Raw genomic sequence first — 275,944 nt, 5'->3', positions numbered from 1 at the left:
CTTACTCCTTAGCACTGCTTTTACAGTATCTCACAGGTTTTGGGTTGTTGTGTTTTCATTTTCATTCATTTCTATGCATATTTTTATTTCTTTTTTGATTTCTTCTGTGATTTGTTGGTTATTCAGCAGCGTGTTGTTCAGTCTCCATATGTTGCAATTTTTAATAGATTTTCTCCTGTAATTGAGATCTAATCTTACTGCATTGTGGTCAGAAAAGATGCTTGGAACGATTTCAATTTTTTTTAATTTACCAAGACTAGATTTATGGCCCAGGATGTGATCTACCCTGGAGAAGGTTCCGTGCGCACTTGAGGAAAAGGTGAAATTCATTGTTTTGGGGTGAAATGTCCTATAGATATCATTTAGGTGTAACTGGTCTATTGTATCATTTAAAGTTTGTATTTCCTTGTTAATTTTCTGTTTAGTTGATGTATCTATAGGTGTGAGTGGGGTATTAAAGTCTCCCTCTATTATTGTGTTATTGTTAATTTGCCCTTTCATACTTGTTAGCATTTGTCTTACATATTGTGGTGCTCCTATGTTGGGTGCATATATATTTATAATTGTTATATCTTCTTCTTGGATTGATCCTTTGATCATTATGTAGCATCCTTTCTCTCTTTTCACAGCCTTTGTTTTAAAGTCTATTTTATCTGATATGAGTATTGCTACTCCTGCTTTCTTTTGGTCTCTATTTGCATGGAATATCTTTTTCCAGCCCTTCACTTTCAGCCTGTATGTGTCCCCTGTTTTGAGGTGGGTCTCTTGTAGACAACATATGTAGGGGTCTTGGTTTTGTATCCATTCAGCCAGTCTTTGTCTTTTGGTTGGGGCATTCAACCCATTTACATTCAAGGTAATTATTGATAAGTATGATCCCGTTGCCATTTACCTTATTGTTTTGAGTTCGAGTTTATACACGCTTTTTGTGTTTCCTGTCTAGAGAAGATCCTTTAGCATTTGTTGGAGAGCTGGTTTGGTGGTGCTGAATTCTCTCAGCTTTTGCTTGTCTGTAAAGCTTTTGATTTCTCCTTCATATTTGAATGAGATCCTTGCTGGGTACAGTAATCTGGGTTGTAGGTTATTTTCTTTTATCACTTTAAGTATATCCTGCCATTCCCTCCTGGCCTGAAGAGTTTCTATTGAAAGATCAGCTGTTATCCTTTTGGGAATCCCCTTGTGTGTTATTTGTTGTTTTTCCCTTGCTGCTTTTAATATTTGTTATTTGTGTTTGATCTTTGTTAATTTGATTAATATGTGTCTTGGGGTGTTTCGTCTTGGGTTTATCCTGTTTGGGACTCTCTGGGTTTCTTGGACTTGGGTGATTATCTCCTTCCCCATTGTAGGGAAGTTTTCAACTATTATCTCCTCAAGTATTTTCTCATGGTCTTTTTGTCTTCTTCTTCTGGGACTCCTATGATGCGAATATTGAGGCATTTAACATTGTCCTGTAGGTCCCTGAAATTGTCCTTATTTCTTTTAACTCATTTTTATTTTTCCTCTCTGATTCATTTATTTCTACCATTCTGTCTTCTACTTCACTAATCCTATCTTCTGCCTCTATTATTCTACTATTTGTTGCCTCCAGAGTGTTTTTTATCTCATTTATTGCATTATTCATTATATATTGACTCTTTTTTATTTCTTCTAGGTCCTTGTTAAACCTTTCTTGCATCTTTTCAATCCTTGTCTCCAGACTGTTTATCTGTGATTCCATTTTGGTTTCAAGATTTTGGATCATTTTCACTATCATTATTTGGAATTCTTTATCAGGTAGATTCCCTATCTCTTCCTCTTTTGTTTGGTTTGGTGGGCATTTATCCTGTTCCTTTACCTGTTGGGTATTCCTCTGTTCTTCATCTTGTTTATATTGCTGTGTTTGGGGTGGCCTTTCTGTATTCTGGCAATTTGTGGAGTTCTCTTTATTGTGGAGTTTCCTTGCTGTGGGTGGGGTTGTATGGGTGGCTTGTCAAGGTTTCTTGGTTAGGGAAGCTTGTGTCGGTGTTCTGGTGGGTGGAGCTAGATTTCTTTTCTCTGGAGTGCAATGAAGTGTCCGGTAACAAGTTATGAGATGTCAATGAGTTTGGAGTAACTTTGGGCAGCCTGTATATTGAAGCTCAGGGCTGTGTTCCTGTGTTGCTGGAGAATTTGCGTGGTATGTCTTGCCCTGGAACTTGTTGGCCCTTGGGTGGTGCTTGGCTTCAGTGTACGTATGGAGGCGTTTGATGAGCTCCTGTCAATTAATGTTCCCTGGAGTCAGGAGTTCTCTGGTGGTCTCAGGATTTGTACTTAAGCCTCCTGCTTCTGGTTTTCAGTCTTACTTTTACAGTAGTCTCAAGACTTCTCCATCTCCTTTTGAAGACACTGGGCTGCTTTTCTCAGTGCCTGATGTCCTCTGCCGGCATTCAGAAGTTGTTTTGTGGAATTTACTCAGCATTTAAATGTTCTTTTGATGAATTTGTGGGGGAGAAAGTGCTCTCCTGTCCTATTCCTCCGCCATCTTAGGATCGCCCCCTTTATTGTCACTTTGGCTAAGTTTCACAGTGACCCGTGGTCGGTTGTATTTTAAAATGTTACTTGGTATTCCTTTGACAAGTCTTCCCAAATCAAACTATAATAAAGTTCCTTTGACCTCTAGCTAACTTTGGGATGCTTCAAAGTTCCCCTGAGGAACTCCAAAGGGAAATATTAAACTAATCATGTTTATTTGGTATGTTTGGTTTAAGGGAAGTGTTGTCAAATGAGTCATAAACTTTGTTATATAATATGGTAAATGGTACAGATATTCTCAAGATTATAGGGAGTTCCTAAAAATCTGATATGTCTTGGTAAAATATTATCAGTCATAATTTTAGTTATCTGAAAATGTTACGTGTCACAGCAGTAATCAGATTAAAATTTGTCTTTTTTAAAGCCTTTTGTTAATGTAGACAGTTATGGTTTTACTCTAATGCCTTTACAAAATGTCTCATATTCAAGATTTATAAAAAAGACTTTACAAGTTTCTGACTTTCAAAATATAATATTGAACTGAATAAGAACTTGAAGAATTCTCATGGGAAACCTGACGACTTCATAAAGCTGTTAACAAAAAGGATTATTTATATAAAACCGAAGTAAACTGATAAATATGGTTGTAATTTTTATAGATTTCAAGGATTACTGGCTTAAATTTATGTTTTCCAGGTGAAAGAAAAACTTCTCCAATTAATTATGACTTCCAATAGTTTGGTAGATTATACCTTTTGGAACATATATCTTTTTCTCTCTACCTGGTCAATTCTGCCAGTAACATACACTCATCTCAAAGATTAGGCTTATGCATAAGTATTCATGGCCAGTGCAATGAAACTGTAGATAGCTCATTAAATCAGCTATGGCTCCTTTGGTCACTTGATTATTGAAACTGGATTACAACTACTTATACTGATCATCTAATCATTATTTACATTTATTCTTTGTTTTCATATTGTGCTTTGTGTCTCCCTACCGCACTGTGTCTTTGTCTACATTATTTATATCCAGTTTAATTTATAAGATTGTTGTCTCTTGCAGTAACCAATGTGTAATCAGGCCTCAAACAAAACTTCTATGGCTAAACATTTTAAGAAACTCACATTTGTAATATAAAATATTTGTATTTTATAGTATAAAATACTCTGATTCTAGGTATGGGAAGAAGCAACAAGGGAAAATGTCTCCTGGATTATAGTTAGAATCCAGAGAATTTTTAATTGTTGATGGGGCCTGATCTAAAACTTAACACCTGGAATAGCATATCAAGAAATTGTGACTGAACTGGGACGAAGCATCTAGTAATGTGGGACAAAAGTTAATGATGAAATGTTTCCCAGATAATGCTCATTCATGACCAAGAGGGGAAGACTTGAAGAATGGAATCAGCAATTGCAGCCCTTCAGTGTGAGCCAGTGAACCCCAAGGAGGGTGAATACATGCCACTTATCAGTCCATAGACTGCAAGCATTCCAGCCACTCCCTATGGTGAACCCTGAGGAAATTCTGAGAGTGCAGGACTGCAGGCCCCAGATGGGTGAGGTACATACTAAGGAAATAATTTTAATGAGCCCTGACTTTTGCATCTCCCCATACATAGAAGCTATGTATTCCCTGGTGGCTCAGCTGGTAAAGAATCTGGCTGCAATGCGGCAGACCTGGGTTTGATCCCTGGATTGGGAAGATCCCCTGGAAAAGGGAACAGCTATCCACTCCAGTATTCTGGGCTGGAAAATTCCATGGACTGTATAGTCCATGGGGTCACAAAGAGTCGGACACAACTGAGCGACTTTCACTTCATACATAGAAAAGGTCTAAATTTCTTAATTTGAGGTGCTGTCTCATGTATTTGAAGTTCAGCTTTTCTAAGTCTATCAGTGTGAAATGAACACTTTCCAAAAAAATTTAAAAATTAAAGACAAATCTCAACATTTGAAACACTGGCAATGAGGGCAGACACTCCCTGAAAGATCCATCTGACTAAGCAGAAATATCGTCACCCCCTTTTCCCACAAGATTGTGGAAGGGACTTTGACAGTGGGGAATTGTTGCACAGAAAAAGCCAAATTCCTACATTTTGGAAACGGTTTCTTTGACTTGCTTTTCATTGCTTTTGCTACTATAATCATACAGAATGGCCTGCCTCAGAGAATCCTGCCCCTCTGTCTGACTGTTAAATTAAGTGCCCTTGTTCAGAACTCTGTTCACCTGTAGATGGCAGGAAGGAAGAAATTAATTCATCTCTGCCTGAGGCTTGCCATTCTAGGAGATGTTTGCAAGATGAATGGTCTTTTTACTTTGATTCCTCACCTCCCGCCACATCTCTGATCTATTAAAAAAAAAAAAACAGCATCCAGATCAGATAAGATGGTTATTTGGGGGTACTAGCCTGCCATCTTCTCGGTCAGCTGGCTCCTCAATTATAGTCTCTTCCTTGCCTTAACCCCTCATCTCTCAGATTCACTGGCCTGTGGTGCAGTGAGCAGAGCAAGCTTGGACTCAGTAACAATACACTGAATAATCAATATAGAGATCTTCCAAGAAAATAAACTGGTGATCCACTTTCCAAATAATGTTGGGAAAAGAACCCCAGGTAACAAGTGAAAATGCACACCAGTGCATAATATTCTTTCACTAATTTTTAATGGCTGTTTTCCAACAGCATTGAAGTAGCTGAAAATTATGGAGAACATGACAAGTAAGTATGATAAAACTTACATTATTTTAAGCTTAAGTATTTCATTTATACCCAAGTGAAAGTCACTCAGTCAGGTCCGACTCTTTGCAACCCCATGGACTATACAGTTCCTAGAATTCTCCAGGCCAGAATACTGGAGTGGGTAGCCATTCCGTTCTCCAAGATTTATACCCAAGGCAGAGTTTATTATAATTTTACTTTACTGCCTTTAATAAAAGTAAAGTCATTAATAATGTTTTAAGAATTTACTTGTTAGCTTATCTCCTTTTCAGCTGAAAGACTTGCTGTGTTTTACAATTTGTCATGATCTATGATGATTTTAAATAATTTTGAGTGATTCAGCTTACTAAAAACTCATTCAAAGGACCTCACTGTAGTTGTTATCATTAAATAAAAGGTTAAGACCATATTAGAATTGGTTAAGATTTAAGTAAGCAAAGTTCATGCATCAGTTGTCTCTTGTTGTGGTTTTTTTTCTTCTTCTTTTTTTTTTTCATGGTAAAGACTGCTTTATTGGTGGCAGTTGGTACAAATCAATAAATACTGATCTCCAAAGAATTCGGTTATATATCAGATTGCTGGCCCACAGAGAGCTGAATGGAATTGAACCAACTCATTGCTGGGAGGATAAACTGAAGTCAATCCTGCTTCTTGGGAAATGAAGCCACAGCCAGCTTATATATGGCATATGCCATTCCACCAGCTATAAGAACCATGGTGGCTCTATACAGGAGGGCATCAGCTATCCCACTCTTCAGATACACTGGAATTCCATTATCTTCCTGGAACAGCTTTTGTTTCTTTGGAACCTTATTTTCAAACTGCCTGCCTGAAGCAGTACTTATGGTCCTCTTAGTAATCTGATGGAGAGCAAGAAAATTCTGTAGCATCTTGGCTCAGTTACTGCTCACCAACCACGATGACTGACCACTAGGAACCCATGCATCAGATTTAGAAGCAACAGCACAATGGTGTTCTCTTTTAATTAAAAAAAATTTTTTTTTACAAAGATTTTTTTCATATATGAACATTGATGCTTGCCTTCATACATTTATAATTTATTTTTCTTTTTTTGTGTACTTTCTAATTCAGATATATTCAAATGTTTTCCTATGTCTTACATTCATCACCTATACTTTCAAGGCTCATTTCATTTGTTGTAAGAAAGGAGATAGGCCTTGTACTGCGCATGTGGCTTTATATAATATCAGAATTGATTTTTGTATATCTTTGTTAACACCACTATATTGAAAATATCATCCAGTAATGACAAGTTACATATATAATCACATCTCACTGCAGCACAATGATTTTATTTCCTCATAGTGTATTTCTTCATTTGATATTTTGTATCTATGTATTTATTGGCTATATGTATATTAGACATGAAATTATTCCGTCAGTCGTTGAATTTAAAAGTGAGGAAGTATTTTTCTTGATACACTCTCAGTAGTTACAGGTCTAACATAATTACCTAGGAGCATTTTAAATTCCTTTTGAGTTTTATTACACAATAAGGGCCATAATTAGCTGTATTCTTAGGTGTGTTGTTGTTGTTCAGTCAATAGTTATATCTGACTCTCTGCAATCCCATGAACTGCAGCACACCAGGCTTCTTTGTCCTTGCTTATCTCCCAGAGTTTACTCCAACTCATGTCCATTTAGTTAGTATTGCCATCCAACCTTCTTATCCTCTCCTGCCTTCTTCTCCTCCAGCCCTCAGTCTTTCCCAGCATGAGGGTCTTTTCCATGATGGCTCTTCACATCAGGTGACCAAAGTATTAGAGCTTCAACTTCAGCATTATTCCTTCCAATGAATCTTCAGGGTTGATTTCCTTCTAGTCCTAGGGACTCTCAAGAGTCTTCTCTAGCTCCACAGTTTGAAAGCAACAGTTCTTTGGCACTCAGCCATCTTTATGGTCCAAATGTCACATCCATACATGACTTCTGGAAAAACCACAGCTTTGACTATTTGGATCTTTGTTGGCAAAGTTATGTCTCTGCTTTTTAATTTGCTGTCTAGGTTTGTCATAGCTTTCAAAGAGCAAATGTCAAAGAGAAAATGTTTATTCATTTCATGGCTGCAGTCACCATCTGCAGTGATTTCGGAGCCCAAGAAATAAAGTCTGTCACTGTCCATTTTTTCCCCATCTATTTCCCATAAAGCGTTGGGACCAGATGCTATGATCTTAGTTTTTTGAATGTTGCATTTTAAGCCAGGTTTTACCCTCTCTTCTTTCAACTTCATCAAGAGGATCTTTAGTTTCCCTTCATTTTCTGCCTTTGACTGTGTGGATCACAATCAACTGTGGAAAATTCTGAAAGAGATGGGAATACCAGACCACCTGACCTGCCTCTTGAGAAACCTATATGCAGCTCAGGAAGCAACAGTTAGAACTGGACATGGAACAATAGACTGGTTCCAAATAGGACAAGGAGTATGTCAAGGCTATATATTGTCACCCTGGTTATTTAACTTCTATGCAGAGTACATCATGAGAAAGCCTGGGCTGGAAGAAGCACAAGCTGGAATCAAGATTGTCAGGAGAAATATCAATAACCTCAGATATGCAGATGACACCACCCTTATAGCAGAAAGTGAAGAGGAACTCAAAAGCCTCTTGATGAAAATGAAAGAGGAGAGTGAAAAAGTTGGCTTAAAGCTCAACATTCAGAAAACGAAGATTATGGCATCTGGTCCCATCACTTCATGGGAAATAGATGGGGAAACAGTGTCAGACTTTATTTTTTTGGGCTCCAAAATCACTGCAGATGGTGATTGCAGCCATGAAATTAAAAGACGCTTACACCTTGGGAGGAAAGTTATGACCAACCTAGATAGCATATTCAAAAGCAGAGACATTTCTTTGCCAACAAAAATCTGTCTAGTCAAGTCTATGGTTTTTCCAATGGTCATGTATGGATGTGAAAGTTGGACTGTGAAGAAAGCTGAGCACCAAAGAATGGATGCTTTTGAACTGTGGTGTTGGAGAAGACTCTTGAGAGTCCCTTGGACTGCAAGGAGATCCAACCCATCCATCCTAAAGGAGATCAGTCCTGGTGTTCTTTGGAAGGACTGATGCTGAAATTGAAATTCCAATACTTTGGCCACCTCATGCAAAGAGTTGACTCATTGGAAAAGACCCTGATGCTGGGAGGGGATGGGGGCAGGAGGAGAAGGGGACGCTGGATGGCATCACCTACTCGATGGACAAGAGTTTGGGCAAACTCCGGGAGATGGTGATGGACAGGGAGGCTTGGTGTGCTGCAATTCATGGGGTCACAAAGAGTCGGACACGACTGAGTGACTGAACTGAACTGAACTGAACTTCTTAATCTCTACTACTTGTTAGGTCCATACTGTTTCTGTCATTTAATGTGCCCATCTTTCCATGAAATGTTCCCTTGGTATCTCTAATTTTCTTGTAGAGATCTCTAGTCTTTCTCATTCTTTTGTTTTCCTCTATTTCTTTGAGGAAATTAAGGTTTCCCTTAAGAAAGCTTTCTTCTCTCTCTTTGCTACACTTTGGAACTCTGCATTCAGTTGGATATAAGTTTCCCCTTCTGCTTTTCCTTTCACATCTCTTCTTTCTCAGCTATTTGTAAGACCTCCTCAGACAACCATTTTGCCTTCTTGCATTTCTGTTTCTTGGGGATGATTTTGGTCACCACCTTCTGGACAATGTTGAGAACCTCAAACAGTACTTCAGGCACTCTATCAGATCTAATCCCTTAAATCTATTTGTCAATTCCACTGTAAAATCATAAGGGATTTGACTTAGGTCATATCTGAATTGCCTAGTGGTTTTCCCTACTTTCTTCAATTTAAGTCTAAATTTTGCGATAAAGAGTTCATGATCTGAGCCATAGTCAGCTCCTCATCTTGTTTTATTGACTATATAGAGTTTCTTCATCTTCTTCTTCAAAAGAATATAATCAACCTGATTTCAGTATTGATCATCTAATGATGTCCACTCAGAAGAATTATACAAAAAAGATCTTAATGACTCAGAAAACCATGATGGTGTCATCACTCACCTAGAGTCAGATATTCTGGAATGCAAAGTCAAGTGGGCCTTAGGAAGCATCACCATGAAGAAAGCTAGGGGAGGTAATGGAATTCCAGCTAAGCTATTTCAAATCCTAAAAGATGAGGCTGCAAAAGTGCTGCACTCAATATGCCAGAAAATTTAGAAAACCCAGGACTGGCCACAGCACTAGAAAAGGTCAGGTTTCATTTCAACCCCAAAGAATGCTCACACTGCCACAAAATTGCTCTTATTTCATATGTTAGCAAAGTAATGCTCAAAATTCTCCAAGCTAGGCTTCAATAATATACAAACCAAGAATTTCCAGATGTTCAAGTTGCATTTAGAAAACGCAGAGGAACCACAGATCAAATTGCCAACATTTCAGATAACATCTACTGCTTCATTGGCTACACAAAAGCCTTTGACTGTGTGAATCACAATAAACTGTGGAAAATTGTTAAAGAGATGGGAAGACCAGACCATCTTACCTGCCTCCTGAGTAAAATGTATGAAGATAAAGAAGCAACAGTTAGAACTGGACGTGGAACAATGGACTGGTTGCAAACTGAGAAAGGAGTATGTCAAGGCTTGTGTCGGAGAAAGTAATGGCACCCCACTCCAGTACTCTTGCCTGGGAAATCCCATGGATAGAGGAGCCTGGTGGGCTGCAGTCCATGAGGTCGCTAAGAGTTGGACACGACTGAGCGACTTCACTTTGACTTTTCACTTTATGCATTGGAGAAGGAAATGGCAACCCACTCCAATATTCTTGCCTGGAGAATCCCAGGACAGGGGAGCCTGATGGGCTGCCGTCTATGGGGTCGCACAGAGTCGGACACGACTGAAGTGACTTAGCAGCAAGGCTTGTGTATTCTCACCTTGCTTATTTAACTTATGTGCAGAATACAACATGCAAAATGCCAGGGTGGATGAAGCACAAGTTGGAATCAAGATTGCTGGGAGAAATATCAATAACCTCAAATATGCAGATGACACCTCCCTTACTGCAGAAAGAGAAGAGAAACTAAAGAGCCTCTTGTTGAAAGTGAAAGACGGGACTGAAAAAAGCTGGCTAAAACTCAACATTCAATAAATGAAGATCATGGCATCTGGTCCCATCACTTCATGGCACATAGATGGGGAAACAGTGGAAACAGTGGCTGACTTTATTTTTCTGGGCTCCAAAATCACTGCAGATGGTGATTGCAGCCATGACATTAAAAAAAGATTGCTCCTTGGAAGAAAAGCTATGACCAACCTAGACAGAATATTAAAAAGCAGAGACGTTACCCTGCCAACAAAGGTCTATCTAGTCAAAGCTATTGTATTTCCATTAGTCTTATATAGATGTGAGATTTGGACCATAAAGAAAGCTGAGCATGAAAGAATTGATGCTTTTGAACTCTAGTGTTGGAGAAGACTCTTGAGAGTCCCTTGGACAGTAAAGAGATCCAACCAGTCAATCGTAAATGAAATTAACCCTGAATATTTATTGGAAGAACTGATGCTGAAGCTGAAGCTCCAATACTCTGGTCACCTGATGCAGAGAACTGACGCATTGTAAAAGACCTTGATGCTGGGAAAGATGGAAGGAAGGAGGAAGAGGATGACTGACGATGAGATGGTTGGATGGCATCACTGACTCCATGGACATGAGTTTGAGCAACCTCTGGGAGTTAGTGATGGACCAACTCGGGAAAACCTGGTGTTTTGCCGTACATGGGGTTGAACAGACTGAGCAACTGAACTGAACTGAACTGAACTGAAGCCCATTAAGCAGGAATCTTAAAGTTGTTGTTACAGGAAGTGACCGCAAGGTGGCGGCATGTCTTCAAACTCTGGGTCCTTGGGCAAGCAGAGCCTTTTTCGAGTACTGCCAATTAGAGTCAGTGAACCAGGAGAAGCACCCGAGACTTGTGTCTCATTACTTCTTCCCCCTTAGCCTTGAGTCCCAGGACTCATCCGAACTCCTGCAAAACCACACTGCCAAAGGTACAATAATCCATAACTAAGGTCATACTAAGAAAGGTGCCGGTGTTGAAATCCTCAGTCCAAGGGACACATGGAGCCCAGGGTGTTTTGAAATCTCTTGCAGAACAGAGGTTCCGTTGCATTTGGGTGCAGTTCGCTTGGATTTCCTCGAGGAAGGCCAGCCAATATCCAGACTTTGGTGGGCTCAAGGAGACGGCACGAGCCACTCCAGGTCCACCTGGGGTCACACTGGCATCCACATGCTGCAGGCTCCCTCAGCATTCCACATTCCAGCCTTGGGGCCCCCATCTCTCAGGCTCCAGGATGCGACTCCGCTCACGTCAGAGTGGCTTGAGGGAAAGAAAGTCTGAATTTTTTTCCTTGTTTGTCCTATAATTCGAACTGGGCTGTACACGTTAGTCACAATCTTGGGAGCTGAGGGGTTTTTTTTGTTTGTTTGGTTGGTTGGTTGATTTTTTGCTTTCTTTCTTGTTTTTCATCTACAGCAACAAGATTTACATATAGATAGAAACATACATTCTTCTTGGCTTCTTTTTCCAGATGGGTTGCTATGGAGTGTTGAGTAGAATTTCTTGTGTTACATACTGGGTTTCTTTGCTGTTTTGCTTTGTTTTGTTTTTATACTAGTGAGCACATGTTAGTCTGAACCAGTTCATTTCACCCTACCACCCACCTTTCTTTTTTTGGTAAACATAGATTTTTCTTCTCATTCTCTGAGGCTGTTTCTCTTTGCTAAATAGTTCATTTGTATCCGTTCATAGGGATACTGAATATTTTCCCTGTGTCTAATGCAATCTATATTTGTTCCTCAAAGAAATCTCCTTTTCTATTCTGACCCATTGTTTTGTTTTGCTTTGTTTTGACCAGGGGAGGTTGTTTGTATTTCCAAAATGTAGCTGCATGTGCTGTTTGTGTGTTTTGGAGACAAATCCCTTGTGGGTGTCTTCGTCTGTTACTATTTTTCCTATTCTGAGGGTTGTCTTTTAGGGTTTCCTTTTCTGTGCAAATGGCTTTAAGGGTAATTAGGTCATGTTTTCTTGTTTCTGATTTATTTTCATTATTCTTACAGGTCCATGAAAATGTTCCTTAATGCGATTTAAGGCAAAGCATGTTCTTCCAATGTGCATGCATGCGTGCTTAGTCACTTCAGTCCTGTTTGATCCTGTGGGACCCCATGTGCTGTAGCCTGCCAGGCTCCTCTGTCTGTAGTATTCCAGGGAAGAATACTGAAGTGGGTTGCCATGGCCTCCTCCAGTGCATCTTCCCCACCCAGGAATCGAACCCTTGTCTCTTATGTCTCCTGCATCATCAGACAGGTTCTTAGCATAGAATGTGACCTGAGATACTCCCGTCCTTTGTGATATATTCCTCAAGGTTTCCTAGGATCCCTGCCTACACTTGACACTTTTAATTATTTGTCGTTGCTTTTGGTATATGGTGTGAGGAAATCTTCCCATCTCATTCTCAGCTACATTGTTTAAGGAACCTCTGCACTGCCCTCCATCAGGGCTCTTACCATTTACATCCTCAACTGCGGTGGAGGAGGGTTCCCTTGTGTCCACAGCCCTCCACAACTTACTGTCTGGGGAGGTTTTGACAGTGACCATTCTGATGTGTGCAAGGTGATACCTGGTGGTGGTTCTGATTTCCATTTATCTAATACTTAACGGTGTTGACAACTTTTCATGAGACTTGTTTAAAATGGCATGATTGAAACTAGCCTTTTGAAATCAGCTTCTTTAAGGTCTGCCCAGGTTTAAAATCGTTTTGGCTGACCAGCCCTAGGACATTGCCTGAGGGGAGGTTTTTCTCACTGACGCCCAGTGGCCTTTGGGAGTATTGAGTGCCCGTGAGCATAGCTTTGCAAGTGTTTTTATGGCAAAAAAACCAGAATGTGACAGCATGTCTTCAGGCCCCACTCTTGTTGTTTACTGCTGTAATTTCATTATTATTGTGTACGGGCGTAGGATTCTTTTGTGATGTTTGTTTCTGGTGTACAAGAACTTGATTCGGTTCCACCCAGACTTTCATTAGTTTTGGGGAGATATTTTTCTTTACGATGATTACAAGGTGTCCTTAACTTTTCCTGTGGTATTCAGTATGTTTGTGTAGCTTGTCTATTTGAAATAGATTCATCTGTAGATGTTTATTCCAACCTCTTAATTGCTCCCTGTGCCCTCATATTTTCTTTCTGAGAATCAGAAGTTATTTAAGTTTCTGAGTGTGTTTCTTTGTGTAAAGTAGTTCCTTTGTGTGAATTTTTAGATCCACCAGTTCGGGACATCTTGTGATATGTGTGTTTCTGTTTCTGACTCAGTTCCCTTAGTATCCCGATCTCTTCCATCCATGCTGAGGCCGCTTTCACTATTCTGCTCTGTTTTCTATAATAGCAGATTGCAGTGGAGAGGTGAGCTACTTAGACCTCATTTTTTTGCCCTGACACACTTGATTTCATTCCAATGTCTTGGCTCTTGTAAATCGCGCTGCCCTGAAAACAAGGGTGCATGTGTCATCTCTAATTCACATTTTCTCTGGATCTACCCCAGGAGTGGGAGAGTGGGATTCACCAGTCACATGGTTCCCCTATCCTTAGTTTTGTCCTTTTTTTTTTTTTAAGGAAACTCATGCCTCTACCCATACTTCCTATACCCATTTACATCCCAACAAGGAGAAAAGGAGGATTCCTTTTTCCCTAAGCCCCCTGCAGGACTTCCTTTTAATAGACCTTTTTGGTGCGGGTCATTCTGAGCCACGTGAGGTGATTCCTCGTGGTGGTTTTGATTGGCATTGTTTTAGGAGTTCGTGATGTGGAGTATCTTCAGGTGCTTCTGGACCTTAGACAGTCTAAGTACTACTGACCTCTTGAAATTGGCTTCTTGAAATTAAGCCCCAATTTGAAATCTTTTAGGATGATTTTCTTAGGGACATTACTTGACAGCAGGTGTCATTTACAACTGCACAGGCCATTTGATACCAAGGGAAATTTCCATGCAAAGATGGGCACAATAAAGGACAGAAACAGTATGGACCTAACAGAAGCAGATGATGTTAAGAAGAGGTGGCAAGAATTCACAGAAGAACTATACAAAGATCTTAATGACCCGGATAAGCAGAATGGTGTGATCATTCACCTAGAGCCAGACATCCTGGAGTTCAAAGTCAGGGGGGGTTAGGAAGCACCACTACAAACAACGCTAGTGTAACTGGTGGAATTCCAGCCGAGCTATTTGAAATCCTTAAACATGATGCTGTGAAAGTGTTGAACTCAATATGCCAGCAAATTTGGAAAATTCTCATTGGCCACAGGACTGGAAAAGCTCAGGTTTCATTCCACTCCCAAAGAAGGGCAATGCCAAAGAATGTTCAAACTCCCAAATAATTGCATTGATGTCACAGGCTAGCAAAGTAATGCTCAAACTTCTCCAAGCTAGGCTTCAACAGTACATGAACTGAGAACTCCCAGATGTTCAAGGTGGATTTAGAAAAGGCAGCGGAACCAGAGATCAAATTGCCAACATCCATTGGATCATAGAAAAAGCAAGAGAACTCCAGAAAAACCTTTGCTTCTGCCTCATGGACTACACTAAAGTCATTCACTGCTTGAATCACAAAAAAACTAGGTAAAATTGTTAAAGATTTGGGCATACCTGGCCACGTTACCTGCCTCCTGAAAAATGCAGATGCAGATCACGAAGCAACAGTTAGACCTGGACATGCAACAGCAGACTGGTTGCAAGTTGGGAAAGGAGTATGTCAAGGGGGTGCATTTTCACCTTGGTTATTTAATTTATATGCAAAATACATCATGTGAAATGTCAGGGTGGATGAAGCACAGCTGGAATTAAGACTGCCATGAGAAATTATATCAATACCTCAGATTTGCACATGACATCACCCTTATGACAGACAGTGAAGAGCAACTAAACAGCCTCTTGTTGAAGTGAAGGAGGAGGGAGAAAAAGCTGGCCTAAAGTTCAACATTCAAAAAATGAAGATCATGGCATCCAGTCCCATCACTTCTTGGCAAAGAAATGGGGAAACAATGGAAACAGTGACAGACTTTATTTTCTTGGACTCCAAAATCACTGCACATGGTGATTGCAGCCATGAAATTAAAAGACGCTTGCTCCTTGGAAGAAGAGCTATGACCAACCTAGACAACATATTAAAAACCAGAAATCTCTGCTGACAAACGTCCGTCTAATCAAAGTTTTTCAGGAAGGTTTTTCAAAGGTTTTACAGGAGTTGTGTATGGATGTGAGATTTGGACCATAAAGAAAGCTGAGTGCCAAATAATTGATGCTTTTGAACTGTAATATTGGACAAAATTCTTGAGAGTTCCTTGGACAGCAAGGAGATCCAACCTTCCATCCTACAAGAGTTCAGTCCTGAATATTCCTTCCAAAGAATATTCACAACTGATGATGACGCTGAGGCTCCAATACTCTGGCCACGTGATGCAGAGAACTGACTCTTGGAAAAGACCTTGCTGCTGGGAAAGATCCAAGGCAGAAGGAAAAGTGGATGACAGGGGATGAGATGGTTGGATGGCATCACCAACTTGATGGACATGAGTCTGAGTGAGCTCTGGGAGTTGGTGATGGACCATCTCAGGGAAGCCTGGTGTGCTGCAGTCCGTGGTGTCGCAAAGAGTCGGGCACAACTGAGCCACTGAACTGCACTGAACTGAGGCCTTTTGACCGGTAAGAGCCATTGAGCAGGAACCTTAAAGTAGTTGTTAGAGGATGTGACCACAAGGCGGTGGCACGTCTTCATGCCTGACTCTGGGTCCTTGGGCAAGCAGAGCCTTTTGCGAGTACTGCCAATGAGAGTCAGTGAACCAGGAGAAACACCCAAGGCTTGTGTCTCATTACTTCTTCCCCCTTAGCCTTGAGTCCCAGGACTCATCCGAACTCCTGCAAAACCACACTGCCAAAAGTGGGATAATCCATAGCTGAGGTCATACTAAGAAAGGTGCCAGTGTTGAAATCCTCAGTCCCAGGGACACATGGAGCCCAGGGTGTTTGGAAATCTATTACAGACCAGAGGTTCCACTGCATTTGAGTGCAGTTCGCTAGGATTTCCTTGAGGAAGGCCAGCCAATATCCAGACTTTGGAGGGCTCAAGGAGACGGCACGAGCCACTCCAGGTCCACTGGGGTCACACTGGCATCCACATGCTGCAGGCTCCCTCAGCATTCCACATTCCAGCCTTGGGGCCCCCGTCTCTCAGGCTCCAGGGATGTGACTCTGCTCACGTCAGAGTGGCTTGAGGGAAAGAAATTCTGCATTTTTTCCCTTTTTTCTTCTATACTTGGAACTGGGGTGTACAGGTTAATCACAAGCTTGGGCGCTGTTTTGTGTGGGCTGTTTTTTGGGAGCTTTTTGCCTTTTTTCTTGTTTTTCATCTACAGCAATTTGGTTCACTTAGAGATAGAAACAAAGGTTCTTCTTCAGCTTCTTTTTCCAGATGGTTGCTATGGAAGGTTGAGTAGGGTATCTTGTGTTACATACTGGTTTTCTTTGGGTTCTTTTTCTGATAGTAGTGAGCACATGTTAGTCTGATCCAGTTCATTTCACCTTCCAACTCACCTTTCTTTTTTTGGTCAACATAGGTTTTTCTTCTCATTCTCTGAGGCTGTTACTCTTTGCTAAAGAAGTTCATTTGTATCCATTCATAGGGATGTTGAACATTTTCCACATGTCTAATGCAATCTGTATTAGTTCTGCTGCTGCTGCTACTGCTGCGAAGTCGCTTCAGTCGTGTCTGACTCTGTGTGACCCCATAGACGGCAGCCCACCAGGATCCCCCGTCCCTGGGATTCTCCAGACAAGAACACTGGAGTGGGTTGCCATTTCCTTCTCCAATGCATGAAAGTGAAGAGTGAAAGTGAAGTCGCTCAGTCGTGTCCGACTCTTCGAGACCCCACGGACTGCAGCCCACCAGGCTCCTCCGTCCATGGGATTTGCCAGGCAAGAGTACTGGAGTGGGGTGCCATTGCCTTCTCCAATCCATAGCTAGGTCACACTAAGAAAGGTGCCAGCGTTGAAATCCTCAGTCCAAGGGACACATGGAGCCCAGGGTGTTTGGAAATCTATTACAGACCAGAGGTTCCACTGCATTTGGGTGCAGTTTGCTAGGATTTCCTCGAGGAAGGCCAGCCAATATCCAGACTTTGGTGGGCTCAAGGAGACAGCATGGCACGAGCCACTCCAGGTCCATCTGGGGTCACACTGGCATCCACATGCTGCAGGCTCCCTCAGCATTCCACATTCCAGCCTTGGGGCCCCCGTCTCTCAGGCTCCAGGGATGCGACTCCGCTCACGTTAGAATGGCTTGAGGGAAAGAAATTCTGCATTTTTTCCCTTTTTTCTTCTATATTTGGGACTTGGATGTACAGGTTAATCACAAGCTTGGGCACTGTTTTGTGTGGGCTGTTTTTTGGGAGTTTTTTGCCTTTTTTCTTGTTTTTCATCTACAGCAATTTGGTTCACTTAGAGATAGAAACAAAGGTTCTTCTTCAGCTTCTTTTTCCAGGTGGTTGCTATGGAAGGTTGAGTAGGGTTTCTTGTGTTACATAGTGATTTTCTTTGGGTTCTTTCTCTGATAGTAGTGAGCACATGTTAGTCTGATCCAGTTCATTTCACCTTCCAACTCACCTTTCTTTTTTTTGGTCAACATAGGTTTTTCTTCTCATTCTCTGAGGCTGTTTCTCTTTGCTAAAGAAGTTCACTTGTATCCATTCATAGGGATGTTGAACATTTTCCACATGTCTAATGCAATCTGTATTTGTTCCTAAAAGTGATCTCATTTTCTATTCTGGCCAATTTTTTTTTTTTTTAAATGAGGAGAGGTTGTTTGTATTTCTGATATGGTACTTCCCATGCTGTTTGTGTATTTTGAAGACAAATTCCTTGTGTGCATCTTTGCCAATATTTTTCCTATTCTGAGTGTTGTCTTTTAGGGTTTCCTTTTCTGTGCAAATGGCTTTAAGGGTAATTAGGTCATGTTTTCTTATTTCTGATTTATTTTCATTATTCTTAGACGTGCATGAAAATGTTCCTTAATGCGATTTAAGACAAAGCATGTTCTTCCAATATGCATGCATGCATGCTTAGTCACTTCAGTCCTGTTTGATCCTATGGGACCCCATGTGCTGTGGCCTGCCAGGCTCCTCTGTCTGTAGTATTCCAGGGAAGAATACTGAAGTGGGTTGCCATGGCCTCCTCCAGTGCATCTTCCCCACCCAGGAATCGAACGAGCGTCTCTTTCGTCTCCTTCATCATCACACATATTCTTTACATAGAATGCGACCTGAGATTCTCCCATCTTTTTTTTATATATTCCTCCAGGTTTCCTAGGATCGGTGTCTACACTTGACACTTTTAATTATTTGTAGTTGCTTTTGGAGAAGGAAATGGCAACCCACTCCAGTATTCTTGCCTGGAGAATCTCATGGACAGAGGAGCCTGGTAGGCTGCATTCCATGGGGTCGCAAAGAGTCGGATACGACTGAGCGACTTCACTTTCACTTTGGTATAGGGTGTGAGGAAATCTTCCCATCTCATTCTCAGCTACATTGTTTAAGGAACCTCTGCACTGCCCTCCATCAGGGCTCTTACCGTTTACATCCTCAACTGCGGTGGAGGAGGGTTCCCTTGTGTCCACAGCCCTCCACAACTTACTGTCTGGGGAGGTTTTGACAGTGACCATTCTGATGTGTGCAAGGTGATACCTGGTGGTGGTTCTGATTTCCATTTATCTAATACTTAACGGTGTTGACAACTTTTCATGAGACTTGTTTAAAATGGCATGATTGAAACTAGCCTTTTGAAATCAGCTTCTTTAAGGTCTGCCCAGGTTTAAAATCGTTTTGGCTGACCAGCCCTAGGACATTGCCTGAGGGGAGGTTTTTCTCACTGACGCCCAGTGGCCTTTGGGAGTATTGAGTGCCCGTGAGCATAGCTTTGCAAGTGTTTTTATGGCAAAAAAACAGAAGGTGACAGCATGTCTTCAGACCCCACTCTTGTTGTTTACTGCTGTAATTTCATTATTATTGTGTACGGGTGTAGGATTATTTTGTGTTGTTTGTTTCTGGTGTACAAGAACTTGATTCGGTTCCACCCAGACTTTCATTAGTTTTGGGGAAATTTTTTTCTTTACGATGATTACGAGGTGTTCTTAACTTTTCCTGTGGTATTCAATATGTTTGTGTAGCTTATCTATTTGAAATAGATTCATCTGTAGATGTTTATTCCAACCTCTTAATTTCTCGCTGTGCCCTCATATTTTCTTTCTGAGAATCAGAAGTTATTTAAGTTTCTGAGTCTGTTTCTTTGTGTAAAGTAGTTCCTTTGTGTGAATTTTTAGATCCACCAGTTCGGGACATCTTGTGATATGTGTGTTTCTGTTTCTGACTCAGTTCCCTTAGTATCCCGATCTCTTCCATCCATGCTGAGGCTGCTTTCACTATTCTGCTCTGTTTTCTATAATAGCAGATTGCAGTGGAGAAGTGTGTTAATTAGACCTCATTTTTCTGTCCTGACACACTTGATTTCATTCCAATGTCTTGGCTCTTGTAAATCGCACTGCCCTGAAAACAGGGCTGCATGTGTCATCTCAAATTCACATTTTCTCTGGATCTAAGCCCAGGAGTGGGAGAGTGGGATTCACCAATCACATGGTTCCCCTATGCTTAGTTTTTTTTTTTTTTTTTTAAGGAAACTCATGCCTCTACCCATACTTCCTATACCCATTTACATCCCAACAAGGAGAAAAGGAGGATTCCTTTTTCCCTAAGCCCCCTGCAGGACTTCCTTTTAATAGACCTTTTTGATGCGGGTCTTTCTGAGCCACATGAGGTGATTCCTCATGGTGGTTTTGCTTGGCATTGTTTTAGGAGTTTGTTATAAGCAGTATATTTCAGGTGCTTCTGGACTTTAAACAGTGTGAATACTGTTGACCTCTTCAAATTGGCTTCTTGAAATTGGACTCCACTCTGAAATCTTTTGGAGAAGGCAATGGCACCCCACTCCAGTGCTCTTGCCTGGAAAATCCCATGAACAGAGGAGCCTGGAAGGCTGCAGTCCATGGGGTCACGAAGAGTCGGACATGACTGAGCGACTTCACTTTCACTTTTCACTTTCATGCATTGGAGAAGGAAATGGCAACCCACTCCAGTGTTCTTGCCTGGAGAATCCCAGGGATGGGGGAGCCTGGTGGGCTGCCGTCTATGGGGTCACACAGAGTCAGACACGACTGAGGCGACTTAGCAGCAGCAGCAGCTGAAATCTTTTGGGATGATATTCCTGGGGACATTACTTGAGGGCAGGTGTCATTTACAGCTGCACAGGCCATTTGATACCAAGGGAACATTCCACTCAAAGATGGACACAATAAAGGACAGAAACAGTATGGATCTAACAGAAGCAGATGAGGTTAAGAAGAGGTGGCGAGAATTTACAGAACTATACAAAGAAGATCTTAATGGCCCAGATATCCATGATTGTGTGATCATTCACCTAGAGCAAGACATCCTGGGTGTGAAGTCAAGGGGGCCTTAGGAAGCATCACTACGAACAAAAAGCTAGTGGAGGTGATGGAATTCCAATTGAACTGTTTCTATCCTTAAAGATGATGCTGTGAAAGTGCTGCATTCAATATGTCAGCAAATTGGGAAAACTCAGCAGTGGCCACAGGACTGGAAAAGATCGGATTTCCAATGTGTTTCTTAGGTGTCAAAGAGCTTTATTCAGATATGTATAGATGTATATCTATTCTTGCTCTGAAAATTGTGTTCAGTAGCATTCTCTGTGCAACTCAGTATGTCCTTTCTGATTATCTATCTAACGGATACATATTAGTGTGTATGTGATAATGCAAAAGTCTGAATTTTCCTTCTAATTTTCTTTTTTTTTGGTAATCATAAGTTGGTTTGTGAAGTTTGTAAGTCTGTTTCTGTTTTGTATAGTAGTTCATTGGTATAAATGGACAGATTCCACTGGTAGGTGATATCTGATGATATTTCTCTCTCTTTCTCTGATTTACTTCACTGCACATGGTAATATCTTTGTCCATCTTTGCTACTGTCAATGGCATTATTTAATTCTATTTTATGAGTGAGGAGTATTCCAGTGTCTATTTGTCTCACTTAGTCTTCATTTTTCAGTCTCTGGCCTTGGTTGATTCTCTATCTCGGCCCTAGTAAATAGTGCTGGTCTGAATATAGGGGTGCACAAGTCATTTCAAATTATGATTTTTTCCATATCTGAGCCCAAGAATGGGATTGCTGGATCATATAGTGCCTGTGTGTTGAGTTTTTTAAGGAACCTCCTTGCTGTTTTCCATAGTGACTGAACCCATTTACACCCCCACCAAGAGCGTAGGAAGATTCCCTTTTGTTTCCAAGCTCTGCAGCATTTAATCTTTGTGGCTCTTTCTGATGATGGCCATTCTGACCATGGTGAGGTGATTCCTCAGTGTTGTTTTGATTTGCATTGATCTGATAATTAGTCATGTGGAGTATGTTTCCATGTGCTTTTTGATCTAATACATGTGAGTATAGTTTACTGTTGAAATTGGCTTCTTGAACATCGACCCAGTTTTGGATTCCTTTTTTGGTGATTTACCCCAAGGATTTTATTGAGGGCAGGTGTCCTTTCCAGTCCCTCATGCCTTGTGAACATTCAGAGATCACTAGCACCAGTTTTAAAGTTGTTATAGGAAATGGCGACAAAGCAGCAGCATTTCTTCCTGCCCAACTCTTGTGACTTAGGCAACCAGAGCCTAAGGGAAATCCTTGCTCCTGGATTGTCAATTTGAGCAGAATGTGGCAGAAGTAACAGACAGCCAGGGTGAATTGTGTCTCTTGATTTCTTGTCCCTTAACCTTTATTTCCCAGACATGTGCTAATTCCTGCAACTTCACTCTGCAGAGGGTGATGTCATCTGCAGGTGGGGTGACCCCCAGGAACCAGGTTGGAGTTGGGATCTCCACCACCAAGAGCCTTGGAGCCCCGAGGACTTTTCAAAGCTCTTCCATCCCCAAATTCCAGCATCCTTTGGGTGCAGTAGGCTTGGGTTGGCTGCAGGAGGACCTCACCCAACCCTTGAAGCTGGAGAGTCTCCAGGTGTTTTGGTAGAGGGCTCATTGCCAGGCACATCTCACTAGCCCCCTCAGATCCAAGATACTCCAGCCCTGGGACACAAGTCTGCACAGGTTCCAGGGATGTGACACTGAAGAGGAAAATTTCAAACTTACACTCAACTAGAAATAATTTCATGCTCGTTCTGTTTCTGTAAGATGCTTGCTGCGCTGAGCAAGGAACAAGATGATCTAGCAATCAACTATATGTAACCATAGAAAGAAAGAAAGTGAAGTCTCTCAGTCATATCCGACTCTTTGTGATCCCATGGACCGTAGTCTACCAGGCTTCTCTGTTCATGGGATTTTCCAGGCAAGAGTACTGGAGTGGGGTGCCACTGCCTTCTCCGAGGGAAGCCCATATGTAACCATAAGATACTCTGATAAGCATGGAATGTTCTGTTCCTGCTTCTGTGAGTTTCTGTCTGGAAATTCCCTGCATGTAAGCCATACCAATTCCTGTGCTCTGTAACTGCTCATAGCCGATAGCAACCAGGTAACCAATCAACCAGCTGTACTTGTGTATACTGACCCTATAAGAGTAAAGCTCGCCCTGAGCTCAGGGCCCCAGAACTTCAGAGCGTTAGCTCATCTGGGACCACCAGCTCAATAAACCTGAGTTCTCCAACCCTCCAAGGGTGGTGCTTGGGTTCTCGACGGTCCAACTCCTGCAGTATTTCTGGAGGCCTCAGTGAGATTCCAACCACACCAGCCAGGCCAGAGCAGAGGAACTCTGAGACGACCAAGGCGGCACGCCACCTGACGGTTTTCTGGGTTCTCTTTGAGACTGGTGTTCTGACTTTCCAAACAGCTGAACCCTGACCAGACTCACTGGAGGGGCAGACCAACTAGCCAGGTAAGGCCACAGGATAAGGTAAGGCCCTGGGGCACACTACCCAGCCAAGACCTGTCTCTGGATGGAAGAGGAATTTGATCACCTCCTACGGTCTTCAGTAAGAAGACCACCAGTTAGGGACCTTTCCAGAGTGGGGAGGCACTGTGATAAACTCTGAACTGAACATGTGTGTGAGTGAACACTCTGGTTCGCCCTTGCTCCAGGGCGATTGTGTGGCTCCATGGCCGTCGTGGCTACAGAGTCTGAGTGGGCCCTAACCTGCAGTTCCGTGGTAACATCATACGGCTCACAGTGGTGTCTGTCTCTGGGGGACCCAGTCCCTTCCTGCAAGTCAGATCCTGGTCAGGGGCTTATACTGACCCACCAAGGCTAAGAGATACCTAAGTTCCCCACGGGAACGTGGCCAGGTGGGCACCTGAATGGTCTCCTCTTTTGAGGGGGCACCCACCCTTGTTTGTCTTTGTGCCACCAACGCAGGGCAGGATACACAGGGAGGGGAACAATTGGTTACTGATTTGATTTAGAAGTTGCATATGTCCAAATGGTCCTTTTGCCCTAGGGCCCTCTGCCAAAATTACTTTCTTAAAATTTTTAAGGCTCAGTCTCCCCTTCCATCAGTTGATTCTTTGAGCTGACTTATTGAGAAATTGGGTTTTTCTCGAAAAACTTGTCCCTTTTGCCAAACAGATCTGTACCTCCCTCTCTCTTGGTCCCCTGAGCCAGCCCATGTGGAGTGGCAACTCTGACATGCTCCTGCATACTTTTGGATTTTCATTATAAGGCTGCCTTCCTCTGTCACCTTTTCTTTCATAATCCCCTGATTCCCCAAGGATTTCAGGCCCTCCGCTTAGGCGAGGAGTACACGTACTGCTCTCTCTGCCAGCTTAGCACCCTCGAGAGGGTCAGTCACCCCAGATCCCCTCTGGAGCCCCACCTGAAATTATTCCTCTGTGAATCCCATTACAAGGGACCACCTCCTTTGGGTCCTGTCTCCCTGAGGCATTTAGCGATCAGGGCCATCTTCAAAGAGGCATATAATTGTGCTATCTGGGAATACTGGGCCTTCCAGGACTGGTGACATCAGTGCTACCTAGGTCTCCCTTAGATGAGGCCCTTCCTGTGTGTCCCCCTTTCCTTCCTAGCCAAAGAGGTGGATTACATTTGTCAATATGGGGGGAAGCTCCTCTAAGCCAACTGTTTTATACTGTATGATAAAATTTTTAAGAAGGGTTTTTCCTTAACCCCAACGGGTTAAGATGACCTCAGGGTTAAGATGGGGTTAAGATGACCTTGAGAAAGCTCCGCACCCTGTGTGAGTCAGAATGGCCCACCTTCGGGGTGAGATGGCCTGCAAAGGGTGCTCTAGACCTTCCTATAGTCAGAGCTGTATACTGAGTGGTGACAGGGACCCCCAGGCACCCAGACCGATTTCCACACATAGATTCCTGGTTGCAAATTGCCAATCAGCTACCTCCGTGGGTTCAGTTCAGGACCACTGGATGGATAGGGATTACTGCGTTGATGGTGCAGAGGTCCTGGATGGGGCGATAGTCATTCCCTCCAGGCTTCTTGACTGGTAGCAGCAGAGTGATCCAGGGAACCTGACACTCAATCAGAATTTCAGCATTGCATAGGCTTGGTCCCAAATTCCCAGGTGTGCTTTCCGTGGTACTAGATACTGCCTCTGTCTGACAGGATGGCCCCTGGCCTCAGATCCACCATGATGGGTGCATGGTTTTTGGCCAAACCTGGGGGCCCCTTTTCTGCCCAGACAGCAGGGAACTCTTTTAGCAGGCTGGTTGGATTTGTTTGTTCTCTCCCTGAAGAATAGAGGAGCCATTCATCTTCCCTGGGCACAGTCACAGGCATCATCAGAAATGGACTCTACTGAAGTCAAGCCTCGCAGGGGCTATACATGTTTACTTGTGGTGGTCTTCACCTACTCAGGATGGGGTGAGGTCTACCCCTCCCACACACACTGAATGGGCACAAGAGGTTGCCAGGCCCTACTAAGAGACACAATCCTGAGATACGGGCTACCCCTCTCCATAGGGTCTGACAACGAGCCAGCCTTTGTGTCTGAGATAAACCACACTTTGTTCAAGACACTGAGAGTCAAATGAAAGCTCCACACTGAAAACTCCATACCGCTTACAGGCCACAAAGCTCAGGGAGAGCTGAGTGCATGAACTGGACCCTCAAGACTATGTTAGCTAAGCTCCGCTACCCAGTTACCTTGGGTTGACATGCTACCCCTACCCCTGGCTTGAGCCCGGTGCACCTTGAGGGCCTCAGGCTCTTCTCCCTTTGAGATCTTATATGGGAGACCACCCCCAGTGATAGGGAAGCTCAAGGGAGACCCCAACAACTAGCTGACCTTGAGATGTCCCGACACCTCCAGACCCTGGGAAAAGTCTTCCACCATATCACTTGAGAAACCTTAGGAAGGATTTCCATTCCTTTGGGCAATTGGGTTCATCCCTATCCATCAGGAGATGAGGTATGGGTTAAAGACTGGGAAAAGGAATCACTTCAGCCAGTCTGGACAGGCCTTCATAGGGTCATCCTGGTGACCCCTACTGCTGTTAAGGTCACAGGTGTCATCCCGTGGATTCACCAAAGCCGGGTGAAGAGAACAGCACCTCTAGAAGGGCAAGAAACCTGGACTGCTGAGGCTCATCTGAACCAGACGCTTCTGGTTTTCTTTCATAGGCACCTGAATCCTGCCCAAGATCTTCAGCCCTGCTCCAGTCACTCCAGGGCTGGCTGGTCCACGCATGGCAGAAGCTTGAGGAATTCAACGAGGGACATCTGAGAGTCAGGGTTACAATGGCACCCTGCCCAGTAGGGACTGGTTGCACCACTGGCCTTGATGCTTTCTGTGGGTCAAACACGAGGGGTTGCTTTGGCTATAATCTACCCAAAAGGAATGGGTTTATTAAGTGCACTCAAATGTTTAGTGTAATAGCGGTTTATATCCTGCTGAGCTGTAGTGCATTAGAAAGTAAAATAGACCCCTCATGTACTCCATGCATACGCATGACTAGATCAGGTCAGGGGGTCACTTGGACCTTGTTTTACTATATTCACTTCTCCTGTGAAGGAGAGGTCCAAGGAACCTGTGTACATAATAAAACAACCTATTCTATTTGTCTACAAGAAAACAGACAAATTTGTTTTAACCACCTGTCCCTCCCCACTGAAGATCGGTTAGAGGTTAGGCACCAAGAAGGAGGGATTCTGATTAACCAGACACGAATTGAAAATTTAGACCTTCCAGTGTCGGTATACTTTGATGTATGCGCTGCTATTGACAAAAACCCCAAGAATGTTACAAATTGCGGGAGCTTATCATGGGAACAGACATACACACACAATGACAAATATATGTGTCCATTAGCATCCCCCGGCTCCTACTGCTATGGTGACCGCTGGTTTTACTGCCCTTACTGGAGCTGTGTCACGTGGGCAACCTGGGGAGATAAAAGCAAGATAGCTGGCCTTCAAAAGGGAACTGCGAGCCCCAGTTGTAAACGAGGGACATGTAATCCTGTCAATTTCACTATCTTCAACCCCAGAGACTCAAAATGGAAAAATGGTGTCAAAATCGGTATTTATATCTATGGGACAGGTGCTGACCCAGGAACTGTGTTAGAGTTCCGCCGTATTTCTGTTCCACAGCAGACTTCTTTACACAAGGTCTTCCATTCTTTTCATGAAGAGATAGAAAGTGGTCCCCCCTACAATTTCAGTCAAAACTAAAAATCTGTTCTTAAAATCTTAAAAATCTGTTATTAAAAATAGCCCAGACATTACTGGTTTCTTCTTGCTATGTAACCATTCTTGCTATGTGGGGGGGGGGGGGGGGAGGCGGCGTGCGGAATTAATACAGGAGAACCATGGGCCTAGGAAGCTAAAGAATTAGACCCGCAGAGACCCTTCAACAACTCAGGGGCAGTGGGGCCCATTATTCAACATTCTGGTAGGAAACCTCTCTTGTCTTGGCCAAAAAATATTATAATGCAATTACTCACACTTCTGATTGGTGGGGAAGCCCAAACTATACAGAGCCTAATCTTCACCCTCTAGCAAGCTTCCCTGATTTAAAGACCAGCTGGGATGACTTGTCCACTGAAGGCCGTTGGTCTGCTCCAGAAGGATTTTTTTGGATTTGTGTGGTTAACACATATTCAGTTTTGCCAGCCAACTGGTCAGGGGCATGGATATTGGGGACTGTCCATCCCTCCTTTTTCCTACTTCCCCTACCCCAAGGTGAATCACTGGGAGTCCCAGTTTATAAAGACACAGGCCTCCCCAAAAAGTGCAGGTCTCTACAGATTGGAAACTGGAAAGATGATGAATGGCCTCCTGAATGCATAATCCAATACTGCAGGCCAGCCATTTGGGCATAAGATGGGTTCTGGGGCTACCAAAGCCCAATTTACATGGTTAACAGAATTATCTGATTCTAGGCAGTGGTTGAGATCATTACTAGTGAAACAGCCAAGGCTCTTAATTTATTGGCAGAACAACAAACCAAGATGCATAAAGCTATCTCTCAGAATCACCTGGTCCTAGATTACTTACTGCAGAGGGGGGTGTCTGTGGGAAGTTCAGTCTTAGCAACTATTGTCTACAGATAGATGATAAAGGCAAGGTTATAGAAGACATAACCAGGGAAATGGCTAAAATAGTTCTTGTCCCAGTCCAGACTTGGAAGGGATGGAATCCCAGAGAGCTATTTCCGGGATGGTTTTCTTATCTAGGAGGATTCAAAACTCCAGTGTGGGTAGTCCCAAGGAGGACCTTGGGACCTGCGTCCTCTTCCCTTGCCCCTTGCCATTATTCATGAGGATGGTTTCCAGCCTAGCTGAAGCCGCCACAGACAGGAGGGCTACCACACACCTCCTAGCCCTGAGAGGTTATCAGCTCCTGGGCCAAGAAGATCAAGCAGCTGATGCCTTATAAGATTTAAGGGGCATCAAGAGGGGGGCCAGAAGAGGAAAACTGAAAACTTACCCTCAGCTAGAAATAACTTCATGCTCATTATGCTTCTGTAAGATATGCTTACTGCACCAAGATAGGAACAAGATGACCTAGCAATCAACTGTAACCATAAGATGTTTTGATAAGAATGGAATGTTCTGTTCCTGCTTCTATGAGTTTCTGTTTGCAAATTCCCTGCATGTAACCTGTAGCAACTCCCACACTCTGTAACTGCCCATAGCCCATAGCATCCAGGTAACCAATCAACCAGCATCAACTGTTCTTGTGTGTACTGACCCTATAAGAATAAGGCTTACCCTGAACGCGGGGCCCCAGAACTTCAGAGCATTAGCTCATCTGGGACCACAGGCTCAATAAACCTGAGTTCTCCAACCCTCTGAGTGTGATGCTTGGTTTCTCAATGGTCCAACTTCTGCAACACCGCCAGCCTAGGCCACCATGTCTGAGGGGGCTAGAGTCAGCATTTCCATTTCTTTTTTTTTTTTTTTAATTGTATCATTTGAACTGGGGGATATAAGTGATTTATGATGTTGTAGATATTTTTTCCCCAACAGGACAGCAACTTTATTCACTTATTGGAGAAGGAAATGGCAACCCACACCAGTGTTCTTGCTTGGAGAATTCCACAGACAGGGGAGCCTGACAAGTTGCAGCCCATGAGGTCGCCTAGAGTAGGACATGACTGAGCAATTTTCACTTATTCACTTATGTATAGACATCTGTATGTTCTTTTGGGGTGCTTTTCCCATATAGGTTATTGCAGAGTGTTGAATAGGGGTCCACATGCTATACAGTGGGTCCTTCTGGATTATTTTATTATTAGGAGTGTGTTCATGAACCAGCTAATTTCTCCCCACCCCCTTTCCTTCTTGGTAACCATAAGTTTCTTTTCTATGTCTGTGAGGCTGTTTCTCTTTAGAAAAGATGTTCATTTGTATCCATTTTTGATTCCACCTAGAGATGGCAACCCACTCCAGTGTTCTTGCCTGGAGAGGGGGAGCCTGGTGGACTGCCGTCTATGGGATCGCACAGAGTCAGACACAACTGAAGCGACTTAGCAGTAGCAGAGGTGATATATAATCCTGGTCTTTTCCTGTCTTTCTACTTCGCTTAGCATGATCACCTTTATTTTCATCTTTGTGACTACAAATGGCCTTATTTCATCCTTCTTGATGGTTGAATAATATTGCCTTGTGTCTCTGTACTTATTTCTTTATCCATTCATCTGTCCTTTCACACTTGGGTTGCTTCTGTGCCTTGGCTACTGTACCCAGTGTGGCCGTGATTGCAGAGGTGCTGCTGCTGCTAAGTCGCTTCAGTCGTGTCCGACTCTGTGTGACCCCATAGACAGCAGCCCACCAGGCTCTCCCGTCCCTGGGATTCTCCAGGCAAGAACACTGGAGTGGGTTGCCATTTCCTTCTCCAATGCATGAAAGTGAAAAGTGAAAGTGAAGTCACTTAGTTGTGTCCGACTCTTAGCGACCCCATGGACTGCAGCCTACCAGACTCCTCCATCCATGGGATTTGCCAGGCAAGAGTACTGCAGTGGGGTGCCATTGCAGGTGTCCTTTAAAACTCTGGTGTCCTCAGGATCCAGAACCAGACATAGGGTTGCTATCCCATGAACTTATATGTTTAGTTCTTTAAGGAAACTTCATATTATTCTCCCTAGTGGATGTTCTGATTTACATTTTCAACAACAGTGAGGAAGAGTTCCCCTCTCTCCATACCCACTTTAGGATTTACTGTTGGAGATTTTTTGAGATAGCCATTCTTGATCTTGGTGATGCAGCAGGGAGATCTTAATTCGCTGCCCAGGATTTGAACCTGGGAAGCCTGGATGAGAACCAGGAATCCTAGCCACCAGACCAGCAAGGGTTAGATGCTACAAACTATTTTTCCCTGGATCTTTGCCCTCAGTGAAAAGTTCATTTGTCACAGAGGCAGAAACTATAAATGCGGGTACAAAGTTTATTATTAGAGACATAGCACAGCAACAAGTGGGAGAGCACATAGAAAAACTGTTTGTTTAATTAAGACAGAAGCAAGGCAGAGATGCACACCAGAGAGAAAGGGAGAAAGGGTGTGGGTGTCCCCCCCAACCCAGTGAGGAGTGCAGTAAAGAGGAAGTCACGTCATTTATATAGGGCAGTTCTTCCAGGTCTCTGTCTTCCTTCAGGCCAATTATCTTGTTTCTTTTTCCACACCTGACCTATCCTGGGACCCTCCCCTGGGTGTGCACGCACCGCTCAGTCAAGACCGATCTCGAAATGAAGGCTTCTGGGAGGAGCAAGATTCATTATGCTGCTGCTACTGCTGCTGCTAAATCGCTTCAGTCATGTCCGACTCTGTGTGACCCCATAGAAGGCAGCCACCAGGCTCCCCCATCCCTGGGATTCTCCAGGCAAGAACACTGGAGTGGGTTGCCATTTCCTTCTCCAATGCATGAAAGTGAAAAGTGAAAGTGAAGTCGCTCAGTCGTGTCCAACTCTTAGCGACCCGGTGGACTGCAGCTTACCAAGCTCCTCCGTCCGTGGGATTTTCTAGGCAAGAGTACTGGAGTGGGGTGCCATTGCCTTCTCCGAAGATTCATTATGGCCTGGCATTATTCCTTGACTTTTGACCCACAAGGAGCTTTTCTGTGCATGTGTAGGGTCTCCCTTTTCCAAAAAGAGGAGGGAGGGAGATCCACTAATCCTTTACTCACAGGGGGTTTTGTCCTCTCTTTGTCCTTGCCTTGACTACTGCCATGACTATTACCTTAACATCTTTACAAAAGCAAACACTGGTATTTACCCTGTTTGTTGTTACTTCCATTTTGGAGGGCAAACAGGAGGCTGATTGTAAATACCTTACCTGGAGCCCACCTGTCTCTTGTCTCGGGAAATGTTAACAATTCTAAGTATTCAGCCTGCAGCCTGCTTCTTCGTGCCCAGTGTAATGTAAACAAGAGGCCAGTTGTAAATGTCAAACCTAGAGCCTACCTGTCTCCTAACTCATTCTGACTGGTTTGAGGTGATATCACATTGGACTTGATCTGCCTTTCTCTTATAATTTGTGATGTATCTTTTCATATGTTTTATGGTCTTGTGTCTACCTTATTCAAAGAAATGTCCATTGAGATCTTTGGTTCAATTTTTTTAATTGAGTTATTTATGTCTGTTTTTTATATTGAGCTGCATGAGCTATTTCTACATTTTGGAGTGAAATCTATTTCGTTTGCAAACCATTTTTTCCCACTCTGAAGGCTGTCTTTTTCTTTCGGTTAGGCTTTCCTTTGCAATGCAAATCCTGTTAAGGTTAATTAGGTCCCATTTATTTTTGTTTTATTTTTCATTAGTGTAAGTGGTGGAGAAGGCAATGGCACCCCACTCCAGTACTCTTGCCTGGGAAATCCCATGGATGGAGGAGCCTGGTGGGCTGCAGTCCATGGGGTCACTAAGAGTCGGACACGACTGAGTGACTTCACTTTCACTTTTCACTTTCATGCATTGGAGAAGGAAATGGCAACCCACTCCAGTGTTCTTGCCTGGAGAACCCCAGGGACAGGGGAGCCTGGTGGGCTGCCGTCTATGGGGTCACACAGAGTCGGACACGACTGAAGTGACTTAGCAGTAGCAGTGTAAGTGATGGATGAAGAACAACTTGCTGAGGTTTATGACACAGTGTATTCTGCCTATATTTTCCTCAAGAGTTATATAGTACCTGTCCTTTTGTTCAGATTTTTAAACTGTTTGGAGTTAATTTTTGTGTATGGTGTTAGGAAGTATTCTAATTTCATTGTCCTTTTCATTGTGTAAGGAAGATCCACAGTGTCCTCCGGAGTGGCTGTTCTCAATTTATATTGCCAGCATCCGTGTAGGAGGGTTCCCCTTTCTCCACACACTCTCCAGCACTTATCATTTCTAGGGTTTTTACCAACGGCCATTCTGAACCGTGTGCGGTGATACCTCGGTGTCATTTAGATTTGCAGTTCTCTATATTTATCGATAGGGACATTTTCTCCACGTCATTTTTCGAATGGGTGTAAGTGAAGCATGCTTCTTGAACATCTCCCTGATTTGAGTCCTTTTCTGATGACCATGCCTAGGGCGTTCCCTGAAGGCAGGTGTTTTTTACTGATAGCCCCACGGGCCTTGTGAATATTAAATGCCTATCAGCCCAGTTTTCGGTCGTTGTTACAGAAAATGGCCACAAGGCAACAGCGTTTCTTCTTGCCCTACTTTTTTGTGGTTGTATTTTTCATTTTTATTGTGTATTGAGGTAGCATAGATTTCTGATGTTGTCTCTGTTTTAGGTATCTAGGAACTTGATTCAAAAATACATAGACATGTATCTATTCTTCATCTGGGTTGTTTTCCTATATAGGTTATTGTGGTGCTTTGAGTAGGATTCCCTGTGCAACTCAGTATGTCTTTTCTGATTATCTGCTGCTGCTGCTGCTGCTGCTGAGTCACTTCAGTCATGTCCGACTCTGTGCGACCCTGTAGACAGCAGCTCACCAGGCTCCCCTGTCCCTGGGATTCTCCAGGCAAGAACACTGGAGTGGGTTGCCATTTCCTTCTCCAATGCATGAAAGTGAAAAGTGAAAAGTGAAAATGAAGTCGCCCAGTCGTGTCCGACTCTTATCGACCCCATGGACTGCAGCCCACCAGGCTCCTCCATCCATGGGATTTTCCAGGCAAGAGTACTGGAGTGGGGTGCCATTGCCTCCTCCATTTTGATTATCTATTGGATATATATTAGTGTGTATTGGTTAATGCAAGAGTCTTAATTTATCACTCTTCCTAACTTCTTTTTGATAAGCATAAATTGGTTTTTGAAGCTTGTGAGTCTGTTTTGTATAGATTGATAGATTCCACCTGTGAGTGATACCTTATGATATCTTTTTCTCTCTCTCTGATTTACTTCCCTGTGTATGACAATGTCTTGGTCCATCTACTCTTCTGCCGATGGCATTATTTCATTTTGGTTTTTGGCTGAGGAGTATTCCAGTGTCTTGGATCCCACTTAGTTTTCCTTTGTCAGTCTCTGTACATGCTGGTTGATTGTCTGTCTTGGCTCTACTAAATAGTGTTTAGTAGAAAATAGGGTGCACAAGTCATTTCAAATTTTTATTTTCTTTGATTTTGAGCTCAGGAGTGGGATTGTGGGATCATGTGGTACCTGTTGTTGAATCTGTAAGGAACCTCCATGTTATTTTCCATAGTGGCTACACACATTTACACCCCCACCAAGAGTGTAGGAAGATTCCCTTTTGTCTCCAAGCTCTGCAGCATTTAATCTTTGTGGATCTTTCTGATGATGGCCATTCTGACCGTGGTGTAGTGATTCCTCAGTGTTGTTTTGATTTGCATTGATTTGATAATTAGTCATGTTGAGTGTGTTTCCATGTACTTTTTGATCTTATACAGTGCGAGTACAGTTTACCTGTTGAAATTTGCTTCTTGAACATCGGTCCTGTTTTGAATTCTATTTTTGATGGTTCCCTTGGAGAAGGCCCTGGCATCCCACTCCAGTACTCTTGCCTGGAAACTCCCATGGACAGAGGAGCCTAGTGGGCTGCAGTCCCATGGGGTCACTAGGAGTCGGACACGACTGAGTGACTTCACTTTCACTTTTCACTTTCATGCATTGGAGAAGGAAATGGCAACCCACTCCAGTGTTCTTGCCTGGAAAATCCCAGGGACAGCAGAGCCTGGTGGGCTGCCATCTATGGGGTCGCACAGAGTCGGACACAACTGAAGTGACTTAGCAGCAGCTATGAGATCACCTGTGGTCAGGTGTTTTTCCAGCCCCACAGGCATTGTGGATATTCAGAGGCCATCAGCACTGGCTTTGAAGTTGTTGTTATGGGAAATGGACAGCAGCAGCATTTTTTCCTGCCCAACTCTGGTTGCTTAGGCAATCAGAGCCTGTAAGAAAGCCCTTCTCCTGGATTGTCATGCAGATGAGACCGTTCCAGAAGAAACACCTTCCCCCTTACATTTTATCCCCTGGTCTTGTGTTTCATGACATCTCCCTCTTACCTTTTATCCCCTGGACGTATCCCAGGTCCTTCAACACTTTTCTGTGGAAGGTGATGTGATTCGTAGGTGGGGCAACCCATAAAGAATGAGGCTGGAGGTGGGAATTTCACCACCAGGGACTTGGCACCCAGGGGACTTTTCAAAGCTGTTTCATCTCAGAGGTTCAGTATCCTTTGGGTACAATATGCTTGGTTTCACTGCAGGACACTCCCCACCCCGGATCCGGTGATCATGGACTTATGCAAAGGGCAACAGAAGTCCAGGTCCAACCAAGGGAGGCTCATTGTCTGGCACATCCTCTCAAGCTCTCTCAGATCCAGGACACTGCAGGATTGAGACCCAAGCCTACTCAGGCTCCGGGGATGTCAGATCAACACTGGTCACCATACCTGAGGGGAATGGAGTCAGCATTTCTTTTCCACTTTTTTAAGATATGATTTTTTCTTAATTTGTTTATTTCTAATTGAAGGATAATTACAATATTATGATGGTTTCTGCCATACATCAACATGGATCAGTCATAGGTATACATATGTCCCCTACCTCTTGAGCTTCCCTCCCACCTACCACCCCATCCCACTCCTCTGGGTTGTCACAGAGCCCTGGTTTTAGTTCCCTGAGTCATACAGCAAATTCCCCCTGGCCATCTATTTTACATATGTTAGTGTACATGTTTCCATGCTACTCTCTCCGTTAGTCCCGCATTCTCCTTCCTACCCACCATGTCCATAAATCTGTCCTCTATGGCTGCATCTCCAGTGCTGCCTTGCTAATAGATTCATCAGTACCATCTTTCTAGATTCCATATGTATGCATTAATATATGATATTTATTTTTCTCTTTCTGACATACTTCATTCTGCATAATAGGCTCTATTTTCATCCACATCATTAGCACTGACTCAAATGTGTTCCTTTTTATATCTGAGTAATATTTAATTGTATATATGTACCATAGCTTCTTTATCCATTCATCTGTCAATAGACATCTAGGTTGCTTCCATGTCCTAGCTATTGTAAACTGTGCTGCAATGAACACTGGGATACATGTGTCTTTTTCAATTTTGGTTTTCTCAAGGTATATGCCCAGTAGTGGGATTGTTGGGGCATAAGGTAGTTTTATTTCTAGTTTTTTTTTAAGGAATCTCCATACTGTCTTCCATAGTGGCTGTCTCAATTTATATTCCCACCAACAGTGCAAAAGGGTTCCCTTTTCTCCATCCCCTCTCCAGCATCTATTGTTTTTAGATTTTTTTGATGATGGCCATTTTGACTGGTAAGAGGTGATATCTCATTTTAGTTTTGTTTTGCATTTCTCTAATAATGAGTGATATTGAGCATCTTTTCATGTGTTTGTGGCCATCAGTATGTCTTTATCAGAGAAATGTCTGTTTAGGTCTTCTGCCCACTTTTTGATTGGGTTGTTTTTCTGATATTGAGTTACATAAGCTGTTTGTATACTTTGGAAAGTAATCCTTTGTTAGCTGTTTCATTTGCTATTATTTTCTCTCATTCTAAGGATTGTCTTTTCACCTTGTTTATAGATTTCTTTGCTGTGCAAAAGCTTTTAAGTTTAATTAGGTCCCACTTGTTTATTTTTGTTTTTATTTTCATTATTTTAGAAGGTGGGTCATAGAGGATCTTGCTGTGATTTATGTCATAGAGTGTTCTGCCTATATTTTCCTCTCAGAGTTTTATAGTTTCTGGTCTTACACTTAGGTCTTTAATCCATTCTGAGTTTCTCTTTGAGTATGGTATTAGGAAGTGTTCTAATTTCATTTTTTTACACGCAGCTATCCAGTTTTCCCATCACCACTTATTGAAGAGGCTATCTTTACCCCATTGTATATTCTTGCCTCCTTTGTCAAAGGCAAGGTGCTTATAGGTGAATGGGTTAATCTCTAGGCTTTTGAGCTTGTTCCATTGGTCTATATTTCTGTTTTTGTGCCAGTACCATACTGTGTTGATGATTATAGCTTTGTCAGTTCAGTTCAGTTCAGTCGCTCAGTCACGTCCGACTCTTTGCAACCCCATGAATAGCAGCACGCTAGGCCTCCCTGTCCATCACCAACTCCTGGAGCTCACTCAAACTCACGTCCATTGAGTCGGTGATGCCATCCAGCCATCTCATCCTCTGTCCCCTTTTCCTCCTGCCCCCAATCCCTCCCAGCATCAGAGTCTTTTCCAATGAGTCAACTCTTCGCATGAGGTGGCCAAAGTACTGGAGTTTCCGCTTTAGCATCAGTCCAAAGAACACCCAGGGCTGACCTCCTTTAGAATGGACTGGTTGGATCTCCTTGCAGTCCAAGGGACTCTCAAGAGTCTTCTCCAACACCACAGTTCAAAAGCATCAATTCTTCAGCGCTCAGCTTTCTTCACCGTCCAACTCTTACATCCATACATGACCACTGGAAAACCATAGCCTTGACTAGACAGACGTTTGTTGGCAAAGTAATGTCTCTGCTTTTCAATATGCTATCTAGGTTGGTCATAACTTTCCTTCCAAGGAGTAAGCGTCTTTTAATTTCATGGCTGCAATCACCATCTGCAGTGATTTTGGACCCCAGAAAACTAAAGTCTGACACTGTTTCCACTGTTTCCCCATCTATTTGTCATGAAGTGATGGGACCAGATGCCATGATCTTTGTTTTCTGAATGTTGAGCTTTAAGCCAACTTTTTCACTCTCCTCTTTCACTTTCCTCAAGAGGCTTTTGAGTTCCTCTTCACTTTCTGCCATAAGGGTGGTGTCATCTGCATATCTGAGGTTATTGATATTTCTCCCAGCAATCTTGATTCCAGCTTGTGCTTCTTCCAGCCCAGCGTTTCTCATGATGTACTCTGCAAATAAGTTAAATAAGCAGGGTGACAATATACAGCTTTTATGTACTCCTTTTCCTATTTGGAACCAGTCTGTTGTTCCATGTCCAGTTCTAACTGTTGCTTCCTAACCTGAATATAGGTTTCTCAAGAGGCAGGTCAGGTGCTCTGGTATTCCCATCTCTTTCAGAATTTCCACAGTTTATTGTGATCCACACAGTCAAAGACTTTGGCATAGTCAATACAGCAGAAATAGATGTTTTTCTGGAACTCTCTTGCTTTTTCCATGATCCAGTGGATGTTGGCAATTTGATCTCTGGTTCCTCTGCCTTTTCTAAAACCAGCTTGAACATCTGGAAGTTCACAGTTCATGTATTGCTGAACCTGGCTTGGAGAATTTTGAGCATTACTTTACTAGCGTGTGAGATGAGTGCAATTGTGCGGTAGTTTGAGCATTCTTTGGCATTGCCTTTCTTTGGGATTGGAATGAAAACTGACCTTTTCCAGTCCTGTGGCCACTGCTGAGTTTTCCAAATGTGCTGGCATATTGAGTGCAGCACTTTCACAGCATCATCTTTCAGGATTTGAAAGAGCTCAACTGGAATTCCATCACCTCCACTAGCTTTATAGCTTTGTAATATAGTCTAAATTCATGAGGGTTGATTCCTCCAGCTCCATTCTTCTTTCTCAAGATTGCTTTGCTCTTTGGGGTCTTTTGTGTTTCCATACAAATTGTGAAAATGCTTGCTCTAGTTCTGTGAAAAATGTCGTGGTAATTTGACAGGGATTGCATTGACTCTGTAGATTGCATTTGATAATATACTCATTTTCACAATATTGATTCTTCCAACCCTGGAACATGGAATATCTCTCCATCTTTTTATGTTGTCTTTGAGGTCTTTTATCAGTATCTTACAGTTTCTATACACAGCTTTTTTGTCTTCTAATTTTTTAAAGATATAATTTGAATTGTAGTATATATGTAATTTAGGGCATCTCTGGTGACTCAGTGGTAAAGAATTTGTCTGCAAAGCCAGGAGACATGGGTTTGAACCCAAGGTAGGAAGATACCCTGGAGAAGGAAATATCCACACACTCCAGTGTTCTTGCCTTGGAAATCCCATGGACAGAGGAACCAGATGGGCTACCTTCCATGGAGTCACAAGAGTCAGACACAGCTTGGTGAGTAAACTACCACCACATGTATGTGATCACAATGTTGTGGGTTTTTCCCCTGATATACAGCAACCATGTGGCTTCCCAGGAGGTACTAGTGGTAAAGAACCCACCTGCCAATGCAGGAGACATAAGAAATGCAGATTCGGTCCCTGGGTCAGGAATGTCCCCTGGAGTGGGGTATGGCAACCCATTCCAGTATTCTTGCCTGGAGAATCCCACAGGCAGTGGAGCCTGGTGGGCTACAGTCTGTGGGGCCATAAAGAGTCAGACACAACTGAAGTGACTTAGCTAGCTAGCTATACAGCAGGTATATTCACTTGTACATTGGTGTTTATATTCTTTTTTGGGTTCTTTTCTTATATAGGTTATAGAGTATTGAGTAGGGTGCCTTGTGCTATACAGTGGGTCCTTGTGGATTGTTTCATAAATAGTATGGTTTTTCCAGTGGTCATGTATGGATGTGAGAGTTGGACTGTGAAGAAGGCTGAGCGCCGAAGAATTGATGCTTTTGAACTGTGGTGTTGGAGAAGACTCTTGAGAGTCCCTTGGACTGCAAGGAGATCCAACCAGTCCATTCTGAAGGAGATCAGCCCTGGGATTTCTTTGGAAGGAATGATGCTAAAGCTGAAACTCCAGTACTTTGGCCACCTGATGTGAAGAGTTGACTCATTGGAAAAGACTCTGATGCTGGGAGGGATTGGGGGCAAGAAGAGAAGGGGACGACAGAGGATGAGATGGCTGGATGGCATCACTGACTCGATGGACGTGAGTCTCAGTGAACTCCGGGAGTTGGTGATGGACAGGGAGGCCTGGCGTGCTGCAATTCATGGGGTCACAAAGAGTCAGACACGACTGAGCAACTGATCTGATCTGATCTGATCTGAGTGCACATATATTAATCTGAACCAGCTAATTTCTTCCTGCCCCCCCACCCCCAGCTTTTTTTCTTGGTAACCATAAATCTCTTTTCTAAGTCTGTGAGACTGTTTCTCTTTGGAAAAGAAGTTCATTTGTATCCATTTTCAGATTCTTCCTTGAAGTGATATCATGTGATACTAGTCTTTCCTTGTCTTTCTTGCTTCACTTAGCTTGATCAGCTCTACTCTGCTCCCTGTGGCTGCCAATGTCATTATTACATCCTTCTTCATGGCTAAGCAATATTGCACTGTGTTTATGTACCCCATCTTCTTTATTCATTCATCTGTCCTTCTACATTTGGGTTGCTTTCGTGTCTTGGCCACTGTATCTACTGTGGCCATGATTGTAGGGGTGCGGGTGTCTTTTAACATTTTGGTATTCTTCAGATCTACACCCAGGCGTGAGAGTGCAGGGTCCCATGGTTCTTGTGCTTTCTAACTGTGGTGTTGGGGAAGACTCTGAGAGTTTTGGATAGCAAGGAGATCAAACCAGTCGATAATAAAGGAAATCAGCCCTGAATATTCATTGGAAGGACTGATGCTGAAGCAGTCCTCTGACCTTGCCTCTAACTGCCTGGATACTGCCCTGACTGTGAGTGCCCTGACTGCCTGCTGTGAGTGCAAGACTTGTGGCACCACAGATAAGATAATGGACAAATCTTGCAATTGTTGAGCCCCTAAAGAGGGGCTGGATGACCAAGTCCCAGGCTTAACAGCATTCCATTTACAAGTCAAAACAAACAGTATTAACATGAAATCAGAGCTGCAATTTGCTCACAGATTGATGAAGATATCAGTTTGTATCCTGGGATTATCAGCAGGATTCCTGAACTGCAATCTTTGAACTCAAACCCACAGAGTGGATTTACTGCCTGGGACCTTTTCCCAATTGGGACTCCAGATGTGCTGTGACACCAAACTTCTCAGAGCCATTTGAGTCTGAATGTTGGTCAGAACCCAATTTGATGATGTAGCCTCTGCTGTTTTTATTTCTGTTTTCTTTTAATGTTAGTATATTGAGAGTCAGCTAGGTAATTCTCTAATAAATATTGGTTTTATTTATTTATATAGAACAAGTGGCCTATTTTGTTACCAAATCCTTTGAACCTGAGACAAAAGTAAAAAACGAAAGTGAAAACTTTCAACAAAACAATAGCCCCTGCTTTTTTTTTTTTTTTTTTGGCGGGGAGGTTATTTGTATTTTTGATGAAGCTACAAGAGCTGTTTATGTGTATTACAGACCAATTCATCCTGTGTATCTTTGTCTGACAATATTTTTCCTATTCTGAGGGTTGTCTTTGTCTTTCCTTTTGGATTTCCTTTGCTGTGCAAATACTGTTGAGATTAATTAGGTCCCATTTTCTTATTTCTGGTTTATTTTCCATTATTCTAAGAAGTGCATGTGATTGATGGCAAAGCGTGTCCTTCTGAAATATTCCTCTGGAATTTCTTAGGATCCGTGCTTACACTTGGAACTTTACATTACTTGGAATTTCTTTTGGTGTTGTTGCAGGAAGGGGGACCCCTTCCAGGGCCCGAAAGTGGGCTCTTGTCTAACACTCAGAAATGAATTGTCCGAGGAGACACATGTGCTGACACAGCAAGAGATTTTATTGGGAAAGGGCACCCGGGTGGAGAGCAGTAGGGTAGGGGAACCCAGGAGAACTGCTCTGTCAAATGGCTTGCAGGCTCAGGTTTTATGGTGATGGGATTAGTTTCTGGGTTGTCCTCAGACAATCATTCTGACTCAGAGTCCTTCCTGGTGGTGCACGCCTTGTTCAGCCAAGATGGATGCCAGAGAGAGGGATTCTGGGAGGTGGTCAGACAAGTGGTGTCTCCTTTTAACCTTTCCCGAACTCTCCTGGTTGGGGGTGGCTTATTAGTTCCCTGTTCCTTACCAGGACCTCCAGTCATAAAACAACTCATGCAAATGGTTACTCTGGGGCCTGGCCAGGGTCGGCGGTTTCAGTCATGTGCTTCCCGTAACCGTGTTAGCTAGTCTTCCCATCTCATCCTGTTTTTCATGATGTGAGGAACCTCCACACTGTTGTCCATCATTGCTCTTACTAAGGTCCGTCCTCAATGTCAGTGGAGGTGAGTTCACTTTTGGCCACACCCTCTCCACAGCTTACTGTCTGTTCAGTTTCTGACAATGGCCATTCTGACTAGTGTAAGGTGATAGATACCCCGTGGTACTTTGGATTTCCATTTTTCAAACACTTAGCGATGTTGAGACAACTTTTCATGGGACTTGTTTAGAACGGAGTGATTGAAACTTATCTGTTGAAATTGGCTTCTTGACGGTCTGCCCAAGTTGGACTTCCTTTTCACTGACCAGCCCTAGGACACTTTGTCAGGGGAGGTATTTCCTACTGGCTGCCCGTAGGCCTTATGAACATGGAGTGCCCATCCGCACACCTTTGCAAGTAGCTTTATGGCAGAGAGCCAGAAGGCGACCACATGTCTTCAGGCCTCACACTGATTGTTTTTCTGCTATAATTTCATTGTGATTGTATGTTGGGGTAAATTTGTGTTGTCCTGTTTGTTTCCAGCGTGCAAGAACTTGATTCAGTTCCACTTAGACGTTCATCTATTCTCTTTCCAGTTCTTTTTTCCTATGAGGTGTCTTTTCCATTGTGTTCTCTAGCCTTTCCTATGGTATTCAGTAGGTCCTTTTGGCTTCTTCATTTGATATCTATTAAAGTGTATGTCGTGGTCTGTCTGCGGGTTGGAAAAGAATTTCCAGATGGGAGGCAGAATGAGAAGGAATTAAGGTTTATTAGAGTGGGAGACACTGTCAGAACAGTGCGTGGCTGGGACGACCCAGAGGGATGGTATGGGGAGGGAGGAGGGAGGAGGGTTCAGGATGGGGAACACATGTATACCTGTGGCGGATTCATTTTGATATTTGGCAAAACTAATACAATTATGTAAAGTTTAAAAATAAAATTTAAAAAAATAAATAAAATAAATAAATAAAATAAAAGGAAAAAAAAAAAAAAGAACAGTGCGTGGGCTCAAGGGAGAACTGACACTGAACAGGGGTCCTTAGTCCACTTTTATACCCAGGGTTCAAGGAGCGAGATAGGGGTCTCGCAGGTCATTTGCCAATTGGATGAAGCACATATACTGGGTGGGGGAAGAGTAAGGCAAATACCTTCTCCCTGTGTGGGGTAGGGGGGGAAACAGGTTATACTGCTCAGGAAGACCTGAAATTCGTTCTGCCTTAACATTTTCTTTCTGAGAATCATAAGTTGGTTTTGTAAGTCTATGAGACTATTTCTCTTGTGTAAATGAGTTCCTTTGTATGAATTTTTAGATTCCACCAGTCAGGGTTATCTTATGCTATTTTCCTCTCTCACTTCCCTTAGGATCCCAGTCTCTGGGTCCATTCATGCTGTGGCTACTGGCATTCTTCTGTGCTGTTTTATGACTTAGCAGGATCCCGGTGGACAGGTGTACCTCTTAGACTTCAATTTCTGTTTCTGGACAATTGGTTTGATTCCAATGCCTTGGCTCTTGTAAATCATGCTGCCCTGAAAGCAAGAATGTGTGTGTCATCTCGAATTCAGATTTTCTTTGGATCTAAGCCCAGGAGTGGGAGAGTAGAATAGCTCGATCAGAAGTGTCGACTAAAAATTATGGTCACAACCTGAAAGTAGAGAGTTATTTTATTTGGTGGAATGTTTAGGACTCTGAGCCCAGGGGATAGCATCTCAGTAGCTCTGAGAAACGTGCTGCAAGGAGGCAGGAGGGGGAGTCAGGCTATATGCAAGTTTGCAACAGAGGCAGCAGGTATTCTGAATATCAAAGATCAGGTATCAAATCAAGGGATTTAGCATGCTCTGTATGGCGAGTTGCAAGCCTCTGAGCTCACTGAATTCTTCCTTTCATCTACATCTCAGCTATCTGGTGTGAATGCTGTGTCCCTGTTCACCTTGTTTCTTGCATTTCCCAGCTCCTCAGCAGTCACCCTGAGGGTTGGCAGCATCTGGAGGATCGCAGTTAGGAGCACCCTCATTCACATTTGGAGGCCAGAAATCGCTGATGGCCATGACCTGCCCTGTATTAATATGGCAGGAGGTATTTTCACTTCAAAGAAGGTTATCCTATGCTTACTTTTTTTTTTTCTTTTAAGAAATTCCTATGCTGCTTTGCATATTTCCTGTACCCATTTACATCCCAATGAAGAGGAAAGGAGGATTCCTTTTTCTCTAAGCCCTTTGTGGGACTTAGTTTCAGTAGATCTTTTTGATCCTGGTCTTTCTGAGCAATATAAGGTGATTCCTCATGGTGGGTTTGATTGGCCTCGTTTTAGGAGGTAGTCATGTGTTATAGGGCTCACATGGGGTCTCACTGATAAGATGGCTCATTATGCCGACCTCGCAAACAAAGAATAAATCACAGTTATCCTTGAGACTGACCAAATTGCCCAAATGGCATCCTGTTGTCTCACTGGCGTCTATCTTCTCAAAGCTGTGAGACCACCAGATTCCAGACCTCTGGCTACATGACCATCCCTTCAAAGAATTTTTCATTGGTGGGGTGTAAGAAGGACTCTGTCAGAAAGGGAGGGCGCTGATTCTCCTTAAGGGCCAGTCACCATCTCTTTTCCCTCTAATAAATTTTCTTTTTCTTGCCTGACTGCCTGGCTCGCTCTCTTTTTCTCTGTACTCACCTTACAATGTGGAGTATGTTTCCAAGTGCTTTTGGACTTGAACCCTGCTTTGAATTCTTTTTCGATGATTTTTTCCACAGACGTTACTTGAAGGGAATCATTTACAGCCTCTCAGGCCTTTTGAATAAAATTAGGCTTCCCTGGTGTCTCAGACGGTAAAAGCATCTGCCTACAATGCGGGAGACCCGGGTTCCATCCCTGGGTTGGGAAGATCCCCTGGAGAAGGAAATGGCAGCCCACTCCAGTATTGTTGCCTGGAAAATCCTATGGACCAAGGAGCCTGGCGGGCTGCAGTCCATGGGGTCGCAAAGAGTCAGGCACGACTGAGCGACTTCACTTTCATTTTACTGGACATAGCCACAAGGTGGCAGCAGTTTTTCATGCCCAACTCTGGTTCCTTGGGCAAGCAGGAGCCTCAGGGAAAATCCTGTCCATGGATTGTCAATTAGAGTGGAATACTTTGGCCACCTGATACGAAGAACTGACTTATTGGAAAAGACCCTGATGCTGGGAAAGATTGAAGGCAGGTGGAGAAGGGGACGAAAGAGGATGAGATGGCTGGATGGCATCACTGACTTGATGGACATGAGTTTGAGCAAGCTCCAGGAGTTGGTGATGGACTTGGTAGCCTGGAGTCGCAAAAAGTCGGACACGACTGAGCAACTGAACTAAACTGCAGCACAGCTTTCCATGTTGTTGCTATGGCCACAACAAAAAACGGCCACAAGGCGGCAGCATTTTTTCATGTCCCTTTCTTTTTCTTTCTGCGCAATTTCGTTTTGATCTTACATTGGAATAGAGTTGTGTTGTGTTTGTATAAAGTGTACAGGAACTTAATTCAGTCATGCATAAATGCATATCTATTCTTTTTCAGGTTCTTCTTTCCATATACAGAAGATCCTAAAAAGTACTGGAGAAGCAAAAGTCAGAGAAGAGGAAAAAAATGCAGCAAGAGGTGGTGAAGGTGTTGGAAACAAATGCAAAATCCAAGAAATGTAATCCAGTAGAAGCAGGGCTCTACAAATTTAAAGCATGGAAACTGGATTCTGGCATTCTTTTACAGTGGGTGCATTTTCCCTAGGAAACTGCCAGAGAAGACACCCACCGTGCCTATTGGCTTTGATTTTGAAATGGAGAAAAGAATCAAACCGCGAGAAGCAAAGAGGGTATTAGAGGATAAACAATTTAAATTTAAGCGAAGACTTGCCCTATGGTATCTTGTCGGTGTTCCTGATAAGAAAGAAATTCCACTCACTGTCCCCAGGACTCCTGCCTTTGTTTGGAAAAAGAGAACCCCCAAGACAATGAGGATGAGAAGTAGCCAGTAGTGATAAGAGCTCAACAATTGTCCCATTACAGAGTACCTTTTAAGCCCAAAATCCTGGTGAGGAGAACTGTAGAAATACACCATTTCTGTTTTGATTCAAAAAAGTCACTTACAGAAAGAGAAGAAAATAAAACAGCTGCAGAAAGGGGAGGTGCCCAAGTTCTAGGACCTTCCTTGGCCTCATTTTACTACCGTTAACCTGCAGCAGAAGAAGGTGAAGAACACAACTCAGGTTGAGCCTTCTGCTTGGAGTCTGGCAAAAGAGGAGCCTGAATGCACAGACTTGGGCTCTGTCCGTGCCCTGGTGACAAAGAAGGCCCCTCCTGGTGTGATGAAAAGAGCAGCTCTGGTTCCCAGATGGTGTCTGCAGCCGAGTCTAGCGGTGGAGTTGACTGGAGCACTTGGGTGGTACCCACTTAGTCAAGGGCTGCTCACTTACAGTAATTTGTGTTGTTTGCATCCTTCTCCTCCTTTTATATAGGCCAGAATATATAGTTGATTTAGTTTGTAATTTATTCACTTAAAGTGTAATTTTTACTGCTTTTATCCTTCACTTTTTATATTTAAAAATAAAGATACTTGATTGAATTTATAGTGTATGTCTGATTCTTTCCTCTTCTCTGTACAAAATGGATTTGGAGTTAAGGACCCCTTTGCTATGAGGCGGGGAGCCTTGTTAACAGCCTGATGAAGAAGAGACCGGACTGATGTGTCTCTCACTGAGGCTGTCTTCCGGCTTCGGGTGGAGCTGCTGTTCGGACACCTTCTCCCCTTGTTGGTTCTGACAATGAGGGAACGCTGAGCAGGACATGTTTTAAGTCTTCCTGTGATCTGGGGTGGAATCAATATGTTTGTCTTACTAAAAATTAAAAGAGGCAGTTCCATACTCCTCTCAACAGTGATTGTTAGCATTTGCGTCTCATCAGCACCGTGAGTGTGCTCTTTCCTCCATGTCTTCTCCACCATTTACCTTTGTAGACTGAGGCTGGCCTTTCAAACGGGTGCAGTCTTCCCTCGCTGTGCTTTTGATTTGCACATCTCTAACAATTCCTGATGTGCAGCACATTTTCATGGGCTTTGATTTTAACCAGTGTGTGTGGAATTGACTGTGGAAATTTTCTTCTTCACAGTCTTCCCAGTTTTAATTTATTTTCAACTAGTTACCCGTGGAAATTTTTAAAGTGCTGGTATCATTAGAGCCCAGCAGTCCTTGTGAATATGAAATGTTTATGTCTTGCAGTGAAATAAAAAATAGTTTTCTTTTTCTCTTCTGTCTTTTGAGTCCTTGTCTACTTACTGTTTCTGATCTACAGTCTGCATTGATAATTACGTTTCCTTCTTGTCAGAAGGCTAACCTGTTATGTAAGCTATCTCCTGCATGTGTGTGTGTGTGTGTGCACACGTGTGAGTGCACGCATGTGTGTTAGTCGCTCAGTTGTGTCTGACTCTTTGTGATCCCATGGACTGTAGCTCACCAGGCTCCTCTGTGCATGAAATTCTCCAGGCAAGAATACTGGGGTAGGTTGCCATGCCCTTCTCCAGGGATATCGCGCACCTATCACCCTTTAACTCTGCATGAGCCACACTTTGAATCTATTATCTTTTGATTTTATGCTAGTCACATCCTGATGCTTACCTTTATGGTACTCTCTCTACAAACCTCCCCTTACAGTTTGTTTTCCCCTCTTTTTGCATTACAGAAAGAAAGTTGCAGTGTAATCCACAAAAGACAATGGACCCACCTCCTGGGACTGCCTGCCGGACTCAAGTTACTGGGCTCTCTGATGCCAGCCTATTGACTGTTCTGAAACAACATAAAAAGAAAGAGTACAGGATCCTTGCGTGTTTGTTCTTTATCTCCAGCCTCTGACTCTGAGCCCCAACTGTGTGATCCCCTTGATTCCCCATGGGGGGAGACACAGTTCTTGAGGTACAAGCCTGCTGTGTTCTCTCCTCTGCCAGCTTGGGGATTAAAGTCATCTTTCTATTTCCTCCAAAAAAACATTTATTTCTACAAAGGTATAAGGGTCCTATATTCTTGTTCCTTTTTGCATTGTTTCAAAACAGTTAATAGGTTAATCTTCTGAAAAGAAGGAAACAGTTATCAATGCAGACTGTAGATCAGCAACAGCTAAAATAGAGAAGGAATCAAAAGGGCCAAAGAGAAAATACTTTTTCTTATTTCACTGCAGCATAAGCGAAAGCTTTCAAGTTTCTGTTGCGAGAAATGGCCACAAGGAGGCAGGATTTCTTCATGCCCTACTCCTGTTACTACAGTAACCAGAGCCTTAGGGTTACTCCTAGTCCATGATTTCTTCTGGCACATGCCAGAAGCCTGTGTCTCATTAATCCTTGTTTTGTTTTGTTTTTTAAGTTAGTGTTTACTATCTTTAGGGGATAGCCAACTTACAATGTTGTGTTTGTAGGTGTAGAGAGTCTTCATCAATTATTCCCATACACATGTTGATTCATCATTGTTTTTTTCACATACACATTATTATAGAGTGCGTAGCACACCACCCTTCCTAAAACGGGTCTATGTTGATTCTACAGTCTATATGTATTTGTGAGTATAAATGAATCCCAGCCTCCTAATTTATCCCGTCCAGCCCCCACTCCCCTTCGGTAACCATGTGTGTTTCCTAAGACTGTGTGTGTGTTTTGCTTTTATAATAGCGTTCATTGGTATCAGTTTCTCCTTCTGAAGTACTTCACTTACTGAGACTGTTCTAGATTAATCTATGATTGTTCTAGGCTATCCCTGCAAAAGCCTTTTTTTTTTTCATAGCTGAATCATATTCCATTCTATGCATATATGACTTCTTTATTCATTCATCTGTCCACGTACATTTTGGTTACTTCCATGTCTCAACTGTTGTAAATGCTGCTGCAGAGCATGCTTGGGTGCATTGTTGTTCAGTCGCTACTTCTATTTTGCAAAACTGAAACAGCCCCCATGAGACACTCAGTCCCCATTCCCGTCCCTCAGCTGCTGGCACCCACCATCCTGCTTTCTGTGTCTATGGAGCCGACTGCTCTAGGGGCCTTGTTTGAGTGGACTCAAGCATCATTTGTTCTTCCCTGTCCGCCTTATGTCACTGGGCATAATGCCCTCAGGGTTCACACACGCTGTAGCCTGTGTCAGAACTGCCTTCCTTTTAGGCTGAACAACATTCATTGTGTGGATGGACCATGGTCTGCTTGTCCGTTCTGTCGAGGGACACATGGAATATCTACATTCATCTCTCACGTCTTATAATATTTGTGGAATAACTTCAGAAAGTCCCATGATCCAAAAGTCATTCACCATTAACTACTTTATAAACTTTTTCTTTTGAAAACCATCAAAGCTCAGAAGAAGTGAAGGATGTATGTGAACTTCACTTGTGTTTAGGAATGAACGCTTTCGGGTATTCATTTTATTCCCCAGCAGTGTGTGCTATGCGTGTGCGTGCGTCTGTTTGCAGACATGTGCTGTTCGTGTGCACGGTGTGTGTAGGTGTGCACGTGCATATGTGTGTGCGAGGGTGGTGGTGGGTCATAGGATTGGGGCTTGGAGCCCCAGGTGGGCAGGCAGACGCAGGTGGGACTTCCCCATGGGCTCTCTGCTCTGATGGCATCTATGCCCCACCTCTGCCCACATTCTCTGCTTGGATGCTGCCTGGTGCCCTGTGGTCGTCAGCCCCAGCATGAAGTCACCTGGCCGGGAGCCTAGGAGGTGTCATCCCCCTCCCACCCCCACCAGGCTGCAGGTAAGCAAGACCTGAGCGCGCTCCACCCAGAACTGACCTTCAGGATGGACGGACTGGCTCTCCACGCCGGACTGTGAGGGACTGTCCTTTCTGGGCGTCAGGGGCAGCGCCGCCTGCTGGAAGCCTGCGACGCTGCAGCCGGGCCACTTCCAGTCTGTCCTTGAAGGACACGGGGCTGGGGTCCAGGAGGTTCCTGGCTCTCCCCTGGATCCTGACCCCCACGTGGCTGCAGAACCTGGTCACAGTTTTGTTTTGCTCCGTTGAAACGTTTAGTGACAAAGCTTTTGTTCCGTTTCCTGATGTGGGTGAAGTATGGAGCCCAGTAATGATTTCTTCTTCAAGAAAGGTACATCCAAGTTCCCATGTGCGGTGAGCCCCCTGTCCGACAGTGAGAGACCCCAGGTGTGTGACTTGTGCCTCCAGGGAGCGCAGCCCTAAGCTACTTTGCAGCTGACCACGTTCTGTCTGCATGGTACGTTCAGACCTCCCCAAGTCCCGTCTACACTGATTATATTTAGCTAAGATCGTGTGCTTCTACAATGAGAGCATTTACACCTGACCGGGTTCTCTGTAGCGTAGGATATGGAGACCTGGGTAAAGACCTGGCCTGGCCTCCGTCCTGGAAAACTCTGTGCCTGCATCTGAACGTCAGTGCTCAGATGTCTGGGGTCTGGATCTAAGATGGGTCTCTCTGGTTAACCGTGCTTTTCTCTGAATGGGGTTCCATGGCTCTTCCAGAGGTCAGCATTGAGGTAGGGCTCTTAGGCTTTCCCTCTGACAAGTACACCTTCCCTGGGTCTCATCGAGACGCCTCAGGTAGGCTCCCTGCTTGTTGTTCAGTCTCTAAATCGTGTCCAACTCTTGGTGACCCCATGGACTGCAGCATGCCAGACTTCCCTGTCCTCCACTATCTCCTGGTGTTTGCTCAAACTCACGTCCGTTGAGTCGGTGATGCCATCCAGCCATCTCGGCCTGCATTGGCAGGTGGATTCTTTACCCCTGAGTCACCAGGGAAACCCCCAGCCATCTGTATTTAAATAAGCCTCTGGGTGATTCTGTTGTGTTCTAAAGTGTGAGAACCACTATTACAAAATGTCGGTAGAGCTGTGATGAATGGACCTGGGGAGGAGAGTGTGGCAGCAAGATGACAAAGATAAAAATGGGTTGAAAGAAGAGGGATTTTCTCTTCTAACCAGGGAGCCTACCTGACGTGTCTCAATGAGCCAGCATATGGCAGCTCACCAGCCCAGCACCTGGTGTGTTTTCTCTGCACCTCAACGGGACAACAGGCTCAAGCCTGCAAGAACCAAGGTAGTGTGTTCGACATTTTCATGACAGCTGTAAAAACAGTTAATATCACACAAAAGCAAAGGGAAAAGAGGAGGATTTCTCTGGGACAAGTGTGGGGGGAGGAGAAGGACCCTACACTTCTATCTACTAAGCCAGGAGGTTATAGGAACTTGCTCATTTCCACTATAGGGGCTCAACCAGCAGAGACCTGGTGTCCTGACCAAGGGTCATGGGAATCTGGGTGCAGGGTCTAGGGAGAGGGGTCACCCTGGAGACTGTGAACGTGTGGCCCCAGGTACAGGCTCTGGGAGGGGGGTCATCCTGGAGACTGTGGACATGTGACTCCAGTTTCAGGATCTGGGGAGGGGGTTCACCCTGGAGACTGGACATGTGACCCCAGGTACAGGATCTGGGGAGGAAGATAGAGGGTCAGATCCCCAGGCTTTGGGAGCATTAGGGACTCTGGTCTCAGTCAGGGAAACCAGACAGAAGAGGTTTAAGAGGGGCTCAATTAAGGGCTCATTGCTCAGCTATCTCAGTTCAGTTCAGTTCAGTCACTCAGTTGTGTCCAACTCTTTGCTACCCCGTGAATTGCAGCATGCCAGGCCTCCCTGTCCATCACCAACTCCCAGAGTTCACCCAAACTCATGTCCATCAAGTCGGTGATGCCATCCAGCCATCTCATCCTCTGCCGTCCCCTTTTCCTCCTGCCCCCAATCCCTCCCAGCATCAGGGTCTTTTCCAATGAGTCAACTCTTCGCATGAGGTGGCCAAAGTACTGGAGTTTCAGCTTTAGCATCAGTCCTTCCAAAGACATCCCAGGGCTGATCTCCTTCAGAATGGACTGGTTGGATCTCCTTGCAGTCCAAGGGACTCTCAAGAGTCTTCTCCAACACCACAGTTCAAAAGCATCAATTCTTCAGCACTCAGCCTTCTTCACCATCCAACTCTCACATCCATACATGACCACAGGAAAAACCATAGCCTTGACTAGACAGACCTTTGTTTGCAAAGAAATGTCTCTGCTTTTGAATATGCTATCTAGTTTGGTCATAACTTTCCTTCCAAGGAGTAAGCGTCTCTGAATTTCATGGCTGCAATCACCATCTGCGGTGATTTTGGAGCCCAGAAAAATAAAGTCTGTCACTGTTTCCACTGTTTCCCCATCTATTTCCCATGAAGTGATGGGACCGGATGCCATGATCTTATTTTTCTGAATGTTGAGCTTTAAGCCAACTTTTTCACTCTCCTCTTTCACTTTCATCAAGAGGCTTTTGAGTTCCTCTTCACTTTCTGCCATAAGGGTGGTGTCATCTGCATATCTTAGGTTATTGATATTTCTCCTGGCAATCTTGATTCCAGCCTGTGCTTCTTCCAGCCCAGCGTTTCTCATGATATACTCTGCATAGGAGTTAAATAAACAGGGTGACAATATACAGCCTTGACGTATTCCTTTTCCTATTTGGAACCAGTCTGTTGTTCCATGTCCAGTTCTAACTGTTGCTTCCTGACCTGCATATAGGTTTCTCAAGAGGCAGGTCAGGTGCTCTGGTATTCCCATCTCTTTCAGAATTTTCCACAGTTTATTGTGATCCACACAGTCAAAGGCTTTGGCATAGTCAATAAAGCAGAAATAGATGTTTTTCTGGAACTCTCTTGCTTTTTCAATGATCCAGCGGATGTTGGCAATTTGATCTCTGGTTCCTCTGCCTTTTCTAAAACCAGCTTGAACATCTGGAAGTTCACAGTTCACATATTGCTGAAGCCTGGCTTGGAGAATTTTGAACATTACTTTACTAGTGTGTGAGATGAGTGCAATTGTGCGGTAGTTTGAGCATTCTTTGGCATTGTCTTTCTTTGGGATTGGAATGAAAACTGATCTTTTCCAGTCCTGTGGCCACTGCTGAGTTTTCCAAATGTGCTGTCATATTGAGTGCAGCACTTTCACAGCATCATCTTTCAGGATTTGAAAGAGCTCAACTGGAATTCCATCACCTCCACTAGCTTTGTTTATAGTGATGCTTTCTAAGGCCCACTTGACTTCACATTCCAGGATGTCTGGCTCTAGGTCAGTGATCACACCATTGTGATTATCTGGGTCGTGAAGATCTTTTTTGTACAGTTCTTCTGTGTATTCTTGCCATCTCTTCTTAATATCTTCTGCTTCTGTTAGGTGCATACCATTTCTGTCCTTTATCGAGCCCATCTTTGCATGAAATATTCCTTTGGTATCTCTGATTTTCTTGAAAATAAAAAAAAAGATGTCCTTTTCATTATAGGGGACTAGAATGCAAAAGTAGAAAGTCAAGAAACACCTGAAGTACCAAAGGAACATTTCGCCTAGAAGGGACATCATATACTCTTGTCTTCCCCTGGCTGATTTGGCTTAGAATGTGATCCTCCAGCATCCATTTCTATGGCTACAAGTGGAATAATATCATAATTTTAGTGCCAGCTTTTCATTGCTGAATAACAGTCCATTGCCTGTAAGTACCCCGTCTTTTTTGAGCTTTAATCGATCAGTGGACGTTTTGCTGGGTCTGTGTCTTAGCTCTTGTAAGTAGTGCTGAAGTGAATGTGGAGGTGCATGTGACTTTTTGAATAATGGCTTTCTCAGGATATAGGCTGAGATGTGGGAATGTCAGATCCTAGGGTTAGCGCTCTTGAAAAAAAATTTTTTCTGCTGTGCAGCGGCTGTCAGTTGTAGCAGCTGTAGCCAGTGTTCATTCTGCCGAACGTGTGGGTGGTTCCCCATTCTTCCCTGCTCTCTCCCATATATACTGACTTATGAAAATGGCCTTTCTGACTAGTGGGATTTGATTTCTTGTTGTCGTTTTGATTTGCATTCCTCCTGCAATAATTAGGGATGCTGAGCATCTTGTCTTGTGTTGGTTAGAGTATTTTTCCTTTCATTTTTTTTCTTTTAGGGATGTGTGGACATTTTACGCTTCGATTGGCATCTTGCAAGTTGGGTGTGTTTGCAACTTTTTTCTCTAATATTATCCCCAGGACCTTTCTTGAGGCAAGCTGTCATTGACAGCAGCCGCCCCCATCCCGCCCTCCGCGCCCGCTTGTGAATTGGAGATTTCAGTAAACGCCTTTGGCCAAGCTGTAGTTGCACAAAATGTCCACAAGGTGGCAGCACTTTTGATGACCACTCCGGTTCCTGGGGCAAACGGCGCATTAAGGAAAGTTGGCTAGGGTTATGAAAGAGAGTGGAATGTACCTGAGCGAACATTTAAAGGGTTGTGTCTCACTACTTATTCCCCCTAAAGCATCACACACACACACACACACACACACACACACACACACACACAGCTTCCAGACTAATCCCAACGAGAGCCACAGCACCTTGCTGACTGTGCTTCAGTGCCTAAGGAGTCTGTACTCTCTGGAAGGAGGCTTGAGCTGGGAGTCTCCAGCACCAGGAGACTGGAGGTTAGGTGACTGTTGCCCCCAAGGCCTTTGAGGACTTGATCCCACTTGGGTCTGTGGTCCCAACCAGATCACAGAGGACTGCATAGGCTTAAAAAGGGCTCAACGAACACCCTGACGGGCTGTCTCAAAAACACGGCTGTCTAGCCTGGAGACCCAAGCCTGCACAGGCTCCAGGATGGATCACACCCCAAGTCAGGGAGATCGGAGGGAATCAAGCAGGCATCGCTTTTCTTTCTTTTCCTTTAACGTCATGCTGCTGCTGTGTTGGAGAACAGTCGATTTGCAGCGCTGTGCTTGTCCTCAGTGTACAGCCACCTGATTCAAGTATAACATATCCATGGTTTATCGCTATTGCAGTTTTGAACTGTTTACCATAGAAGGTCGAGAAGAGTGCCAAGCATCAGGTCCTTGTGAATTATGTATCTCAGATACACTTTTCTGTGTACATAAAGGAGGCAATTAGGAGATAATTGTTGTGGATTATCTCTTAGAGATACAGATTTCTGTCTTTAGAGATATGGATTGCTGTCTATATATGGAAGGTAGACAGGAAAAAATGGAATAATCACTGTAGATTATCTATTACAGTACAGATTTCTGTGTATATAGTCACGGACATCCTAATTCATTCCTGGGCCATCACTTACATTTCTCTGGAATCCTTCCTTTGAATTCTCAGAGTCTCTTTTTGGGTTGTAAGTTTGTCACCTTATATGTCTACTTTTATTTTGCCTGGAAGGTACCTCATAAACCGTGGTCTTCCTCTGCCTGACACACTTCCCTTAGTGTGTGATCCTTCAAGGATCATCCCTGTGGCTACTACTGTCATAATTCCCTAATTTCAGTGATGGTTTTTATGAGTGAGAAATAGTCTACTGTATATATGTACCACAGCTTGTTTCAGCTTTAATCCCTCATTGGAGATTTTGTTGGTAGTGTGTCTCGGCTATTAGAAGCAGTGCTGAAGCTTTGTTGGGCTGTCTGTGCCTTTTGATCAATGGTTTTCTCAGGATATAGACCAAAGTGTGGGAATGTCAGATCCTAGTTTTAATCTCTCTGAGAGTCTTTTTTCAGGCTTTCAGAAACTGTCCGTTATATTGACTGTTGCCAATGTATATTTCCAGAGACAGCTTAGGGGGATTCTTTTTCCTCCAGGCTCTCTCCCACATCCATCGGTTGTAGATTAGTGATGATGACCACTGTGACTGGTGGGGTTTGATTTCCCATTGTCGTTTTGAATGGCACTCCTCCAGCCATTAGGGATCCTTAGTATCTTGTCTTGTTGTGGAGGTTTGATTTTGTTTTGGCTTCACCCCACCCCACCCCAAACGGTTGTCAGGAGAATTTTTGACAATTGGGTTATTGAAAGTTGGCTGTATTTGGGATTTATTTTTCCATTACCCGCCCCAGGACATTTCCTGAGGCGGTAATGTTAATTTCTGTCATTAACAGAAATCCAGCCCTCCTGATTTGAGTTGCCGGTGAACACCGGAGAAAATGTTGTAGTTACAGAAAATGTCCACAAGGCGGCAGCATTACCCAGGCCTACCTTTGGTTCCTGGTGTAACAAAAACCTTAGGGAGGAGTGTGCCTGAGCTAACCCAAAAGGGCTTGAGTCTCAGTAATCTTTCCCCCTGAAGCACCACACAAACAGCCCGCCCTGGCTAATCTTTCCAGGACCACAGTACGCTGCTGAGGGTGCTTAAGTGCTAGTGGTAGGAGGCTGCACTCTCAGGAACAAGGCTTGAGCAGGGATCCCCAGCACCACAAAAGGTTGAGGCTAGCTGAACCTTGCCTTCAAATCCCTTGAGGCCCTTGGTGCCATTTGGGACTCTGGTCCCAGCCAGAACTTAGGAAACAGTATTAAAAGGGTCAACCAAGGGCATCCCGCCAGGCTGTGTCAACCACCCCAGTTCAGCAGTGGGACCCAAGCCTGTCCAGGCTCCAGGGACATGATGGCATTCCAAGTCAGGGAGGTCGGAGATAAGAGAGTAGGCACTGCCTTTCTCTCCTTTTCATACCATCTTGTCGATGCTGCAGTGCAGTACACTCGATTTGCCATCTTGAGGTTGTCAGCGTACAGCTTCCTGACTCAAGTATATGTATTTATGGGGTGGGGTCGCACTTTTTTTTTTTTTTTTGGCCATAGAAGGATGAGAAGAGCGCTGAACATCAGGTCCTTCTGAATTATCTATCTCAGTGTATACATAGAAAAATCTTAGGAGATAATTTTGTGGATTCTCTCTTAGAGTTACAGATTTCTGTGTATCTGTGCAAGGAAGGAAGTTCCCAAAGACCACGGTCTCAGGCTAATATCAGGGATTTAATCTGCTGCACCTCGGGTGCAAGAGCTAATTTCTTTCCTCTTCTTCCATCCCATAGCCCCTGGTGTTCTTTGGTTTTGGACACAGCTCTGCTTGTATGCCGCCCTCTGGTGTCTGCTCTCTGCCCAGACAAGTGGGGGTGAAGGCCAAGACTTATTAGGGCTCACTTGTTCAGTCAGGCTGGCATATGGTAGCCACTGTTGGGACTTACTGGGGAGCACCTACAGCTGGAGAGACCTACTGGATGTTGCTATAATCTGAGGTGTGTCATGCACGCTCCCAGAGGAATTGGCCCTGCATCATGGGTCCCTAGGAAGAGCCAAGCTGCTTAAGCTCAGCAAGTGTTGCACAGTAACCTGTGGCTGCTCACAGCTTGGTGGCAGCGCCACCTCTAGAGTCAAGCCCGCAGGGGCAGCATTTTCTCTGCTGCCTCATGTGTTCTCCCTGGCTTTGGCAGTGGCTAGTGGCTCACATTTTCCCCTCTGGAATCATCAACTGAAGCCCTTACATAAGCATAAGGTGAGTGATAACTAATGTAAAATTAACAATGTGCAATTATTCTTCACAAGAGTTGGACATGACTGAGCAACTTTCACTTCATGTTGATCATGATTATTCTTCCTGTTTGATAACTTTGCTTTCAAAGAATTACGTTACCATACATTGTGCCCTTCTTACTCTCTTTTAACTGGAGAAACTGCATTTCAGTCTATCATCACAAATAAGCAGGGTTTTTTAAATATAATATTTCTGGTATTGTATTATGAATATGACTGTAATACTATATGCCAAGAACATTTATGATTCATTCATTAATGTATAGGCTAGGTTATGTGAAGAAATCATATGGTTTACTTTAGGCTACCATAAAGAAGTCATATTTCTGCTTCTTCATTATCAATGCATGAATCATTATACCTGTAATGATATAAATAAAATTTTCTTTTTCATATCATTTTTTCATTTTTGATGTCTAGCATTAGTAATACATGTAACACCTACAGTATTTTGTATCATGTAAGATAATATTGATGTTTGTACTGACAGACCATCTTGTAAACAGATGATATAAACTTAAAGTATTGATAAATACCATAGGGCAACTCACTCCAGTTTTCTTACCTGGAAAATTCCATGAACAGAAGAGCCTGGCAGACTACGGCCCATGGGGTAGCAAAGAGTTGGACACAACTGAGTGACTAAGCACACCTGAGATAGCACACATCCACAAAATATACATAAATCTGTAACAACAATAACTGACGGACCATCTTATAAACAGATGATGGAAACTGAGAGTATTGATAAATACAGTATAGTACTATAAATGTGTTTCCTCTTCCTTATGCTTTTAAAAGTTCTTTCTCCAGCTTACTTTATTGTAAGAATATAGTATACAGTAAATATAACACAAAAAATGTTTTAATGGACATTTATGTTATCTTTAAGGTTTCTGGTCAGCAGTAGGCTAATAGTAGTCAAGTTTTAGGGGATTCTAAAGTTATACACAGTTATACAACTGTGCAAGAGTCAAATGTATATTAAAATTCGAGAAGATACCTTTTAGAAAGAGAGAACAATGAATGCAAAGGTCCTGAAGTAGGAGCGCCCTTGGCATGTTTGGTGAACAAAAAGATGGCCGGAGCATGATGACCAAGAGAAAGAGGGGTGGTAGTAGATGAAGCTGGAGAGGTGAGTAAGAGCCAGAATATGTAGGAAATGGTTCTCAATACTCATTGCTCATCAGAATCAGTAGAAGTGCTTTAAGAAATACACATGACTAGGTCCCCTCTCTTCAAGGTGGGACTGAGACAAAGGTGTTGTAAAAACGTCTTTGGGGAAACCAATGGGTATCCAAGGTTTGGACTTTCTAATGTTGAGACTTCAGAGAAACTGGAGTAGGAAGACACATGTGAAAAATTGTGTGTAGAAACAGAGAATTAATGAAGGCTAACCCCAGTAAGCTAAAGAATCGTTTCCAAAGAATTGCTCTTTCAAGAACGTTCCCCCACAGAGAACTCTGAGCAGTCTTAATTGCTAGACCTCCTGAGAACATGAAAGCATCCTCTGCCAAGAAAACGTAACCCAAGAGACACCAACTAATAAAATGTCAAGACAGTCCATCTTTCAAGTAAGCTAATGTGTATTGAATTTCTAACATGTATCAGAAAGTGATACATGTATCAGAAGTGCCAAGCGCACATGTATCATTGTGCGCTTGGCACTTCTTTATAGGATCTCATTTTATCTTCACAACAATTTCATTTTACCTGTGAAGTAGATCATTTTAAAGATGATAATACTCACTCATCTTGGAGAGATTAAGTGTCTTACATAATGCCACATGTTAAGTGGCAGAGCGGAAATGTGAACTCATGTCTCTCTGATTCCAACAGTTCTATGATTGTCACCCTGTGCTGTATGCAAGATCTAGTTTGCTACGGTTACAAAGCCTGAGCTGAAAGCAAAAGTGAAGATCTAAAGAGCCTCCTGATGAAAGTGAAAGAGGAGAGTGAAAAAGCTGGCTTAAAATTCAACGTTCAGAAAACTAAAATCATGGCATCTGGTCCCATCACTTCATGGCAAATAGATGGAGAAACAATGGAAACAGTGACAGACTATTTTTTTGGGGCTCCAAAATCACTGCAGATGGTAAGTGCAGCCATGAAATTAAAAGATGCTTGCTCCTTGGAAGAAAAGTTATGACCAACCTAGACAGCATATTAAAAAGCAGAGACATTACTTTGCCAACAAAGGTCCATCTAGTCAAAGCTATGGATTTTCCCAGTAGTCATATATGGATGTGAGAGTTGGACTATAAAGAAAGCTGAGTGCTGAAAAATTGATGCTTTTGAACTGTGGTGTTGGAGGAGACTCTTGAGAGTCCCTTGAGCTGTGAGGAGATCCAACCAGTCCATTCTAAAGGAAATCAGTCCTGAACATTCATTGGAAGGAATGAAACTCCAACACTTTGGCCACCTGATGTGAAGAACTGACTCATTTGAAAAGACCCTGATGCTGGGACAGATCAAAGGCAGGAGGAGAAGGGGACGACAGAGGATGGAATGGTTGTATGGCATCACCAACTCAATGGGCATGAGTTTGAGTAAACTCCAGGAGTTGGTAATGGACAGGGAGGCCTGGTGTGCTGCAGTCCATGGGGTTGCAAAGAGTCGGACATTACTGAGTGACTGAACTGAAGGTTACAAAATGGTCAATCTTATTTTTTTTCAAAACACTGCTTCTCCAGGAAAATTCTCTTGAGTTTCTTATGAAATACCTCCAGATATAGAATGAATCTAAGACACTGTGGTTAAGTGATAGTTGTGAGAGTCATTACCCAACTATCCGTACCTCCCAATGTAGTGATAGAAAATGCAATCTAGCCAAGTGATAAGTTCTGGCCAGTGAATGGGAATGAGTGAGAACAATTTCTATCATTTCTAGGGTAGAGCACATAATTTCTCCCTATACCACATCTGCTAGCAACCTTTCAAATAATAGCTGTTGCATCAGCCAATTCACAGGAGAACCATGATGGACAAGTAGTAAGAGCAAAAAAATAAAGGAATTTTTGGTTTTCTATTGATGACTGAGTTCTGTGGGATTGTTATACAGCATAGCACACTTTATCATTTATCCTGATACAAATTTGATCCCCATCTGTGTTTTATAGGGATGACAAATTACCAGTTCTGTTTATGTAAGACACATACCCCAAATCGTGTGTGTGTGTTTTATTTTGTTGCCAAATCTACATGAAGTTTAAAACTCCAAGTCCTTTAGTGGAAAGCATTCCTTGAGATATTTTTTCAGTATTAAAAAATCAGTTGTCAAGGCAGTTGAGTAGAAGATTAATAAAAGCCATATTCAGACCACAAATCCTTCCTTGGACAGAAAATGCACATATTGAACCAAATAAGGGTAAAAGGAAAGTCTCCAGAAGAACCTACACATATTAATGTTCCAATGGGAGAACTACATCAGTTTATTCAGCAAATATTGACAAACTTACTGGATTTCAGGTATTATTCAGAGTTATAGAGATACAATAGTGGACAGAACAAAGATTCTTCTTTTCACGGTATTTATATTACAGTGGAGTGAGGGAAGATAATGTCATGGATTCAAAAACATTTAATTGTGCCAGTATAAACTCTCCTTATTTCTCATATGATCGGATAAATGAGAAATGTGGAAAGCCAACAACTGCATTCTTGCCTCAACATTTAGGGTTAAGTGTGAAGCAATACATGTGGTAATGTAACCTACATCATTTGGGGCCCTGAGATGCAGGTCATTAATTTGTCTTAAACTCTTAAATACAGGTTTTTTATTTCCCTTCACAGGAAACAACAGTTCTTTCTTCTTCTAGCTGCACCTGGAGACCTGGCCATTCTCCTGGAGAAAGAAGTAGAATGGATGTTTTGATCCTACATCTGGCATCTAGGGTTGCCTTCATCCCCTTAGGAACCTCTGAAGATATAAGAGTATGGTTTAAGAGGAGATTATTCCATAAGAATCTACTATTGTTTCCCTCTAGTGTATTTTTAATCTAAGTTATAACGTTGTTCATTGCTGATTGTCTATTCTTTATTTCTTCCTGTTGCTTTTGTTCAGTCACCAACAACAATGTCTGACTCTTTGTGACCACATGGACTGCAGCTCACCAGGCTTTCCTGCCTCTCACCGTTTCCCGAAGTTTCCCAAGTTCATGCCCATTGACTAGGTGATGCCATCGAACCATTTCATCCTCTGTTGCCCTCTTCGCCTTTTGCATTCAATCTTTCCCAGGATCAGGTTCTTTCCCAATGAGTTGGCTGTTCGCATCAGGTGGCCAAAGTATTGGAGCTTCAGCTTCAGCATCAGTTCTTCCAATGAGTATTCAAGGTTGATTTTCTTTACGGTTGACTGGTTGGATCTCCTTGCTGTCCAGGGGACTCTCAAGAGTCTTCTCCAACACCACAGTTTGAAAGCATCAATTCTTCAGTGCTCTGCCATCTTTATTGTCCTGCTCTCACACCCATACATGACTACTGGAAGGACCATAGACTTGAATTTATGGACCTTTGTTGGAAAAGTGATCTTTGTTTTTTAACACACTGCCTAGGTTTGTGATAGTGTTCCTGCCAAAAAGAATCATCTTCTGATTTCATGGCTGCAGTCACCATCTGCATGATTTTAGAGCCCAAGCAAAGGAAATCTGTCACTGCTTCCACCTTTTCCCCTTCTGTTTGCCATGATGTGATAGGACCAAATGCCATGATCTTAGTTTTCTTAATATTTAGTTTCAAGCCAGCTTTTTCACTCTCTTCCTTCACCCTCATCAAGAGTCTCTTTAGTTCCTCTTAACCTTTCTGCCATTAGAGTGGTATCACCCACATATCTGAGGTTGTTGATATTTCTCCTGGAAGTCTGATTCCATCTTTTAAATAATTTATTTCTTCTAGGCCCTTGTTAAACATTTCTTCTGTCTTTTCATTTTGTTTAACTTATTGTGTTTGTGGTCTCCTTTCTGCAGGCTGGAAAGCTCATAGTTTCTCTAATTTGTGGGGTTTGCCCCCCTTGGTAGGGTTGGACTAGTGCATTTTGAACAATACTCACTGGGGGAACTTGTGTCTGTATTCTGGTGGATAGAGTCGGATCTTGCCTCTCTGAAAGTCAGTGCTGTGTCCAGTAATGTGTTTTGGGTTGTCTTTGCGCTTGGTATTGCTCTGGGCAGTCTATCTGCTAATGGGCAGGGTTGTGTTCCTGTTTTGCTGAAGAATCGGCATCAAGCATCTGGCCCTGAAGCTTGCTGGACTTTGGGTGGTGTCTGGTCTTATTGTTGAGATGGAGGCCTTTGGGACAGCTCTTGCCAATTAATGCTCTATGGGATTGGGAGTTCTCTGGTAGTCCAAAGTCCCGAACTTGGGTTCCCTCACCTTGGTTGTTGAGGCCCAAACCCTTACTGTAGCACTAAGGCTTCACAGGCCATACAGCACAGAAGACAAAACCCAAAGACTAATGGTGAAAGCAACAATAGACAGCCAAGAACACCCAAAGAAACCCAATGCCTACAAAGAGAAGAGTGAAAAAGGGAAAAAGGATTAAAATAGAGTCAAAAAAGAAGAGAGCACTCAAGCCAATAAGCAAAGCCATAAAAATTAAAACTAAAAACTGAACTAGAAAAAATACAAAATCAAAAACACAGGGGAAAATGCAATATAACTAAAGAGTACTGTAAAACTAAGGAAATAAAATAAAATGAATATCTAAAAGTAAGATTTTTTAAAAAGCAATAAGTAGTTTACAAAAAATTAAAGGAATAATAAAGAAAGGTCAATATTCAAACAATATGCAAAAGAAAAAAATAGAAAATATACAGAAAAGTAGTAGAAGAATGTCCTCATGATTCCTCCATTTTCCACTTCATACAGTGTGCTCCAGACAAACTGCCTACTCAGAAAGTCCTCCAATGTTTTTAGGAAGATCTCTGGACCTGTTGTTGGCCGTGTGGGATCAGCTCACACTCAGATCTTGCCTTACTCCAGCTTGACCTTGCTCCCAAAGTCCACAATTGCTGCTAAAGTCTCAGGCTAATTGCAGGGATTTAAGCTGCTGCACCTGTGGCTGCAGGTGCTAATTCCCTTCCTCTTCTTTAGTCACATGGCCCCTGGATTTCTGCTTTTGGGCCAGACTCTGCTTGTAGACCACACTCTGGTGTCTGTTCCCCACCCATTCAAGAGCAGGCTTGAATTGCTTATCATTCAAGCTGAGTGATAAGGCTGAAGGCTTATCAGGGCTCACTTGCTCAGTCAGGCCAGAGAAAGGGCAGGGTATGACAGCCACAAGTGGGATGTATCAGAGGAAGCCTATGGTGGTAGAGACCTGCTGGATGTTGTTACAGTCTGCAGTGGGCTGTGCAGTCTCCTAGAGGAATTGGCCTTGGATCAATGGCACCCCACTCCAGTACTCTTGCCTGGAAAATCCCATGGACAGAGGAGCCTGGTGGGCTGCAGTCCATGGGGTCGCTAAGAGTCAGACACGACTGAGAGACTTCACTTTCACTCTTCACTTTCATGCATTGGAGAAGGAAATGGCAACCCACTCCAGAGTTCTTGCCTTGAGAATTCCAGGGACGGGGGAGCCTGATGGGCTGCCATCTATGGGGTTGCACAGAGTTGGACACGACTGAAGTGACTTAGCAGCAGCAGCAGCAGCATGAGTCCCTTGGAAGAGCTTGGAAGAAGGTCGGCAGTGGCCTGCTGCAGGGTTGGGGGCACTGAGTGTAACAGTGTGTGCATGGGACCTTTTGAAGGAGGTCGCCATTATCTTCATTACCTCCACCATAGTTTGGCCTTAGGTCAAACAACAAAGAGGGAACACAGCCCCGCCCTTCAACAGAAAATTGGGTAAAAGATTTACTGAGCATGGCCCTGCCCATCAGAACAAGACCCAGTTTCCCCCTCAGTCAGTCTCTCCCATCAGAAATCTTCCAAAAGTCTCTTATCCTTCTCCATCAGAGGGCAGACAGACTGAAAACCACAATCACAGAAAACTAACCAATCTGATCACATGGGCCACAGCCTTGTCTAACTCAGTGAAACTATGAGCCATGCTGTGTAGGGCCACCCAAGATGGATGCGTCATGGTGGAGAGTTCTGACAAACCATGGCCCACTGGACAAGGGAATGGCAAACCACTTTAGCATTCTTGCCTTGAGAACCCCATGAACAGTATGAAAAGGAAAAAAGATATGACACTGAAAGATGAACTCCCTAGGTCGGTAGGTGCCCAATATGCTACTGGAGATCAGTGGAGAACTAACTCCAGAAAGAATGAAGAGATGGAGCCAAAGCAAAAACAACACCCAGTTGTAGATGTGACTGGTGATAGAAGCAAGGTCCGATGTTGTAAAGAGCAATATTGCATAGGAGCCTAGAATGCTAGGTCCATGAATCAAGGTAAATTGAAAGTGGTCAAACAGGAGACGGCAAAAGTGAACATCGACATTTTAGGAATCAGCAAACTGAAATGGACTGGAATGGGTAAATGTAATTTAGATGACCATTATATCTACTACTGTGGGCAAGAATCCCTTAGAAAAAATGGAGTTAGCTATCATAGTCAACAAAAGAGTGCGAAATGCAGTATTTGGATGCAATCTCAAAAATGACAGAATGATCTCTGTTCATTTCCAAAGCAAGCCATTCAATATCACAGTAATCCAAGTTTATGCCCTGACCAATAATGCTAAAGAAGCTGAAGTTGAATGGTTCTATGAAGACCTACAAGACCATCTAGAACTAACACCCAAAAAAGATGTCCTTTTCATTATAGGGGTCTGGAATACAAAAGTAGGAAGTCAAGAAATACCTGGAGTAACAGGCAAATTTGGCCTGGGAGTACAGAATGAAACAGGGCAAAGGCTAACAGAGTTTTGCCAAGAGAATGCACTGGTCATAGCAAACACTCTCTTCCAACAACAAGAGATGACTCTACACATGGACATCACCAGATGGTCAACACCGAAATCAGATTGATTATATTCTTTGCAGTCCAAGATGGAGAAGCTCTATACAGCCAGCAAAAACAAGACCAGGAGCTGACTGTGGCTCAGATCATGAACTCCTTATTGCCAAATTCAGACTTAAATTGAAAAAAGTAGGGAAAACCACTAGACCATTCAGGTAGGACCTATATCAAATCCCTTATGACTATACAGTGGAAGTGACAAAATAGATTCAAGGGATTAGATCTGATAGGCAGAGTGCCTGAAGAACTATGGATGGAGGTTCATGACATTGTACAGGAGACAGTGATCAAGACCATCGCCAAGAAAAAGGAATGCAAAAAGGCAAAATGGTTGTCTGAGGAGGCCTTACAAATAGCTGAGAAGAGAAGTGAAAGGCAAAGCAGAAAAGGAAAGATATACCCATTTGAATATAGAGTTCCAAAGAATAGCGAGGAGAGATAAGAAAGCCTTCCTCAGCGATCAATGCAAAGAAATAGAGGAAAACAACAGAATGGGAAAGACTAGAGATCTCTTCAAGAAAATTAGGGATACCAACGGAACTTTTCATGCAAAGATGGGCACTGTAAAGGACAGAAATGGTATGAACCTAACAAAGCAGAAGATATTAAGAAGAGGTGGCAAGAATACACAGAAAAACCATACAAAAGAGATCTTCACGACCCAGATAATCATGATGGTGTGATCACTCACCTAGAGCCAGGCATCCTGGAATGTGAAGTCAAGTGGGTCTTAGGAAGCATCACTACAAACAAAGCTAGTGGAGGTGATGGAATTCCAGTTAGCTATTTCAAATCCTGAAAGCTGATGCTGTGAAAGTGCTGCACTCAATATGCCAGCAAATTTGGAAAACTCAGCAGTGGCCACAGGACTGGAAAAGGTCAGTTTTCATTCCAATCACAAAGAAAGGCAATGCCAAAGAATGTTCAAACTACCACATAATTGCACTTATCTCACACGTTAGCAAAGTAATGCTCAAAATTCTCCAAGCCAGGCTTCAACAGTACGTGAACTTCCAGATGTTCAAGCTGGATTTAGAAAAGGCAGAGGAACCAGAGATCAAATTGCCAACATCTGTTGGTTCATTGGAAAAGCAAGAGAGTTCCAGAAAAACATCTCTGTCTGCTTTATTGACTACACCAAAGCCTTTGATTGTGTGGATCACAGCAAACTGTGGAAAATTCTTAAAATATGGGAATACCAGACCACCTGACCTGCCTCCAGAGAAATCTGTGTGCAGGTCAAGAAGCAACAGTTAGACCTGGATGTGAAGCAACAGACTGGTTCCAAATCAGGAAAGGAGTACATCAAGGCTAGACAAGGCAAGACGATATATCATGTATATCGTCACCCTGCTTATTTAACTTCTATGCAGAGTACATCATGTGAAATGCTGGACCGGATGAAGCAGAAGCTGGAATCAAGATTGCCAGGAGAAATATCAATAACCTCAGATATGCAGATGACACCACCCTTATGGCAGAAAGTGAAGAGGTACTAAAGAGCCTCTTGATGAAAGTGAAAGAGGAGAGTGAAAAATTTCGCTTAAAACTCAACATTCAGAAAACTAAGATAATGGCATCTGCTCCCATCACTTCATAGCAAATAGATGGGGAAACAATGGAAACCATGACAGATTTTATTTTCTTGGGCTTCAAAATCACTGCAGATGGTAACTGCAGCCATGAAATTAAAAGACACTTGCTCCTTGGAAGAAAAGTTATGACCAACCCAGACAGCATATTAAAAAGCAAAGACATTACTTTGCCAACAAAGGTTCATCTAGTCAAAGCTATAGTTTTTTCCAGTAGTCATGTATGGATGTGAGAGCTGGCCTATAAAGAAAGCTGAGTGCTGAAAAATTGATGCTTTTGAACTGTGGTGTTGGAGAAGACTCTTGAGAGTCTCTTAGACTGCAAGGAGATCCAACCAGTCCATCCTAAAGGAAATCAGCCCTGAATATTCATTGGAAGGACTGATGCTGAAGCTGAAACTCCAATACTTTGGCCACCTGATGCAAAGAACTGACTCATTGGAAAAGACCCTGATGCTGGGAAAGATTGAAGGCAGGAGGAGAAGAGGATGACAGAGGATGAGAAGGCTGGATGCCATCACCGACTCAATAGTTTGAGTAAACTCCAGGAGTTGGTGATGGACAGGGAGTCCTGGCATGCTGCAGTCCATGCGGTTGCAAAGAGTCGGACATTACTGAGCAACTGAATAGAACTGAACTGAACCGAACTGAACTGGAAGAGCTAAGCTGCTTAGGCTCCCTGCAAGGTGCCTGCTTACAGTTTGGTGGCAGCTGCCACCTCTGGGTTCAAGAGCACAGCAGTGGCATTTTGTTTGCTGCCTCAGGCACTCTCCTTGGCTTTGCCAGTGGCTAGTGACTTACATTTCCCCCTCTGGGATTGTAAACTATAGTCACATCTATCTCCACCGCTGGTACTTCTGCCCGTTTTAGCGGCCTCCACTGGGTGTACAGCTGCTGTCTGGGAGTGGGCAGAGTTAAAGGGCCCTGATGCCAATGATCTCTTTTCACTGGGAGGCCTAGTATTTTACCTGGACTCCCTCAGCTGTTGTATTTGCCGCCTCAGTGTATCTTCATGGCAGTCAACCCCAATCCTCTCCCTGTGGTCCCACCCCCACCACCACGCCCCACCCCTCATGAGCCTGAGCCTCAGCACCCAGCCCCCACTCTCCATGATGGGTGCAAGAGTTCAAGCCGTTCCTCAGCTGGAAAGTGCTGTTCAGCAACCATCTCTGTGGTGAATTCTCTCCGTTTTGCCTTCTGAGCAACTGTTGCTGCCTTCCCCTCTGAAGTTTTGAAGCTCCCCTCAAACCCCATACCCTGGACTCCGAGTGTGCAGAAACTTTTCCTCCTTCACAACACCCTTCCTGGGGTGCAGGTCCCTGTCCTGAAATCCTTTGTCTCTTTTTTTAATCTTTATCTTTTGCCCTACCTCATTCTAAGGAGATTGGCTTGCCTTTTTGGAAACCTGGGGTTTTCTGCCAGCATTCAGAAGGTGTTCTGTAGGAGTTGTTCCACATGCAAATGAATTTTTGATGTATTTGTGAGGAGGTGGGTGATCTTCCTATCTTATTCCTCTGCCATCTTGGAAGTCCCCCACAATGGAGTCTTGTCAAAGAGTCACATTATAATCAAGCATTAAAATAATCCTTCAGTTCAGTTCAGTTCAGTCACTTAGTCGTGTCCGACTCTGCGACCCCATGGCCTCCCTGTCCATCATCAACTCCCGGAGTTCACTCAAACTCATGTCCATTGAGTCAGTAATGCCATCCAGCCATCTCATCCTCTGTCGTCCCCTTCTCCTCCTGCCCCCAATCCCTCCCGGCATCAGAGTATTTTCCAATGAGTCAACTCTTCGCATGAGGTGGCCAAAGTATTGGAGTTTCAGCTTCAGCATCAGTCCTTCCAATTAGCCCTTGGCAACAACTTAACCTCTCAAAGTTCCAGTTCCCATTTGTAAAATAATGGTACTACTACTGCCTACTTTATAAGAGTTTTGTAAAGATTACAATGAAATAATAGCACATAGGATCCCAGGAAATTATGAAGTATTGTATTCATATTAAAATAGCTGTTACTACTATGTGAACGATTTCCAGATGAAAGAAATCTCTGAAGATGAAACAAACTCCTAGCATCTGGATTGGTGTGCTTATCCCTGAGGAGCGAGTCAACATTCTTAGCTTCCGATTCAAACAGCTTACCTAAGGGGTTAAGTGTATATTTTCTATTCTGATATGATTTGCAACGTCCCCTAGAAACCTATGGGTTACAATTGCTGTATTCCCTCACTCACCAGGGATGGAGTATGTTCCCTAAGGTTTCAGCCAATGGTCCAAGCTGCATGTCCATATACTCCCTGGGGTCTACTGCATAACAAGGTCCCTGATGTTTATCATCACTGGAAGAAATATTGGCCCTTCCAGAAGAATCATTAGAGGCCTGGTGGCAATCTAATGATGGTGACTTATTACCTGGCCTTCCTAGTTACTGCAAGAGGCTCCCGCGGGACACCAGAATAACCAAGTAAGAAAGCATAGAATACATGCTGCTCCTTGCTGGAGGGAGAATTCAGTTCTTACAATGCAAAAGAAACATTCAAAGGCCTCAGAGAGGCTTAGGAGCCAAATGGATCCCAAGATCACAGTTGGGTAACTTTGCCCCAAATTTTGGATGAAAGTACTAACAGGAGGGAACATGTGAGAAGTGGAGTTTGAGAGCAGGTTATCCGGGAACTACTGGTTTTTGGAGGGGCAGAGGTATTCCTGAGAGAGAATATTGAATACTGTCTCATATCCCCAGCTCTGGCCTTGAGGCTGTCATGATAAGAATTTAATAAGCAAGACAGATATCTAAAACTGTCTGTACAGCAACCATCCTCCTCTGTCTCCTCAACTATATGTCTATCAGGATAGCTTTCATGTTTTTCCTTGACCCCATCTCCACCTTAGCTTCTATTAATTAGTTCTTAACCAAACCCACGGAGAAGGCAATGGCACCCCACTCCAGTACTCTTGCCTGGAAAATCCCATGGATGGAGGAGCCTGGTAGGCTGCAGTCCATGGGGTCGCTGGGAGTAGGACACGACTGAGCGACTTCCCTTTCACTTTTCACTTTCATGCATTGGAGAAGGAAATGGCAACCCACTCCAGTGTTCTTGCCTGGAGAATCCCAAGGACGGGGGAGCCTGGTGGGCTTCCGTCTATGGGGTCGCACAGAGTCGGACACGACTGAAGCGACTTAGCAGCAGCAGCAGCAACCAAACCCAAATCTTTTCTCCAGAATTTTTCAACTTATAAATAAATAGTCAATCTCTTGAGTGGCAGAGATCTTAAGATGAAAAACCTTAAAGTTAACAAAGGCCAGTGTCCAGTGTGCAGAAAGCCAGTTTTCAGAGAAAAAAAACAATCTCTTCACACAGACAGAGAATTCCCTGGTGGTCCAGTGGTTTAGGATTCAGTGATCTACTGCCCTGGCCCTATGTTTGATCCCTGGTTGGGGAACTAAGATTCCGCAAGCCAGAGGCAAGGCCAAAAAAAAAAACCAAAAACAAACAAAACACACACACACACACAAAAAAAAACAACAATGAAATGGAACAACAACAAAAACCGCACAAAGAAATAGAGACAAGAAAAGGAAAGTACAGATTCCTATGACATTCAAGAGTCTCTGGTTTCCCAAGGCCCAGGTGTACTCTGGTCTTCCTATCATTTGGTTGATCAATGCATTCTTGATTCAACAAGCTAACAAGCACTTCCTTTCCCTCAAGCTGTGTGGATTTGGGTTCTGTCACTTCCAACCAAAATGGTCTTGACCAATAGATGATGTTCATATGGGCCAGAAACAGAGTTCAGTATCCAAGCAATCTTTCTATTTCACCTCTGGCATGCCTCCAACTCCAGTGTGCATCTGGAATCTTCACTTCCTACACATTTGCTGAACACCACCAGAGTAACCATACTAAATACCTCTTCTTCATAAATATATTCTGATTCCCACATCTCCTTCACCACCACCACTAGGGCTACCCTCTCTATAAACCCGTTAACATGTCACATGTGCACTAGCTCTTCTCAGCCAGGATGCAATACCCACCAAAACAGGTACCATCCACATCTTATTCACCTGTGACACCCTAGTTCCTAGCACAGGGCATAGAATATTCTAGTGTCCGAGGATTATTTGCTTCCCTGGCCTGTCTCTGTGTGGAGCTGATACGGTCCTTATCAGGCTGCTTGACTTTCTGAAAGATACTAATCTAACCCTCATCCCAGCTGATTACCTGCTCTTAGCTTCTGTGTTTGTTAATACTCTACTCCCAAACATTCATAGTATTTGCTTTTACTGTATGTTGCTGAAATGTTATGGATTGGGTACAGAAACGAACTAAAGAGAAACCTCGTTGTTGAATTTACTATAGGAATGACAGTAAAGATGATGGTCACAGTAAGATACAAAAGAAAATTCTCCCTCTGGTCTCAGTATCAGGAAAAAGTGAGACTTTTCTGCACAACTGGTCTCTGTTACCTTTATGGACACTACATGTGCCTGATCATATTCCCCTCTAGGGAAAGCTCTTGCCAAACTTCTGGCACACTTCTAGCGAATGAAATAGGTCCTCGTGGCATGAGTTTTGTCTGTTTCTCTCACTCTGGTTTGTATCTTGCTTTCCTACTCTATTTTTTATTTACCTGCATTTCCTCATCTCTCTTTTTTAAAAGAAAAATATTTTGTGCAATTCTCCAATAACCACAATTACTTACTGATGTAGCCACCTGTTGGGCACTGCACCACTTCTCAATCCTTGGAATCAGATTGGAAGCAATTAACATCATTTTCTCTTCCACACTGATTTTCATATGGTACTTTTTAAGTAAAACATTTAATATAGTCTTTATCCCATTTCCTTGAATATAATTTTAATTTTAGAATTGTTATTTATTTACAGAAAAGTTGCAAAAACAGTACAGAGAGTTCCCATATACTTGTCACTCAATTTCCCCATTGTTAACCTCTAACATTACCCTAGCACATTTGTCCCATTATAAACCAATTTTAGTATATTAGTATTAGCTAAACTCCACAGTTTATTACGATATCCCTAGTTTTTCTGTATTGTCCTTTTTCTGTTCGAAGATCACTTTAATGTAGTAATGTGGAACCATATTACGTTTAGTCATCACGTCTCTTAGTTTCTTTTGGTCTGTAACAGTTTTTCAGACTTTCCTTATTTCTGATGACCTAGACAGTTTTAAGGTGTGAGGTGTGCTGGTTGAGTCCTTTGTAGAATGTCTGTCGAATCAGGATTTGTCTAATGTTTATTCCATGGTCAGACTGGGGTTATTGGTTTTGGGGAGGAAGCCTGCAGAGGTAAAGTGCCATTCTCATCGTACCATATTAAGGCTGCATGCTATTAACTTGACTTGTTACTGATGATATTAACCTTGATCACCTGGCCAAGGTACCATTTCCAAACTTTCTCCACTATAAAGATACTTTCTCTACTCTACTCTTTAAATCACATTGCTAAGCACAGCCTCCAAGAAGAGATAAGAAAGGCTTCCTCAGCAATCAATGCAGAGAAATAGAGGAAAACAACAGAATGGGAAAGACTAGAGATCTCTTCAAGAAAATTAGAGATACCAAGGGAACATTTCATGCAAAGATGGGCTTGATAAAGGACAGAAATGGTATGGACCTAACAGAAGCAGAAGATATTAAGAAGAGATGGCAAGAATACACAGAAGAACTGTACAAAACAGAGCTTCATGACCCAGATAATCACGATGGTGTGATCACTGACCTAGAGCCAGACATCCTGAAATGTGAAGTCAAGTGGGCCTTAGAAAGCATCACTATGAACAAAGCTAGTGGAGGTGATGGAATTCCAGTTGAGCTCTTCCAAATCCTGAAAGATGATGCTGTGAAAGTGCTGCACTCAAAATGCCAGCACATTTGGAAAACTCAGCAGTGGCCACAGGACTGGAAAAGGTCAGTTTTCATTCCAATCCCAAAGAAAGGCCATGCCAAAGAATGCTCAAACTACTGCACAATTGCACTCATCTCACACGCTAGTAAAGTAATGCTCAAAATTCTCTAAGCCAGGCTTCAGCAATACATGAACCGTGAACTTCCAGATGTTCAAGCTGGTTTTAGAAAAGGCAGAGGAACCAGAGATCAAATTGCCAACATCTGCTGGATCATCAAAAAAGCAAGAGAGTTCCAGAAAAACATCTATTTCTGCTTTATTGACTATGCCAAAGCCTTTGACTGTGTGGATCACAATAAACTGTGGAAAATTCTGAAAGAGATGGGAATACCAGACCACCTGACCTGCCTCTTGAGAAACCTATATGCAAGTCAGGAAGCAACAGTTAGAACTGGACATGGAACAACAGACTGGTTCCAAATAGGAAGAGGAGTACATCAAGGCTGTATATTGTCACCCTGCTTATTTAACTTCTATGCAGAGTACATCATGAGAAATGCTGGACTGGAAGAAACACAAGCTGGAATCAAGATTGCTGGGAGAAATATCAATAACCTAAGATATGCAGATGACACCACCCTTATGGCAGAAAGTGAAGAGGAACTCAAAAGCCTCTTGATGAAAGTGAAAGTGGAGAGTGAAAAAGTTGGCCTAAAGCTCAACATTCAGAAAAAGAAGATCATGGCATCCGGTCCCACCACTTCATGGGAAATAGATGGGGAAACAGTGGAAACAGTGTCAGACTTTATTTTTCTGGGCTCCAAAATCACTGCAGATGGTGACTGCAGCCATGAAATTAAAAGACGCTTACTCCTTGGAAGGAAAGTTATGACCAACCTAGATAGCATATTCAAAAACAGAGACATGACTTTGCCAACAAAGGTCCGTCTAGTCAAGGCTATGGTTTTTCCTGTGGTCATGTATGGATGTGAGAGTTGGACTGTGAAGAAAGCTGAGCACTGAAGAATTGATGCTTTTGAACTGTGGTGTTGGAGAAGACTCTTGAGAGTCCCTTGGACTGCAAGGAGATCCAACCAGTCCACTCTGAAGGAGATCAGCCCTGGGATTTCTTTGGAAGGAATGATGCTAAAGCTGAAACTCCAGTACTTTGGCCACCTCATGGGAAGAGTTGACTCATTGGAAAAGACTCTGATGCTAAAAGGGATTGGGGGCAGGAGGAGTAGGGGACAACAGAGGATGAGGTGGCTGGATGGCATCACTGACTCAATGGACGTGAGTTCAAGTGAACTCCGGGAGGTGGTGATAGACAGGGAGGCCTGGTGTGCTGCAATTCATGGGGTCCCAAAGAGTCGGACATGACTGAGCGACTGAACTGAACTGAATTGAAGCACAGCCTAAACCCAAGGGGAGGGAAGTTAAGCTCCACTTCCTTCATGTGGCACCTACATAAATTATTCAGAATACTTTTGCCCCATTTATTTATTGAATCTTGTTTTTTAATAAATATACTCACAGCTATTTTATTTTTCCTTAGCAACTTTTTAAAGATTGAATTGGATGGTATTTGGAGATATTAAATGAGGATTTTTCAGTTCCAAAATGGGTTCGAAACCCTTATCAGCATCAGTAATATTGAAAACAGGTTTTCAACTGAAGAGCCAGGGTTTTATAAATCATTGTGCATTTTTAAATAATTCATTGTGGTGTGTGTGTGTGTGTCCAGGAGCTTAATTATGCATATGAAGAACTAAAGACTTAATAACTCAGAACATAGGGTGGGAAAAGATGGCAAGAATGTGTAAGTATCTTTATTCTTGCCCTGAAGAAGATAAAGGTTAACTAGAGGGTGGGCAGTGTTCCTGCTCATGAAAAGACTCTCTACCCAGGGACAGAACACCACACACACACACACACACACACACATTCCAATAGTGCATGTTAAGTCTGAGGGAGCCACAGCCTGAGAGGTCTTATGACCCATTTCTGGAGAGAAGCCCACAAAGCTGTACATCTCCATATAGAAGTGTGCCCCCACATATACAGATGAGTAAAAAGGAAATGATGGTGTGGAAGAGAAGACCTACCTGTCCCTAGCACCCCAACATGACATAGAAGAGCATCTAAAAGTGTTCTGAGAGGGGTGCTGAGAGGAGGTGGAAGGCTTGCAGGCAGGACTATAAAGAGGACGTTTCAACTCTGGTAGCTATAGAGCAAAGAATGATGGGGACAGTTCACAGTGGGTGAAGCAGAAGGGTGCAAGCATTAAAGATCAGTGAGGGTTGCACCTTTCGGCAGGAGTACCATGGATGATGTCAATAACCATGGACCAGATTCTGTTCTTTGATTCCAGGATGACACATTAGCCCTCTGAATTCTATACTGCACCCTGGGAGATGGAAGGGAAGGTCAGTATGTTGACTGAATTTTAGCTTTAAACTGGACCAAAAAAAGTTTTTTATTGGAGGATAGTTGATTCACAACATTGTGTTAGTCTCTGCTGTACAGCAAAATGAATCTGTTTTCCCATACAGACCATTACAGGGTATTGTACATAACTCACCTTTTCCATATCGTCACCCACCATTCCCTAAGAGAAAGCTTTGCTTTACAAACTTGTCTATTTACCATCCCTGACTAGGCCTGCTCATTATTACCTCCATGTCTTTCTCCATGTTGTATTCTCCTTCTGACTACTAAAAGCTCTCTTTTCTACATATAGTCTTGCCATCCTCCAAAGCCCAGTTCAAGACTCACCTCTTCTAAGAAGCTGTTCGGGCAGCTCAGCCTGCAGTGAGCTATATTATATCAGAGCTCCCACGGGGAGATGGAATAAGCAAAGGAGAAGGATGCCTCTTCCTAATGAGCATTGTCTTTGTTTACCCCTAGCTATTTGCCAGGTGCTGCCTTCCCCTTATAAGGACACTTGTGCTCATCTAGGTAATCTGGATAATTTCCCCATCTCAAGATCCTTAACTTAATCACATCTGCAAAGTCCCTTTTGCCACTTAAATAACATATTCACCTATTCTCAGGGAGAGGCTTTATTCAGTCTACCACAATGGAGTTCATTTATTAAACAACTAAGGCTCATGTCTGAGCCCAAAAGATATGCTGCCTTCTGGATATCACGTGAGGTACGAAAGAACAGAAAGTGAAAAGTGCCACTGTCAGATCACTGTCACCACCATCGCCACCAAAAAGCAACATTTAGGCACAGACTTCATGCAATCCAATCCTTGTTAACTATAACTGACATTCAAAAAGGCACAGGCAGGCAGAGTTTACATTCAAACTATCGATGACATTGTCTCAATGATTTCTAGTGAGGTAACATCAGGACCGGAGAAGGCGATGGCACCCCACTCCAGTATTCTTGCCTGGAAAATCCCATGGACTGAGGAGCCTGGTAGGCTGCAGTCCAGGGGGTTGCGAAGAGTCAGACACGACTGAGCAACTTGACTTCCACTTTCCACTTTCCTGCATTGGAGAAGGCAATGGCAACCCACTCCAGTGTTCTTGCCTGGACAATCCCAGGGACGGCAAAGCCTGGTGGGCTGCCATCTCTGGGATCACACAGAGTCGGACACTACTGAAGCGACTTAGCAGCAGCAGCAGCAGCAGCAGTAACATTAGGACAGGCAGCTAGTCCTGTGGTAGCACACAGTCAGTGCTCAATGAAAGTCAAGAGTCGGAGGATTTCTCATAATCTCCTCTAATTAGTTAGTTGAGAGTTCCAGTATGATTTCTCTAGCTCTCCTTGGGTAAGTTTGCCAGGCCAGATCCATTATGCCCAAATACTCCTGGTTTATTCAATAGTCATGTCAAGAAGTCCTGATAATATAGTCCACTTGAGTAGTGTGAATCTTGATATTGTCAGTTCAATGGATGACGATAATCTTTTAAGTGGGCTTCCCCCCAGTAGCTGAACTGGTAAAGAATCCTCCTTCAATGCGGGAGACCTTGGTTGGATTCCTGGGTCAGGAAGATCCCCTGGAAAAGGGAACGGCTTCTCCAGTACTCTGGCCTGGAGAATTCCATGGCCAGTATATTCCTTGGGGCCGTAAAGAGTCGGACATGACTGAGCAGCTTTCACTTTTCACTTTCAATCTAAGTAGTAGAGTTAAGCCATTGTTTGGCACTGAACCATGAGAGGAGGTTGCTCTTGTATTTCCTCCCTCCTCCGCAAACTGTGTCTTATAAGTCACTATCCCTTTAACCACAGGTTATTCAGAGAAATAAGAACTCTCCTCCCAGGGGATTGTGATCCTCCCAGCAGCACACCAGAGACTTGGGGCTACAATGGCGTAGATACCACCAAGAGAAAAGAAAGAAGAAAGCAAATTTCTGGCAGATACAGTGTGGTGTCTTTGTGAAGGAGCTGAAGGCCTTTCTGGATCAATAATATCATTTTCTGGTAAGGAGAGAAATGCATGTGGTATCATGAAAGTGACTTTAGTAAATGAGAAGTTGTGAAAGTGTATTTAAATCCATAGAAAGCTCTAAAAGTCACATTGTCTTGTCTTAACTGAATTGCTGCAGACCCTGGATAAGAATGTCTCTTTGACAGAAAAATGGGCTGTTCTTCTATTTAGTGAAGTTTAGTAGAAACATTACAAAGATCTGTGATAGTATTTCCTTTCATTGGCTTTAGAGACAAGTGCAAGCTGCTTACTAGATGAATGGCTTTTGGTAAACTGCTCACCTCTCAGTGCCTCAGACATCTTATATGTAAAGTAAACTGCCTGCCTTATAGGTCTGTTGAGAAAATTAAACAAGTTATTGGATGGAAATACCTAACACAGTGCTCAATACATGTTTTTTACTATTCATTTCCCCTAACACATTGCTAATAACTGAGACTTCAAAAATCACCTAGTTCAACTCTCACTTTTACAGATATCCTTCTGCAGATATTTTGTTAAACACATTTACATACAGGTTTCTACAGAGATAATGTCTTGATCCAAAACAGTCAATAATTCCTCAGATTTGGTCCTGGAGTCATATTAACTTTCCACAGAATACAAAGTCAGAAAAAGGGTCTCTTCAATGCAAAACTGGCAGCTCTTCAGAGTTTTGTGGTCTTCTTAAAGAGAACCTTTAAGAGAATCAAAAGCAGACAACAGAGATAGAAAGAAAATTATTGGCAAAAATATTTTAAGGTCAATTAAGAAATCCTACTCTATATATGTTGACTTGTCTTTGTCAGTAATGATCATGTTTGCATATGTAAAGCCATTTCACTGTTTACTCACATAACATAGGGAATGCTGAAATATATATTCAGATCCAATCTTTTTATGACATGGTTTTAGATTTGTTGATATGTTAATTTGATGATTTATTAAGACATGGAAAATTTGCCCATAGAGATATGGAAAATAAAATAATTCATGAAAAATTACTTTTCAGTTTGGAGAAGATGGAGAGGAAATTTGCATTAAAAATATTCACTATATTTTCTGGACTATTTTCTGTGGGAAGCAAGAATACTCCTGGTGTCCCATATCTTAAGCGTCTTTCCAATACATCATTAAAATGGAACCAAGAAAGGTCAAAATGATGTATTAATAAATGAAGGCCAGAATGCTTCAGGTGGATCGGGGCTCATTTTAGCCCCAAGAGCCTGTCAGGGCATTAAAGGAGGCAGAAATAGGATAAGGCACCAAGATGCTGGTGGCTCCACCCAATACTTTTCTAGGGTTTTTGTACATCAAGCAATTAAAGGTTTCTGCCAGAAATAGTTCTGGGGTTTGATTTTGTTTAATGTGCAGCATCTATTGAGTCCTAGTCATTTGCACTATCCTAAGGCACTCACTTGAACCCCACAACTAGCCAATGAAGAAGGTACAATTATTACTCTCATTGCACAGTTAAAATGAGACTTAGAAGTATTAAACACCTTGACAAGGTCATCCAGAGAGGCAAGTGCGGATGCACGGTAGTGTGTGGTACGTGTGTGTGTATATGTGTAGTATATGTGCCTGTGCACATGCATGTGTGCATGTGCGTATCTAGGAGGGGGATGGGTTCTCACTTTCAGCAGAAAGATCCTTCTCCTTTCTACCTGTACATAATAAAGAGTTTTTAACATCAATGATATTACCAGACTTAATTTTGTGTAACTATGGCTAAATTGGGCTTCCCTGGTGGCTCAGATGCTAAAGAATCTGCCTGCCAAGCCAGAAACCTGGGCTTCCCTGGGTCGGGAAGATCCCCTGGAGGAGGGCATAGCAACCCACTCCAGTATTTTTGCCTGGAGAATCCCATGGACAGAGAAGCCTGGCAGGCTACAGTCCATAGAGTTGCAAAGAGTTGAACATGACTGAAGCGACAGCATGCATGGATGCATGGTTAAATTATGCTGATCTTTTCTTATAAGTTTTCATACTTTCATACATAAAACTATAAATATTAGTCAAAAAAGAAGTAAACATGATCATTTTGTTGTTGTTCAGTCCCCCATTCATGTCCAACTCTTTCCAACCCCATGGACTGCAGCACACCAGACTTCCCTGTCCTTCACCATCTCCCAGAGCTTGCTCAAAGTCATGTCCATTGAGTCGGTGATGCCATCCAATTATCTTGTCTTCTGTCGTCTCTTTCTCCTCCTGCCTTCTATCCTTCCCAGCATCAGGGTCTTTTCCAATGAGTCAGCTCTTCCCATCAGGTGGCCAAAGTATTGGAGTTTCAGCATCAGTCCTTCTGATGAATATTCAGGGTTGATTTGTTTTAGGATTGACTGGGTTTGATTTCCTTGCAGTCCAGGGGACTCTCAAGGGTCTTCTCCAACACTACAATTGGAAAGCATCAATTCTTTGGTGCTCAGGCTTCTTTATGGTCCAACTTTTACATTCATACATGACTACTGGAAAAATCATAGCTTTGACTAGACAGACCTTTGTTGGCAATGTAATGTCTCTGCTTTTTAGCACACTGTCTAGGTTTGTCATAGCTTTTCTTCCAAGGAGCAAGTACCATTTAATTTCATGGCTGCAGTCACCATCCGCAGTGATTTTGCAGCCCAAGAAAATAAAGTCTTTCACTGTTTCCATTGTTTCCCCATCTATATGCCATGAAGTAATGGTACTGGATGCCATGATCTTAGTTTTTGAATGTTGACTTTTAAGCCAACTTTTTCACTCTCCTCTTTCACCTTCATCAAAAGGCTCTTTAGTTCCTATTTGCTTTCTACCATAGGGTGGTGTCATCTGCATATGTGAGGTTATTGATATTTCTTCCGGCAATCTTGATTCCAGCTTGAGCTTCATCCAGCTCAGCATTTTGCATGATGTATTCTGCATATAAGTTAAATAAACAATATACAGGGTGACAATATACAGCCTTGACGCACTCCTTTCCCAATTTTGAACCAGTCTATTGTTCCATGTCCATTTCTGATTGTTGCTTCTTGACTTGCATACAGGTTTCTCGGGAGGCAGGTAAGGTGGTTGGCACTCCAATCTCTATTACTGAAGATAGCTGTATGAGACATGTTAAGTGCTAAGGGTGCAAAGCATAACCCCTACTCACATCAAGATAGGTTAGGAGACAAGGCACATATGTTAAAAACAAGAGTTAATGACACAAGGTAGACAACTGTTGCATGAATAGTATAGATGCATGTTATGGAAATTCAAAGGAAATAAATCAGAGAATTAGGGAAAAAAATGTTAGAATACAGATGGCAGTACAGAAAGGGAAGAAGGTTACTTTACCAATGTCATAAAGCTAGTCTTGAAAGAGTTGAGAGTAAATCACAAGTTTCCTGATTCATGTTGTAAGACTGTTTCATGGAACTATGCTAATGAAAATGATCTTAACAATAGCACTAGTTAACACTTTGAAGACACTTTTTACATGCTGGGCATTTTACAGACATTATCTTATTAAATTCTCATAATAACCCTAGGACAGAGGTGCTGTATTTTTCCCCATTTCACACATGAGGAAATTGAGGTGTAAGAAAGATAATTTTCCTAAAGCCCTACAGCCAGAAAATGACTGATCCAGTACTTACACCAAGGTGTCTAAAGAGCTATAATGAAGGCAGGAAGCATGGCCCAGAAACCAGGGGAATGACAGGTCAAATCTAAGTGGTGGGAACAGACATTTACGAAAAGTGAGTGGGCTGCTTTACTGGAAGAGGAAATTCGAGAGAGGACTTAGCAGATAGAGTTAGAACAGAGCATGAGGCAGAGAGAAGGAGGTCGTGAATGTCAATCCAGGCAGCAAATATTCTGTTTGTCTATCATGTGTTTGGGAAGAAGGTAGGAACAGAAGATAGGAGCTTGACAACTCTATAGTTGTGGGCTGTTGTTGTTGCTGTTATTTTTAAGATTAACCTGGTCACAAAGAGAATGAAGAGCAAGAGTCTAGTAGTAGAGGGCTGATGAGGGCGAAATCATCAGCTCTAAAGAAGGATGGGGTGTTTTCAGGTGTTTTCCAAACTCCTGAGGGTACACAGCTACAGGTCCGCTTCCCAATCTCACCACAGAGCATGGGAAGAGACTAACACTCCTCACCAATCTTTCCCCACAGACTGCAGTATTTCCACATCCGCACAAGCTAACAAAGCCCTTTGGAACCATGAAGATTTTTTTCCGCTACCAGACATTCAGATTCTTCTGGCTCACAAAGCCAATTGGCCGGCGCTTTCACAAAAGTCACCAGCTGGGAGCGCCTCTGACTCTCGCGGACTTTGAAGCCATAAATCGCTGTGAGAGATCATTGCCTAAGAACTTTAACTTTGCTGGGGATGTGCTGGACCAGTGGTCCCAAAAAGAGAAGGTACAAGATGACGGGCCTCCTGTAAATGCTTGGTGTCTACCTGTCTCTCAGCCTTCCATTTCCTTGTTCTGTGGCCATTTTTAATTCCATTTTTTCATACCTCTTGGTTTCCTTTGTTTTCCAATTGCCCTTCTCTCTCTCCAGGGAAGAACTTTGCACCTCAACTACATATGGCTGTCTTCATCCTCAGCCCCCCTCATCATGGTTACTCAAAGAATTATGCCTCTTTCCCCTCATTTTCCCCAAGTCGAACATAGCAGCTCTTTGTTCTCCAATTCTTCTGTTTGGTCTGGTCACAAAATAACAGTAACTTGAGCTTTGGTTTTATGAATAGTCATTGGTGCAGAAGCAGAGGTTGAAAAGGAAAAAGCAATATGTTTTATGAAGTGTTTAGTGTATCCCCAGGTCAAGGTCCCTGCATACTGACCCCCACCCCCAGCCAGGCACTAAGCTGAACACTTTACTTATCAATGCTTACCAAAGTGCACTGCGAGGGCCCGTGCTTCAGAATATATGCTACATGTACAAGGTACTGAATATGTGGAGTTAATTCTTCCTAGTAAATAGAATGGACAATCTTCCTTCAAATCTATTGTCTTTAGCAGCTCGCTTATATTTGACACACTCACTTTTGAACAGAGAGCACAGATAGAAGATGAAAATCTCTAGATAAAATGTAGGGACATATTTTGTTTTCAGTATACATATTAATTTTTCAGTAACCCATTTTTAGCAAGTTGTACTGATTTTCCCATTATGGTGGTATTAATAATTAAACATATTTTCCTTCTTAAGTAAAGTATTCAAGTGAAAATGAGTCAACAGTGTAAAGAAGAATACAAAGAACAATAGCACACGTGTAGACAGATCTGGAAAAATAGTGATACTCAAATGACTAACGATTGAGAAATACAGATCTGTATTATTTCATCAAATCCCCATCACCACCCTGCAGATAAGGGGGCTGCAGATAAGGAACTTAACCTCACAGAAGTTAAGCTACTTATCCAAGTTCACCAGTTCAAAGGTAAATGAACCAGCTTCTGATCTTATAGAGCTTTAATCCATTGGATAGGGATGCCTTTATGATATCACAAAGTTTAATGGAATAAATGGGAACGTACATACAAAGCTGCAGGAACACAGAGAAGTCAGGAGAAGAAGTGGGAGCTAAGAAAGACTTGACCAAAGAAGTGAAATGAGAACTGAGCTTCCAAGTATTTTCCAACTAGGGAAGGTAAAGGGAGCATTCCAGATAGGGGAAAAAAAGGAGAGTAATATCTCCCCCAAGTAATACATAAAGCAAAAAGATTTTACAGTACAGACTTCTAGAATCACTATAAGACATTTGCTCCAGAAACCAATCAAGCTCCTTCCACAAAGGCCCTCCATCTTGTTCTCGGTTACCTATGAAAGCCATAGCTTTCTCTTTACCAAAAGAGGGTAAAAAATGATAAGTTCCTAATCAGTCTTGGTCCATTCATTTTGGCTTTTGGTTGGAAGAGACTCTAACTTAAACAAGAAAGAAATTTATCAAAGGGATGTGGGGGAGGTCACAAAATTGGGTTGGAAGCTAGAGTTTTCACAAAGACAGGAAGCAGGACAGATGTATAAGCACCAAGAGCCAATAGACGGATTTTGCTCCAACCATTTTCTATCTTTTTGTTCTTCTCAGAAAACTCAATCAGGGACAGAAGGTGTGATTGGCCCAACTTGGTTCACAGGCCCACATGCTGATCAGGGAAGGACGGGCACCCTGATGGGTTGTCTCAACAAGGCGGTATTTGATAGAATAGTGGCTCCCCCACAGACAAACTGGTTCTGTTACTGGGCTCCACCAGCACAAATGCTGAGGGAAAGATACCAAATATGTCCCATCTATTTGATGACCACTCATTCACGCCTTCTCCCCTCTTTCCCATGTGCCTATGCATACCTAGACAGGAGAGAGACCAGCCAACCCAGCCCTGTGGTGGGTGAATGGCAAAGGGGATGAGGTGAAATGGAGCTTTGGAGAACTGGGCTCCTTGTCCCGAAAGGCTGCCAATGTGCTCACCAAGCCCTGTGGTTTAGAGAGAGGAGACCGAGTGGCCGTGATTCTTCCCCGAATCCCAGAATGGTGGCTTATAAACGTGGCTTGTATGAGAACAGGTCAGTGCCAATATTTAACATTTCTAAATCATGCAGAAACAGAAAAAGACTGAAAGTAGAGGTTTTTCTGAATTGTTAGTCCTGACTGAAGTTATGCTTACAAAGAACAGAAAAACTGGGTTGAAATTAGAAGCAGTCATGATGCAATAATAAAACACTGCCTCAAGAGGTAAGTATTATTGATGTGATGCCCATTTTGTGAGAAAGGAAACTGATGTTCAGAAAGGTTAAATTTGCCCAGAGTCACACAGCTAGAAAGCTATGCAATTGGAGCTTAAACACAAAACTCTATAAAAGCAAATGTGGGTACCAATACCTCTTTGCAGTGCTGGTTATGACGTGTTCATCCAGATGCTCCAGAACTTCCTTCTCTGAATACATTTGGATTCTCCCTGACATAGCAGTACAAAAGGAAGAAAAAAGGACTATAACAAAATGACTTTTAAGACTAAGGTTGTAGATTCCAGCTGGAAAACCTTTGCCTCTTCCCAGAAAATTAATGTATTAAATGACACATTTTCTCCCACAGTAGTAATTTATAATGTACCCCAGTAAAATTTCTACAGAACTCTTTTCCTTTCTAGGACAGAGTTCAGCAGAAACCACGGCCAGTGAGTTGGCCATCTATTTTTGTAAGTAAAGCTTTAAAGTTATAATGGAATACAGCCATGCTCACTCATTTACGTATTGTCTATAGCTCTTTTTGCACTACAACAGCAGAATTGCTGATTGAAATAGAGATGGTATGACTCACAAAGCCTAAAATGTTTACAATCTGGCCTTTTACTGAAAAAGTTTGCACACACAACATAAATGTTTATAAGTCAATCAAAAATAAACAAGAATACCGAAGGATATACTACTATACAGAACACAAAAACGCTTGTTGCAATATCATTAATAATAGGAAAAAATGGAAACAACTATATAGGAACTATTAAATAACTTAAAAACTAGCTGAGAATAAAGTTTAGTGAGAGTGTGGTTATTGCTAATTGAAATTATGATGCTTCAATTTGCTGGAATGTCATTAAAAGAATAATTACAAGGATTTCATAATAGTGTTGAAAAATGCTCTCATTGCCAATATTACATAAAAATAGCAATATATAAAATTCTTTTTACATTCACTATAAAAAGGAATTTGCAAATGTGAAACCAATTGTGGGTTGGAAAGAGATTAAAGGTTTTATTTGTCATAAAAATATACTAATATTACTTAACATAATGTATGCCATTTGTGAAATGCTGAGATTAAAAACAAACCCACAAGCAGAATGGTCAAAAATATACAATTAATTAAATGTTAAACAAGCGCCTGAGGGATTATGTTTTCAAGTTCAGAATAATTAAATCTCAGTAAACAGAGATACGAGTACTATGCACCACATAGCTAAATACTTTGCTTTTGCTATAAAGCGTAAAAATCTGAAATCCACTAGAAGAGAATTTACTCCTGACCCCCAAGCTATCCATTGAATACATCCACATCACAAATCCCCCAAGAGTACTAATAACTTCTGAGCCACTAAGAACAAATGGTTTGCAAAATCTTAAATTTTTATATTGAGTGAATGATGAGATATTTTCTTGATTAACTTATCACATCAAATATTTATTCATCTTCTCAAGAGGGGATGACATGTAAGAGCTTTTAAGATACATTCAGTAATTGAAGTTTCCTTCCTAGGAATTCAACTCCATATCTTCCTATTTAGCCTACTTCAGGGAACTCACCAAGAAATAAGGAGTCTGGTATATGACACAGGTCTTGGAGTCTGGGAAGTGTATCTTTGAATCTTGGTTCTGCCACTTACTTTACAGCCCCTGGGCTAGTTGTCGTCTGTCTGCTGGGATTAATTTTAAGTGAGATACCAGGCATATATTACATACTCAATAAATGGCGGTGGCTCTTTGTAATGCTTTACATACATTCCACTTTCTTGCCATTGATCTGCTTTAAAAAGTACAAACCACTTTCCCTCTGTTTTTCATCTAATTCTCCCATATATGTTCTTCTCATAAGGAACTAGTACTTTAAAATCAGGCCCATCACAGGCCAATGTTTAGAATGATGTGAAACAGTGGAATAAATGAAGCATTGCCAAAGTAATGTAGGCATATGTCAATGAACACAGACCACTGAGAAAACCCAGGCTTGAAGGCTGACTCTGCCACTTGCTTGGCTCATATTCCATCAAATGGCAACAACTGCATTGATTTACATGGTTGCTTAGAACAGTGGCCTCCAAGTTTTTTTTGGCTATACAATCTATCAATAAAAATTCTTGGGAAACATATACTCCCATCTGGATATAGTTATTTAAGTTGTTCTACTTTGCTAATACAGTATGTATAAAAATATATACAAAAATGAGATAAAGTCATAAACAGAATTCCATATCTGCAATAAATTTTTTAAATTCTAATTTCTTCTCTTATCCCTAGTGGCTTATCTTGCCAAACTCATTTGGAAACCATAGGTTCAGATGATTGGATGAGTTGATATTCATGAAAATGTAAACCTGTAAAGTGCTGTAAAATGTAAAGTACTGTTTAAGTGTTATATGACAATGACTAAAATGGTACATAATAATAGCCCACCATTATGATGGCTCATGGTAAAGAATCATCTGCCAATGCAGGAGATGTGGGTTCCATCCGTGGATCTGGAAGATCCCCTGGAGAAGGAAATAGCAACCCACTCCAGTATTCTTACCTGGGAAATCCTGCAGACAGAGGAGCCTGGCAGGCTGCAGTCCATGGGGTGGCAAAAAGAGGCAGACATGTCTTAGCAACTAAACAACAACAGCATAATGCTTACTATGTGCCAGACTTATTATTAGTTTCCCCATTTTACAAAGAAGGAAAGGAGGACACAGAGAGATGAAGGAATAAGTTCAAAGTCACAAAGCAAGTATGTTGCAAGAATGGGATTAGATCCAGGGACTGTCGGACTCTGAAGCCAGTGCTCTAAGGATCTCTCAGAGATCAGGGTCCTGCGGGATGTTCCTGGAGACCAAGACAAGGGTACCTGAAGGTTAGATTTTGCAGCTCTTTGCCATGCAGGCACAAAGCCCAAATTTCCACAGTCTGCAGTCTATTCAGAGGCCTGTCTCTTTCCCAGGGCTTGTCTTCATGCCAGGAACAACCCAGCTGACAGCAAAAGACATCCTCTATCGGCTGCATGCATCTAAGGCCAAGTGCATCGTGGCCAGTGAGGAGGTGATCCCAGCAGTGGAGTCCATTGTGTCCGAGTGTCCAGACTTGAAGACCAAACTCCTGGTGTCTCCACACAGCCAGGATGGGTGGCTCAGCTTCCCAGAGTTATTTCAGTGAGTATTTTCCCCACATTAGTTGCAGTGCCAGCAATAACACCAGTCACAACTGCATCTCAGAGTCTCCTAGCCTCCAAGGACTCCTGCATGCTGTGGGTTGATCCAGGCTCCTTCTCAGGAAAAAATCACCTAATAAAAACGTTTTAAGGACAGAGAAAGGGCTGTAGCTCTGCTCCCATTTCCCTCCTTTTTGCCAGGGCCTGAGATGAGTGTCCTACCTGACTTAGTACTTGCCTAAGTCCTGGAGCACGTCTCCCACAACTCACAGCCTTGACTCTGGCCACCATTTTTTTCCCTTAAATGTGGTTCACCTCAGGGCTTTTGCCCCTGCTGTTTTTTCTATCTGGAATGCTCTTCCTCAGCCCTCATCAACAGGAAGTTGATGACTTCCTGTCAAACTTCAACTCAAATGTCTTATCCTCAGTGAGACTATCTCTGACCACCAGTTCCAAGCTAGTCTACCACATCATCCTATTGTTTTCTTCATAGTACTCATCACTATCCAAATATCATATCCACTCATTTGTTCCTGTATTTACTATCTGTTTTTCTCCTCTGCAGTTGACAAATGATGACCCATAGGCCAATTCTGGCATGGCACTCACTTTTATAAAGTTGTGTTGGAACATGACCACACCCATTTCTGTACATATTGTTTAGAGTGGCTCTCATCTTATAAGAGCAGAGTTGGGTAGCTACAGCAGAGACTCTATGACCCCCAAAGCCTAAGATATTTATTATCCAGGTCTTTACAGAAAAAACTTCCATCCCTCTTCCAAACAGTAAGCTCCAAGAAGGCAAAGGCACTATTTGTCTATTTGACTGATCATTCCATTTCTAGTTCCTACCATTTAGTTGGGCCCTAAGACATGCTTACTGAGGACTGAACAAAACAGCACACTTAACCTCAGTTTTCCTGATATGTAGAATAAGGATGCACATGTCTTAAGTGTTGTTTTGAGGATAAAATAAGCTAATAAGGAAGAAAGTGCTTCCTAAACTGTAAAAAATGGAGTAAAATGTTTATTAAATGTATTATCCTTCAAAGAGCTGTTAAGTAGCTTATGTTTTTTTAAAAAATACTTTTGATTAGCTTATAAAAAGAAGACATATAAACTCTGTTGAATAAAAGTAGTTTCCATTGCTGGAATAAAATTTTACCAGTAATCAAAACTAAACCCTGTTGGTCAAACCCAAAAGGTTTTCCCACAGCTATGCCAGAGGATGCTGTTTGTGTCTTTCATAAACTGAGTACCTCTGGATAAGTCAAATAACATCTCTAAAACTCTGTGTCTTATCCATAAAATAAGAATAGTATAGTTTCTACCCCAATGAGTTGTATAAAAATCAAATGTGATGAAGCATGTGAAGTTTTTAGCATAATGCTTGGCACAGAGTAATCACTCTGTAAGATTTATAGTAATTGTAATTATTATTAGTCTGAAATTAACAAAGCCATTCAGCAGTGCAGTAATTCCCTAAGGTAGTATTATTCAATTGAATATTCATATTCCTCAGTAAAATATTTTTAACACACTCCCCTAATACATATGTATTTATTTATTTATAAATTATATACATGTACTTTTGTGCACCACACAAATATAAAAAATAATTATTTTAAAGAATGAATTCTAAAATACATATAATTTGAAATTCTATTTTCTTCTCATTCCAGTCATCTTGCATATACTCCTGGGCAGCAAGTTCCCCCACTTTCAAGACTCCTGTCCTAAACAACTCTGCCACATTCTGTTGAGTCCCCAGAAAGCCTTTAAAGCATCACAAAATCCACAGGAGACAGAGAACTTTGAACTCACATGAATTTCAAATTGAAATTTATACATTTGGGGAGTATTTTTCAAGGTAAAGGGAATCCTCACTTCAAACAAACAACTTTGGAGTGTCATAACTTGACAACTGGCATGGATTGTTTCTCTAAAAGCTAAGGAAAAGAGAGCCATAAATTGCCAACAACTGGCTATTCTCTCAGAAAACCACACACAGCCATAATCAGTACTATCTCATTTGGTTAGAGTTAATCTTCTGGGAGTTCACTTTAAGGTTTCTTATGCTACTTCTGTCTCCCATGGATAGACATTCATGAACATTTTCCAGAATATTATACTAGAATGGGGAAACAGTTAAAATTATGGGCCTGACTGATATTTCTCTTTTCCTGTCCTAATAAAAAGGACCCTTCCCTTCAGCTCAAGACCCTGGATTCTGATCATAAGGGGCTTAAAACAGTGTTCCAGGAAGAAGAGCTATATGAAAAAAGTATGGAGGCAAAGAAAATCCCAAAATGTGCAAAGAAAGTTTGTGCAAGCAGTTGGGGGTGGCTAGAAAGGAAAATATGAAGTCATAGTGGAGGCCAGAAGAGCAAGCAGAAGCCAGATAATAGCCTCTCATATAAAGATCTGACTCTTTGCGATCCCATGGACTATACAGTCAATGGAATTCTCCAGGACAGAATACTGGAGTGGGTAGCTGTTCCCTTCTCCAGGGGATCTTATCAACCCAGGGATCAAACCCAGGTCTCCCACATTGCAGGCATATTTTTTACCAGCTGAGCCATCAGGAAAGCCCAAGAATACTGGAGTTGGTAGACTATCCATTCTCCGGTGGATCTTCCCAACCTAGGAATAGAACCAGGGTCTCCTACATTGCAGGTGGATTCTTTACCAGCTGAACTACCAGGGAAGCCCAAAGATTGAACATGTATGCTAAATTTTTAACTTGATCCTATGAACAAGGGATCTGGAGAGGGAAATGGCAACCCACTCCAGTATTCTTGCCCAGAGAATTCCATGGATGGAAGAATGGGCTGTGGTCCATGGGGTCACAGAGTCGGACACGACGGAGCGATTAATACACACATGACAAGGGAAGCCAGTGAAGAGTTTTAAGAAGTGAAGTGTCAAGGTCAGTTTCCAGTTTTAAATAGATTTCTCTGGCAACTGCATAAAAAATAAATTTGAATAGAACCAAACTGGAATCCGAGAGACCATCTGAAAGGCTTATCTAGGGAAGCAATGACGAAATTCTAAGTCCAAGCTCTGATGAGTAGTACCAAGAGAAGCAGGCACACTAAAAAAGAACTAGAAGGATTTGGAGACTCATTGAACATGAAGAATGAAGGCAGGAATCTTCTGCTTTTTAGCTCGGATGACTTAGTGGGTGGGATACTATCAGCTTGAGAAAGAGTTTAAAGTTGTGTGCTCAGTTGCTCAGTCGTGTCTGACTCTTTGACACCCCCACAGACTGTAGCCTGCCAGGCTCCTCTGTCCATGGGGATTCTCCAGGCAAGAATACTGGAGTGGGTTGCCATGCCCTCCTCCAGGGGATCTTCCCAACCCAGGGATCGAATCCAGGGATTGAACCCAGGTCTCCCACATTGCAGGCAGATTCTTTACTGTCTGAGCCACCGATTGAGGGGACTAAGAACAAACAAATGTGTAGCAAGTGGTAGATATTTGAGTCTCAGGCTCAAGGAGGTAAGGATATAAATCTGGAATCATCAGCATATAATCAGTTCCAAAAAACTGATTATATATATAACTCAGGTATGCAAAGAAAGACAGAAGTCATACGCTGGAAACCCTGCTTGAAAATCTTCTTGTCACTCACAGATTATAATGTTTCTTTGTTTTAAAAATCAAAAGCTTTATATCAAAAGTTTTACACACTAGATTAAGAAGCATTCAAAGATGAGTTGGGCTTTTTTGGTTTGTTTTTGTTTGCTTGTTTGTATCAGATACTATGATGATATTCCCCTTTCTCCAGTCCAACACATACCAATTTCACCATATATTTTACTGAAAAAGTCAATACAATTGAATGGTTTATTTTTATTTGGGGAGAGGGGACAAGGGGTAGGATAGGCAAGTTACCAAGAAAACCACATTAATATTTCATGAAACTATATTTGACAATATAGTGTGTGTTTATATCATTAATCCTTACTGTTTTAAAATTTCAGTGGCAATCTTAATCTAATTAGGATGGATTAAAATGGTATCCTCAACTCTGTTTCCTTCAACCTGAGATATTAAAAAGATGATATGTGAGTTTCAAAAATTCATAGGTGTTCTATTGGGTATTAAATACTGAGTAACAAACCAACTCAAAAGTTAGTGATATAAAAACAATCATTTTATTTGCTCAAGATTCTTTGGGTTAGAGATTCATGTAGGTCTCAGCAGAAGCAATTTATCTCTGCTCCACATCAGCTTGAGTGGAGCTGGAGGATCCAAGTGGGTTCACTCATAAGTCTGAGACTTTGGTGTTCGTTAAACATTTCTCTTCTCCCACACATGCCCTGTCTCTCCAGCAGGACAATCTGAACATTTTTATGTGGTGGCTGTGTTCCAGTGAAAAGTGAAACTACAAAGCCTTTGTGGCTCAGGCTGAGAAGTTGCACAACTTCTGTCATGTCCTGTTGGTCAAAGCAAGTCTTAAGACCAGCCCAGATTCAAGGAGAGAGGACACAGGCTCCATCCCTCAGTGAGGCATGCTTGGATGGAAGGAATTTTGGGGGCTGTCTATGCAGACAATATTACACAGATATTACTATCAGTTAAAGTGCTCTTAGCTTTAGCAATAGAAGACCCAAGTAAGCATGGCTTAAACAATACAAGTTTATTATATTACAAATAAGTACAGAGGTAGAATGGAATGAGAGTTGGTTAATTCAGTGTTTTTTTGAAGATAGCATGGACCTAGACTCATTCATCTTTCCATCATGCCATCCTTAGTGTGGATGATAATGCTTCTTGTGATCCCAACATGGCTAGGCTGATTCCAGACATCAAGTACTCTTGCAACAATATCCAAAGGTCAAAAAGCAAGATGAATGGGGTAGGGGGAGGCAGTATTCCTTCCTAATTGCATCATATGCCCATTCCTAACTCAGTAACTCGGAGAAGGCAATGGCACCCCACTGCAGTACTCTTGCCTGGAAAATCCTATGGACAGAGGAGCCTGGTAGGCTGCAGTCCATGGGGTGGCTAAGAGTCGGACATGACTGAGTGACTTCACTTTCACTTTTCACTTTCATGCATTGATGGCAACCCACTCCAGTGTTCCTGCCTGGAGAATCTAGTGGTCTAGACCACTGGTGGTCTAGTGGTTAAGTGGTTAAGCTTTTATGCCCTCACTTCCAAGGGTACAGGTTCCATCTTTGGATGTAGAACTAAGATCCCACAAGCCATGCAGTCCCTGCGAAGTCCCTATAAGTTTTCTTGAGAAATTTCTCTCAGGGAGGCTTTGGATTACATTCTGGTGTCAAGAAGGCATAAGTAGCAAAGCAAAAAAAAGAAATATCAGAGCTAAACTGGTCTGCCATGTTCAGTCATCATCTTGGGGCCCATACTTTACAGAACTGCCTCTGCAGAGCACAGTTGTGTGGAGACAGGAAGTCAAGAACCAATGGCGATTTATTTCACCAGTGGGACCACAGGCTCTCCCAAGATGGCCCAACACTCTCAGAGCAGCCTGGGAATTGGGTATACCCTCTGTGGAAGGTAAGGAGGAAAACTGTTTTTTTTTTTTTAAATTATCCCCTGAGCTGCCAATATGTATATCCAATTGCCTAGTTGGCATCTCTACTTGGGTGGCTATTAGGTATTTCCAATGAAACATCTACAAAATAGAACTCTCAATGTCTTAATTCAGGAAATTGTACCATCTAACCAACTGGTCAAGCAAGAACTTAGGAACTGACCTTGATTCAGTCCCCACAACAGCACGTGTGGCTCCTTCTCCTTTTGGCCACATAAATTTGCCCACCCAGAAAGGCCGTCCAAGATGTCCTAAAACTATCACATTACCCTATTTCATTTTCCTCATAGCACTTATCACTATTTGAAATTGTGATATTTACTTAGATACTTATTCACTATCTATCTCCCTTAAAACAGGGAAGAAATCTGGTCTTCCTTGCCCTCTGCTATAGAACAATGTCTATCATATAATATTTGCTCAGTAAATAGTTGTCACCTCAGTGGACAAACTCAGAAAACCATGCCAAACCCAGACTCCCAGTCTACTCTCAGACTACCTAAGATTCTGAAAAGCCCTCTATCAAGAATGAGAGGTGGTGCTGCTCATCCGGGCATGGGGCTTCTTTTGACCCTTCTCCATAGCCATTGAGGTTCCAAGGCAAGGCTGTTCCTTAAGGACACAAATTTGTTTACTTTCCTGTTTCTTTGTTTTATTTCAGCTTGGTCTGTATTGTTGCTTCCCCATATCACTTAGGTATTGGCTAGACCTGAAGTCCACAGATATCATATGGAACATGTCTGACACTGGCTGGATCAAGGCTGCCATTGGCAGTGTGTTTTCCTCCTGGCTTCAAGGAGCCTGTGTCTTTGTGCATCGGATGGCCCAGTTTGACACCAACACTTTCCTGGATGTAAGTCACTACTTCAAATTACATATAGTTTTCTAAATTACATATAGGTTTCTCTCGTCTTTCCCAAAACCATAGAGACATGATTCCTCAGAATGCAGGACTTCTTGGGCTTATGAAAACCATTTCTTTTTTAAGAAGTAAAGTCTCCAGAGACTTGGCTTTAAAATGTATTTAACAGAGTGAAGAAGGAACACCCACAATGCTCTTAAGCATAAAACCCCTCTTGTGCTTCAAATTCTTCAGAATTTGCTAGTATCACTAAATCAGTGGCCACCTGAGAGTCTGGTTCTAAATAACAGATTAAGTCTCAGTTCAGTTCAGTTCAGTTCAGTCGCTCAGTTGTGTCCGACTGCCTGAGAGTCTGGTTCTAAATAACAGATTAAGTCTCAAGTCTAAATAAATCTTTGGTTTCTGTTTCAGTGAAACAAAGACAATAGTTGATAAATCCGAACTCCTGTGTAGAGGAGATGAAGGTGGTGTCACCTTTCTCCCAGAGTAGTGCCTTTCATTCTCCCTTCGCCCTGTGCTTCTCACTTTGCTAATTCTCAGAACCCAATATTCTTCTTGAAACCAGGAACATCCATCCTTCTCAGCCAGCAACAGCTAGAATGAGATATCAGATGGCTCCAGTTTCTTTAGCCTTTAGAAAAATGTGATTCAAGGCCAATTATTTTTCAACTCCATGAATGATCAATCAAGTTTAACAAAATACTTATTATTAAAAGCACCACACCTGTGTGTGACTAAAAGCTATGCTCACCCTGTTATTTTGCCAACTGGTTTGACGAGATGGTTTATGAGTTTTCACAGAAATTTAGAGTAACATAAGAACTTGGGTCTCTACATCAGATTTGTAAAGTTACTTGAAGTAGATAAGTTAATTTTACAGTTTTAAAACCAACATTTATAAAATAAGAATATTTTATTATTTATGAAATATTCTCTTTCATAAAGTATTAAATATGTTATAATATTTAAATAGAAATATTTAATAATATGTTAATATACCATCACATATAATTACATATAACATTATTAGTATTCTTATTTAGTATATTCAATGAGACAAAATGAGAATAAATATTAAAATAAAATATTCTTTTATAAAATATTAAATGTGTAAGATCTAAATATCTTATATGTCATTGACAAATTATATATTAATATAATACTGATATAACTGTTTCATGTAATATTAAATACAAATATTAAAATTGTTTTCATTCAGTTGCTAAATTGTGTCTGAATCTTTGCTGCCACACTGACAGAAGCATGGCAGGCTTCTCTGTCCTCTACTATCTCCCAGAGTTTGCTCAAACTCATGTCCGTTGAGTCAGTGATGCTCTCTAACCATCTCATCCTGTGACACCATTTTCTCCTTTTGCCTTCCATCTTTAGCATTGAGGTCTTTTCCAATGAGTTTTCTCTTCACATCAGATGGCCAAAGTATTGGCACTTCAGCTTTAGCATCAGTCCTTCCAGTGAAAATTCAAGGTTGATTTACTTTAGGTTTGACTGGTTTGATCTGTTTGCTGTCCAAGGGACTCTCAAGAGTCCACATTTGAAAGCAAAAGTTTTTCAGCGCTCAGCCTTTTATACGGTCCAAATCTCAGATCTGTACATGACTACTGGAAAAACCATAGATTTGACTAAATGGACCTTTGTCAGCAAAGTGATGTCTTTGCTTTTTTAATATGTTGTCTAGGTTTGTCATAGCTTTCCTTCCAAGAAGCAAGTGTCTTTTAATTTCATGGTTGCACCACAATTTGAAATCATCAGTTTTTCAGCACTCAGCCTTTTATATGGTCCAACTCTCACATTCATTCATGACTACTGGAAAAACCGTATTTTTGACTATATGGACCTTTGTCGGCAAAGTGATGTCTTTGCTTTTTTAATACATTGTCTTGGTTTGTCATAGCATTCCTTCCAAGAAGCAAGTGTCTTTTAATTTCACCATCCACAGTGATTTTGGAGCCCAAGAAAATAAAGTGTTTCACCGTTTTCATTGTTTCCCCATCTATTTGCCATGAAGTGATGGGACCAGATGCCATGATCTTAGTTTTTTTAATGTTGAGTTTTAAGCCAGCTTTTTCACTCTCCTCTTTCACTCTCATCAAGAGGCTTTTTAGTTCCTTTTGCTTTCTGCTGTTAGAGTGGTATCATCTGTGTATCTGAGGTTATTGGTATTTTTCCATGAGATGATCACATGTCAATGAAAGAAAAGAGGAGGTTGTAGACATCAGCTCCAGTCATTGCCTTTAATTAACCACTGCTGATATTTCGTCTTTCTCCATCATCCAGACGCTTACCACTTATCCCATCACGACCCTCTGCAGTGCTCCCACCGTGTACCGGATGCTTGTGCAAAAAGACCTTAAGAGGTATTTGGGCAGAAATCTCCATTTGAACCACAAACAAAAGTTATAATCCAGCAACACAGATCTCCCCTTTTCAGTACAAGATAGTTTCTCAGTCTCACCATTACTGACATTTTGAACCAAATAATTCTGTGTCATGGAGTGCTGTCCTTTGCTTTGTAGCATTCTACCTGGCCTCTACCTACTATTAACCTATATCAGTAGGACTGCCCTCTCCATCAGTGGTGATGATCAAAAATGTCTCCAGACATTACCAAGAGTCTCCTAGAGGGCAACCTCCCACCCCTGGCCCCCAACATCCCCAGTTTAAGAATCACTGGAACAACAGAACACTTCCAGAGACAACAAGAGTTCTGTAATCCCAGTGCTTTTATCACCCCTGCTCTAAACACACACACACACACACATCTATATTGATACTGCCCTGAAGTTAATAAAGTCTTATGACTTAAAGCTTATATTCAACTTAGCCAAATCACCTGAACATTAGGTGAAGTTGCAAAGTATATTTATTTAACTAACATGAATTTAATACATAAGGAGAGAGAGAAAGGAAGAAACAATTTAAGTCATTACAGTCACCTGCTTCTCCCCTAAACCTGGATCCTTTAAAGACAAAACAAACAGAAAAAAGGCTTCCCCCAAGGTGTGGATGTCTAGGAGGGAGATAGCTATGAGAAACAATAAAGGAGACATGAATCTTCCCTTTTCCTAATCAACTCCTTGTGGCCCTCAGAATGTGAACATCTTGCTCAAATTTTAAGATTAATTTAAGGACTTCTATTCTGAATAGGCCCAATTCATTTTCTACCAAACCCTCCCTCCCATTATGGACCTCACTATGTTAGAATTGAGCTGTTCCAAGCTTTCTCACCTGAACCTGGCTGGGCAATTGAGTAGTAGGCCACTGGTTAAAAGCTCATGCTACAAAGTCAAACAGGTGGACTCTGCTCCTAATAGTGGATCTCAATCACTCAAGAGGACCTTGCTAAGGCTCCCTTAACTCCATCCATAAGAGATATTTAAGAGCCACCTCACAGGTTGTGGTAAGAATTCAACAACAGCAGCATGTTTGGTGAATGAGATACTTGACAAGTGATAAGTGTAGAGTACAGATTATTCAACTCTGCTCTTTATCTTTCGGAGGGCTTGGGCAAGTTCTTTAACTTTTTTCAACCTCAATGTCTTCATCTGTAAAACAGAGTTTGTGAAGATTATGAGAGTGCTCCACAAGCCCTTGTAACATCATAAATGTTCTATTAATACTAGCTGCCATATTTCTTGGCTCTTAATAAGTTCTTAATATCATTATTAGCATTTTCTCCAACATTTTCCTCTCTTGAATGACCTGTTAATGTAAACTCCACCAAGAAACTGTTTTAATCATAACATACCCCATGTGCCTAGAACAACATCTGACAAGAGTAGTTGCTCAACAAATATTCTCTGAATGAACTTTCCTAAGACTTGCCCTTCCTCACTCTTTGCTTGTTTCCAATGTCCTAGTTATCTGCCAATGAAAGCCACTCATATTTTGCTCCCCAAAGACCCCAGTGAAACTCTCTCTCCAGATATAAATTCAAGAAGCTGCGGCATTGCTTGACAGGAGGGGAGCCACTCAATCCAGAGGTGCTGGAACAGTGGAAAGTGCAAACTGGATTGGAGCTGTATGAGGGCTACGGACAGACAGAAGTGGTATGTTTAATGGACAAAGTTTAGCCTTTCAACCCCAGGACTGTCAACTGAGCCCCTGAAGTGTTCCCATCATGCTCTAAATTGTGATGGTATTTCCTAAAACTTCTAAATTGCCCGACTAGGTTTGACTGAAGGGGAATTATGATTATTCTTGGCTTTCCTGCCTCCTCACACAGGCTAAGTCTCAGAGGTGTTAGAGACTGAAGAGGTTCAAAATTGAATAGCTCATCTTTCCAATGCACTGGGAAGGACCCCAGAGAGTCCCAGTGGGCTTAATAGAACTTAAGGTGCACTTAATGGTACTCAGCCAAAAGGAGTGATTTTCAAAGTGTAGTCCCCAAACCAGCAGTATCAGTAGCACCTATGAATTTGGTAGAAATACAAATTCAAATACCCTGGCCTCTCCCTGACCTATGAATGAGAAACTGGGATGGGGCCCCAGCAATGTGTTTTAACTGATACATACTCAAGTTTGAGAACTACTAGTACTCTCGCCTGGAGAATCCCATGGACGGAGGAGCCTGGTAGGCTGCAGTCCATGGGGTCTCGAAGAGTCAGACATGACTGAGTGACTTCACTTTCACTTTTCACTTTCATGCATTGGAGAAGGAAATGGCAACCCACTCCAGTGTTCTTGCCTGGAGAATCCCAGGGATGGGGGAGCCTGGTGGGCTGCCGTCTATGGGGTCGCACAGAGTCGGACATGACTGAAGCAACTTAGCAGCAGCAGCAGCAGTCTCAAATAATATATTTTGGAAGATGAGCTTGAATACTTGAAAAATCAGTCAAAACTGGGTCTTGGATTTCATTGTCATGATATATTAATAGCTACAGAAAAGTGAATTTTTACATAGTGACATAAAATATATTCTCTTAATAGGGAATAATTTGTGCCAATCAGAAAGGACAAGAAATTAAACCAGGCTCAATGGGGAAAGGAGTACTACCCTACGATGTGCAGGTGGGTAATACCCAACTGGTTCAGCAAAGAAGAGAGACTATTTCAGATTCCTGCTATTCATTACAGAACTATTAATAACCCATTTTCATTTTGTGTAAAGAAAGTTTTAGGTACCTAAACTGTTTCTTTCATTCTAGATTATTGATGAAAATGGCAATATCCTACCACCTGGAAAAGAAGGGGAAATTGCCCTCAGGCTAACATCTACACGACCCTTCTGTTTCTTCTCTGAATATGTGGTACAAGAATGTAGAACTTTAATAGACTTTAATAGAAAAGGTGGTATAATAGGGAGTCATATAGACTTGGGTCCAAATTTCATATCCCACATGTTTTGCTATGTAACCTTGGACAAGTCACAAAATCCAAGTCTATTTCATCAGCTGTAAAATGAAAAAAATAGATATATTATCTCTCTCCTAAGGATTTTGTGAAGATTAAACTCTATGTGAAAGAAACCAGCTACTTTGGTTGTCCTCAGGAAGGACACCTGGATAGGCTTTAGGGGGTGGGGGGAGGTAGATATGTGGTGCCATGGGTGGCATAGATAATATTTTTTATTATACTCTTGTATTCTTTTGTATTCTTTGCCAGGAACTACCTTTTTAAATTTTTTTTTTTAGAAATAGAATATGAAATGTACTAGTCACTTCATGGGTGCCACACCCCTTCTATTCTGATCAAACTAATCCCCAATGTCATGTTTGATTCATAGGACAATCCAGAGAAAACTGCTGCCACCATAAGAGGGAATTTTTACATCACTGGAGACAGAGGAGTGATGGACAGTGATGGTTATTTCTGGTTTGTTGGCAGAGCTGATGATGTCATCATATCCTCTGGGTATGTACATTTGGTACTTTTAGAAAGTCACAATTTACCAGGGAAATCTACTTCGGTGTAGATATCAAAGGCTTCTTCTTTTCCCCTTCTAGGTACCGTATTGGGCCATTTGAAGTGGAGAGTGCACTAATTGAGCACCCAGCGGTCGTTGAATCAGCTGTTGTCAGCAGTCCAGATCCAGTCAGAGGAGAGGTAGTATGAAGGTCACTAATTAAAGCAGCAATCTCATATTTTCAAGTTGCCCATCTAACCACTTTAAAGAATGAATCAAAAGTAGTCATGTAATGAGACACACATGGCAATATATATTAGGCAATCAACTTTACAAGTGAGTTGTGTACCAAAGGGAATGTTTTAAGATTCTTTTAGTAGCAAATGACAGAAACTCAACTCAAACTGACTTATATTTCTTTAAAAAAAAAAACAATCTATTGGCTCACACATCCAAGGGTTCATGTGATATTAGCAAAACTAAGTCTGTCTCTATTTCTTGCTCTGCCGTTCCTTATGTTGGCACTATTTGGGCAGGTTCTTCCCACCTGACAGTAACAAACACCATATATACTTAACAAATTACACCTTGACAACCCCAGGAAAGGAGACAGCTTTTTGCTGTCTTTGCAAAGATCTTTGCTGTCTGGCTCAACCTGGATCATATGCCAGTCATTGGACATAGGAGTTAGTGTCAACTCCATCAGAGAGGTAAAGTAATCCTCCACAGGCAAATCAGGGTGCTGTTACTGAAAAGGGAAGACCAGATACTGCACAAGCAAAAGCAGATTTTACTATATGTATGATTGTCGTGAAATGCGTACTATACTTTCTCACAGAAACAGTGCAAATAAGAGATTGTGACCAAGTTCCCAAACAAATACCACAATCCTAATTAGGACCCAATGAAAGCGACTTCAGGGAATGACAAAAGTAGCCTTAGTTTTTGATGTTCAGTTGCTCAGTTGTGTCTGACTCTTTGGGACCCCATGGACTGCAGCACACCAGGTTTCCCTGTCCTTCACTATCTCCCAGAGTTTGCTCAAAATCAGATCCATTGAGTCAATGAGGCCATCCAACTATCTCACCCTCTGTCGCCCCCTTCTCCTCCTGCCTTCAATCTTTCCCAGCATCAGGGTCTTTTCCAGTGAGCTGGCTCTTCCCATCAGGTGGCCAAAGTATTGGAGCTTCAGCTTCAGCATCAGTCCTTCCAATGAATATTCAGTGTTGATATCTTTTAGGATTGACTGGTTTGATCTCCTTGCTGTCCAAGGGACACTCAAGAGTCCTCTCCAGCTCCACAATTTGAAAGCATCAGTTTTTTAGCACTCAACCTTTTATATGATCCAACTTTCACATCCATACATGACTACTGGAAAAACCATATTTTTGACTATATGGACCTTTGTTGGCAAAGTGATGTCTTTGCTTTTTAATATGTTGTGTAGGTTTGTCATAGCTTTCCTTCCAAGAAGCAAGTGTCTTTTAATTTCATGGCTGCAGTCACCATCCACAATGATTTTGGAGCCTAAGAAAATAGTCTTTCATTGTTTCCATTGTTTCCCCATCTATTTGCCATAAGTGATGGGACCAGATGCCATGATCTTAGTTTTTTGAATGCTGAGTTTCAAGCCAGCTTTTTCACTCTTCTCTTTCACCATCATCAAGAAGCTCTTTAGTTCCTCTTAGCATTTTGCCATTAGAGTAGTGTCATCTGCATATCTGGGGTTATTAATATTTCTCCTGGCAATCTTGATTCCAGCTTGAGCTTCATCCAGCCTGGCATTTTCCATGATGCACTCTGCATGTAAGTTAAATAAACAGGGTGACAATATACAGCCTTGACAGACTCCTTTCCCAATTTGGAACCAGTCCATTGCTCCATGTCTGGTTCTAACTGTTGTTTGTTGACCTACATACAGGTTCTCAAGAGGCAGGTAAGGTAGTCTAGTATACCCATCTCTTTAAGAATTTTCCACAGCTCAGTTGTGTCCAACTCTTTGTGACCCCATAGACTGTAGCCCATCAGGCTCCTCTGTCCATGGAATTCTCCAGGCAAGAATACTGGAGTAGGTTGCCATTTTCTTCTCCAGAGGATCTTCCTGACCCAGAGATCAAACCCAGGTCTCCTGCATTGCAGGCAGATTTTTTACCATCTGAGCCACCAGGGAAGCTCCAGCCTTAGTTCTAGGAAGAAGTCAAATAGTATGGAAGAGAGAATTTTCTTTTCCTCGTGGAAGTTTCCTATATACTTTACACTGAAATTTCAAAAACACTTTGCTTATCAGCATTCTCCCACATCTCTTTCTGTATTCCTGGCTCAAATTATACATGACCTTCTGTGGATCCCATACTCATACCTCCAGTATCACTTCCATGATCAATGGATTCTGTTGTCCAAAATACTTTTCTCCTGTCACCAAATTCTCCTTGTCTCAATACAACCATTTCAGCTGAATATCAGAATTAAACATGAATTAGAATCAATGTATGAATTGTTAATAACTTATGTTCACCTCAGTAGTTATCTAGTTAGTGGGTTTTAAACAGTATTACAAAGAGAAGCAAAAAATATCAGGCAAGAAAGACTTTTTATAGTAGATCAGTCCTTTCTGAGTCCATTTCTCAACATACACACTTTCTCCATCAGGCCTCCTCAAAATCCTCTCAAAACACATATTCTCTAAACCTCCAATAATCCTCTACTACTTCTTAAGTATGATGGAATAAGTGGCTACCTGTCAATCAAGGACTGCCTATTTAATAAACAGGATTAGTCTGGTTGAAATGTTAAATACTAGTGTGACATGAAAATAAAATGAAGCCTTTAGCTTTATTGAACCACTGCATTCCTCACTCTCTCAAACCATTTATCTGGAATTAGATCTCAAAACCTCACTGTATAGTTGTATTCAAGCTTTGTTCATAGGTGATCTCCAGCATATGCATGTATTACTCAATCTACTATTAACAAACAATTAAGTATTGGTGTTTGCCATTGATTCCAAACTCTTTCATGTGTCTGAAAAAGAAATATATTGATATAAATTGATTTTTTTCCCCCTACAGGTAGTGAAAGCTTTTGTTGTTTTATCTGCACCCTTTAAATCATCCAACCCAGAGAAATTAACTCTTGAACTTCAGGATCATGTAAAAAAATCAACTGCACCTTACAAGTATCCAAGAAAGGCAAGTATTGTGCCCAAAAGTTAAATGTGTTACCAAATAAATATCTAAACTAGTAAGTACATATATTAGCTTTTGATTTTATAGTAACTCATTATACAAGTAGAGGACACCTGTTTCAACTTTAAGAATTTTGCTTTAAAATACTTTATATTAAGATACTACAGATGTTTGAAGAATTAGAATCTTTGGTCATCTCTACAATACTAAGTAACTACTAAAGATCCTTATCAGACTAATCAGTCCCATTTCATATAAGGAAAAAAAAATAGTGGCCAATCGTTTTCAAAGACAGCACGACTTATCTATCATAGTACTTTTGGGCCATTATACCTTTCTAAATTCAAAGCATGTGACTTTAAGTATTAAGGGATCAAATTCAAGGGACAGGAAGAAAATACCATCCAAAGAAACTGTGGAATTTTTCCTGAAACCTTCTCCAAAGGAGGGATTTAAGGACAATTCTATATAAAGACACACAGATGGCACTACAATTTCCTTCTAGTCCTAGAATCCTATTAGTTGATATTGACTGATCCTCTACGTAAGAATTCAGTTTCAGTTGGCATCATTTCAGCTAAAAGGTAGTTAATTTCAACCTAAGCAACCTAATTTCCATTCAGTTCACTTAATCAGTGCCTAGTTTCTTTTCATAAATGTTTGAGGACATTTTAAAATACAGTAGTCATATCTTGAGGGAGATCAGAAAGTATTTTACTGTCAAGTCAAGGCCTAAGTAGGAAATTGTATATACTCAAAATTATCTTTAAAAAATCTCCCCAGAACTTCCAGGACCCAGTTCTTAAAAGGTCAAAAAAAAAAACGAGAATTAACTTGATGTTTCTCTTTGCATTTAGCTGTGGGAAGTAGAGACCTAGGTCTCTAGACCTAGGTCTAGACCATCTCCCTGGGGAAGTAGAGACCTAGGTCTGGTTTGAATTAGAGGAAAGCAATAGAATAAAGGGACTGTTCTTCTGTAAAGCAAACCAGCATTAAAAACCAGCATGATGGAGCTCCACTGTCATCTTTATATATAAACAGAACAGTTTCTGGTGACCAAGACATTCAATTAGCTTCACACAACAGACACTGAAAGTCAACAGACACTTGATCAGACACTTAAAGTCACATGCTTTACTAGTGGGGACAGTAAACTTGATCAAGTGTCTCATACTATGTTTTTCTGTTAACTAGGTGGAATTTGTTAAAGAACTCCCAAAGACAATCACTGGGAAAATCAAACGCAACGTTTTAAGAGACCATGAATGGGGTCGAACATAGCCTGACAAGAACACACTGGCATTAAGCAGTTAACAGGGCTGCTTTCTTTTAGCCCCTTTTCCCCAATAATTGAGCGACTACTATCTTAAAATGCTTACGATCTTTCCTGGTTGAAAAACTCTACCGAGTTTTTGTTTTGCACTTCGCCAAAAAATAAGTAAGTAAAAATCTAAAAATATTTGGGAAGAAAATGATGATGACCAAACAACAAAGGCAACGATAAATGGCTTGTAGTGTTTAAAATAGGAGTCAAATGATTAATTAGAAAAACATAATGGACAATGAATTTACCTTGTGCCTGATCTTTTAAAAATAAAGATTAGAACTATTCTAAGAGAAATGCTCAAGACGCAATTTCTTCTACTTAAAATCTTTATGTGCTACTAATTCTTTAAGGTGAATTAAAATACTACTCTTAAAGTAAGGACTCTAAAGAATTCAAAAGTCAATAAATGAACTTAATTAAGTACTATACTATATACTTCATTTTGAAGCAAACTCACTGTAAAATATCTAACACTTGAATTAGACATAAAATGCTTAGAAGTTTTTAGTTTTAGAAACTAATATTTGTATCTTTACTTTTTGGACAACACACAACTTTTAATACATAATATGACATAAAAACATCTTTTATGATTAAACTACTTTATAATTACAATTATAGAGCAAGAGCTTTAATAAGAGGCAGAAAGAAAAAGTAGAGGCAGAGAACACTAGTATTTAGGGAACTAATTTTATTTTTCTGAAAACATTAGGAACTATCAAAAAAAAAAAGCTGAATATCTGGCCATATCAAAAGCAAAATACAAGTAAAAACAACATTCAGAAATCATATTTAATAATCGAGAAATATGTTTTAAAATATCAAATTTAACACTTTCCTCCATAAAGCAAAACAAGTTTACTAAACCACAACACTGGAGTTTAACTAATTTTTTTAAATAAAAATTAAAAGAGAAAAAGCACTCCATTCCCACCCTGGAATCCCATCATATATAAAATAATATGCTCAAACGTTAGTGGAAATAAACAATTGGTAAACTTGAAAATAAATCTCTCAATGAACGAACTCAGATTCCAACAGAACACGGTACTACCTTGTATTTGCAGAAGAGCTTTTGTCACACTTAGGCCTTACCAAATACAAATGTAGAAGGGGATTACAACAAACTATTACATCAAAATCTTTATGTAGAGTAGCAGCTTTCACAAAATAAAACGAACCTAGTTCCATACAATTGTATGCCTACAGCCAATTTTATTCCCCAAGTCTTGTACTATCAAAATAAAAGTATCTTTGTCTTGGAAAGTCTGAAGGCACCAAAATCCTATTATTCACATTCCCCCAATGATACTTAGAATGCTTTTATCATCCTTTCAAGATAACTTCAACTTATTAAGAGTTAACATTCTAAAGATATATAAGGAAGCACCAGCCTCATCTGCATTAGCAAGGTCCTTTCTATTCACATAGCAGGAGTTGGCCTGTTCATTCACCTCTGACTCTTTGCAATCCCATGGACCATAGCCCACCAGGCTCCCCAGTCCATGGAATTCTCCAGGCAAGAATACTAGCGTGATTCGCCATTTCCTTCTCCAGGGGATATTCCTGACCCAGGGATTGAACCTGGCGTCTACTGTGCCTCCTGCATTGGCAGGTGGATTCTTTGCCACTGAGCCACCTGGGAAGCTATTCTCTTTGCCCCATCCCAAATTCTTCTGGTTTGAAGAATTAACCAGAATCATTAGAAGGATAAAAATTATTTCCATGTTCACTAGCCAATAAACAACTACAGCCATTGGTGCAAGACTTAACATTTATACTGCCAAACTTGTTAAAAAATAAATCCAACTCCAAAAGCTAATTTCACAACCCCTCAGTATTCTCAATTATTTTATTTTGCAATCCTCTTTGTTATCTCTCTTCTTTTTTCAGTTTTACCCTGGAGGAACCCCTGAAAAAACTTTCAAAGTATTGCGTGTGTCAGCACCAAGTTGAAGGATACTCATGTTTCACAGAAATTCACAACCGTGAGAATAGGACTCTCAGTTCTTCTTATTCTCTCAATGACAAAATCTCAAGCTGAGATTTTGAGAAAGGGTTCCTCACCCAGTCACATAGTGTTGGGAAAAGGAGGGGAAATGCTATTTAATTTGGTTTTGCAATTCTTCAAGGAGAGTTTAAATAAGGCTTGAGACGTTGCTTTCTTCATTCTCAAATCCAAGTGTCTGTGGAAACCAAGAGTGCCTTATTCAACATAATTATTCCAAAGAGTCAGTTTCTTTTAATCCAAGACTCCTGTCACTTTAAAGAAAAAAATATTTTTCTCCAGGCCCTCATAAAAACAGCTCATTTGTTCTTGCAATGAAAAAATGTCTAATGAGACCATTCTTCATCTTCAAAGCATTTAGCAAAATCTGGCCTAGTGTTTTCTTGTACTTAGAACTTACTGGTAATTCACCTTTCAGCTCAAATATCCTGTGGCTAACTCTTCCTCAGATAAGCATTGGATTTCTGTATGTAAGAGATTTACATGCTCTTCATTCAGGTTTTAGTTGGTTCTTTTGTTTTAAACACATAAATGTATCTTTAATTAACCACTTTTGTAGCATTATTTAGAACTTTCTTCACCTCCAAGCTTTTTCTTCACACTGTGAAGAAAGCAATGTGCTGTAATTACCAAAGTCATAGGATATTCTTTTAATAAAGTGACGCAGAATTTGTCACAGAGCCAGCCACTGATGGGGCACTAGGAGTACAGATGACAGATCACTGGGTTTTCAGATATGAAGACCTACTAAATTTTATTGACCACTGTTTGGAGAGGCTCCTAGTAACTTAAAGTTTTCTTGAATTTCCTGATCATTTACAAATCCTACAAATGCTACAGCATGACAAATATTCATGAAATCTGTTGATTCATCAGCTCACACAGAGAAGCTGCTGCTTTTATACAAAACCTCTTTAGCATCACGTAAGTCAATTTATTATACTGACAGTAAAGTCTTCAATTTCTTGTACTCCTTGATCTAGCTAAATGTTGGTATTCTTAGATTCTTATCAATTATTCGAATTTTTCTTTTCTGGAAAAAATTCTACCACTAAATAATTTGCTTTCTAAACCTTTTCATTGAATGTGGTTTTTTTGAACAAAAGGTTTACTGTTCTGGTATTCCAAAGCCATTAAAATAATCTTTATTTGTCAAGGGGCTATGCTTTATAGTTACAACTGCTAAAACAAATGTTCAGTTTGTAAGTTGCATTTCACAAAGGATATACAATGGAACAGCTTGGATTATATATCCCTTTACATTGTAAAGTAGCTTACAGTATAAAGCATTTGAGTCCCTTTTGCACTAGTAGACTTCAGTGACTCAGAAGACACATTCTTTATAACCAACCTTATCAGAAATGTCTGTAATTCTATGCCTAGAATGGAACATTTTTCTTTCAAAACTTGCCTTCAAAAATTGCACCACTGCACCATCAGATCTGTTTGTAACAAATGTTATTAAAACATAAAAATGAGCATAACTTCCACTGTAGGGGCTATGGGTAGGATCCCTGGTCTGGGAACTAAGATCCCACATGCCCTATGGTACTGTCAAAAAAAAAAGGGGTGGGGAGTGGATAAAAACAAAACAAGAAAAATCCCCAAAAGAAAAAAAATTCACAAAACAATTCACTTCTAACCTATACAATCCATGTTTGTCCAATGTTTACAACAAAGCGGCAGGGGACAACTGAGTTGCAATACACAAAAATTCCTTTCTTAGAATGGAAATTTCCCTCTTGAGTTTTGATTTCACAGAGCCTGTTCATTCCTGTAAGTCAGCTGGTAGTGCAGAAGGGGATAGTGGGGAAGGTAATCATGAAGGAGAGGCCAACATCATTCCCCTACCACCCTCTGCTCTCTGCAATAGTGTTCACCAATTTATCCAAAGTCTGTTCTAAGCCAACCAAATGCACGTGGGCCTACTGCACACTGCCATATATGGCTGAAAGACCTCTAACAAAACTATTAACAGAGCTGCTCCACTACTGTGAGTAAATTATGGAGAACACAATATCAAAAACAGTATTTTTAGTCACAATTTTATATGGAATCCCAGCAACATCTCACAAAACTCCAGTTGAAAAATCCACCTCCAAAAAAAAAAAAAAGAAATATCTACCTTCAATACCAAACAATTTCTTTTCCTATCAGAGATCATTTTCATTTGATTCAGATCCTTCTGTGACTTGACTTGCAAGTTCAGGTTTAGCCACCCCCTCATTCACCACATGTGTCTCAGATATTGATTCTGTTGGACTCAGCTCCTCACTGTTCTCTGGTACCACTTGTTGGTTATTTTTTCCTTCTGCTGGGTCATTTTGACTTGATTTGTCACCAGATTCCAATTTAGCTTCTTTCCCATTTCCTGTTTGTGCTGCTTGCTTTGGGTTAAGCTGTGACAAGTCCTTAGCACTCTTCACCACCTCCTGGAGATTGTATTTTCTGAACAACATGTAATCTTTCACAACACTCAGGCAACAGACAGCTTTAATGATTTCTACTACCACTGTGTACTGTGGATTGCTAAGATCCACTTTATTTTCTGAATTGAGGCTGCCTACTATTCCTGTAACAAAAAGGAAAACAAGATAAAAAAAGATACCATTAAGCTCGGTGGATACAAAAACAATCTTTCACCTCCCCCTATTTAGAATTTGTTAAATTTATAACTAACCTTATCAGAAATGTAGTTGTTGAAACACTACATATACTAGTAGTGTTATACTATAGTATATATATAAATGCATGTACTAGTCCACTACTTTACATGTATTTGAATCAAGTTTTCTGAATGCTTTCAATACATAAATACAAATGAAATCCTGAGAAAGTTAATAAGAGCTCTTTTTTCCTCAAAGAAAATGCAATTCTGATTTGGAAAAGACTTTGGTATCTAACTACCAAAAATAATCTCATACCCAACATATTAGGAGAAAGCAATGGCACCCCACTCCAGTACTCTTGCCTGGAAAATCCCATGGACGGAGGAGCCTGGTAGACTGCAGTCCATGGGGTCGCTAGGAGTCAGACATGACTGTATAACTTTCAAGTAGACAACCTGAGCGACTTCACTTTCACTTTTCACTTTCATGCATTGGAGAAGGAAATGGCAAGCCACTCCAGCGTTCTTGCCTGGAGAATCCCAGGGACGGGGGAGCCTGGTGGGCTGCCGTCTCTGGGGTTGCACAGAGTCGGACACGACTGAAGCGACTTAGCAGCAGCATCAGCGACCCAACATATTGAAGTTAGGCTTGATATTATTTAATGACATTTTAAAATACTTGCTCTCACTCAAAAATATAAGCCCTAAATATTAAAAAAAAAAAATCTTAAAAGCAAATATTTACCATGGCACATCTTTGCAAAATCACTAAGAGAAACATACCTGCCAATTCTTTGATAACTTCTTCTCTATTCATATGACTGTTATTCCGAGATTTGTATACAATCTGAAATGTTCCTTTGTTTGGAGCTTTAAACCATGGTTCCAAAAATGTTTCTGCATATTTTTTCATATCTTCTAAGAAAGCCTTGCACGTGCCTGAGATGGGCAACATTCGTAGAATAACCCGAGTCTTCTTCTTCTTGGTTTTGTATATATCTTGGAGAATATGATGCACCAATTTCTCAGGTTCTAAAAGAAAAAAATCAGCACAAAACAAACAGGTAAGTTTCAAAGTCCTCACACATTTTAAACTCTTCAGACTCTCTAAAAAGAATTTTCATTGGCAGCGACATAAACTGACAGTAGATTAGAAAAACTTATCATAATGAATTTTAAGCAAGTTTAACCAAACATTTCTTCCAACTAATATTTCTTTGGTGCACTCTGTATTAATACTGTATCTAATATTTTAAGTCCACTTTTATCAAAAGCAATTGTTCATGAAGACTCTGGAGTTAATTTATTCATGATGTCTGATTTATCTAATGACAACGTCATACTGTTGTTTTCCTGTAAGAGCAGCAACAATCAAACGAATAAACATTAAATAGAACATGTTTTACAAAAACAAAAATCTTCAAGTCACTCAAGATTTAATCAATCCATTAGCTAAGTCTGTACAGAACTCTAGATTTCAGACCTCAGAGTCATCCCTTAGCCACAAGACCATAATGTAGTCCTTAGGAAGCATCCTGACTACATACAATTCTATTTGGGGCTGTTCAGTGTTTTCAATATTTTTAAATTAGTTAACTACATTTAAAAACATAGAAACTTCTCCAGATTTCCAACTTCTTTTGAAAAATCAGAAGATCTGGCTCTCCTGAGACTACATTCCCAAATGTCTGGAGCCATTCCAAATTGGGAGAGCTGAGTAGCATCTGCTCCTTTTAGACAGAACCATGAACTCTTGTTTTGCCTAAAGTTAAATACAAAGGAAGTGGCAAACCCAGGTTTCTACTCCTAAGCCCATGCTAGTCCACCACCCCATTTCGCCTTTCCATATGCCTAGTGCCAACACAGGGCTAACACAGAGAGGATGCAATCAAATGATTAACTGAGCCATGCCCATGAACCCATTTTGTAGGCAGTGTTCTCAGAGTCAGGGTGATGTCCTGATATTATAGGATCAATAATCTTAAAGTGTATTAGTCAGACACACCTATCCCAAGTGTCCTGATGAAGACTACATTATTTGCTCCACTCTCCACTGACTGGAATCTTCTTAGCCTCATCTCAGTGGATGCCTTAATGTCACCAACTTCTTTCTTCAAGGCAGCTTCCACATCATCGTCTTCTCCCTCACTTCCAGAGGGTTGTTGATCCTTGTCTGCAAACTGCTTGCATAAAATTAATGAGGAGAAATGCCACAACAGCTCATATTAAAAGCTCTTAGTTAACTATTTATGTAAACCCCACCCCCAGGGGCAGAAGATACAATATTAACAATAAAACTTTTTATTTAGACACCACCTCCTCCAAAATGTGGAGAAAGAAGGGAGTTTCCTCAGACTACCATACATATCATTTGAAAATGTTTTCTAAAGCATCCTGACAGTCTGGGACAGAGGGAAATGTACTCACCAGATGAATCATTACAGGGTGGACTGTAACCCTATCAATAGATATCTCTGTGCCTGATATGACACTCTCCTTTCAAAAGATTAAACCTAATAGTTATGAAGTTAAAAATCCTTTACAATTGTACTACTGAAATAGTTAAAGAACTTGCTCAAGGTATCCACATAGACAGGACATACACTTGTTGCCCAGTTCTCTGCTCCACTAGTGATGAATATGGTTACCAATCAGGCACTAATCTTACACATTTATGGAGCATTTTTTGTTTACAGGGATGTTATTTTATGTACATATGCAATTTTTTTAGCCAACTTTCCAAAGTCCTATAACATTCTTTTTATGCAGCTCAGCAGAATTAAATAACATGTTCATCCTTTGAGCTAGTAAATGACAGTACCTTACCTGAATTGAAATAACCTTTGTACTATCCTCCTTCATTTAATTCCCTGGGGTGTGCATGTGTGCGTATTGGTCACAATCCTAAACCAGTAATATAATTATTTCCAAAATTGAACAACTAGATTTCATACGGTATTGTTATAAAATATTTTTACTGCTTGAAATGCATTTTTATATACATTTGAGAAGAAACTGGCACTAGTACCCAAACCACTATTTTAGAGATGTTACTGCTTAGGATAAACACTGTACAGCCATACGGTTCCAAATGGTGGCAAAAATCTTTCCGAATGAAGTGTGAACCTGAACCAGTGTCCTGGTGAGCAATACTTCCCAAAGCTACGATGAGAAATACGTGTTTCTGAAAGAGGTTCAGAAACAACGCCTGAACCGAAGGAAGCAATCTATACCTGGAAGCCACCCTGGTTAACGATGGGGGTGGAAAACAAGGAGGTGCAAGCATTTCAAGCACAAGACCAGGTAGGGATCGGGCGGGGGGGCGGAGGGAATATACCTAGGCGAGGACACGCCTCCTCACCGCCACTGTGGCAGCCAAATTCACGCAACTAGCTTGCCACCCTTTCCTTCTGCCTCAATGACCCGCCCTCCCTGGGACTGGTACCTTTTCTGGTCCATACATGTCGTCGCCGTATTCGTTGAGCAGGCTATAGGCCTCCTCCACGCACTTGCGCTCGTTCATGTTACAGGTGATGAGAATGCCCTGTATCCCGGGCTCGAGCTGGCGGGGCCCACCGCCATCCCAGCGCCGAGCCCGCTTGGCCTGCACATACTGAGCCTTGCCTTTACGCTTCCCGCCGCCAGGCTGAGGAGACTGCTGTATACGTGCCGCCATGGTAGGTTAGAGGAGAGGCCCGCCAGAAACGTGTTTCTCCACAGCCCTGGCCGCTGCTGGCGCGGGCTGATTACGTCACGGAGCGCAAAGACCTCCCCTAGTCCCTCCCCCGAGCCTCATTCTGTGCTACGCCGGGTCCTAATGCCGGTAGTAAACGGCGGAAGGCTGTGGCGTGATGGCGTGAGGCTCGCCCCTCGTCAGGACTGACAGGCACTCGCCTTAGCCTCACCTCGGGAAGAACCTGTTTTCCTGGTGTAGGGGCCGGCCACAGGTGGCAGCAGCTTACTGCATCCAGTATAAGCAAATTGGCAGCCCTTTCAGAAGCGGTAGTGGCAGTTTCCAGAACGTTAATGCCGATTCAAGCTTCCAAGTTTTCCCAACTGTAAGGCCAGTGCGGAGAAGAAGAGAACAAGCCGGGCAGTTAGGCAAAGAAAAGGAGATTTATTAAAGCGAAATGAAAGAGTGACTGGCTCTCGAAAAGAAACCCAGTAGAATCCTTCTTATACCCAGTAGAGGGAAACTGGGTTCCCTGAAGTGGGGTGGTTAGTTTATCTTTAGCCTGCAAGTGGAATTCGGCAGTCACGTAGTCTTGAGAGAGTCAGAGGTGTCCCACGGTAGGGTGATCAGGTAGTCTTGGGAAAGTAAGTGCCAGCGGTGAAAATAGGATGTTGCTTGAGCAATGTGATCAGTTACATGGGTCACTGTGACTTTATCGTTTGTTGGTGAGGTCAACACAATGAGGCCCCGTGCAGACCCTATCACCAAGCATCTTTGGTACCTGTTCCTCTAGCCTTCCCTACAATTCTATCAGCTTTCCAAAAGTTTCCAATAAATTCCTTTTTAGCCTAAATTTGCCAGAATATGTTTCTGTATGACTTACAACCAGGAATGATGGGTTGCATAAATGTTTCACACTGCTTTCTCTGTGGTTTTATCCATAGGTTCAGCAACTATCATGTTAATATATTTATCTTTAAAAATCGTTGAAAAGATATCCGTTTTGAGGTATGTGTTCAGGAGGAGTAAGTGCTCCCCACACTCACCCACAGTTACTACTCAGGTACAAAGTTGTTGCCAGATTTGAGTTGCCTCAAACCCTAAAGGAGGTAATCTGCAAAAGGTGCACTGAACTTAGAGTCAATAATTGTTTATTATTGATAAACAATATTTTTTAACCCCAGATTGCCAGGAGAAATATCAATAACCTCAGATATGCAGATGACACCACCCTTATGGCAGAAAGTGAAGAGGAACTCAAAAGCCTCTTGATGAAAGTGAAAGTGGAGAGTGAAAAAGTTGGCTTAAAGCTCAACATTCAGAAAACTAAAATCATGGCATCTGGTCCCATCACTTCATGGGAAAGAAATGGGGAAACAGTGTCAGACTTTATTTTTCTGGGCTCCAAAATCACTACAGATGGTGACTGCAGCCATGAAATTAAAAGACACTTATTCCTTGGAAGGAAAGTTATAACCAACCTAGATAGCATATTGAAAAGCAGAGACATTACTTTGCCAACAAAGGTTCGTCTAGTCAAGGCTATGGTTTTTCCTGTGGTCATGTATGGATGTGAGATTTGGACTGTGAAGAAAGCTGAGTGCCGAAGAATTGATGCTTTTGAACTGTGGTGTTGGAGAAGACTCTTGAGAGTCCCTTGGACTGCAAGGAGATCCAACCAGTCCATTCTGAAGGAGATCAGCCCTGGGATTTCTTTGGAAGGAATGATGCTAAAGCTGAAACTCCAGTACTTTGGCCACCTCATGCGAAGAGTTGACTCATTGGAAAAGACTCTGATGCTGGGAGGGATTGGGGGCAAGAGGAGAAGGGGATGACAGAGGATGAGATGGCTGGATGGCATCACTGACTCGATGGACGTGAGTCTCAGTGAACTCTGGGAGTTGGTGATGGACAGGGAGGCCTGGCGTGCTGCGATTCATGGGGTCGCAAAGAGTCGGTCACGACTGAGCGACTGATCTGATCTGATCTTACCATTATTTCAAAAAATCTTATCACCATCTTACTTTTTGCTTTCACCTTTGCTTCCACCTTTACTTTTCAGAATGTCATCTGTGGGGTTTGCGTAGCATATATTTCTGGAGATCCTGAGCTGCTTGTGAAAAGCAGTCATGTTACACTTGCAATGCTGTGGTGTTGTAGCAGTGGTCCCACATGGGACCTAAGGCATAGGGGGCCTTTCCCTCCCTGGCTCCAGCCTGCATGCTCCATTGAGACAGACACCAGCTATAAAAGTCCCACTCAGCAGTTGGTCAGGGCACCCCAGTGGGATGACCCCTCCCACCCAACCAAGTGAGCAACTGTCAACTAGCAACTAGCTTATAGCCCTGTTTTGCCATTTGTTGGTGCCACTGAAAGCCCCTTCCCCCTCCCTATTGTATATAAAAGGACCCTGAATCCTGACTGAGATGAGATGGTTTTTGGAGACTCTAGTCTACCATCTTCTTGGTCTCTAGCTTTCCGATTAAACTCATCACTCATTACTCCAACAACTTGTCTCTTGATTTATTGACCTGTCATGTGGTGAGCAGAATGAACTTGGGCTCAGTAACAAATTTTGCAAGTCAGCCAGGAGCCATGCTGCTCGTGGTGAACTGGCCCCACTTGGGGAACTTTCAGGAAAGGCCCTAGCAGCTGCCAGGACATTTGTCCTCAGGATCTTCCCTTCAGAATTTCCTGAAGTGGCATGGGCTGCCCCAGCATTTGGTAGTTGGAGTAAGGAATTGACATTTGGGAGCTGATGGGCTCCATATAGTAGGGTAAGTTGCTCTGGTGTGTACTGCTGGGAACATATTCCCCTCTCAATTTGGACTTTTCCTTTAAAGGAAAAGCCAATTTGCAGGGTACCTTTTTGAAAGGGGGGATTGTTGAATTTACCTGATTTTGTGAACTGGTTCATTTGCTTTTGGTTTTGTGTCCATTCATAATGGAGTGTGTTTGTGCCTTTGGTATTAAATTTCTGTTTTGTGATTCTTGAACTTATCAATAGAGGAAATACTCCATCTGTCCCTAAGGAAAGCTGTTTGGGCTGTATCCTAAATAAATGGGCAAGATATAGCTGTGGGCCTATGACTAAGAAAGAGATGATATCCTGTTCTAATGGTGTGTAGTCCCAATATATTCTAGAATCTGGGGCTCGATGGCCCTTAAATGGCTCACTTAATTATTATATGATCTCACAATTAAAATTGTTTTGTGAAAGGGCAGGTAAAAATGATGAGATTCCATAGTAGAGGCATTTATGGTATTACATCAGGAATAACAGTCAAATGGCTGCTGCCTTATGGTGCAGCAATCTGGAAGGAAAGTCAAGGAAACACCTATACTACAAGAGGGAGAGGGAGAAAGTGAGAGTGAGGATATGTTGTTTCAGAACTTAAACTCTCTCTGACCAACCCAACTCCTCCACTGGCCAAACATGTTGCATTGGCAGGTGTTCCAACTGCCCATGCTCCTGTTTCCCCTCCTTGTGGAGATCAATTAGGGGTTTCTGTGTTAACACCCAGGGCACAGGAGCCTGGCTTGGCATCACCATCCAAGACCCAGTTTGGACAGGAGCCACTTCTGAAGCAGGGCAATTTGCCTTGCACCAATATGCCATCGGAGACCTTAATGCAGATGGCCAACCAACTGGGTTTCTATGGATGCACAAGCCATTCTCAACTTCATATTTGTTTAATTGGAAAAACAAGAACTCTACATATCGAGAGGACCCAATCCACATGACTGAACTTTTCTCTTCGATCTTTGCCACTTACCATCCCTCTTGGGCAGACATTCCTACTCTTTTGAATTTGATGCTCACAGGGGATAAAAGAAGGATGGTTATTGACAAGGCTAGGGAGGAAGCATACCAGCTTTATTTATCTAGCTGATCCAGTTGAAACTCCAAAAGCAAATCTAACTGACTGGGATCCTAACAATGGAGGTATGCTGCTCCTAAAGCATTATAGGAAGTGTATCTTAGTGGGTCTTCAAAAGGGGTACCTAGGCAAAAGAGCTTAAACAAAATTCAGGAGATACACCAAAACCCCAACAAGAACCCATCAGAATTTCTAGAAAGAGTTTATCAACACAGATGTTGACCCTGAGGCCCCTGAAAACATGAGAATGGTGAATATGGTTTTTCCTGTGGTCATGTATGGATGTGAAAGTTGGACTGTGAAGAAGGCTGAGTGCCAAAGAATTGATGCTTTTGAACTGTGGTGTTGGAGAAGACTCTTGCAAGTCCCTTGGACTTCAGGGACATCCAACCAGTCCATTCTAAAGGAGATCAGCCCTGGGTGTTCTTTGGAAGGAATGATGCTAAAGCTGAAACTCCAGTACTTTGGCCACCTAATGCGAAGAGTTGACTCATTGGAAAAGACTCTGATGCTGGGAGGGATTGGGAGCAGGAGGAGTAAGGGGATGACAGAGGATGAGATGGCTGGATGGCATCACCGACTTGATGGATGTGAGTTTGAGTGAACTCTGGGAGTTGGTGATGGACAGGGAGGCCTGGCGTGCTGAAATTCATGGGGTCACAAAGAGTTGGACATGACTGAGTGACTGAACTGACTGAACTGAGTCTCCATAGCAACACAGGATTAAAAGAGCCTCCTACATGACTAAGGCTTAGTGAAGGAATGTAGAGGGAAAGAAAAAAAAAAAAGTCCGCCATTTGTCCCTTCACCTCCTCTGCTCGTTTGGGGACTCTGGAGGCCTACCTGATCATTAACTCTTTTACCATAAAGACAAAGTTAGTCCCAGCTCTGGCCTAAGGACTACCAGACTTAAAGAAACCTTTCAAATTGTATGTCCATGAGAGACAAGGCAAAATCACTGTAGATGGTGACTGCAGCCATGAAATTAAAAGATGCTTGCTCCTTGGAAGAAAGGCTATGACCAATCTAGACAGCATATTAAAAAGCAGAGACATTACTTTGCTGACTAAGGTCCATATAGTCAAAGCTATGATTTGACTGAGTGGGGCCAAATGCCATGATCTTAGTTTTTTGTGTTTCTTTTTATCTTAGTTTTTTTTTTTTTTTTTAATATTTAGTCTTAACCAGCTCTTTCACTCTCCTCCTTCACCCTCATCAAGAGGCTCTTTAGTTCCTCTTTGCTTTCTGTAATTAGAGTGATATCATCTGCATATTGATGTTTCTCCCACCTATCTTGATTCCAACTTGTAATTCATCGAGCCCAGTGTTTCTCACAATGTGCTCAGCGTATAGACTAAACTAACTGGGTGACCCCAGACAGCCCTGTCATACTCCTTTCTCAATTTTGAACCGATCAGTTGTTCCATACAGGGTTCTAACTTGCTTCTTGACCCACATATGGGTTTCTCAGGAGACAGATAAGATGGTCTGGTATTCCCATCTCTCTAAGAACTTTTCAAAGTTTTTCATGATCCACACATTCAAAGATTTTAGAATAGTTGATGAAACTAAGATATTTTTCTGAAATTACCTTGCTGTCTTTATAATCCAGTGAATATTGGCAATTTGATCTCTGCTCCTCTTTCTTTTCTAAACCCAGCTTGGACATCTGGAAGTTCTTTGTTCACATGATGCTGCTAGATGTTCACAATCTAGCATGCAAGATTTTCAGCATGACCTTGCTAACATGGGAGATGAGTGCAATTGTCTGGTGGTTAGCACATTCTTTGGCACTACCCTTCTTGGGAATTGGGATGAGGATTGACCTTTTCTGGTCCTGCGGCCACTGCTGGGTCTTCCAGATCTGACATAATGAATGCAAAACCTTGAAGGCATCCTCCTTTAGGTATCTGAATAGTTCTGCTGGAATTTCATCGCATCCACTAGCTTTATTAACAGCAGTGCTTCTTAAGTCCCCCTTGACTTTGCATTCCAGAATGTCTGGCTCTGGGTGACTAACCATAGCATCATAATAATCCACTTCATTAAGATATTTTTTGTACAGTTCTTCCAAGTATTTGTTCCATCTCTTCTTGATCTCTTCAGTATCTACTAGATCTCTACCATTTCTGTCCTTTATTGTGCCCATCTTTGGGCGGGTTGCTCCCTTGATGTTGCTGATTTTCCTGAAGAGATCTCTAGTCTTTCCCCTTTTGTTGTTTTCTTCTATTATCAAACACTGTTCATTGAAGAAGGCCTTCTTGTCTCTTCTAGCTATTCTTTGAAACTCTGCATTTCTCCCTTGCTTTTCTCTTCTCTTCATTCTTCCACTATTCATAAAGCCTCCTCAGATAACCACTTTGCCTCCTTGCTTTTCTTTTTCTTTGGGATAGTTTCGTTTTGGGATAAATTGCGTCCTGTACAATATTACAGACCTCTGTCCATGTTTCTTCAGGCACACTGTTAATTAGATCTAGTCCCTTGAATCTGTTCATTACCTCTACTGTGAATTCATACGGGATTTGATTTAAGTGATACCTGGCTCGCCTAGTGTTTTTTTCTGGTTTTCTTTGGTTTAAGCCTGAATTTTGCTATGAGAAGCTGATGATCTGAGCCACAGTCAGCTCCAGGTCTTGCTTTTGCTGACTGTATACAGCTTCTCTGTCTCCAGCTACAAAGAATGTAATCAATTTGAGGTGATGTCCATGTGTAAAGTAGTCTCTTGTGTTGTTGGAAAAGGGTATTTGCTATGACTAGGGCATTCTCTTGGCAGAATTCGGTTACCTTTTGCCCTGCTTCATTTTGTTCTCCAAGGCCAAACTTGCCTGTTACTTGAGGTGTATCTTGACTTCCTAATTTTGCAATCCAATCCCCAATGATGAGTAGAACATCTTTTTTAGGTGTTAGTTCTAGGAGGTCTTCTCGGTCTTCATAAAACTGGTCAACTTCAACTTCTTCAGCATCAATGGTAGGATCATTGACTTGGATTACTATTATGTTGAATGGCTTGTGTTGGAAACAAACCTAGATCATTCTGTTATTTTTGAGGTTGCGCCCAAGTACTGTATTTTGGACTCGTCTGTTGATTATGAGGGCTACTCTTTTCTTCTATGGGATTTTTGCCCACAGTAGTAGATATAATGGTCATCTGAATTAAATCCACCCATTCCTGTCCATTTTAATTCATGGATTCCTAGGATGTCACTGTTTATTCTTACCATCTCTGTTTTGACCACATCCAATTTTCCTTGATTTATGGACCTAATATTCTAGGTTTCAGTACAATACTGTTCTTTGCAGCATTGGATTTTACTTTTGTAACCAAAGACATCCACAGCTGAAGGTCACATTCACTTTGGTCCAGATGCTTCATTCATTTTGAGGCTATTGGTAATTCTCCTCTGCTCTTTCCCAGTAGCATACTGGACACCTTCAGACCTGGGGGATGCATCTTTTGGTGTCATATCTTATTTGCCCTTTATGCAGTCATATATATATATATATATATATATATATATATATATATAGGCTTCCCTGGTGGCTCAGATGGTAAAGCATCTGTCTACAATGCAGGAGACCTGGGTTTGATCCCTGGGTCGGGAAGATCCCCTGGAGAAGGAAACAGCAATCCACTCCAGTACTATTGCCTGGAAAATCCCATGGACAGAGGAGCTTGGTAGGCTACAGTCCATGGGGTCACAAAGAGTCAGACACGACTGAGCAACTTCACTTCACTTCACTTCATATATATATAGATATAGATATAGATACATAGATGTCATTTATATTTTTATATCCATGTGTATATATATATATCTCAAAATGATGCTTAGACTTTTACTCTTCTCCACATTTCTCAACTAAAGCTCAAAGCTAAGAACTAAGAGGCACTGTCTCAGCCATTTCCAGTGTAAAAAGAACTGTAAACAAAGACTAAGTTAGGTACATCTCTCCAACTTTGGAAAAAGATGGCTTAATTAGCCCTGCTACATCCACACCACTCTGCTTCTCAATTTACATCAAAGTCTGGTCAGGGGAGAGAAGAGAGTGCTTTCACCTCCCTTTCCTACTTCTTATTTCCACTTTAGTCAATGCTGCTAAGAATGTTTTCACCCCCTTTGCAGAGAGGGGCATAAAGGGAGTCCCTTATAAAGGTTAAAGGTGTTTGGGAGAAAAAGAAACTGGCATCATATTCCTGAATTGATGTACCCTTCCACCTGGTTAAGTGAGAAAATGAGCCAGGATGGCAAGAAGAGATAGGTGGCAGGATACAGAGACGGAGAATGGGGAGGGAAACAACAACAGAGGAGAGGACTGTAGCCCAAGACAAAGTATTCTAAAGATGTGTGAGTTATCTGTGTCAAGTAGACTCCCAGAAAGTACTTGGGCTTAAACAGGTAGACCCAATAGATAGAGGATTAAAGTCACATTGTCATGGTAACTCCTGTTACCCTAGTATTTTTTCCTTATCCCCAACAAGAGAATATCTAGAGTTTAGAATTGGGAAGGGAGAGAAAGTGGGAGATCGACAAGACTGCTTGTTTCTATTCCAGGCACTAGACTTGGAGGAGCCACAAAAATGTGGTCAGCCCTCCTGTCCAATGCTGGTCCTCAGAAGCACAGAGCAAGTCTGTGCTGAAGGGAGAGGAACAGGTAAAAGGTACATTGTGTTTGAGATTTAAATTTTGAGTGGACAAACTTTTAATAACTGAAAGTGATTGGAAAGTTGAAGGACTATCCCAAGAAGTCTTTCATTTTTCTCAGTTTAATTACTGTGTGTTTTGGTGTGTTCCTCCTTGGGTTTACCTACCTGGGACTCTGCACTTCCTAGACATGAGTAACCTGTTTCCTTTCCCATGTCAGGGAAGTTTTCAGCTATTATTGCTTCAAATATTTCCTCAGGTCCTTTGTCTCTCACTTTCTTCTCCTTCTAGGACCCCTATAATGTGAATGTTGGTGCATTTAATGTTGTCCCAGAGGTCTTCATTTATTTTCATTCTTTTTTTTCTTTATTCTGTTCTGGGGCCTTGATTTCTACCATTCTGTTTTCTAGGTCAATTATCTGTTCTTCTGCCTCAGTTACTCTGCTATTGATTCCTTCTAGTGTATTTTTTATTTCAGATATTGTATTGTTCATCTCTGTTTGTTTGTTCTTTAATATTTGCCTCCATTCTTTTTCCAAGGTCTTGGATCTTCTTTATTATCATTATTCTGAATTATTTTCCTAGCAGGTTTCCTATCTTTGTTTCTTCTAGTGTTTTATCTTGTTCTTTCATGTAGGACATATTCTTATGCCATCTCATTTTGTCTAACTTTCTGTGATTGTGGTTTCTATTCTGAAGACTGCATGGTTGTAGTTCTTTTTGCTTCTGCTGTCTTTCCCCTGTTGGATGAAGCTGTCTAAGAGGCTTGTGCAGGCTTCCTAATGGGAGGGACTCCACGGGTAGGTGGAGCTGGGTCTTGTCCCTCTGAAGGGCAGGGCCATGCTTAGAAAAACTTTAATCAGCTTAAGCTGTCTGCTGATGGGTGGGGCTGTATTCCTGTCCTGTTGGTTGTTTGGCCTAAGGCATCTGAAGTCTACTGGCTATTGGGTACAGGTAATGGCAGCCTCTGGGAGGGCTTATGGCAAAGTGTACTCCCTAGAACTACCACCACCACTGTCTTTGTCCCCACCATGAGCCACAGCCATCCCCTGGCTCTTCAGGAGACCCTCCAATACTAACAGGTAGGTCTGACCTGGTGTCTTATGAGGTCACTAATTTTTTTTCTCCTATGTGCATGGGACCTTGCATGTATCCTCCAAGAATAGAATCTCTGTTTCCCCTAGTCCTGTGGACTACCTGTAATCAAACCATCAGATCAGATCAGTCACTCAGTCGTGTCTGACTCTTTGCGACCCCATGAATCGCAGCACGCCAGGCCTCCCTGTCCATCACCAACTCCCAGAGTTCACTGAGACTCACGTCCATCGAGTCAGTGATGCCATCCAGCTATCTCATCCTCTGTCGTCCCCTTCTTCTCTTGCCCCCAATCCCTCCCAGGATCAGAGTCTTTTCCAATGAGTCAACTCTTCGTGTGAGGTGGCCAAAGTACTGGAGTTTCAGCTTTAGCATCATTCCTTCCAAAGAAATCCCAGGGCTGATCTTCAGAATGGACTGGTTGGATCTTCTTGCAGTCCAAGGGACTCTCAAGAGTCTTCTCCAACACCACAGTTCAAAAGCATCAATTCTTCGGCACTCAGCCTTCTTCACAGTCCAACTCTCACATCCATACATGACCACAGGAAAAACCATAGCCTTGACTAGACGAACCTTCTCTGCTTTTGAATATGCTATCTAGGTTGGTCATAATTTTCCTTCAAAGGAGTAAGCGTCTTTTAATTTCATGGCTGCAGTCACCATCTGCAGTGATTTTGGAGCCCAAAAAAATAAGGTCTGACACTGTTTCCACTGTTTCCCCATCTATTTCCCATGAAGTGATGGGACTGGATGCCATGATCTTTGTTTTCTGAATGTTGAGCTTTAATCAAACCATACTGGCTTTCAAAGCCAGATTCTTTGGGGGCTCCTTCTCCTATTTGTTGAACCCCCAGACTGGGAAGTCTGATGTTGGGCTCAGGACTTTCACTCCTGTGGGAGGGCCTCTGTGGTATAATTACTCTCCAGTCTGTAGGTCTCCACCCAGCAGGTATGGGATTTGGTCTTATTGTGATTGCACCCTTTCAACAATCTTGTTGTGGCTTCTTCTTTATCTTTGTATATAGGGTATCTTTTTTTGGTAGGTTTCCATGTCTTTCTGTCAATAAATGTTCAGCAGTTAGTTGTGATTTTTGTGTTTCTGTAAGAAGGGGTGAGCCCATGTCCTTCTACTCCACTATATTGAGCTCAACCCCACTCCAAGAAGTCATTAAGTGATGGAAAAGGGATATTGAATATTGAGGAGGAAAACAGAAATTGAGGGGGAAATAGTTTTAAGGGTCATTTGAAACGCTACATATAAATATATACATATTAACTAATTTTTATAAATATTCAATATATTTAGATTTACATGCTGCTGCTGCTGCTAAGTTGCTTCAGTCGTGTCCGACTCTGTGCGACCCCATGGACTTCAGCCCACCAGGCTTCTCCGTCCATGAGATTCTCCAGGCAAGAACACTGGAGTGGGTTGCCATTTCCTTCTCCAATGCATGAAAGTGGAAAGTGAAAGTGAAGTCGCTCAGTCATGTCTGATTCTTAGCGACCCCATGGACTGCAGCCTACCAGGCTCCTCCATCCATGGGATTTTCCAGGCAATAGTACTGGAGTAGTGTGCCATTGCCTTCTCCTAGATTTACATATCTATATCTATATATCTCCCTTGCACTCCCCACAAACACACACATACACACACACTGTTTCATAACACATTTGGTGATGACTTTATTCTTTATGTCATTCTGTATCTTTTATGCAGAATGTATAATGCATATATTCTTTTTACAAGTTAAAATAAGGTGCCATTTTCTTGATGTAGATATTCACCAAAGTATTTCTCTTTCCTCCTTGGGCATACAGCTAGACTAATTTTCAGCCCTCTGTAGGTAAGGGTGGAGAAACATGGGTAGATGTGATGCATGCTTCTAGGCCTAAATTCTTGAGATCCTCCACAAATGCACTCTTGTGATGTTCCCTTGCTCTGGCTCTTACTCTCCTGCTTGTCAACTTGCTGATTTTAGAGGATCCAATAGAGGAATATTAGGAAGCCTAGGAGAGAGTGAAATGTATGAATATAAGGACTCTGACTACTGTATAGAGGGGAGCCATCTAGGAAAGTCCGTCAACCAGGAACTTCTGCATTAAACTTAAGCCTCTGAGTTCTGGGTTTGTTTCTGCAGCACAGCCTAAAAGAAAGAAAGTAAAGTCGCTCAGTCATGTCCGACTCTTTGTGAACCTGTGGACTGTGTCCATGGGATTTTCCAGGCAAAAGTACTGGACTGGGTTGCCATTTCCTTCTCCGGGGGATCTTCCCAAGCCAGGAAGCGAACCCAGGTCTCCCGTATTGTAGACAGACGCTTTACTGTCTGAGCCACCAGGGAAGTCTAAGCCTGTGTGCAGCACAGCCTAGCACACCTTAACTAATATACTGGGAATCTAAAGTTTGTTCAGAATGTCTTTACTATTCTTGTTAAAGTCTTATTGTCTATAGTGATTATGAACACTCTCTTTCTGATAAATTAAAAGAATAGGCCTCATAACAAAATGAATAAAGTGTGGGTTTTGAGATCTGACCTGAGTAGACAGCCCAGCCCTGTTGTTTCTTTGGCAGTCTCAGAGGGAAATTTTAGCCTGTTAGCCAGGCCTCTGTTTTCTTGCCAAAACACCACACTGTGCTTCTTACTTCCTCCTTAGAAAATGCATATGAAGTAGACTTCTGTCTGGAAGCAGATTACAAAATGGTTGAGACAATTCTATACATTTTTTTTTCCTTTTTCCTGTAGAACCATTTATAAAAATGTTTTATTTTTGAAGAATTTTTTGGTTATTGTTGTTTAAATTATTTGGGGGATATATTCATAACTTCAGACTATTTTACTAATACATTTTGAGAAAATATTTAGCCAACCTTGGCTGGTGCGATAGGAACTCAGGAGAGATGGAGACTATTCCAGGTAACATTTTCCCCTATTTGACTTAATTGTGCCAGTTTCACAAAGCACACACACCCAGCTCTTTGCAAGTGATAGAAAAACCTCAGTGGGGCTCAGAAAAGGCCTGCCAGTTTCCCTCTGCTTTTGTATACCAAAGTTGGTCTACATAGGAGTCAGAGTCTACTGGGAAGAATAAAAATGGAAAGATGGGGTCTAATCACATGTTGGTTATATTACCTTGCCCTTTCCCCTTCTCCCTTCCCTTGGGAACTTTATGGGTAGGCAACATAAGGGCTTTTTCGACATGTTCATTATCAAAATCTTTGCTCCAGTCAAGTTGATTCTAAGTATAATCAAATGACTTGACATTAAAGTAGAAGGATATTACCCTTCTAACAGAGTCACTTTGAAGCTGTATGATTTAAGGTTATTTGTTCTCTGCTCAGCATTATTTCCTTATTAAAAAAAAAAATGGGCATAGTTCTACTTACCTTACAGAGATGCTGCTATATGGCCTATGAAAAACATTCAAGAAATGGTAATCCTCTTCCACTCTATGTAAGAGATGTTCTGAGGGAATTAAAGCTTAGGGCCCTTTAAGAAGGAGGTGAGCATTCTTGCTGATGCTTTCCTTAAGCCTTGTGCAACAATGTATCTTATCCAAGAACTGGCCTTTCTTTCAGTTCAGTTCAGTCCCTCAGTCCTGTCTGACTCTTTGCTATCCCATGAATCATGGCACGCCAGGCCTCCCTGTCCATCGCCAACTCCTGGAGTTCACTCAAACTCATGTCCATAGAGTCCGTGATGCCATCCAGCCATCTCATCCTCTGTCTTCCCCTTCTCCTCCTGCCCTCAATCCCTTCCAGCATCAGAGTCTTTTCCAATGAGTTAACTCTTCGCATGAGGTGGCCAAAGTATTGGAGTTTCAGCTTCAGCATCAGTCCTTCCAATGAACACCCAGGACTGATCTCCTTTAGAATGGACTGGTTGGATCTCCTTGCAGTCCAAGGGACTCTCAAGAGTCTTCTTCAACACCACAGTTCAAAAGCATCAATTCTTCGGTGCTCAGCTTTCTTCACAGTCCAACTTTCACATCCATACATGACCACTGGAAAAACCATAGCCTTGACTAGACCAACCTTTGTTAGCAAAGTACCCCAGCTAATGATCACACAGCACAATATCTTACTCATGGAAGTACTTTTCTTAGACTCTGTGTTAATAATTGTAACTGTAACAAATCTTGCCTGGGAACCTGTTTCTCAGCAACAATATATCTCACCCAGAAACATATTGCCCAGAACCCGTTCCTTCTGACTAATCTTGTACTGAAGGTATCTCAGGATGTATGCCTTGGGAAAGGGTCTAATGGATCTTGTACAACCTTGAAGTGTTCTTTTTATCTATTCTCAGCAGCCAGTTGAGAAGTTTGCAATGCCCTGCTTAGTGAGGCAGGTACTCTACTACCCCCTTCTAATGTCTGTGTCAGTAGCTTTTTCTGTCACTTTCACTTTAAATAAACATCTACACAAAGCTCTGAGTGACTGTCTTCAATCCCGGTGTTAAATATTCTTTGGAGACCACGAATGTGGCAGCACCATTCACTGTAAGATATCAGTTCCAACACTAAACTCATTTTCTTGTTGTTATGATGGAAAAGGAGGTATGTTAAAAGAATCTCTCAGAAACCTGGTGTTGACTGGGAAGTGCATTTATTTATTCAGATTTTTCTTAAGACAGGTGGGTATAAGAATGATTCCAATCACTTAGGTTAGAATTCTCCAGGAGACGTCGTTTCAAATAATCAGAAGACGACTCAAGTGCAATGGATTAGTCTCTGGGATTAAACTTGGAGTGAGGGTGGTTATTATACTTGAGTTGCATGCTTGAGAAGAAAACCTGATCTACTTCCAGAGAAAACAGATCTCTCTGTGAAATGAGGGATGCGGGTGTTAACAAAATACATTGGGTAAATTTTAAAGCTCTAATTGGTTTCATTGCACAATTTATAAATTGAAAAGTGTCCCATCTAGCAAACAGAGAGGAACACCAAAGAACTACAGAGAGGGAAAAGTGTTTAAAACCAAGACAAGGAAATCATAGACAAAAACTATTACTTCAGATTTATCTGTGGGGGACAAAGGGGTCTAAGAAGCAGATGACTTCATCTTTCTTTTGGGGATGGAAAGGATTACCTCATTGGTGCTGATCAATAAATTTCTTATTGACCAGTTATAATTACAGTCATGGAGAATGTTGTGAGCTTTTGAAAGACTACAATGAACCAGGGAGATTACTGTGATTATTATAAGCAGGATAATTCCCAACATTTGGTGTGTACTTTGGAACCGTGGTCCCTAAGGACCAAACCAATCAAAATCAAATAAGTTGAAAAAACACTCTGAAGTAGTCATCTTTTTAAGCCAAGTTGGATCATTTCAGTGGTCTCATGTAACTGAATTTTAACCTCCCCAGAAATGTTCATCTACATGTAGTGGGTGTGTTGGCTACAACACAGACACTTCCTTGTTCAGCTAAAAGGCAATCAAGGGCTAACCTATTATCAAGAACGACTTTGGCCAAAGAATCTAAAGATTTTGTTAGACAATTATTGCTAAAGCAGCAGATCCTGCAACATTTTTAAGAGTTAAGGAGAGGCTCCTTGTATGTAGGGAAGTAAGACTCCATCAAAGGGAGCTAATTTTGAATCTTGAATGCCTCCTGGTAATTTCCATTTGAATTTGTATAAGGGTTCTGGTTACCCTTACTTTATATTCCTTTCTTTGTATAGATCCTGAACGCAAAATTCCCCAAGTTTACAGTAGTTAAGCAGAGATAGGGGTTCTTTGGCAGCCAGGGCAGATATGATTTTTTTTTTTTTTTTAATGACAAATCCATCAGTCTGAGAAATTACCTACACCCTCCCTCTCCTTAACAAAGGCCTGGGAGATACAGTCAATGGTGTCATCTTTCCAGGCTAAAGGAAGAAAGAGAAAAAGAGAGGGTTTTATATCTAGTTAAAGTATCAAGTCTTAATCTGGCATCTTGGAAGGAAGCGGTCTACTTTGATGTCAGCTACTTATCTTCCCAGTCAATTTGATTTGGCATTCTCTAGTGTTTCTATTGGATCAGATGTCAGGTAGAGCCTTCTTTAGCTGTGAGATGTACATACAAAGTTCAAGTCCCTGAAGTTTGGCTGCCACCTGGATAGTGAAGAGGACCTGAAACAGTCTCTTCGAAGGAGATTTAAGAGCAGTCTTGGTTCTTACTATCTCCAAATGAGAAGGATGGGGGAAAAAATGTAAATGTTTGTTTGGAGAGTTGTAGCCAGATTTCAGGAAGCTGGAAGAATTTAAAATCCAGACCAGGGAATTCCCCAGCAGTCCAGTTAGGACTTAGCACTTTCAGTCTGGTGACCTAGGTTCAATCTCTGGTCAAGGAACTAAGATCCCACAAACTACACAGCCAAAGAAAGGAAGAAAGAAAGAATCCTGTCCAGTTTACAAGTATAAAAGAAAACTCCAAAATTGATTAACAGGATTATAATCTAACATCAACAAAAAAAGTGCAAACATAATTTTTCTCTTTCAATTGCTCCTGTTTTTCTTTTCTTTTTTTTCCTAGGATAATTAAAGTAAAACTAATCTGTTTACATAAGACTTAGCCTAAATATTTACATAAATACAATAAGAATAGTGATTGGCCATATAAATTCCTTTGAAGACTGCTTTGCTAGAACTTTTTATAAATTTAAACTTTCAAGGCCAGGAAACCAAACTAAAGTTCAAGTAAGTCCTTAAAGCTGTCTGATCATATCTGAGTCTATTCATATTTATTTCAAATGTTATTACAGTCAAAGCATTGTTTCTAATTACAATGTTTCTAATTGTCCTGTTACAGGATAGCAGATTTTTATTGAACTTATGTAAATAACTATGTTGCCAGAAAAGAACACTAAACAGTTTCCATATATTGGAGACAGGTAGGGAGAAAAGGAAATGTTTCATCTTTGTTTACAAAGGTATATTTTATCAAATTGATATAAGTCCAAATAGCTTAGGAAAAAACATTTACTTAAATCTGGAATAGGAAAATATTAGGGAACTGGCAATGTTTCCAAAAAAAAGTCATAAGAACTGTAATTATCTTCCTCAGCTTATTCACTCTGATGTTATTAACTCTTATTCTTGAATCCTCTTTTCCTCCTGGTTCTAGAAGAAACTAGGAAGAAAAGAGAATTACCAGTTCAGTTTTATGATCTTAAAGTTAGCAGAAAACTGCACTTGTCAAAGTTCTTTTCCATGAATTCTCTTTGAGAATTCACTTTTGCAGGAGGGCTTTTGTAAAAGCATCAGAGTAAAACAATAATTCTCTGCAAATGACAAAGAGTTTAAAATGCCCATTAGGATGAGAGTTCATTATAATGGAATTAATAAGGAAATTTGGTAATATCCGTGACAAACAACATTTTAAGATAATAACTAGAATTATGACTGATACACTAGGACACATCAGATTTCCAGGATAATAAGTAGAATTATGACTGATACTACCAGGACACATCAGATTTCCAGGAATGTCATACAATTTCTGAAACAAATCTAACCCACATAAACAAAACATAAAGAAGGCTTTGTGTTACTTATTTGACACTACTTCCCATGTAATTTTGAGACAGGAAGACAAGAGTATAGCTATTTTGGAAAAGAACTGAGAAACGGGCTTGGGTAAAACATGCCTTAGAAGCTAATGCAGAGGCCCTGGGATCTGAGTCCCAGAGACAAGAATCAGAAATAAAATATTAACTTTATCTCTGTCACACTAAGGAGTGTACCTAGAAATTCAACTATAAGCTATAACTTTATGTCTTTTGATGTTTTCTTGCAGAAAATTCTCATGCACTCCTCTCCCCTAATAGAAACACTCCCTATTCCTGATAGCCACCTTGAAGCCATCTACTACTGATCAAGAAGGCTGACAGTTTCTGGAAATTATCAGTGATCATGAGGCAAACTTGCCCTTTTGTTGTAAAAGCAACCTGCCCATTCTATCCCTCGAGTTGGCACTTTTGTTCCCACCTTTTCCTTTGAGCACACGCTCTCTCTTTTAATAAAGAGCTTTGCTTGTCTTAAAGTCTTACGGAAGCAATATTCATTTCTATGGTATTGCTGTCTAAGAATCAGGAAAGGGCCTCTTAACATACCAAATAAGCCTAAATAAGCTCTCTACCTTTTTATAGGGAGAGAGAAAAAATCTTTTGAAATGTTTTAGAGACGCTTTGGAAATTTTCAAAGTTACTTTGCAGTCAAAAAGGACTACATACAGAATTTGATTTGGGGAAGTTTGTCACAAGATCTCAACAAAGGTTTTAAAATAACTTGGTTAAATAGGATCATAGGTCACTGTGAAACAGCACTTAGTTACCCATTCAACTAAAGTGACAACAGAAAATGTTAAGGCAAATACAGAAAGTTAAATAGATTTCTTTTTAACTTTAGCTCTTTTAATAGAGAAGATTAGGATTTCTGAACACAGAAACTTATTTGACAAAACACAGAATTCCTGTTTTTAGGAAGATGATTTTGAAAGGTAAATAAAAACCTTTTGTAATCTGTTATCAAGAGCAAACCAATAGCCCAAAAGACTTTGTCCTTACAGCAGAGAGAAAACCAATGATAATTTTACAGCAGTTTATTTTTGGTATTAAAACCCTTATACTTAGTTAAATTCAAATCTTAGCCAGTTTTGACTACACAAAAATATTCCTTTCCAAAGATTTCTTTGTCATGAATCTTCTTTTACTGAAAACACATGTCCTACTTCCCATGCACATGGAAATGTTTCCCTTATAATTTCCAATAGCTTTAATCACATATATTAGAATTTTTAACTCGTAGAAATCTTTAATTTTGAATGAAAACTAAAAAGTACATGATCATAAACTATTTTTTACATTCAGTTCAGTTTAGTCGCTCAGTCGTGTCCGACTCTTTGCGACCCCGTGAATTGCAGCATGCCAGGCCTCCCTATCCATCACCAACTCACGGAGTTCACTCAAACACATGTCCATCAAGTCAGTGATGCCATCCAGCCATCTCATCCTCTCTCGTTCCCTTCTCCTCCTGCCCCCAATCCCTCCCAGCATCAGAGTCTTTTTCAATGAGTCAACTCTTTGCATAAGGTGGCCAAAGTATTGGAGTTTCAGCTTCAGCATCATTCCTTCCAAAGAACACCCAGGGCTGACCTCCTTTAGCATGGACTGGTTGGATCTCCTTGCAGTCCAAGGGACTCTCAAGAGTCTTCAACACCACAGTTCAAAAACATCAATTTTTCGGTGCTCAGCCCTCTTCACAGTTCAACTCTCACATCCATACATGACTACTGAAAAAACGACAGCCTTGACTAGACGAACCTTTGTTGGCAAAGAAATGTCTCTGCTTTTGAATATGCTATCTAGGTTGGTCATAACTTTCTTCCAAGGAGTAAGCTTCTTTTAATTTCATGGCTGCAATCACCATCTGCAGTGATTTTTGAGCCCCCCAAAATAAAGTCTGCCACTGTTTCCCCATCTATTTCCCATGAAGTGATGGGACCAGATGCCATGATCTTAGTTTTATGAATGTTGAGCTTTAAGCCAATTGAACTAACACCCAAAAAAGATGTCCTTTTCATTACAGGGGACTGGAATGCAAAAGTAGGAAGTCAAGAAACAATTGGAGTAACAGGCAAATTTGGCCTTGGAATACGGAATGAAGCAGGGCAAAAGCTAATAGAGTTTTGCCAAGAGAATGCACTGGTCATAGCAAACACTCTTGTCCAACAACACAAGAGAAGACTCTACACATAGACATCACCAGTTGGTCAACACCGAAATCGGATTGATTATATTCTTTGCAGTCAAAGATGGAGAAGCTCTATACAGCCAGCAAAAACAAGACCAGGAGCTGACTGTGGCTCAGATCATGAACTCCTTATTACCAAATTCAGACTTAAATTGAAGAAAGTGGGGAAAACCACTAGACCATTCAGATATGACCTAAATCAAATCCCTTGATTTTTTACATTATCATTCTGTAATTTGGCAAACATAAAATTTTAAATAATTTCTAGAAAGATGTACTTTCTGAAAGAAAATTTCTCAGCCTAGAATTAAGCATCAATTCAGTTTAGTCGCTCAGTCATGACCGACTCTTTGTGTCCCCATGGACTGAATCACACCTTGCCTGTCCATCATCAACTCCTGGAGCTTGCTCAAAACTCATGTCCATCAAGTCGGTGATGCCATCCACCATCACTGACTCAATGGACATGCAAGCTCTGGGAGTTGGTGATGGACAGGGAATCCTGGCATGCTGCAGTCCATAGGACACGACTGAGCAACTTAACTGAATTCAACTGTAGAGTCATGTGAATTGTAAGAGGTAATACAGAGAGATTCCATGTATCCTTTACCCACTGTCCTTTACCACTTTATCATATTGTGCAAAATTTTATAGACAATGTCACTACCATGATATTGACTCGGTACAATCAAGAAAGAAGGTATTTCCATCTCCTCAAGGATCCCTCATGTTGACCTATTATACCCACATCCCTCGCCTCCCACCCTGACCCTCTCCTTAATGCGCCCCCACAACTACTATGTAATGTGTTTTCCACTTCTATAATAATGTCGTCTCAAATATGTCAGATAAATGGAATTGTACAGTATGAAAAAAAAGAATAATCAAAAGGAAACTTTACAAATAAGAAATACAATAAGAGAAATAAAAAGCTATTTAGATGGACTAAAAAACAGAGTGAAAGGAACATTAAAAAAATCAGTGACCTGGAAGGTAGAACAATAGAAATTACCCAATATTTATGACAGAAAGAAAACAGAATATAAAAGCGGGGTGGGGGGGAGGTTTCAAGGTGGCTCCCATGAATACATCAAAGTTTGCTGTTACTGCTTTTGCTAAGTCAAGTTCGACTCTTTGCAACCATAGACTGCAGCCTGCCATGCTAGGCTCCCTTGTCCTCCACTACCTCCCAGATTTTGCTCAAATTCATGTCCATTGAGTTGGTGATGCTATCTAACAATCTTATCCTCTGCTGCCTCCTTCTTCTTTTGTGTTTAACCTTCCCCAGCATTGGTCCTGTCCAAAGAACGGCTCTTTGCATCATGTGGCAAAAGTAATGAAGCTTCAGCTTCAACATCAGTCCTTCCAAGGAATATTCAGGGTCGATTTCCTTTAGGATTGACTGGTTTGATGTTCTTGGTGTCCGAGAGATTCTTAAGAGTCTTCTCTAGCATCACAGTTTGAAAGCATTAAATCTCAGGGCTCAGCCCTCCTTATGGTCAAACTCTCACATCCATATATGACTACTGGAAAAACCTCAGCTTTGACTATACAGACCTTTGTTGGCAAAGTGATATCTCTGTTTTTTAATACATTGTCTAGGTTTGTAATAGCTTTCCTTCCAAGGAGCAAATGCCTTTTAATTTCATGGCTGTAGTCACTGTCCACAGTGATTTTGGAGCCTAAAAAATAAAATATGTCACTGTTTCCACTTTTTCCCCTTCTGTTTGCCATGAAATGACAGGCCCAGATGCCATGATCTTAGTTTTTCCACTGTTGAGTTTTAAGGCAGTTTTATCACTCTCCTTCTGAAAGGGTCCTGAAAATTTGGTAAACAGAGTACCCATAACAAAGAGTAAAAGGACAGTACCAAGGTGGTAGGAGAAACAGATACAGACTCACCAAAGGAGAAAACCACACCCTAGCCATGGTGATCCACAGATGGGAAGGCTTACAAAACTATATTTATTTTCCCTCAGGAGTTAGAGATTTGAGCTCAACATGAGGCATCTTAATCCATTGATCCTACACAAAAGAGACAAGCTCTCAAAACACCTGGCTTTGAAAACCAATGGGGAAATTACCCAGGAAAACTATAGAACTAAATGGAACAGAAAATCCACTCTTAAAAGGGCTTGTTCACAGTCTCACTCAACCCAAAACCCAGCACAAGAACACCAGATTGAAAAGCACAAGGATCATAGGTGAATGTGATGCAACCACTAATCTTGAAGCATCTGCTGGGGAGTCAAGAACCTGTTGGGATGCTCCCTGGGGATTGAGACACTGGTGTAAATCATTTTTGCAATCCCAGGCTATGTTGTCAATATTGAAGCTGGCAGGTGCCATTTTGAAATTCTCCATCTAACCCTGCTAGCACCTGTAACTGCACTCTGCCAAGAGCTAGGCACACATCTGTGCCTCAGCTGGGCCTTATACCTGCCGAGTGATAACTCTGCCTACCAGCGCCTGGCAGCAGGCATGTCCTGGCCCTGCAGCTAGGCCATGCTCACCCACCAGCATGCCACAGCAGCAGTGGCAACTCTACACAAAGGAAGGTGAACATAGCCTACATAAAAGATACTTATTGAGCACCTCGCTCTGTGACCAGGTGGGACTGCACTTCCAAACCCCATAGGACGTCTCCTACATAAGTCACTCCTTAAAGATTCAGAGAGGTAGATGACTTTATCTATCACATAGAAACAAACACGGAGAATTAGGAAAAATGAGGGATGAAGAAATATATTCCAGTTGAAAGAACAAAATGAAACCTCAGAAAAAGAACCAAGTGAAATAGGCACAAGCAATCTACTCAATAAAGAGTTTAAGTTAATCTTTCTAAACATGTACATTGAACTTGGAGGATGAATGGACAAACACAGTGAGAACTTAAAAAACAGACAGAAAATATCTAAAAATATCAGACAGGAGTTATAATGAACTGAAAAATATACTAGAGGTGTTGAACAACAGACTGGATAAGATAGAAGAATGAATAAGTGAGCTGGAAGACTAAGTGATGAACTCAGACAAGAGAGAAAAATAAAGAAAATTTAAAAAAGTAAAGATAAATTAAGGAACCTCTGGGACAACATCAAGGATATTAATATTCACAATATAGGAGTGATAGGATGGGAGAGAGAAAGAGAAGAGGTCTAGAAAAAATTATTTGAAGAAATAGTGGCTAAACATCTATAATCTGGGGAAGGAAACAGACATCTGGAACCAGGAAACTCTGGAATTACAAATAAGATTAATCTCAGGGGAAAAAAAGTTGAATGTAAAGATAAACACATCAAGACACACTGTAATTAAAATGTTAAAAGTTAAGAATAAAGAAGAAACTGTAAAATCAGCAAGAGAAAAACAACTTGTTATGTGCAAGGGAAACCCTATAAGGGTATCAGCAGATTTTTCAGCAGAAACTTTATAGGCCAGAAGGGAGTGGCATGACCTATTTAAAGTGCTAAAAGGAAAAAACTTCCAACCAAGAATTCTCTACCCAAGAAGTTTATCATTAAAAAGAATAGAAGGATAGATTAAGAGTTTCCTAGGTAAACCAAAACAAAAGGATTTAATCACCATTAAACTGACACTACAATAATTAGAAAACACATGAAAATTAAAATCTCACCATAAAATGTAAATGTATAATAAAGGTAGTGAATAAGTTACCTATAAAGCAAGCAAAAAGATTGAGAGATAAAAGTAGTAAAATAAACCAAAGTTAAAATAATTAGTTAAGTAATACATCAAATAAAAAGATATAAAATGTATCATCAAAAGAATAAAGTGTTGGGATGGGGAGTGAAAACATAAAGCTTTGGAATGTGCTAAAATTTAAATTGCTATAAAACAGACTGCTTTTTAATAGAATGTTGTGTGTGAATCTTATGGTAACTACAAAGAATAAACTTATATTAAATATACAAAAATATTTAAATATAACACTAAAGAAAACCAGAAAAACATAAGGGTAGAGAGAAAGAGAAAAAATAAAAGAGAGAAAACACAAAAAGAACCAGAAAATAATCAACACAGTGGCAATAAGCACACACCTATTCATAATTACTTTAAATGTAAATGGGCTAAAGTCACCAATCAAAAGACACAAGTGGCTGAATGAATTAAAAAAAAAAACAAAATACATTGATGTGTTGCCTAAAAGGGACTCATTTCAGAAGTAAGGACACACAGGGACTGAAAGTGAAGAGATAAAAAGATATTCCAGTAAATGGAAATGAAAAGCTGGAGTATCTATACTCATATCACACAAAATAGACTTTCAAACAAAAATTTTCAAAAAAGACAAAGAAGAGCATTACATATGATAAAGTGACCAATTCAGCAAGAAGATATAATTTTCATATGCATCCAACATAGAAACATCAAGATACATAAAACAAATATTAACATCATACATCAGTAAAAAGACAAGGATGCCCTTTTTACATCATTTTTATTCAACATAATATTTGAAGTCATAGCCCTGACAATTAGGCAAGTAAAAGGAATGAAAGGCATGTAAGTCAGAGAAGAAAAAGTAAAACTATCATCATTTGCAGATGACATGATCCTATAGACCCTAAAGACTGCACCAAAAGAAAACAATTAGGACTAACAAACAAATTCAGTAAAACCAAAGAATACAAAATCAATATATAAAAATCAGTGGCATCTATACACTAGTAACAAACTATCAGAAAGATAATTAAGAAAATAATCCCACTTACATTTGCATGAAATAGAATAAAATACCTAGTAATAAACATAACCAAGGAGGTGAAAAACCTGTACACTGAAAACTATAAGACATTGTTGAAAGAAATAGAAGATAGAAAGAAATGCAAAGATATATAATGCTCATGAGATGTAAGAATAATATTGTTAAAATGTTCATATTACTTAAAACAATCTACAGATTCAATGTAATCTCTACCAATATGCCAATGGCATATTTCACATGACTAGAATAAATAATTCTAAATTTTACTTGGAGCCAGGAAAGAATAATAACCAAAAAATCTTGAGAAAGAAGAAAAAAGTTCAAGGTATCACACTTTCTGATCAAACTATACCACAAAACTATAGTAATAAAAACATGGTATAAATAAAAAAAAGTATGGTACTGGCACAATAACTGACACATAGATCAATGGAACAGAAGTGAGAGCCCAGAAATATACCTACACATATATAGACAATTTGCAACAAAGGAGAAAAGAACATATTATGGAAAAAGGACAGTCTCTTCAATAAATAGTGCTGGGAAAACTGGACAGCCACATGCAAAAGAATGAAATTAGACTATTACATTTGGGCTCCAAAATCACTGCAGATGGTGACTGCAGCCATGAAATTAAACGATGCTTGCTTCTTGGGAGAAAAGCTATGACCAACTCAGACAGCATATTAAAAAGCAGAGACATTACTTTGCCAACAAAGGTCTGTCTAGTCAAGGCTATGGTTTTTCCAGTAGTCATGTATGGACATGAGAGTTGACTATAAAGAAAGCTGAGCACCGAAGAAGTGATGCTTTTGAGCTGTGGTGTTGGAGAAGACTCTTGAGAGTTCCTTGGACTGCAAGGAGATCAAAGCAGTCAATCCTAAAGGAAATTAACCATGAATATTCACTGGAAGGACTGATACCGAAGCTGAAGCTCCAATACTTTGGCCACCTGATGCAAAGAACTGACTCATTGGAAAAGACCCTGATGCTGGGAAAGATCGAAGGCAGGAGGAGACGGGGATAACAGAGGATGAGATGGTTGGATGGCATCACTGACTTGATGGACATGAGTCTGAGCAAGCTCCTGGAGTTGGTGAAGGACAGGAAAGCCTGGTGTACTGCAGTCCATGGGGTCGCAAAGAGTTGGACATGATTGAGCAACTGAACTGAGCTGATATATCATACACAAAAGTTAAAAGGGGATGAAAAGCTTGTAATACTGGTAATAACCTAAATAATAAAATTTCTAGACAAAAAACATAGGCAATATCTTCATTGACATGGGTCTTAATGATATTTTTGTGGCTCTAACTCCAAATTAAGGGAAACAAAAGCAAAAATAAACAAATGGAGTACATCAAACTAAAAAGCTTCTGCACAGTGAAAGAACCCATTTTCAAGGTGAAAAGGCAACAGACTAAAATGGGAGAAAATATTTACAAATCATATATCTGACAAGTGCTAATATCCAAAATATATAAAGAACTCATTTAACCCAGTGACAACAAAAAAAAAACAACTAGGTGAAAAATGGGTACAGAATCAGAATAGACATTTTTCCAAAGAAGACACAGAGAAGAGGGAAAGATGTTCAATATCTTTCCTGATAATACCTGATTATCAGGTAAATTCAAATCAAAACCACAGTAAGATCTTCACACCTATGACTATCATCAAAAAGATAAGGAATAACAAATGTTGGAGAGGATGTGGAGGAAAGGGAACCCTCTTACACAGTTTATGGGTACAGTCCTATGGAAAACAGTATGGAGATTTTTCAAAAAATTATGAATAGAACTACCATATGATTCAACTATTTTACTTCTGCGTGTTTATCTGAAGAACAAAAAAAGCCACTAATTTGAAAAGATATATGCATCCCTATGTTCATTGCAGAATTATTTACAACAGAAAAGATATGGAAACAAACTAAGTGCTTATTGACAGATAAATGGAAAAAGGAGGTAACACATAATGGATAAACATATATATGTTCATATATGTATGTGTGTGTTTAAATAGAATACTACTCAATCATAGAAACAAATGTAATCCTGCCATTTGTGACAACATGGATTGACTTTGAAGTATTATGCTAAGTAAGGCAGACAGAGAAAGAAAAATACCATATGATTTTTGTTCATGTATGGGTGGCTTCCCTGGTGGCTCAGATGGTAAAGAATCTGCCTGTAATGCAGGAGACACGGGTTCGACCTCTGAGTCAGGAATATAAAACAAATCAGTGAAAAACACACAGGTACAGAGAACAAAACAGTGGTTATCAGAGGGTAAGGTGGTTTAGAGTAGGTGAAATGCAAAAGTCAACTGTATGCTGATGGATGGTAACTAGTCTTGTAGTAGTGATCACTCTGTAGTGTATATAGATGCTGAACTATAATGTTGTACACCTGAAATGCATATAATTAAAAAAATATATCAGGGCCCCAGAGATCTGTGGGACTATCATTAAAAAAAAAAAAAGTAACATTTGTGTCATCAGAATCTCAGAAGTTGAGAAAACTAGGGCAGGTCTTTCTTTAAAGAATGGTTAAAAAGTTCTAAACTTTGGCAAGAAAAGTAAACTATAGAATTTGGTAATATATGAAAATAATTATACAAAAGGACAAAGTGGGGTTTATTCCAAGGAAGCAAGGCTGTTTAATATTTAAAAATCAATCAACATAATCTACCTTATTGACAGGGTAAAGAAGAAAAAAATCACAAGATAGTGAGCACAGAAGAATTGATGCTTTTGAAATGTGGTGTTGGAGAAGACTCTTGAGAGTCCCTTGGACTGCAAGGAGATCCAACCAGTCCATTCTGAAGGAGATCAGCCCTGGGATTTCTTTGGAAGGAATGATGCTAAAGCTGAAACTCCAGTACTTTGGCCACCTCATGCGATGAGTTGACTCATTGGAAAAGACTCTGATGCTGGGAGGGATTGGGGGCAGGAGGAGAAGGGGACGACAGAGGATGAGATGGCTGGATGGCATCACTGACTCGATGAATGTGAATCTGAGTGAACTCCGGGAGTTGGTGATGGACAGGGAGGCCTGGAGTGCTGCGATTCACGGGGTCGCAAAGAGTCGGACACAACTGAGCGACTGAAATGAACTGAACTGAACTGAAAAGACATTTGCCAAAATTCAAGAGTTATTGATGATAAAAACTCTCAGGAAAATAGGGATACATAGGAGAATTTCCTACACTTGATAAAGTTTTTTGTAGATGCTCTTTATCAAGTTAAACATGAGGGACTGAATGTTTTCCCATTAGTATCAGGAACAAGGCAGGGATGTCTGCTCTCAACACTCTTAATCAACATAGTGCTGGAAATTCTAGGCAGTCCTAAGACAAGACAGGAAGTAAAAGGCATATATCTGAAAGGAAGAAGTAAACCTGTCCCTACTTGTAGATGATATAATCATCTACATGGAAAATCCCAAGGAATCAACAACAACAAACTCCTAGAACTAAAAAGGGACAAATAAATTCCTCATCTTGTTTAAGTGAATTTGATTTGGGTTTTTGTCATCTGTAACCGAGTCATTTATCTTTTCATTTTCCCATCAAATATTTATTGAATGCCTAAGATTTGCCAACAACTGCTCTAGATGATAGTGATACATCCATGGAAAAAAGAATTGCTTACTTGTAAGGGTGGTAGTAAGAGATGTGAACAGTTAAAACAGGGTAAAGAGACAAAAATGAGGGATGCTATTTTAGAAAATGTGGTAAGAGAAGACCTCTTTGAGAGGACATCTCATAAAAGAGGGATTTGGTGAAGGCAATAGTCCAGGGAAGAGTGTTCAAGGCAGTGGGAACTGTAAGTTCAAAGATCCAAAGGCTGGAATACATATGTTACAAGAAAAGTAAGGGGGCTGATGTGGCTGCAGCAGAGTGAGGGAGCGAAGGAGAGGGCAGTGGGTCAGAAAGGACACTGTGTCAGATCATGCAGTTTCTTGGAGTCCATGTAAAGATTTGAATTTTTACCTGGCGTGAACTAGAAAGTGTTGAAGGATGTAAACAGAAGAGTAAGCTGATACTATTTATTCTTAGTCCTGATCGGTTCAACAGGTCCAAAGATAAACATAGCAACTGGTTCACTGTGACCTAGAGCAACCTATACCTTAATTTCTTTCCTGTCTATTCAAAACCCCTTTGCTTTCTTTCACCCTTTTTTCTTTCCTTCTTCTGAGAGAAAATTCCCTCAATCCCTTCATGAAACTAACCCCTCCAGCAACTGCATGGACATTTTCCCTCTAATAATTGTTTTCCCATTCCTGCAAAAGCCTGTGGTGTGTGTAAATTATTAACTATAAAAGGGATAAGTAACCTCAGGGGACTGTGTAAACTTACAGTGTAAACTTAGCCCAGAACGTTTGCTCCTCCCTCCAGAATGTCTTCACCAATCCAAGCAAGACACTTCTGAGCATAATTTAACCTCTCCCAACTGTCAGGCTATTCTCTCTTCTTTTGGTTATTACCACCACCAAAGCAGATGCAAGAGTTCAAGTTTCAGGGATCCTCCTCAAGGAAATAAGTCTGCCGTCATCTGTCATCTCCAGCTGTGTCAGAATTTGTCACTTTAGTGAGTACCACCTTATCTGTCTTCTAAGTATGGTTTGCTGGGCTGGCACATGTACTTTTAAACAAAGATAGCAAACAAACAAGACCAACAAATCAAAAATGGTCTCACTGAAATCTTGGGCAGCTGGGGTGTTTCTATCAGAATTTGTCAGTTGTCGTGTAATACTATCGAGTAAGTGACCAGGAGTATGTACACAAAAAAGGCTATAAACATAGCAGCTAAGTTTTTCATTTTAAGCTTTTCATGCTATTTAATTTTTTTTTAAAAAAAACCATGTTCATTTGTTAATTTCTTAAAGTGTTTTTTAAAAAAATTCAATTGAGTCCAAGTAGCAGCTGAGTTTTTCACTGTACTACTTAGTTCCCTGCCCTGCTCAGTGGCAAATAAGAATCCATCTTCTGCATCATCCAGGAAGTATGCAATCTTTTTCTAGGAACTTTTAGGAAACATACATGGAAACTCAAGGAAATAACCTGGGGGCAGCCACTTTTCTCTGCTACGTGGTCAAGCATAGATCTAAAAACTCTATATAGAAGTTTAGTTGAGGAAAATAGTAGGGATTTTACCTTGCTTTCAGGCTATATATGCCAAGCTACCATTATTGCTTGGATTACTTGATAGGAAAGATAGTTATGGAGATGTGGGGTGGTGAAAACTCTCTTGGCACTGCAGCTTATATGGATGTAGAAGCTACATTGCAGATGAGGCCCTGAAAAGTTCATCTAGCCAGAAGTGGTACTGTCTTTATTACAAGAGTTTTCTATGGCTCATTATAAAAATCCAGGCTTACATTGGGAAATTATCTCAGCTCTATCACCTAAAAAGAATACTGCTGCTGCTGCTGCTAACTCGCTTCAGACATATCCGACTCTGTATGACCCCATAAACGGCAGCCCACCAGCTCCCCATCCCTGGGATTCTCCAGGCAGGAACATTGGAGTGGGTTGCCATTTCCTTCTCCAATGCATGAAAGTGAAAAGTGAAAGTGAAGTCACTCACTAAAAGCCTATAAAATGGACCTTATGAAAAGTTAAAATCACTGAAAAGATAGGAAAAGAACTTTGTTGGGGAAAATGTGGTCTTAGTTTTGATGACAAAGATGTTGGGATTTTCTTTTTGGTAGAACAAAATGATTAGGCCATTTTAAGCTCCAAATGCCTGGCCAATTTTCTTTTCAACATATGTTTGAAGGATTCTGAATGAGTGGAGAAAATTGTTTGAAATTTTCACTTTAATTGCAAAATAATGGAAATAGTCCAAATGAAGATAGATAGGGGATTGGCTTAAGATATTATAGCACAGCTGTTCTGGAATGCCATACAGCTATTTAAAACAAAAAAGCAAAATAAGGAAGATCTGTTCACAGATATGGAAAACCCTCCAAAGTTGTATTAAAAAAAAAATTATGGACAAAATTGTGGGTATTCTGGACTACATGTGGTATAAAAGTGGTGGAGAAAAAAGAAACTATGGTCATTTGCTTGAATATATATAAAGAAACTTTAAAAAAATACATAGAAATAATAATAGAGTTTTCTGAGGGAATAAGGATGGGATGATCAAGACCATCCCCAAGAAAAAGAAATGCAAAAAGACAAAATGGTTGTTTGAGGAGGCCTTACAAATAGCTGAGAAGAGAAAAGAAGCTCAAGGCAAAGGAGAAAAGGAAAGATATACCCATTTGAATGCAGAGTACCAAAGAATAGCGAGGCAAGATAAGAAAGCTTTCCTCAGTGATCAGTGAAAGGAAATAGAGGAAAACAACAGAATGGGAAAGACTAGAGATCTCTTCAAGAAAATTAGAAATACCAAAGGAACATTTCATGCAAAGATGGGCACAAAAAAGGACAGGAATGGTATGGACCTAACAGAAGCAGAAGATATTAAGAAGAGGTGGAAAGAATACACAGAACTACACAGAAAAGATCTTCACAACCCAGATAATCACAATGGTGTGATCACTCACCTAGAGCCAGACATCCTGGAATGCAAAGTCAAGTGGGCCTTAGGAAACATCACTACGAACAAAGCTAGTGGAGGTGATGGAATTCCAGTTGAGCTATTTCAAGTCCTAAAAGATGATGCTGTGAAAGTGCTGCTGCACTCAATACGCCAGCAAATTTGAAAAACTCAGCAGTGGCCACAGGACTGGAAAAGGCCAGTTTTTATTCCAATCTCAAAGAAAGGCAATGCCAAAGAATGCTCAAACTTCCGCACAATTGCACTCATCTCACACACCAGCAGAGTAAAGCTCAAAATTCTCTAAGCCTGGCTTCAACAATATGTGGATCAAGAACTTCCAGTTGTTCAAGCTGGTTTTAGAAAAGGCAGAGGGACCAGAGATCAAATTGCCAACATCTGCTGGATCACTGAAAAAGCAAGAGAATTCCAGAAAAACATCTACTTCTGTTTTATTGACTACGCCAAAGCCTTTGACTGTGTAATAACTGTGTGATAACAAACTGGAAAATTCTTCAAGAGATGGGAGTACCAGACCATCTGACCTGCCTCCTGAGAAATCTGTATGCAGGTCAAGAAGCAACAGTTAGAACTAGACATGAAATAACAGACTGGATCCAAATAGGGAAAGGAGTATGTCAAGGCTGTGTGTTGTCACCCTGTTTATTTAACTTATATACAGAGTACATCAGGTGAAATGCTGGGTTGGATGAAGTACAAGCTGGAATCAAGATTGCCAGGAGAAATATTAATAACCTCGGATAAGCAGATGACACCACCCTTATGGCAGAAAGCAAAGAAGAACTAAATAGCCTCTTGATGAAAGTGAAAGAGTAGCATGGAAAAGTAGGCTTTAAACTCAACATTCAGAAAACTAAGATCATGGCATTCCAGTCCTGTCACTTCATGGCAAATCGATGGGGAAACAATGGAAATAGTGAGACACTTTATTTTGAGGGGCTCCAAAATCACTGCAGATGGTGATTGCAGCCATGAAATTAAAAGATGCTTCCTCCTTGGAAGGAAAGTTATGATCAACCTAGAGAGAATATTAAAAAGTAGAGACATTACTTTGCCAACAAAGGCCCATCTAGTCAAAGCTATGATTTTTTCAGTAGTCATGTATGGATGTGAAAGTTAGACCATAAAGAAAGCTGAGTGCCGAAGAATTGATGCTTTTGAACTGTGGTGTTGGAGAAGACTCTTGAGAGTCCCTTGGACTGCAAGGAGATTCAACCAGTCTATCCTAAAGGAAATCAGTCCTGAATATTCATTGGAAGGACTGATATTGAAGCTGAAACTCCAATACTTTGGCCACTTGATGCGAACAACTGACTCACTCACTAGAAAGGACCCTGATGCTGGAAAAGATTGATGGCGGGAGAAGGGGATGACAGAGGATGAGATGGTTGGATGGCATCACCAATTCGATGGACATGATTTTGGGTAAGCTCTGGGAGTTGGTGATGGACAGGGAAGCCTGGCATGCTGCAGTCCATGGGTTCGCAAAGATTTGGACATGACTGAGCGACTGAACTGAACTGAAACTGGGCAGCTATGTGATGGGGTGGAAGGCAGATTTTTCACTGTGTACCTTTTGTAATTTTTTAAATCATTTGACGGTATTATCCTCCAAAATTAAAAACAAAGTTAAAGCACTAAAAACAGTGTTGTGCTGTGCTCAGTCTCTCAGTCATGTCCAACTCTCTGTGGCATAATGGACTATAGCTGCCAGGTTTCTCTATCCACAGGATTTCTCAGGCAAGAATACTGGAACCAGGTTGCCAAAAACTTAGTGTTGACTACTTAACTGTTTCCTTCCCATTGAAGTAAACATTGTTAATTCTGTAAGAAGGAAGAGAGCTGCAAAATGTGCAGGATGTAACTTGCCAGCAAATAAGAGAGAAGGTTTGTTCCTTCCACTCAACCCTCACTGCCAAAGAGAATGATGTTTGAAGATTCAGGGTTTCATTTCTGTTCTAAAAAGTAGCCTCTTTTAGAGCCTAAGAGAACTGCCACGGGATCTCTGATTAATAGTTAACACTTTCCCTCACGCAGCTTCAAACAAGAGGAAAGTGATGAGTAAACAATTTACTAAACCTGAACTTTTAGAAAAATCTTATCTTGGGAACTCTTCCTCTCAAGTTTCCTGTATATTAATGTTTCATATCACTCCAGTTCTGAGCTATTATCAATATAGGTTAGCACTATCAATAAGAATTTTCTGCAATGATAGAAATGTTTTGTGACTGCACTGACATGTGTATGGTAGCCACTGGCCACATGTGGCTATTAGGCACTTGAAATGTAGCTGCTGCTGCTGCTGCTAAGTCGCTTCAGTCGTGTCCGACTCTGTGGGACCCCATAGATGGCAGCCACCAGGCTCCCCCGTCCCTGGGATTCTCTAGGCAAGAACACTGGACTGGATTGCCATTTCCTTATCCAATGCATGAAACTGAAAAGTGAAAGAAGTCGCTCAGTCGTGTCTGACTCTTAGCGACCCCATGGACTGCAGCCTACCAGGCTCCTACAGCCATGGGATTCTCCAGGCAAGAGTACTGGAGTGGGTTGCCAGTGCCTTCTCTGTGAAATGTAGCTAGTGTGGCTAAAGAACTAATTTTCAAATAGTATTTAAATTAATCTAAATTAGCCACATGAACAGTGCAAGTTGTCACACAATTCTGGTTAAAGGAGGAGATATATATTCTGCTGTGTTGTATGTGTGTGTGTGTGTGTGTGTGTGTGCTCAGTCCTGTCTGACTCTTTGCAACCCACTGGACAGTTCTGAGTTATTGGGGAAAAAAAACCACAAAACACCGTGTGTAAAGTTTCTGCCTTCTGAAGAAGTCATTTATTTATTCAACAAATATTTATTTAGCACTTACTCTGGCCAAATGCTATTATAATTCCCATGAACATAATAGACAATGCCCATACCCTCATAAACTTTATATTCTAGTGCAAAGATTAGCAAACTATGGCCCATGGGCTAAATCCAGCCCTCCACTTGCTTTTGTACAACCTGTGAACCAAAAATAATTTTTGCATTTTTAACTATTTGGAAAAATAAAAAACGGAATAACAATTCATGATGAGACATAGTTAGTATTTTTAGTAACACAGTTATGATTATTCATTTTTGTATTGTCAGTGGCTGCTGCCTCAACTAGAATTGAGTGGAGCAGTTACAACAGAGACCAAATGGCCCACAAAACCCAAAATATTTATTATTTGACCCTGTACAGAAAAAGTTTGCTGACTCCTGAGCTAAAGGATAGTGATATGCTAGACACCATGATAAGCACTTTGTCTCATTTAATCTTTGGGACAACTCTCTGAGGGTGATTCTACTAGTCTCTTCATTGGTAAAATGTGAAACTGGGGTCTGAAAATGGGTATTTCTAATAAGTTTCCTGGTGATGCTGATATTGATTGTTTATGGATCATAACCTCCAAATCAATGACTCTCTGCCTTGGTTGCACAGCAGAATCCTCTGAGGAAATTTTTTAAAATATGATTCCCAGGCCCTAATGAAGGAGGAAACAGACAGAGCTGGGCTCCATCTTAGGCCAGGCTGCGAACGTTAGGCTACACGCCTGGTCACCCTCCCAATGGACTCTGAACTTTGTGCCCGGTGTCTATAGAAATGGCATACCAATGGAAAACCAGATTCCCGGATTAAAGAGCCTCAGGACTTGTACTTGGACTCTCCATTGTCTAAAAGAATATGCTAATTATTTCTGTAACGAAACAAAGTGATAAATTCCATTATGTTTACCGGGATATGACCACAGGCCTACTGACATATATCCACTGTTTATCTAGTCTTGTGACACATGAATCATGGGTTAACTTTGATCTTATCTCTCTTTCACCTTGTCCAGACTAGTTTCAAGGAATTTGGGGAGGTGGGTTTGAGCAAGTACACTTAGGGTATATAAGGTTTTCACAAAAACTGGTCAGGGTCCTTGGCTAAGAGGAGACTCTACCTTGGGCCCGCTGGTGTAATAAACTGCACTCCACTATCTGCATTGTTCTTCTGAGTGAATCTGTTTCCCAGAACGCGTGGCTACAACACTAACCCCAGAGATTCTGATTTAATTAAGACTCAGGCATCAGTACATTTATAAAGCTTTCCTCATGATTCAAATATATAACCAGGTTTGAGAAGCACTGCTCAAATGAAATCCCATTGATCTGTAGACCAACATTCTAGTTCTAATTCTCATATCACATTAATGCAAGTTGCTTCCCTTCTGCGGGATCCTGTTTTCTTTGCAGGTGAAAAATGAGGAGGTTTAAATCAGATGATCTCAAAGGGCTTCATCTCATTGCCTTATCAGGTCTGCATACAAATAGATCAAAGGGTCAGACAAAGTACCCAGGTCTCCTTGGCTCCTTGGCTTACAGTAAATCTCAGTGAAGTATTTGTTGAATTAATATCTTTATTATCATAATAAATCATTATATTAAGTAACCATGAGGATGCACTGAGTGCAACAATATGATGCCCAATTGCCAGGTCCATTTAGAGTTAAATGTATGGCTGGCATCCATTATTAATCATTGTTTGGAACTATATCAATACATAAATGCTTCCACACAGCTACTCTGCCTTACATACCGTAAAGTTAGAATTGAAGCTAAAAATGATGATTTAATGATTGTGAGCCGGAGAAGGCAATGGTGATCCACTCCAGTACTCTTGCTGGGAGAATCCCATGGATGGAGGAGCCTGGTAGGCTGCAGTCCATGGGGTCACTAAGAGTCAGACATGACTGAGTGACTTCACTTTCACTTTTCACTTTCATGCATTGGAGAAGGAACTGGCAACCCACTCCAGTGTTCTTGCCTGGAGAATCCCAGGGACAGCGGAGCCTGGTGGACTGCCGTCCATGGGGTCGCACAGAGTCGGACACGACTGAAGTGACTTAGCAGCAATGATTGTGAGAGTAGTGTTTCATTGCAGGAAATTTGGAAGATTACAGAAAGTATTAAGAAGAAAACCCGTGATCCCTAAAACTGTTTTTATATAGCCTCAATTATGAGACCTCAGCCAAATAAATGACATTGTGATCAAATGATTTCCCACAGAAGGAGGGAGGACTGGGTGGCCCAGAGAGGCCTCTCCTACAAAAGGCTAAACTCTATTTTCATATCTCTGGTAAATGCAGCTCCAAGCCTGGAGGTAGTGTGGGCTCCCATCTGGAGTGTGGGAATTATAGTCTATAAACTAGAGGAGCTTTGACAGTGCTTTCATGAGTAACTGGTACTTTGCTACCTCAGTTTCTTCATCTGTGGATTACCCATTGCAAAAAATTCTCCTTAACATTTCTACACTCCTTTTGAAATCCTTAGATGAAAGAGAATAAAAGCTTAACTTTTTACTTTCATTGAGAGTAACTGGATGACACAGATCTTTTCTTTTTTAGAAATGTATATGGAGGCACTAGCCCTTACTTGTCAGAAGAATGGGCTGGAATGAGACAATTCTAGGTTCAAATCCAATCAATGCCTCTGTTACAGACTGAATGTTTGTATCCCAGTTCAAAACAGTTCTTCTGTTAAAGCTTTGACCTCCAATGTGATGGTATTTGGGGATGGGGCCTTTGGTAGGTAATTAGGTTTAGCTGAGGTCATGACAGTGAGGCACCTGATGGGATTAGTATCTTCCAAGAAGTGGAAGAGAGAGCAGGGTTCTCTCTCTCTCCATCATGTGAGATCACAGAGGGACAGCAACCATTTGCAAGCTAGGAACAGACCTTCATGGGATAACTGAACCAGCCAGCAGCTTGATCTAGGACTCCCTAGCCTCCAGAAGTGTGAGAAATAATTATCTGTTGTTTAAACCAGAGAGGACTGAGACAACCTCTTATTCATCATATTCTCCATCTGCAGAGACGATAATAGCACCCACTTTACAGGGTTACTCTGAAGATTTAATGATAAATTGTATGTAAGTAAAGCATTGAGCACAGTATTTGGGACATAGTGAGTTCTCAAAAAATAGTACTACTATGATGATTAATAATAATAAAACTTGGCTGCTTGGGGATATGGCTGAAACAAATGCATGTCTTTTTGTTTGTCTTTTAGATGGATTGGTATCTGTAGAAATTCTGGGTGCTAAAATACTTAGCCAGACTGACGTTAGCCCTTGTCACCATGAAGATATTACTTTGTGCCAAATATTTTCAGTGCCCAGTAATTCCTGGCTCTATGAGAGCATTGCATAAAGATTACAGAACAGTGACCCCTCAGAATTTCTCCAACTATGAATCCATGAAACAGGACTTTAAACTAGAGATCCCAGAGTATTTCAACTTTGCCAAAGATGTCCTGGACCAATGGACCAGTATGGAAAAGGTATGTAGCAAGGACCAGTCAGACTGCAGTTTCTTAACTGAGAGTGATTTTTGCCCCCAGGGGACATTTGGCAATGTCTGGAGACACTTTTGTTGCTGTGAGTTGGGGGAGGGTGTATGCTAATGGGTGGAGGCTAAGGGGTGCTGCTAAATACCCTGTAATGCACAGGACATCTGGTTCACCGTTAAGAGTTCCATGGTTGAAAAAGCCTGGGTTATAAAAACCTATGATTATAGGTTAATTTTTTAAAAAAGAAAAAGGAGTAGGGGCTTCCCTGTTGGTCCAGTGGTTGGGAATCCACCTTCCAAAGCAGGGAACATGGATCTCACATGTCATGGGGCAACTCAGCCTGCTGGCCACAGGCCACAACAAAAGATCCCACCTGCTGCAGTGAAGATCCTGTGTGCCACAACAAAGACCTAAAGTGGCCCAATAAATAAATAAATACTAAAAATAAATAAATATAAAGGACTAGAGTGAAATGGGAACCCAAGAATAAAAAATGGCAGGAAATGAGGCAAAGAGCATTGAGAGAATATAAAGGGATGCAAGAATTCTACCTTTATGGAAAGAAAAATAATCAGGCTAAATGAGAAATCACATGTGCTGAAAGAAGTGACATGGCTCCCAAAATCTAGAAATAAGGACCCCAGAGTTCCTCCCAAATACTCCAAGTATGTCCTAACTAAAGACCTGTGAATTTTCTTCAGAGAAAATATTACATTAAGTCAGTTGAAATAGAATTTAGCTGCACAACCACCTTTAAATCTGACTTGTTTGTCTTTCCTCAGGCTGGGAAGAAACCTTCCAATCCAGCCTTCTGGTGGACAAATGGAAATGGAGAAGAAGTGAGATGGAGTTTTGAGGAACTAGGATCTTTATCAAGGAAATTTGCAAATATACTTACAGAAGCCTGTGGCCTGCAAAGGGGAGATCGAGTAATTTTGCTTTTGCCCAGGATCCCTGAATGGTGGCTTGCAAATATAGCCTGTCTGCGCACAGGTTAGTAGTGTTGGTGTTGCAATATTTAAAGTATGGTGGATGAGAGATTTTCCAAAACATCTAAGTAATCATGAGACATTTATTTTGGCCATTTTTATTTGAAGAACTATACACAACATGGTATTATTCTCGAGAACCTTAGAAATGTGTTGGAAACATGCCATATCTTTTGACCTATGAGTTGGGTTGTTTTTTTTTTTTTTAATAATGAAATACGTTTAAGTTAATACCAATCAACAATCGAACACCTATAGACCAACTTCTTCTCTCCTCCTATAGGATTCACAATCATCTGCAACTCAATCAGTCACAAACTCAAGGAACCCATCCTAGTTCCTGCATCAAACCTTTATTCCTCTCATGGTTAATTACCATTCATCTAGTGCCCTAAGCCAGGCATCTGCTACTCCTCCTTCCTAATCAGTTCTTACATCTTATAAATTTGACTTCCTACATGGCTCCAAAGTACCTCATCTTCTCCAACTTCATTGCCCTTTCCTTACTTCATTTTTACTATCTTCTGAGTGGATTTTCCCAAAAGAATCCCTACTCCTGATTCTGTGTGTGTCTATACCCCATCTCAATCCAATTCATCCTCCACAGCAGTGTTTTTCTAGAACACATAAGTTATCCTTTTATTTTGCTGCTTGATAGTATTTAATAACTCTTTGTTGCATACCAGATAAAATTTGAGGTGAATTGTGGAAAGCTCTAGCTATCTTCCATTTGTTTTTCTCATTTTCCCACACTCCTACTCTTCAGCCATCTCAAACAGTTTCCTATAAGGTTTGTTATCTTTCTTGTCTCCTTGATTTTGTGCACACTATTTCCTATGCTTAGAAAATATTTCATTCGCACCTAATCCCCTAAACAACTCCTATTAAACTTAAAAGTCTCAGTTCTAATGTCACCTTCTCAGCAACATCGCCCTGATCTCCCAGTCTAGGTGCTTTCCTTTTTGGGTGGCCACAGGACTAGAAAAGGTCAATTTTCATTCCAATCCCAAAGAAAGGCAATGCCAAAGAATGCTCAAACTACCACACAATTGCACTCATCTCACATGTTAGTAAAGTAATGCTCAAAATTCTCCAAGCCAGGCTTCAGCATACGTGAACCATGAACTTCCAGATGTTCAAGCTGGTTTTAGAAAAGGCAGAGGAACCAGAGATCAAATTGTCAACATTGGCTGGATCATCGAAAAAGCAAGAGAGTTACAAAAAAACATCTATTTCTGCTTTATTGACTATGCCAAAGCCTTTGTCTGTGTGGATCACAATAAACTGTGGAAAATTCTTCAAGAGATGGGAATTCCAGATCATCTGACCTGCCTCTTGAGAAACCTATATGCAGGTCAGGAAGCAACAGTTAGAACTGGACATGGAACAACTGACAGGTTCCAAATAGGAAAAGGAGGACGTCAAGGCTGTATATTGTTACCCTGCTTACATAACTTCTATGCAGAGTACATCATGAGAAATGCTGGGCTGGAAGAAGCACAGGCTGGAACCAAGATTGCCGGGAGAAATATCAATAACCTCAGATATGCAGATGACACCATTCTTATGGCAGAAAGTGAAGAGGAACTAAAAAGCCTCTTGATGAAAGTGAAAGATGAATGTGGAAAAGTTGGCCTAAAGCTCAACATTCAAAAAACTAAGATCATGGCATCTGGTCCCATCACTTCATGGCAAATAGATGGGGAAACAGAGGAAACAGTGTCAGACTTTCTTTTTTGGGGCTCCAAAATCACGCAGATGGTGATTGCAGCCATGAAATTAAAAGATGCTTACTCCTTGGAAGGAAAGTTATGACCAAACTAGATAGCATATTCAAAAGCAGAGACATTACTTTGCCAACAAAGGTCTGTCTAGTCAAGGCTATGGTTTTTCCAGTGGTCATGTATGGATGTGAGAGTTGGACTGTGAAGAAAGTTGAGTGCCGAAGAACTGATGCTTTTAAACTGTGGTGTTGGAGAAGACTCTTGAGAGTCCCTTGGACTGCAAGGAGATTCAACCAGTCCATTCTAGGGGAGATCAGTTCTGGGTGTTCATTGGATGGACTGATGTTGAAGCTGAAACTCCAATACATTGGCCACCTCATGAGAAGAGTTGACTCATTGGAAAAGACCCTGATGCTGGGAGGGATTGGAAGCAGGAGGAGAAGGGGATGACAGAGGATGAGATGGCTAGATGACATCACCAACTCGATGGACATGAATTTGGGTGAACTCCAGCAGTTGGTGATGGACAGGGAGGCCTGGCGTGCTATGATTCATGGGGTTGCAAAGAGTTGGACATGACTGAACAACTGAACTGAAAGAAATAGTATGTGTTTCTAATTTAACCTGTACTGTTCTGTCTGGGCATACTCAGTTCAGTTCAGTCGCTCAGTAAACTCCCAGAGTTTACTCAAACTCATGTCCATTGAGTCAGTAATGCCATCCAGCTATCTCACCCTCTGTAGTCCCCTTTTCCTGCTGCCCCCAATCTCTCCCAGCATCAGGGCTTTTTCAAATGAGTCAACTCTTCGCGTGAGGTGGCCAAAGTACTGGAGTTTCAGTGTTAGCGTCAGTCCTTCCAATGAACACTCAGGACTGATCTACTTCAGGATGGATTGGTTGGATCCCCTTGCAGTCCAAGGGACTCTCAAGAGTCTTCTCCAACACCACAGTTCAAAAGCATCAATTCTTCGGCACTCAGCTTTCTTCACAGTCCAACTCTCACATCCATACATGACCATTGGAAAAACCATAGCCTTGACTAGACAGACCTTTGTTGGCAAAGTAATGTCTCTGCTTTTCAATATGCTATCTAGGTTGGTCATAACTTTCCTTCCAAAGAGTAAGCATCTTTTAATTTCATGGCTGCAGTCACTATCTGCAGTGATTTTGGAGCCCCCAAAAAAGAAAGTCTGACACTGTTTCCTCTGTTTCCCCATCTATTTGCCATGAAATGATGGGACCAGATGCCATGATCTTAGTTTTTTGAATGTTGAGCTTTAGGCCAACTTTTTTATTGTCCTCTTTCACTTTCATCAAGATACTGTTTAGTCCTCTTCATTTTCTGCCATAAGGATGGTGTCATCTGCATATCTGAGGTTATTTATATTTCTCCTGGAAATCTTGATTCCAGCTTGTGCTTCTTCCAGCCCAGCACATCTCATGATGTACTCTGCATAGAAGTTAAATAAGCAGGGTGACAATATACATCCTTGACATCCTCCTCTTCCTATTTGGAACCAGTGTGTTGATCCATGTCCAGTTCTAACTCTTGCTTCCTGACCTGTATACAGGTTTCTCAAGAGGCAGGTCAGGTGGTCTGGTATTCCCATCTCTTTCAGAATTTTCCACAGTTTATTGTGATCCACAGAGTCAAAGGCTTTGGCATAGTCAATAAAGCTGAAATAGATGTTTTTTTTTGGAACTCTCTTGCTTTTTCGATGATCCAGCCAGTGTTGGCAATTTGATCTCTGGTTCCTCTGCCTTTTCTAAAACCAGCTTGAACATCTGGAAGTTCACGGTTCACGTATGCTGAAGCCTGGCTTAGAGAATTTTGAGCATTACTTTACTAGTGTGTGAGATGAGTGCAATTGTGCTGTAATTTGAGCATTCTTTGGCATTGCGTTTCTTTGGGATTGGAATGGAAACTGACCTTTTCCAGTCCTGTGGCCACTGCTGAGTTTTCCAAATTTGTTGGCATATTGAGTGCAGCACTTTCACAGAATCATCTTTCAGGATTTGAAAGAGCTCAACTGGAATTCCATCACCTCCACGAGCTTTGTTCGTAGTGATGCTTTCTAAGGCCCACTTGACTTCACATTCCAGGATGTCTGGCTTTACGTGAGTGATCACACCTTCGTGATTATCTGGGTCACGAAGATCTTTTTTGTACAGTTCTTCTGTGTATTCTTGCCACCTCTTCTTAATATCTTCTGCTTCTGTTAGGTCCATACCATTTCTGTCCTTTATCGAGCCCATCTTTGCATGAAATGTTCCCTTGGTATCTCTAATTTTCTTGAAGAGATCTCTAGTCTTTCCCATTCTGTTGTTTTCCTCTATTTCTTTGCATTGATCGCTGAGGAAGGCTTTCTTATCTCTCCTTGCTATTCTTTGGAACTCTGCATTCTGATGCTTATATCTTTCCTTTTCTCCTTTGCTTTTCGTTTCTCTTCTTTTCACGGCTATTTGTACGGCCTACTCAGACAGCCATTTTGCTTTTTTGCATTTATTTTTCTTGGGGATGATCTTGATCCCTGTCTCCTATACAATGTCACGAACCTCCATCCATAGTTCAACAGGTACTCTGTCTATTAGATCTAGTCCCTTAAATCTATTTCTCACTTCCACTGTATAATAAGGGATTTGATTTGGGTCATACCTGAACGGTCTAGTGGTTTTCCCTACTTTCTTCAATTGAAGTCTGAATTTAGCAATAAGGAGTTCATGATATGAGCCACGGTCAGCTCCTGGTCTTGTTTTTGTTGACTGTATAGAGCTTCTCCATCTTTGGCTGCAAAGAATATAATCAATCTGATTTCAGTGTTGACCATCTGGTAATGTCCATGTGTAGAGTTCTCTCTTGTGTTGTTGGAAGAGGGTGTTTGCTATGACCAGTGTGTTCTCTTGGCAGAACTCTATTAGCCTTTGCCCTGCTTCATTCCATACTCCAAGGTCAAATTTGCCTGTTACTCCAGGTGTTTCTTGACTTCCTACTTTTGCATTCCAGTCCCCTATAATGAAAAGGACATCTTTTTTGGGTGTTAATTCTAAAAGGTCTTGTAGGTCTTCATAGAACCGTTCAACTTCAGCTTCTTCAGCGTTACTGGTTGGGGCATAGGCTTGGATTACTGTGACATTGAATGGTTTGCCTTGGAAATGAACAGAGATCATTGTGTCGTTTTTGAGACTGTATCCAAGTACTGCATTTCGGACTCTTTTTGTTGACCATGATGGCTACTCCATTTCTTCTAAGGGATTCCTTCCTACAGTAGTAGATATAATGGTTATCTGAGTTAAATTCACCCATTCCAGTCCATTTTAGTTCGCTGATTCCTAGAATGTTGACATTCACTCTTGCCATCTCCTGTTTGGCCACTTCCAATTTGCCTTGATTCATGGACCTAACATTCCAGGTTCCTATGCAATATTGCTCTTTACAGCATCGGGCCTTGGTTCTACCACCAGTCACATCTACAACTGGGTATTATTTTTGCTTTGGTTCCATCCCTTCATTCTTTCTGGAGCTATTTCTCCACTGATCTCCAGTAGCATATTGGGCACTTACCGACCTGGGGAGTTTATCTTTCAGTATCCTATCATTTTGCCTTTTCATACTGTTCATGGGGTTCTCAAGGCAAGAATACTGAAGTGGTTCGCCATTCCCTTCTCCAGTGGACCACATTCTGTCAGACCTCTCCACCATGATCCGTCCATCTTGGGTGGCCCCACACGTCATGGCTTAGTTTCATTGAGTTAGACAAGGCTGTGGTGCGTGTGATCAGCTTGGCTGGTTTTCTGTGATTCTGGTTTCAGTGTGTCTGCCCTCTGATGCCCTCTCGCAACACCTACCATCTTACTTGGGTTTCTCTTACCTTGGACGTGGGGTATCTCTTCACAGCTGCTCCAGCAAAGCGCAGCCGCTGCTCCTTACCTTGGACGAGGGGTATCGCGTCACGGCCGCCCCTCCTGACCTTGAACGTGGAGTTGCTCCTCTTGGCCCTCCTGCACCCGCGCAGCTACCACTCCTTGGATGTGGGGTTGCTTCTCAGTCATTCTCATAGGACTGTGAAGAAGCTTCTAAAAGGCAATGACTATGATATATTCATCTCTGTGACTCCAAAGATTGGCTTACAGTAAATTTCAGCAAAATATTTGTTGAATTAATATCTTTATTATAATAAATATTAACTTTCTTAATTTACTATAATCATTATTTGCATTTGAGGAGAGCTATATGCTCTAATCTCATGTGTACTTGTAAATTATTCACTGGAGTTGCACAGTCCACTTTTGCATAGTTTTTTAACAAAATGACTGCTTTCATGAATACTGTTGAAGCTCACTGTCTTAATAACACAGGGCTTCCCTGGTGCCTCAGTGGTAATGAGTCTGCCTGTCAGTGTAGGAGATGCAGGCTCAATCTGGGTTGGGAAGATACCCTGGATAAGAAATGGCATCCGACTTCAGTATTCTTGCCTGGGAAATCCCATGGACAGAGGAGTCTGGTGGGCTACAATCCATGGGGTCACAAAAGTGTTGGACACAACTTAGCAACTAAAAAACAGCTTAGTTACAGACTAATGTTATATATTGGAGAAGGCAATGGCAACCCACTCCAGTACTATAGCCTGGCAAATCCCATGGATGGAGGGGCCTGGTAGGCTGCAGTCCATGGGGTCGCTGGGAGTCGGACATGACTGAGCGACTTCACTTTCACTTTTCACTTTCATGCATTGGAGAAGGAAATGGCAACCCACTCCAGTGTTCTTGCCTGGAGAATCCCAGGGACAGGGGAGCCTGGTGGGCTGCCGTCTATGGGGTCACACAGAGTCTGACATGACTGAAGTGACTTAGCAGCAGCAGCAGCAGCATATATTATGGCTGCAGTTGGTCTTCTTTGCTGCACGGACTTTCTCTAGTTGCAGAGATTAGGGGCTACTCTCTAATGGTGTGTGAACTTTCACATTGTGATGGCTTCTGTTGTTGTGGAGCATGGGCCCTAGGGCACGAGGTCTTCAGTAGTTGCAGCTTATGAGCTACAGAGTGCAGGCTCAGTAGTTGTGGCACACAGGCTTAGTTGCCCCATGGCATGTGGGATCCTCCCAGACTAGGGATCAAACTGGTGTCCCCTGCCTTGTAAGGTGGATTTTTAACCACCGAACCACCAGGGAAGCACCAGTAACAGACTATTTGATTGCCAGGACCAGAAATCCATTCATATTCAGTAGTTCAATAGTGAAGAAGAATTATTGAATATTTACTGGAGAATTTTACAGGAGAAAAAGTGCAGAAAGAAAAACTGGCCTCTGTAAGAGGTCAGGCTATTCAGCAGGCAGTTTCTGTCTCTACTATTTTTGCTCTGAAGCTGTTGGCACGAAGGGGGACCCCTTCCAGGGCTCAAAACTGGGCTCTTGTCTAACACTCAGAAATGAATTGTCTGAGGAGACACATGTGCTGACAAAGCAAGAGATTTTATTGGGAAAGGGCACCCGGGTGGAGAGCAGAAGGTAAGGGAACCCAGGAGAACAGCTCTGTCACATGGCTTGCAGTCTTGGGTTTTATGGTGATGGGATTATTTTTTAATGTGTTGTCTTTAGTCAATCATTCTGACTCGGAGACCTTGGTGGTGCATGCCTTGTTCAGCCAAAATGGATGCTAGAGAGAAGGATTCTGGGAGGTGGTCAGACATGTGGTGTCTCCTTTTGACCTTTCCTGAACTCTTCCAGTTGGTGAAGGCTTATTAGTTCTGTGTTCCTTACCAGAACCTCCTGTCGTAAAACAACTCATGCAAATGGTTACTATGGTGCCTGGCCAGGGTGGGTGGTTTCAGTCAGTGTGCTTCCCCTAACAGAGCCACAGGGCCTCTTGTCTATCTGCTTCTCTCAAGCTCCTGCTCCTTTGACCTCTTCTTTCTTGCTAAGAAATAATTTCTCTTCATTTTGGTTAGGTGCATAATTTAAGCTGAAACTGAGGGATGAGTCAGCCAGAGGGAGAAAGTATAGGTGATGGAAGCATTCATTCTAAGCAAATGGAAAAGCTTCCACAAAGGTCCTGAGGCAAGAAATAATTTGTAGATTTGAGAAAATGAAAACAGTGCAGTGTGAATATAGGTACTGGCTAGGGGCCACCTCATCCCAGGGACTATAATATGTAAAATCCCTTAACAGAGACTTCTCCTCTAGACAGGCTTAGGTGCGTACTACCAGGATTTGCCCTAGTAAGTCTCCTTTTGCTATGTTCTGTGGCTGCAGTATCCCTTTCTGAAACCAATTTTATATTAATATATTATATATAAGGGTATGGCTTAATCTTGTTGCTCTGTGAATCATTATGTCTGTTTATATTGACTATGAATATCTCTTTTCTATTTTATATTGAGTTTACAGTTTAGCTCTTAGAAGGCAATCTATTTCCCTTATTTCCAAGTTCTTAGAGAGATATGCCTATAGTCTACAGGGCCAACAACAAACTCATCATATTTTCGTTTTCAAACTCTTGCATATGTATTGTAGGTCAAATTCCTTTACAACAGAAATCTCAGTATATAATCATTAAAAAAATAGTAATTGCCAAGAATAAGTTCCTTTAAGTGCCATTTACCACAAAAAGCTACTATCCCACCCAATCTCGGCCTACAGGTCTTGAAGAAGTTTATATAACACTTGTGGTCCCTCTGGAATTATAATAAACATTCACTCATTTTGAAAGATTGTTGCTGAGTCATGAAAAGACACCGGGATTCTTGGCCTCCGGAGGAGAGGAATTCAATTCGGGTTCAGTGACGAGGCTTGATCACTCAGAGCTTTTGTGTAATAAAGTTTTACTGAAGTATAAAAGAGATAGAGAAAGCTTCTGACATAGACATCAGAAGGGGCCAGAAAGAATGCCCCCATGCTAGCCTTTAGCAGTATGTTATATACCTATCAGTAAGCTGTTAATTAGAGAAAGGAGATATCCTGAAACTCAGAAAGGCACCAGGTCCCTCATCCACAACATGTATTTTAAGATAACATTGGCACCTGGTGACTCATCCCGGGCCATAAAATGATTGACATGAATCTTGAAGAAAGACAGGTTTCCAAGTAAATATATAGTATTATTAACAAAGATTAGGAGAACAATGTATGAATAAAACATACAGGTTTATTGAGCCCTTATCATTCTGAATCTTAAGCAAACTGACTTGAAGAAAGACAGAGTCTAGGGTGAATACATAGTTCATTAACATAGCTTAAGACAAACATTTCCATAAGAAAAAATGCATTGGTTAGCTCAAGATTTGAGAAAAGTGAAGTTCAGGTGGAGCCAGGTGTCATCACGGCAACACAGAATTTTAAGAGAAACCTCCTTTTAATATTGTATAGAGACGGGGAAAAAAATCTGACATTTGTTTGTTTCCTCCTGCCGCTTAAGAGAGAGATAAAAAAATGTCTGACACTTGCAGCCTATTCCCTCTGTTTGGAGACCCCTGGGCTTCCTGCCTGTTATTTTCTCAATTTGCTCATTTTATCATCACAAGAGCTTTATGATTAGGAAGAGAAAATCTCATTTTATAAACAGAGAAGGGAAAGCTTTCATAGTTGGGGAAAAAGGAACATTAAGTCATTTGCCCAAAGGCATTCAGAAACTCAGTGTAGAGCCCAATGCACCCTCTAGAATTTTCTAGAAATTTTTATAAAAATTGAAAATAAGAACAGTTCTTTAAAAATCAACTATATCTCAATAAATTTAAAAAAATCATCTAGATGTGGTAATTCAACATCATGGTAGTGTGAGATGTTTCCTTTTTCTCTCCCCTTCAATTTGCAACAAGTAAAACATATAACTCTACAAAGGTTCCTCTGCCCAACACACCAAGGTACCAGAGAGATCCACACATCTGTACATCTGAAGGTGGATGGAATGGTACTTAGGAGGTGGATTCAAGGGAACAAGGTGGGGGAGTGCCCATAATCCTGGCTCTTTGACCACATTGGATGAACACACATCTGAGAAAGAACTCAGTGGTGGCTGGGGAGGTGGTGTACACAACTCCAGCTTCCCAGCAGCATCAGTACCTGCAGCTAAAGGGAAGCAGGCAGCAGCAGCAGGGCCTGCAACCCCAGCCCTACCAGGTACAGGTGTGCTGAAGGCTCCAGCACCCCTGCACAAGGCAGCAGGGCCTGCAAACCTGACAGCCACAACAACCCCAGATGCAGCAGAGGTGCCTGCCATCATGGTGCACCCAGCGGTGACATGAGCAACAACAGCAACGCTTGCAGCAGAAGGCACCAAAGACTCCAAAGGCACAAGCAGTGACAATGAGGGCTCCAGGCACACCCCTGACAGAGGTAATGAAGGGTGGAAAATACTGATTCCATAGTACTGTCAGAGGCTGGTCAGGTTAGGGAAAACAAAGACTCGTGTTGTGGTGCCACCTGCTGGAAAACAAAAGAAGGTCCTCTAATTACCAATGTATTGAATTTTTAGAATCAAAATAAACAAATCTTCCCAGGTGGCCCCTAGTAGTTAAGAATCTGCCTGCCAATTCAGGAGACACAAGAGATGCTGGTTCAGTTCCTGGGTCAGGAAGATCCCCTGGAGTAAGAAATGGCAACGAACTCCAGTATTCTTGCCTAGAAAATTCCATGGACAGAGGAGCCCAGTAGGCTGCTGTCCATGGGTTGCAAAGAGTTTGATATGTTTGAGCACACATACACACACAACAATTTTACCTAATAAGAAAGATATTCACTCCTTCAAATGTGTGGGCAGAGGAACAAGATAACGAGCACTGTGAAAAACCACAGTAATAAGGTATCACAAAAAGAAAGTGACACTTCTCCAGAAACCAAACTTAAACTCATGGAAGATTGCAATCAGATACAGAATTCAAAATAGCTGTCAATAAGCACAAGAAAACTCAGAAAGTCATTTCAAGGAGCTCAGGAATAAAATAGAATAAAAACAGAAGGAATATTTTACCAAAAGGTTGGATCTCTAAAAGAGATACAAACAGAATTTCTAGAGCCAAAGAACTCAATAAATGATATAAATAATGCAATAGAAAGCACTGGAAATAGAGCAGACCATAAAGAAGAAAGAATTAGCAAGCATGACTTCAGAAGTCTAGAAATGATCCAGACCAGAAAGGATAACTAAGTTTTATTTTTTTTAATGCAGAATTTCTAAGAGATCTATTTGATTCCATTAGGAAACATAAGGAGGCTTCTGCACAAAAACTACAGCTGAGGGAGTTCATCACCTCTACACCTGCCTTACAGGAAATGTTGAGGGCTTCTTGAAGATGGCAAAGAGTACATGGCAGTAATATCCTCCATGAACACATCAAAAATACATTTACTTGTGGAAAATTCTCACTGAAAACGAATTGGAAACTGGCAGGACTTCTGTACAACCAAGGCTATAAGAAAGACATACATATAAAAGGATAGGGTGGGAATAAAAGTGATTGAGTTGGGACCTGTGCTCCTGGAAGGGAACTTAGAGGAAAAAGGAGATTTCTTGGGTGGACACCTGCCCTAGGGAGTGAGCAGGTCAAGTCACAGACTGGGCATCTCAGCCCTGGGGACCCATGTGGAGGAGGCAATACCCACTAGCCGCTTGGAGAACTATTGGTACAGATAGAAAGGCTGGAGAAGCTTAGATTCCTCTCGTGAGGAGCACACAGATGCTGGTTTGTCCCTGGGCAGGGCAGAGAGAGGTCTGCCCTAGGGGTTACCAGGTTTTCTGAGACCACCTCACTGTGCACCCCAGTCCAAGGTGACCAGTTCCTGCTCATTCCACACCACAGCATGGCACTAGATATAGGGAAACCACAACCCAGGAAAAGACATGACAATAGGCTACATCTAAGTGGAGCCCCAGACACCTACATAGACAGAACACTGGACCTCTAGACACACAAGCCCTACTTCCTTTATCACTTCCGACCTTTGGGGCAAAGGTCTGGTGCAGGAAGAAGGAAAACACACATTCAAATGGAACAGTGCCAGTTCCAAATGGCCAACAGACACAGAAAAGACACACAACATTACTAATTATTAGAAAACTATAGAACAAAACTACTAGATATAACCTCATACTTATCAGAATATCTATCATCAAAAAGCCTACAGATAACAAATGGAGAGGATATGGAGAAAGGGGAACCCTTGTACACTGTTAGTGGGAGCTCAGATTGGTACAGCCACAGTATGGAGGTTCCTCAAAAACTAAAAATAGAACTATCAGATGACCCAGCAATTCCATTCCTGGGTATATATCTGGAAAAAATGAAAACACTAATTCAGAAAAAAGATACATGCACCCTAATGTTAATAGCAACACAATTTACAAAGTCATGGAAGATATGGAAGCAACCCAAGTGCCCACCAATAGATAACTGGATAAAGAAGATGTGAGATATATAATGGAATATTATTCAGTCATTAAAAAGAATAAAATTTTGCTATTTGCAGCCACATAGATGGACCTAGAGAATATTATGCTTAGTGAAATAAGTCAGACATAGAAAAACAAATACTATATGTTATCACTTATATGTGGAATCTAAAAATAACACAAATGAATGTGTATGCAAAATAGAAACAGATTCACAGATAGAAAACAGAGAGGGAGGGACAGATTAGGGGCATGAGATTAACAGATACAAACTATAATGTATAAAATACACAAGCTATAAGGATATGCTGTATAGCACAGGGAATTATAGCCATTATCTGTAATAACATAAAGGAGTATAATCTGCAAAAATGCTGAATTATTATGCTGTACACATGAAACTAATGTAATATTGTAAATTAACTAAACTTTAATTTAAAAAAGAAATGTTGAAAGGCTCTTCTACCAAAAACAAAAGGGCAGAAGTACACAAAACCTTGAGGAAGGTAATAGAATCAGAAAATTGCAACTGTACATTAGAATAGGTTGTTAAACAATTATAGCATAAAGGTTAATGGAGGAAAGCAATAAAAAATAACTACAGTTACTTCAATTTGATAATGACCTCACAACACAAAAAGATAATTTTGAAACAACAAAATAATTTGAGACAATAGAAACATAAAAGGGGAAGAGAGAAAGGAGACAGACTATATAACTAAATGAAGAGAAAGTGAAAGTGTAAATCTCTTAGTCGTGTCCGACTCTTTGCAACTCTATCGACTATACAGTCCATGGAATTTTTCAGGCCAGAATACTGGAGTGGGTAGCCTATCCCTTTCTCCAGCAGATCTTCCTGACCCAGGGATCAAATCAGGGTCTCCTGCACTGCAGGAGGATTCTTTACCAACTGAGCTATCAGGGAAACCCCCCAGTGAAGACAAGACGTTATTGGTAGTAAAAGGACTATTGAGATATAGTGCAACCAGAAAACAAAGATAAATGGCAGTACTAAATCCTCATTTATCAATAATTACCCTAAATGTAGATTAATTGGTAAAAACTTTAACAATTTTCTTAATTTAAAAAAATAAGTAAAATTAAGTAAAAAAAAAAAAAAAAAAAGAGTAACTGGATGGATTAAAAATAAGACCCAACTCTATACCTCCTCCAGGAAACTTCTCTCAGCTCTAAGGTCAAAAATAGCCTCAAATTGAAGGGATGTTAGATGATACTCCAAGCAAATGGCAGCCAAAAGAAAGTAGGTGTAGTCATACTCATATCAGAGAAAACAGACTTTCAAGCCAAAAGATATAAAGCCAGAAGAGATAAAGGTGGACATCATATAATGACAAAGGGAACAATCCCTCAAGAAGACACAAATAATTTATATCTATCTATGTATCTATAGATCTATATTTATCTATCTGTTTGTCTGTCTATCTCTCTGTATGTATCTATATACATACACATTTAACACAGGAGTAGCAAAACATATAAAGACCTACATGGAGAAACTGACAGGAGCATAATAGTGGAAGACTACTTTAATGCCTCACTTACATCAATGGACAGATCATTCAGACAGAGTGTCAATAAGAAAACATTAACTTTAAATGAAACATCAGACCAGATAACCTTAATAGATTTATATGAATATAGCATAGCCCATCCAGTGCAATGGAATACACATTTTTCTGAAGTGCACCTGGAACATTCTCCAGGATAAATCACATGTTAGGTCATAAAGCAAGTCTCAATACAATCAAGAAGATTAAAACCATATTAAGCATCTTTTTTGACCACAATAAAATGAAACTAGAAATCAACTATAGGAAATCTGGAAAAATCATATATATGTGAAAACTAAACATGCAACTTAAAAACTATTGGCTCAATGAAGAAATCAAAGGAGAAAATTTAAAATACCTAAAGACAAATGAAAAGAAAAAGATGATATACCAAAATCTATGGGATGCAGCAAAAGTGGTACTAAGAGTGAATCATGTAGGCCTACCTCAAGAAATAAGAAAAACCTCAAATAATCTAAACCTTATGCCTAAAGGAGCTAGAAAAAAAGAAGAAAAAGAAAAAAAGAAAGAACAAAGCAAGCCCAAAATCTGTATGAGAAAGGAAATGATAATAAAATAATAATAAAAATTAGAGCAGAGACAAATGAAATAGAGACTTAAAAGACAATGGAAAAGATCAATGCAACTAAGAGCTGGTTCTTTGAAAGGATAAACGTGACAAACCTTTAGCTAGACTCTCTGAAAAAATAGAAGGCTCAGATAAATAAAATTAGAAACAAAAGAGGGTAAATTACAATGGATACAATAGAAATACAAAGGATTATGTCTACTATGAAGTCTACTGCTATACACCAACACATTAGACAACCTAAAATAAATGAATAAATCCCTAGAATCCTACAATCTTCCATGACTAAAGCATGAAGATATAGAAAATCTGAATTGACTGATTACTAGTAAGGAGATTGAAACATTAATCGAAAATCTTCCCCAAAATAAAAGTCCTCTAGCAGACAGCTTCACAGGTGAATCCTATCAAACATTCAGAGATTTAGTAGCTATCCTTCTCAAACTATGGGGCTTCCCAGGAGGCACTAGTGGTAAAGAACCTGCCTGCCAATGCAGGAGACTTAAGAGATGCAGGTTTGATTCATGGGTTGGGAAGATCCCCCGGAGGAGGGCATGGAAACCCACTCCAGTATTCTTGCCTAGAGAACCCCATGGACAGAGGAGCCTGGCAGGCTACAATCCATAAGGCTGCAAAGAGTTGGACATAACTGAAGCAACTTAGCACACACACATGCACTTCTTAAACTATTTCAAAAAAATTGAAAAGGAGGGAATGCTTCCCTAACTCATTTTACAAGGCCATCATTACCCTGATTACAAAATCAAACAATGAAAATACACAAAAAGAAAATTACAGGCCAATGTCTCTGATGAATATACATGCAAAAATCCTCAACAAAACATTAGTGAACCAAATACAAAAATGCATTAAAAGGATCACACACCAGGATCAAGTGGGATTTATTCCAGGTATGCAAGGATGATTCAACATCTGCAAATAAATCAATGTAATACACCACATTAACAAAGTGAAGAATAAAAATCATATAATCGAGAATTACCAGGCGATCCAGTAGTTTGGACTCTACTTGCTCACTGCCAAGAGCCTAGGTTCAATCCTTGGTCAGGGAACTAAGATCCCAAGAGCCACAGGGCATAGCCAAAAAAAAAAAAAGTAAAAAAAAAAAAAAAATCATATGATCATGTCAATAGATGCAGATGCAGGAAAAGCATTTGATAAAATCAACACTTATTTATGATAAAAATCTCAAAAAGGGGAAAGAACAAATGTACCTCAAAAGGCCGTTTATGACAAACCCACAGCTAACATAATACTGGTGAAAAACTGAAAGCTACCCCTCTAAGATCATGAACAAGACAAGAGTACCCAATCTTACCACTCTTACTCAACATAGTGCTAAAACTCCTAGTCACAACAATTAGGCAAAAAAAGAAACGAAACACATCTAAATTGGAAAGAAAGAAGTAAAATTGTCATTATTTGTAGATGACATGATTTTATACATTGAAAACCCTAAAGATTCAAACGAATGAAACTAGACCATTATCTTACACCATTCATAAAAACCAACTCAAAATGGATTAAAGACATGAATGTAAAAACTAAAACCATAAAACTCCTAGAAGAAAATATAGACAGTATGCTTGTTGACATTTTTCTTAGCAATATCTTTCTGGATATGTCTCCTCAGGCAAGGGAAGCAAAAGCTAAATTAAAAAAACAAGGCTACATCAAAATAAAAAGCTCTGCACTGCAAAGAAAACCATCAACAAAACAAAAAAGAAAACCTACCAAATGGGAGATGTTTGCAAATCAGATCTGATAAAAGGTTAATATCCAAAATATATTAACTCATGGAACTTCCCTGTGGTCTATTGAAGGACTCTGTGTTTCCATTGCAGGGGGCATGAGTTTGATCCCCGGTTGGGGGATCACACATGCTGCACAGCATGGCCAAAACCATCGAAAAAAAAAAGTTAACTCATGAAACTCAACAACAAACAACCCAGTTAAAAAATGGGCAGAGGATCTGAATAGACATTTTTCAAAAGAATATATATGATGTTCAACACCTGTATGAAAAGTTGTTCATCAGCATGAATTATCAGGTAATTGCAAATCAAAACCACAATATCACTTCACATCTATCAGAATGACTATCGTCAAAAAAACAAGGAATAACAGAGAGGATGTGAAGAAAAAGGAACCCTCATACACTGTTGGTGAGACTGTAAATTGGTGCAGTCACTGTGGAAAAAAGTATGCAAATTCTTCAAAAAATTTAGAACTAAACACACACACACACACACACACACACACACAATGGAATACTACTCAGCCATAAAAAGAAATGAAATCTTGCCCTTGCAACAACATGGATGGACCTTGAGAGTCCATAAGGCAAAGTTGTGAAATAAGGCAGACAAAAAAGACAAATACAATATGATTTCACTCATATGTAGAATACAAAACAAATAATAAAACAAAATAAACAAAAATAAAATAACAAAAACAAACTCAGAGAACAAAATAGTGGTTACAAAGGGCAAGGGGTCTGGGGTGGGAGAAATGGGTAAAGGAGGTAAGATGAGCATGGAAACTAGTCTTTGGTTATAAGTTAAATTATAATGTTGTCAATATGTAAGTCAAATTATAAGTAAATTTACAATTATTAGTCAAATTATAATTTCTAAGTCAAATTAAAATGTGTACACAAAACATATGTTATAAACCAATGTTACTGGAATTTAAAAAATCATCTAATTCACTTTCTCAAACCTTGATATGCATATGAATCACTGGGTTCTTGTTAAAATGCAGATTCTGATCCAAGAAGCCTGGGAGAATCCTGAGATCCTGCATTTCTAACAAGCTCCCAAGTGATGTAGATGCTGCTATTCCAGGGAACACCCTTCAGCTCACTACAGTCCCTCAGTAGTGTCCAACTTTTTGCAACCCCATGGACTGCAGCATGCCAAGATTCCCTGTCCATCACCAACTCCCAGAGCTTGCTCAACTCATGTCCATCGACTCGGTGATGCGATCCAACCATCTCATCCACTGTCATTCCCTTCTCCTCCTGCCTTCAATCTTTTCCAGCATCAGAGTCTTTTGAAATGAGCCAATTCTTTGCATCAGGTGGCCAAAGTATTGGAGTTTCAGCTTTAGCACTAGTCTTTCCAGTGAATATTCAGGACTGACTTCCTTTAGGATTGACTGGTTAGATTTCCCTGCAGTCCAAGGGACTCTCAAGAGTCTTCTCCAACACCACAGTTTAAATGCATCAATTCTTTGACCCTCAGCTTTCTTTATAGTCCAACTCGCACATCCAAACATGACTACTGGAAAAAACCATAGCTTTGACTAGATAGACCTTTGTCGGCAAAGTAATGGCTCTGTTTTTTAATATGCTGTCTAGGTTGGTCATAACTTTTCTTCCAAGGAGCAAGCATCTTTTGATTTCATGGTTGCAGTCATTGTCCGTAGTGATTTTGGAGCCCAATAAAATAAAGTCTGTCACTGTTTCCATTGTTTTCCCATCTATTTGCCATGAAGTGATGGGACCAGATCCACGATCTTAGTTTTTTGAATGTTGAGTTTTAAGCCAGCTTTTTGATGCTCCTCTTTCACTTTCATCAAGAGGCTGTTTAGTTCCTCTTCACTTTCTGCCATAAGAGTGGTGTCATCTGCATGTCTGAAGTTATTGATATTTCTCCTGGAAATCTTCATTCCAGCTTGTGCTTCATCCAGCCCTGCATTTTGCATGATGTACTCTGTTCAGTTCAGTTCAGTTCAGTCACTCAGTTGTGTCAGACTCTTTGCCACCCCATGCATTGCAGCACGCCAGGCCTCCCTGTCCATCACCATCTCCCAGAGTTCACTCAAACTCACGTCCATCAAGTCAGTGATGCCATCCAGCCATCTCACCCTCTGTTGTCCCCTTTTCCTCCTGCCCCCAATCCCTCCCAGCATGAGAGTCTTTTCCAATGAGTCAACTCTTCGCATGAGGTGGTCAAAGTATTGGAGTTTCAGATTTAGCATCATTCCTTCCATATAAATCCCAGGGCTGATCTCCTTTAGAATGGACTGGTTGGATCTCCTTGCAGTCCAAGGGACTCTCAAGAGTCTTCTCCAACACCACAGTTCAAAAGCATCAATTCTTCGGCACTCAGTTTTCTTCACAGTCCAACTCTCATATCCATACATGACCACTGGAAAAACCATAGCCTTGACTAGACGGACCTTTGTTGGCAAAGTAATGTCTCTGCTTTTGAATATGCTATCTAGGTTGGTCATAACTTTCTTTCCAAGGAGTAAGCGTCTTTTAATTTCATGGCTGCAATCACCATCTGCAGTGATTTTGGAGCCCAAAAAAATAAAGTCTGACACTGTTTCCACTGTTTTCCCATCTATTTCCTATGAAGTGATGGGACCAGATGCCATGATCTTCGTTTTCTGAATGTTGAGCTTTAAGCCAACTTTTTCACTCTCCACTTTCACTTTCATCAAGAGGCTTTTGAGTTCCTCTTCACTTTCTGCCATAAGGGTGGTGGCATCTGCATATCTGAGGTTATTGATATTTCTCCCGGCAATCTTGATTCCAGCTTGTGTTTCTTCCAGCCCAGCGTTTCTCATGATGTACTCTGCACAGAAGTTAAAGAAGCAGGGTGACAATATACAGCCTTGATGTACTCCTTTTCCTATTTGGAACCAGTCTGGTGTTCCATGTCCAGTTCTAACTGTTGCTTCCTGACCTGCATATGGGTGTCTCAAGAGGTGGGTCAGGTGCCATTTTAGTTCAGTGATTCCTAAAATGTGGACATTCACTCTTGCCATCTCCTGTTTGACCACTTCCAATTTACCTCATTAAAAAATTTAACTCATTTAATCCTTAATAATACTATAAAGAAGGTAGTGTTATTATAATCCCCATTCTACAGATGCAGAATCTGAGACTCTCAGAGGTGAAGTAGTCTTGTTCAAGACCAAGCTTTAAGAGTATCTGTCTCTAGGACACACTCTTGACTACTACACTGTACCTTACAGTACAATTTATAGCAGATGTGAACAGAAGCACAAAAAAGATGAATGCCTCAATCCTTCTCCTTGGAAAAATTATAAAATTAATGTATGTTTTAAGAGGCACTTGGCCACCTGATGTGAAGAGTTGACTGTCTGGAAAAGACCCTGATGCTGGATAAAACTGAGGGCAAGAGAAGGGGGAGACAGAGGATGAGAAGTTGGATGGCATCACTGACTTAGTGGACATAACTTTTGAGCAATTTCAGGGAGATAGTGATGGATAGAAAACCCTAGTGTGCTGCAGTTCATGGGGTCGAAAAGAGTTGGACACAACTTAGCAACAGAACAACAACAAAAGATGCACTGAACCAAGGTGGTTAAATTACAGCTTAAGTCAGGCTGCAGTGTTCAGTCCATGCACTGCCCCTGCTACTTCAGTGATTCAGGCAAATTATTTATAGGGTGGACTAAGAATGCTGCCTGCCATATTAGCAAACAAAGGATGTTAGGGCCATCAAGCCATCAGCTGCCTCCAGAGATGAGCCCTGAGGGAACTCAGGTTGAAAAAGAACAGATTAGCCCTAGATAGTTAAGGTGCATATCAAAGGAATGAGATCAGTGAGCCTAGACTCTTGCATCTTCCCATACACAGAAAAGCACTAATTGATTATAATCTTTTGATGTTTCAACTTCCTGGTTTTTGTTGCAAACCCCCGTGTATATCCTGGCTTCTCCCTTCCCCCTTCAGAGCAGTCCCTCAGAGCTATCAGAGAAAGCCCTCAGAAAGTCCTCCCAATAAAACAAAATTCTCAACTTTTATGTTGTGTATTTTCTAGTTAACAATAACATTTGTGTTTTTGGTAGAGATTAAATGTTAGAATATACAAACACTTACACAGCACCTAACACTCCAAGTACTCAATAAACGTACAAAGGTCCATCTAGTTGAGGCTATGGTTTTTCCTGTGGTCATGTATGGATGTGAGAGTTGGACTGTGAAGAAGGCTGAGCACCGAAGAATTGATGCTTTTAAACTGTGGTGTTGGAGAAGACTCTTGAGAGTCCCTTGGACTGCAAGGAGATCCAACCAGTCCATTCTGAAGGAGATCAGCCCTGGGATTTCTTTGGAAGGAATGATGCTAAAGCTGAAACTCCAGTACTTTGGCCACCTCATGCGAAGAGTTGACTCATTGGAAAAGACTCTGATGCTGGGAGGGATTGGGGGCAAGAGGAGAAGGGGACGACAGAGGATGAGATGGCTGGATGGCATCACTGACTCGATGGACGTGAGTCTGGGTGAACTCCGGGAGTTGGTGATGGACAGGGAGGCCTGGCGTGCTGTGATTCATGGGGTCGCAAAGAGTCGGACATGACTGAGCGACTGAACTGAACTGAATATTACTTTTCAATTCAAAACCCTCTTCAAGTTAAATGTTATGAATGGTCTCCAGATAGAAAATAATTAATTATCCAGGATTTAACATCCTTTCATGTTAGATCAAAAGGGTCCTAGACTTTGAGATTCCTTTAAAGGCAAAAGTATAGTAATGAAAGGAAGACAAATAGATATCCTGCCTGGAAAATTGACTAACTCACCCTGAGAAGGAAATGGCAACCCACTCCAGTGGTCTTGCCTGAAGAATCCCAGGGACGGGGGAGCCTGGTGGGCTGCCATCTATGGGCTCGCACAGAGTCGGACACGACTGAAGCGACTTAGCAGCAGTAGCAGCAGCACCCTGAGAAACACTGAATATACATGGGTTATCTATACTACCTTAATTAACATGATGAAGGAAATCCTTTCTAAATACTTTATTTTCTTCTCTTTTAGGGACAGTTCTAATTCCAGGAACCACTCAGATGACCCAAAAAGACATCCTCTACCGACTACAATCTTCAAAAGCAAAGTGCATTATTACCAATGAAGTTTTAGCTCCAGCAGTTGATGCTGTTGCATCTAAATGTGAAAATCTGCACTCCAAACTAATTGTGTCTCAGAGCCCCAGAGAGGGTTGGGAGAACCTAAAGGAGATGATGAAGTGAGTAACCATAATTGTTGTAGAAAAGTTTTCTAAAAAGAAACACAACATTGATAAGATAGTCTACCCTGGATTAACCAGAAAAATGAAAATTAAAATAATAGACAAAGGGAACAACTGGTGATTATAGTGCAAAGCTCTGAGGCAAGGAACTGGTGGTGTTTTTCACAGGTTGGGATCTCAAGGAAGCACACCATAAGACAGACATTAGTTGTGTAAGTTAATTAAGAAGTTATCTTAGGACCAATACCTGTGAAGAAAAGGGAACAATGTGGGATTGGGCAGCTGTTGAAATTTATCATCCACATACTTCAAAAAAGCCATCAGTCAACTTACGGGGATCACTGGAGTTTAGATAGCCCTTCAAAGCTATGTCCAGCTAAAGCAAGAGGTCCAATCAGATCAGATCAGATCAGATCAGTCGCTCAGTCCTGTCTGACTCTTTGCAACCCCATGAATCACAGCACGCCAGGCCTCCCTGTCCATCACCAACTCCCGGAGTTCACTCAGACTCACATCCATCGAGTCAGTGATGCCATCCAGCCATCTCATCCTCTGTTGTCCCCTTCTCCTCTTGCCCCCAATCCCTCCCAGCATCAGAGTCTTTTCCAATGAGTCAACTCTTCGCATGAGGTGGCCAAAGTACTGGAGTTTCAGCTTTAGCATCATTCCTTCCAAAGAGATCCCAGGGCTGATTTCCTTCAGAGTGGATTGGTTGGATCTCCTTGCAGTCCAAAGGACTCTCAAGAGTCTTCTCCAACACCACGGTTCAAAAGCATCAGTTCTTCGGCACTCAGTTTTCTTCACAGTCCAACTCTCACATCCATACATGACCATAGGAAAAACCATAGCCTTGACTAGATGGACCTTTGTTGGCAAAGTAATGTCTCTGCTTTTGAATATGCTATCTAGGTTGGTCATAACTTTCTTTCCAAGGAGTAAGCGTCTTTTAATTTCATGGCTGCAGTCACCATCTGCAGTGATTTTGGAGCCCAGAAAAATAAAGTCTGACACTGTTTCCCCATCTATTTCCCATGAAGTGATGGGAACAGATTCCATGATCTTTGTTTTCTGAATGTTGAGCTTTAAGCCAACTTTTTCATTCTCCACTTCCACTTTCATCAAGAGGCTTTTATGTTCCTCTTCACTTTCTGCCATAAGGGTGGTGTCATCTGCATATCTGAGGTTATTGATATTTCTCCCGGCAATCTTGATTCCAGCTTGTGTTTCTTCCAGTCCAGCGTTTCTCATGGTGTACTCTGCATATAAGTTAAATAAACAGGGTGACAATATACAGCCTTGACATACTCCTTTTCCTATTTGGAACCAGTCTGTTGTTCCATGTCCAGTTCTAACTGTTGCTTCCTGACCTGCATACACATTTCTCAAAAGGCAGATCAGGTGGTCTGGTATTCCCATCTCTTGAAGAATTTTCCAAGGTTTATTGTGATCCACAAAGTCAAAGGCTTTGGCATAGTCAATAAAGCTGAAAGAGATGTTTTTCTGGAACTCTCTTGCTTTTTCCATGATCCAGTGGATGTTGGCAATTTGATCTCTGGTTCCTCTGCCTTTTCTAAAACCAGCTTGAACATCAGGAAGTTCACGGTTCACGTACTGCTGAAGCCTGGCTTGGAGAATTTTGAGCATTACTTTACTAGCATGTGAGATGAGTGCAATTGTGTGGTAGTTTGAGCATTCTTTGGCATGGCCTTTCTTTGAGATTGGAATGAAAACTGACCTTTTCCAGTCCTGTGGCCACTGCTGAGTTTTCCAAATGTGCTGGCATATTGAGTGCAGCACTTTCACAGCATCATCTTTCAGGATTTGGAATAGCTCACCTGGAATTCTATCACCTCCACTAGCTTTGTTCATAGTGATGCTTTCTAAGGCCCACTTGACTTCACATTCCAGGATGTCCAGCTCTAGGTCAGTGATCACACCATCATGATTATCTGGGTCGTGAAGATCTTTTTTGTACAGTTCTTCTGTTAATCAGTAACTGGGTACGAACTGTCTTTAGAAGGAGGCATGACCTTGAGCAAGGCAGCTATCTTCAGCCAAGGCAATATCTGAAGAGGGATCTCAGCACCCGAAGGGAAGCATGTCCTAAAACTCTGCAGCAGGATCTAGGAGGTGCATCACAGCATCAACCACAGAGCTATTATCATTTCCCATAGGAACTAATCAGAATCAATCCTTCTGTGGATGCTGTATTATTCCCTTGCTGACAGTGACATTTCTATCAGGTTATAGTAAGAAGAATACTTAATAGATGCAATTAATAAAACTATTACACAGATATTCAAGCCCTGATATGGGGTGCTTCTAGGGGTCACTTGGAACTTTTTGTCAAGTATTGGTTATCTTAGCTTTAGGGTGACAGCAAATTCCCTCTAGAATGAGCTTCCTACCTTTACTCAATGATTTTGGAGCAAGTTTGCAACTATGGACTTGTTCTTTGTCATTGTTTAGTTGCTAAGTTGTGTCCGACTCTTTGTGGTATCATGGACTGTAGCGCACTGGGACTTGTTATGACTCTTCTAAAATAGCTAACATTTGTTGTGTGCATACATGCTCAGTTGTTCAGTTGTGTCCCACTCTTTGAGACCCCATGGACTGTAGCCCACCATGCTCCTCTGTTCAATGCATTTTCCAAGGAAGAATACTGAAACTGCCATTTCCTATTCCAGGGGATCTTCCCAACCCAGGGATTGAACCCATGTCTCCTGTGTCTCCTGCACTGGCAGGTGGATTCTCTTTTGAGTTCTTACCAAAAGCCAAATTCTGTTCTAATAAAAATAGTGTTATAATTGTATAATATCTAACACTTATATGGCACTGGTTATGTGCCAAAAACTGCACTTCAGATATATTGGGTTGGCCAAAAAGTTCATTAGAGTTTTTCAATAAGATATTATGGAAAAACTCAAACTTTTTGGCCAACTCAATATTAACTCATTTAAATATCACAACAAACTATTGGGTAGGAACTGTTAAATATACAGATACTCATGCTCAGTCGCTTCAGTCGTATCCAACTCTTTGCGACACTATGGATGGGATTTTCTGGGCAAGAATACTGGAGTGGGGTTGCCATTCCCTCCTCCAGGGGTTTTTCCTGACCCAGGGATCAAACTCACATCTTCTGCATTGCAGGTGGATTCTCTGGTTAGACAGATAAATAAGGTCAAATGTTAGGATCTGGCAGAACTCGGTTTCACACTCAGGCAGTCTAGCTTCTAAGCCCACACTATTACTTGCTAGGTTTACTGCTTCTGAGAGATTGGTACAATAAACCTTCCGTAGGTTTCATGAGCAATAATATCTGTGATAGAAGTGATAGGTACACAGTTATAGGTACTAGCTTTATAATGAAAAAAATTATGGAATCATAGCCTAAACATTTGGTTTAGCTATGTTAGGATTTAAAAATAGAAATAGTTCTCATAGCTGAATATTTCTGATTCATTATTTCAGCTCAATATTTCCTAATAAAATTCTGTATGATTCTTAGAGCCTCAAATGTACAGAGTTTACTTCCTTTCAGCTGCCCTGATGTATGACATATACAAAAGCCCAATTATCATTTGGAACCAAAATGTTTTCTTTCTTTAACTGAAACCCTTCCTTCCCTAAGTGGATACATAGATCCTCTTCAGTCTTTTTGCTTACTATGTTCACAACTATGTAGACTCTCTTGTGCGAAACAGAAAAACCATCCTTTTGAGGGGGCAGCAAATGGTTTTTTACAAACGGGATGGATAGTAAATATATAGGATTTTCAGACCATGTAGTCTCTATCATACCTACTCACTGTCATAGTGTAGAAAGCAGTCATAGGCAATATGTAAAAGAATGGACACAGTTGTGTTGCAATAAAACTTTATCTGTGAAAACAAAAGGCAGGCCATGTTTGGCCCAAAGGCCTGTAGTTTAATGATCCCTGCTTTATACCATTACACATGACTTCTATTAACATACTCATTTTTTTTTAAATCACATTTTACCTCACATATACATGATTAGAAGATCATAGAATACTCTTTCTGTAGAAGGTATGATAAAATTCTTGAGTTTTTTTGTAATGCTTTCACTCTTCTTCATCACACAGTAAAAAGCTATGAAGTCAACCTGGTATAAATGGGCTATTGATGGCAAAGTTTAGCTTGTTTCCAGAAAGCACCTTAAAAGATGGAGAGAGATGGCTTTTACCTTGGAATTCAGTATAAGTCCCTGGGGCTTAATCAATGAGATGAAGAGGTCTGAGAAAATCCTTTTCTGTGGTAACAGTCTATGATACTGTGTTTAATATATACAACCATTGTAATTCTTCCTTCATAGACATGCCAGTGACAACCACACCTGTGTGAAGACAAAACACAATGAGATGATGGCCATTTTCTTTACCAGTGGAACAAGTGGATATCCTAAAATGACTGGACACACCCACAGCAGTTTTGGTTTAGGATTATCTGTAAATGGAAGGTATTTTCACAGAACTGTAGTTTGAAGTGTCAATGCTACAAAAATGATGATTCCTTTATTTGTATTTTAAATTTGTTTCCATATATATATATATATATATATATATATAGTTAAGTCTCTCTATATATCTCAAGTGTGTGTGTATATATATTTATTTATTTATATTTATATCTCAAATGTATATATGTTGTTGTTGTTCACTTGCTAAGTTGTGTCCAACTCTTTGCGACCCCACAAACTGCAGCATGCCATGCTTCCCTGTCCTTCACTATCTCCCAGAGTTTGCTCAGATTCATATCCATTGAGTTGGTGATGCTATGTAGCCATCTCATCCTCTGCTGCCCTCTTCTCCTTTTTGCCTTCAATCTTTCCCAGCATCAGGGTGTTCTCCAGTGAGTCTGCTCTTCGTATCAGGAGGCCAGAGTATTGGAGCTTCAGGTTTAGCATGAGTTCTTCCAATGAATATTCAGGGTTGATTTCCTTTAGAATTGACTGGTTTGATCTCCCTGCTGTCCAAGAGTCTCTCAAGAGTCTTCTCCAGCACCACAGATTGAAACCATCAATTCTATGGTGCTCTGCCTTCCTTATGGTCCAGCTCTCACATCCATACATGACTACTGGAAAAACAATAGCCTTGACTATATGGCCTTTTGTCAGCAAAGTGATGTCTTCTCTTTTACTATGCTGTCTAGCTTTGAAATAGTTTTCCTTCCAAGGAGCAAGTGTCTTTTAATTTCATGGCTGCAGTCACTGTCCACAGTGATTTTGGAGCCCAAGAAAAGAAAATCTGTCACTGCTTCCACTTTTCTCCCTTCTAAGTGATGGGACTGGATGCCATGATCCTAATTTTTTAAATGTTAAGCTTTAAGCCAGCTTTTTCACTCTCCTCTTTCATCCTCATCAATAGGCTCTTTAGTTCCTCTTCACTTTCTGTCATTAGTGTGGTTTCATTTACATATCTGAGGTTGATGATATTTCTCCAGACATTCTTGATTTCAGTTTGTGATTCATCCAGCCTGACATTTCCAGTGATGTACTCTGCATATAAGGCAAATAAGCAGGGTGACAGTATACAGCCTTGTTGTGCTCCTTTCCCAATTTTGAACTAGTCATTTATTTATTGTCCAAATAAAGTTCTAAATGTTGCTTCTTGACCCACATACAGGTTTGTCAAGAGACAGGTAAGGTGGTCTGGTATTCCCATCTCTTTAAGAATTTTCCACAGTTTGTTTTATCTATCAAGTCGATTCTTTGTACAGTCAGTGGCTCAAACAGCAAAGAATCCGCCTGCAATGCGGGAGACTTGGGTTCAATCCCTGGGTTGGGAAGATCCCCTGGAGAATGAAATGACAACCCACTCAAGTATTCTTCTCAGGAGAATCCCATGGACAGAAAAGCCTGGCGGGCTACAGTCCATGGAATCGCAAAGATTCAGACATGACTAAGCACAGCACAGAAAATACAGTCAGCAAAAAAAAAAAAAGACTGGGAGCTGACTGTGGCTCAGATCATGAACTCCTTATTGCCAAATTTAGATTTAAATTGAAGGAAGTATGGAAAATCACTAGACCATTCACAAATGACCTAAATCAAATCCCTTACGATTATACAGTGGAATTGGCAAATAGATTCAAAGGATTAGATCTGAAAGACAGAGTGCCTGAAGAACTACGAACAGAGGTTCATGACATTGTACAGGAGGTAGTGATCAAGACCATCCCCCAAAAAGAGAAATGCAAAAAGAAAAAATGGTGTCTGAGGAGGCCTTACACATAGCTGAGAAAAGAAGAGAAGCTAAAGGCAAAAAGAAAAGGTAAGATATACCCATCTGGATGCAGAGTTCCAAGGAATAGCAAGGAGAGATAAGAAAGCCTTCCTCAGTGATCAACGCAAAGAAATAGAGGAAAAAAACAGAATGGGAAAGACTAGAGATCTCTTCAAGAAAATTAGAGATACCAAGGGAACATTTCATGTAAAGATGGGCACAATAGTACAGAAACAGTATGGACCTAACAGAAGCATAAGATATTAAGAAGAGGTGGAAAGAATACACAGAAGAACTATACAAAAAAGATTTTCACAACCCAGATAATCACAATGGTGTGATCAGTCACCTAGAGCCAGACATCCTGGAATGCAAAGTCAAGTGGGCCTTAGGAAACATCACTATGAACAAAGCTAGTGGAGGTGATGGAATTCCAGTTGAGCTATTTCAAGTCCTAAAAGATGATGCTGTGAAAGTGCTGCTGCACTCAATATGCCAGCAAATTTGGAAAACTCAGCAGTGGCCACAGGACTGGAAAAGGTCAGTTTTCATTCCAATCCCTAAGAAAGGCAATGCCAAAGAATGTTCAAACTACTGCACAATTGCACTCATCTCACACACCAGCAGAGTAATGCTCAAAATTCTCCAAGCCTGGCTTCAACAATATGTGGATCAAAAACTTCCAGATGTTCAAGCTGGTTTTAGAAAAGGCAGAGGAACCAGAGATCAAATTGCCAACATCCATTGGAACATCGAAAAAGCAAGAGAGCTCCAGAAAAACATCTACTTCTGCTTTATTGACTATGTCAAAGCCTTTGACTGTGTGGATCACCACAAACCGTGGAAAATTCTTAAAGAGATGGGAATACCAGACCACCTTACCTGCCTCCTGAGAAATCTGTATGCAGGTCAAGAAGCAACAGTTAGAACCGGACATGGAACAGCAGACTGGTTCCCAATTGGGAAAGAAGTAGATCAAGGCTGTATATTGTCACGCTGCTTATTTAACTTTTATGCAGAGTACATCTTGAGAAACGCTGGGTTGGATGAAGCACAAGCTGGGATCAAGATTTTTGGGAGAAATATCAATAAAATCAGATACACAGATGACACCACCTTATGGCAGAAAGTGAAGAAGTAAAAAGCCTCTTGATGAAAGTGAAAGAGGAGAGTGAAACAGTTGGCTTAAAACTCAACATTCAAAAAAACTAAGATCATGACATCTGGTCCCATCACTTCATGGCCAATTGATGGGGAAACAATGGAAGCAGTGACAGACTTTATTTTCTTGAGCTCCAAAATCACTGCAGATGGTGACTGCAGCCATGAAATCAAAAGATGTTTGCTCCTTGGGAAATAAGCTATGACCAACCTAGAAAGCATATTAAAAAGCAGAGACATTACTTTGCCAACAAAGGTCTGTCTAATCAAGGTTATAGTTTTTCCAGTAGTCATGTACGGATGTGAGAGTTGGACTATAAAGAAAGCTGAGTGCCAAAGAATTAATGCTTTTTAAATGTGGAGTTGGAGAAGACTCTTGAGAGTCCCTTGGACTGCAAAGAGATCAAACCAGTCAATCCTGAAGGAAAACAGTCCTGAATATTATTGGAAGGACTGATGTTGAAGCTGAAACTCCAATACTTTGGCCACCTGATGCGAAGAACTGAATCATTGAAAAGACCCCGATGCTGGGAAAGATGGGGGCAGGAGGAGAAGGGGACGACAGAGGAATCGATGCTTGGATGAAATCACTGACTTGATGGACATGAATTTGAGCAAGCTCCAGGAGCTGGTGATGGACAGAGAAGCCTGGCATGCTACAGGCTATGGGGTCGGAAAGTGTCGGACACGACTGGGCAACTAAACTGAGCTGATTCTTTGTTTACCTAGGTTCTGGCTGGATTTGACCCCTTTGGATGTCATGTGGAATACCTCTGACACAGGCTGGGCAAAATCTGCATGGAGTAGTGTTTTTTCTCCGTGGATCCAGGGAGCATGTGTATTTGCACATTATTTGCCGCGGTTTGAGCCAACTTCCATCTTGCAAGTAAGGCAGAGCACAAGAGGTGAATATTTAGAAGTGAATTAGCACTATTACTGACAGGACTAGTGAATAAAGTAACTTGTAGAAATCAGAGTAGATAACGTTATTTAAGGTATTCCACAATGGAAAATCAATAAGCTTGAAAAGATATACAGAGGAAAGGTGTGAGAGTGTTTGTGTGTGTGTGAAAGTCACTCAGCCGTTTCCGACTCTTTGCGAGTCCATGAACTGTATTATACAGTCCATGGAATTCTCCAGGCCAGAATACTGGAGTGGGTAGCCTTTCCCTTCTCCAGGGGACCTTCCTAACCCAGGGATCGAACCCAGGTCCACGGCATTGCAGGTGGATTCTTTACTAACTGAGCCACAAGGGAAGCCCATTAGAGTGTTTACATTAGAATAAATAATGGTCTAAGTTTTACTATGTCTACCATAGGTATTTAAGTACTTATTAAAAATTGTGTAAGACCACTTCTTCTAAATTGCAGACACTTTCCAAGTTTCCCATCACAGTCTTCTGTTCAGCACCAACTGCATACAGAATGCTTGTACAGAATGATAAGGCCAGGTAAGTAAAGTTGGTAAATGGGTACTTATGGGCAGAGAGGAAAGGAAGAGGAAGATACAAAATAAAGGATCTCTCTGCCTAAAAACATATCTCCAGATCAGTAGGTATGGTATTTAGCAATCTTTTCTCTTCCCTGTCCTTCTTGCTTATATTCTGTACATGATAACTACTATATCCAATGTGGGTTCCCTCAAGCAGAGAGAGGAAAGATGGTTCAAGCCACATGTATAGCTCTGAGCCCAGTGTTTATCCTTTGTCTGTTACAAGAGCTGAGAAAATATACATCACCCTTATTCAAAACCCTATCCCAGCAAACAGGAAAGAAAATGAATGTCTTTTACTTTATTACTGATTCCATTTGAAAGTATTACATGGTCACTACTTTTAAACTGATTTAATTTTTAAATAGGAAACAATTCACATGACATAAAATTCAATAGGTATGTAAGAATATATAGTGAAAAGTCTTCCTCCACAACTTGTCTTCAGTTTTAGTTCTCCTTCTCCCTGAGATTTATGCCTGCACAAGCCAATATGCATATGTTCTCTCTCCACTCTTTTAAAATGAGACATGATATGCACGCAGTTCTGCCCCTTCTTTTCTTCACCTACAATACATTCTGAAACTGTGCTGTCCAATTTGGTAACCACTAGGAGAAGGCAATGGCACCCCACTCCAGTACTCCTGCCAGGAAAATCCCATGGACGGAGGGGCCTGGTGGGCTGCAGTCCATGGGGCCGCTAAGAATCGGACATGACTGGGTGACTTCACTTTCACTTTTATGCACTGGAGAAGGAAATGGCAACCCACTCCAGTGTTCTTGCCCGGAGAATCCCAGGGACGGGGCAGCCTGGTGGGCTGCCGTCTATGGGGTCGCACAGAGTTGAACACGACTGAAGTGACTTAGCAGCAGCAGCAGCAGCAGCCACATATAGTTATTTACATTTTAATTAAATTAAAATTCAGCTCCAAACTATAATTAATAATATATTATTACATATTCGAAGTATTACATATTCGAAGTTGCTAAGACAGTAGATCTTAAAACTTCTCATCACAGGAAAAAATAGTCTTGTAACTATGTAGGGTAACAGATGTTAACTAGACTTGTTGTGCAATCATTTCACCATATGTACAAATATCAAATCACGACAATGTAAATCAAAAAGTAATATAACATTATAAGTCAATTATATTTCAATGAAAAAAAATTCAGTGCCTTCGTTACACTAGTCTTGTTTCAAGTGTTCAACAGTCACACAGGACTAGAGGATACAATAGTGGACAGCTCAGTATAGAAATTTCTGTCATAACAAAAAATTCTATTGGATAGTACAACCCAGGAGCATCTTCACTCCTTCTATTTTTTTTAACAACTGTATAGTGTTCTATTGTATAAATGCTCCACAATCAATTTAACCAATTAGGAAGCTTTTTATCACTGATTTAACATAATATTATGTGGTACCTTCCCTAGGGATGGCATGGTTTTTCTTTGCAAAAAGTCACGCCACTCCCAATCCTCCCCCTGCCCTCCACCCCCCACCAATAAAATGGAGAAAAAGAAAAAACAAAACTTGGTGTTTCATGATAAAATTGTTTATTTTGTATCAGAGAGGAAAGTTGGGGGAAAAACTAAAACATTTTGTACTGAAATTTCACTAGAAATAATCCTAATTTCCATTTTTATCCATTTTCCTCCTAAATTTAACTCCTTATCTGTTTTCTGAGAAGCTATAAGTTCAAGAGCTTGAAGCACTGTGTAAGTGCTGGGGAACCAATCAACCCTGAAGTGACTGAACAATGGAGAAACAGGACAGGTCTGGATATCTACGAAGGATATGGACAGACTGAAACGGTATACAGACTTCACTGAAAAGACACGGCTGAACTCAGTTCAGCCAGATAAATAAAAACCAAAGTGCTACCATGCGTAAAATAGCTAGTGGGAAGCTGCTGCTATATAACACGGGGAGTTCAGCCTGGTGCTCTGGGATGACCTAGAGGGGTGGAATGGGGGTGTGTGTTGAGAGAGGTTCAAGAGGGAGGGGATATATATATATATATAAAATTATGACTGATTTGCATTGTTGTATGGAAGAAACCAACACAACACTATAAGGAAATTATCCTTCAATTAAAAAAAAAAACAAATTGTTTATTGTAGCTTTGTGATTGAGGGATAGGGAGGGAATGGAGTGATTAGAAGAAACAGTTTCTTTAAAAAAAAATGAGGGAAGATGGTTACAAAAGAGCTCTGTAAGAGATGCAATTGTTTACATAGTCATTCACTGAGGAAAGCCACTATAAAATTGACTAGGACCAGGGCATTAAAAAATTTATGTATAATATCATATATGAAACGAATAGCCAGTCCAGGTTCGATGCATGATACTGGATGCTTGGGGCTGGTGCACTGTGACGACCCAGAGGGAGGGAACGGGGAGGGAGGAGGGAGGGGGGTTCAGGATGGGGAACATGTGTACACCTGTGGCGGATTCATGTTGATATATGGCAAAACCAATACAATATTGTAAAGTAATTAACCTCCAGTTAAAATAAATAAATTTATTAAAAAAATACTAGAGGTATACAAAGATTTCTCTTTGTATAATAAGGAAATATCTTAGGGCTTTGCTGAAAAAATAGAAAATGCTGAGCTCCTTGTTACTTGAAATATTAAGTTTGCTGGAAAACTCCTTCACAGAACACTCTAAAAAGGTTTATCTAAAGAACTCATAGAAATAAGAAATTCTAGAGGAAATGAAATAACAAAAATTGTTATGTAGGAAAGGGAGGGATAAGATAGGGCAGATAAGTGAAAGACTGAAATAAATTTTGAAATAAAATTTGAAAAGACTGAAATAAATAATATATTGTCTTTATATACTGCTTCAATTTATGAACCATGAGAAAGTAGTACCTGGTCAAAAATTAAAATACAAAAAATAAAATAAAAACAAAAATCGATGAATTTATTAAATAGAAATAGCATAACAAGTACCATGTGAATATGAGTATAAATGTTTTCATAAATATGGATGTTTTAGTAGTTACAAATTTACTTAATATTTTAACTATATTAGTGTCTGTCTATAATTCTTGAGAGCAGGAAATGTTTTAATGTGAGCCTGGTTCATAGTAAGCTCTAAATAAATATTTATTGAATGAATGCATGGTGGATAAATGAATAGATATAAGTTATTTGTAATGCTACTTTACTCTTTTTTATTCTTAACTAGGTACTAATCTGTGGAAATTTTAAGGGAATGAAAATTAAGCCTGGCTCAATGGGAAAACCTTCTCCTGCTTTTGATGTTAAGGTTTGTACATCCCTTTCCAGGAAAATATTTAACAACCCGATCTGTTTACCCCTACCCCACTTCTACTCCCTTACACTATTAGTTTTGATGATGATTATGCTACTTCCATGATATCTTAACCTCCATATAAAGATGGAAACGGTTTAGAAACATTAGCTTGTCTCTTTTTTTCTCCAAAGCAGTTATTTGTGCCAAATAGTTTTATGCATTTTATAAATATTTATTTTCAGAAGGAACCTATGAGAGACATAGCAGTATCAGAACCATTTTACAGATGAGGTTGAGAGAGGTTAAAGGACTCACCCAAGGTTACATAGTTAGTAGCTGCTAGTTCTAGAATTCAATCCTAAGCAATCTGGTATGAACATGCATACTCTTGACTGAAACACTATGTTGCCCCTTCTGGTTAGGGAGCTCCAGATCTTCTAAAAGGGTTGACTAGGACAAAACAGGATACAATTCAACAGTGGTTATAGGTTCTCCCTCTTCCTGCAGCATGCCTGGCTAGTTCCTGGCAGTCAAGAAACTATTTTCATCACTTGATCCTGAGGGGGCATCCTATTACCCCATTAGTGCACTTTGCTCAGGGTTAGAACTGTTCTCAGATCAATCCAGTCAAAGTTAAGTGTAGACAAGGAACTTATATTAACACATAAAACAATACCAACAAAAACACAAAATGGATGAGTTTACAGAGAATTCAGTATCAAAATTAACTGAGGGTTAGTTGTAAATTAGACCAATGCTTCCCAAGCTTATCTGATCATAAAGAATCACATAGGCACATGTGAGAAATACAAATTCTCAGGCTTCTTCTTCTCTACAGAGTCTGATTCAATAAATTTAGGGTAGGATCCTGAAATCCTAAGGTGTTTTAAACAAGTACCTCAAGTAATTCTAAGTCTGCTATGAAAACTTGTCTAAAGGTAGGATTGCCTGATGGCTTTTATTTTGGCTCTCCTGTTCATTACTGAGTATCTCTGGGTAAGCTGTTAAAGTCTGTTTCCTGATACATAAGACAGGGACCAAGGTGAACAACTTGTTCCAGTTTGACTGGAACTTACTTAGCTTTCAGTTCAAATCAATTGCTGTCGTGTCTGACTTTTTGCGACCCTATTGACTGTGGCACACCAGGCTTCCCTGTCCATCATCAACTCCCAGGGCTTGCTCAAAATCATGTTCATTGAAGTCGGTGACGACATTCACATCTCCTTCTGCCTTCAGTCTTTCCCAGCATCAGGGTCTTTCCAATGAGTCAGTTCTTTGAATCAGGTGTCCAAAGTATTGTGGTTTCAGCTTCAGCATCAGTCCTTCAAATGAATATTCAGGACTGTTTTCCTTCAGGATTGACTGGTTTGATCTCCTTGTAGTCCAAGGGACTCTCAAGAGTTTTCTCCAACACTACAGCTCAAAAGCATCAATTCTTCAATGCTCAGCTTTCTTTATAGTCCAACTCTCATGACCATTCATGACTACTGGAAAAACCATAGCTTTGACTGGACAGACCTTTGTCAGCAAAGTAATATCTCTGCTTTTTAATATGCTGTCTAGGTTGCTCATAGCTTTTCCTCCAAGGACCAAGCATCTTTTGATTTCAAGGCTGCAGTTACCATCTGCAGTGATTTTGGAGCCCAAGAAAATAAAGTCTGTCCTGTTTCCATTGTTTCCCCATCTATTTGCCATGAAGAGATGGGACCAGAGGCCATGATATTAATTTTTTGAATGGTGAGTTTTAAGTGAGCTTTTTCACTCTCCTCTTTCACTTTCATCAAGAGGCTGTTTGGTTCCTCTTCATTTTCTGCCATAAGGGTGGTATCCTCTGTGTATCTGAGCTTTACTGATATTTCTTCCAGCAATCTTGATTCCAGCTTGTGCTTCATCCGGCCTAGCATTTCACATGATGTACTCTGCATATAAGTTAAATAAGCAGGGTGACAATATACAGCCTTGAGGTACTTCTTTCCCAATTTGGAACCAGTCTGTTGTTCCATGTCCGGTTCTAACTGTTACTTTTTGACCTGCATGCAGGTTTCTCAGGAGGCAGGTAAGGTGGTCTGGTATTCTGATCTCTTGAAGAATTTTCCACAGTTTGTTGTGATCTACACAGTCAAAGGCTTTGGTGTAATCAATAAAGCAGAAGTGGATTTTTTTTTGGGAAATCCCTTGCTTTTTCTATGATCCATCGGATATTGGCAATTCGATCTATGCTTCCTCTGCCTTTTCTAAATCCAGCTTGAACATGTGGAAGTTCACAGTTCATGTACTGTTGAAGCCTGGCTTGGAGAATTTTGAGCATTAGTTTGCTAGTGTGTGAGATGAGTACAATTTTGTGGTAGTTTGGACATTCTTTGGCATTGCCCTTCTTTGGGATTGGAATGAAAACTGACCTTTTCCAGTCCTGTGGCCACTGCTGAGTTTTCCAAATTTGCTGGCATAAGGAGTGAAGCACTTTCACAGCATCATCTTTTAGGATTTAAAATAGCTCAACTGGAATTCCATCACCTCCACTAGCTTTGTTTGTGGTGATGTTTCCTAAGGCCCACTTGACTTCACATTCCAGGATGTCTGGCTCTAGCTGAGTGATCACTCCATTGTGGTTATCTGGGTCACGAAGATCTTTTTTGTATAGTTCTTCTGTGTATTCTTACCACCTCTTCTTAATATCTTCTGCTTCTGTTAGGTCCATACCATTTCTTTCCTTTATTGTGGCCATCTTTGCATGAAATATTCCCTTGGTATCTCTAATTTTCTTGAAGAGATCTCTAGTCTTTCCCATTCTATTGTTTTCCTCTATTTCTTTGCATTGGTCACTGAGGAAGGCTTTCTTATCTCTCCTTACTATTCTTCAGAACTCTGCATTCAAATAGGTATATCTTTCCTTTTTCTCCTCCTTTTCTCAGCTATTTTATGGCCTCAGACAGCCATTTTGCCTTTTTACATTTCTTTTTCTTGGGGATGGTCTTGATCACTACCTCCTGTACAATGTCAAGAACCTCTGTCCATAGTTCTTCAGGCACTCTATCAAATCTAATCCCTTGAATCTATTTGCCAATTCCACTGTATAATTGTAAGTGGTTTGATTTAGGTAATATGTGAATGGTCTGGTGGTTTTCCCTACTTCCTTCAATTTAAGTCTGAATTTTGCAGTAAGTTCATGATCTGAGCCAGAGTCAGCTCCTGGTCTTGTTTTTGCTGACTGTATAGAGCTTCTCCATCTTTAGCTGCAAAGAATATAATCAATCTGATTTCGGTGATATCCATTTGTAGAGTCTTCTCTTTTGTTGTTGAAAGAGGGTGTTTTCTATGACCAGTGCTTCCCTGATAGCTCAGTTGGTAAAGAATCCACCTGCAATGAAGAAGATCCTGGTTCCATTCCTGGGTCGGCTACATCCAGTATTCTTGGGCTTCCCTGGTTGCTCAGCTTATAATGAATCTGCCTGCAGTGTGGAAGACCTGGGTTCGATCTCTGGTTTGGGAAGGTCCCCTGGAGAAAGGAAAGGCTACCAACTCCAGTATCCTGGCTTGGAGAATTCCAAGGACTATACAGTCCATGGGCCACAAGACTCAGACACGACTGAGCAACTTTCACTATTTAGCTTTAGGCCTGAAAGTATTGATAGTATGTCCTGAGGATACACCCCTGCCTTCAGTTCAGTTCAGTTCAGTCACTCAATCGTGTCCGACTCTTTGAGACACCATGAAGTGCAGCATGCCAGGCCTCCCTGTCCATCACCAACTGCCAGAGTTCACTCAAACTCATGTCCATTGAGTTGGTGATGCCATCCAGCCATCTCATTCTCTGTCGTCCCCTTCTCCTTCTGCCCCCAATCCCTCCCAGCATCAGAGTCTTTTCCAATGAGTCAACTCTTCGCATGAGGTGGCCAAAGACTGGAGTTTCAGCTTTAGCATCATTCTTTCCAAAGAACACCCAGGGCTGATCTCCTTTAGAATGGATTGGTTGGATCTCCTTGCAGTCCAAGAGACTCTCAAGAGTCTTCTCCAACACCACAGTTCAAAAGCATCAATTCTTTGGCGCTCAGCTTTCTTCACAGTCCAACTCTCACATCCATACATGACCACTGGAAAAACCATAGCCTTGACTAGATGGACCTTTGTTGGCAAAGTAACGTCGCTGCTTTTCAATATGCTACCTAGGTTGGTCATAGCTTTCCTTCCAAGGAGTAAGCATTTTTTAAATTTCATGGCTGCAGTCACCATCTGCAGTGATTTTAGTCATGGGCAAATCAAGATGGTTAGTAACTCTAATAATAAAAGGACAGATTTTATAGGGTTCTAGTGAGGATTAATGCAATAATATTTCTAAAGAGCATAGAAAAGTGGTTGGCACATAAAGATCCACAAGATAGGTATTATTAGAAATATAGACCAGTGGAACAAGATATAAAGCCCAGAGATAAATGCACACACCTATGGGTACCTTATCCACAATGGAGGCAAGAATATACAATGGAGAAAAGACAGCCTCTTCAATAAGCAGTGCTGGGAAAACTGGATAACTATGTGTAAAATAATGAAATTAGAACACTTCCTTAACACCATACACAAAAATAAACTCAAAATGGACTAAAGACCTACATGTAGGGCCAAAAACTATAAAAGTCATAGGGGAAAACATAGGCATAACACTCTGACATAAATTGCAGCATCTATTTGACCTATCTCTTAGAGTAATGGAAAGAACAAAAATAAACACATGGGATCTAATTAAACTTAAAAACTTGTGCACAGCAAAGGAAACTATAAACAAGATGGAAAGACAACCCTCAGAATGAGAGAAAATAATTGCAAATGAAACAACTGACAAAGGATTAATCTCCAAAATATATAAGCAGCTCATGCATTTCAATATCAGAAAAACAAATAAACTAATACAAAAATGGGCAGAAGATCTAAACAGACCTTTCTCCAAAGACACATGGCCAACAAACACATGAAAAGATGCTCAAAACTGCTCATTATTTGAGAAATGGAAATCAAAAACACCATGAGGTATCACCTCACAATGATCAGAATGGCCAGCATTGAAAAATCTACAAACAATAAATGCTGGAGAGGATGTGGAGAAAAGGGAATCCTCTTGCACTGTTGGTAGGACCAACAGTTGTTGATGCAACCACTGTGGAGAACCTTATAGAGATTCCTTTAAAAACTAGGAATAACACTACTACATGACCCAGTAACCCCATTACTAGGCATGTACCCTGAGAAAATCATAATTGAAAAAGACACATGTACCCCAAAGTTCATAGCAGCACCATTTACAATAGCTAGAACATGGAAGCAACGTAGATGCCCATCAACAGATGATATACAATGGAATATTACTCAGCCATAAAAAGGAATGAATCTGAGTCAGTGGTAGTCAGGTAGATGAAACTAGAGCCTGTTACACAGAGTGAAGTTAAGTCAGAAAGAGAAAAACAACTACTGTTTATTAACACATATATACTGAATTTTGAAAAAAATGGTATCGATGAACCTATTTGCAGGGCAGGAATAGGGATGTAGAAGTAAAGAACAGACTTGTGGACACAATGGGGAAGGAAAAGGTAGGACAAATTGAGAGAGTAGCATTGACATATATACACTACCAGGTATAAAACAGATAGGTAGTGGGAAGCTGCTATTAATATACAACAGAGAAAGCACAGCCTGGCACTCCATGATGACATAGAGGGGTGGGAGGGAGGCTCTAGAGGGAGGGATAGTAATAGTAATGACTTATTTGGGTTGTTGTATGGCAGAAACCAATGCAACATTGTAAAGCAATTATCCTCCAATTAAAAATAAAATAATAATAAAAAACAAAAGATAGGTGCTATTATTATTATTATTCACCTCTCCCCCGAATTTGTTTCCTTTGAAAAGCTTTTCTAAGAAGAGATGGTAGAACAGCAGTAGTTACATTCAGTAGAAAGACTTAATAGTTCATTGGTTAATATTAATAGGCTGCCTTAAGTTAGAGAAAGAAATATTGATGATTAAGCATTATCTGCAATACAAGTAATCAAGCTGGCATTTCACACAGATGTTTTCTCTTCATGACAACCCCCAACATACATGGCTATCAGGGTCTCACAGACATAGCTGTATTCATAGCCATCCCAACTGCAATGTACCACCAGTTCCCCACTCATTCAAGCCCAGTGATTTATTAGAGTAACTATCTTTAATGAAAACTTGTGTGGACGAGAGGAACAGTGCACCAGCATCTCTACCGTCATTTATTTATCCAAATCTTTTCCATTGTGGTAAAAAACATGTAACTTAAAATTTATTAGTTTGACCATTTTTAAGTGCATCATTCAATGGTATTAAATAATACCATATTAAATAATGTTGTGCAGCTGTTACCACTATCCATCTCCATAACTCTTTTCATCTTGGAAAACTAAAACTCTATATATACTGAACAATAACTCAATTCCTCTTCCCACTTGACCCTCACAATCACCATTCTACTTTCTGTCTCTATGATTTTAACTACTTTAGGTACTATATATAAGTGGAATCATACAGTAGTCATTTTTTGTAATCAGCTTATTACATTTAACATAATGTCCTCAAAGTTCATCCATGTTGTAGCTGCTGCTGTTGCTGCTAAGTCACTTCAGTCGTGTCCCACTCTGTGCAGCCCCATAGAGGGCAGCACGCTAGGCTCCCCCGTCCCTGGGATTCTCCAGGCAAGAACCCTGGAGTGGGTTGCCATTTCTTTCTCCAATGCGTGAAAGTGAAAAGTGAAAGTGAAGTCGCTCAGCCGTGTCCAACTCTTCGCGACCCCATGGACTGCAGCCCACCAGGCTCCTCTGTCCATGGGATTTTCCAGGCAAGAGTACATATTGTAGCATGTGTCGGGATTTCTTTCCTTTGAAGGCTGAATAATATTCCATTGCATATGTGTACCACATTATGCTTGTTCATTCATTTATTGATGAGTGCTTGGGTTGCTTCCACATTTTAACCATTGTGAATAATGATAAACACGGTAAACCAGTAAATCTTTGAAACCGTTTTTAATTCTTTTGAGTATATACTCAGAAGTAAAGTTGCTGGATTATATGGTAATTTTATTTTTACAATTTTTTATTGGAGTATAGCTGATTTACAATGTTGTGTTAACACACAACCAAGGTATACAACAGGTATACAACAAAGTAAATCACTTATACACATGGTAATTTTAATTTCTTGAGAAATTGCCATACTGTTTTCCACAGTGGCTATACCATTTTGCATTCCCACCAATAGTGCACAAACATCTTTACCAACATTTGTTGTTTTGTTTTTTTGATAGTAGCCATCTTAGTAGGTGTGAGATTGTAGTTTTGATATGCATTTGTCTCATGTGGCCACCTTCATTTTTAACTCTTTCCCATGGGCTTTTGTTATTGTGCCCCTCCTTACCTACCTAGGAGCATCTTTAGTGATATTCTAAAATCTGAGCATGTACTCTAACTAGCTGGATGCCAGACTTTTGCAGCTTCAAAGATCAAATCTCATAATTATCATATTTAAACATTCTAAGACCCCTTGAACAGGGAGGTATGTGATTCTCCCCAGAGATAGAATATTTTATCTATGTTTCTATCTACTCAATAGTAGTCTGTGTAAAGTAATCAGAACTCTTAACATTTCTCTATTCTATCAATAATACCTTGATATCTGTGGCCAAATATTAGATGACTCGGTGGGAATTTACACTTTTTTATTTGCAAGAATTTAAAAATAAGTTCTTCCATTTAGAATCTTTTGCCTTTTCAGTTTCTTATTGGGGACTTATATAAGCCCTTTTTGTTCTGGAAAGGGCCAGATAAAGATATCCTTTGCTAACAAGCTACATCTCAGATTAAGGGTGTATATAAAAGCAGTGTGGAGTTTTCATATTTAGAAACAGCTAAAAGAGCAGAATAGGTAAGCAAGCAATCTGAGAAATGCTTAGTTATATTTTAAGAAAATGAATTTAACTCCCTGGAAAGATCACACAGAGAAGTATAATGATGAAAAGCACAGGTTCTACAGTATGATTGCTGAGATTTGAATTTCACCTCAATCATGCACTGTGGCGTTACTTAAACTCTCTGTGCCTTTGTTTTTTTTAATATGTAAAATGAGCATAATAATACTCCTAACCAGATAAAGTTGTTGTAAGGACTAAAGAAGACAGCACACATGAAATAGAGCATTAACATTTATTATTTAGGATGTGGTAAGTGCTTAATAGATGCCAGTTATTATTAGGTACTTCAGAGAACATGAGAGGATAAGAGAGCAAGGCTTCAGCTTACCCACCGTCTCAGCCACAAAACAGTTCCCTTTTCCTAATAAACACATTTGGCTTCTGAGGTAAGATTTTGTTTGTTTCACAAAGTTGGAAAACCAGTAATTAAATACTTATGAAAGAAAAAGACAATAAGATATATCACAAATGATAAAAGCAGGTTGCAAAACACTATAATATAAAGTGATCATATTTTTTCTGTCTATATCATCTCAAAGGATATTACTAGAATGTGATTATTGCTGGATGATAGAATTAAAGAAAAATTTTATTCTTTCACATTTTGCTAAACTGCATTTTACAATGTAATTTACAATAAGAATTTAAATTATATTTCTCTTAGGAATTTTGCTTAATTTTTTAAACTTAAAATTTTTCTGAAGTCTGCATTCTTAAATGGCAAAAAAAACCCACAAAAACATCAAAAACTGCAGTACAAAGGTTTCAGATGTGGTATTAAATAAAAATTTCCTTAAATAAATTACTCTGTTTCATCCTAGATTTTAGACGTAAATGGCAACGTTCTACCACCTGGAAAAGAAGGCGATATTGGCATTCGAGTTCGACCTAACCGACCACTTGGCCTTTTTACCCATTATATAGTAAGAGATTTATTACTAAATAGTGTCTCATTTCCTATTTATTTCTATTCCTATTCTATTTCCTATTTATTTCTCAGAAGTGCCTGGTAACCATCCCTATTTGCCACAAAATACAACTAGGATAGGTATTTGGCCTTTTCTTGAGAGATTCGTTGTCCTAACAGTAATCCCTAGGACAGAGAACTGAAGAAACACCCAAATGCTGGTCCCCCCAGGCTAGAAGATCACTGCTCCAAGCCCATGATAGTAAAAGGAAGGGGACCCTAGAAAGAAGACTGCCCTCTTAACATCATTAATCCACTCCACTGTAAATCAGAACCCAATAATTTTCCTGAAATCTGATTAGTGGTCTCCCTTCATGGAAAGAGTGAGAGAAACAAAGAATGGGGCAGTGAACTTAAGTAAATATCTTTTATTAGAGGCCTCCCAAGCTCCTCACCGTTTGCAAACATACTTTCATCTCTAATTACAGTATACAAATTAGAGAAAAGTTTACACCAATATAATCAAAGGCTCAGGTTCTGTCAGTGAATTTTACATAATGTAACAATACTTCTTCCTTTTGCTTCCTGCCAAATTTACAGAATCAATTTTCTATTTTTGTGTAAGCCAAACCAAATACATAACAAACACACAATAAAACCCCGTTCTTTGATTCATTAGGTATTGGTACTTAAACCCCGTTCTTTGATTCATTAGGTATTGGTACTTTAACTCTGTGTATTGACTTCTCTTTTTTCCTATGAGTGTTGAGATATTAACCAATTAGCAAAAGACTTATTTAGCCTACTCCTCTGAGTTCCTGCAATATTTATTTTGTGACCAATCTAAAAAAATTCCCAGCATGCCTAGTCTTTGTAGTTATAGTTTACCTTTCTGATTTTGGGCTGGCTCAATGCTAGACTTCCATCTCTATTTCTCATGTTAGCTCCTCTTCATTCTAAGAATTCTCAAAAACACTAAACTTTTTTTTTTCTCCTTAAATATTTAAAAATCCAACTGGATCAAAGAATAACATTCAAAATAAAATTATTATTTGTTTTACAGGATAATCCAACAAAAACAGCTTCAACTCTACGAGGCAATTTCTATATCACTGGGGACAGAGGCTATATGGATGAGGACGGATATTTCTGGTTTGTTTCAAGAGCAGATGATATCATATTATCTTCCGGGTAATTTTCATTTGTTGATATGTCTGTGTTGACTGCTTGTTAGTAGTCTGGAGTGAACTTTTTGCTCACCTTTATAAATTCCTGCCTTATGTTTTATTTCCCAGTTACCGAATTGGTCCGTTTGAGGTAGAAAGTGCCCTTATTGAACATCCTGCAGTTGCAGAGTCAGCTGTTGTCAGCAGTCCAGATCCCATCAGAGGAGAGGTAACTGAGAGAGGTCTCTCCCTTAGTTTGTTGGCAGTCTAACACATACTTTTAAACAGTAGTTCATTGAAACAGAATTACCTAAATGATTCATTCACTAATTATGTAATTTAGAGACTCATTATTAAATATGCTAGTCAGATAGAAATATGCTAATTAGAATGAACTGCTACAGAATGAGACTGAAAATATACACTCTATAAAGAATTTGAATCCTCTCCATGGAGTACTGGAGCAAAGACAGTGTGAATGCCGACAACCCGGGTTCACACCAGAAGCGACCCCATGGGCTGTAGCCTACCAGGCTCCTCCGTCCATGGGATTTTCCAGGCAAGAATACTGCAGTGGGTTTGCTATTTCCTTCTCCAGGAGATCTTCCCCACCCAGGGATCGAACCCGGGTCTCCCGCATTGTAGACAGACGCTTTACCGTCTGAGCCACCAGGGAAGTCAGAAGCTAATTAGATACGTTCAAGTTGTTACCCAGATCTGGAAACTAACATGGCCCCTAGTGTAGCTGAGGATAGGCTGGCATCAGATATCAGGACTAGGAACAAGGTCAGAAATAGGAACTAAGTAACCAGAAGCAAGCTGGGTTGGTCAGTAAGTAGAGGCTTCAGGAAATAATAAATAAGGCAGAAGTCCTGAAAGCTCACTTCTGTTGGGGTTGATCACATGGTAGTCTGGGTTTAAAGATTCCATGCCACTCTTCAGGTACTTTTTGCCAGGCATGGTCAATAATATTCCACATTCCAGTAATGCAAGTAGGGAAAAGATTCAGGGATTATTGAAGTTTGTCCCTTTGCTCTGAATGCCATCAGTAGGTGGAATGAGTCTCTCCCCTAACATCAGTCATCATTTCCTCCTCTGTAAAAGGATTCTGTGAGGGGAATTACACTCCATATTTTGTAATAAATCTATAAGGGAAAAGAATCTGAAAAAAACTATATCTTATCTATATCTGAATCACTTTGCTGTACACCTAAAACTAACAAAACAGTTAATCAACTATACTTCAACAAAAAAATTACAAAAAGAGAGAAGGATATAAAGTTGTAATGTACAGCAGGGTTCCAATTTTAAATATAAATGTCTTAGGAAAAATAGGAATAATTCACACCACTTTGCTGGTTTTCTCCGGAGAATAAAATTAAAAATGATCTTTAATTTATTTTTAAAAAAGTTTGTGAGGATTAAATAAGTTAATATAGGTATAGGGCTTATAACAATACTCAGAACATATTAACTCATTAAAAATATTAGGTATTAGTTGTAGTACTAGAAGTATAAGATTTTTTTAACCTAAAATCTGTAAGTGGGCTTCAGAGTTTCCCTGAAATTCTGTGCAAAAGAAATTACTACAACTGATATCTTATATTTTTAATGACTTAGTATGTATGTTCCAGGTATTGTTATAAGCCCTATATCTATGTTAATTTACTTAATCCTCATAAACTCCTTTCACAGAGAAGGAAACTGAGGCAGAGATGTGTCCTTACTTGCCTGAGATTATAGGCAAAGTGTGACTCAAATCCAGGTTGTATACTTCAGAGTTCATGCTTTTAACCATGTTAGATTTTTCTTTATTAATTTATCATTTTCTGTAATGGTTTATAAAGAATTCTATAAAGATAAGTTAGATTTATCCAAGGTGCATGAGTCATCAATATGCAAACCAGTAATTACAAACACTAGTTCTTAAAATAACTTGCCTTTGCACAATTCACTTATAGCAAGGATGCAATTTTTCAATTCATAAAAATGTTGATAAGCAATAGAACAAGCATAAATACAAATAAATTTTATGAAATGTCAAACAATGAATACAATAAAATTATATACATGCATAGACACACATACACAACTGCCTTGCATCAACAGAAGTGTCTATGAAATAAAGAGTGGACAGTCTCAGCAAACTGTTTCTTTTAACAAGGATATGGCAAACCCAGTGAGAAGACTGTTTATTAGGACCGTACTGAGCGTGGTGACCTGTAAGCTAGACTAGATCAGGATGGGTTGTTTTATAAAAGACTGTGCTTAGTGCACTACCAAGTTTCCAAAAGAAAAATTTTTGAAGGGGATAACAGATGAGGCAAGAAGTCAAGAGCAGAGATGATCAGAAACACATCAGAAAGTAGTTTAAGATGTAGTGAGATGAGACAGTTCAAGTATAGATCAAAATCAAAGTAGGGCTTCCAGAAGCTCTGTTGTATTAAGATCCCCTGGAGCAGGAAATGGCAATCTGCTCCAGTATTCTTGTCTGGAAAATTCCATGGACAGAGGAGCCTGGCAGGCAACAGTCCATGGGGTCACAGAGTTGGAGACAACTGAGTAACTGAGCACACAGGCACACATTAGATACAAAATCTAGGTGTGGGAGTCAGCTGGCTGGCTTAAGAGCATAAAGCTGAGATCAGACTCTAATAAACATTTGGCTCACCACATGAGGTATTTATTTAGATTCTCAAGTTAAGAGAAAGATACATTGAAACATAAAAATATAGAACTCATCATTCAAATATTTATTTTAGGTAGTAAAGGCTTTTATTGTTCTGAATCCTGATTACAAGTCACATGATCAAGAACAACTAAAAAAGGAGATTCAGGAGCATGTAAAAAGAAATACAGCACCTTACAAATATCCCAGAAAGGTAGGTACTCTAAGAACAATATTTGCTTAGTATTCTAGAAATTTTTAGCTGTTTATTTTTTCCATTTTAATGAACATTCTCTTGAAATGTGCTATACCAAACATTTCAAACTGAACTAATGACATGGATAAGAAACAGAATCTTTGAGATTAAAATGAAACTCTTAACTTAATTTGTAGGATCATTTGGCTTACTGGACTTATAGTAAATACTAAATATCACAAAAAATATCCTCAACAATATCCATTCTCCCTTTTTTGGCTGTTATCAAAAAAACCTCCCAACTGGTGTCCTGATTCTTTCAACTAGAGTTCATAATAGAACTGTTACATAATTGACTTTGTCTAAAGATGAAAACTTCTGGCCTAATTTTCTTCCCTTGGATATCTACAGGTAGAATTTATTCAGGAGCTGCCAAAGACTATTAGTGGGAAGATAAAAAGAAACGAACTGAGGAAGAAAGAATGGGAAACAATTTAAGTCTATTCCAGTAATTATGATGGTCTCTAAAAAATAAGACTCTGTAAAATCAAAGATTATGAAACGGTGGTAAAAAATGTGATAGTATGCTTATGAATTAATTGATTTAAAATATCCTGTAGTTATAACCTCACAGGCTGGATTCTGAAATAAAACATTCAATAAATTCCTCTGCATCAGTGTCAATGTTTTTAAAATTTGGTAATATAAAAAGAATACCACCAGTTGTTGAGGAATTTTTAAACACATAGTGTAGAAGCAATTTCTGAACTAAATCTCTGACCTATTGAATTTCAGATCTTAGTTGAGTAATTCTACCGATACACTGACTATAAATCAGAACCAATTTTTAAGGGGTGAAATAAAATGAAACAAGTTATAAAGTTTTTAGAAAAGTCTTAAATAATAGATTATCATAATTCTCAAAGTACAAGTATCTACCTGAAAATAGTGTAGGGAATTTTTATTGGTCACACTGTTATTCACATAATTTAAAAATAATTTAAAATTCGTTTCAAGGTCTAAGTGTAAAAGGATATCATATATTGTACACCTGAAATTGATATAATATTGTATGACAATTATAATTCAATATAAAGAAATAGGATATCATGTATTAATATTGCTACTATATTTAATCTAATAAATACAGTTTACCAAGTATTTAATTTGTGGTTCTTCAAAAAAGTGTGATAAGTTTGGTAACAGTTAATATATGAAATATAAATAAAATAGTGTAAGACATTATCAGCATACTCATGTGTGGAAATTCAGGGGACAATCAGGATTCATACATGGAGAGAAGACAAATTAGATAACTGGTGAATGAAATTAGAAGGCTGTGATATTATTTTTTTCTATTTTCAGTGTGCGTGTGTATGAATGTGCTGAATAGCCCGAGTAGCTTACAGAGCTCAGATATGCAAAGTCCTCACAACATGTAGCCTTATACACACTTTTTTCTCTTTACTGCACTAGTTTAGACATAAAAAAGGTCAATTTCTCATTGAAGGTCTGAGTCTCAATGAATTTTTAGTAGAGAAATTTACATTTCTGTCACAAATAAGGTTTGTTTCTAGAGAACTAAAAGTGAGTCCTCCTGGGGAATCAGATAGAACTATACTGTTCGCTCTTTCCTTTTGAAGTGTTTGTTCCCACTTGAAATAACCACAACATTTTCTCTTTTCTTGGTACTTCCCAACAGGACAACAATAGAAGACTTTTCCATGGTTTGGTCCATTATTAGAAACAGTAAGTCTCTTAGATCTTCGGCCACACTTGCATAAAGGAGGTGTTATTTTTCCACTCTTCCAAGGCTCTTGCAGATTAACTGTAGAAGTTAAGACAGAAGGGAGAATCTTCCAGGAAGAAATTGCTCCTGGGGAGTCATTAGATGATGCAGGCTTTTCTTCATGAATAGTGAAAGTCTGTTTTTTTGCTGGTGGGAAAAGTGGAGGACTGGATGGATTCCTTTTACTATCATCTAAACAAAGACGATGTTTCCCCAAAACTAAAGGATGAGACACATTGGAATTAACACTGTTGAAATTACTTGATTTACGTTCAGGTAATTTAAAGCCAAAAGTATCTGAACCTGGATCTTTGGCTTCCTTTATATTATAAATAGTAGTATGGGGACTCTTATATACAATAGACTTAGAGGTAACAGATTTTTGAGGAGTTTCTTCTGTGCCTCCAAAGTTTTCATGACTTAACATTTCAGATTCTTCTAAAACCATTACTCTTTCTCCAGAATTAAGTGAAGTGTCTACATTTGAGTCACTAACGAGAGGTATACAAAATATATTTTGCTCGGGCTGAGATGCTGGCAGTAAAGCTACATCCTCCCAATCAGCCAACATAGGTAAACAGTCAAGAGCAGAACTCACTTCCATATCAGAAACATTATTAAAAGATGAAATGGTAGTTGAAACAGGTACCAGTTCTGAACCAACTGCTAAAGACTTAGAATTGGTATTAACTCCAAGATGTTGGTTTATTTGCTTCTGCATAGGTGTATTCCGGCTGGAAGACTGCAACTGCCCCAGAGAAGTCCAGGACTTAGTAGCATTAGAGAGAGATAAACAGCTTCTGACATTGCAAAGACCTGCTTTTATGCTGTCCTTTTGTTGTAACTGATCCTGCTGTACCTTTATAGGAGAATTCACACCAACTGACTTCATTTGAATTTTCTTGTAAGATTTTATTGAATTTTTAGGCTCCCCACCATATATGCTGGGATCATGAGTGTTATTGGTACAGGTTGATGTTTCTTCAACTTGATCCATATTCAAATTTCTGGTGAAAATGTTAGGATTCCTCTTAGTGGAAACCTAAGATTCCACAGATAAAACCAACAATTTTAGAAACCCTGCATTCATAATTTCTTTAGTATTATATAATACGACAAAAAAGAAAAACGTCAGCACCGATTGATCTATAAATGACAGCATACATAACATCTACATTTCAGTTAGCCTATAATTACTTCTGGAGTTTGAAATAACGGAATAAAGAGGCAAGACACCACTAACCTTGTTCAAAGACCTTGTAATCTTCATTAAGCAACCATCCCTGATCATTTTCCAAGCAAGAAGGGCAGTATTCCGAGAATCATCCAACCCTGAGGAAACAGATATCAAAGACTGAATTTAGTGGTACCTATGTAAAGAAGTAAACTACCACTTAAGCAGAAATTGGAACATGCAGTTGGTTTTATGATCATCTACTAAATTTCATCATATAAAATGGTCTTGTGGAAAGGTGTGGCAGCCTCACCAATGAAAGATTTCCCACATTTAGTCATCTGGTCCTGAACTTTTGTTTGTTAGGAGTTTTTTAATCAGTTTTGATTTCAGTACTGGGATTGGTCTGTTCATAATTATTTTCTGTTTCTTCCTGGTTTGGCCTTGGGAGACTGTATCTTTCTAGGAATTTGTTCATTTCTTCCAGGATGTCCATTTTATTGCCACAGAGTGGCTGGTAGTAGTCTCTTATGATCCTTTGTACTTCTGTGATGTCAGCTGTAATTCTTTTTTCATTTCTAATTTTGTTGATTTGAGTCCTCTCCCTTTTTTTTCTGGATGAGTCAGGCTAAAGGTTTCTCAATTTTATCTTTTCAAAGAACCAGCTTTTAGGTTCACTGATTTTTGCTATTGCTTTCTTTGTTTCTATTTCATTTATTTCTGTCTGATCTTTATGGTTTATTTCCATCTACTAACTTTAGGTTTTGTTTGTTCTTCTTTCTCTAATTGCTTTAGGTGTAGGAATAGGTTGTTTGAGACTTTCTTGTTTCTTGAAGTAAGACTGTATTGCTACAAACTTCCCTTAGAACTTCTTTGGCTCCAGCCCATAGGTTTTAGATCACTGTGCTTTCTTTTTGTCTCTAGGTATCATTCTTTAACACCATACATAAAAATAAGCTCAAAATGAGTTAAAGACATAGATGTGAGACTGGGCACTATAAAATTCTTAGAGAAAAACACAGAACACTCTTTGACATAAATCACAGCAATATCTTTTTTGATCTGTTTCTGAGTAATGGAAATAAAAACAAAAGAAATAAATGGGATCTAATTAAATTCAAAAGCTTTTGCACAGCAAAGGAAACCATAAACAAAATGAAAAGACAACTCACAGAATGGGAGAAAATATTTGCAGATGATATGACAGACAAGGTATTAGTCTCCAAAATTTACAAACAGTTCATGCAGCTAAATATCATCAAAATAAACAACCCAATCAAAAAATGGGCAGAAGACCTAAACAGACATTTCTCCAAAGAAGACATACAGATGGCCGAGAGGCACATAAAAGATATTCAACATCACTAATTATCAGAGAAACGCAAATTATCAGAGAAACGCAAATTAAAACTAGAGATCCCTCACCTCACACCAGTCAGAATGGCTATCATCAAAAAATTCACAAACAGTAAATGCTGGAGAGGGTGTGAAGAGGAAACCCTCCTACATTGTTGGTGGGAATGTAAACTGGTACAGCCACTATGGAAAACATAAGTGAGTTCCTAAAGAAACTAAAAACACAGCGACCATATGATCCTGAAACCCTACTCCTGAGCATGTATCTGGAGAAAAACATGGTCCGAAAGGATACATGCACCCCAATGCTCACTGCAGTGCTGTTTATAATAGCCAAGACACTGAAACAATCTAAATGCCCATTGACAGAACAATGAATAAAGAAGATGTGGTACATATATACAACGGAATATTATTTGTGGTAGTTATAGTCACTAAGTCATGTCTGACTCTTCCGGGCTGTGGCTCACCAGGGATTTCCCAGGCAAGAGTATTGGAGTGGGTTGTCATTTGCTTCTCCAGGGAATCTTCCCAACACAGAGATCAAACTCATATCTACATTGCAGGCAGATTTTTTACCACTGAGGCATCAGGGAAGCCCAAAGGAATATTACCCAGCCATTAAAAAGAATGAAATAAGGCCTTTGCCACAACATGGATGGACTTAGATACACTGACTGAAGTAAGTTAGACAAAGAAATATCCTGTATCACTTACATGTACAATCTACCTATCTACCTATATATACAAATGAACTTATTTACAAAATAGTAACAGACTCAGAGACTTAGAGAAAGAACTTATGGTAACAGGTGGAATGATGGGGGAGGGATAGTTAGGAGTTTGGGATTGACATACACATTCTGCTATATTTAAAATGGATAACCAACACAGACCTACTGTGTAGCACATGGAACGCTGCTCAGTGTTATATGGAAGCCTGGATGGAAGGGGAGTTTGGGGAGAATGGATACATTTACATGTATGGCTGAGTCTCTTCACTATTCACCTGAAACTATCATAACATAGTTTGTTAACTGGCTATACTCCAATACAAAATAAAAAGTTAAAAAAAAACAAACAACAAAAATTAAAACAAAAATAAAATGGATGGGGACTTCCTTGGTAGTCCAGTGGCTAACACTCTGCAGGGGGCTGGGATCCCTGGTTAGGGAACTACATTCCACATGCTGGTAACTAAAGATTCTGCATGCTGCGACAAAGACCAAATATCCCATGTGCCACAGCTAAGACCCAGTATGCTGCTGCTAATCACTTCAGTCGTGTCAGACTCTGTGTGACCTCATAGATGGCAGCCCACCAGGCTCCCCCGTCCCTGGGATTCTCCAGGCAAGAACACTGGAGTGGGTTGCCATTTCCTCCTCCAATGCGTTAAAGTGAAAAGTGAAAGGGAAGTCGTTCAGTCGTGTCCGACTCTTAGCGACCCCACGGACTGCAGCCTACCAGGCTCCTCCGCCTATGGGATTTTCCAGGCAAGAGTACTGGAGTGGGGTGCCATTGCCTTCTTGAAAAAGAACAGATACATGTATATGTAGAGCTGAATCACTTTGCTGTATACCTGAAACTAATAACATTATTAATCAACTATGCTCTAAAATAAAAAGACTAAAAAATAAAACCACATGATTATCTTAATAGATGCAGAAAAAGATTTTGACAAAAATTCAACACCCATTTATGATAAAAGCTCTGAAGGAAGTGGGAATAGAGAGAACTTACCCTAAAATAATAAAGGCCATATATCACAAACCCACAGCTAACATCATTCTCTATGGTGAAAAGCTGAAAGCATTCCCTCTAAGATCAGGAACAAGGCAGGAATGTCCACTCTCACCATTTTTATTCAACATAGTTTTAGAAGTCCTAGCCATCACAATCAGAAAAGAAAAAAACCAAATAAAAGGAATCCAAATTGGAAAAGAAGAAGTAAAACTGATACTGGCTGCTGATGACATGATACTAGTCATAGAAAATCCTAAAGATGCTACCAGAAGACTACTAGAGTTCATCAACAAATCTGGTAAAATTTCAAGATACAAAATCAACACACAGAAATCTTGCATTCTTATACACTAACAATGAAAGAGCATAAAGAGAAATTAAAGAAACAACCTCATTCACCACTGCATCAAAAAGAATAAAATACCTAGGAATAAACCTACCTCAGGAGACAAAAGACCTATACTCAGAACACTTCACAGTGTTATATGAAATACAGCATATCTTATGATACTGCTGAAAGAAATCAAAGATAACACAAACAGATGGAAAGATATACTGTGTTCTTGGACTGGAAGCACCAATATTGTGAAGTGACCATATTATCCAAAGCAATATACAAACTCAATGCAATTCCTACCAAATTATCAGTGGCATTTTCCACAGAATTAGAACAAAAAAAAAGTTACAATTTGTAGGAAAACACAAAAGACCCCAAATCACCAAAGCAATCTTGACCAAAAAAAAAAAAAAAAAAAAAAACCGAGCTAGGGGAAACAGGCTTCCTGACTTCAGACTATACTACAAAGCTATAGTAATCAAAATAGTATTAAACTGGCACAAAAACAGATATATAGATCAATGGAACAAGATAGAAAACCTAGAGATAAATTCATATATCCATGGTCAATTAATCTATGATAGAGGATGCAAGAATATACAATGGAGAAAAAAACAGTCTCTTCAATAAATGATGCTGAGAAAACTGGACAGCTACATGTAAAAGAGCAAAATTAGAATACTCTTTAACAATATACACAAAAAATAAACTCAAAATGGATCAAAGACCTAAATGTAAACCCAGACACCATAAAACTCTTAGAGGGATATGCAGGCAGAACATTCTCTGACATAAATCACAGCAGTTTTTATTTTGATCTACCTGCTAGAGTAATGAAAATGAAAATAAAAATAAACAATTGGGACCTAATTAAATTTAAATGTTTTGCATAGCAAAGAAACCAATAAACAAAATGAAAAGACAACTCACAGAATCAGAGAAAATATGTGCAAATGAAGCAACAAGCAAGAGATTAATCTTCAAAATAAACAAACAAAATAAATAACTCATGCAGCTCTATGCCAAAAAACCAAATCACCCAATTGAAAAATGGACAGAAGATCCAAACAAACATTTCTCCAAAGACACACCAGATGGCCAAAAGCACATGAAAAGATATTCAACATCACTTATTATCAGAAAATTGCAAATTAAAGCTACAATGAGGTATCATCTCACGCCAGTCAGAATTGCCATCATCAAAAAGTCTCCAAACAATAAATGCTGGAAAGGCTGTGGAGAAAAGGGAGCCCTTCTACCTTGTCAGTAGGAATGTAAATTGGTACAACCACTACAGAACAGTATGCAGATACCTTAAAAAAACTAAAAATAGAACTACCATTATGATCCAGCAATCCCACTCCTGGGCATATATTCAGGGAAGACCATAATCTGAAGATATATGCACCCTAATGTTCACTGCACCACTGTTTATAACAGCCAAGACATGGAAGCAATTTAAATGTTCAATAGAGGAATGGATATAGAAGATGTGGCACATATATACAATTGAACATTACTCATCCATAAAAAGGAATGAAATAATGCCATTTGTAGTCACATGGACTGACCTAAAGATTATCATACTACATGAAGTATGTCAGACAGAAAGACAAATATGATATCACTCATACATGGAATCTGATTTTTAAAAAAGATATAAATGAACTTATTTACAAAACAAAAACAGACTTTCAGATATGAGGGGGAAAAAGGGGTGAGGTATAAGTCAAAAGCTTGGGATGAACATGCACACATTACCATATATAAGATAGATAACCAACAAGGACCTACTGTATAGCACAAGAAATTCTAATCAATATTCTATGATAACCCAAATGAGAAAAGAATCTAACAAAGAATACATGTATATGTATGTAAGAATCATTTTACTGTACACCTGAAATGAACACAACATTGTCAATCAACTATAATTGAATAAAACTAAAATATATATAAAAAATATGACCAACATTCTGTAGGGATCATGTTTTATGCATAATCTAATCATCTTGTTCAGTTTTTTCACTAGTCTACTCTATTATTTGGGCATTTGTTTACAGTCTCCATTTGATATGGCTAATTCTTTTCATTTTTTTTTTTAAGAAACTAGAAATCCACTAGATAACAGTCTTATATAAAACTTTACAATATTTTAAGGAAGTGGTAATTTGAAAATCTTGGAAATAATCTGAATGTATAGACTAGGGCTTTTTCCAGGCTGAGGATATTCTTTGTTAATGACATCATTGAAAAATGAGATGCAAATGAAAGACTGTATAAAAATAAAATGACTTACATAATAAAATTAATCTCAAGATATACTAACCAAAATGTTCTCGCCCCAAGAATTGCATTCCCACTTCTTGCAGGGCACCACTGAGTCCTTTTGGTTTTCTTCTATAGAAAATCTAGTCAAATGAAAGACAATATATTTTAAAAAATAATTACTATGTGAGAGGCTATACAGTTAGCCATTTATTTCTCATGATTTTTATTCTATTAGATTTGAAATGTGCTTATTTTTGTGTTGTTTTTATATATTTTAAGTATTTATATGGAGGCTTCAAAACAAAATATTTTGTTTGTAGAAACCCATACCCATGTGTGAAGTGAAAGTCGCTCAGTCGTGTCTGACTCTTTACAGCCCCATGGACTATACAGTTCTTGGAATTCTCCAGGCCAGAATACTGGAGTAGGTAGCCTTTCCCTTCTCCAGGGGATCTTCCCAACCCAGGGATTAAAGCTAGGTCTCCTGCATTACCAGCTGAACCACAAGAGATGCCCAAGAATACTGGAGTGGGTAGCCTATCCTTTTTCCAGCAGATCTTTCTGATCCAGGAATCAAACCGGGATCCCCTGAATTGCAGGTGGATTCTTCACCAACTGAGCTATCAGGGAAGCCTATGTGTGGGATAAAGTTTAATAACTTTTCAACAGAAGGAAAGTGAACATGCCCCCTTACCTTGTAAGTTACTCTGAGATCAATCCAAGAATTAAGGAACACAGGTTTTAACAGTTGTTTTCTTTTACATTCATACTCCAGGCAAACCCCCAAGTCCCAATCTGCATCAAGAATATTAGAACAAAGTCAATGATGCTAATGGTTTTTACTTACGCTATTATTTATAAACAAAATGCTGAAAGTCGACATAAAACAGAACTTAGAATAATATATAACAACACACACTATACTATATTTTATATATAGCATATACAACATATGGTATATATTATATACTATGCAACACATAATAGAAGAGTAAGATTTTTTTGCCCTAATATTTAAAAATTACTCATAACTTACTAGTAAGAAATTAGGTCAGTAACTAAGTTTCAAAATGATTTCTTAAAAGCCCAGTAAAACACATTGACATTTCAGAAAGAAGAGTAAGGTGTCACATCACAAGGCTTAGATGGAAAAGATTATCTGCTTTCAACATTCTAGAAAATATTAATGTAACTGAGAAACCAAACATCTTACAGGGACCCTGTTGGGCTATACCCCACAGCCATGCAAGTACTATACTTGCCCAACCTTAAGACCAAAGAAAGAGCCCAGAGTCAGTGACAGAGACATCAAGGGTTTAATGAACAGGGGGATTGTACATGTCTGAAGCATGGTCTTGGAGCATACTCCATCATGTGAAGCAGATGGTGGGCAGGACATCATGGCAGCAGTCTTCGGCAAGGTTTTACCAGTTATAGAGGGAATTGATATCAGTTGGTTCATCAGTTACCAGGGAAACCAGCTGAGGAGAAAGCCCTCATGTCCCTTTGATAAGCTATCATGGTGGAGATAAAGATTCTGGTCTAAAGATCTAAAGATTAGAACAATCACTAGCTGGGGCTAAGGGCAAGTATATATCAAGAGGGGAGGTCAGTCATATGAGTAGGGTATAGGTCAAACAGGGGTATACAGAGAACAAAAGAACAGCCATCTTGAATGGCCTGATCATACAGACCCATACACAATTATCAATGCTATGCTGTCAATGACAGAGCACTGTTAACAATGACTATTAATGGCAATGCTCTATCAGGGCATATAAAAGATGTACTTTAAATGGCCCATTTTTTCCCTTGATGTCTACATTAGAAGCGTGAAAGTATAAAAGCAAAGATTGCAAGGTGAATATGGATTCTTTTTATCAAAGTTGTAGAAATACCATGATAAAAAATCTTTCACCTGTCTTTGCCCAGATTCAGGAGAACAGAGAAATCTAGAAAGATTCTTAAAATTTAGAGCTTAACTTTTAAAGGTGTTTAAAAATTTTTAAATATGAATAAGTTTACTTTTGTTGGTTAACGTCATGCTAGACATTTAAGATTTCTTTTTGTGGCCAGGAAGGTAACAAGTGTAATTCTTACTAGAGATAAAGAATTACCTAGTGGCAATGCTACTCATTAATGATTGCTAAATATAAGTTATTTTTTTTACCTGACCAAGTAACAAACGCACATAATTTTACTTCAGAAGTGGAAATATCTGACACTGTAGTAGCAAAAATAATTTTCTTCTGTTGCTGAATCTTCTGAATCCATTTACAGAACTGAGATAAACAAATCTTCAGAGGGACTCCTTCATCAACTTGAGCCTAAATAAAGTCATATAATCTGAATTCAATAACTGAATTCCATAATTATTGCACACATAATTAGGCACTATGAGGAGGATAGTTTTTAGGAAGAAGAGGTTTTAGCTGGCAGTTTATCTAGTGAAAAGATGTTAAAACACATAGGAGAGAGATAATACAACAATTAGAATTCTGCAAGATAAGAAAAATTACATTGACTAATCTAAAATCACACAGAAATACAATAAAGATATCCTGATAGGCAGAAATCTGATATCACTTAATTTTCATAAAATATATTTGATACACATTTTTATAACACTATTCTTTCCAATTTTTTTTTTTTGGCTGTACCATGGGGGAATCTTAATTTCTCAACCAGGGATCAAACCCACGACCTCTGCAGTGGGAGTACAGAGTCATAATCATTGGACCACTGTGGAAGTCCAGTTTTTTCTGATTTTTAAAGATTCCAATGGGCTTCTGGAGGGGACAGTATTTCTAACAGTGAATGAATCTAATTCCACATGGCATATAGCTTTTATTTTCTTTCTGAGTTTTAATATTTACATCTTTCCTGCTTGTTTTTTGTTGGAATGGGAGGATGAGAAGTGGGAAAAAGAGAGGGCATACCTGCTTTATGCCTGTCAGTTCCATGCAAAATTCAGAAAGAATTGGATGTTCCTGAGGCTGAACATAAGCATGGAACTCAGATTCAATCTCTCCAGTTGATGTGTTCAGTAATACAGCTGGAAATTCAACTACATGAAAGAATCATCAAACGACAGTTGAATACATAATTGTTAAACTAATGCTGCAATCACTTTAAATTAAGTATATATTGATATTACCTTCACACAGTATTATTAAATAATCATTGTTTTAGTGACAGCACATTAAAATGACCAAAGCAGTGTAATGTAATGGTTATATAAAATTATGCCAAAGAATAAATCAAACTATTAAAGTTACATGTATACCTATTTAAAACTCTTGAATGTATTTCCATAATTAGAAGACCATATGAAAGTTGAAACATAGTTCTTTTTGCAAAGGTATTTTTTTCATCAATTTCTATGTATTTGAGATTTTGAAACAATTATTTTATATGATGACACACTTAAGTATTAGGTTTGTGGGTCTTTTTTGTCATCAGATTTCATAGTAAATTACCAATCCACAGATCATTTTGTTTTCTTATTTAGCATTGTGTGTGCTGTGTGCTAAGTTGCTTCAGTCATGTCCAACAACGCTATGGACTGCAGCCCACCAGGCCCCTCTGTCCATGGGATTCTCCAGGCAAGAATACTAGAGTGGGTTGCTGTGCCCTTCTCCAGGGGATCTTTGGCCATTGGCAGTCAAGTGCAGACTTACTTATTTCCTGACTCCGGTGGCGTTTCCCATCATTCCAACATGTTGACTCAAAATCAATGATGATTAAGTAGTCAAACAACTGCTCTGCAAAAGATCAGAGAGTCCTTTACCAGTGTTAAAAGTGCAAGACTACAGAATGTAAAGAAATGAGGCACATTACTTACTAGATTTGCTTCTTCCTAGGTTTCCATTTGCTGGTGGAATTGATTTTCTCCTAATTAATCCAAGCTGCCTAAAAATGTAAAACAATCCAGGTATGTTCAACAAAATCATTCATATTCCTGTTTACATAAGTTAACAAACTGATGGTATAACCCTCATTAATATACTAATGTATTGTGATTGAGAGGAAACTGAACTAGACTTTGAGGGCAAAAGACTTTGGTTCTTTGCACTCTTCTGACTTTAGCAGTCATTCTACCAAAGAATGTTCAAACTACTGCACAAACTACTGCACTCATTTCACATGCTAGCAAGGTAATGCTCAAAATTCTTCAAGCTAGGCTTCAAACAGTACGTGATCTCAAAATTTCCGGATGTACAAGTTTGATTTAAAAAAGGCAGAGGAACCAGAGATCAAATTGCCAACATCTGTTGAATCATAGAAAAAGGGAATTCCAGAAAAGTATCTACTTCTGCTTCAATGACTACATTAAAGCCTTTGACTGTAGATCACAACAAACTGTCAAAAATTCTTCAAGAGATGGGAATATCAGGCCACCTTACCTGCCTCCTGAGAAACCTGTATGCAGGTCAAGAAGCAACAGTTAGAACTGGACATGGAACAACAGACTGGTTCCCAATTGGGAAAGGAGTAAGTCAATGCTGTATATTGTCACCCTGCTTATTTAACTTATATGAAGAGTACATCATGAGAAATGCTGACATGGATGAAGCTCAAGGGGGAATCAAGACTGATGGGAGAAATATCAATAACCTCAGATATGCAGATAACACCACCCTTATGGCAGAAAGTGAAGAGGAACTAAAGAGCCTCTTGATGAACATGAAAGAAGAAAATCAAAAAACTGGCTCAAAGCTCAACATTCAAACAACGAAGATGATGGCATCTGGTCCCATCACTTCGTGACAAATAGATGGGGAAACAATGGAAAAGTGACAGACTTTATTTTATTGGGCTCCAAAATCACTGTGGATGATCACTGCAGCCATGAAATCAAAAAATGCTTGCTCCTTGGAAGAAAAGCTATGGCCAACCTAGACAGCATATTAAAAAGCAGAGACATTACTTTACCGACAAAGGTCCGTCTAGTCAAAACTATGGTTTTTCCAGTAGTCAAGTACGTATGTGAGAGTTGGACCACAGAGAAGGCTGAATGCTGATGAACTGATGCTTTCAAATTCTGGTGCTGGAGAAGACTCTTGAGAGGTCCTTGGACAGCAAGATCAAACCAGTCAATCCTAAAGGAAATCAACCCCGAATATTCAACTGGAAGGACTGATGCTGGAGCTGAAGCTCCAATACTTTGGCCACCTGATGCGAAGAGCTGACTCATTGGAAAAGATCCTGATGCTGGGAAAGATTGAGGGTAGGAGGAGAAGGGGGCAACAGAAGATGAGATGGTTGGATGGCATCATCGACTTAATGGACAAGAGTTTGAGCAAACTTTAGGAGACAGTAAAAGACAGAAAAGCCTGGCATACTGCAGTCCATGTGGTCACAAAGAGTCAGACATGACTAAGCGACTTAACAAGTCATTCTCCCTGCATGGGCTTCAAAGTGCATATTTGCAAACAGACTGTTTCTCTGTGCTCCTATTATTTTATAGTAATAATGAGGAACTCAAGTGGTTGTAAAGATGCATTGAAAACCTAAGTTAATTTTGCTTCTGTTTTTTTCCAGCCTTTGCTATGTGAAGAGCACAGTGGAGAGGAGAGAGGGCAGGTCCAGTCTTCTAGGAGTTTAAAATATCTGGGTAAGTAAACTAGATATTCATGGAAAACTAGTGTAAGGTAATATATAATAAAGGATCCTTATGGGTAATATTCTAAGTCCACAGAAAGGGAATAGCTTGTTACCTGAAGCCTCTTGGTAGGTGTCAAGCCAAAAGACCACCAAGGCAAAGAGCAGAAGGAAGGATTTATTAATTGCAGCAAGTAAGTATAACACTAGGGATCTTTCCTGGTGTTTCCCACGCCAGTGTTGCCCCTAAACTGCAAAACTGGGTAAGTTTAAGCTAAGGGTACATGCATGTTTCATGTAAGAGCTTAGGTGGTTGAGATTCTAAACATTAGCTGATTGAAGTCAAGAGAGTCAAAAAGGTCAACATCATCACCCCTTGGGTTCCAGGTGATTGGGTGGTTGAGTGCTTCAGGCTAATTTTTACCATTGAAACAGAACTAGGAATTTTTTTTTTCTTTTTGGCAGCTTGCAGGATATTGGTTTCCAGAGCAGGGATCAATCTTGTACCCTCTGCAATGGAAGCTGGGAGCCTTAACCACTGGACCACTAGGAAACTCTCAGGACTAAGTCTTTACTTCTGAGATATTATCTTTGCCACTGTTACTTCTCTTGCCTGGTAACAGCTGTTTCTGCATTCTTTGTTTCTTTAATAGCATTAATTTCTGAACTTCTCTGGCAGTCCAGTGGTTAGGAATCCACTTGCCAATGCAGGGGACATGGGCTCAATCCCTGCTCCAGGATGACTCCACACGTTGAGGGGCAACTAAGCCCATGGAGCACAACTACTGAGCTCGCCCTCCCCAACTACCAAAGCCAGTGCACCCTAGAGCCTGTGCTCTGAAACAAAGAGTAGCCATCTCAATGAGAAACCTGCAGACCACAGCTAGAGAGTAGCCTCTGCTTGCTGCAACTAGAGAAAAGCCTGCGCACAGCAACAAAGACCCAGGGCAGCCAAAAACAAAATAAAAAAAAAAATTTTTAAAGGATCACTGTGGCCAGCCTCAGACCACAAAATGGCTTCTTTAATATTGAGAAAGTCATGTCTGGTTGTCTTTCTCCAGCGAATATCTGCTTATATGCTTACTGAGGTCTTTAGCTTACTGACATCTTAAGTGTCCTGAGACAAAACTATTCAATACTTTGCTAGGTAGACCAGGCAGACACCGCTCATTCTAGCTTCCCTGTTTGACCTGTGATGGGAAGTTGAGAATAATGGCTAACATCTATTGATTCTTTACCATATAATGGTGGTGGTAGTTTAGTCAGTCTTCTGATTCTTGGAATCCTCTGTCCAAGGAATTCTCCAGGCAAGAATACTGGAGTGGGGTGCCATTTCCTTTTCCAGGGGATCTTCCCAATCCAGGGATCAAACCCCGGTCTTCTGAACTACAGGCAGATTCTTTACGGACATATTACGCACTGAATCAAGATGGTGATCTCATTTCATCCTCAACAACTGTACAAAACGGTCCTTTCTGCTACCTACATTTAATGGGTGAGAAATCAAATTCGGCAATTTGCCAGAAAACACGTATTTACTATGTGAAACCAGGATGATCCAACTGTGAAACCCATGCTTTCACGAATGCATTCCACTGTTTCTATTAATTAGAAATGTGAAAAGCGTGTCCAAGAATCAGGAAAGAGGCCATGATTCACACTGTGAATTAAACAGATCACTAGTAAGTGGTAGGGTGAACAGCTTGATAGGTGGAGTAATCTTGATAGCTGCCGGTGACCTCCAAATGGTCCCCTAGGGCCGTTCTTAATGTTCCCGGAGACCTAGAATAGGCAGACACTGGCTGAGGGGCACAGAGTAGACAGCCCTCCCTGGTCCTTCACGCTCCAACAAAGAGCTGACTGAGGCTCCAGACTGAAGTCCCAGAAGAGTGACCTTCCAGTTCAGGCTGGCCAGTGCACGCCCTAACTGCAGAAAATGGAAGCTGAACACCGCGGACACTGACGCGGACGCCAGCACCGGATCAGGAGCGATCCCCCGCCACCGCCCAGAACCGCCTTGCATACCGTGCGAGTCTCTTGGTCGCCATCCCTGACGTTCCTTTCTAGCCTCAGCCCAACTGCCGGAAGTCTCTGTACCCCCACTTCCGGCCCATTCAAACGCCCCGCGCTGTTGGGGAGGCTGCTGCGGCGGCTTCTCTGCCTGTGGCTGAGGCAGAGGCGGCGGTCATCTTTACTCTCTCCCGGCTTCTTTCGGCGTCTTCGGGGATACGGGGTTTGGGGAGTGGTTTTTGGCAGAGAAGCAGTTACAAAGCGCTCCCTTCCCTCTTCCTAACTGACGGAGGCGCGTTTGCGCCGTTGGGGAACCGTTTCGAATTCGGCCTCCAGCGTCGGCAGTAAAGCCGTTTGGCTTGATGCTGAGTCGTTTTCTGCGTGGAGTAACAGGGAAGACGGTTGGTGCCCTCGCTTTCTACGGTGGGCGGGGAGCGCTCTGTAAACTGATTTGAGAGGACCTGAGAAGGGTGGTAGGTAGGCTGTCGAAGCCCTTGCTCCTCCCCACTCTGGAGACAGCCCGGGCCATCAGGGCGTCGGGGTTTTCTCACAGCGCTAAAAAGCGATCTTTCTCAACAGGTTCATGGAGCCAGAGAGGAAAAGGAGCGGGAGCACCCTCAAGAAGGGCAGAAAGAGGAGGCTGATTCCGAGCAAGGTGGTCGGGGCCGCTGAGGCGACGAGATCCCATTGGGATCTTGAGGAAAGGCAGCAGCCTGTAGCCAAGGTGAGCAATGGGGGATCCCGACTGGGCAGCCCGAGGCAGTTTGGAACTCCCAGATAATAACACAATACCATTTACCTTGGGGCTGGTATGGGCGGTTTAAAACCGGTATTGTGCCTGGCACGCGACAAGAATGTTCAACAAATATTTTGAAGTCTTCTGTGTGCAGGAATTGTTCTAGGTTCTGCAAATATACCAGTGCATAAAAGCACAAAATTTCCTGCCCCCGTGCAGTTTACATTCCAGTAATGGACTAATAAAGCTGATAATCTACCATTTCTTGAGCATTCTGTGGCATTCATCCACATAGTCATCAGATTTCTATTGTCTTTCTAGGCACTTGGGGAACATTAGTGAGTAAACAAAGATCGCTACTACCTTTCTAGTGGAGAGAGAGATAAACAATAGTAAGGGAATTAGTGCCATGAAGTCTTTTAAAATGTGTTTCCTTTTGGGGGAGCCTATCAGATTGGCAAAACAATTTTTTTTTTTAAAGGTTAACGTGGTAGAAAGTTGAAGTTGACAGTCTCATCACTTTATTTTGAAACCGTCTCAAACTTAAAATTTGCGAGGACAGTATCAGAAACTTTTATCCACCCACATATTTTAGTGTTTACATATTTTCTAATATCTAATAACTAAAATGCAACCAGCAAAATTAGGAAATAACATGGATATATGCTACCATCTAATTCTCAGATCCCATTCAGGTTTCTCCAGTTCTAATAACGTCCTGTTTAGCAATAAGATCTAGTTTAGAATAAATGTGTTACTTTAGTTATGTTTCCTTCAATGCAAACAATTGTTCAGTCTTTGACATTTGTGGCTTTACTACCTTTGAAGAACCTGTACCAGTTATTTTGTAGAATGTGAGAATGTCCCTCAAGTTAGGTTTGTTTTCTCATTATTAGATTCAGGTTATACATCTTTGACAGGAATGTCACAGAAGTGATACTATGTTCTCTTGTGTTAAGGTTGTACCCTAATTTGACTTGTACCAGTACTGATGATATTAACCTTAATCATTTGATTAAGAAAGTATGTGCTAAATTTCTCTAAAGTTGCTCTTTTTCTGTTATTTTGTGGGGAGTTGCTTCCTCATTAAACTTTCAGTTTATTCATTTTTTATTAGTATGAATTTGTGGATACTTATTTTATTCAATTAATTATAATCCATTACTATATTTTGGTGCTCAAAATATCCCAGATTTGATCATTAAGCTAGCTTCTGTGTCCCTTTGACGTGGACCTGATCACTCTTGAGCATTTCCTTATTTTTCTGGCACAAAAAGATATTTCAGACTCTTCTGTGCTTCCCCTGTCTTAGCCCTGAAATCAGCCATCTCTCTGAGGAGACTTGGTTCTTTTTAGTGGAGAATGACATTTAGAAATTCAAGATCTGGGTGCTAGATGTGCTAATTGCTGTTGGGATGTCAATATTCCAAATGAGAGCTAAGAAATACGTGTGTATAGATTTATACACACATACATATGTTTACATTAAAAATATATATATATATATAGATATAGATATATCTATACATATTGAAAAACTGTCAATTCATATCAGAATCTCTGCTTCCAATCCAATTCCACTGAGTTCATTCTAGTTGTCTCCCTTTTCATATTTATAACTTCCTTATATAGCTGAAAATTTTGACTCTTGTTACCTTCAAATATATTTGATTTGGTCCCCTCTTTCTGCCATTGCCTCACACCCTCACACTCTCCTCACCCAGCTTAGGCTCTGGTCATTCTCCATAATGTACCAGGTCACTCTCCGTTGTGAATGCCTTCATTGCTACTGTGACAAGCTACTCACATGGTGGATGCCTGCACATACCCTTTTCAGGCTCTGAATTCAGTGACACTACCATTTGTCCCTCAGGACTGGTGCCCTCCTTACCCTAAACAACTTCTTACATCTGATGCCAGCTTCACTGCTCTCCAGTTCCCACTGCATGGATACCCTTCTCATACTGCTCAGGCTTTGACACTTCACACTGGGCCACTGTCCTGCAATGTATATTCTGGTTTCCTAACCCTTGTTGTTCAGTCACAAAGTCATGTCCAACTCTTTGTGACCCCCATCAACTGCAGCATGCTAGGCGTCTCTGTCCTTTGTTAATTCCTTGAGTTTGCTCAAACTCATGTCCATTGAGTCACAGATGCCACCCAACCATCTCTTCCTCTGTTGCCCCCTTCTCTTGCCCTCACTCTTTCCCAGCATCAGGGTCTTTTCCAATGAGTAGGCTCTTTGCGTCAGGTAGCCAAAATACTGGAGCTTCAGCATCAGTCCTTCCAGTGAATATTCAGGGTTGATTTCCTTTAGGATTGACTGGATTGGTCTCCTTGCTGTCCAAGGGTCTCTCAAGAATCCTCTTCAGCACCACAGTTCGAAAGCATCAACTCCTGGGCATTCAGCCCGCATGAAGCCTTCTTTATGGTCCAGCTTTCACATCCATACATGACTGCTAGAAAAACCATAGCTTAGACTATACAGATCTTTGTTGGCAAAGTGATGTCTCTGCTTTTTAATACACTGTCTAGGTTTGTTATAGCTTTTCTTTCAAGGAGCAAGCATCTTAATTTCATGGCTGCAGTCCCATTCACAGTGATTTTGGAGCCCAAGAAAATAACATTTGTCACTGTTTCCATTTTTCCCCATCAATTTGCCATGAAGTGGTGGGACTGGATGCTAAGATCTTTGTATTTTGAATGTAGAGTTTTCAGCAAGCTTTTTCACTCTCCTCTATCACCTTCATCAAGAGGCTCTTTAGTTCCTTTCCGTTTTCTGCTGTTAAAGTGGTATCATCTGCATATCTGAGGTTGTTGGTATTTCTCCCAGCAATCTTGATTCCAGCTTGTGAGTCATCCAGGCTGGCACATCGCATGATGTACTCTGCATATGAGTTAAATAAGCAGCATAACAATGTACAGCCTTTGACGTACTCTTTTCCCAATTTTGAAGCAGTCCGTTCCGTGTCCGATTCTAACTATTGCTTCTTGTCCTGCATACAGGTTTCTCAGGAGGCAGGTAAGGTGGTCTGGTATTCCCATCTCTTTAAGAATTTTCCACAGTTTGTTGTGATCCACACAGTCAAAGGCTTTGGCATAGTCAAAGAAGCAGAAGTAGATGTTTTTCTGGAACTCTCTTGCTTTTTCTATGATCCAAAGGATGTTGGCAATTTGATCTCTGGTTCCTCTGCCTTTTCTAAATCCAGCTTGTACATCTGGAAGTTCTCAGTTTACGTACTGCTGAGGCCTAGCTTGAAGGATTTTGAGCATAATCTTGCTAGCATGTGAAATGAGTGAAACTGCATGGTAATTTGAACATCCTTTGGCATTGCCCTTTGGAATTTGAATGAAAACTGACCTTTTCCAGTCCTGTGGCCACTGCTGAGTTTTCCAAATTTGCTGGCATATTGAGTGTGGCACTTTAACAGCATCATCTTTTAGGGTTTGAAATAACTCACCTGGAATTCCATCACCTCCACTAGCTTTGTTCATAATAATGCTTCCTAAGGCCCACTTGACTTCACACTCCTAAGATGTCTGGCTCTAGGTGAGTGACCACACCATCATGGTTATTTGGGTCATTATAACGTTTTTTGTACAGTTTTTTCTTTGTATTCTTGCCACCTCTTCTTTATATCTTCTGCTTCTGTTAGGTCCTTACCGTTTCTATTCTTCATTGTGCCCATCTTTGTATGAAATGTTTCCTTGGGATCTCTGTTACCGAGTCCAAGCTTCCTCTGCTCACTGCACAATAGGCCAGTGAATCCGACAGACAAGGTGTTGAGGTAAGGAACAGCCGACAGACTGAGAAGATGGCAGACTAGCACCTCAAAGTAACATTTTATTGGGGGCTGGATGCCAGGTTCTTTTAAAGGTAGAGAGAAAGAAGCAAAGTAAAAAGGCCATTAGTTTTGCAAACATCTCCTAGAATGGCAAGCCTCAGGCAGGGGATGTGTTAATTTTTCCTTCCTGTCATCCACAGGTGGACAGGGTTCTGAACAAAGACATTTTAGTTCAGAACAGTCAGGCAGAGGGGCAGGATTCTCTGAGGCAGACCATCCTGTATGATTATATATAATAACAAAAGCAACGAAAAGCAAGTCAAAGAAACAGTTCCATAATGGAGTCAGAATTGGCTTCCTCTCTGCAACATCTTCCGTTTTCTTGAAGAGTTCTGTGGTCTTTCCCATTCTATTATTTTCCTCTATTTCTTTTCACTGTTCATTTAAGAAGGCTCTCTTACCACTCCTTCTGGAACTCTGCATTCGCCTGGACTTCGTCCTGTGTAGTATGCTCTCTTCATCCTACTCAGGCTCTGACATCCCATGTTTGGCAACTGTGATTACTCACTGCTACATATAGAGTCCTTCATACATTGTCAGTATTGTATATTTTTATTTGATAAGTATAAATTTGTATATTTTTTCAGGAGTTAGCAATATTGTCAGAATGTAAGGTATACGTGATTCAGTTCAGTTCAGTCGCTCAGTTCTGTCTGACTCTTTGCAACCCCATCAATCACAGCACACCAGGTCTCCCTGTCCATCACCATCTCCCAGAGTTCACTCAAACTCGCGTCCATTGAGTCAGTGATGCCATCCAGCCATCTCGTCCTCTGTCATCCCCTTCTCCTCCTGCCCCCAAACCCTCCCAGCATCAGAGTCTTTTCCAATGAGTCAACTCTTCGCATGAGGTGGCCAAAGTACTGGAGTTTCAGCTTTAGTATCATTCCTTCCAAAGAACACCCAGGGCTGATCTCCTTCAGAATGGACTGGTTGGATCTCCTTGCAGTCCAAGGGACTCAAGTCTTCTCCAACACCACAGTTCAAAAGCATCAGTTCTTTGAGACTCAGCTTTCTTCACAGTCCAACTCTCACATCCATACATGACCACAGGAAAAACCATAGCCTTGACTAGACGGACCTTTGTTGGCAAAGTAATGTCTCTGCTTTTGAATATACTATCTAGGTTGGTCATAACTTTCCTTCCAAGGAGTAAGCGTCTTTTAATTTCATGGCTGCAATCACCATCTACAGTGATTTTGGAGCCCCCAAAAATAAAGTCTGATACTGCATTTTTCCCCCATCTATTTCCCATGAAGTGATGGGACCAGATGCCATGATCTGACCAGATGCCATGATCTTCGTTTTCTGAATGTTGAGCTTTAAGCCAGCTTTTTCACTCTCCCCTTTCACTTTCATCAAGAGGCTTTTTAGTTCCTCTTCACTTTCTGCCATAAGGGTGGTGTCATCTGCATATCTGAGGTTATTGATATTTCTCCTGGCAATCTTGATTCCAGCTTGTGCTTCTTCCAGCCCAGCGTTTCTCATGATGTACTCTGCATAGAAGTTAAATAAGCAGGGTGACAATATACAGCCTTGACATACTCCTTTTCCTATTTGGAACCAGTCTGTTGTTCCATGTCCAGTTCTAACTGTTGCTTCCTGACCTGCATATAGGTTTCTCAAGAGGCAGGTCAGGTGGTCTTGTATTCCCATCTCTTTGAGAATTTTCCATAGTTTATTGTGATCCACACAGACAAAGGTTTTGGCATAGTCAATAAAGCAGAAATAGATGTTTTTCTGGAACTTTCTTGCTTTTTCCATGATCCAGTGGATGTTGGCAATTTGATCTCTGGTTCCTCTGCCTTTTCTAAAACCAGCTTGAACATCTGGAAATTCACGGTTCACGTACTGCTGAAGCCTGGCTTGGAGAATTTTGAGCATTACTTTACTAGTATGTGAGATGAGTGCAGTTGTGCGGTAGTTTGAGCATTCTTTGGCATTGCCTTTCTTTGGGTTTGGAATGAAAACTGACCTTTTCCAGTCCTGTGGCCACTGCTGAGTTTTCCAGATTTGCTGGCATATTGAGTGCAGCACTTTCACAGCATCATCTTTCAGGATTTGGAATAGCTCAACTGGAATTCCATCACCTCCACTAGCTTTGTTCGTAGTGATGCTTTCTAAGGCCCACTTGACTTCACATTCCAGGATGTCTGGCTCTAGGTGAGTGATCACACCATCGTGATTATCAGGGTTGTGAAGATCTTTTTTGTACAGTTCTTCTGTGTATTCTTGCCACCTCTTCTTAATATCTTCTGCTTCTGTTAGGTCCATACCATTTCTGTCCTTTATCGAGCCCATCTTTGCCTGAAATGTTCCCTTGGTATCTCTAATTTTCTTGAAGAGATCTCTAGTCTTCCATATTCTGTTGTTTTCCTCTATTTCTTTGCATTGATCGCTGAGCAAGGCTTTCTTATCTCTCCTTACTATTCTTTGGAACTCTGCATTCAGATGTTTATATCTTTCCTTTTCTCCTTTGCTTTTTACTTTTCTTCTTTTCACAGCTATTTGTAAGGCCTCCCTAGAGAGCCATTTTGCTTTTTTGCATTTCTTTTCCATGGGGGTGGTCTTTATCCCTATCTCCTGTACAATGTACATGATTATTTGACCAGGAATTTATTCTGAGAGAATAGACATGCAAGGATGTCTATACAAGGGTCCTCATCATAATATTTTTTATAATTTAAACAAGTGTCATCAATTGGGAATTTTTTTTAGATAAGCTGTAAGTTTTTAGGTAAGTTGAGAGAGTGGACTATTATTAAAATTGACGTTTGTTATATTTAACAGCTATGGAAATATACTTACAGATTTCCCCCACCCCCCATACCAAGCGGCTTGCAGGGTCTCTTTTCCCTTACCAGGGATTGAACCGTGAGCTACAGCAATTACAGTTTGCCAAATCCTAACCAATAGACTTCCAGGGAACTCCTTCCCTGGGTTTTTGTTTTTGTTTTTTGTTTTTTTTTGTGGTGGAGGGAGTTGGTTACAAAACAATGTAAAGTGTAATCCCTTGGGGACAGTATAAGATAGAGACGAAAAGAGTTTAAGCTTTGGAGCCTGCATTCTGATTTTGGTTCTGTACTTATCTGTCATTCCTCCATTTCTTTATTTGTAAAATGGGGATAATAGTAGTGCCCACTTAAAAAGAATTAAATGATTTAATAGATGGGGGTAAGAAGTGGGTAAGTGCTCAGCATTAGCTTTAAATAGTCACATGGGAAAATAGCAATAATAATAACTGGTGTTTACTTATCTTAGGGTATGTTGGGCACTGGCTTCAGTACATTACTCTTGCCTCAGTACATTACCTTGTTGGTTTTCCCAATAATTTCATAAGGTAGAATTATAATTATTCTGTAAATGAAAAAACCTTAGTCTTAGATCAAAGTACTTGTCCCTAACCTCTTAACATCTTACAGCACTTAGAATGGTAGAGCTTGGTATTTGACCTAGGTAGAGGAACTCTGGGGCTTGAACTCCTAACCACTGTTACTGTGAGGCCTCTCAGACCAAAAGGAAAATGATATGAGTTGTACTTGAATTGTACAAGTACAGGTGACTTATTTTCACCTATCTATTGTCAGTTTTACTCTTCTCTATTATTTGACTCTTTTTTAATAAGTGTGAATTACTTTAATAACTTTATGTAAGTACAAAGCTGTTTTAAGGAGAGGCTTAAAGTCTGATTCCTTTGCTTAGGCCACATTGGTCTTCTATGATCTGACTCCAACTTCACCTTCCTCTCATATCTCCATTGCTCTACGAAACATGCAGTCTTGTCTCCAGCCAAACCAAACTACGTATTTAGGCACAATGTTTCCTCCTACCCGGCTGACTCATACTTTCAAGGTCCAGTTCCATTATTTTCATCTCAGTTATGCTATCTCTAAAATTCTCCAAGCCCCCAAGACAGTTTTAGCCTCTTTGCTCCTTTATCTTTAGAACAGCACCTACATCTTAAATAGGAATTACCTGTTTCTGCATTTTTTCACCCTGGTAGAATGGGCTTCTTAAGAGCATATTTTATTCATCCTGCTATTACTAGCACGTAACAAGCTAGGGATATCTATAATTAAGGTTCTGTATCAGTGTTTATTAAATACCTTATTAATACTCTCATATCACAGGTTGTTTTAGACCTTCATTTCTAATTAATTAGAACCCTCCTTATGGTTATATTATGGTAAAATAATAAGAAACTAGAATATTTTAAAATTTGCCTTGTTTTTGTTGCTGTTGTTTATAACAATAATCTGTTATGCCCTGATTTACTTTTGCAGAAAGCTCGATTATCTACCGTTTTATTTGCTGAAAACTGTGAAGTAACCCATGGCCAGCTATGTGAATTGCTGAAGTATGCAGTTCTGGGCAAATCCAGCTTTCCTAAACCGAGGTATGAGATGAACTTTAGATGGATATAGACCTGAGGTTTCAAATTTGTATCTAGGGAACCATATCTGCCTGACATTTTTATTTGCCACCCAGAATGTCCTAATTTCTTAAACAAAATTACCAACAATTTAAATTGGAAATTCCTTTATAAAAATCCATATTTCTTGAAAAAATTCTGGCAACTGTCCCTATGAATAGTGGCCTCTCATTTTAGATGTATACTTCAATGTCCCACCTGGCCTGCCTCCCTTATTTATATTATCTGTCTGGCTGCTATAGGTATTTTAGTTTATAACCTCTGATGGAGACCTGATTGAAATAACATCGTATATTAAAAATCCCAATCTTTTTTCTTCTCTACAAATCAAGGGCAAAGAGAATATGACTGTTTTGGTATCCTTAGTGCCATTATTAAATGTCTAATGAAAATTGTGTTTGTGTATGTACCAATAGAGAGATTTTCAGATGTATACTTCTGTCTGGGGGTGGGGTAGCTAAATACCTCAAAAACCCTCTTTGCATTAACAGATACTGCCGTTGCTCTGTCACTTTATCTAAAACTGGCTTTCTTGAAGCCAGTCATATGCTTACTTGCTTAGAAAGGATTGTAGAGCAGATTGGGATGTTGAAGGTAGCCTTTGTAAATTGAGCTTAATTAGTTCCAGTTTAAAACACATCTTAATAGGATTTTGGATTTGAATTCATTGTGTTTCACTTGGTATTCTACTTGATTTGAATGAAATAAATAATTACCTCAAGAGATCTTTGTTTAAATTCTGTGCTATAATAGCTGTTCTTCATTTCCAGGCAGTGAGCAGTGATAAACTCTGAAAGCTGTTGCTCAGTGCTTTTTTCACACTGCCCTTCTGAATGCCTGTAACTGACTTAAAAGTTTCAGTCTTAGCTGTATTGGTTTGATTTTTCAACAGCTGGTGCCAGCTTTTTCACCAAAACCACCTGAAAAATGTGGTGGTTTTTATACTGCAGGGATTGAGTCAGCTACACTTTTACAAGTTCTATTTGGAATTTGGATTTCTCCGAAAGGCATTCAAACATGTAAGTCAAGAAAACTTTTTATTTGGACTTGAGTCAGGTTCTCACACTTCGCAACTAGTGCATATATTTCAAACTGTGCTGGTTGGCAGCCTGATTGAACAAGAAGTAGAAGTTGTAGAAAGCTAAAAAGGTTATGATTGATACCTTGTGTTGGGATTAGATTTGTCTCTGATGTTTTTCTTTTGGTAATCTAGGCAAAAATCTCAGATTGCAATCTGTAGTTCCTGGGCTGTAATCTATAGTTCCCAGATTGTAGTTGACATTGTCACATTTTATTTGGGCATCGGTGTTTTTGAAAATTGTAAAATTTATATAAAATCCATATTTCTTGGCCTCTCGACAATATCACAAGATTGAGTTCCCTTAAAAAAGTATCTGGAGCTGAATAGCAGCTGTCTTCTTTAGAAAGGGCATGTACTCTTCATTTTCCCATAGCCTCCTCCATTCTTTATCAGACTGTTTCATCCATTTACCCTTGAGAGCATTTGAATTTGTTAGCCCTAACCTAATTCTCCTTGGGTCTTCATTTTCCTTTCTGCTTTAGTTTGTTGAATACTACTACCTATGTGCTCAGCCCTTTATTATTCATACTTAGCATGCATCATCTTCAATTCTCACAATAGTCTTATAAGAGATACTTTTTAAAATCCCATTTTATTCATAAGGAAACTGAGTAATGCATCCAAATTACAGCTAGTAAGTGGTTGAGCTGGAATTTAAGCCCAGGTGAGCCTGAGGCTTGAACTCTCAATCATCACTTTTCTGTGTCGTTTTTACCTGGCATGTTATCCACTAAAGTAATGTATATGAAAGTGCTTTGAAAAATAAAGGGTACTTTGCTTTTCTGAGTTACATGTTTTTTAATGTTTGTTTCTTTAGTATAATGTATAGTCAGGGAAGCAAAGAAAATTGCTAGGGTTGGATAAATGGTATTTCACTTATTCAGTCATTTTTACACATTAAGGAAACAGTTCTCATTTTACAGTGCAAACAGTTAAGGTCCAGATTTTTCATAGCACTGAGCTGAGTCTACATAGCATAGCTCTGAGTCTAGACCTTTGACAGTATTTTAACTGCTTTCAAACATTTTTGTAAAAGCCTGTTATGTATTTTCAGAAATTCCGCATGCCTCCCCCTTCATCTGATTTCCTAGCTGATATCATTGGGCTGCAAAAGAAACAAATAATTGGGAATCTGCCCAAAGCAATGGAAGGTATGATTATGACTGTGGTTTGATATCTGCTCATGTGGATATGCTTTGTTGTTCCTTAGTCACTAAGTCATGTCCGACTCTTTGCCACTCCATAGACTGTAGCCTACCAGCCTCCTCTGTCCATGGATTTCTCAGGCAGGAATACTGGAGTGGGTTGCCATTTCCTTCTCTAGGGGGATCTTCCCGACCCAGGGATTGAACCCACTGGTTCCTGCCACATCTCCTGCACTGCAGGCAGATTCATTGCTGCTGAGCCACCAGGGAAGCCCTTGGATATGCTTACAAGTAGGTTTATCAGTCAAGTTTATTTTTGCAAACAACAAAACTCAACTCCAATTAAATTAAGCAGAAAAGCAATTTTGTGTGTGTGTGTGTTTAAGGAAAAAGAAAAGTATATTCCCTGCTTATCACTGACAGTAGATTCTTATCAATTACTGTGAATCATTTTTAAACTCACTGGGTCTTTGTACACACAAGTGTACAAATGGGAAGGAAGATCTTACCTCTTACTAATGAGGGGATGCTCACTAATACTACTCACAGTGGGGAATAGGCAAGTTTAGATGCTGGCCAGCTAAAGTATAAACATCCACAATAGCAGTGTTTTTTAGACTGGGTTGTGTCCCATTAGCAAGTTATAGCTGACCTTGTCTTTGGAGGGGCAAGGAGGTGAGTGATGGAATAGACCTTAACAGTTCATTGCAGATAGTAAGGTAAGTATTGTTCAAAATGCATTTTGTATGTGTATTCAGAAATAATTTAAATTATTGAATAGTTGCACTGAGGGAACATGAAAAAGTGGTGAGGAAAAACCAATGATTCCTTTCCATATTCTCCATGACTGTGTTTCCTATTATCTTCTATCTCAATAGCATCTAACTTCTTATCTTTGCATTGTTCCCCTTTCCTTCTTTCTAATAGATGTCCATATCAGACCTGCAACTTCGTTTAACTTGACATCTACTGTGTTTTGACATATTTGAGTGAATCACAGAGTAGTCATTATGAGATTCAAAACTCATGTAAAAGCATTGAGCTGTAAAAGAAAGGATGTAATCTGAAAAAAGAAATTGATATGATTGAAGAATATGGATTGTTGAGGGTGACTAGGGGTGGAGATGGAATAAGAGGAGATGTAGTAGTGAGAGATGAGGCTTGCTGCTACTGCTAAGTCACTTCAGTCGTGTCCGACTCTGTGTGACCCCAGAGACGGCAGCCCACCAGGCTCCCCTGTCCCTGGGACTCTCCAGGCAAGAACACTGGAGTGGGTTGCCTAGAGGTAGGTTTAAACTTTGTTTTGCAGGCTGTAAATGCCATGCTAATAATTTTGGGTTTATTCTGTAAGCATTGAGGAACTAGAGGGTTATAGCTAATTCTCTGTCCTAAGGATTTTGCTTCAGTTTCCCAACCTAAATATCAAAGTCCTTAAGTTATAGTCCATTAGATCATAGCACTTTGATCTTTCTTCACTTTAGTCTTTCTTTGAAATATTCATCTATTCTTCTCCAGTTTACCCACCTCTTCTGTGGATAACTCCTGCATCTTTAGCTTTGATGTCCCAAATTCCAGGCCTACATTTTCTCAGCTGCCTGATGGATGTTGCTACCTGGATACTCCATTGTACCTTCAGTGGTAGCATAATTAAAAGCATTTTTTTTGTCCTTAAATAATAGACTTCCACCTTCAAATCCTCTTTTCTGTTAGTGTTGTTTTTCTCTAAGACACCAGTCTTGAATTTTAGAATTTCTTTTCTTTTGGCTCCCCATACCCAATCTGCATGACTCATTCCCTTTGCTATTAAGAATCTCTATTCAAATGTTACTTTATAAGAGATACGTTCCCTGATTGTAAAATATATGACATTAACCCTTTTTCTGCCCTAGCGCTGCCTTTCCTCCTTTACCTTATCCTCACCTGATATATTATGTATTTGTTTATTGTGCATCTTCTCAACTAGAATTTAGGAGAATTTGTTGATTTTGTTCATTGGGGAATCTACTGAGTAGAGCAATGCCAGGCATATAATAAGTACTCAGTAAATATTTTGTTGACTGAACTGAATTATTCTGTCACTATACTTTATCAGTTTTTCTTCTGTAATGTTTCTTTTATCCTTTTTCTTCCATCCCTCCACCATCTTAATCCAGACTGTTTTTTTGCCAGAATTACTGCAAAGTCATTTTTCTCTCTACTACATTTTCTACATATCTTTGAGATTGATCTTTCTTAAAGTAGTGTTTGGTTATGCCACTTCCCTTTGCAGGAGCTTTCTGTTGCTCCAGAAGTCCAGACTCTTGAGCCTGAAATTCATAGTGGTCTACAGTTCACTTTTTCCCTCTTCTTTCAACTTGTTTCTTATACTGCTCTTCTACAAAGATCTTTTGTCCTCCCTGACTTGTCTAGTCATTACCTTACCAAGTTTGGTTTGTACATTTCTCTTACTTGGAATGCCCTCTTTTCTTATTTCTGATATTTTGGCTCTTTAGGTTGCCAGGACCAGATACTCATTTAGGCCACCTTAAGTGAGAGGGTATTATTTGAAGGATGCCTGTGGACTAGAAAGACATCAAGAATCTAAGTGCCTCTGGTGAAGACCTTTTCTTTATCCTTTTCATGGCATCTTAGCTTCTTTGTTTTCTGTTCTAACTGGTCTGTTCTCTGTATTTCTAGTTCAGTTTTGGAAGCAAGAAAGCTGATCAGCTTAGCTAATACCCTTATCCCTTTTGAGCATGGCAAGGAATATCAAGTTACTAGTCAGTTTATAGTTGGTTCCCTCTTTAGCCAGGTCCCCACTCTTAAACCAGTCAGTAACTGCTGCTTCTTAAAGAACAGGCTTGTGTTTGAGCAAGTGGTTAGGGGTGCAGTAGATTTATTAGGAGTGGCAGACACTGTAACAGACAAGTTTCAGTTCAGTTTAGTTGCTCAGTCATGTCTGACTCTTTGCATCCCCATGTACTGCAGTATGCCAGGCTTCCCTGTCCATCATTAACAGGCTAGTTTAATACAGCAGATATCTGAATTCTGCTCTTTAAGCCTAGACTCAGCTAGTCTTTTCCTCTCTTGAACCATTTCTGACTATCTCAGCCAGTGTATTCTCTCTTTCCCTTTTATAGCTTTTATTGTTACAACCCATTTGAGAGTTATTTTTGCTTTGTGTTCCTATAAATATATTAGAATGCAAGCTCCTTTAAAGTTGGGACTGGGTCTTATAAACCGTTTGATCTATACATCATTAAAAGACATGTCCTCTGAGGTCTTATAAACATACTTTATAACATATATGTGATTATCTTTGTTTTAGGGTCTTTACCTTTTGCCAGCTCAAAAGTTAGCATCAACTTGCAGAAAGACCCCATCATTCAAAAGTATGGCTCTAAGAAAGTGGGCTTGACTAGATGCCTTCTCACAAAGGAGGAAATGAAAACATATCACTTTCCATTACAAGGTTGGTATAGATTTTATCCTGTGTTGGCAACAATGGAAGAATGTCTGTTAGTTTATTTAAAAATATTACTGTTGAAAGTTTGTTTTTATGGACTGCTTTCCAAGTGACTTATTCCATCCTCTATTAAAGAGGAAATACTTTAAGTGCAATGTTTCCTAAACTGTAGGATGTATACTGTGACTGATTTTAGGTAGTACATGAACATGACTTTAAATAACATTGAAATATTTTGTGGGAATAAAAAAAATTCCTTTTTTATTTTTCTTTCATTCCTTCTTAGTGTATGAAATCAATATGTCTTTAACATTTTAATACTTCTGTAGTACTTCTAATATTCCTCCCACCCACCCCCACCTCCATTTTCTTTAATAAATAGGTCTAGGCTCAGAGCCTTGGTCAGTTATGTAGTAAGACTTTAATAAAAATTCTTTTATTTATTACCTCTTAATCACAGCAGTAATGTTATAATTTCTTAAAAAAAAAAATAAAGCCCTATTGAGATATAATTAACCTACCATACAGTTCACCCATTTAAAGTATACAATTTCAATAGTTTTTAGTATGTTTTAGTATGTTTGCAGATTTTGTCAACTATTGCCACAGTCAGTTTAGAACACTTTCATTACCCCAAAAGAAACCTTGTACTATCATTTCCTGCAATGTCCTTTAGCCCAAGGCAACTACTAATTACTCTCTGTTAATAGATTTACCTATTGTGAATGGAATTTACCTATTTATAAATGGAATCACACAATATGTGGTCTTTTGTAACTGGCTTTTTTAGCTCAGCATAAAATTTTCATGGTTTATCCATGTTGTAGCATATATTATTATGTCATTTATTTTCGTTCTAATGATATTCCATGTATGTTTATACATTTTATTTATCCAGTCATCAGTTGATGACATTTGAATTATTTATACTTTGGGGCTGTTGTGAATAATGCTACATCCAGATGAAAGTTTTTGCATGGGTATATGTTTTCACTTTTCTTAAGTATGTAGCAAGGGGTATATACCTACCAAGTCCTATGGTAACTCTATGTTTATCCTTTTAAGGAAGTACCAGACTTTTTTTTTTTTTTCCTTTTTAAAAAATTTAAAATAATTTATTTATTTATTTATTTTAATTGGAGGCTAATTACTTTACAATATTGTGGTGGTTTTTGCCAAACATCAACATGAATCAGCCATGGGTGAATATGTGTCCTCCCATCCTGAACCCCCCTCACACATCCCTCCCTACCCCGTCACTCTGGGTTGACTTGGCTTCGAGTGCCCTGTTTCATGCATCAAACTTGCACCAGTCATCTGTTTTACATATCGTAATATACATGTTTCAATGTTATTCTCTCAAATTATCCCACCCTCGCCTTCTCCCACATAGTCCAAATGTCTGTTCTTTACATCTGTGTCTCTTTTGGTGTCTTGCAGATAGGGTCGTCATTACCGTCTTTATAAATCCCATATATATTCCATATAAATTACATATATACAGTGTTAATATACTGTATTGGTGTTTCTGTTTCTGACTTACTTCACTCTATATAATAGGCTCCAGTTTCATCCACCTCTTTAGAACTGACTCAAATGCATTAATTTTTTATAGCTGAGTAATATTCCATTGTGTATATGTACCACAGCTTCCTTATCCATTCTCTGCCGATGGACATCTAGGTTGCTTCCATGTCCTAGTTATTGTAAACAGTGCTGCAGTGAACATTGGGGTACATGTGTTTCTTTCAATTCTGGTTTCTTCGGTGTGTATGCCCAGCAGTGGAATTGCTGGGTCTGAGCCTGGTGGGCTGCTGTCTATGGGGTCACACAGAGTTGGACACGACTGAAGTGACTTAGCAGCAGCAGCAGTAGCATGGCAGTTCTGTTTCCAGTTTTTTAAAGGAATCTCAAAACTGTTCTCCATAGTGGCTGTACTAGTTTGTATTCCCACCAACAGTGTAAAAAGGTTCCCTTTTCTCCACACCCTCTCCAGCATTTATTGTTTGTAGGCTTTTTGATGGCAGCCATTCTGATCTGCATAAGATGATACCTCATTGTGGTTTTGATTTGCATTTCTCTAGTAATGAGTGATGTTGAACACTCATTCATATTTTCAGTTTTGTTAGCCATCTGTATGTCTTCTTTGGAGAAATGTCCGTTTAGTTCTTTGGCCCACTTTTGGATTGAGTCTTTTGTTTTTCTGGTATTGAGCTGCATGAACTGCTTATACATTTTAAAGATTAATTCTTTGTAAGTTGTTTCATTTGCTGTTATTTTCTCCCATTCTGAAGGCTGCCTTTTCACCTTGCCTATAGTTTCCTTCATTGTGCAAAAGCATTTAAGTTTAATTAGGTCCCATTTGTTGTTTTTTGTTTTTATTTCCATTACTCTGTGAGGTGGGCCATAGAGAATCTTGCTGTGATTTATGTCAGAGTGTTCTGCCTATGTTTTCCTCCAAGAGCTTTATAGTTTCTGGTCTTACATGAAGATCTTTAATCCATTTTGAATTTATTTTTGTGTATGGTGTTAGAAAGTGTTCTAGTTTCATTCATTTACATGTAGTTGACCAGTTTTCCCAGCACCACTTGTTAAAGAGATTGTGTTTTCTCCATTGTGTATTTTGCCTCCTTTGTCAAAGATAAGGTGTCCATAGGTGTGTGGATTTATCTCTGGGCTTTCTGTTTTGTTCCATTGGTCTATCTTTCTGTCTTTGTGCCAGTACCATACTGTCTTGATGACTGTAGCTTTGTAGTATAGTCTGAAGTCAGGCAAGTTGATTCCTCCTGTTCCATTCTTCTTTCTCAAGGTTGCTTTGGCTATTTGAAGTTTTTTTGTATTTCCATACAAATTGTGAGATTATTTGTTTTGCTTCTGTGAAAAATACCGTTGGTAGCTTGATAGGGATTGCATTTAATCCATAGATTAATTTGGGTAGCAAACTCATTTTCACTATATTGATTCTTCAATCCACAAACATGGTATTTCTCCATCTATTTGTGTCATCTTTGATTTCTTTCATCATTGTTTTATAGTTTTTTGTATATAGGTCTTTTGTTTCTTTAGGTAAATTTATTCCTAAGTATTTTATTCTTTTCATTGCAGTGGTGAATGGGATTGTTTCCTTAATTTCTCTTTTTGTTTCTTCATTGTTAGTGTATAGGAATGCAAGAGATTTCTGTGTGTTAATGTTATATCCTGCAACTTTACTATATCATTGATTAGCTCTAGTAATTTTCTGGTGGTGTCTTCAGGGTTTTCTATGTAGAGGTTTATGTCATCTGCAAACAGTGAGTTTTACTTCTTTTCCATTCTGGATTCCTTTTATTTCTTTTTCTTCTGTGGCTGCTGCTGCTGCTGCTAAGTCACTTTAGTTGTGTCCGACTCTGTGCGACCCCATGGACGGCAGCCCACCAGGCTCCCCTGTCCCTGGGATTCTCCAGGCAAGAACACTGGAGTGGGTTGCCATTTCCTTCTCCATTGCATGAAAGTGAAAAGTGAAAGTGAAGTCGCTCAGTCATGTCCAATTCCCAGCAACGCCATGGACTACAGCCTATCAGGCTCCTCCGTCTATGGAATTGTCCAGGCAAGAGTACTGGAGTGGGGTGCCATTGCCTTCTCCATTGCTGTGGCTAGGGCTTCTGAAACTATGTTAAATAGTAGTGGTGAAAGTGGTGAACAAGACTTGTCTTGCTCCTGATTTTAGAGGAAATGCTTTCAATTTTTTGCCATTGAGGATAACGTTTACTATGGGTTTGTCATATATGGCTTTTATTATGTTGAGGTATGTTCCTTCTATGCCTGCTTTCTGGAGAGTTTTTTATCATAAATGAATGTTGAATTTTGTCAACGGCTTTCTCTACATCTATTGAGATAATCATATAGTTTTTATTTTTCATTTTGTTAATATGGTATATCACATTGATTGATTTGTAAATATTGAAGAATCCTTGCATCTCTGGGATAAAGCCCACTTGGTCATGATGCGTGATCTTTTTAATATATTGTTGGATTCTGTTTGCTAGAATTTTGTTGAGGATTTTTGCATCTATGTTCATCAGTGATATTGGACTGTAGATTTCTTTTTCTGTGGCATCTTTGTCTGTTTTTGGTATTAGGATGATGGTGGCCTCATAGAATGAGTTTGGGAATTTACCTTCCTCTGCAATTGTCTAGAAGAGTTTGAGTAGGATAGGTTTTAGCACTTCTGTAATTTTTTGGTGGAATTCACCTGTTGAAGCCATCTGGTCCTGGGCTTTTGTTTGTTGGAAGATTTTTTATTACAGTTTTGATTTCCATGCTTGTGATGGGTCTATTAAGATTTCTTTTTCTTCTTGGTTCAGTTTTGGAAGGTTATACTTTTCTAAGAATTTGTCCATCTCTTCCAAGTTGTCCATTTTATTGGTATATAATTGCTCATGGTAGTCTCTTATAATTGTATTTCTCTGTTGTCTGTTGTGATTCTTCGTTTTCATTTCTAATTTTATTGATTTGATTCTTCTTTTTTTCTTGATGAGTCTGGCTAACAGTTTGTCTATTTACCTTCTCAAAGAACCCACTTTTAGTTTGTTGATCTTTGGTATAGTCTCCTTTGTTTCTTTTTCATTTATTTCTGCTCTGATTTTTATGATTTCTTTCCTTTTCCTAACTTTGGGGTTCTTCTTTTCTTCTTTTCCTAGTTGCTTTAGGTATAAAGTTAGGTTGTTTATTTGATGTTTCTCTTCTTTTTTGAGGTAGGCTTGTATTGCTGTGAACCTTCCTCTTAGCACTGCTTTTACTGAATCCCATAGGTTTTGGGTTGTTGTGTTTTCATTTTCATTTGTTTCTATGCATATTTTGATTTCCTTTTTGATTTCTTCCATGATCTGTTGGTATGCCAAAGTGTGTTGTTTAGCCTCCATATGTTTATATTTTTAAATAGTTTTTTCTTGTAGTTGACATCTCATCCTACTGCATTGTGATCATAAAAGATGCCTGAAATGATTTCAATTTTTTAAAATTTACCAAGGCTAGATTTGTGGCCCAGGATGTGATCTATCCTGGAGAATGTTCCGTGTGCACTTGAGAAAAAGGTGAAATTCATTATTTTTGGGTGAAATGCCTTATAGATATCAATTAGGTCTAACTGGTCTATTGTATCGTTTAAAGCTCGTGTTTCCTTGCTAATTTTCTGTTTGGTTGATCTGTCCATAGGTGTGAGTGGGGTAGTAAAGTCCCCCACTATTATTGTGTCACTGTTAATTTCCCATTTCATACTCATTAGCATTTGCCTAACATATTGAGGTGCTCCTATGTTGGTTGCATATATATTTATGATTGTTATATCTTCTTCTTGGATTGATCCTTTGATCATTATGTAGTGTCCTTCTTTATCTCTTATCATGGTCTTTATTTCAAGGTCTATTTTATCTGATATGAGTATTGCTACTCCTGCTTTCTTTTGGTCTCCATTTGTATGAAATAACTTTTTCCAGCCCTTCACTTTCAGTCTGTATGTGTCCCTTGGTTTGAGGTGGGTTTCTTGTAGACAACATATATAAGGGGTCTTGTTTTTGTATCCATTTGGCCAGTCTTTGTCTTTTGGTTGGAGCATTTAACCCATTTACATTTAACATAATTATTGATAAGTATGATACCATTACCCTTTACTTTGTTGTTACGGGTTCATTTTTATAAACCTTTTCTGTGTTTCCTGTCTAGAGAAGATACTTTAACATTTGTTGAAGAGCTGGTTTGGTGGTGCTGAATTCTCTCAGCTTTTGCTTGTCTGTAAAGCTTTTAATTTCTCCTTTATATCTGAATGAGATCCTTGCTGGGTAGAGTAATCTTCGTTGTAGGTTATTCTCTTTCATAACTATGTCCTGCTATTCACTTCTGGCTTGAAGAGTTTCTATTGAAAGATCATCTGTTATCCTTATGGGATTCCTCTTGTGTGTTATTTGTTGCTTTTTCCCTTGCTGCTTTTAATATTTGCTCTTTGTGTTTGATCTTTGTTAGTTTGATTAATATGTGTCTTGGGGTGTTTTGTCTTGGGTTTATCCGGTTTGGGACTCTCTGAGTTTTTTGGACTTGGATGGCTATTTCCTTCCCCATTTTGGGAAGTTTTTGACTGTTATCGCCTCAAGTGTTTTCTTATGCCCTTTCTTTTTGTCTTCTTCTTCTGGGACACCTATGATTCGAATGTTGGGGTGTTTAATATTGTCCTAGAGGTCTCTGAGGTTGTCATCATTTAATTCTTTTTTCTTTTTTCCTCTCTGCTTCATTTATTTCCACCATTCTGTCTTCTACCTCACTTATCCTCTCTTCTGCCCCAGTTATTCTACTGTTTGTTCCCTCCAGAGTGCTTTTAATCTCAGTTATTGCATTGTTCATTATTAATTGACTCTTCCTTATTTCTTCTAGGTCTTTGTTAAATATTTCTTGTATCTTCTCAATCCTTGTCTCTAGTCTACTTATCTGTAACTCCATTTTGTTTTCAAGATTTTGGATCATCCTTACCGTCATTCTGAATTCTTTTTCAGGTAGACTCCCTATCTCCTCCTCTTTGGTTTGTCATGTTCCTTCACCTGCTGAATATTTCTCCGCCTTTTTGTTCTGTTTAGATTACTGTGTTTGGGGTGCCCTTTCTGCAGGCTGGAAGTTTGTGGTTCCTCTTAATTGCAAAGTCTGCTCCCTGTGGATGGGGTTGGAACAGTGGCTTGTCAAGTTTTTTTGGTTTGGGGAACTTGCATCTGGGTTCTGGTGGGTGGAGCTGGATCTCTTCTCTCTGGAGTGCAATGAAGTGTCCAGTAGTGAGTTTTGTAGTGTCTATGGGTTTGGCATGGCTTTGGGCAGCTCGTCTTTTAATGTTCAGGGTTGTGTTCCTGTTTTTCTGGAGAATTAGTGTGGTGTGTCTTGGACTAGAACTTATTGGCTCTTGGTTGGAACTTGGTTTCAGTGTAGTTGTGGAGACTTTTGGGTGAGCTCTTGTCTATTAATGTTTCCTGGAGTCAAGAGTTCTCTGATGTTCTAAAGTTTTGGAGTTAAGCTTCCTGCCTCTGGCTTTCAGTCCTTCTCTTACTGTAGCCTCAAGACTTCTCCTTCTGTACAGCACAGAAGATAAAACCCTTAGGTTAATGGTGAAACAATTCTCCATAGCCAGGGACACCAGGGAGATTCACAGAGTTATGTAGAGAAGAGAAGATGGAGGAAGGAGATAGAGTTGACCTTGAGGAGAAAAGGGAGAGTCAAAGGGGAAAGACCAAGCAAGCCAGTAATCAAATCCCTAAGTGAAAATGGATACTGAAGACTAGATTCTTAAAGGTACAGAATTGCTAACAAATATCAAGAAGCAAAGATTAAAAACCTAGGATAGAGGTTAGACTCTCATAAGTACAATATAAAAAATACAAAACAGAATCAATCACAAAAATTAAAAAAAATTATATAATATGGAATTTTTTTTAAACTAGGTTTTTTTTTTAAGAAAGGTAATAGTAGGCTATAAAAATGAAAGTTAAAGGAGTAATAAAGAACTAAATTTTTTTAAAAAAATTATGAATTGATAATAGTAAAAATATATCTAGGAATTTCTGTGGAGCTGTTGTGAGCAGTGTGGGGTCAGTTCAGTTTCAAATAGTCCCTTGTTCCAGCTTGTACTTGTTCTCAAGTTCTACAGGTGCCCCTCAAATGTGCACAGTCCCAGTATTAACTGCTGAGTTTTAGTCTGATGCACCTGTCACTTCCAGAGTGGATCCTCCTTCTTTATTTTGGCTTCCTCTGTTTGCAGATCTCTTCAGTGTATAATCTCTGCCCTGACACAGTGGTCAAAGGTGGCCACTTATAAATAAGTGGCTCACTTGTTCAGTTGTGTTGTGGGGAGGAAGGGACATTGCAAACAAATACTGCCGGCATGTGTAGGGAGTGCTCATGGTGGATGGACCACACTGGGTTTGCCACAGTCCAAGGTGGCATGTATTTCCCGGGTCTATACTTCTCAGGCTCCAGGGTGCTCTGCAAGGGCACTGTCCCAAGTGGGCCCTGCATTCCATGCAGTTCCCAGGTCTAAACTGCTCAGGTTCTTGGGTTCTCCATGGGGGGACAGACCCAGATGGGCTGTGCGTTTTGTGCCCTTCCAAGGTCCAAGCAGCTTATGCGAGACCTGGTGCTTGGCTACTACACTGTCCCAGGTGGGCTGTGTGTCTTATTCACCTCCCAGGTCCTGGCTGCTTGGTTTCCCAGGTGTGCAGTGAGAGACAGTCCCAGATATGCCATGTGTCTCCTCTGGGGAGCTGATCTCAGGCTGTGCTACTCCTGGCAGATGTCAACCGTCCAGGATCCCAGGAAGACATGGTTAGCAACTGGGAGCCTGCTCAGTTTGTTGGAAGATGTCTCTGGGGCCAAGATTGCAGCAGCCCCTTGCCTTCCAGCTCTGGCTATCACATGCCTATCTCTCTGCCTTCAGGGAGAGAGAGCCCTATACAGCAGCCAGCAGCTAGCTTGCTGTCCTTTGGTATTCGCTCAATCCTTTGTTATGTGAGCACACCAGGGGTCACCATGTGGTGTTAGAGCCTTTTGAGGGAAAGTTCTTTTTTTTTTTTTGTCTCTGTGGAGCCCATGGTTTGGGTTGCTGTCTCACATTAGCTCCCTCAGATTGTCTTCAGGGAATTCAGGCCTGGTCCTCGGCATGAGCCTCTATGCCACTTCTCCATCTCCACTTGTAGTTGCAGTTAGGCACATATTCTGTGGGTTTTGTTTTTTTTTTTCTCCTGGTTGTGTTGCCCTCTAAGATTCCAAAACTCCCCACAGACATGCCTGTGAGAGGGTTTCCTACTGTTTGGAAACTTCTCCTCCTTCGTGACTCCCTCCCTAGGATGGGTCTCCATCCCTAAATCTTCTGTCTCTGTTTCTGTCTTATATTTTGTCCTACCTGCTTTCAAAGAGATTGGACTGCCTTTGTGGGTGCCTGGTGTCCTTCACAGTGTTCAGAAGTTGTTTTGTAGAAGTTGCTCAACATTCAAATGATCTTTTGATTAATTAGTCGGGGAAAAAGTGGTCTCCCCATCCTATTTCTCCTCTATCTTTGGACCGCTTCCCCCCAAACTGTTTTACAAGGCAGCTGCACCATTTTACATTCCCTCCAGCAATGTATAAGGTTTCCAATTTCTGCACATCCTTACCAACACTTGTTATGCTCTTTTTGATTATACCCATCCTAATGTGAATTAGTATCTCGTTGTGATTTTGGTTCGTATTTCTCTGATAGCTGATGATATTGAGCATCTCATTGTATGCTTATTGGCCATTTGTATATCTTTTCAGATCCTTTGTCCATTTTTTAATTGGTCTTTTTTTATTACTGGAGATCTTTTTGTATTCTGGATACATACATTTCCTTTTAAAATAGATTTACTTAAAGTAAAAAAGCTATTTGTAAGATGGAGTTAACAGTTCATATATCATAGGATTGCCATGAAGATTGAGTTAATGTACCGAAAAAGCTTAGCATGGGGCACATAGTGCTTTAAAAAAGTTATTTTGTGGTATTATTGATACTAATACTACAGATAAGGAGGTCAGCAAGTACCATGTCTCCAAGATTTGAGAATATTCCTTTCGGGTTAGACTTTTTTGATTCTTTTAATTGTAATCAGTTGGAAATTTCAAGGTACTATGACATAGAAACTGGTCAAAGCTTTTCATACTCCCCTTAGTTTCTTGTCAGATAAAATCTAAGTGTTACCTTTAACTGTTTCAGCCTCTATCTGAAGGTAGGAATCTTCAATGATTCAGACACTTTTGGGCTTCTCAGATGAATGTGCCTGATTTATTGACTTAGGAAGGGGTATCCTAAGCCTATATCTGAGTCTCTAGGGAATTTTCAGGCTGGGAGTCTAGAAAATGCGGCACATTTCTAAAAAGAGATCTCAGAGAAATTTTAAGGGTAAGGTTGAGTACTAGAGTGTATATGGTGAATGTTAGTTAAACTTTCGACCTTCAGTGAAATCCTTTTAGATCTCTGCTATGGTGGAATTTCATTCCTTCTTTTTCTTGTTTGTTTAGGAAAGAAAAATACCACATAGAGTCATTTGCATACTTTATTCATCCTCTGTTAGTGCATACATGGAAAAGGTCCCATGACTTTGGATTTAGGTACAATTTGTTATTACTAATAAGGAGGAAAAAATTGTTACTTGGTAACTGCAAGGAAGTCTAGGTCCTAGTATCCCCAATAACAGCAGCCTACATTATTCTCCCCAAATATAAAAATGAGTAGATGGATAAAAAATTAAGGACAGAAATTATCTCATTTAATCTTCATATTTCAGGTGTCTAACACCTGAAATGCCCCACAAATGTGGAATCTCAGTTTTCCCTGAATAAATATAGGAGTGATATTTACCATTTCTAGTTCTAAAGGTAAATGTTTTATTCCTTTTCCTCCTAGGTTTTCTTGACTGTGAAAACTTTGTACCTACCAAATGTAATGGTTCTGTAACAGACAACAGTCCTCTCTTTGGCCTTGACTGTGAAATGGTAAGTGCTACTTTTGATTTTCAACTGGAGTGTTGCACACTAGGGTCTAGTTGTCTTGATTGTGTTCAGTTCTAGCATTCGGTTTAAATAACTGAAAGTGGACCCATTTCATCACGTTTTAGGAAAAGTGAATCTTTGCTTCAGGATAAGGAATAAATATCACATAAGTTTTCTAACTAGTCAATCTAATTTTTGATTATTACTCGAAGTTGAATGCTTCTTTTTTTTTTTTTTTTTTTCTGTACTGAGACTCTGTTGCTGTGTGCAGGCTTTCTCTAGTTGCAGCGAGCAGGGACTACTCTGTAGTTGGAGTGCAAGGGCTTCTTGGGGTGGCTTATCTTGTTGCAGAACATATACTTTAGGGCACATGAGCTTCAGCAATTGGAGTTCTTGGGCTTAGTTACTCCATAGCAGCATGTGGAATCTTCCCAGACCAGGGACCAAACCCATGTCCCCTGCATTAGCAGGCGAATTCTTAATCACTAGACTACCAGTTGAAGTCTGCTTCTGTCTTTTGCACAGGTTTTTTGTCATTGTTGTCTTGAAGACTTGCCTCAATTACCATTGGTTTGACTTGGTTTTACACATTTAAGATTAGAAGAAGGACTTCCCTGCTTCAGCTTCCTTTGTGTTTTACTTTGTCTAAACCTCCTTTCAAATGCTGTGTATTCCCTCTCACTTAGTGCTCAAGTAATAGTTTCTCAACTCTTAACAGTGGATAAGATCTAAGGATTTGGAGTCATATCAGGGTGTGTATTCTGGCCTTGCCTGTCTCCTTGGACAAACTAATTCCCTAATTCTTCCTCTGCAAAGTGAGGATAATGTTAGAGGCTATTTCATGGGGTTATTATGAGATGGTATATAAAATACCTAGTATTGCATTAGATAATAGTGCATGCTAATAAAAATTACTTTGTAGTGATACTTAGCATGATACTGGGTTGTAGTACACAGTAAGTGGTACAATTATAATTGATGTTATTGTTTCTGTCCCTCTTAAGCACATCCTTCCCAGAAAAATAGTACTGTGTTGGTTATCTTTAACTATAATAATGTTCAGCAGCCTGCCTAGCTTTAATTTCATTCATATTGGATCTTCTAGTCAGCAAACAGCTGTACTGTTGTCTCAGGGACCCCAGCAGATTTGAATACATGACAGCTGATATAGTCTTAAATAATGAGAGAAAGCAAGAGCTTCCACAGTTTAGCAGCCTAACTACATCCTAATCTTTCAGTGCCTTACATCCAAGGGAAGAGAACTAACACGTATCTCACTGGTTGCTGAAGGAGGCGGCTGTGTTATGGATGAACTTGTTAAACCTGACAACAAGATTGTGGACTACCTCACCAGGTATTTTTAACCCTGCCTCCAGCTCTCAATAGATGTCAGACTAGAGTGGAATGAGACTTACCAGGAATACCCTGTAGCTTCTGTTTAGTTAATTATTATCTCAATTCAGTTCAGTTGCTCAGTTGTGTCTGACTCTTTGCGACCCCATGAATTGCAGCACGCCAGGCCTCCCTGTCCATTATTCCCAGAGTTCACTCAGACTCACGTCCATCGAGTCAGTGATGCCATCCAGCCATCTCATCCTGTGTTGTCTCCTTCTCCTCCTGCCCCCAATCCCTCCCAGCATCAGAGTCTTTTCCAATGAGTCAACTCTTCGCATGAGGTGGCCAAAGTACTGGAGTTTCAGCTTTAGCATCATTCCTTCCAAAGAAATCCGAGGGCTGATCTCCTTCAGAATGGACTGGTTGGATCTCCTTGAAGTCCAAGGGACTCTCAAGAGTCTTATCCAACACCACAGTTCAAAAGCATCAATTCTTCAGTGCACAGCCTTCTTCACAGTCCAACTCTCACATCCATACATGACCACAGGAAAAACCATAGCCTTGACTAGACGAACCTTTGTTGGCAAAGTGATGCCTCTGCTTTTCAATATGCTATCTAGGTTGGTCATAACTTTCCTTCCAAGGAGTAAGCGTCTTTGAATTTCATGGCTGCAATCACCATCTACAGTGATTTTGGAGCCCCAAAAAATAAAGTCTGACACTGTTTGCACTGTTTCTCCATCTATTTCCCATGAAGTGATGGGACCAGATGCCATGATCTTCGTTTTCTGAATGTTGAGCTTTAAGCCAACTTTTTCACTCTCCCCTTTCACTTTCATCAAGAGGCTTTTTAGTTCCTCTTCACTTTCTGCCATAAGGGTGGTGTCATCTGCGTATCTGAGGTTATTGATAATTTCTCTCAGCAATCTTGATTCCAGCTTGTGTTTCTTCCAGCCCAGCGTTTCTCATGATGTACTCTGCATATAAGTTAAATAAGCATGGTGACAATATACAGCCTTGACATACTCCTTTTCCTATCTGGAACCAGTCTGTTGTTCCATGTCCAGTTCTAACTGTTGCTTCCTGACCTGCATACAAATTTCTCAAGAGGCAGATCAGGTGGTCTGGTATTCCCATCTCTTTCAGAATTTTCCACAGTTTATTGTGATCCACGCAGTCAAAGGCTTTGGCATAGTCAATAAAACAGAAATAGGTGTTTTTCTGGAACTCTCTTCCTTTTTCCATGATCCAGTGGATGTTGGCAATTTGATCTCTGGTTCCTCTGCCTTTTCTAAAACCAGCTTGAACATCAGGAAGTTCACAGTTCACATACTGCTGAAGCCTGGCTTGGAGAATTTTGAGCATTACTTTACTAGCGTGTGAGATGAGTGCAATTGTGCGGTAGTTTGAGCATTCTTTGGCATTGCCTTTCTTTGGGATTGGAATGAAAACTGACCTTTTCCAGTCCTGTGGCCACTGCTGAGTTTTCCAAATTTGCTGGCATATTGAGCGCAGCACTTTCACAGCATCATCTTTCAGAATTTGGAATAGCTCAACTGGAATTCCATCACCTCCACTAGCTTTGTTCGTAGTGATGCTTTCTAAGGCCCACTTGACTTCACATTCCAGGATGTCTGGCTCTATTATTATCTACTGCTGCTGCTGCTAAGTCGCTTCAGTCGTGTCTGACTGTGCGACCCCATAGACGGCAGCCCACCAGGCTCCCCCGTCCCTGGGATTCTCCAGGCAAGAACACTGGAGTGGGTTGCCATTTCCTTCTCCAATGCATGAAAGTGAAAAGTGAAAGTGAAGTCGCTCAGTCCTATCCGACTCTTAGCGACCCCATGGAGAGCAGCCTACCAGGCTCCTCCATCCATGGGATTTTCCAGGCAAGGGTACTGGAGTGGGGTGCCATTGCCTTCTCCATATTATTATCTGCTTACTATCAAAGAAAAGGCTGGGGTACCACAACTGTAAATTTTAATACTGAAATTGTACGATGTTGGTATATAATGCTCTTATCATTCTTGCACTTTAATTTTCCTATGACTTTATTTTTTTTTTTTTTAATTTTCCTATGACTTTAAATCACCAGAATATTATCTTCCTTGTCATGGAATCTGACAGTTGTAGCAACTGCCAAATATCTTTGCTCTCTGATAAGACCCCATCTGAAAAATCTATAAATCATCTTTTGGTTGTCAAATGATCTTAGACCTTAATCTCCCTTGGCCCCAGAAACTAAAATGAAACTAAGTTTTTCCACAGCAGAAATTTGAAGTTAAAATTTTTTTTTATCATTCCAAAGATAAGCATGCAATTTCAGAATATACATAGTACTGTGATTAGGCAAAGAAAAGCCAGGAAATATTACTGTTGTTGCCCATTGTAGTTACATCTATCAGTTCATGCTTACTTAGGCACAGAGAGGCCATGATAATGATAAAGACTGCCCTATTAGTAACAAGACAATTACACGATATTGTTAGGGAACAGTCATATGTAACAAAGCTGTATGTATAAGCGTGTTTGTCATAGTATTGCAAAAAATATGGGAATATAAATGTAGGGGGTTGGTTAAAATGAAAATGGGGGGTTGGTTAAAATGTTATATCTACTCTAACCATTTAAAAGGATGTGCTGAAATAGATTTATTGATATGAAAACTTGTTCCTGACATATAGAAAGTGTTATGTTTATATTATACAGTAATATGCATTATGATATCCCATGTGGCTTGTGGGATCTTAGTTCCCCAATCAGGGATCAAATCTGGCCCACTGCAGTGAAAGCAGGGAATCTTAACCTCTGAACCACCAGGGTAGTCCCATGATAACATTTTAAAATTGTTATTTATTTTTTTATTTATTTATTTTTAGTTGGAGGACAATTGCTCTACAATATTGTGTTGGTTTTTGCCATACATCAACATGAGTCAGCCATAGGCACACATATGTCCCCTTCCTTGTGAATCTCTCTCCCACCTTCTACCTCATCCCATCCTACTAGGTAGTCACGGAACACTGGATTTGCACTCCCTGTATTATACAGCAGATACCCATCAGCAATCTATTTTACATATGGTAATATATATGTTTCCATGCTACTCTCTATTCAACCCACACTCTCCCTTTCGCCATGTCCACAAGTCTGTTCTTTATGTCTGTGTCTCCATTGCTGCCCTGCAAATAGGTTCAACAGTACCATATTTCTAGATTGTATACATATGAATTAATATATGATATTTGTTTATCTTTTTCTGACTTACTTCACTCTGTATAATAGACTCTATGTTCATCCACCTCATTAGAACTGACTCAAATGCATTCATTTTTATGGGTGAATAATATTCCATTCTATATATGTATCACACCTTCTTTATCCATTCATCTGTCCATGAACATCTTAAGTTGCTTCCATGTCCTATCATAAATAGTGCTGCAATGAACATTTGGGGTATATGTGTCTTTTTCAATTATGGTTTTCTTAGGGTTATATGCCTAGTAATGGGATTGTTGAGTCCTATGGTAGTTTTATCCCTAGTTTTTTAAGGTATCTCCATACTGTCTTCCGTAGGGGCTGTATCAATTTATATTCCTACCAACAGTACAAAAGTGTTCCTTTTCTCCATACTCTCTCCAGGATTTATTGTTTGTAGATTTTTGGATGATGGCCATTCTGACAGGTGCATTTCTCAAATAATGAGCCATGTTGAGCACTTTTTCATGTGCTTATTAGCCATTGCATTTTTATAAAAATGAAACATACATGAATATATATGTATCAAAAAATATGAAAGGGTATTAAAGTGTAAAAAGTGATCTCTGGGTAGTGGGATTATAGGCAGTTTTTAATTTCTTCTTTGTTTATTTTCAGTCTTATTACACTGAGCATTTATTAATGTTTTATCAATTTTTTAAAATATTCTTTTCGAAGTAGCTTTCCAGGGAGGGAAACTTAGTAATATCCTGGTTTGTCTATTTCTCTGTTTTTTTGTTGTTGTTGTTGTTGTTTAAAGTTTCTCTGGAATCACAAAGAAGATTCTTAACCCAGTGACAACCAAACTCAAAGATGTACAGAGACGGTTGAAGATCCTTCTTCCTCCTGATGCTGTCTTAGTGGGCCACTCCTTAGATTTAGATCTCAGAGCACTGAAAGTGAGTATCTGATTTAGGACTTAGTTTTTCTAGCATATGAGCCTGTTATATCTATCTTAGATCTAAAGCCTTCTGTTCCCCGGTCCACTTATTTTTTCCTTTAACATAGGATGCTACTCATTCTATTCTCTTTCCTCCTCAGATGATACATCCATATGTTATTGATACATCATTGCTTTATGTCAGAGAGCAGGGCAGAAGATTTAAGCTCAAGTTCTTAGCCAAAGCTATTTTGGGGTAAGTTTTTTTGAATATTATAATATTATCCTGATAGACTGCATATAAGTTAGCATATTGTGTCTTATTTAAAGCATATTGCAAAAGGTCAGCCTCTCTGCTCTTCCTCTCTCTTAGTTTGTAAACATTATTAGGAATTCTGAGATCCTAACTTCAGAGAGAAGTATGACACATAAATGAAAAAACTTTGGGAATACAAAAAGGAGTTGCATTCGTAGCTGAAGGTTGATGGATAGAACTGGACAGAAAAGGCAGAAAAGTTACCCAAAAGTTTGAAACATAGCATTCCTATATTGATAGTATCCTAGTACGTACAAACACATGTATAATGATGTTCATTATAGTGCGGTTTAAAATAGCCCTCAAATCTTCAGATATTCTACAAGACTAGTTAAATAAATTATGGTTAGTTGTATAACTGATGCTTTGTTATTGAATGTGATGATATGTGCTAATAGTTCAGTTCAGTTGCTCAGTGTGTCCGACTCTTTGTGACCCCATGGACTGCAGCACACCAGGCCTCCCTGTCCATCACTAGTTCCCGGAGTTTACTCAAACTCATGTCCATTGAGTCGGTGATGGCACCCAACCATCTCATCCTCTGTCATCCCCTTCTCCTCCCACCTTCAATCTTTCCCAGCATCAGGGTCTTTTCAAATGAGTCAGTTCTTTGCAGCATGTGGCCAAAGTATTGGAGTTTCAGCTTCAGCATTACTCCTTCCAATGAATATACAGGACTGATTTCCTTCAGTATGGACTGGTTGGAACTCCTTGCTGTCCAAGTGACTCTTAAGAGTCTTCTCCAATACCACAGTTCAAAATCATCAATTCTTCAGTGCTCAGCTTTCTTTAGAGTCCAACTCTCACATCCATACATGAATACTAGAAAAACCATAGCTTTGACTAGATGGACCTTTGTTGGCAAAGTAATGTCTCTGCTTGTTAATACACTCTCCAGATTGGTCATAACTTGTCTTCCAAGAAGCAAATATCTTTTAATTTCATGGCTGCAGTCACCATCTGCAGTGATTTTTACTGTGACTGTTGATGGAAGTAAAGTCTGATGTTATCAAGAGCAATATCTCATAGAAACCTGGAACATTAGGTCCATGAATGAAGACAAATTGGAAGTGGTCAAACAGGAGATGGCAAGAGTGAACATCGACATTTTAGGAATCAGTGAACTAAAATGGACTGGAATGGGTAAATTTAACTCAGATGACCATTATATCTACTACTGTGGGCAAGAATCCATGAGAAAAAATGGAGTAGCCATTATAGTCAACAAAAGAGTCTGAAATGCAGTACTTGGATGCAATTTCAAAAATGACAGAATGATCTCAGTTCATTTCCAAGGCAAACCATTCAATATCACAGTAAACCCAAGTTTAGCCCTGACCAGTAATGCTGAAGAACCTTAAGTTGAATGGTTCTGTTGAAGACCTATAAGACCTTCTAGAACTAACACCCCAAAAAGATGCCCTTTTCATTATAGGGGACTGGAATGCAAAAGTAGGAAGTCAAGAGATACCTGGAGTAAAGGCAAATTTGGCCTTGGAATACAGAATGAAGCAGGGCAAAGGCTGATAGAGTTTTGCCAAGAGAATGCACTGATCATAGCAACACCCTCTTCCAAAAACTCAAGAGAAGACTCTATACATGGACATTACCAATTGGTCAATACTGAAATCAGATTGATTATATTCTTTGCAGCCAAAGATGAAGAAGGTGTATACAGTCAGCAAAAACAAGACTGTAAGCTGACTGTGGCTCAGATCATGAACTCCTTATTGCCAAATTCAGACTTAAATTTAAGGAAGTAGGGAAAACCACTAGACCATTCACGTATGACCTATATCAAATCCCTTACAATTATACAGTGGAAGTGACAAATAGATTCAAGGGATTAGATCTGATAGAGTGCCTGATGAACTGTGGATGGAGGTTCGTGACATTGTAGAGGAGGCAGTGATCAAAAGCATCGTCAAGAAAAAGAAATGAAAAAGGCAGAATGGTTGTCTGAGGAGGCCTTTTAAATAGCTATGAAAAGAAGCAAAAGGCAAAGGAGAAAAGGAAAGATATCAGCATCAGAATGCAGAGTTCCAAAGAATAGCAAGCAGACCTAAGAAAGTCTTCCTCAGGGATTAATGCAAAGAAATAAAGGAAAACAATAGAATGGGAAAGACTAGAAATGTCTTCAAGAAAATTAGAGATACCAAGGGAAGATTTCATGCAAAGATGCCCACAATAAAGGACAGAAATGGTATGGATCTCTCAGAAGCAGAAGATATTAAGAAGAGGTAGCAAGAATACACTGAAGAACTATACAATAAAGATCTTCACAACCCAGATAATCACGATCATGTGATCACTCACCTAGAGCCAGACATCCTGAAATGCGAAGTCAAGTGGGCCTTAGGAAGCATCACTACGAACAAAGCTAGTGGAGGTGATGGAATCCCAGTTGAGTTATTTCAAATCCTAAAAGATGATGCTGTGAAAGTGCTGCAGTCAATATGTCAACAAATTTGGAAAACTCAGCAGCAGCCACAAGACTGGAAAAGGTTAGTTTTCATTCCAATCCCAAAGAAAGGCAATGCAAAAGAATGCTTAATCTACCACACAGTTGTACTCATCTCACATGGTAGCAAAGTAATGCTCAAAATCCTCCAAACCAGGCTTCAACAGTACATGAACCATGAACTTCCAGATGTTCAAGCTGGATTTAGAAAAGGCAGAGGAACCAGAGATCAAATTGCCAACATCTGTTGGATCATCAAAAAAGCAAATGAGTTCCAGAAAAACATCTATTTCTGCTTTATTGACTATGCCAAAGCCTTTGACTGTGTGGATCATAATAAACTGTGGAAAATTCTTCACGAGATAGGAATCCCAGACCACCTGACCTGCCTCCTGAGAAATATATATGCAGGTCAAGAAGCAACAGTTAGTACTGGACATAGAACAACAGACTGATTCCAAATCGGGAAAGGAGTACATCAAGGCTGTATATTGTCACCTTGCTTATTTAAGTTATATACAGAGTACATCATGAGAAATGTGGGACTGGATGAAGCACAAGCTGGAATCAAGATTGCTGGGAGAAATATCAATAACCTCAGATGTGCAGATGACACCACACTTATAGCAGAAAGCAAAGAAGAACTAGAGAGCCTCTTGATGAAAGAGGAAAGTGAAAAAGTAGGCTTAAAGCTCAACATTTAGAAAACTAAGATCTTGGCTTCTGGTCCCATCACTTCATGGCAAATAGATGGGGAAACAGTGACAGATTTTATTTTTTTGTGCTCTAAAATCACTGCAGATGGTGGCTCCAGCTATGAAATGTGCAATAAAGGGATGTCTAAGATGTTACTGTTCATGGGGTTCTCAAGGAAGAATACTGAAGTGGTTTGCCATTCCCTTCTCCAGTGGACCACATTCTGTCAGATCTCTCCACCATGACCTGCCCATCTTGGGTCACCCCACGGGCATGGCTTAGTTTCTTTGAGTTAGACAAGGCTGTGGTCCTAGTGTGATTAGATTGACTAGTTTTCTGTGAGTATGGTTTCAGTGTGTCTGCTCTCTGAGGCCCTCTTGCAACACCTACCATCTTGGGTTTCTCTTACCTTGGGCGTGGGGTATCTCTTCACGGCTACTCCAGCAAAGTGCAGCCAATGCTCCTTACCTTGGACGAGGGGTATCTCCTCACTTCCGCCCTTCTTGACCTTCAATGTGGGATAGCTCCTCTAGGCCCTCCTGTGCCCGTGCAGCCACGGCATGGGGTTGGTCCTCCCGGCCACTGCCCCTGGCCTCGGCCAGGGGTTCCTCCTCCCGCCCGCCACCCCTGGCCTCGGGCTTAAGGGCATGGGGTATCTCCTCCCGGCCACCACCCCTGACCTCGGACGTGGGGTAACTCGTCTCGTCTCCGCCCCTGACCTTGGACATGGGGTAGCTCCTCTCGGCTGTTCCTGTGCCATCGCAGTCTGGCACTCTCAGCTGCTGCCCCTGACCTCGGACATGGGGTAACTCCTCTCTGCCACGCTTTGGCGTGCCCGTCTCAGCCACCTGCGCTTTAGCGCACCTGTCACAGCCGCCTGTGCTTTAGCGCACCCGAACAGTATGAAAAGACAAAATGATAGGATACTGAAAGAGAAACTACCCAGGTCAGTAGGTGCCCAATATGCTACTAGAGATCAGTGGAGAAGTAACTCCAGAAAGAATGAAGGGATGGAGCCAAAGCAAAAAGAATACCCAGCTGTGGATGTGACTGGTCATAGAAGCAAGGTCTGATGCTGTAAAGAGCAATATTACATAGGAACCTGGAATGTCAAGTCCATGAATCAAGGCAAATTGGAAGTGGTCAAACAAGAGATGGCAAGAGTGAATGTCGACATTCTAGGAATCAGCGAACTGAAATGGACTGGAATGGGTGAATTTAACTCAGATGACCATTATATCTACTACTGCGGGCAGAAATCCCTCAGAAGAAATGGAGTAGCCATCATGGTCAACAAAAGAGTATGAAATGCACTACTTGGATGCAATCTCAAAAATGACAGAATGATCTCTGTTCATTTCCAAGGCAAACCATTCAGTGTCACATAATCCAAGTCTATGCCCCAACCAGTAATGCTGAAGAAGCTGAAGTTGAACAGTTCTATGAAGACCTACAAGACCTTTTAGAACACACCAAAAAAAGATGTCCTTTTCATTATAGGGGACTGGAATGCAAAAGTAGGAAGTCAAGAAACACCTGGAGTAACAGGCAAATTTGGCCTTGGAATACGGAATGAAGCAGGGCAAAAACTAATAGAGTTTTGCCAAGAAAATGCACTGGTCATAACAAACACACTCTTCCAACAACACAAGAGAAGACTCTATACGTGGACATCACCAGATGGTCAACACCAAAATCAGATTGATTATATTCTTTGCAGCCAAAGATGGAGAAGCTCTATACAGTCAGCAAAAACAAGACCAGGAGCTGACTGTGGCTCAGACCATGAATTCCTTATTGCCAAATTCAGACTTAAATTGAAGAAAGTAGGGAAAACCACTAGACCATTCAGGTATAACCTAAATTAAATCCCTTATGATTATACAGTGGAAGTGAGAAATAGATTTAAGGGCCTGGATCTGATAGATAGAGTGCCTGACCAGCTATGGAAGGAGGTTGGTGACATTGTACAGGAGACAGGGATCAAGACCATCCCTGTGGAAAAGAAGTGCAAAAAAGCAAAATGGCTGTCTGGGGAGGCCTTACAAATAGCTGTGAAAATAAGAGAAGCGAAAAGCAAAGGAGAAAAGGAAAGATATACACATCTGAATGCAGAGATCCAAAGAATAGCAAGAAGAGATAAGAAAGCCTTCCTCAGTGATCAATGCAAAGAAATAGAGGAAAACAACAGAATGGGAAAGACTAGAGATCTCTTCAAGAAAATCAGAGATACCAAAGGAACATTTCATGCAAAGATGGACTCGATAAAGGACAGAAATGGTATGGACTTAACAGAAGCAGAAGATATTACGAAGAGATGGCAAGAATACACAGAAGAACTTACAAAAAAGATCTTCACGACCCAGATAATCACGATGGTGTGATCACTGACCTAGAGCCAGACATCCTGGAATGTGAAGTCAAGTGGGCCTTAGAAAGCATCACTACGAACAAAGCTAGTGGAGGTGATGGAATTCCAGTTGAGTTATTTCAAATCCTGAAAGATGATGCTGTGAAAGTGCTGCACTCAATATGCCAGCAAATTTGGAAAACTCAGCAGTGGCCACAGGATTGGAAAAGGTCAGTTTTCATTCCAAACCCAAAGAAAGGCAATGCCAAAGAATGCTCAAACTACTGCACAATTGCACTCATCTCACACGCTAGTAAAGTAATGCTCAAAATTCTCCAAGCCAGGCTTCAGCAGTATGTGAACTGTGAACTTCCTGATGTTCAAGCTGGTTTTAGAAAAGGCAGAGGAACCAGAGATCAAATTGCCAACATCCACTGGATCATGGAAAAAGCAAGAGAGTTCCAGAAAAACATCTATTTCTGCTTTATTGACTACCAAAGCCTTTGACTGTGTGGATCACAATAAACTGTGGAAAATTCTGAAAGAGATGGGAATACCAGACCACTTGATCTGCCTCTTGAGAAATTTGTATGCAGGTCAGGAAGCAACAGTTAGAAATGGACATGGAACAACAGACTGGTTCCAGATAGGAAAAGGAGTATGTCAAGGCTGTATATTGTCACCATGCTTATTTAACTTATATGCAGAGTACACCATGAGAAACGCTGGACTGGAAGAAACACAAGCTGGAATCAAGATTGCTAGGAGAAATATCAATAACCTCAGATACGCAGATGATACCACCCTTATGGCAGAAAGTGAAGAGGAACTCAAAAGCCGCCTGATGAAAGTGAAAGTGGAGAGTGAAAAAGTTGGCTTAAGGCTCAACATTCAGAAAACGAAGATCATGGCATCCAGTCCCATCACTTCATGGGAAATAGATGGGAAACAGTGGAAACAGTGTCAGACTTTATTTTTCTGGGCTCCAAAATCACTGCAGATAGTGACTGCAGCCATGAAATTAAAAGACGCTTACTCCTTGGAAAGAAAGTTATGACCAACCTAGATAGCATATTCAAAAGCAGAGACATTACTTTGCCAACAAATGTTCGTCTAGTCAAGGCTAATGTTTTTCCTGTGGTCATGTGTGGATGTGAGAGTTGGACTGTGAAGAAGGCTGAGCGCCGAAGAATTGATGCTTTTGAACTGTGGTGTTGGATAAGACTCTTGAGAGTCCCTTGGACTGCTAGGAGATCCAACCAGTCCATTCTAAAGATCAGCCCTGGGATTTCTTTGGAAGGAATGATGCTAAAGCTGAAACTCCAATACTTTGGCCACCTCATGCGAAGAGTTGACTCATTGGAAAAGACTCTGATGCTGGGAGGGATCGGGGGCAAGAGGAGAAGGGGACGACAGAGGATGAGATGGCTGGACGGCATCACTGACTCAATGGACATGAGTGAACTCCAGGAGTTGGTGATGGACAGGGAGGCCTGGTGTGCTGCGATTCCTGGGGTCGCAAAGAGTCGGACACGACTGAGTGACTGATCTGATCTGAAGATGTTACTGAGAAAAAATCTGGATATTATTCTCCAATTTATAGATTAATCTCCATAAAATGGAGTTTCAGAAGAAGATTCAAAGATTTTGAGATATTGATATGATGTAGCTGTATGAGTGAGTAAAGTCGCTCAGTCGTGTCTGACTCTTTGTGACCCCATGGACTGTAGCCTAACCAGGTTCCTCCATCCATGGGATTTTCCAGGCAAGAATACTGGAGTGAGTTGCCATTTCCTTCTCCAGGATATCTTCCTGATCCCGGGGTTGAACCCAGGTCTCCCACATTGTAGGCAGACGCTTTACTGTCTGAGCCACCAGGGAAGATATGTATTTTTACAAATTTTTTAAAATAATGAGACTTCTCTGGCATTTCGGTGCTTCCAATGGAGGGGGCACAGGCACCATCCTTGGTCAGGGAACTAAGACCCATATGCCACACAGTGCAGTCAAAAAATTTAAATAAAGAACTTTTAAGTATATAACAGACATGCGTGCATGCATGCAAAGTTGCTTCAGTTGTGTCCCTGACACAACTGTGTTACAGTTGTGACCCTGTGGACCGTAGCCCACCCGGGGCCTCTATCCATGGCATTCTCCTGGCAAGAATACTGGAGTGGGTTGCCATGCCCTTTTCCAGGGGATTTTCCCAACCCAGGGTTTGAACCTATGTCTCTTAACTCTACCTGCATTTTTAGGAGTGTTCTTTACCGCTAGCGCCACCTGGGAAGGCTGTATATTAGACACTTGTATACAAATAGAAAATTTCTGGAAGATAACTTTAAAACCACAGCTATATCTAAGAAATGAGACAAGCGATTGACTAGGGAGTGAACCAGAGACTTTTTATTAAATAGCCATTGATGATGTGCTTACTGTAGACAAAGCCATTCCTGATCATTCTGTATTCTCAGAACCTTTCAGATCTTGGCACTAAGGAATAAATGAATCTGGATTGTTGTGATTCAAATCTAATTACTGGGATGCTAAAATTTTACATGTAGCTAGAACTTTGGGGTAGTTGAATGAATCTGTCATTAAAAATGCTCTCAGAACTTTCCTGGCCTTCCAGTGGTTAAAACTCCATGCTTCCAATGTAGGGGGTGTGGGTTCAATCCCTGGTCGAGGAATTCCACATGCCGCACCTCACAGCCACAAAATTAAAAAAAAAAAAGAATGCTCCCAGTTATCTCAATTTTACTTTGACTTTCCAGGAAGGATATACAGTGTCCAGATAGGCTTGGTCATGATGCTACAGAAGATGCTAGAACAACCCTTGAATTGGCTCGATATTTCCTCAAGTATGGCCCAAAGAAGGTTAGTATCTTTGCTTTCCTTCAACTTATGAGACTAGAACAGTGTCACAAACCACCATATCCTATTTCTTTACAAAAATGGGAGTGTAATTCAAGGTGAAAATATATTTGAAATTAAGATGTGTATCACTAGCATAATATAGTGGTTAAATGTCTCTGAAGTTAGACTTAACCTGTTTTTCAGTAGGTGAAATGATATATATTATAGGTGAAATGATATGTGATATCTAAGGCAATTTCTCTGAAGAACTTTAGTTTCTAGTTTTTAGTTTCTAGATCTGTAAAATGGGAACACACTTCTCTGGGATATTGGTGAGGGTAAATGAGGTATTATAGAGTACAATGCTCTTAGCACAGTGCCATGAATATATTAAGCACCATAAAGTGGTATTAATCATTATAGTTGATAGAATTCCAGTGGTTAAGACTTTGTGCTTCCATTGCAGGGGGCATGGGTTTTATCCCTGTTTAGGGAACTAAAGATCCTGCATGCTACTTTTAAGTCACTGTAACTGATGTTAATAATTGTGATAATTATAAATATCTACATAGATTTTTGCTCTCTTGGGGTAGCACTGTTTCAACAGCAGTTGCCACTTGACTTCTAGGAAGAACTGCATATCACTTGAGTAAAATCTAAGGAAATCTGAATTAAGCATAGGCTTTAGTTAATAACACACTGGAAAAGAATCTATAAAAGAATGGATATGTTGAAAAAAAAGAAAAAGAATGGATATGTGTAACTGATTCACTTTGGTATAAATAGAAACTAACACAACATTGTAAATCAACTATACTCAAATAAAAAATTTAAAAAGAAAAAACTAACATCAATAATTGTGCCAAATATATAATACTAATCTAAGATATTAATAATAGTCGAAAATGGCAGTTGAATATGCTTGGGAACTCTATATTCTCTTTATAATTTTTCTGCAAATCTAAAATGATTCTAAGTAAGAAAACTTGTATCTCTATACACGAAAACTCCCAAAGGGCTCTCACTTTATGCAAAGAGAATAAACTAGAATACTTTTAATAATTTTGTATTAATATAATAAAGTCTTTTTTTCTTCATATTGCCATGAAAACTATTCTTTTATAGTTTCAAAAGATTGCATGTTTACAGAGAAGTAAGTTTTAAGTGACTTGGGAATGAATGAATTGTCACTGCTTTTCACTTAGCCCCGCTTGGTCCTTTCCCATATTCATGTTACATCAGCAGCTGGTAACAGATTGCCATTCCTGGCTAAGCAGCCAGACGCGATCTGGTAAGTATTGAACCCAGTCTAGGACTGTGGCATCAGCAAAGTTCACTGTCTACAGAAGCAAAGAACACCACTTGAGTAGGTTTTTCAGGTTTGAGCATTTTGTTTGTTTTGTTTTTTAGCCTCAAATACTTTCAGTTCAGTTCAGTTACTCAGTCATGTCTGACTCTTTGCGACCCCATGAACCGCAGCACGCCAGGCCTCCCTGTCCATCACCAACTCCCGGAGTTTACTCAAACATATGTCCATTGAGTCGGTGATGCCATCCCACCATCTCATCCTCTGTTGTCCCCTTCTCCTCCCACCTTCAATCTTTCCCAGCATCAGGGTCTTTTCAAATGAGTCAGTTCTTCACAACAGGTGGTCAAAGTATTGGAGTTTCAGCTTCAGCATCAGTCCTTCCAATGAATATTCAGGACTGATTTCCTTTAGGATGGACTGGTTGGATCTCCTTGCATTCCAAGGGACTCTCAAGAGTCTTCTCCAACACTACAGTTTAAAAGCATCAATTCTTTGGCTCTCAGCTTTCTTTATAGTCCAACTCTCACATCCATACATGACTACTGGAAAAACCATAGCCTTGACTAGATGGACCTTTGTTGGCAAAGTAATGTCTTTGCTTTTTAATATGCTGTCTAGGTTGGTCATAATTTTCCTTCCAAGGAGTAAGCGTCTTTTAATTTCACCATCTGCAGTGATTTTGGAGCCCAAAAAAGTAGTCTGACACTCTTTCCACTGTTTCCCCATCTATTTGCCATCAAATACTTTACAAGATACTAAATGATTTTTACCACTTTATTTTCTTTTAAGATTGCAGAACTAAATCTGGAGGCACTATTTAGTTACCAGGAAAGCCAAGAGCCAAGAAATACAGCAGAAGGAGTTCAGCGGCTAAACACAAGGTAATATTTTTCAGTTCTAAATAGTTACAAAGATAAATGGAGTATCTGATTGCTTATTTAACAACAAAACCTAGCAATTTCTTTTCTCCTTTTGAGTCTATTAAGAAATGTTTATCAATAATATGAGTAACATTCTTCCATTACAGAAACTATGGAGGGAAAACTACCATCTACTTCCCTGAATAGCATGCTTTTCTAATTTTCTGAATATATTGACTTGTCTTAAAATAACTCATTTTACCAAAAAAGTGAGACATTGAAATAACATTGAACTAAGTAGCATGAGAGGAGATATAGACTAGTGAGTATTTTGATTAAAGGAGTCAGCTATAGTCTTGATGTCTTGCCCAGATTGGGGAAAATACAAACAAAAAACAGATTCAGAAGGGATTTGTCTTTGCAGCATAATAAATATATCAGATCCTTACAATCTAGCCTAAACTTTGATAAAGAGCTTTGAATATGTTTTTGTTTATCCTTCCTCTCCCTGAATCAAGAGCAGCAATGACAAATATGATTTCTATAGTGGTGGAAATGTTCTGTAACTGTGCTATCCACACGTGTGAACCTTTTAGTACATGTGACTACTGCAATTAAGAAACTGAATTTTCATTTTATTTAATTTTAATTAAAATAACCACATGTTGCTAATTGGTACCATGTTAGACAGTACAAGTATAAAGAAGTAATTCTTGGGTTATTCCTAACCTCTTAACCTTGGGTTATTCCTTAACCTCTCCTTCTTTACAGTGTTTTAGAATGCCTGGATTCAGTGGGCCAGAAGCTCCTTTTCTTGACCCAGGAGGCAGATGCTAGTGCACTTTCTTCTTCCAAAAACTGTCAAACTATTAAGTGCCTTTCAAATAAAGAGGTAAGTGACCCACTGTGTCTTTGAAGGTTGTATTCAGAGTAGAGGGTAACATAACCCTTCGTAACCTATGCCAGTATCAAGCTGTTATTCATTAGCAACCTTGTGTACCATGAGCCAGTCTTCTGTCTCAAATTTTGTATGGAGCACTTTTAGTCTTAGTTACCCAATAGGAGCAGAACTGTCAGCTGCCAGTGTCTTTTTCCAGATTCTAGCAGGCCTGTGGCTTTGGCTATTGAATTTCTGTCTCTCATGACATTGGTAATTTCATTTTGGGTTTCCTTATAATTAGATTCAGGTTATGCAGACTGTATGTTTAGCCAGATCATACATAAGTAATATGTCCTTTTCAGGGCACCACATCAAGAGGCATATTGGTCCATCTGTCCCTTTCTTGTTTTTATTTTGATGATCTTAACGAGATATTGTCTGCTTTCTCTGTTAGAGAGTTACTGCTTTTTCCCCTTATTTCAAATAAGTACTATGTGAGGATATACTTTAAGAAAAGCAAATACCCTGCTTTTCATCAAAATCCCCTCCTGCTCTTATCAGAATGGTTCCAAATAGGAAAAGGAGTACATCAAGGCTGTACATTGTCACCCTGCTTATTTAACTTATATGCAGAGTACATCATGAGAAACGCTGGGCTGGAAGAAGCACAAGCTGGAATCAAGATTGCCAGGAGAAATATCAATAACCTCAGATATGCAGATGATACCACCCTTATGGCAGAAAGTGAAGAGGAACTAAAAAGCCTCTTGATGAAAGTGAAAGGGGAGAGTGAAAAAGTTGGCTTAAAGCTCAACAATCAGAAAACGAAGATCATGGCATCTGGTCCCATCACTTCATGGAAATAGATGGGGAAACAGTGCAAACAGTGTCAGACTTTATTTTTGGGGGCTCCAAAATCACTGTAGACGGTGACTGCAGCCATGAAATTAAAAGACGCTTACTCCTTGGAAGGAAAGTTATGACCAACCTAGATAGCATATTCAAAAGCAGAGACATTACTTTGCCAACAAAGGTCTGTCTAGTCAAGGCTATGGTTTTTCCTGTGGTCATGTATGGATGTGAGAGTTGGACTGTGAAGAAAGCTGAGTGCCAAAGAATTGATGCTTTTGAACTGTGGTGTTGGAGAAGACTCTTGAGAGTCCCTTGGACTGCAAGGAGATCCAACCAGTCCATTCTAAAGGAGATCAGTCCTGGGTGTTCATTGGAAGGACGGATGCTGAAGCTGAAACTCCAATACTTTGGCCACCTCATGTGAAGAGTTGACTCATTGGAAAAGACTCATGCTGGGAGGAATTGGGGGCAGGAGGAGAAGTGGACAACAGAGGATGAGATGGCTGGATGGCATCACCGACTCAATGGACATGAGTCTGAGTGAACTCCGGGAGTTGGTGATGGACAGGGAGGCCTGGCGTGCTGCGATTCGTGGGGTTGCAAAGAATCAGACATGACTGAGCAACTGAACTCAACTGAACTGATGATTCTTAGCTGAACCAATTTTACTGTGACTATTGTACAAGGATGACTTTCCAACTCTATATACTTCCTCCATAGTTACTAGTTGTTACTCAGCATTCTATGAGTAAGAGTCCTCCCATTACCTTATTAATTTGTTCATTCATTCATTAATTTCACATGGACCTGTGGATTCCTATTTTATTTCAGTATGCCCAGTTGTGTCTGACTCTTTGTGACCCATTGGACTCTAGCCCACCAGGCTCCTCTGTCTGTGGAATTTTCCACACAAGAATACTGGCGTGGGTTCCAATTTCCTACTCCAGGGGATCTTCCAAACCCAGGGATTGAATTCACATCTCTTGCGCCTCCTGCACTGGCAGTCAGATTCATTACCACTGTAGCTTCTGGGAAACCCTACTGATGTCTATACATTTATGCAAAATAACTACTGTGAAGCCAAAATGGGCATTTCATTTTTGGACAATTTGAACTTTTTTTTAATATGAAACTTAAATATTAGGTATCCTCCTCAGAGGATATTTTATTACTCTGATTAGGACTCTCAATACTGTGTTGAATGTAGGTGGCAGGAGCGGGCATCCTTGTTCCTGATCTTAGAGAAATAGTTTTTAGTCTTTTACCTTTGAGTATGATGTTCAGTTCAGTTCAGTTCAGTCGTTCAGTCATGTCTGACTCTTTGCGACCCCATGGACCACAGCACGCCAGGCCTCCCTGTCCATCACCAACTCCCGGAGTTTACTCAAACTTATGTCCATTGAGTCGGTGATGCCATCCCACCATCTCATCCTCTGTTGTCCCCTTCTCCTCCCGCCTTCAATCTCTCCCAGCATCAGGGTCTTTTCAAATGAGTCAGTTCTTCACAACAGGTGGTCAAAGTATTGGAGTTTCAGCTTCAGCATCAGTCCTTCCAATGAATATTCAGGACTGATTTCCTTTAGGATGGACTGGTTGGATCTCCTTGCATTCCAAGGGACTCTCAAGAGTCTTCTCCAACACCTCAGTTCAAAAGCATCAATTCTTTGGCGCTCAGCTTTATAGTCCAACTCTCATATCCATACATGACCACTGGAAAAACCATAGCCTTGACTATGTATGATGTATCTGTATGTATGTATGATGTTATCTGTGGGCTTTTCATATATGGCCTTTATTATGTTTGGGAAGTTTCCTCCTATTTTTAGTTTTTTATTGTTTTTATGAACTAGTGTTGAATCTTGTCAAATGCTTATTCTGCAGTTGAATGATCATATGGTTTTGTCTTTCATTCTGTTAATGTGGTATATTACATAGAATTATTTTCATACACTGAAACATCCTTGCATCCCAGGAATAAATTTCACCGGATCATGGTGTGTAAAACTTTCAATGTGTTGTTGAATTCAGTTTGCTAATAACATTTTGCTCTCTAAAATAATCATTGGATTGGAAGGATTATTTCCATTTTATTGTTTTCTGTATCTTTTATAGCTTTTTGTCCCTCCTCTCTTTTCTACTGTCTTCCTTTGAGTTTCATTGATTGTATGTGTATGTGGGTGTGTAGAAACAGACTTTGATACCCTTCTCATTTCCTTTTGAGTATGTTCTGGAGATATTTTCTTTGTAGTCTCATTGCAGTTATCTTAAAGTTAAAACATTGTTTTAAACTGATAACAACTTAATTGCATACAAAAATTCTACTCCTGTAAGCTCCACACCACTCAACTTTATGTTACTGATACCATAAATTGCATTTTTATATATTATATACACATTAACGACCTCAGATATGTGGATGATAAAACTCGAATGGGAGAAAGTGAAGAGGAACTAAAGAGCCTCTCGATGAGGGTGAAGAGAAGAGTGAAGAAGCTGGCTTAAACTCAGTATTAAAAAACTTAAGATCATGGCATGTGTTCCCATCATTTCATGGCAAATAGAAGAGGAAAAGGTGGAAGTAGTGACAGATTTCCTCTTCTTAGGCTCTAAAATCACTGGGGATGGTGACTGCAGCCATGAAATTAGAAGGCAATTGCTTCTTGTCAGGAAAGCTGTATCAAACCTAGTTGTTGTTGTTCAGTGGCTCAGTCACGTCTGACTCCTTGCAACCACATGCACTGTACCACGCCAGGCATCCCTGTCCATCACCATCTCTGGGAGCTTGCTCAAACTCATATCCATTGAGTTGGTGATGCCATCCAACCATCTCATCCTCTGTCGTCCCCTTCTTCTGCCTTCATCCTTTCCCAGCATCCAGGTCTTCTCCAGTGAGTCAGCTTTTCTCATTAGGTGGCCAAAGTACTGGAGCTTCAGCTCCTGCATCAGTCCTTCCAATGAATATTTAGGACTGATTTCCTTTAGGATGGACTGGTTGGATCTTGCAGTCCAAGGGACTCTCAAGAGTCTTCTCCAACACCACAGTTCAAAAGCATCAATTCTTTGGCGCTCAGCTTTTTTATGGTCCAACTCTCATATCCGTACATGACTACTGGAAAAATCATAGCTTTGATTAGACAGACCTTTTTGGCAAAGTAGTGTCTCTGCTTTTTAATGTGCTGTCTAGGTTTGCCATAGCTTTTCTTCCAAGGAGCAAGCGTCTTTTAATTTCATGGCTGCAGTCACCATCTGCAGTGTTTTTGGAGTCCAAGAAAATAAAGTCTGTCACTGTTTGCATTGTTCCCCATTTATCCCCATCAAAAAGCTCTTTGGTTCCTCTTCGCTTCCTGCCATAAGGGTCATGCCATCTGCTATCTTAGGTTATTGATATTTCTCCTGGCAATCTTGATTCCAGCTTGAGCTTCAGCTACCCTGGCATTTTGCATGATGTACTCTGTACGTAAGTAAATAAACAGGGGGACAGTATACAGCCTTGATGTACTCCTTTCCCAATTTGGAACCAGTCCGTTGTTCCATATTAGAAAAACAATTAACATAGGCATGTAGTTATTTTTTCCATGTTTTTGTCAATTTAAGTTCTGGATAATTAAAAGTGAATTTATGCACCAAAATTACACCAATATAAGTGTATTATGTTTATGTGTCTTCATGTATTTACCTTAATTGGAATACTTTCATGTTGTTGTCTAGTATCCTTTCATTTTAAAGGACTCCCCCTGTAGCATTTCTCATAAGAGTAAGCATAGTGATGATAAACTTCCTCAAGTTTTTTTTTTTTTTTTTTAACCTTCATTTTTTAAGCATAGTTTTGCTGGATACAGTTTTCTTGGTTGATGGGGTTTGTTTGTTTTTTAGCTCTTTGAATTTTTCACTCTCTTCTGATTTGCAAGGTTTCTGTAAAGAAATCCACTGATAATCTTATGAAAGCATCCTTGTATGTGATGAATTGCTTTTCTCTTGCTGCTCAAGATTCTCTCTTTAATTTTGTCTTTTAACAAATTTGATTGTAATATGTCTTTGTGTTGGTCTCTTTAGATTTATCCTGCTTGGAGTCCTTTCAGTTTATTGAATTTGTATGTTCTTTGCTTTGCTCAGATATGGGGGGTTTTCAGCCATTATTTCTTCAGATAAGCTCTGTATCCCTTTTTCTCTTCTTCTGGGATGCCTATATTTTTCTGTATTAGTCCTCTAGATGATGTCCTGTAAGCCTCTTAGATGCTATTTGCTTTTCTTTATTCTTTTTGCTCTAACTTAGTAATTTCAAAGATATATTTTCAAATTTGCCTAATCAAGTCTGATGTTGAAACCCTTTAGTGAATTTTTCAATTCACTTAATGTATTTTTCAGCTCCAGAGTTTATTTAGTTCTTTTTTATATAGTTGCTGTCTCTTTAATGAAATTCTCATTTTGTTCCTGATTTCATTAGTTGTTTATCTTTGTTCTCTTTTTAGTTCATTCTGTATTTCTTTAGGTCAGCTACCTCTCCCATTGTTAGGGCCTGGCATTGTGGAAAGGAAAGCGTTCACTGATCAGCTCAGAGTGAGTTTTCAGGACCTCTCAAATCTACTTTGAGGATGTGTTGTCACTGAGCTTGTGCAGGTGCTTTTAGTTGTCTCATACTCCCCGAGCAGCTTGTCCCTGTTTCCTTTCAGAACTTGCAATCTGTTGCTCCTCCTGACATCTGTGTTTGGAACTGCAGCTCTAATGTGCAGTGATTACAAGTTCATCATTAAGATGTGATTGCATCAGTGGCTTACAAACAAGGCTGCCAGTCCTATCAGTGGTTTGAGTCAAGTGAAACAGAAACTAATCAGTCCCTCGGGCAATGCCCAATCTAACCATGACATTGAGTGCATGGTCCACTCTTGTTTCTGTCCAGAGGGAAGATCCCCAGTATGGGAAGTTTCCTCTATGTTGAGCTCTTCTAGGTTAGATAGTGCAGGCATAGATGGGTATACAAAACCTGCATATTTTCCTTTTCCTGTTGCTGGGATCCCTTGTTGTTGTTGTGTCTGGGTGCTGTAGTTCTCCACTGGTCTCTTATATTCTTGCAAAGATATTTTGGCTTACATAGTATTAAAGTGGTGTGTGTGGCAAACTGAGGGCCTAAAGCTTCCTTGTACTCTTATCTGCGATGTCAGGCTCTCTTTTTTCTTTTTTTAAAGTGTTGATGGTTTTTTTGAGAAAGATGTGCTAGGAAGAGTAAGTTTATAATGCTCTTGTGAGGGATTGGTATTTATCTTTTCCTATCTTTTATTTCTCTTTTTTCCTTAATTTCTTTTTTTTTTTCCTTTACTGCAGTGGCTCCAATAGGGTATTGCCTCTTCTCTATATATCTGATTTTTCCCCAGAAACACTGTTTCTCTAAGGCTGTCAAGTCTCTTCCTTGTAGTCAAGGGCTTGAACCTTCAAAGTTGTGACCTGTCTTCATTGGTTTGGCATTTAGTTGTAGTTTTTTCTGGGGCTGATTTTGTTTGTTTCACCCAAGCCTTCTGTGCCCCTTGGCTCCCTGCCCCTCAAAGTCTCTTGCACCTCTTCTCCCTCTTTATTCACAGGCTTGCAACAGTGTGGGGTGATGGTAGCTCTGTTGGAATTTAACTTGTTTTTTTACTTAGAGGTAATTTGAAGGTTGTAATAGTCTGCTGCTTAGTAATGCTAGAGATCTGGGTCATATGTGATTCTGTTCTTTTTACTGATTAGATGGTTTTTTACAAGGCTGTGTGGTATCACCATTTTTTTTCCAGACCTTGAAGTCAGCCTCACATTGCTTTTTAACATGGGTAAAAAGACAACCATTGTTTATATTACTGTGGCTCACCTCCACAAGCCACAATAGACTAGATTCCTGCCTCATCCAGGCTGTGCTGTTTTCTACAGGTTCTTGAGCAGGCTAGAGTGGAAATCCCCCTGTTTCCCTTCAGCATCGTGCAGTTCTCTTTTGAACCCTTTTCACCCAACCTCACTGAAGAGATGAACAAAAGGGTAAGTGAATGGGTTCTACTAGGTGATTTATTTGATGACATTATAATCTCCTCCAATTAAGGAAAGTAATACATACTTATATTAAGTTTACTATATATTTCTCTAAATTTTTTCTATAGGTATATTACCATTTACATTTTTATGATGGGAATCAGACTATATATTCTATTTTGCAACTTTATTTTTTCACTTAACAATATATCTTAAACATCTGTTCATAACACTATATAATCTTTGTGCTGCCTAGTTTTCTTTTGTAGGATATACCTATTATTTTCAGCATTTGGATTTGATAAAATTTTGCTATTCCAAATAATGATGCCGTGAAATCCCTGAAGACAAATTCTTGTACATTTGACAGGTGTTTGTGTTGAGAAATTCTTTGAAAGGATTTAATCCCATGTTTCAACTTATGATTTCTTTAGATTTGACTTGATTCTCTTTCCACATCCATCTCCTCACTGTATTCTGTTGTTTTTCTTGTAGATAAAGATCAAGTGGACAGAGATGTCAACTGTCTACGCTGGGCCATTTAATAAAAATTGTAACCTCAGTGCTCTGAAGAGGCTGTTTAAGAGTTTTGGTCCAGTCCAGTTAATGACTCTTGTTCTTGAAACACATCAGGTAATGAGACAAGAAAACTTAGATTTTTGACCTTCTAATCTATTGTGGTAAATTCAGATGCCTTCTAGGGCCATTCAGATATTAGTGATTTGAGCTTGATTGTCACCAACTGGAATATGAGACATGCTCTGTTTCATGGGAACAGTGTTGACCCATAAGAATATGTGCCCAGTATTGACAAGATCTGATGTTTTGAGAATTAAGAAGTCTGCCAATACTCATATTGCCTCCAATTTTCTTAAATTTCATGTTCAGTTCAGTTTCAGTTCATTCGCTCAGTTGTGTCCGACTCTTTGCGACCCCATGAACCGCAGCACGTTGGGCCTCCCTGTCCATCACCAACTCCCGGAGTCTACCCAAACCCATGTTGTTTTTGGTTTGGGGGGCATTTTTTGTTTTGATCCATCCTAATGGGTGTGAGCCAGGGTGGCTTCCCTGGTGGCTCAGAGGTTAAAGCGTCTGCCTGCAATGAGGGAGACCTGGGTTCAATCCCTGGGTCGGGAAGATCCTCTGGAGAAGGAAATGGCACCCCACTCCAGTATTCTTGCCTGGAGAATCCCATGGAAGGAGGAGCCTGGTGGGCTACAGTTCACGGGGTCGCAGAGTCGGACACGACTGAGCGACTTCACTTTACTTCACAATGGATGTGATGTAATATCTTGTGGTTTTCTTGACTTCCATCTCCCTAATGATTAATGATGTTGAGTATCTCTGTATGTTTAGTGGCCATTTGTATATCTTCTTTGGAGAAATGCCTCTCCTAGTCCTTTGCCTATTTTTTAATTGGGTTGTTTGATGTTTTTGTTGAGTCTTAGTAGTTCTCTATGTATTTTATTTTTTAATATTTATTTGGCTGTACCAGGTCTTACTTGCAGTTTGATCTTTGTTGGGACATGCAAACTTTTTAGTTGAAGCATATGGGATCTAGTTCCCTGACCAGGGATCAAACCCAGCTCCCCTGCATTGGGAGCACAGAGTCTTAGCCCCTGGACCACCAGGGAGGTCCCCTATATATTTTGACTCCTTCAGTAGATATGTGATTTGCAAATATTTTCTCCCATTCTTTCTGCTGCCTTTTCACATTGTTGATGGTTCTTCCTTGATGCACATTTTGATTTAGTTCTCTCTCTACTTTTTTTATTTTGTTGCCTGTGTCTTTGGTGTCATATTCAAGAAATCATTGTCAAATCCAATAAAATGAAGGTTTTCTATGGGAGCACTTTAATCTCTATGATGATGTTATGGCTTGGACTATCACATAGATTTAGCTATTTGGTTAATCAAATAGAAAAGCAGTAAATTTGAAGACACAAATCCAGTGGAAGAACTTAACCTCCAGAAGTTTGTGGGAAAGCTGCTTATTTAAAAAATTAAGCTAATAAGACAAATGGGAATCTCTGCCTGTGACTTAGAGTGATGACTTTAGTGATTAATAATAAATAATATGAAAAGCAATTTAGGCAGTAAATACTTTTGTTACTTACCCCATAGCACCCAGAGAGAGAAAGGCTTCAATTTTAGGTGACAAATTTAAGGTTATTTTCTGAGAAACTAGGTTTTGCATGTGGTGATTCTACTTAAAATGACAGTTTGTGATCACTGTCTAGCCCAGCACTGCAGGGACATCCATTCTTGTGACTTTGGCCACTGTAGTTTAAGGGGACTCTATTCCCAGCCCCTTCTCTGGCAGTTTAAGCCTACAAAGCCAAAGTAAGAAAATCTCGGTGTTCCTGCAGCCACATCTCTGTATACAATATGAAGTCCTGGAAGCTGCCCAGCTGGCCATAGAGTCTTTGGATGGCGTCCTGGTAGAGGGTTCCTGCATCAAGGTAAGGTCACCAGAGAAAGCATAAAGTAGTACCCTTCACTCAACCCTGTATTTTCCAGCTTAGACAAGCACCCTTCAGAAGCTTAGACATGAGACTTTATATTATGGAAAGTCTTCATCCAAGCCTGGTATTCTTATAGTGGTGACCTGGCACATGATAACTTTAATTTTTGTCAAAATCAATCTGCACTGCATTGGCATTGTCCTTCTACTCTTTATGACTCAGTTCAGTTCAGTTTAGTCGCTCAGTTGTGTCCGATTCTTTGCGACCCCATGAATCATGGCACGCCAGGCCTCCCTGTCCATCACCAACTCCCGGAGTTCACTCAGACTCAAGTCCATTGAGTTGGTGATGCCATCCAGCCATCTCATCCTCTGTCTTCCCCTTCTCCTCCTGCCCCCAATCCCTCCCAGCATCAGGGTCTTTTCCAATGAGTCAACTCTTTGCATGAGGTGGCCAAAGTATTGGAGTTTCAGCTTCAGCATCAGTCCTCCCAATGAACACCCAGGGCTGATCTCCTTCAGAATGGACTGGTTGGATCTCCTTGCAGTCCAAGGGACTCTCAAGAGTCTTCTCCAACACCACAGTTCAAAAGCATCAATTCTTCGGCGCTCAGCTTTCTTCACAGTCCAACTCTCACATCCATACATGACCACTGGAAAAACCATAGCCTTGACTAGACAGACCTTTGTTAGCAAAGTAATATCTCTGCTTTTCAATGTGCTATCTAGGTTGGTCATAACTTTCCTTCTAAGGAGTAAGCGTCTTTTAATTTCATGGCTACAATCACCATCTGCAGTGATTTTGGAGCCCCAAAAAATAAAGTCTGACACTATTTCCACTGTTTCCCCATCTATTTCCCATGAAGTGATGGGACCAGATGCCATGATCTTAGTTTTATGAATGTTGAGCTTTAAGCCAACTTTTTTCCCTTTCACTTCCATCAAGAGGGTTTTTATTAGTTCCTCTTCACTTTCTGCCATAAGGGTGGTGTCATCTGCATATCTGAGGTTATTTATATTTCTCCTGGAAATCTTGATTCCAGCTTGTGCTTCTTCCAGCCCAGCGTTTCTCGTGATGTACTCTGCATATAAGTTAAATAAGCAGGGTGACAATATACAGCCTTGACATACTCCTTTTCCTATTTGGAACCAGTCTGTTGTTCTATGTCCAGTTCTAACTGTTGCTTCCTGACCTGCATACAGGTTTCTCAAGAGGCAGGTCAGGTGGTCTGGTATTCCCATCTCTTTCAGAATTTTCCACAGTTTATTGTGATCCACACAGTCAAAGGCTTTGGCATAGTCAATAAAGCAGAAATAGATGTTTTTCTGGAACTCTCTTGCTTTTTTCATGATCCAGCGATTGTTGGCAATTTGATCTCTGGTTCCTCTGCCTTTTCTAAAACCAGCTTGAACATCTGGAAGTTCATGGTTCACATATTGCTGAAGCCTTGCTTGCAGAATTTTGAGCATTACTTTACTAGCATGTGAGATGAGTGCAATTGTGCGGTAGTTTGAGCATTCTTTGGCATTGCCTTTCTTTGAGAATGGAATGGAAACTGACCTTTTCCAGTCCTGTGGCCACTGCTGAGTTTTCCAAATTTGCTGGCGTATTGAGTGTAGCACTTTCACAGCATCAGCTTTCAGGATTTGAAAGAGCTGAACTGGAATTCCATCACCTCCACTAGCTTTGTTCATAGTGATGCTTTCTAAGGCCCACTTGACTTCACATTCCAGGATGTCTGGCTCTAGGAGAGTGATCACACCATCGTGATTATCTGGGTCATGAAGCTCTGTTTTGTACAGTTCTTCTGCCACCTTTTCTTAATATCTTCTGCTTCTGTTAGGTCCATATCATTTCTGTCCTTTATCAAGCCCATCTTTGCATGAAATGTTCCCTTGGTATCTCTAATTTTCTTGAAGAGATCTCTAGTCTTTCCCATTCTGTTGTTTTCCTCTATTTCTTTGCATTGATCACTGAGGAAGGCTTTCTTATCCCTCCTTGCTATTCTTTGGAACTCTGCATTCTGATGCTTATATCTTTCCTTTTCTCCTTTGCTTTTCACTTCTCTTCTTTTCACAGCTATTTGTATGGCCTCCCCAGACAGCCATTTTGCTTGTTTGCATTTCTTTTCTATGGAGATGGTCTTGATCCCTGTCTCCTATACAGTGTCACAAACCTCCGTCCATAGTTCATCAGGTACTCTGTCTATCAGATCTAGTCCCTTAAATTTATTTCTCACTTCCACTCTATAATCATAAGGGATTTGATTTAGGTCATACCTGAATGGTCTACTGGTTTTCCGCACTTTCTTCAATTTAATTCTAAATTTGGCAATAAGCAGTTCATGATCTGAGCCATAGTCAGCTCCTGGTCTTGTTTTTGCTGACTGTATAGAGCTTCTCCATCTTTGGCTGCAAAGAATATAATCAATCTGATTTTGGTATTGACCATCTGGTGATGTTCATGTGTAGAGTCTTCTCTTGTGTTGTTGGAAGAGGGTGTTTGCTATGACCAGTGCATTTTCTTGGCAAAACTCTATTAGTTTTTGCCCTGCTTCATTCCGTATTCTAAGGCCAAATTTGCCTGTTACTCCAGGTGTTTCTTGACTTCCTACTTTTGCATTCCAGTCCCCTGTAATGAAAAGGACATCTATTTTGGGAGTTAGTTCTAAAAGGTCTTGTAGGTCTTCATAGAACCATTCAACTTCAGCTTCTTCTGCATTACTGGTTGGGGCATAGGCTTGGACTACCATGATATTGAATGGTTTGCCTTGGAAATGAACAGATATCATTCTGTCATTTTTGAGATTGCATCCAGGTACTGCATTTCAGACTCTTTTGTTGACCATGATGGCTACTCCATTTCTTCTAAGGGATTCCTGCCCACAATAGTAGATATAATGGTCATCTGAGTTATCACCCATTCCAGTCCATTTCAGTTCGCTGATTGCTAGAATGTCGACGTTCACTCTTGCAATCTCCTGTTTGACTACTTCCAATTTGCCTTGTTTCATGGACCTGACATTCCAGGTTCCTATGCAATATTGGTCTTTACAGCATCGGATCTTGCATCTATCACCAGTCACATCCACAAATGGGTATTGCTTTTGCTTTGGCTCCATCCCTTCATTCTTTCTGGAGTTATTTCTCCACTGATCTCTAGTAGCATATTGGGCACCTACAGACCTGGGTAGTTTCTCTTTCAGTATCCTATCATTTTGCCTTTTCATACTGTTCATGGGGTTCCTAAGGCAGGAATACTGAAGTGGTTTTCCATTCCCTTCTCCAGTGGACCACATTCTGTCAGACCTCTCCACCATGACGCGTCCGTCTTGGGTGGTCCCACATGGCATGGCTTAGTTTCATTGAGTTAGACAAAGCTGTGGTCCATGTGATCAGATTGGCTGGTTTCCTGTGATTATGGTTTCAGTGTGTCTGCCTTCCAATGCCCTCTTGCAACACCTACCGTCTTACTTGGGTTTCTCTTACCTTGGACTCTCTATCACTACTTAGATCTAAATGGTTTGTTTGTTTTATGGTTGCCCTTTAGCTTTCAGGGAAATCAATGGTATCTTGATGTTTCTTATGTAATTAAACCAGAATTTCATTGGTGTAGATGGCAGAGAACTGATTTCCATTGCAGGTGTTGGGGTGAAAAGGAAAGGTAAGGGAGTATTATTTACACAAAAATATTTACATTTTTATTTATTTATCTACTATGTAAGTTACTACCATAGTTCTTTGGGGCAGTTATCATTAGCCTCTGTATATAGATAAGGAAACTGAAGAATTAAGTTACTTGCTACTATGTAACAGGCCTGGGGATTGAAGTAGTGACTTTTTTAGCACTAATGCCATCTTTCCTTGGTTAGGTGCAGAGGCCTGTGACAGAACTCACCCTTGATTGTGACACGCTTGTGAATGAGTTGGAACAAGATTCTGAGAACCGTGGTACTATATACCTGTCTGGAGTGAGTGAAACCTTCAAAGAACACCTGTTGCAACACTGTAGCATCTTCCTGGGCCTGGAAGCTATGATCTTGCCTAAAGATCTTAAAAGTGGAAAGCAGAAAGGATATTGTTTCTTGAGTAAGTCTATGCCACCAAATATAGCCTTGGGGAAGGAGATTAAAGATGGTGATACCATGAGGTCAGAAAAAGGAAACATTCACCGAATAGGCTCTCCTGGGCTGGATCAGGTCAGCGTCTCCTGATTTTGTCCTTCTTCCTTGGCTCCGGGTGAGCTCTAACTCGGATGGTGATCAGTTTTGTTTTTGGTTTCTTCTTTTTGGTCCTTAATAACAGAACAGAGTATTGTTGTTTTCAGGGTTCAAAACATTTGGCAGTGCCCAGAGGGCCCTCAACATTCTCACGGGCAAGGACTGGAAGCTGAGAGGCAGGCATGCCCTAACCCCCAGGCACCTCCATGCCTGGCTCAGGGGCTTACCTCGCGAATCAAGGCTACCAGGGGTTCGTGTCATACCTCCCCCTTCAGAGCAGGAGGCCTGGCAGGTGAGTGAGTTAATGACTGTATCCTGGGGCTTGAGGGGAAAGGTAGCTAGATACTTTAGTTTTCTTGGTCTTGGTGTTGGCCTTCTGATATTTATGGAAATTAGTCATGAGATTCCTGGCACTTAACTTCACTCTCCAGCTTCTTCCAGCCCTGGACACACCTTTCTTTCTCCAAGATATCTCATACTTTGTCTCCTCCAAACTTGCTAAAATCAAGTTTTTGAGGTGGCTCTCCAAGGGATTTTGAGGGGTTGATACAGGAAGTTGGAGAGCTGGACCAGTCTTAAGTGATCTAAGGTTTCCTGCAGTGTATATATACACAAGATGATTTTTGGTGGTTGTAGGTGGACCTCATTTTTCACCTTTTTTTAGTTATGAACTTTTTTTTCTAATATTTATTTAAGGTAACAACCACCACATTGAACCTGTGATTACATGGATAGTATTATTTTTAAAGTGAAAGTGAAGTCCCTCAGTCGTGTCCAACTCTTTGTGACCCCATGGTATGTAGCCTGCCAGGCTCCTCCATCCATGGGATTTTCCAGGCAAGAAGACTGGAGTGGATTGCCATTTCCTTCTCTAGGGAGAAGGAATTGAACCTGTGTCTCCTGCATTGCAGGAAGACTCTACCATCTGAGCCCCCAGGGATCCCTAGTATTACTTAGATGAAGCTAAGGAGGAAATTGATTCACTTTAAAGAAAACCATTAGGGAATATCCAACAGAAGGGTGAAGATAGGAGGTGAGTGGCTTAAGTTTGGGAAACTGCCCTAGTCTCAAGTCCCACATTTAGCAGATGAGAAATAGAGATGAGAGCTCGTGAATGACTTGCCCAGGTCACAAATATGCTTAATAGCAGAGGCCAGACTAGAGCTCTCCTTAGTGATTTGGTTTCCCTAACTCAGGGCCCTGGAAGATCCATCTGGAGGAATGGACAGTAGCTGTCCTAAACTGACTTGAAAGCCTGGGGATGCTGGGATGGGCCGGGAACCCTATAGTATAGATTCTGGCTTCACACTGAGGATTTGAACAGAGCCTTTCCTGGGAGCCTGAGGAGGAATGTTGCCATCTGTCCAAAAGTGAGCATTGGGTACCCTGGCTGAGTGTCTATATCTGGCTTTGATCCTAGATGCTGAACGTGGACCATCCAAAGATAGCTGCCTGGCACTGGGGCCGGAAGATAGAAAAGCTCTACCACAACCTGTGCCCAGGCACCCTCTGCCTGATCTTGCTGCCAGGAACCAAGAGGTAAGGACTGAAGGGTTGTTCCTTCATGATTCTGACCTCTGGACTTAAGTTTTTATTGGAGAAAGGCCTTTGGTTGATGTCCAGGCACATAAATGAAGACTGAAATGAATCATCTCTTTAACTCTCACAGTGCTAAGAGATAGGTTATTGTATTCCTATTTTACATGTATTTGCTCTTCTATAACTACATTTTGTGGTCCCTCAAAGAGATGGTTCATCCCAGTTTAAAGGCAGAGATCTTAGATCCTGCAGCCTCTCTAGAACAAGAGGCACTTGAGTAAAAAATGGTCAACTTCTAGGCAAGGTACAGGCTCAGATGTGACCAGAGCCTACCTTTCCCACATATAAGGAATGTGTTCCTATCTTCCCTGCCCTTTCCCCCTTTACCAGTTCTGTTAAGAGATAGGGCCTGTTTTGTTGATTCTAAGCCTGAGGAGTGGTGAAGCAGGATTCTGGGTCTAGTCCCAGCTGTATCACTTAACTTTTCTGACAAGTAGTGGCCAAGCCACCTTCCTATTATGGATCTATTTCCCTTTGGTAAGATGAGGGATTTAAAATAAGTCAGTAATTTTCAAATACTTTAAACTGTAAAAATGAAAGTGTTAATAGCTCAGTCATGTCTGACTCTTTGCAACCCCATGGACTGTAGCCCACCAGGCTCCATGTAATTTCCCAGGCAAGAATACTGGAGTGGGTTGCCATTCCCTTCTCAAGGGGATCTTCCCAACCTGGGGAGCAAACCCGGGTCTCCTGCATTCCAAGCAGATTCTTTACCACTGAGCCACCAGGGATCAGTTCTTTAAACTATAAAACCCTTTATTAAAGAGAAAAATTTTGATGTTAAATCTTTACTGAGGCATAAAGATGAGCAGTTCTGAAATGGGTGAGTAGGTATATGAATGAATGTGTATTGGGGGAGGAGGGAAAGAGGGCAGTGGCTCTTTTGAAATAAGCAGTTTGAAAATCACTGGATTGTATTATTTCTAATAAGTCCCTTAAAATTCTGACATTCTAGGATTATTTCACAGGCCCAGAGTTCCAGGTAGTGAAACATGAATGAATGCCTCAGGCCTTGAATCCTGGATCAGAAGTTAATTTCCTGTTATAAAATTCTTATAATATGTATTAGGAAGCCTAGTGAAACAGGCTTCCTGCTGGGTAGCTTATAAGAATTACTGTCTCTGAGAAACAGAAATAATTACTAGATGTTTACAGCAAAAAAAAAAAAAAAAAAATCTTGGACTGATACACTTTAAACAGGCTTATAGGTAGACTTAACAGTAAGAGGTTAAAAAGTGACCCACAATTGCCAAAGAAAGAGAAAAAAAGCTTTTTGGTTAACAGTTTGGTCTCTAAAAGGGGCAAACTTGAACTTGCCTGGACAAAACTTCTCAGAGCAAGTGCTATGGAGGTTGAGGTAAAATAGGCAAATCTTCATGTACCAAGTAGAATACTTAGCTTGTAAGTATTCTACCCCCATTGTGTAGGTAAACTAAGCCAAGAGAGGGTCAAAGCTTTCTTCTTCTAGAAGTGGTTGGGATATTCTCAGGGGATGAGGCCTTAGAGGTGGGAACACTGGGTCAGGGAGCAAAAAAGCTTAAGTTCTGACTGAGGCAAAGGTCCCAAAGGCATGTTTGACAAGTCAGGAGAAAACTGGAAACAGCAAATCCTGTAGTAACAAAACCTGATGTTGGTCCTTTGTTTCAAAAGTTACACTCTCATTTCTGTAGTCATAATGATCTGTAGCCAGCAGCAGGAGTATGTTATTTCCCCGAGCTATAAGCCTTCTGTGTGACTGACTGCTTGTGGCCTCTTCTGTGCAGTGTCTCCATGATGCCAGCAGATAACACTTGAGAAACAGTAAAAGTGGCTCAGGAAGGAGTAGCAAGGAGAGTTGAAGGTTTTCCCTCATGGTGGGAGCTTGACTCAGCTCTTAATAATTGCTGTAATTCATCAAACCCTTAATAAATGTCAAGTAGTGCTAAGTGTTTTACATGCAGTTTTGGTTAAGGTTATTGCATCTCCATTTTAACAAGATGAGGAAAAGGCTCAGGTTAAGCACCTTGCTTAAGGTTACAACAGCTTGTAAGTGCACAATTAATACTTGAATTATTAAGTGTAAACTGTTACTCGCTCAGTCACGTCTCTTTGTGACCCCATGGACCCACCAGCCTTCTCTGTCCATGGGATTCTCCAGGCAAGATTACTGGAGAGGGTTGCCATTCCGTTCTCCCGACCCAGGGATCGAACCCTGATCTCCTGCATTGCAAGCGGATTCTTTACTGTATTTGAATTATGATTGTCTCTAATTTCAGAGCCACTCTCCAGCACTCAGAACTCCAGTTCTCCATACTCAAAAGGCCTGTGGCTTGTTAGCTTAAGTTCAGACATTAGGTGGAGACAGATTTGTCTTTGCTCATTTCTGCCTCCTCCGCCTTGGAGAGCACCTCAGCCCTTTCACCCAATTCCATGAGTATTCACTATGAGGTCGTAGGAAACTAAAATATATCAGGTGACTCCTAAATTCTAAGCAATATGCTAGGTGTTTCACAACATATTAAAAGTTAACATTTTTAAGTAGTGCGTGGCATGTGATAGGTGCTACAGAAGTAGTTTTAGCAAAACAACATTCTAACAGCAGTTTAAAAGGATTCTGATGACAGTCTGTTGTTATCTACAGCAGTACCTACTCAAGGTACATTAGCTGTTTGGGAGGAGTAAATGAGGACACATCTACCGTTCTTACTGCTTTAGTTGCAGTAAGTGCTCCATCTACATTAATATGTTAGCTGGTATAGTCTACAGTCCTTCCCAAAGCCCTGTGAGATAGTAATTTAAATATTTAATATTTCTTTATCGTTGAAGAAACTGAGTTTGAGATCATTCACCCTTAGTTGAGATGTGCCTCACATCTGTTAAGTGGCAGAGCAGTGATTTGATTCTGGGCATCTGGGACTAGTCAGTATTCTTTCCATTGAACTATTTTCAGCAGGCAGCTTTCCATAGGCTGTCTGCCTACCTGGCCCTCACCCCCATGGCACACACACATACAAAAAAACCCTTTCTCCTTTACCTTACTTTTTGTCAACAGGGTTGAATGAATGGTTAACTGTCTACTCCTCCTCCATTACAGCACTCATGGATCGCTCTCTGGCCTAGGACTGATGGGAATAAAAGATGAAGAGGAAAGCACCATTCCACAAACATGTGTTTGTGAGTCTGCCCACCACCTTCCGGGTGTCATTTCTTAATCCCTTGTGGGCAATGGCAGAAAATGTGGTCAGGCTGCAGGCACTCCACAGGCTGCCAGACCTCTCTATATAGCAGACAGTTTGTGGAAACATTGTACTCACTTAAGAGTCTAGTCCATTTATATGGCATGTACAAATTTTCAATAAATACCTAAAATTAAAACCTCATCTTTGAGGGGAGGCTACCAGTTTGTACTTTGGTGTCAGTGGGTTTATATACAAGTATTCTAGCAGGTGCTTATTTATGTAGCACTCCTATTAAACGGTATACTGTATATAAGTAAGGAAACCAGGAAGAGAAAACCCAGACAGTATGTGGTTTGTCAAAGTTGTAACATCTGTGAAGCAAATTTCTGTAAGGCAAACTACTTTCTATTGAATGACTGTTATAAAATTGAAAGAAAAAGGCTGACTGAAAATCTGGCAGGTCCACAGAGGAAAATAGAAGACTCAGCTTTTAACCAACCCAGGAAACCCTCTTACAGTTCAATTTTTAGGAACGCTCCCTTCCAGAGTGACTGCAGTGTTACCTTTACCAGTAGGTGCCTCCAACACCAGCAGTCCTAACTTAGAAGCTTCAATTTCAATAAAAAACCTTTGCTTTTTAAAAAATTAATTTTCAAATTATCAACATTCTGTGTTGGGAAGGACATGGGCACAGGCACACACAGTTCCAAAACTGATAGCTGATACCAGCTGCCCTTCTGAAAAGATGAACTCATCTGTCCAGCAGTATCATTCCAAAACACTTTGTAAATTGCTCCCTACTCTAGGACCCAGCAGTTCTACTCCTAGAGTATTACCCTACAGTAACAAGATAGCTTCTCAAAAACACGTATGCAGGAGATGCTAAAGGGTTATTCAGTGGAATTCTATCCTTTAAAAACTATGTGTGTGTAAATAAAATCTAGTGAAAGATCTACAAGCAACAGCAGACCTCTGGATCCAGACTACCTGACTCTGAATTCCAGCTTTCCTACTTTTAGTTGTGTGAACCTGAATAAATTATTTAACACCTCTGTGCTTGGTACATAACAATGGTATATATCTTACAGGATTGTTGTGAAGATGAGATTATGCATTCATAGTATATCATAGGTTGTATAATGCATGGAGAGTTACAGAATAGTCTGTACAGTTGAGTAGAAAAAAGATATGCATAGGTTTGGAACAAAACCTGGAAGGCTATATGGCAAAATATGAACAGTTTTTATCTCTGGCTGGTGGGACTGGCAGATTCAATTTTACCAAATGCTTTTTTGAAAGTAGGCTGGTTTGTTTTTTTAAATCAGCACATATTTGTTTTATAATCAGAAAAAAATAATTTACTTAAAATTAACTTTTAAGTTTGGGCATTTGAGTCCGTGTTTAATCCTTTAAATGCAACTTCCACAAGATCTGGAAGTTGGGAACCAGAAGCCAGAACTGAAGAGCTTGATTTTGGATTGAGATACTACCATTTGAAGTTCCCTTGAAAATTCCCTAGGTGGACTGCTGATCTCAGCTGCAAGGCCTTGAGAACATCTTGAAACAGTGTTGCTGGATTCTTTCCTACTGCAGAACTCCAAAGCTGTGGGAGTTTAGCTGCTGTTCACCTCTTGAGACTCCAGTCCTGAGACACAAAATAAGTCTGCCTGAAGGTTGGCACTTCAGCTCTGCTGCTGGGCCAGTCACTTAACCTTGTTTGAGCCCATTCCCACAGCTCTGTAAAATGAGGATGTATCTACTTTTAAGGATATGAATATTCAAAAATTCAGTTTGTGAAAAAAGACGAGTAGTGGAATATGTTATGAATTATTTTCCCTCTCTGAGCCTCAGTTTCCTCATTGAAAATTTTTTTTCATTTTGGCCACAGCACACCGCTTGACAGTTCCCCAAAGAGGGTTGACCAGGGATTGAACCCAGGCTACAGCAGTGAAAGTGCAGAATCTTAACCACTAGACCACCAGGGAACTCTCAGTTCCCTCATTTTAAAGATGGCAACATAATTACCTACTTCATAAGGTGGTTATGAGAATTAAATTAGGGAAACCCTACATTTTATTGAGGATCATCTTTGAACTGCAGACTCACAGAGCAGATCAAGGCTCCCTGTGCCAAGAGCACTCCCTTTGCTCCTAGGGACAGCCAAGGCTTTCCTTTTTCTCGATGGGCAGGGTGAAGTTTCCCCATGGGCCCCCAACTCTAGAACTCTGCAGAGATAGGCCCAGACTATAAAGTCTCTTGAGGCTCCAGTCTGCACACATTGTTCTTTCTGCTGCTCCCACCTTTTGGAAGCCAAAGCTGCCAACTTGGCCTCTTGCAAAACACATTCCATTCGTAAGTGCGTTTGTGCATTTTTCCTCCCACACCCTTCTAGGCAGCCACTGCTGAGCTGCCAAGGCAGCTGCTAGAGAAGCAACTTCTCATTTGGGGGAAAAAAGCAACTCAAAGGATTTTCACAGAATACTTGGTTTAGGCTTTGAACATACTACTCCCAAACTTTCTAGCCTCCTCACCCATATGGGGTTGTTTAGTAAAACCACTCAGCCATGTTATTTTCATTTCCTTTTGTCACCCATTTTGTAAATTCTTTGTTATAAAGAAAACCCATTAGTGGAAACTTGAAAAATCCAGAAGTTAAAATCACACCTAATCCCACCAGACCACTATTTTACAATCATACATTTTCCTCTATTCAAAAGCAGTTTTTAATAGCGGCATAATATTCCAACATGCTGATGTGTGCCATAATTTCTAAACCAGTCCCAAGTTGTCCCTAAATGATGCTGCCAATCATATCCTTGCACATCTTTGGCAGATAATTATTTCTTGAGGAAAAATTCCTAGAAGTGAATTTAATTGGGCTGAAGTATGAACCACTGAAGGTTTAATTCCAGAAAAGTTTTTACCTTGTTTGCTAGCATTTTTTCAAGTCTTTGACAATTTGATAGATTTAAAAGTTTTTCATTTTAGGTTTAATTTAGGATTTAAAATCTATTTATTCGAATACCCTTTAGATTGTCATCTACTATTTTTTCCAGAAGCTTTTGGCCAATTTGTTTTTAGAGTTGTCCATATCCTTTGCCCATGTTTCTGTTGTCTTTTCCATAATGAATTTTCCATTCTGAATTTTTAAGTTCTTTACAAATGTAGTGTTCATTTGTCAATTATTGCAAAAATGTTTCTAGTTTTTTAAGAGGTTTAGAAGGCTGTTCTTG

At 40.4% G+C, this 275,944-nt stretch overlaps 5 protein-coding genes, 1 long non-coding RNA gene and 1 pseudogene across 23 annotated transcripts; 4 read left to right on the top strand and 3 right to left on the bottom strand.

Annotated features, from left to right (window-relative positions):
* Nucleotides 1-5,850: 5,850 nt before the first annotated feature.
* Nucleotides 5,851-6,102, bottom strand: LOC147345314 (cytochrome c oxidase subunit 7A2, mitochondrial pseudogene; annotated as a pseudogene).
* A 16,839-nt stretch (nucleotides 6,103-22,941) lies between these two features.
* Nucleotides 22,942-28,612, top strand: LOC147345313 (uncharacterized). Its single transcript, XR_015154657.1, has 2 exons — nucleotides 22,942-23,233; nucleotides 25,946-28,612. It is a non-coding gene; the product is annotated as an uncharacterized LOC147345313 (long non-coding RNA).
* Nucleotides 28,613-80,582: 51,970 nt separating this feature from the next.
* On the top strand, nucleotides 80,583-103,359 carry ACSM4 (acyl-CoA synthetase medium chain family member 4). The gene is made up of 13 exons (XM_086375470.1): nucleotides 80,583-80,783; nucleotides 82,724-82,934; nucleotides 86,062-86,269; nucleotides 91,654-91,797; nucleotides 92,531-92,687; nucleotides 94,992-95,071; nucleotides 96,640-96,763; nucleotides 97,644-97,724; nucleotides 97,862-97,963; nucleotides 98,440-98,567; nucleotides 98,660-98,759; nucleotides 101,628-101,747; nucleotides 102,939-103,359. The coding sequence occupies exons 1-13, from the start codon at nucleotides 80,583-80,585 to the stop codon at nucleotides 103,023-103,025; spliced, it is 1,743 nt and encodes a 580-aa protein (XP_086231596.1). The 3' UTR covers nucleotides 103,026-103,359.
* A 388-nt stretch (nucleotides 103,360-103,747) lies between these two features.
* THUMPD1 (THUMP domain 1 NAT10 acetyltransferase adaptor) lies at nucleotides 103,748-111,426 on the bottom strand. Of its 2 annotated transcripts, none has more exons than XM_086375468.1 (4): nucleotides 111,133-111,426; nucleotides 109,693-109,870; nucleotides 108,471-108,719; nucleotides 103,748-107,651 (listed from the first exon to the last, which is right to left on the bottom strand). In XM_086375468.1, exons 1-4 carry the CDS (start codon nucleotides 111,361-111,363, stop codon nucleotides 107,233-107,235), a joined length of 1,077 nt encoding a protein of 358 aa, XP_086231594.1. In that variant the 5' UTR covers nucleotides 111,364-111,426; the 3' UTR covers nucleotides 103,748-107,232. The 2 variants fall into 2 exon arrangements, with proteins under 2 accessions (XP_086231594.1, XP_086231595.1); XM_086375469.1 differs by having other exon boundaries at nucleotides 109,693-109,867.
* A 28,448-nt stretch (nucleotides 111,427-139,874) lies between these two features.
* On the top strand, nucleotides 139,875-196,414 carry ACSM3 (acyl-CoA synthetase medium chain family member 3). Its single transcript, XM_086375409.1, has 14 exons — nucleotides 139,875-140,035; nucleotides 148,092-148,361; nucleotides 149,153-149,363; nucleotides 170,441-170,648; nucleotides 174,990-175,133; nucleotides 178,789-178,945; nucleotides 179,431-179,510; nucleotides 181,246-181,369; nucleotides 182,754-182,834; nucleotides 191,634-191,735; nucleotides 192,783-192,910; nucleotides 193,015-193,114; nucleotides 195,648-195,771; nucleotides 196,165-196,414. The coding sequence occupies exons 2-14, from the start codon at nucleotides 148,161-148,163 to the stop codon at nucleotides 196,245-196,247; spliced, it is 1,743 nt and encodes a 580-aa protein (XP_086231535.1). The 5' UTR covers nucleotides 139,875-140,035; nucleotides 148,092-148,160; the 3' UTR covers nucleotides 196,248-196,414.
* Nucleotides 195,638-212,424, bottom strand: ERI2 (ERI1 exoribonuclease family member 2). 7 transcript variants are annotated; one of them, XM_086375404.1, is made up of 10 exons: nucleotides 212,049-212,289; nucleotides 211,262-211,505; nucleotides 208,264-208,331; nucleotides 208,100-208,183; nucleotides 207,359-207,486; nucleotides 206,590-206,746; nucleotides 205,114-205,214; nucleotides 204,478-204,559; nucleotides 198,782-198,870; nucleotides 195,638-198,580 (listed from the first exon to the last, which is right to left on the bottom strand). In XM_086375404.1, the coding sequence occupies exons 5-10, from the start codon at nucleotides 207,380-207,382 to the stop codon at nucleotides 197,243-197,245; spliced, it is 1,791 nt and encodes a 596-aa protein (XP_086231530.1). In that variant the 5' UTR covers nucleotides 207,383-207,486; nucleotides 208,100-208,183; nucleotides 208,264-208,331; nucleotides 211,262-211,505; nucleotides 212,049-212,289; the 3' UTR covers nucleotides 195,638-197,242. The 7 variants fall into 7 exon arrangements, with proteins under 7 accessions (XP_086231530.1, XP_086231533.1, XP_086231528.1 ...); XM_086375407.1 differs by having other exon boundaries at nucleotides 206,611-206,746; nucleotides 212,049-212,123; XM_086375402.1 differs by lacking the exon at nucleotides 211,262-211,505 and having other exon boundaries at nucleotides 212,049-212,424.
* On the top strand, nucleotides 212,125-272,912 carry REXO5 (RNA exonuclease 5). 11 transcript variants are annotated; one of them, XM_086375384.1, is made up of 20 exons: nucleotides 212,125-212,434; nucleotides 212,613-212,757; nucleotides 220,898-221,010; nucleotides 221,939-222,065; nucleotides 223,182-223,278; nucleotides 226,580-226,723; nucleotides 237,144-237,232; nucleotides 238,468-238,583; nucleotides 242,583-242,721; nucleotides 242,864-242,958; nucleotides 251,297-251,399; nucleotides 253,477-253,568; nucleotides 254,319-254,439; nucleotides 261,175-261,279; nucleotides 261,766-261,903; nucleotides 263,640-263,732; nucleotides 267,607-267,823; nucleotides 268,062-268,246; nucleotides 269,375-269,493; nucleotides 272,627-272,912. In XM_086375384.1, exons 2-20 carry the CDS (start codon nucleotides 212,617-212,619, stop codon nucleotides 272,742-272,744), a joined length of 2,352 nt encoding a protein of 783 aa, XP_086231510.1. In that variant the 5' UTR covers nucleotides 212,125-212,434; nucleotides 212,613-212,616; the 3' UTR covers nucleotides 272,745-272,912. The 11 variants fall into 11 exon arrangements, with proteins under 11 accessions (XP_086231510.1, XP_086231511.1, XP_086231512.1 ...); XM_086375385.1 differs by having other exon boundaries at nucleotides 212,125-212,506; XM_086375386.1 differs by having other exon boundaries at nucleotides 212,125-212,510.
* The last annotated feature ends 3,032 nt before the right edge of the window (nucleotides 272,913-275,944 follow it).

The sequence above is a fragment of the Bos grunniens genome, chromosome 25 (genome assembly GCF_055505025.1).
Source record: "Bos grunniens cultivar Pamir isolate PY7600 chromosome 25, Bosgru_T2T1.0, whole genome shotgun sequence".
NCBI classification, from domain to species: Eukaryota; Metazoa; Chordata; class Mammalia; order Artiodactyla; family Bovidae; genus Bos; species Bos grunniens.
This window is presented reverse-complemented; position numbering and strand designations above follow the sequence as displayed.

Excerpts from the sequence above, each read along its gene's own strand:
- ACSM3 (XM_086375409.1), top strand. The coding sequence starts at position 148,161 with ATGAAGATATTACTTTGTGCCAAATATTTTCAGTGCCCAGTAATTCCT. Across the intron at positions 149,364-170,440 it reads TATAGCCTGTCTGCGCACAG|GGACAGTTCTAATTCCAGGA; the intron begins GTTAGTAGTGTT and ends CTTCTCTTTTAG. Across the intron at positions 178,946-179,430 it reads AGCCAACTTCCATCTTGCAA|ACACTTTCCAAGTTTCCCAT; the intron begins GTAAGGCAGAGC and ends TCTAAATTGCAG.
- REXO5 (XM_086375384.1), top strand. The coding sequence starts at position 212,617 with ATGGAGCCAGAGAGGAAAAGGAGCGGGAGCACCCTCAAGAAGGGCAGA. Across the intron at positions 254,440-261,174 it reads AGTGCCTTTCAAATAAAGAG|GTTCTTGAGCAGGCTAGAGT; the intron begins GTAAGTGACCCA and ends TGTTTTCTACAG. Across the intron at positions 261,904-263,639 it reads TTGTTCTTGAAACACATCAG|CCACATCTCTGTATACAATA; the intron begins GTAATGAGACAA and ends GTGTTCCTGCAG.
- ERI2 (XM_086375402.1), bottom strand. The coding sequence starts at position 212,071 with ATGGCGACCAAGAGACTCGCACG. Across the intron at positions 205,215-206,589 it reads TGCGTTTGTTACTTGGTCAG|ATTGGGACTTGGGGGTTTGC; the intron begins GTAAAAAAAATA and ends TTCTTGATGCAG. Across the intron at positions 198,581-198,781 it reads TTACAAGGTCTTTGAACAAG|GTTTCCACTAAGAGGAATCC; the intron begins GTTAGTGGTGTC and ends GTGGAATCTTAG.
- THUMPD1 (XM_086375468.1), bottom strand. The coding sequence starts at position 111,363 with ATGGCGGCACGTATACAGCAGTCTCCTCAGCCTGGCGGCGGGAAGCGT. Across the intron at positions 109,871-111,132 it reads ACATGTATGGACCAGAAAAG|CAGTTTGCAGACAAGGATCA; the intron begins GTACCAGTCCCA and ends ATTTTATGCAAG. Across the intron at positions 108,720-109,692 it reads CATCAGGACACTTGGGATAG|AACCTGAGAAATTGGTGCAT; the intron begins GTGTGTCTGACT and ends TTTTTCTTTTAG.
- ACSM4 (XM_086375470.1), top strand. The coding sequence starts at position 80,583 with ATGAAGATTTTTTTCCGCTACCAGACATTCAGATTCTTCTGGCTCACA. Across the intron at positions 86,270-91,653 it reads AGCTTCCCAGAGTTATTTCA|AACTGCCTCTGCAGAGCACA; the intron begins GTGAGTATTTTC and ends CATACTTTACAG. Across the intron at positions 97,725-97,861 it reads TACTACCCTACGATGTGCAG|ATTATTGATGAAAATGGCAA; the intron begins GTGGGTAATACC and ends CTTTCATTCTAG.